This window comes from Drosophila sechellia, chromosome X (genome assembly GCF_004382195.2).
Source record: "Drosophila sechellia strain sech25 chromosome X, ASM438219v1, whole genome shotgun sequence".
Lineage (NCBI taxonomy): Eukaryota > Metazoa > Arthropoda > Insecta > Diptera > Drosophilidae > Drosophila > Drosophila sechellia.
Genome location: NC_045954.1, coordinates 8679325 through 8947239, shown reverse-complemented (window position 1 = coordinate 8947239; position 267915 = coordinate 8679325). Strand labels below are relative to the sequence as shown.

The 267915-nt window shown below is 40.6% G+C and overlaps 11 protein-coding genes across 36 annotated transcripts; 4 read left to right on the top strand and 7 right to left on the bottom strand.

The window, feature by feature from the left end:
- Positions 1–11205: 11205 nt before the first annotated feature.
- LOC6619787 (LIM/homeobox protein Lhx1) lies at positions 11206–57878 on the bottom strand. Of its 2 annotated transcripts, XM_032725535.1 has the most exons (7): positions 57047–57878; positions 41085–41280; positions 40028–40254; positions 21706–21896; positions 21029–21247; positions 11954–12215; positions 11206–11793 (listed from the first exon to the last, which is right to left on the bottom strand). In XM_032725535.1, exons 1-7 carry the CDS (start codon positions 57087–57089, stop codon positions 11438–11440), a joined length of 1494 nt encoding a protein of 497 aa, XP_032581426.1. In that variant the 5' UTR covers positions 57090–57878; the 3' UTR covers positions 11206–11437. The 2 variants fall into 2 exon arrangements, with proteins under 2 accessions (XP_032581426.1, XP_032581427.1); XM_032725536.1 differs by lacking the exons at positions 40028–40254; positions 41085–41280; positions 57047–57878 and adding an exon at positions 37665–37969.
- A 55946-nt stretch (positions 57879–113824) lies between these two features.
- LOC6619734 (zinc finger CCCH domain-containing protein 13) lies at positions 113825–122262 on the top strand. Its single transcript, XM_002043913.2, has 5 exons — positions 113825–113954; positions 117197–117505; positions 117657–117883; positions 118808–119502; positions 119568–122262. Exons 2-5 carry the CDS (start codon positions 117311–117313, stop codon positions 121451–121453), a joined length of 3003 nt encoding a protein of 1000 aa, XP_002043949.1. The 5' UTR covers positions 113825–113954; positions 117197–117310; the 3' UTR covers positions 121454–122262.
- Positions 122263–122836: 574 nt separating this feature from the next.
- Positions 122837–147051, bottom strand: LOC6619735 (moesin/ezrin/radixin homolog 1). Of its 5 annotated transcripts, none has more exons than XM_032724495.1 (7): positions 146922–147051; positions 129507–129615; positions 125934–126113; positions 124531–125297; positions 123949–124345; positions 123639–123851; positions 122837–123571 (listed from the first exon to the last, which is right to left on the bottom strand). In XM_032724495.1, exons 2-7 carry the CDS (start codon positions 129519–129521, stop codon positions 123407–123409), a joined length of 1737 nt encoding a protein of 578 aa, XP_032580386.1. In that variant the 5' UTR covers positions 129522–129615; positions 146922–147051; the 3' UTR covers positions 122837–123406. The 5 variants fall into 5 exon arrangements, with proteins under 5 accessions (XP_032580386.1, XP_032580385.1, XP_032580388.1 ...); XM_032724494.1 differs by lacking the exon at positions 146922–147051 and adding an exon at positions 140581–140826; XM_032724497.1 differs by lacking the exon at positions 146922–147051 and adding an exon at positions 140581–140826 and having other exon boundaries at positions 123958–124345.
- A 406-nt stretch (positions 147052–147457) lies between these two features.
- LOC6619736 (uroporphyrinogen-III synthase) lies at positions 147458–148927 on the bottom strand. Its single transcript, XM_002043915.2, has one exon. It carries the CDS (start codon positions 148726–148728, stop codon positions 147895–147897), a length of 834 nt encoding a protein of 277 aa, XP_002043951.1. The 5' UTR covers positions 148729–148927; the 3' UTR covers positions 147458–147894.
- A 1146-nt stretch (positions 148928–150073) lies between these two features.
- Positions 150074–151871, top strand: LOC6619737 (protein MAK16 homolog). The gene is made up of 4 exons (XM_002043916.2): positions 150074–150180; positions 150252–150298; positions 150363–151167; positions 151589–151871. Exons 1-4 carry the CDS (start codon positions 150166–150168, stop codon positions 151742–151744), a joined length of 1023 nt encoding a protein of 340 aa, XP_002043952.1. The 5' UTR covers positions 150074–150165; the 3' UTR covers positions 151745–151871.
- A 1082-nt stretch (positions 151872–152953) lies between these two features.
- Positions 152954–154618, bottom strand: LOC6619738 (protein enhancer of rudimentary). Its single transcript, XM_032725318.1, has 3 exons — positions 154495–154618; positions 153925–154010; positions 152954–153813 (listed from the first exon to the last, which is right to left on the bottom strand). The coding sequence occupies exon 3, from the start codon at positions 153805–153807 to the stop codon at positions 153493–153495; it is 315 nt and encodes a 104-aa protein (XP_032581209.1). The 5' UTR covers positions 153808–153813; positions 153925–154010; positions 154495–154618; the 3' UTR covers positions 152954–153492.
- An 874-nt stretch (positions 154619–155492) lies between these two features.
- On the top strand, positions 155493–266841 carry LOC6619746 (eye-specific diacylglycerol kinase). Of its 20 annotated transcripts, XM_032724712.1 has the most exons (18): positions 155493–156155; positions 156403–156659; positions 165166–165171; positions 255337–255475; positions 256609–256812; positions 258526–258670; positions 260087–260480; positions 260555–260735; positions 261390–261799; positions 261862–262155; positions 262232–262458; positions 262536–262757; positions 263789–263840; positions 264249–264302; positions 264595–264658; positions 264771–264928; positions 265110–265273; positions 265633–265725. In XM_032724712.1, exons 1-18 carry the CDS (start codon positions 156126–156128, stop codon positions 265674–265676), a joined length of 3045 nt encoding a protein of 1014 aa, XP_032580603.1. In that variant the 5' UTR covers positions 155493–156125; the 3' UTR covers positions 265677–265725. The 20 variants fall into 20 exon arrangements, with proteins under 20 accessions (XP_032580603.1, XP_032580602.1, XP_032580604.1 ...); XM_032724711.1 differs by having other exon boundaries at positions 261375–261799; positions 265110–266841; XM_032724713.1 differs by lacking the exon at positions 264249–264302.
- On the bottom strand, positions 171360–171816 carry LOC6619742 (protein FAM136A). The gene has a single exon (XM_002043921.2). The coding sequence runs from the start codon at positions 171782–171784 to the stop codon at positions 171389–171391; it is 396 nt and encodes a 131-aa protein (XP_002043957.1). The 5' UTR covers positions 171785–171816; the 3' UTR covers positions 171360–171388.
- Positions 172110–172657, top strand: LOC116801992. Its single transcript, XM_032724720.1, has one exon. The coding sequence runs from the start codon at positions 172143–172145 to the stop codon at positions 172557–172559; it is 417 nt and encodes a 138-aa protein (XP_032580611.1). The 5' UTR covers positions 172110–172142; the 3' UTR covers positions 172560–172657.
- LOC6619743 (farnesol dehydrogenase) lies at positions 193987–214884 on the bottom strand. Of its 2 annotated transcripts, none has more exons than XM_032724719.1 (2): positions 214006–214884; positions 193987–194476 (listed from the first exon to the last, which is right to left on the bottom strand). In XM_032724719.1, exons 1-2 carry the CDS (start codon positions 214576–214578, stop codon positions 194396–194398), a joined length of 654 nt encoding a protein of 217 aa, XP_032580610.1. In that variant the 5' UTR covers positions 214579–214884; the 3' UTR covers positions 193987–194395. The 2 variants fall into 2 exon arrangements, with proteins under 2 accessions (XP_032580610.1, XP_002043958.1); XM_002043922.2 differs by lacking the exon at positions 193987–194476 and adding an exon at positions 213365–213798 and having other exon boundaries at positions 214006–214879.
- On the bottom strand, positions 224731–226010 carry LOC6619744. Its single transcript, XM_002043923.2, has 2 exons — positions 225945–226010; positions 224731–225848 (listed from the first exon to the last, which is right to left on the bottom strand). The coding sequence occupies exons 1-2, from the start codon at positions 226008–226010 to the stop codon at positions 225324–225326; spliced, it is 591 nt and encodes a 196-aa protein (XP_002043959.2). The 3' UTR covers positions 224731–225323.
- Positions 266842–267915: the final 1074 nt, after the last annotated feature.

The following is a 267915-nucleotide window of genomic DNA, read 5'->3' as shown; positions in this document are numbered from 1 at the left end:
AAATAGAAATATACCCAAATTCTTTAAACGCTTTAAGCCGTTTGAAGTTTGTTCGTCCCCGACCACGTCTGTCTACACTCATCCGATTTCGTAATCATTTAGCCAATGCAAATGCTGCAACTTATCACATGCAGAACAGCACAGTTGCCCAAAAATTGCGTAATGCCAAAAATAACCAAAACATAAGCCCCAACGCACACGAAAAGTAAATAAATATGCTAATAAATTTTTCAAAATAAATCTGTAATAGATAGCAGATATGCGAGGCAACCAAATAACCAACGACAACTAAATGCAATCCTCTTACCCCTTCCAACGCCCACCACTTGCCACGCCCCTCGTCCACCTGTACCAGCCCCCCACCCACCTGCTATGACCGTCTCGCTCGCACTATAACCAAGCAACATGGTAAAAGTTTTTAATCCACGTTTGGAAAAATTTTTCACACAAATATTTACACAACTCTTCGCTCTAACGATTTGCGCAAACACGAGTCACACACACTCGCACACACAGATACACTCGCACACACGTGCGCAATTTTTGATGCCGTAAACACATACACACACACAGAGAGAAAACTATTCCATTTACGATTGGTTTTTTCTGAATAATTCTTCTAAAAATGATCAGACAGCTAAAATAATTAAAGCTTTTTCAAAATTTGACGCATTTTGTACATTACATTTTGGCACATTTTTTTGGATTTTTCGTAAGGTGTAACATTATGAAAAATTAAAAAAACCAGCAAATAATAAAATTCCAAAATTAGAATCCAAATCGATTTTCACAACAAATCATTCCAGCTTGCACTAAAGTTTTTGCCAAAATACGTTTGTTTTTGTGCTGCAGAATATGGTGTTGTAATGGATATTACTATGTGGTTCCCCCCTTTTTTTCCAGTGCATAGACAGTCAAACAGACACACCCACTCACTGTTAGACAGACATTTTAATGTTTGTAAAGCTTTTAAATGCTTCACACACATAAATTTTTGCTTTTCCGTTTCTCCCAACCAGCCCCAACTTTTCCCTGTCGATTTGCTTTCTCCTGTGTGTGTGTGTGTGTGTGGAACAAATGGCAAAACAAATAATAAAGCAAAGCAAAAATAAATAAATGAAAAATTTTTAATAGGAATTTTATTTTGTGATATTTTTAGAGACAAAAGAGGATTGAATGGTAGGCCATTCAACGAGAAAAATGAGTCGAAGGCGGTGGAAATCTCTTGTTGATTTTCATTTTTGCTGTTTGTCTGCTAAACACAAAACAAACATAATGCTGTGTGAGAGTTGTGAGAAATGGGGAATGGAAATCTGCAGCAGGGCAATCGGGGAAAATATGCCACCCAACACTTCTCTCAACATGCGGCAAAAGTCAAATAATCGAGGAGTTCATGTGAAAAATTGCGAAATTTTTATTAGGGCATTACGCTTTCCGCATGGCAAATATTAACCATTAATGAAGCATTAAAGTTCAAATAGCTCAATAAACTCAATCACTGAGATATTCGTGAAAAAGGGCTTAACCTTCTTTCCTTGCTTATAAAATGGTTTGCTACCTATGAAATGTTTGGAAATCACTTTCACCTTAAATGCATTTAATCATCTTTTATGGGACAAATAAATTAAAGTTGTTCGAATAGCAAACTAAATGCGCAGGAAACACAACTATTAAATGAATCGGCGTTATAGAAATCGATGTCTAAACAAAATATCCGTATATAGACATTATATTTATGGTCTTGTGTGTGCGTAAATAAATGATGAAATTTTTATTGGCCGTTTGGAATTGTCTTTGGCCGGATTTTGATTGTTTTATCTGTCGATCTAAGCGCATTTTGTGTTTGCGGTTTTCTGATTTTTGCTGAATTTCATGTGGCCCCCAACAATAACAATGGCAAAACAGGCATACAATGAATATTCATATTCGCATTCGGGAGTATTCAGCATTGGATTGTAATAAAAGCAAAATCAACACAAAAATCGTAATAAAATCAAAGCAAACAATGCCCTGAATTGTGAATGTAAATGTGAATGTGAATGCGAATGTGTGTGCTTGTGGGTGTTGTGCAAATTCGTATCTGGTTGTATGTACTCGCAGCCATATTCATAAATACACATACATGTGTGTCATCCTGTGGGCTCTATGTCCCTTTTTCGTCCTCTGTTTGCACAGCCGACGCCATATTTAATAACATATCAATGACTATTTTATTTCGACCAAAAAGGGTCGGTGCATTCATAAAAATGTCGCCCCAAAACGATGGAATTGCATTGATGGTTTGAGCTTCGTACAATATTGAAGCTGATTATTCTTAAACAATCCTCAATTAGGTTGCCAATATTTAAGCAGTCATTTGATATTGGAATTGCTTATAAACCACTTGAACTGCAAGAATATTAAATCATGGAATGAATTTCTAAGCCATCAAAACTCAGCTCGGGATAAAATCTATCAAATCGAGCATATACTGTTTTCGCTTGTTATTTTTGTTTTGTATCCCTCAGATGATGTTAACCCTCTATGCCCAGAACTTAACCCCTTGGCAGGCACTAATTGCCATTGCCCAGGCGCCACGCTTAATTACACGATAATTTCGCATGATTCTAGTGGAGCATTCAGGCCAAAACACTCGCTATATACACATATATAGCTTGTATACCAAAGAGGATGGGTGGTGCACTTGTTCCCGGGAAATCTTGGATTGACCGCCGAGCATAAAGCGTTTAAATGGAGCGTGCCGCTGCTGAATTTCAGCTTATTTAATGCAAATGAAGCGACCCAATCCGACTTCCAACCGAAGGCCATTTCACTGTCAAGTCTGCATAGTATCCATGTGTGTGTGTGCGCTATAGTGTGTGTGAGTGTATGGGAGTGTGTGGCAGTGTGTGTGACAGGCATGTTGACGGCGCCTGATAGTCATTCCCATTCCCCAAGTCCAATATTCGTACCCCCATCCATGCTCCATTCTATTCTGCTCTGATTCCTGTTCTTCGCTCGGTTTATACCCTGTAATTTGACAAATTAAGGTATCTAGAGTTGCTCGAATATGAGTTTTCTAGTTTAGTTAAATCAATGCATTTACGGAATAGTTTTACAAACAAACTTTTACAAAGTGCATATATGAAAGCATATTGTTTGTTTTTAAATTAATCAGCTGAGTTTCTTGTTTTTGAAATAATTTTGAACATAGACTCTGTAATTGGGTATTTTTCGGGTCTGTAGCTCCAAACGAGCGAATTCTTACTTGTTTCAGCTGCAATCTAGTCCAATCTATCTGCGTAGACATCTGAAAAGGTGGGGCTACGTGGGCCGATGCCATTCTGCTTTTCTGCTTTCCTGCTCTTGTGCTTTCCTGCTTTGCTGCTTTGCTTTTCTGCTCTTTTGCCTTGATGCTTTGGTGACGACGACACGTGTTCGCCTTTTTGGGAAAACAGACAGCCGACATCGGACGGCGGACATGGTGAAAGATATAGACAGGCGGACAGCTTTATTACACGAGCAATGAGGGATTCGCTGCCAAAGATACGCGTGTGTATCTGAAGGATGCACATTTACATGCATCGATATCTGTATCTGCGAGTGGGTGGGCTGGATGTGGTGTAGTACGACTGCGGTCAGAATACTAGCAATCTGGCGTTTTCTATTGAAATGTATCGTATTTTGATGAGAATACCAGATGGTTACTTCTTATACCATGTGAATAATAACTGAGTGGAATAAATTCTTAACAACGCTTATAGGTTTGAATTTCTTTTCTTTATATCTTATATATTGTTTGTTGTTAAAACTTTTGCACCAACAAAGTATATCGTAATTTACATTAATTATGCTAAGGCTCGCATATATTTTCCATGCACACGCGCTTGAAGTGTGGGTGTGTGGGCTCAGATTAATGCTTCGGTCTGCTCGATTCGATCAATATTGAAATGAATGCAAATTGCGAAAACATCTTATTGAGGCCGGAGCCAAAACAGATGCTTCGATGCACCGATGCAGATGCCCAGATACTGTGATACTCGCCTGAATCTTAAGCCCTTCCTAAAGCTCATTATGGAAATTACTGAAAGGTGGTCGCCGGTTGAATTTACGGCCGAATGGGCCACATTGCAGGAAATGGCAGTCTTAATATTCACACTTTGTTGCCTGAGCAGCTTCCATTCAAAAGCATCTCGGTATTTGGCCATTGTTTTCCCTAAATAGAGACTTAATGGGATTTATTTATCAATAAATTATGGAAATTTTAGGGGCTGGCTGGGACACTCTTAAATTGCATTTAATTGTTATTGAGTGCTCTGGCTACTGTCGAATTGAAAAGCGAAAAGCTGGCAAATTCGATTCATGACAATTCGAGATATAACATCCATTGCAATTTCCCCTACTTTGTGGCCTAATTTTCTCAATTTTTATTTAAAATCGAGGCTACAATTCGCCAGGAATTAAAGACACATGACCATCGCATGTTACGTAGCACCCCGCAACCTTTGATGTCTACTCTTTTTTGCCTTCGGTTACCCATCGACCATATCGAATGCAAAGTGACAGTTGAGCAAGTTGGCAGCATTTTGTTTCGGTTCTCTGTCAGTCGTGCGCCTGCTAAAATCCCCTTCCACGCCTCTGCTCGCGTTCCACCGCCCCCTTTCGGGCGGGAAAGGTGTCAAAGTGACAAGGCCTTAATACTTTTGCTGTAACAATTTTTCAACGATACGGTTTTGGGTGTCATTTCGTGTTGGTCAGAGGGGTTTTCGTGAGGGGTTCTTCGGTGAGCTTGCGTGCGACATGCACTGACCCCTGCCGCCGCCACCACTGCCCCAGCCACTTCGGAAGCCCGGCTCCATGCATTCGCCGATCGCATTTCGGACCACATATTGAGCTTATCAAATATTAACACATTTCCAAGCGCTGACATCTGCGGCTCCCACTTCTTGAGACCCCAAAGCCCCCGTAAGAGCCACGTAAGCCCCCTCAAAACAAAAAAAAAAAAACAAAAAACCCCAGATGCCACGCATGCGCCGGCTTCCGCTGTTACGTGTCATGTCCTGAAGACACCCCCCACCCCCTTGATGCCACTTTCGCCCCACCTCTGACATATGAGACATGGACATGTCCCTATTTCTGTTCCGCTAGACTTTGTATACTTCGAAAATGTTTAGAACTTTTCAGACTGTATTGCGTTATTTAAATTGATATATCTTTAAATTTGTTATACTAATAAAGTGGATGAAGTGAACTTGCTATTGTCTCTTACAAAATAAACAAACAAATGAAATGGGCGTGCACTAGTTTTTGTTGATTAGGGTACCTCGATATCGGATATTGATTTCGAATTGTTCGCATTTAGCATGAAATGACATTGCGTGCTCGCTTCCAAATCGCTGGAATCACCAAGAAAAGAGGAGGGTTCCTCGCTCGGGGAAGTGGACAAGCTGAACTCTGACAGCCCAAAACAGTAGCATTGCATGTGGGGACGTCGTTGTGGTCGTGGATCGGTATTTGGATGCGAAAGGTGAACAGAATGGGTCCGGGACATGCGCCCATACATCACAACAGTTAGTTCGATTCCAGGTTCACGAGGGCAGATACACAAAATATTATATATAGTAAATATACAATTGTATTTCCTTTAATTTTGGGGACTCTTAGCATTGGTAAATGTCTGTTGAAAACACCGTGCGACACGTTTTAGGCAAGTTTGAAAAATCATTTTGATGATTTTTGATACCCCTTACAAAAAATTCGAAAATTTGGAAAAAAATTAATTTTACAAAATCAGTTTAAAAGTGAAAGGTGTTGTTAGTATTGGTTGTAAGGAGTACAAAATGGTACTCCTTTTTGATCTCTGACCATTTTTAGTCAAGTTATAGCCAAAAAAGCCAATTTGAAATTTCATTTTTTTGCCAAAAATATTTTCCCAGATTTTTTGTGAAAAAAATATTTGGTATTTTGATCAAAACATTCGAAATAATTACCCAAATATGGAATGTCATACCTCGTTGAGTTTGTTTCTTAAATCCCAATCGATTTGCATTCAAGTTTTGGAATTCTAGGAGGTTTCAATTTTTTGCAAATTTTGATGATTTTGATGATACCCCTTACAAAAAATTTGAAAATTTGGCCAAAAATTAATTTTACAAAATCAGTTTAAAAGTGAAAGGGGTTGTTAGTATTGGTTGTAAGGAGTACAAAATGGTACTCCTTTTTGATCTCTGACCATTTTTAGTCAAGTTATAGCCAAAAAAGCCAATTTGAAATTTCATTTTTTTGCCAAAAATATTTTCCCAGATTTTTTGTGAAAAAAATATTTGGTATTTTGATCAAAACATTCGAAATAATTACCCAAATATGGAATGTCATACCTCGTTGAGTTTGTTTCTTAAATCCCAATCGATTTGCATTCAAGTTTTGGAATTCTAGGAGGTTTCAATTTTTTCAAATTTTGATGAGTTAATGAATATTGAAAGAGCAGTTTAGCGTGCTTGGGGCCGTATACTAACCACTTAACTGAACTAATAAGCTGGTTTTGTTTGGCATTTGCAGTTGCATCGTTTTAATGATAAAACAGGGGTACATCCACAACCAGTACCCCTGTTGCCCATGTTTTTTCGATACCCTGCCTGAAAATCCCGAAAGGTGTCAGCGTTGTGTCGAAAGCGGAATTCTTTGCCCTCCTGCTCGTTTTCCGACACTTGGCAGCCGAAAGAAGTGGAGGGGATACGATTGGCTGGGCGGACGGACCCTGGAAATTGGAGTAGGTTTGCGTGTCAGCAACAGTAGCACTACCGCAGTACCAAAATCACCTCGGCAGAGCCCTAAAAGGACCCCCTCCTGGCCATCTGGACAGACACTGGTGGATGTTCCATTCGGTTCCGGCTTCTTTTTGGCCCTTTTCGCTCTTTTCCCCATCCTTGGATCCGTTGGCGTCCTGTCTGGCGTCACAACTTGAACTTTTCACTTTGGCCCCAGCTGTGGGTTTTTTCTTTCAACACTCGGGAGTACCCTGTCGAATATTTAATACGAAATTGTTGAGGTACTGATAATACACTAAAACTTATGCTAAAAACTTATTGATTATCGTTGTAAACTTAAATACTATTTGCTTGACTTGCCAATTCGCTTAAATCGAATTTAATTTCAGGCTCGTTTTAATTCGCTTAATTCTAAGCCACTTATTTAGGGTATCAGGGGATCGTTTCCACTTTCCACCCTTTCTCAAAACCTTTTTCTCGGGCTTTTTTTGTTTCCAATTTCTAGCTCTTTGTTCGAGTTTGCTGAGCTGCTTTTCGACAGCTTCAAATCAAACATCGTCGCTCCGGCTGTCATTGCGTGGCACGCACATACCGCTCGTACCACTCGTGCAACCTTCCCCCCACCCACAGAAATCCAGCCCCCCTGCCCGTCTCGCCACGCCATTGTGTGACTCACATGCCGATAATTGTGGGGCAGTAATTGTCTCGGGTTTTGATCGAAAATTGAGTCATTAGACGGCGCTCATGGAGGCAATCAGGCAAACATCAACAAACGCCGGCAAACAACAACAAACACCGATGAAAACCACAAACAGCAAGCAACAACGAACAGTAGCTACACAGAAATATACGATGCTCTATAATACATAACAAGATCTAGGGTAATTTTTAAACGTGATACTCCTATTTTTGAAAAGGCAATTTATTACCATTAAATAGCTTTTTAAACTTTCGCAGTTGTTTCTTTTATTACGTAGAAAAATATATAACACTAAAAATGCTTTTTTATGAGTTAAAAAATATATTTGAGTGCACAACATCGACGAATTAATGATATCATTTAGAGATTTCGTCTGTGGTCAGACCTTTAAGTAACATAGCGTGGGTTTTCTGCTGATCTCGGGCACTTTAAGGGCTATTTTGCGTTATAATTTTTGTTGCCTTATAAACGATCTTTCCCCCTTTTGAAAAATTCACCCCGATGATGATGGCAACGCGTGTCTAAGCCAAAAGTCCGAAAGCATTTATCACAACTGCAACGACAGTTACAGTCGCAGTCCGAAACTACAATTACAGTTTGTTGCTCAAATGCTGGACATGCCAACATGAGTGATGATGAATGAATGCCTGATGAAGGACCTCTGGATGTGGAAACTCGTGGGGAAGGGGCAGCAGAGGGGTGTGTGGCGAGCGGAATGGATGGGCCTGGCCACGCCCACACACACCTCTGACGCCCCTGGCACACCGGTCTAAATGCCATTTAATGTTAACAAATTCATTTTTGGCGACAAACGGAAACGGAAACAACGCAAACAGCAAATTCTCACACACGGCCAGGCACAGTGGGCTGAGTAGGCAAAAAACTGATTAAATCTAACTAATTCAAAAACATAACCATTTTAAAAGCAATTTAAATAATTGCCTTTTTCTAATAGTAAAAGGATTATTATAATAATAAGTATAATATATAGTAATTATATAAGTATTATATAATAATTAAAGTAATAAGAAGTTAGTTATATTGTTTAGAAGGCCTTTGTTCTTATTCGACTTACTTTGCTCACTGTGCGGATGTTGTTGGAAGCAGTGGCATGGCCCCGTTCACGTCCATCATTCACGTCCGCCCCCTGACCTCCGCCCACGGCTCGACTCTGCAACGACCATGCCCCCTTTTCTGGCCGTCGGGCGGCTGCCAACTGATAAACGAACGTCACACGTCAGGACTTTGGGCGGTTGGCAGGACGAAAAGGACAGGACTGGAGGAGAAACTCGTCCTGGCTCGACGCTTTTGTGGATTGATGGCCCAGGACAGATTGAACGGCTCACCCACACGCACTCGCCCTTACACACACTCACTCACTTACACACACACACACAGCAGCTACTGATGGACATTTAATATGCGTTTTGGACAAGTCACTAGCACACGAGTGCAGCGGTGTGCGTGCGGCCGCATCCGTGTGTGAAGTGCAGCACATCACAGGGCAACGCTCAGCTGAACGGCATGGGTACAGTGGAGCCTGGCTAATGGGGAAGCGAGCGAAGGAGAATAGGCAGCCTTTAGGTAACAAAATCAAAGAAAATACAGCTATTAAACTCCATCGAAGTGACTTAAACTATTTGAATTCCTTATAAAGTTCATATATGTATTTGTGTTGCTGATCGACCTCTGTAAGCGAGGCCCCACTGTTGCGTGTGTGCCAGTCCATGTCCATGTCCATGTCCATTTCCATGTCCGAGTGCGTGCCCCGTTTTGCAACGCCTGCAGATGTGGATATATGTGGCCATATATGTATGTTTGTGGCCATCTGTCGATATATGTATGTATGTGGCTATATGGAGAGTACGAAATTCGTCATGGTTGTTGTTGCTGTGTTGCTGCTGTTGCATGCCTCTCCTGCGGCAACAACAGTGTGGCATTGTTTTGCATTAAATGCTATCTACGTTGCCGTGTCCACCACCCCTCAAGTGCCCCCATTTGGACCCCGCCCCTCCCCCCCTTTCCCAGACGCCCCGTTTTCATTGTTCGTGGTCGTGTTTTCGGTCGTAGGTGTGAATGCGCGCACATGTGTCGAACAAAAGGCACTGCTGACTGGCCAGCCATCCAACCAACCAACCACCCCCCTTCCACATCGGCATCCCCAGCCATGTCCATGTGCATGTTCCTGGGATGTGCATGTCCTGGGCATCAATACTGTGTTGTCCCGATATTAGCCACGCATATTAACTTGGCCGACGAGAGAGTGCGATTAAAGACGCTGCCGCACAGATGAGCTCCCTGCTAATGTTCATTCACTTCACAAATATATTTAAGAATAAGCACAATATTTATAGGGTGTGTTATTAAAATGCATCTTTGAGTTACTTAGCTAGTTTACTTAGCAAGTTGAATTACTCAGAACACACATATTACTTACTTATCACTTTTCCGAACCAAATTAATGTAGGATACCCTGTAAATGGGTCAAGAGAACTCACCGCATTATAGCAACCTGTTCCAAAGCTAAACACACAGTTTTGTTTAATTTTTTATTTTATATATATTTTTTTCTCATCAAATGTTTCTTTCATTTCCGTTTTTTGTTTGTTGCTCTTCATCGTCTTGCTTTTTATTTAGGTTTCGTTAACAATTTGTGTTTATTTAGTATTGATTTTGCCTCCTTTGACGCGCGTTCATTCCGATGTGAATTTCCTCGCAACTTTCACACTCCTTTTTAGCCTTTATTATATTCTTTCCTTTTCTTTTGCTGCCGTTTCGTTTGCACATTTTATTTTTAATCGCTTGATGAATATAAGGATTTAGTTGTCTGTTTTGTGGTTGTTGTTGTTTCTGTTCTTTAATAAACTTACTCATTATGCTAACACTAAATACTTTTTACAATAATAATAATAATTCGCATCGTCATAATAATAATCAAAATTGTTAGCTGAGGGATTTTTGTCTCGTTTTTTCGCTGCTATATCATTATAATTGGAAAATTTATATATTTATGCTCATATACCTTTTATATATACGTGTAATTTTGTTTAGGTGTCATCCTTTTCTAGGTTTACATTTAGTTTTAGCATTTCTGCTGCCTCCTCCTCCCATTCGTCTCATTTTTTTATCCATTTGTTTATAATAAATTACGTTCGCTTAAGTTCTAAGACCACAAAAAAAAAAAAAGTTTAGTTTAGTTTGCTATGTGTTTTCTTTTTTTTTGCCGTGTACGTGTGTGCTGCCGTATGTAGCTCTTGTATATATAATATCTGGTTTATGTAGACTTAGGAGCTAGTACATGCCTAGTTACGTTTATGTTGTTAGACAACGATTATAATATATATCCATATGTTACGTGTAATAATATAAAAAAAAAAAACGTTTTTCGTCAAAAAATGCAGGCAAAAGAAAACAAATTTTAGAGATACGAATAAAATGTGCTAATTTACAAAAAAAAAATCTCTTTATGCAGATCCTTTTTTAAGACTACAGGTTTTTCATTTTGTTTTTATACACTGATACACATAAATAGTATTTTTGTTTTAATTACAGACAAGACGTTTAGTGTTTGGGTTTAATTTAATTTTTTTAGAGCTTTTCTTTCGTGTTTTTTATGTTTTTCGTTTGTTAAAAAAAATTGTTTACTATGTGCAGCGCCCATTATTTGATTTTTATACATTTAAGAGAGATTTCCTTTGTCTATTTGTTTTTTTTTTTTTTTTGTGTTTTTTGTTTTATAATTTACAAATATTTTGGCGCCGAATTGAAATACAAAAAAATAGCACAGTTTTAATAATAATAATAATAATAATAATAAAAGTATAACAAAAACAAATCGTAGCAGAGGGGGTGGGGCTTAGCCTTTGGCCAGAACGAGACGGCACTACATCTGACTCTCCTTCCCTCTCATTTACTCTTCCACTCGCGCCGCTCTCTCTCGCTCTCGCTCTCTGCCGAAGAGCAGCAGCCGCGTTGCCAACTGTTTCGTATATTACCAAACGAGCCCTTCATTTTGCATATTCTGCGGTTCGCTGAAATTCGCCGAGCTCATGAACTCCGGCGAATTGGTGCGGGGGCCATTTTGTTGCTGCTGCTGCTGCGTCTGATTCGCCGCTTGTTGCGCATTCTGCTGTTGCTGCTGCTGCTGTTGCGCCGCCTGTTGCTGCGCCGCTGCCGCTGCGGCGGCCATCAAGTGCTCGGCGCTCGGCGGCGGCGGCGGTGGCGGCGGTCCGACGGCCGACTGCAGTTGCATTGGCGGACCGCCCGCCTGCCCAAGGAACGTCGCCTCCGGCGTCAGTCCGAACTCGTTCACCATCGGAATGGGTCCGCTGTGGTCCATGGGGCCACCTAAGATTTGAAAGAGAGTAGCTGGTTAGTTGGATTTCAATTCTTCTATATATTTTGCAATAATTTAATTTTTTTGTAAGCTAGTTCAAAATAAAGATAATATATTGGTTAACTAACTACTTTCCATCTTCTGAGACTCTGTTTTTTTTAGTTTTCTCACCTGGCGCATTGAAGGGCATCGGTCCGCCGGGATGTCCGGGAAAGTAGGGTCCGTCGTGCGGGTGGAAGGGTCCGCCGTAGCCGAACTCGAACTTGGCGTCCGCCGCGAAGTAGGGAAAGCCGGGTCCGTCGTCCAGTCCGCCGGGCGAGAGGTTCATGGGGAAACCCCTCATTTTCCGGGCGCCACCGAAAAATGGCGGACGGCCCATGCTGGTGATTTGCTTCATGCGTCGCTCCTTCGACCGCTTATTTTGGAACCACACCTGGAAATGGATTGAATGGAGGTAGATACAACTTTAGTTTAAGCCTTTCAAAATGTACGAATTATTAAATAAAAAATAGAATGAGCACTTGTACTACAAGTTTTTAGAGCAACCTATTTCGGTTCTTTGGCGATCCGGTTGCGATGTCTCGGTGCATCGCTTTATGGAGACGCATGCCTAATTGTTGCTGCCCCGCGAGTCTTCTGGCCCTGTAGATTCTGTTTCTGCTGGTGGCTTTTTTGCATTGATGCTACCGCCGCACCGGGCGGCCGTCGCAAAATTAGCCCCATTCCCCACACCACTCCACCACATCAGTTCTTCACTCCGCAACACAGAACAGAATCGAGAGGACTGAAGACAGCAGACAGCGGACACCGGACAGAAGACGCGTCTTCGCAGACATCGATGCCATTTTTACGACGTTCTGGCTGTGGGTTTTCGGCTCTTGGGTTCTGCGGTTCGATTCTTTGGCTTACGTTCCGGGTGCTCCAGAAGCACCGTGCCCAGCATGCAAAGTTATAAAATAAAAACATATTTCAAAAGTTTTAGTGGCACCTTTCTGGGGCCGCTCTCCGCCGATCCTTTGTCCCTCGCTTGTTATTCTCATCCTTTTTATTTCCTCTCCTTTGTTTTTTTCTTTATTTTTTATTTTTTTCGCCTGGCTCTTTTAATATTCATATCTGGGACGCTCTTTTAATGATCTGCTGCAACTTTTTTGATTTTCTCCTGGTTTTATATATTTTTCTCAATGAAACTTTTTGATTTATGTCTTTGCGCGCCGCGCTCTTCATTTTTTTTTTTTTTTGTTATTTTATTATTCCGCTTTTTGGCAAATAGTTTCCAATGAATTGGGCTTAGATTCTGGTGTTTTTTATTTCTCGGTTTTGTTTTCGTATTTTCGACCCAGTGCAGCTGTTGGCCAAAAGTCTTAGGAGGCAATTTGAGCGTGAATTTTAATGATGAGCGCCGTTCTGCAGTTCATTTGAATTTATGAACTCGCCCGGGCAGACTAGACATGCATATAAGTCGGGGGGCCCTTCACATTTCACATTTATAAACTGACACATTCGGCGGCGCAGCGAATTTCGCTAGAAAAGCCTTTTTTCGGGGCCTGAGAACGCCAAAAGGAAACCAGCATGGCAAAGCTTTTTCCTTTAATTTTTTTATTTATTTTTATTTTTTTCATCATCTCTTGTCGGCAAACAGGATGCACACAAAAGGAAGTAACATGCTGTGCATAGTTGGATCTCAGTCGCCAAGACATATAGCGCATATACATCGAACCGAATCCCAATCCTACGCCAACTCGAGTTCTCGGCGGAGCGTGTGACTTTATGACAGGCAGGAAGATAATCCGCTGCGAGAAGTTGAAGTTGCACAAATGGGAACACAGGAATCATCTAATGGCAACTCCTCGGGAGCTGTGCTGGCCAGGCAAATTGGCCAAGCCAAGTGCATATATCTTTCATTTAGCTAATTGATTTCCCACACTACCATTCTCATTTAGCATATTATGCTTAGCTAATAGATCTTCTTCTTAGATTTGTATGTCCATTTGGTATTGAAGTATTGAAACATACGACTTATGCAGGTGGAGCAGAGCCTTTCATATGCAAAATTGTGGCTCCCAGTAAAGGAACCCATGGCGTAATCACCTTGATAACGTCGTAAACGTGGCAAAACTCAATCCGGCAGTAAACTGAAACTGGCGGAAAAAAACACACACACACACACACATCTAGTGCATGCACACACAAAGGGAAACCAACAAAGAGTGCAGAATCCGCAGAACACGCGGCTAAGCTGCCACCGCATTTCAATTACACGTAGCACTGCAACGAAATAAATAAAAGGTGAGACCCCCCAGAACCCCCCGAAACCCCTTTGAACCCCTTTGAACCCCCTGAGCCCCACAGAACCACCCGCGAACAGCCCACAAAAACCGCATCGTTTCCACTGTAAGCGCGCAGTGTTTGCCATATTTTTCCATATATGCGATATTTGCCTCTGTGGGCCCTGCGGTCACATAATTTTTCATTTTCATATGCACACCAACAACAAAAGAAACAACAACAATAGAGGGGGGGAATTGTTGGAAAAAAAACAGAGTAAGCTAAAATATGCATTTACAATAGTTTTGAATTTGTTTTCCTTGTGTTTTTCTCTTTTTTTTTGCTCCTTTCAGCTCAGCTTAGTTTTCCCAATTCTTTGAGTTTTTTACTCTGCGGCGCATTTCGCCATTGTTTTGTTACGAGCACAAAGAAAAAAAAACAGCAACAAATGGCAACAAAAAGTGCAACAAAATGGAAATAGCAGTGGAAAAATAAAACGCAGAATGCGAATTGCATGTGGGCGTTACACTGCGCGAAAAGGGGCTGGGCATCCAAAATGTATGGTTAGGGATCGAAATGAAACCGAATGAAATGCCAACGAAGTGGATGTTTTTATGAAATAAGCACATTTATTTCGAACATAATAAAAGCATATGTTTTATTTGTCAATCTAAAAAATAATAGGAATATTATTTAACTTTTCTAAACTCCTGTGCACGCTAAAATCTGGCAATCAAAATTCCAGTTTACTCAGCGCAACAATTTTGTTGGCGCACAGCAAATGGGCGTGAAAAGCTCTTTTTCCGCAATAAATTTGAGAAAAATATTTTCCTCTGCCTTTGATTTGGAGCTTTCATATATTTTTCTCTGTTGCCAAAACACATACATATGTATATATTTATTTTCGTTAGCGTACGTGTTTATTTTAATTTTAGTTTTAGTAACTCGATTCGCTCGCTTTTTCGCGTTTTGCCCTCTGGCTTATTATTATGTGGATATCATCGGATATTATGATATATCAAAATCGCATCATTTACGTTTATCATCGGAACATACACATTTGCCCACTCCAAATTGTTGGCAATTTTGAAAAATGTATGGCTAATATTTTATTTCCGCACTTGGGCAGCCGAAATTTGTTTCCAATTTGGAGCTTTCAACAAATTTCCGACTCGCGGAATGGGGAACAGCAAGGGGAGGGGGGAATGAGGGGTTGGACTTAAACTGAACTAAGTTGAACACGCGGCCAGCAACATTTGAACATTTAGTTAAATTATAGGTTAGGCTCTGACATAAAAGGGCAAACAACGTAGCATAATGGCCCATGGTAGCAATCACAAGGGGTCGGCCCCCGAGAACCGAATCCCTCACATAACAAAATGATTATTGCATTGAGTGGAGCCGGAGCCATACACTGCGCGAAATCGGAATGCGGTCGAGAGGAAATTTAGATCTGTTTTCAATCAGATTTAAGTATATCTTGCAAGTTTGATCCTAATTTATCTTCCCTGCACTGATTCTTTTGTAACCCATTAAGTCCTTGTGGCTAGTTTTTTTTTCGCTCAGTGTGGAACAGGGAGCTCCTCGGCCTTTAGAGGGTTAAGTTAACCGAGGTGTGCTCTCCTACCTTCCTCGACGTCCATCTGCATTGTGTTGGAAATTATAGCAAATTATGTTAAACGGCAGCGCGTTTGGCCTCCCACCTGCCCCTCCCCCCTTTTTTTTCGTTGCTCATTTCGCCGATTGAGCGATGGGGTCATATATAATACCCATATATATATATATAATCCCATACCATCTTAATGCGATCCTCCACCAAAAAAGGGGCAGCCAAATGTGTGTCACGTTTCTGGTTGCCTTTGATTGATATGATTGGTTGTGGTGCGATTTGAGATATGAGATGTGTTTGTGATTGTGATACGATCCATCCGACTTTGATACCAAATCCCATTCGGTATTAGCCCATTGTTTGGCAGCTACCATTTTCTAGCCGCCCATTTTTTTTTTTTCTGTTCGTTGGCTATTTTGTTAAATTAGTTTGCTATGATGCGGCAAGATTTGTTTGTTATTTTGTTTGGATTGCCTTTTCATGTTGTTTTGTTGCTTGTTGTTGCCGCTACTCGCCGCTTAATTGCCAAAAACAATGGGGCAACTTCGGTTGGCTTTTTATGCCACAATGGTAGCAAACGAAGTCGGCAATAAGCATTTCTAAAGCTAATCAACGGCGGCATTCAAGACGTAAAATGTTTTGGGCTCAAGAAAACCGAAAATAATCTAAGATCGCATTTTCCTGGAATTTTGCGGTAACCTTTGCGATTATTGTAATCTTACGGCTGCCCAAAAACGTAACCCCTTCAAAAAGGCTACTCTACTAAAATATTATTTCGAAATACTAGACTTGTTCTAACCATAAATATGAATCTGATTATCAAACGATTCCATATTCTCATATAGCATATGATATATGGTTATTAGCCAGGCAAATGCCGTGTAATGGATACCCGAGCTGTGGGTTCGGTAGATATGTTAGAAGCGCCGACAATCCTTTGCGGACGCGGACCTCCGATGGCGATTAGGATGATTACGATGATGACCTTAAGCACTCGCCGATGATTTGCATTTATCGAACGAAGAGGGGGGCTGTCGTCACGCCCTCGAGTCAACATATCGATGACTACCGCTCGTTTTCCCTCTTGTTTTTCAGTGTGTTTCGGCTGCTTTTTCTACCGATTTTACCGATTTGGTGAGGCGTGAATTGGCCTCGAGTAAGAGTTAACAGATAATTAACTTCTTCTTTTTCCATCTGTATCTCAGGTGGATCGTCGTTCGCTTCGGGCCTTTGTTTTTTTGTTTCCCATAGTTTAGTAGGTGTTACTGAAAGAGGAGAGCTCCTTGCATGACCCAGCAGTTTTAGTTTTGTGCGTTTCGATTTCGGGTTATATATTTCTCTTTCGGTCACTTTTCCAGTTGTTCCTTTTCTTTTTTTTTTTTTGGTAGCTCCGGCGCCTCAAACGAAATTAATAGCAACTTGATGAGTTGTTGAAATTATAATTTTACCTCCCCCAGCCAGCCCCATCCGAATCGGAATCATTTGCCGAGTCACGGGCAAGAGGGCGCCCCGAGTTGAACTACCAATTGATGTTGGAATAAATGCGTTAAATTAGCCCCTTGTGAATGGATCAATCTCCGAAACTGAAGATCGGTTTTCTTTTCTTTTCAAGTTCTGCGGTTGCCGAAACCCCTGCATTTGTTGGCCCATCGAAATCAAAACAATTTCCGCTCAATTAATAAAATCACAGCTCGGATCTTTGACTAATTAGTTGTCCATAAAGCACGAGAAAACGAAAACTCTATACGGAGCCACCTAAATTTGTCAACTTCCGACGGCCGCAAGAGATACCGAATAAAATATATAAAAAGTATAAATCTTAAAACAAAAAAATGCAAATCACGACTGGAAATGCTCTCGAATATGTTTTCGGTTGACAAATAAACGCCTCTGCACGGCGGCGCGACATCACTTGACAAATGTCCGGCTCCTCGCATCCGCATCTGGGCATCTGGGTATCTGAGTATCTGGGCATTCGAGTATCTTTTAATCTTTGTATCTCCAAGTCAGTGGCGCCAAGCTCAGCGCATGCCACATTAAAATTTTTGTTTAGCTGCCGCTCGCGCTCCGTCGACTGTGTGATTTTGCCCCCCGGTCTCCACTCGTTTATTTGTTTATAATTTTTCAAAGCTTAAATGGAGCGAAAGAAACCCAAAAAAAAACAAAAAAAAAAGCACAGATCCGCCGCCTCTGAGCCTAGAGATACCCCTTCTTAATATCGAGTCCCCCGCAAAACAGGTTGACTTCTTTCTGTCCCGGAATATCTGTCTCGGCCACTTCCCATACGACATTCGTGGCCATAACTCTTCGAAACGCATTTGGTTTAATGTCTGCCTATGGTATGTTGTTTAGATATGCTGAAATATCCACCTATCTATCATTTGAACAAATGCTTTATGGCCTTTCTCATGGGAATAATTTGCAGTGGGTTTCTCAGATGCTGAACTCAAAGTCCTATAATGAATTGCTTAACATGAAATTACATTTATCTTCTCAAACGTGAGATTACTGATGCATTATTTAAATGCCATACGATTTTTTAATTATTTTATAGTAATATATAGTAGAGAGAAATATATTTTGAAACTTGTCAGTTGGGTCTGGTCAAGTTTCTGATCTATTTCGATCTGGATACGCTTTGCTGCTTCGCCTGCGAGTTCAGTGCTTTTATGTCAAAGTTCAAGACATGCCAAGAATGGAGGGTATGGCGAATGAAGTCGGGGCATACTGTTTGTATTGGCGCCCAACGTGGGGCCCAACTTCTGTCCCGTGGCGAGGCCATTGCTCCGCCAACCCCGCCTCAGCCGTCCACGGTCTGTGTGTCGGCAAAAGTTCTTAAGAAGTTTTTGTGTCATGCCCTCAGGTTGCTGCTGCTGCTGTTGTTGTAAAATTTATTATAAAACTCGCAGCGGGCGGGCGCTCAAGAGAAAGATGCTCCCCGGCCCCCTAAAGTTGTACAAATTTTCTCGTTGACATCTGTGGCGGGGTGAAGGAGGAGATTCCCCCATTCCGATTCCCATTCCCAATCCCAACCGAATCCACATCGAAAACCCATTCCTATAGCCATACTCATGCCCATGCCCATCCCGCGGCTCTTGATGAGCTGACGAACTCCCGAAGTCAACGCTTTGATGGGGATCGAGTTACTCAAAGCTGTTTCCCCAGAAAATCAGCTGGAAGCTGCCTATATCTATGCTGATATATCTGTATGCCGCCACAGACATTTGATACGCTTGATATTGGTGAAATAAAACAAAAAAAGAGTGCAGCCTTAATGAAGATGCAAATGTATCTCCAACTGCCGCTGACAGCCCACAGATGTCCCCCTCCCAGTCCCTCTCCACCACCTCCGGCGGTGATACTCCCGATTCTCTCGAGCAGATTAAGATTTGTTTGGTGTGCCTCCTCTTCAACTTGTTGGCATTTGTCACTTTCGTTTAGTTGTGAAGAGGGACCCCAAAGAGGTGTTGATTGTGTCACACTTGTCGCCTCAAGAGAAAGAGCGCATGGAATCCGGAGGAGCGACAAGAAACGAACGCCGCCTAAATATCCTTTAACTGTAACCAATGACACATCAAAGGCCAGCGCCCGAAACCCCGAGTACAGAACCCACTGCTCACGATCCCGAACCAACCCAACCCATCCGAACCGAACCGCACCGAATCGAACCCGTGCCCGTCTTTAAGTCCCCGTTAAGTGCTCATGGGATCGGAATTTGGGTATTTCGAGTGCCTCCGATCGCGTGGAGTTCAGGAAAACAATGGGAAGCCCGCCGAAGGAGGGTACGGAAAATTTGTAGCTCTAGTAACCTGATGAAAATGCGAGCAAGGTGCCGCAGCGAGGCGAAAGAAAAGTCGGCATAATGATGTTGTTGCGGTCAGATCGGGGAGAACATATGCTGCGGATATCCTTGACAGGTCAAACGAACAGCTGCTTAACGATGGGAAAAGGATTCAAAAGGTGATGGCACCCTTAAAACGAGAGAACCAAAAAAAAAAATCTGGGAGGAACTTCAACTTAGAGATCTGTCAGCAAGAAATTTGGATTGGAAAGGTGATGGTATAGTTGAGTAGTCATTTAAGTTTTATTGAAACCGTTTGTCACAATTGAAGTGCTCTAAAAGACTTTGATTTATGAGCACACTTTCAAGAACACTAAATGTTTACTAGTTTCCCTAGTTCCCAATCATATGAAATCCTATTACTCACGATCGGTGGACTTCAAACATTAAGTGCATCGACTAAACTGCAATTAAGTTTCTGCTTTGGCAACACTTCCTCAATTAAACCAAGGTCTCTTAGATATAATGCTTATCCACTTTCTGCCCGCCCAGCTAATGTGCTCAATTTGTAAGCAATTTTTCTAATCCCATTATGTAGGCTTCTAGCCCTGATTTTCCTGTAATCGCAATATCGCATGTTAGTTAACATTTTTAAGCCTTTCTCAGCGCTTCTCATTTCTGCAAGGGAGGGCCGTTCTGGAATTTTTGCACATTAAACTTGTTCGTTTTTGGCAAATTGATCTTCGCTGGCTATTTTCTTTTTTCCAAGCGCATTGAACTTCCGTTTTTAATGCGCTGCCACGCCCACATGCGACTGCGTCCGCCCTCGTTCCGACATTAATTTTAGTTTTATTGTATTTGGTTTGTTGTTGGTTTTACTGGCCAGGCAATGAAGCGTTGCAAGGCGGCAACGGCAACGTTGAAAAATCGCGTCCGACTATTTTTTATGATTTTTTTCATTCTCTCTTTTTGTTTTATTATTATTTTTTCTTTGACTTCGTGGAGCGGGGGGGCTGCGGCGATGACCGCGTTTGCTTTAGTTTAAACATTTGCCAGTCAAAGCGCGCTTAATTTATGCCTTTTTTATGCTGATGAAACGCAGACGGGCCGCTCCACGCCACTCGAGAAACCCAAGCCCAAGCCAAAACCCAAAGACTTGGAGGGCGCTGGTGTAACTACTACTACCACTACCACCATCACGATGAACACAAAGTCGCCAGCTATCGAGCAAATGGAATCGTTAAAGTAAAGCTCGAACCCAAAACATCTCGGTCTCTTCCGCTTCGGGTTGCACTTGCCTTTTTCAACGGAAGGCGGCAAATCCATGGGTTCACCAATTAAAATTCATTTCTGGCCGGCTTTTATGCGTTTTTCAGATTCTACATATATGTACGGGTTATAATAAGGAAATAAGGAAATTCCATATGATTATGCACTGCAACAGCTTGTTGGGTACTTTTTAGATCATAGATCCTTGGGGCACACTGACTTTTTTTGTTTCATATCGCAGTCTGAGTTTCTAAGGGTTTTTCGATATATATTAACCTAAGATCCCAGCACCTTATATACTATAGCAGCAGATGGCACTCACCTGTATGACTCGCATGGGCAGCCCGGTCTCCTTGGCCAGTTGCTCCCTGATGTGGCGTGTCGGCTTCGGCGTCTGATTGAAGGCCGTCTTGAGCACCTCCAGCTGTTTGGCCTTGATGGTGGTGCGCGGACCGCGTCGCTTCGATCCGTTGGCATCGTCGGGACTTTTGTTCTCCGCCTGGGAATCGCCACGTCCATCCGGATCGCCGTCCAAGGAGCCCTGAATTCAAGAGAGAAGGGGGGTATGGTTATGTGCTGTCCATATAGTCCACACAATGCCGGGCCTCATAATCGTTTGCCAATCATTAATCAAAACGAGTGTGGATGTGGAGGAGTGTCGAGTCCGGGGTATGGGAGACCCCAACAATGCCACCTAACCGAACGGTCATCAAAGCCTATATTGTCCGCTTTGTTCGGGTGATTACACAAATATCCTTTCAATTGAGTGTTTACTTAAAAATTCAGCCAAATATGATATTAATCTTGCTGTTAGAGCGGACTAATAAGCTACATAAGGATTCCAATGCTTTCAGTCTGTATCAAAACTCTAGTTTAGGCATCCTTTTGAAAACCAGTAAACTCTGCGAGTTTTCAAACAACAGGGTAGCCACTCCATTCATTACTCGAGTGAAAAACGTGGAAAACAAGTTAATGATGCACCTTCGGCAACGATCTTACCTGATCGGAATCGTCATGGGTATTTTTGCTATCGGTGCTCATGCTTTGTACTGATATATCCGATGTGCCCAGAGGTCCGCCCGCTGAGTCGGGTCCGTTGGGCCCCAGTACGCCCAATCCGAGTGCCGTGGCCCGCAAATGCGGCGGATCATCGTCGTCATCGTCTTCGCTCGCCGAGCCCATTAATGAATCTGTAAGAATCGGAGATATATCGATATATATAGTAGTGTGAGGTTTTCCAAATAGAGGGGGGGCGGGGGTTACTAGCACAGCTTGAACAAATTGCTGGGCTGTAGATTGTAGGGCATTCCACTTAAAATACAATTGCAATAAATAATATTTGCGCAGGGCTAAGCCCAAAACGACGCTGGAATCGCGTTTGGATTGGGTTTATTTGGCTGACTGGGTCACGTGTCGCCATTTCATGCTCAAAGTAGCTGGTCTTTCCCTTAACTGGCGTTCGGTGTTCGGGTCACGTGTCAACTGCAGTTGTTGCTCGCTGATTTCTATATAAGTTGATTAGGTCGCTGGAGAGGCAGGGGGGGAGGGGGTCTTATCTCTCAGTTGAGTTCTCTGGTGCTGACTGTTAAGCTCTGGGCCATGCAAAATGCTGACACGCGTTCGAGTTTCATCGCTTTCCCAGTGTCCCAGCGTCCCAGCGTCGCTGTGTTCCATTCGAGATAAGCGAGAAAACGAGCTTCGAAACGTGTCACTCAATGGAAACAACGCTCGCGTTTTGAATGGTTTTCGGTCTGGAAGTTTCGAGGATTTGGTAAATCTGTGCGGTAACCCTCGGGGAGCACCTGACCTGACAGGAGGGCACTGAGAGCGTTCCCCCGAGGGACAGTTGCCAGAAATAAATTACACTTTATTATGCATAATCTAATCCGCACCAGATGCAACCCAAGGGGGTTGTCCTGTCCAACGATCAGAGCTCTGTGACTGCGATTCTGTGATTCTGCGATTTCAGTCCGGTCTGTCGTGGTCTCGCCGGGTCTAGTCTGGTTTGGTATGGTCTCATCTGGCACCTGTCACATCGACTGAATCTGGAGAAGAAGAGCTTAACTCATCCCGAGATGAATGCAAGTCGGCCTGATGGGATGAGTGGAGATGATGATGAGATTCCAGCGATTCAAATGCGAAATCATCGCCAGACGTCTCCGAATAAGTTGGTAAGTCGATGGGGGGTAGCTTTCGAATTAGATATCCATGAAGGTAAAGAAAAAGAGCTGACAAGCTGCAGTTTTTTTTCTTTTCTTATACATATCACTATCATATACTATTATTATACCAAGTATAGTTTATACCAGTATAGTTTTGGGATCTCCAGTTTAGCCTGTTAGTAAAATCCTTTCATCTACGATCTTCCCACCATCTGGTTGCCCCGATTAAGCCACACAAAACCCAGGAGATCTTAATCAGTTCGAGGAGTGTTCCGAGCGTTTGGTCGAGTGTCGCAGGATGCCATAAAAGTCCTTCAACAATTGACCCGCAGACAGAGCCAACGGTACGGAAATTTCAAGTGTTTACCAGCATCGTTTACTGGGTGGTTCAAATGGTTCGAATGCCTCGAATGCTTTGAATGCTGCTCTGAATACTCCGAATGCCTCGAATGTTTCGCGTGGCTCAAGTGGGTGGCGGGTGGCGATGGTGGTGGTGGTTTAAAGCCCAAAAGATCCCTGGTCAACGGTTTTGGTGCTTCGGTGTTCCTACCTACGATTCGATTCCATATGGGCGCTTTAAGTTGTTGTAAACACATGTTAATAAACACGCCGAGGGTTGTCAGTACCAGTAAGAACTACAACAACAACTGGCTCGAGCATCACTCAAATTAACTTTGAAAACCATTCAGGAACACTTCATTTGATTGCCACAGAAAACGTTGGTGGAAACCAAAAAAAAAAAAAAAACAGGGAAACCGGGAAACTGGGAAACCACCCCACTACCCAAAACCGCCCCCTGACCCTGCGGCAGTTGTTGTTTGTAATTGTTGTTGTAGCAATAGCAATTAAACCATTGAAGCAACCCTCGGCAGCCATAAAAGTTCAAACACTCATTTCGCGCTTAGAAAAATATTTCCAGTAACCTCGTGGCCTTCTGAATTTTGCCCAAGCCCCCAATACCCCACTCCATGCCTGATGTTTTTCTTTGGCAAACATCCGCATCCTCATCCGCATCCACATCTGCAGTCGAGGATGCCGAACAAGTGCCGAGATCCTTGAGAGCTGAATCATTGGGCAAACAAGCAAGACAGGCACATAAATAAACAACAGGCGCCGCCGCCTGGTGGCATGAATCCTTCAATGTGCCACCCCCTCGATTTTCCTTTTCCACTCCGTGGCCTGTTTGCATAGTCAAGTGCAACAGTTTCCAGTTTCCAAGTCCTGAATAGATTTCGCCCATCTTTGCAGAAGATCTCGAAAAAGGTTGAGTGGGTGGGTGAGTGTGTTGTGTTGTGATGTCACCTGTTCGTTGGGTGGTGGCTCACTTCGAGTGGATCAGCGGCTAAAGGCCGTCTTAGAATCTTAGAATGGCTGAGCCACGTTAAAAAGGAAAGTATTATGTTGCAAGTATTTTATAGTCACAGCGGATGAAGCTAAAAATTTGAATACACTAGTGAATTAGTGTAAAATCCCTGCGGACTTGCTGCAAAACCTTTTGAATTCAGGTCATGTCCAGGCACCTTAAACGATTTTTCCCCTTCAACGAGAAACAAAAAAAAAAAAAAACTGAAATAACCCATATCATGTTCGGTGAAAATCGAAATTCCCCCGAAAACTTTATTGCTCCACGTAAATAGTTTTGTCAGGACATCGAATATCTACCTGTCATTGCCTCATCCGGCGAAGGGAGCAAAAACGTGGGGTCGAGTCGAGTGGGTGGCGCTGGGGGTGGGTTATGCCACCCCAAGGACTCAAAATCGAGCGAAGGATGGAGAAAGCAGCCGCAGCAGCAGCAGCCGCAGCAGCAGCAGCCACCACCAATCGACGTAGACAAAGCGCACACACATTAATTTCGAATTAGTTTTGCATCATGTGGTTCACGATGCAGAAAAATCGAGAGGGGTTTTCCTCTCCGCTCCCTTCCCCCATTGCCCTCCCCCTGTCCACCCTCCCCTTTCACCAAACTCCGCTGAACGAATGCCCAAGCTCCCCAGCATTTTCAGCTGGTTTTTCTGCCACTCTGGCCATCCTGTGTGTGTTTTCTTTTTTCTCGGTTCGTGTTTATGGGCAACTATTAAGTGCACAACGTAGTGCGGCATGAAAAATGCGGCATGGACGTGGAACAGATCGCTGGATTTTCTACATGAGCGCATTCTGAAAGTCGTTCGCCTCACCGCCGAGCAGACATGGCCATATACTATATAGTCATTCTGGATTCTCGATTCCCAGTTCGGTGTTCTTGGGTTCTTGGGTTCTGGATTCTGGGTTCCCATTCTCCATTCATCGGATGAAATCCGAGGGGAGTCCCGCGTTTGCTGGCTGTAAAATTAGGTTAATTCCTGTCAGTGCGTTGCTGATTTGAATTGTCACAGAAGAGGGGATACATACACTGGTATGTTCGTAATAACAATAAAGTAATGAACACCTGCTAATCTACCATGTGGTTCCGCTTGTGAAGTGTTTGCCGCCATATGGACTTCAATGCATTAGAAAGGAGTTAAGGCAGCTATATAATCATCAGTTGAACTAACGATAAACTAGCAGCGGCATTCAATTTACACATTTTTGTCGCAGTGCATACACTTGGCACCTGGTTCTCGGCTTCGTACTCTTTGGCATGGGATTTACTCGCACTTTGAGTGCCATTCGCATTGACGTTCGCTGACGTCTCCTCCTCCAAACCCCCCAGCGGCACCTCTACGCTCCTCATGGCCCCCAGTAGTCAGCGGTGGAACCCCTCTTAACCCCCGACAAGACCCATTCCGATCGCGGCTTAGTGACGACGACTCTAATCCCCTGACTGTCTGACTCTCATCCTCATCCTACATGCATGCATGTATGTATATATGTATGTATACTTCTGCTCTTTCGCTTTTTCTCGGGGCTTATATTTTCCTTTGCGTCTTTTACTCTTTTCCACATGTGACAGTTACGCAAGAAAAGTGTCAAATCGAGTGAGTTGGCAAATGTTATGCAATCCCCAGCTGGGATCCGATAGCCGATTGCCGATGGGCGATAAAAGCTGCCAACGGTTTGATTTCAGTAATATATTCGGTGGCTTTAAAGCCAAGAGATTCTAGTTTTAGTTTCGAAGGGAATTTAAAGAAAGGGAAAACTTTGAACTTACAACTGGATATTCTATTAGAATCTGTCACTCAACAAAGAAGTGCCACAGTTGGCCTTTAAGTCCCAAATCAGATTTACAAGGAACTAGACCAATTTGCCCATTTCCCAACCCCCTTGTTTTTATATCTCGTGTCATTGACAGACTAATTTTTTACTTTCTTTCCTGCACTTTGGCTTCATTCGGGTTTTTCCTTCCTTCCGTCGGAGTCATCAATTTGCCGGGCGTCGTCGTCTGTTGGCATTTAGTGCCACTTGAGCGACAAACTGACCAACGTCATGTCAAGGTCACACACCCGCACGGATATAAATACACATGTATATATATATATATATATATACATATACATATACATATACGGTTGGAGCCTTGGGTCATTGGTAATGAGTGTCCAAAGTTGGCCAAGTTGGGGAAACTGTTCAAGTTGCTGCCCGGGCAGTTTGCACTTAATTTCTGTTTGTGTGTTGCGTGCACAAACATTTAAAATTTATAGACAAACAGCAGTCGTCTGCCCCTTTCCGAAATGTGGGGTGTGTGGGTGGGGCAGGGCACTGGGAAATTCCTTGTGCTCGCTCGTCTCCCCCGCTCTTCCGATTTAGCCACTTGGCATGCTCAGTCAAGTGGAAAGTGTAGTGCCACCCCCTCGACGGCTAAATGAAGTCGCTGCCCCACCCACCCACAAGCAGTGGCGAATCCCCCATACCCATACCCCATCCTCATCGTCATTCCATCCCCATTCCCACATCCATTCCCATTCCAGGCACCTTGGTGGAAATTGCTCCTTCTGTTGACTGGTTCACGTTCTTCACGCTTTAATGCGGCATTACAAATTGTTGTGGTATTTGTTGTTGCCGTTGCACCCTCGCAAATAGTTGCACACACTCACGACAGGCAAACACACACACACACGCAGTTGCACTGAGAGAAATCGAGATGATTCAAAGTTGCAGAAGACAAATGGCAGCCCATTTCAATGCACTTATGATAGTAATTAAATGAATTTAGAATTATAATAATTTGGTAGCCAAGTTAGCACAAGTCACCCCCATTTTTTGCCAGTGCACAACATTTGTTTAATTCATTTGTCGTTGCCGTGGCTTTGGCTTTCAGTTCAAAGTTTTGCAGCCATATCTGTCTCGAAATTCGTGGCCGCCGCTCAAAGTGTCAGAAACAGTTTTTGAGCCTTTGTGACTTTGACTTTTGATGATGTTTTGAGCGCCTCAACTTTATGTGGAAAACGAAGGGGCGATGCGGGGGAAATCAGACAAGTTGGCTCAGTTCGAACTTCGTTTTGTTTGACACTTTGCTGCAAACAATAAACTTGAAGTTCTTCTGCGAATGAAAAGGGGCAAACATGAAGGGTAAAACGAAAAGCAGGGCAGCAAGCAAACTGTCAAGTGTTGAATCCTTACGAATCTTTTGGCACAAATTTAGCCCAAAACAGAAACAGAAAGAGTGGGACATCATATATAACAATCTCTACTATAGTATAGGCTTAAATTAACCACTTTTATGCAGATTTTTATTTCAACTAAACTGGCTTGAGAAACTTGTTTCAAAACTTTTCCTACCATTAATTTCCAAGCGAATAGAAACATTTTGGCCTCCTTGAATATCTCCTGTTGCAAAAACCCCATTTTGCCAACCGAGCATCTTTGTTTTGATTGGCATTAAGGGCACAATAGCACTACTATGTGTGTTTCTTACAAATGCTCAAGGAATCGAGAAAAGGGGTTGCTGGGTGGAAAAACTGAAAACGGGAAAACGGAAAGTGGAAACTGGAAAGCGGTTAGCGAGGAGCAACAACAGTCAGAAAAGTGAGTACGCTCTGTTACCTTTTTGGGCAACTGCCTTCGGCTTGTTGTTGTGCCAAATGTGGCCTGTCCACCGCTGTTTGTTGCGTTTGTTATTTCAAGCATTTTGTGGCAGTGCCACAAGCGACAATCTACAACAACAACAACAATAGGGAAAAAACAACAAAACAACAAGAACCGGCCGCATTTTGTGGGCATTTGTAAAGTGATCCCTTTTTTGCCATGCTGTTGGTTTTACAGCCAGACGAACAGGCAACGAAAGGACCAAAGGACCTTTCTCCCTTTTGTTTTCAGCGCATGTTTAAATCGCTGTGGCTGCACTGTGAAAAATTCTAGCCCAAAAGGAGTAAAGTTACAGAGGGTTAAGCATAGTTACAGCACAAGTATTGTGGTCACAACTAAATTTGAGTAAATGAACGAAAGAGCAATAAATTTGCATTAATTACAAACCATCATATTTTCCATACTTTAATATCCTAAAAACATGTCCTTTAAATTTTAGTTTTAGAGTCTCTCTCTCCCAATTAAAGAGGTTAACATATATGAATTGAATTGGAATTTAATTGTTATATGTTTTTAGTTTTGTTTCAAGTGTTTGATGACGCTGCTGTCAGGATGTTGCTACTCCGCCTAAAGCAACAGGATTGCGAGGCTCGCGTTTTCCCTTGGAACGCGTTGAGCTGTGCCAAAAAGGATTTGCCTTACCCTTCGCTTTTGCACCCCACCCCGTTTTCCCTGTTGGCATTTAACATTTTCTATATACAGTTGTACATATACATGTCTTTCGCTCGAAAATTGATACCAATGATGTTCGGGCTCAGTATCCTTGCCAAAAAAAAAAAGACAAAAAAAAAAAAGAAAACGAAACCGTTTTGTTTTTATTGTTATTGCGTACGTTGTAGTGTTATTCTTTCATTTCAACGCGCCTCTCGTTCGGGAAAAATACAAAAAAAAATTAAAAATAAAACAAGAGGGAATTTAAGGAAGAGGGCCGGGCCAAGCAAAGGTGAACTCCTTTTTGGCGAGCGACGAACCAACTGACAGGAATAACAATAATAAAAACAACAGCAGGAACAACACAAGAACAATTGCCATAAACAAAATGGCGTCGCTTTGAGCCACCAAAATGCGACGAGCGGAAGTAATGGAAGTTAAGGACTCGCAGGATGATTCTCCCTGCCCCTTTTACGTTTGCTCAATTACATGCGAGTGCTTACTTTGAAGAGTTCTTAAAGAGAACGAACGTTCAGCACAAGATACATCAATATATTATTATTAAAATATTATTTAATATTATTATTATTATTAAATCCAGCTCAAACCCATCCGCAACCAGGCGGGAAAACTAAAATAAACAGAAACGACAGCGCGCTGATCCCGAGATCAGCAGACCCTATGGACCATGCCCACACAGATGACAAATATGTTGACATTGCAACACGAGCGAGGAATCGAAAGGAAGGGAACCCAAAGGAACCCTAAGGAGCCAAAGGACCACACATATGTATATGCCCTTCTGTGGAATGGGAATTGCAAATGAATTGATGCGCTTTGTTGACTTTTGTCAATTGGGATTATGCCCGTTCGCTCATACCCCGGATTCAGCTGGTTATTGTGGCCCGGAAAAAAGGAGCACAGCCATTGCGATTAACAATTGGCTTAAAGCCGTGCCAAACAAAGTGTCGAAAAGCGAGCCTAAGCCGCAGTTTCAGATACAGATACAGCGAGAGCTAGAGCTACGGATACAGATACAAATTCAGGTTCAGTTTCAGTTCGAGATTCAGTTTTCAGGCCCGAAAATACCCCAGACGATCCCCAGATCGCGTTCTGCTGTCGGATCATTGACGAATGGGACAATAACAACTTTGTCTACCTGCCCACGCGATCGAATATATATATATATATACCATATAGTCGTGGCGGCAGGAGAGGGAAAGGGAGGGGAGAAGGCAGATCAGAGATCAGCGCGCCTAGATTATTATGCCAGTCAGGCATCCGTCGGGGGATTTGTAAAACAGATCTTTTTACGGATTAGAGGCGAAGCCACAGCAGCGGTGGCGGTGGATTCTGCGGTTATGACAAAGGCCCGCAGCCACACTGTGAGAAAAATTGGTATGCAAATGCTTAAAGCGGGTGAAAAGGTACAGCATAGAATGATGATATATATTTAATGACTTGCAGACAACTATAGTTGGATATTAAACTACTGAAAACTGTAGGTTTCACATACAAAGTCAGCTCTACAAAAATGTATATGTTAAGGACATATATTTTCTCACTGTGCACAAGTTTATGGCCTGATTATTGAGCTTAAGACACGAGCAACAAAACCAATCCACATCTGCGACTCCAATCTCGCAGAGAACTTCCGTAAAACGATTTAGGTTTTGGATGCTATTAAGAAGGGGGAAACATTTGGTTTTTTTTTTGTTTTTTGGAGGCGGGAGGCGGGGTCAATGGCATAAGACCGCAGAAAGTGAAAGTAAATGAGTCGCTGGTGGGCCAACACAATATTTGCCTTAATTGGAGTAATTTCGGTGATTTTTCCAGGTAATAAGAAGTTGATGGATAGATGGTTGGTTGAGTACGATAAATTAATGGAATAGTGAGATTGTGCTGAATAATAAATATTTAATGGATTTTTGCATTAAGTTCCAATGAAAATACTTTGGAAATATAACTTAAAGATTGCCATAATTGCGTTTGCGTTTTCATTTCGCTCCTTCACTTTAATCTACAAACATGTATAATAAAATCGCAAATTAGTTCGCATAACATTGAGTCTATCCAAAAATTTGCCAAATTTTCCCCCTCGACAACTTTCCCTTTTTCGCGGCCGACTCTCCCAGATTTTCATGTTGTTATAGTTGGATTTCCCTTTCTGTTTGTTTTCCCAACCGTATTTTGTTATTACTATTTCGGTTTCGGCCCCGCTGTCAAACATATCAATTTCAAAGCGAATTTTCCTCCGGACCGGCTTTTGCTATCTCCCTCTGCGGCATGCTGGCCATCTCTTTCTATGTGTCCCTGTGTTGTTTTATTTGTTTGTCCATAAATTGTCTGTCAGCATTTCTGCTTTTGTTTTCTTTGCTAGATTTCTGACATGTTTTTCTTTTGCCCGCCATCCACGTATCTTGTGATTTTGTTGGTCTTGTTGCCTTTTTTTTTGTAGCCCGGGTTTTGTTATAACTTTTGATGGATTGCATGCAGAAAATGCCGAAAAACGAGCAAAGTTCAAAATTATAAATCACACTCAAATTTGTTGGTAGTGGCGAACAAGAAAATAAATTTATGCTCGCCGTAAACAAGAGTAACAACAAATCGATTAACACATATAAAACGAAAAACGGGCATTAACTCCAACGATTTGTGACACTAATAAATAAGGCAGCAACAAAAGACCGCCTGCATTATCCTTTTCCCCTTCACCCTTTCATTCCTCGCCCGATTTTTCAACATTTTTAAACGCACTCCATCTTCCTCGGGGATACTTTATGGGATATGCGGAACCTTTATTTATTTATGCTTATTGCGTTTATCATTCGTGACATTTGCATAGCGCCGGCGTGGGCCAAAAACCGTGGTTGGGGCATCCGAGAAAACTGGCGAATCTGGGGGAGCCCGAGAAATTGTCACTGCTTGCCCCTTTTTGTTGCCCCCCGAATCCAGTCGCAATCTGCAGCTGTAAAAATCTGCGCAAATTTATGCGCAAATGAATTGTGCATTTGATGTCGGCCTGCAGTTTGCAGAATGAAAAAAAAAAAATGGAGCGAAGTGGGCGCCAATCTAAAAAGTTGCCACAAAAAAAAAAGGGGAGCTAAAACGCAAACAGCAGGTGATGAGATATAGCTAATGCAAACTAGATTTGGTGGGAAATCAAGCTGCTGCTTTGCACTTAGAAATAGCCCAAATCTGATTGTTCAGAAACAATTTCATTATGACACTTCTATGAAATGCTAGATTTTTTTTTTGGTAATTTATCTTTAAGGTCAGCGCTCCATAAATCTTCGTAGCAAGCCCAGTTCCAGCGATCTTTAAAGTCATATTTCAAGTGATTCATTAGTTCCACCGTTTCGCGGTTCATTCATCTTTTTAGCACCTGCTCCCCAGACGCAATCTACACTTGATCTCGCATTTCAGGCATTTGAAATATAAAGGGAAAATGCATTTTCGCCTGACCCACATTTTGTGGCCCACTGCCCCGCCCTTTTCACCTGGCCCACACATATATATATATACATATATACTCCATTTGTAGTGTTGTGCCATTTAGCCGGCCAAAACTGAGTCACTGAGATCCGATGGATCATTGCAATCGCCGCCGCTTGAAAACTGAGTCATTTTCATTGGCAATCGTGAGTCAGGCGTGGAAAAGTGGAAAACTTCGGGGTCCTGAGCTGTAGCCGTTTTGTTATGTCATTTATAGCCGCCTATTTAACGTTTTTTCAAGCGAAAAACTTTATTTTCACGCGCATTACGCAAAACGCGCGCAAAACAAAAAAAAACTAAAAAACAAAAAAAAAAATGGAGAACAAAAAATAAAAAGCGCAGAGAAAAAAAACGCGGCGCAACAACTGTGACTCCAAAGTCAGGCTCCAAAAAGTGCTTCGGCAGTAAAAGGCCATTAAAACTAGCACCGAAGTGGCTGTAAAAAATAAAGCCAAACTAAAAATAAAATAAGCATTAACTGCTGCCCAAGTGCGGGCTTTTGAGATAGAAAACTTAAAACCTAAAACTGAAACAGAACAGAAACAGAAACATGCCTCGAATTGGGAGTACTCGTAAAAATACTCGAGATTGGGAACAGGTTCGAAGCAAAGGGTTTGGAGACGGAGCGGCATGGTGACCCCGACAAGTGGGCTCGGGTTTCGGTTTCGGAATTTATCTATGCTGAAATGGTTTCGCCTCAGCGGTTACAGGTGCGTTGTATCTGGGTTACCGAAGATCGGTTCTATCGATCCGTGAGTGACTCGACTTTTGGGTACCTGCGCTTATGTACCGAATATTCGTCAGATGGAAAACCAATTGCGTAAAGATACATCGAGTATCTCTTACTTTAAACCCAAAGAAAAACAGCCACAAAAACTCCTCGTGAACCATACACAACATACATTGCCACTCAGTCAGTTATTTTCCCTGAACATATGCCCACATATATCATACATATTTATACAAATATGAATTATGAGTGTGCAAAATGAAAGGAAGGGAGCGGGAAGGAAGAACGCAGCCAATGGCAAAAGATCTGCGAAGCGAGATAAGGAAAAGCCACCCCTTCGGAAAAAATTTCACTGGGTATGCGAGGAAACTTTAAGCTTAAAGAGCCAGCCATTTTCGGTGTTTGTATGGCATTGTGTTTTATTTGCGAGTCGAGTTGGCGGAGGGGAAATAAAATAAACGAGAGAATCGAAATCGATTTCGTGTATTTCGAGTGCTGGGAGTCTTTCGCCGTTCTAAGCTTTTCCAAGGGGCCTTAAGCCAGTGGTGTTATATATGTATGTAGTAGTGGTTGTATGAAAAACCCAAGCGCCTTTCCACATTTTCTTTCTTTTTCGCCCGCCTGCCGCTCCTTTGGCAGACATCATTTTGCACACAAAGCTCTGCACATTTCCGTTTCCGTTTTGTATACATAACCTCAATTCACATTTTGGCATGGCCACCCTTAGATGCCAACCCCCAATGCTGTCGCCCTCTCGTTCTAGCGCCCCCAGACTCTTGGTGGCTGTCTCTTTCCTTGGCAAATGCCACCTGCAGCAGGTTTTGTGAAGCTTTGCGTGCTTTTGGTTTCGACAGTTGGATTTGTGCTGTGCGACCTCAGAATAAAGTCCTTCTCGAACGCCCCACCCCGCCCACTCTTCCCACCCTCTCTCTCTCCTGCTCCACCCTCTACCCCTACTCGCCTCGCCCCTTTTCGCTTGCAGCTTCCTCTCGCCTTTTGTTTCGTTTTTCTTCGCTTTTTGCGGCTGCTGTTTTCTTTAGTCAGCCGCCAACGCGAAATCCGCCAAAGCAAGCCACCCCCAAAAGCGCCACCCAGCCCAGCCACCCACTAACACCAGCCACTGACGCCAGCCCCACTTCACCATCTTTTGGCTTTCGCTCCTGCTATTGCCATCCCTCTTTTGGCCATTTCGTTTGTTGCCATCTCCTTTGGTTTTTGGCCCGAGGCCCGCCTTTCTTTTTTTCTCCCCCCGTTTTTTGTGTGTGCTGCCAGCGACGCAGTCGACGCTTATCTCTGCCACCCAACCACCCCCTCCAAAGCCCCCTTTTTTAATGGGTGGGTGGGGGTGGTTGGGAAAGGTTTTTCCTCTTTTTTTTTGCTCTGCGCTTTTCCGACTCTATTTTTTGACTGGTGAAAATGTTTGGCCAAGCTTGAAATATGACACGATTACAAGAAGTTAGGGGCTCTAAGTGCACATGGGAAAAAGCGTAGTGGGAAGCGCAAGAACATATCAAATAAAAAATATATGAACATATATATATAGAAAAGAAACAACTTATTTACTTTGATAACAATAACACGATCTTTTGGTAACCAAATCAAATTTTCTCCGTGTACTAACTCGACGGCTCGTAAATCTCAGTTGTTTAGAGCTGAGAGTTTGGGAAATTAGCTCCTTAAAGTGCCGCACTTAAAGCTCTTTTATGGAGATCCACCAAATGAGCCACATAAGGAAAAATCTGAAAAACAAAAGCCAAGTGGAAACTGACTGGCTGGCAAACTGGTAACTGGTAACTGGAAACTGGAAACTGAAACCGAAACTGAACTTCTCTCATTGTCATTATCAGGGGACTTGATTTTGTTTGCTCATCAAGTTAGCCCCCTAAAAAGCAAGAGACACTCAATTTTTGATTGGAGATTTATGGGACAAGTTACGAGTCCGCTTTCGGCACTAAAGTTCACTCGAGTCAAAAAGACTTTGCTCTAGTTTTAACGCCTCTCGTAATTTGCCCCGACACATCATCAAATGACTGCCCCTTAACCCTCTACTGGCCCCCGGGCTCGCTTTAGTTAGACATTAAAATGCTGAAAACGCTGAGCGAGAAGACCCTTTTTATTTATTTCCCCCCAACCTTTCCTTGCAGAGCGTCTGTGCCTCGTTTTCATTTTATTTCGTAGCCTTACGAGTTTTGTCATTAAGGCGCGCAAGTCGTTCAACAAATGCCCCATAAACAATAAACAATAACAAGTGAATGTGAGTGTGTGAGTGTGGGGAAGAGTTATTACCCGGAAAAGGGGGGTGTTACAAGTCCGGCGACAGGTTGAACATTTGAATTTGAAATCGATTAAGGTGGATAGAAGATAGGTGGCAGAAAAGAAGAGATTCTTTCGAATCAGAAAAACCGTCGGTAAGAATTTCATAGTTTATTAAAGGAACTAAACCAAATTGCTTAACTTAAATACTATAAATAATGCATTTAAGGCATTGCCATCCAATTAACTTTTGTATTTATCCCTCAGCACATTTAGGCATTTATTTTTATCCACATCCAGCAATAATACCTTTGAATTATTATGGTCGTGATTTATGAACTTGGCCCAAACTTTTTTCAACACGGTTTCCGCCTAAAATGGCGACACTTCCGCCACAGTGAGTGCCAAAAGTCTACTGGCCTTTCCACCTTTTGGGCGTTATAAATTTGGATTTTTATTTGGATTTTTCCTGTGGTCGCCACAAATCAAAGCCGCGTTTTATGGAAAATAGTTGGCAACACATACGCACTTGGCCAAATGATTTACGAAGGCGTTGAAAAGGCGTTAGAAGAGGAAGGTACCAGTTTTTTGGTTCGCTGTGGGTACACGGGCATTTTATTTTTTTATCGCACATCGGTAAAGTATTAAATTCGTGGCCCCAAAATAGCCGCAAATTTATTATCCCAACGTCCATACAGTGAGAAAAAAAACATTAAAAAGCAAAACAAAAAAAAAAGGAGGCAGCGAAAGTCCGGTGTTGAAAAAAGGAGGGGGCTGTGGTCACTCTCGTGTATATAACAAAAAGTAAAAACCCAGAGAGTCATAAAAATAAAAAATAGCCCAAGTAAATGTCAAATAAACTTTAACGGTTTTACTTTTTTCCCTCGGTTCTTTCCCTTTTTTTTCTCTCTTCGGAAAACAGATTGGACCACAGGCAGCCGCAGCAGCCAAAGCCATAAACTTTTCGAGCTGCAAAGCCCCAGGCCAAAAAAAAAAAATTATAGTACATATAAATACTTATATATCTGGTGTGTAAATATATGTACACCCAAAGAAACGGAGGGAACCACAATGTATAAGCTCAAAAAACTTAAAACTATTGAGCCTATTGCTGGAAATAAAGAATATTATAGAAACTCCTTTTTAAAATTTCATTCCAAATTATATTTGTATTTGATTTTATTATACATTTTTGGCTGCCACTTTCTTTGCTGTGTACGAATATATACATATATAAGTCATGTAACCGAAATGACTGAACAAAAACTGCCACCGCTGCAAAAACTGAAACTGCAAATAAAAATAAAAATAATAAAAACTCCTAGAGACGAAGTAGCAACCGCAAGGCTGTTGGCGTATCAAGGGGGTTGGGGCGGTTGGGGGCGTGGGGGCGTGGCAAGGGGCCAAGGGCGTAGCTGAAGCCAGCGATTTACCAACGGGGGCCCATCGAGAATAAGAGTACTATATTACGTGACCAGCCGGCAAAATGACAACCGTAAATCTGCGGTATATTTCATGTGGTCGCACGGACTTCAAGGGAGTAAAATGGTTGAGGTTACCAAGGTTTATGGTATATAATATTACCCATTACCCCCATTCGAATAAAGTGCGTTTCCTCAGACAATCAGATAGTTGATAATAAATGCAATTACATTTAAAATATAACCCAAAAGATCTGAGGCAAATTTCAGTTTAAATTAGTGGCTTCATTTGAACACGAAAATATGCAATTACTAATACGCCACGTTGGCACCCTGTAAAAAGACAAACATTTGGCTAAGAGGTCTTACTTTGGGCCCAACTTTAATTTTAAATGTTGGCTTTAACCAAAAAAAAAGGGCAACAACAACAGCTGTTTATCGCTGCGAAGAAGATAAAGATAAACAGTGGGAGATGCGATGAACTTTAGAGACTTTTGGCCATATGCGTTTGACCCTTTTCGGCCAGCAAAATAAAGGCGGAAAAAAGTAGGCGTAAGATGGCAACAAAAGCGGCAACAACCACAAAAGCAAACAGGACAATAAAGCAGGAGGCATAAAAGGGCAAAGAAGCAGCAGAACGTGTGTTTTTGTGTGTGGGTTCATAAAAATTTTGTTTTCAGCCGTCATAAAAATAACAACAGAATCCCTCAAAAACAACAGGCCAAGTCTGAGTTAAGGTCGTTTAAGGGTCATTAAGTACGCAACACACACATGCACACACACCTACGTGTATCGCTATATATAAGGACTCCCAAATGTTTATGTTCGAGTGCCGTAAGTCACTCGAAGTGTTGATGATAACTCACAAAGTTTAGGGCTTGCAGAGTGGGCGAAAATGCCGAAAAGTTGGCTAATTCAATATTGCGAATTATTTGCTTTAAAGTTCGGTTTGAATACCTCTTAAAATTTGCTTAATTTTTCCGCTTTTATTTAACTTGTCAACAGTAGTTATCTTATTTCAAAAAATCTAAAGATTTTAGCCTTGAAGGTTTCAAAACGATTATTTAACTGGGTTTATGAACCGGGAACTTGCAACCACTTGGTAATTAGGTATATTTGCTATTTTTTTTTTAGAACCCATTTCGTTCTTTTTATCTCAAAAGTTTCAACTTCATTGCACTTTGTGTTCCCCGCTTCCTTGCGAATTTTTTCGTAATGTTTTTTATTTCTTGCTTGATTTATTACCTCAGTTACGCCGCCGCTGCCCGGCCATTCATTGTTGTTGTTTATCACACAGCAAACAGTTTAATTTATATGACAAGCAATAAATTGACGCGTCGAAGCGGCAAAAAAAAAAAATAAAAAGAGTCACACGTTTCCTTTTACAAACTGTTGTGTTTCATTTGGCTTTTGATCTGCAGTGGAGTTTTTAAAGTGGCGTATACTTGATGTGTTGACACTTCTTCTATTTTTTTTCTTGGTAAAAAAAATAGTTGCATAAACTGTGTGGGACTCGTGTTGTGGCTAAGTGAAAAATCCGTTGCACGTAATTAACGCAATTAAAATCAAAACATTAATGACCTGCGCTCCTTTTGGACCGACGTCGCTGCCGACTGCGGCGCAGCAGAGCGGCCGACGTCGCGGCAGCCATTCAGGCAGCAGACAAGCAGAGTTTTCCCCTGAATTTTCGTTCATTATTCTGCATTTTTTTGGTGGCTTTAAGAAATTGTTGAGAAAAATTCCAACCGAAATAAATAATAATTATTGTTGAATTTATTGGCTGGATAACAACTTCGCGCAGTGGCAAGCATTTATGAATGGTGGCGAAAAGAGAGCGAGAAGGAGAGTTCGGAAAAGCGGTTGAAAATGCTTGCCTACTTTTTGGGGCTCGCGGCCATTTTGTTCTGCCTGCGTCGACGTCGACAGCACGACGTCACTTTGGCATCGTGCATCTCGCTCTAGCGCCCACCGCAAATGCGCAGCTGCGATGAGAAGACGCTCTCTCATTCGCCACCGCCGCTCTCCGTCTTTCGCCACTTCTCTCAACCCCAACGCGTTGCTCTCTTTCTCCGGGGAAAGGGAGAGAAAATGGCAGCGTTGAAATATTTAACGCCGCTAAGTATGCTACGAAAATATCTTTCCCAACAAGCGAACAAATTTCCACATATTTATTGCTTTCGTTACTTTAGCTGAACGAAAATGATGGTAAAAATAAAAGTTTAGCCCATTAAAAAAAAGGAAGATGAAGAAGTAAGCTAAGAAGTCCAAAAGTTGAGTTCAAATTCTCAAAGCATTAGAGGCTCTGAATTTTGTATGTAGAAAAGTGCTTGCATGTTACAAATTTAATGACAACCACTTTAAGGCTTTAATTGCCGCTTTTGGCCAGTAAAAACTTGGCGAATGTCAAATAATTATCCTGCCAATTTTAAAGCTTAAACCTTGCTCGCACTCGAACACACACACTCACACACATATATACACACATCCTTTAAAACTTTGCCCGTCGAGTGAAAAGGGTAAACAAAGGCGAAGAGGCAGGGGCTCCATTTTGCAGCTGCTTTTGGCTTTAATGCGTTTCCAGTTTTTCCTTTTCCTCGCCATTTTGCTGAATTTTTCGGCCACACAAGGAATGTGTGAATTATGGTAGGAAAATCTTTAAAGAAAATTTGGTTTTTTGCTGGAAAGGAATTTTTAAATTATCAGAAAATGCAGGAAAAGAGCATTCCTTGCATATTCAACATCGACTGAGTTATCATATCAATTGTATTTTACATTCAGCCAAAGAAAAATGAATATACAATTCTGAGAGCACATTTTCCCCAAATTTAATTTCCCTCCGCAACTTCCGATTTCCCAACATAACCCCCTTCATGTGTACTATTATCTTATGCATGCCTTTGTTTTATTTATGCCATTTGTGTCAATATTTGCCAAGCATTTAACCCATGACTTTTGCACGCTTTTCTTGGGCGCCGCAAAAATGCAGAAAATATATCATTTCCGGGATTACCAAAGACAACACAAAAAAAAAAATGCAAACAAAAAGATAAAAAAAAAACGTTCTAACAAAAAGCTGCGCTTGAAAAATCAACAATCAGCAACAACGACATTTACAGCAACAACAGCTGGCATTCAATACAATGGCAACATTTTCTTTTATTCCCACGGTAATTTGAATGGCAAATATTTCTATGGCAAACGATAAACAATTAGTGCAAACAAATAGACAAACTGCGTCAGAAATTAAAATATTTTTGGGCAGAAACACGCGTGGCACAAATTGCGCCTAAATATACCCAAAAGCGTTCCACGTGTCGTATGCGTAATTTTGTATTTATTGCTGATGGAATTGCAGATACGTGAGGGGCTTTAGGTTCCATGCTGCAATATAAATGGCCAGAGTGGTTGGGCCCATGGTGTGGCTCTCATTAGCAAAGATGAGCCCCAATTGGGATGTCCGGAAAATTTATGGTGCCCTGATTAGGCAGGCCTCCTCTGCAATCCCCATACATTTAAGCCAAGTAGTGGCCCAAAAAAAAAATCTACTAAGTTTGAAATGTAACCACTTTCATTTATACACTAAACACAGGCTTATTGCCAGGACTTACCGCTCAGCGAATTGTGGCCGCAGGATGGCGCCTTGCCCAGCAGATAGTCGTCCTTGCAGATGAACTTATTGTCGTCCAGCACGTAGAGCTGCTCACCTGTGCTCAGTTGCTTGCGGCAGATGCAGCAGGTGAAGCAGTTCAGATGGAAGACCTTGTCCCTGGGCTTTCGCACCAGATCCGACGGCGCGATACCCTGGCCACACCCACTGCACTTGGTGCCGTAACGTCTGTGAGCGGGAAAAATAAAGGAATCATAATTATGTTATTTCAAAGAAAGAGTGCAAAGGATAGAAAAGTTATAAACAGTGCATTCGACTTTTTCCTATAGAAAGCCTTTTCCAACACTTATCCCCCATAAAATTTTTTTTTTTTTTAAATCAAAGCCTCATCGCTTGCTTATAGTTGACAATGGTCCTTCCATTTCTTTTCCATTTATTGTGCCACTCTCGAATGCCTTTCAAGCCCGATCCATTCCATTTGCTGCCCCCCTTTTCGAACCATTCTTAGCTTATGGATGGCTTTTGTCTGTCGCCGTCACTTGTTAACCTTTTCCAACTGGCGCTGATTGATGGGGCACACCTAGGGACACACGCTGCCCCCTTGACTTTTCACCCTTTTGCAGCGTATCAAGGAACTGCAAAGGGGCCACACGGGATTTGATTTCATTTTGATTTGCTCAGGTATTTTGCATGTTAATTGCTTTCGCCAGCCATTCTTGAGATTTTTTCGCCATTTCCTCGATTTTTCTTTTTCAATTAGCCGACGGAATGAAATCAAATGGAACACAAAAGTCGCGACTGCCAACTTGACTTAATTGCTTCGGTTTTGATTTGCCCACGTCTTTGTTTCTATTTCTGTTTCTGGCTTTGAGCTCTAGTCTTTTAAGCGATTCCGGTTGGAATCCGGTGGATTTAAATTGACAGGAAGGTTGGTGCATGTAAATTTCGGTCAATTTTTCTGGGAATTTATTTATGTACGCCTAGGCGAGCACGGGATTGAAGTCTCTGACAAACGCGAATTCCTTAGCATTCATTTGTAATTGGTTATCCCAACTCACCTGAAGAAATCGTTGCGACAGTAGAGCTTCGACTCGCGGCTGAAGCATTTGTCGGTGAGCGGTTGGAGGCATTCACAGCAGCGGACGCAGGAGGCGTGCCAGGCGCGTTCCAGGACATTCAGGAGGAACTTGTCCAGGATGGGTTTGTTGCATCCGGCACAGGGATCGCCCACGCCCACCGGCGGTTCACTGCGACCTGGTTTTTGAAGGAAGAAAAAAGCAAAAACATTAAAATATATTCTTGTAATATATAACAAAGTTATTTCCCAAACAATTAGTGCCCTGACCTCGCGTGACCTTTTAATTGTGGAAATTCTGGTTGGCGTTGGACGGTCAGTTCAAGTGGAAAACCGGTGGGAGAGCGGGAGGGGGGAATGTGGGCGCACTCAACTGTGCGTCGGAAAATCCTTCGAGGTGCAAATTAGCACCTCGCTCTGCTTGCCTCATTAAGTTTGCACATGTGTGTGGGGCACATCTACACACTGCCACACTCCGCACACCACGCACCACATCAACCACCCCCCCACAGGTAGCACACCTGTAAATGAGCAATTCCCAGGTGCGTGGCCTTGGACGGATGCAAACATTTGAGGATTTACAATTTGCACTTTGCATTTCGCACTTAGATAAATTTGGCAACTGCCCGCGGGGAATGGCAACATTCCGGTTTTTCCAACTATTTTCCCTCTTTGACCACTTCCCATCACTCTGAGTTTCCATTGGCTTTTCACTAGCGTATTAAGTACTTACGTACTTAATGATCTTTAACTCACTATGACATTCGAGTATTTCAATAGTGTATTATCTAGATCTAGCTTCTTCTGATTAAAGTCTACTTATTTTTTTTGTAGGAATCTGCAGCCTCGTTAGTTCTGCCACAAAAGGGCGTTCGTGGGGGCGTGGCACACGCATATTGGTATACATATTTAGTTATACCTATATAATATATGATATATACAAATTTGTGTGCGAATCGAGAGAAGTGCAACCGAATAATGATAGAGGCCAGGCTAAAATGGAGCCCCGAGGCCTAAGAAACTTGAGTCGCAAAAAAAGAGGGAGGGCGAATGAGTGGTAGGGGCAAGAAGTGGAGTGGAGTGGAGAGTAGGAGGAGCAGTGGATAAAGGAGGAGAAGTCCGTGAACAAGGAGCAGAAAAAACAGCCTCCTTTCGCAGTCAATCAGTCAATGGAGTTGCAAGAGGCTAAAAAAATATCGTTTAAAAAAATATATTCCCCAAACGACGCAACAACGTTTGTCTTTGTTTGTGGAACATTTGCAGGTGGGGCCGATTTGGGGGGCGTGACCAGGCACAAAACATATATAAACACAAGGGGAAAGATCCTTAAAACAGAAATAAAACAAAAAAATTTAGGACGCTGCCAAAGCAGCGGAGAGTCCAAATAAAACGCAAACTTGTGTGTGAAAATGTTGTTTTCATTCAAAAAGTTTTCGAAGAGCAAGGGGCGAAGGAGGCGGTGAAGGTGCGAAAAAGAGGAAGAAGGAAGGGGAAGGGGAAGGGGAAGGCAATATGAATGGCGAAAGGAAGTGGGAGGGTTGCCGACCAGAAACGAAGAAGATGGGCAAACTCGATAGGCAAGTGCAGAAAAAGAACCGAGTTCAAAAAACACTGCACTTTCCGAATCAAATAAAAGTCTATTTAATATTTTATTTAATAATCAAGCTGCCAAAAACAAATACATAAATATTTAAGGAACTCGAATGATTAAGCTATGTTAAGGAAAAGAAAGACGAAAACCAGAAGACAAATTGAGGTGGATGACGAACTGGATTTTTGTGCGGATATATCATATTCCGCAGCCTCCCGAAAAATTCCCACCTCCTCCATGCCCATCCCTCCGCACCCACAATGACCCACATTAATAAAGCTTAGGGAGCTGCTATGCCAAACCATTCCTCACGTTTTTTTTTTTATTTTTATTTTTTTTTATACCTTCTGTTGCTCATACGCCCCGTGCAACCGAGCCGACAGTAGCCACTGCCTCGAGCGAACTGATAAAACCCGGGCCAAATGAATGAATGAACCCGGTGGATGGATGAGTTGGTAAGAAAAAAAATAAATAAAAAAAATAACACGGGCATGCTTGGCCATTATAAATGAGCAACTGACACACTGATTGATTGACGAATTGACTCATTTTCGCTAACAGAAAGCCCCCCAAAACATAAAGGGGAGCCCGAAGAACAGCAAAGAATTATAACGAACATCCATCGCATCGAATCCGCCAGCAAAAGCAAAAGCAGCAGAAAAGCACGAGCACAAGCAAATCATGAGCAAAAGCAAAAGCAACAGCAACAGCAGAAGCAGGCAACATCATCGCAAGTGGCAAGTTGCAAGTTTCAAGTCCAGACCTTGCCGCATATGTCAAAATTGACGGATGTTATCAATCATTTCATGCCGCTGCAGACAATTTTTAATGAAGGTTATAGACGTTTATAGACGGAACGAAATGGGCGGGACGCGGGGCATTTGCTGCAGAAGGAAGCGGAGGTTGAAGAAGCAGAGGAAGAGGGCGATTGTCTTCAGGTTTTAAGTTCGAGGCTCAATGAACTAAAGGCAAAAAAGCGAAAAGCATTGCAAGTTGCAAGTTGCAAGCATGGGTTAAATGTTCTGCGTGCTGCTGCTCATGTGCATGTTGCAAGTTGTTGCAAGTTCCCTGATCACTGATTGCTGTTAGTACTAGCCTTACTTAGTAGCAAGTACAATGTTTAACACTAAGATTGAGACTAAATCTTAATAGATTTGCATAAGAAGATTTGTGTCCTGCAAAGTTCTGGGCATTTTTAATTCGTTGTTCTGTTGTATTTAAGCCGCCCGAACCTATCAGCAATTTGTGTTTTCCGCTGTCTTTTGCCAATTTTTCGGCGCTTTTATTCGGGCTCCTCTTCAATTTTTAAATATATATACATATATATATATATATATATATATATATATTTTTTTTTTTTTACCGTCTGGTCTGTCAGTTGTGTCCGGTACCTTGACGGCTCTCTGGACTTTATTTTTCGTGCCTTCTGGCGCGTTTTTAAAAAGCGACAAATTGTTGTTTGCAGACGCCGACAACGTTGTTGCTGTTGGTGTTGTTTGTGGCGTTGTTGTTGCCGCTTAAGTGTCGCAATTTAAATATTGTTGAGTGCACTTTTGGCTACCGTTGGCCATTTATTTTGCGCTGAAATTTATGTAACGATGTGAAAAATTGCCCTGCTACTGGAACGAAGCGAAATGTCTCGGCTCTAGGCGCTCACTCACTCTCTTCCCTGGATTTTCCGCTCTTCTTTTCTCCACTTTCCCAGTTTCCTGGCAGAGAAAGAAAATATATGGGGGATTTTAAGCTGATTTTCATGGCGAAATAACTGGCAAGTTGACTGTAGCCAAAGATTTAAGTACAAATGATATCCATATTATGAGCACTTCTTTTTGTTTTGTTCTATAACTAAGCATAGTAATAGCATAGTAACTTTATATTTTTTCCGCTGTATATTATTATTTTTTTTTTGTGATCTGTATGGCAGCCATTGACCGCAGCCCAAAAAACGGAGAGAAAAGTGCAAAGTTGCTGCCGAAGCACGTACAAAGCATTTTGCACAACATTTTCCGCGCTCACACACACACACACATAGACACACACTGTGTAGCTATATAATTGTGTTCCAGCTTCTCCGCAATCCACAGACTAACTGCATTTATAATGCAGCAGCTTCTTCATGGCTCGCTGGGCCGTTCCTGGCAACACCCAAAAGACCAGCCCAAAAAAAAAAAAAAAATGAGGAAAAGAAATATAAGGATGGGGCTGGAGAAAAATAACAAATGAACTGAACTCGGCTACCCAGCTGCTGTTGATGTTGCAGCTCGACCACAAAAAGTACAGTGAAGCCACGCACAGTTGGCTTACAGATCGGCATCAATAAAAAAAATAGTAAAAAAAGGCCAGCAAATATTAAGCTTGTATTGTAATAATGCATATTTTACAATTATCTATGGAATTGTTAGAAGCGTTACTTTTTCGAAGCTACGACAGATTTTCCATTTTATTTCAACTTTGAGTGCCGCATCCGCACATCTTTCAATTATTTGCCCCACTGTGCACAATGGCCACAGAAGCAACCACAACAAACTTTTGACCATTGTCGTCTGCGCCACAAACTGTGAAAAATTCGTTCGACATCAACGCAGAGCTACAAAAAAAAAGTTAAATAAAATAAAAAAAAAAAAGGAGAAATAATAAAAATCAGCTTCAACTTTTTGCCAAAGCACTTGCTGCGCCATGTTGGTTACGCCCCCTGTCCCGCCTCTTGCATCCCCCCGCCGACACGCCTACTGCCCCCCGCCCCACGGCCCAGCTGAAAACGTGACTAAAATGTTAAAGCCACGGGAAAGAAAAGAAAATCCAAACCAGCAGCAGCAGCAGCAGCAGCAGCAGCAACCGTCTCTCAATCGCAATCATTTTTTTTCAGCTGCTGTTTCTACTTCAAGCCATGTTTTTATCCTCTTTTTGTGGATGGATGCTGGCAAATCTTATGCAAAAATCCAAATGGAAATGCAGCAGCCAAAGAAGGAAAAAGCCAAACAAATGGCTAAAGTGGAATGGAAATGGGAAAATGCTGAGATAAAGAAAAGCGGGGAGTGTGGGATAAAAAAAAAACATCGACTGATATCGTATTAGTGGGAAAATCGTATCTATTATCTTATATTTCACATATATCACATATAGATCTCAGGCAGTACTTTACTTTTTAACATTTTTTCTTTTTTTTTTAACGCCTGACAACATTTTCGCAACTAATCCGGAGTCACAAGCGTGAAATCTTCCCACTACGCTTGTTCAGGTTTCTTTGTACCCAACCCATATTTTGTGCCATAAAATCTCATTAATATTCGGTTTTTTATACTTTTTTTTTTTGTCGTGTCTTATTTATTTTAATTTTTTGCTGGTTTCTTGCCCACAGTTTTTGTTTCTTGCTTTATTTTGCTAATATCGCAACTAATTATGTAATTAAAATGTTAACAAGTTCAACGCGAGCAATTTGTGCGAGCGCGGATCGATGACAACAACAAAACCTACAGAAATAGGTGTTAAGCTTTATATTAATATTTCAAGCATATCAGAAAAAAAGAAAAATATACAAATAAAAAAGAAAAAAAGAGACAGCCGCAACGAAGCGGTTAAACTTTAGCCTCGAAGCAAACGCAACATTTAATATTCTTTATGGATTTTGATATTTCCGAATAATTTACATGCATATACGAAAGGCTGCGAGGGGCGCAAAAGCGTGGGCAGACATGGGTTAAGCGAGCCACCGAAGGGAACGAGTGGAAAATGCAATCAAAATTGTCAAATCAGGCGCAACGAATTGCATTAAAAATAGCTAAATGGGTCTGGAGAAGGTGGAAAACTAGTGGTAGGATGGGCCAAGATCCATATCCATATGTACATATGGGGAGAAGAAGCTCTAAAATAGAAACTATAACATTGGAAAGGGAATGAAAAACTCTATATATTTATTCCGTAAACTTTGGTAAACAATTGCTAATCGCGCCATTGAGTATCCTGTAAAAAAAAAACTAGAGTAATTCAAGCAGGTTCACCGCAAGAGATTAACCCTTTAAGCTCCTTGCACCGCTTTTCCCGATAAAAGGATGTGGCATTTAAATATACCCATCGTCATTTCCCTCATCCCCATGTCTTTTCCCCTCAGCCTCTGAATTTTAATACCAAGCAAAGCAGAAACAAAGTCGATGGACACAAGCAGATATGAAAGAGGCCAGCATGCAGTTCCAAAAAAACAATAAATAAATTCGAAAAAGCAAAAGAGGAAAAGGCACACAAAATGAAGTTAAGGGCTAGTACCTTCGATATTGGCCAGGATTCAATGAATGACGAGCAAGGAGGGGGGCTCCTTCTTTCAGCCGCCTCTGGTTTTTGTTTCCCTCCGCACTCCCTCCGCCACCCTCCGCACTTCCCTTAGTTTTCCGGTTTTTGGGGGCCAGGGGTGGATGGAATATAATGGCAAAGTAAACAATTTCATGATGCGAGACGATGGCTTCTGGGCTGCCGCCTATCTACATCCAAAAGCCTCACCTCAGACCCCAAAAAGGCCCGGCCCCCCAACCTCCCCCTCCTCGCAGTCCCATCGATTCGCTGGCTTCACGTCTGTGTATCTAGCAGATACTTTATATGCATGAGTTACAGAAAAGGAGGCGTATTCCTTTCGCAGACCCACTCTCTCCTCTCGCTTGTCTGTGTTGCAAAAATATAAATACGAAGGAAAACATGAGCTCAAAAATTTACATGACAAAAATGGCCGAGAGGAGCGGGAAAGCAGGGGAGGGGGTGTTCTGCTAAATAAGTTGGCCAAAATTCAACCGATAGTCGATAGCGATATACAATACTTAAAATGAACTCACAAGTTTCACATTTGTAATATTCTTAAAACTTCTATCAATGAAGTTCCTGTTAAATGTTTCAGTTCAAACTGTGTTTTTTTTATATACATATATCAATGATGCATTTTTGTTGATATATCGATATATGAAGCCATCGTTTTCGTTATAACAGCGCTCGACATTAACTTCACCCAATTAGTCAATATTTATGGCCCGGTCTTTAAGGGAACCTCTTAAGTTAACTCTCTGCGCTGCCACTCAAGATACCCAATCTCAATTTCAATCTCATCAACCATTTTCATAGTCATCGCCATCGCCATCTCCATCTTCATCTTCATCTCCATTTTCATAGTCGTCATCATCAACATTGTCGTCAGTTGCAGAGATTTTTATAGGCCCCCCCAAAGGGAGATTCTTCAGCCGTTTCTTCACTCCGCTCTCCTCTCTCCGCTGTGCTGTATGAGTATATATTTTCCTCTTTTTTTTCCCTTTTTTTTTGCCTCCTTTTGTCGCCCCATAAAAATCACACTTCTTGGCCAAAAGGACTGAGTGAGATGGGGCGCTCGATGGGAAGAGAGATGGCAACAGTTTGGGGTGGCTCGTAAGTTCAGGTTCTTCTTCTTCGCACCACCCTGGCTACCCCCAACCACCCCCAAACTACCCCAACCACCGGCGAACCACCAACCCCCCTGGGAGGTTTGTTGCTGTTGCTGCTCTTGTTTGTTGTCAGCAGACAGATAGCCAATGATAAGCCTTAGCGTATGAGTGATGTGCCATGGACACAAACACGAGCCAACGGGACAACAACCTCCCCCAGACACCCCATTTCCCCACCCCCCTCCCTGGCTTCGTCCGGGGGCCGGGGGTTCTCCCAATTTTTTATTCCATATTTTGCCGAGGTTTTCCTATTTGATATGCTGGCTGCACTGCACACACAACAACAACCCCCAGGAGTGGTTTCTAAGTCAGGCCCAGCGAATGCCGATGGCATTTCAGCAAAACGAAAAAATAAATGGGGGAAAATACATCTATCGAACGAGTAAGGGGGTTTTGGGTGATAGAACCCATATATATACACATATATATATATGTATGTACTGCCAGCAAAGTTCAGGAATTGTGCTTTGGCAGTAAATAGAAAATGCATGAAAATTTGCAGCATTTATAAAATAAAGTAAATGGTATAGTTTGCAATAATTCAGTAGATTCAATAAATGTGCCGTATTTATTACTATGTCCTGATAAACTTTGTATCATTTAATATAACATCGAATTTAGAGAGCTATACTAATTGGTCATTAATATTTAAATATTAAATGCTGATATAATTCAATACATTATGTGCTATGGAGGCTACTTTTGTTTCGGCATTTCTGCTCGACCAGCTAAAATGAATTTTTGTTTAAAGACCAGGCACTGTAACCGCCCCGTTGGCCCCATTTCACCGCCCCACCTGACATCCTGCCATCCTGCCATCCTTCCGACGTCCTGCAGTCCTGCAGGTTTTGGCCGCAAGGACATGAAGTGCATCACATTGCGGTCGGCTGTTGGGCGATTTTGGTTCAGGTTTCTGTTCGGGGTTTTGCTCTCTGTTTATTTTGTTAATATTGCGACACTCTGCTCCGCTCCGCTCGCCGGCTAAGTTCAGCGGTTACCTGGCCGGGCTCATTTGATGTGGTATTTACCACCCACTGCCTGGAAAAACCAACCCAGTGCCAGCCAGACTAGTAGCCAGCCCAGTTTTCCCACCTCCCCAAAAAATAACACCCATCCGCAAGGCCTTTGTTTTTTGCGCTGCTGGCCATTGATTGATTTTAAATGCTTTTGGTGTTGTCGATTCATTGAAAATTGATGTATTTGTAAATTTGCATTTTTCAATATTTAATGTGGGCGGGGCCGTGGGCGTAGGCGTGGCTCATAAATGTGCGAATGTGTCTTTGTGTCTTTGCACTCGCTATCTGTATTTTCCTTTTTGGGCATCGAAATGTGTGGGGGGAAAGCGCTTTCCTTTCTCCCCGACTGACTTTAGTCGGTTCGCTTAATGCGATTAAAGGTTTAAAGTTTTGTGCCAAATAAAGCGTATGCAATTTTCCAACCCCCGAAACGCTCAGTGGTCTGCTGCAAAATTTCTGCTTTGATTGGCAAAATTTAGCTCGAAGCCTGGCCAAAGTTGGCAAACTTTTTAGCCAGTGCCCATTTTGTGGGCCAAGACAAGCATAATATTATGCATATTATAATGATCAGCAGCAAGGACATTCGGCCATAGCTGCTTGCCACATGGCACAAATTGTCCTTTAATTGGTTTTGCGCATTAATTTTGCAGAATTTATTGCGCTTTGTGCTCGGCGCTTTGCCGTGCGAGTCCTGCTGCATTTTCATTCGCATTCGCATTTGCATTTGCATTTGCCAGCCCAAAATGTAATTAATAATAAACAATCTTGGCACCGTCTCGGCAGCAATAACAATTCGAAGAAACCCACATTAAGGCTGCCCAAAGTCGTATCAATACATCGATGAGATATTGTTTTAGGTGCTTAGGTTAGGACCTTTCGCAAAATTAAGGCAGCTGCAAATTAAATTACGCCGCATCCAGTAGCCTCAAATGGCATTTTCTACAAGCGGCTAACATTGAGGAAGATCCCAAATATTGATTTTATAATAAGCTGTAATTAACTGGGATGCAACTCAATACAATTATCAAACGATTGAGTTAGCAAAATAATAATTAAAACTGCACTAGTTTCGTCAAAGGAAATAACATAGATTTGTTCACATTTCTAATTGATCCACATATTTATGGATAAATATTTGCATTAAAAGGATCTTCGAAAGAAAGTTCATTGTCCGATCATAACGGCAAGTATGATTCACTTTAATCGAAATATACCAAAAATATCAAGTATCGATTTTATCGATTTTATCTGTCACTCCAAAACGATCACATTATGAATGAGGTATGATTGCACAGGAAATTCTGGCTAAAATATCAAATATCACTCACATTGATTTGACTATCGATAAATACACTTCCTTTGCGCACTTGGGGTGGTCAGGATTTTGCGGTTACCATTCCGGGGGCGAGTTTATCTGGGCCTGCCAAGCGATAAGCTCAAAATTTATGCCCTTTACCCCGGCCATTCGCGCCGCCGAAACATAAACATGAAATTCTTTTATCGTTTTATCGCAATCTTCTCTCAGTTTAACCTTGAATGCGAGTGCACGTAGCCGGGAGTCGCCCGTACTTGCGCCATTATCATCCACCCCCTGGTGGAAAGTCAACTTTTGACAAGGCTTATCAGTGGACCAGCATCAGGAGCAGCTGAGGACACGCACCCAAAAAAAAGGGGCGGCGATGGGTTGGCTGGGTTGCCACTCCTGTGCGGGGCGAAGGACGCAGGACGAAGGAACGGCGACAGGGGTGAACGTGCCAGTGAAAAACGGAAAGAAATCCGTTTTAAGGGGGGCCGTCTGTTTCGGCGATAAGAAAAACCGAGCATCATGGGGTGGGCATTTGTCAGTTTTTCCCTCTGCTGTGTAGCCTGATTTCGATTTTCCAGCAAGTGCCGCTTTATATGTTAAGCGATTTAATTTCTGCGAGAGCTTAAAAACCACTGGGACAACATTTAATGACCGGGTTACATTCGGCGTGTTAAAGCATTTCGTAAAGAAGCTCATTCAACAGATTTCGGTTGAATACTAATGCAATTAGATGCCGCCATTAACTCTGTTGGTAAACACAATCGGTTTGAAATAAAACCAGTATTCAAGAGATTAAGTGTAATAAATAATAAATACTTTTTAACTGCAATAGTAGTCATACTCTATGATACACTTGAAAATATACCGCCAATACTTAACCGCTTCGGCTCGTAACCGTTTCGATTGGTTTCGGTTGTGCCGAAATGCGCGGTTCGTTTGCGTTTGGGGCCCCATTGATAAGACTTAGCCGCTCCTGCTGCGTTTTGATGTTGCCGCAAATGATTTGCCAAACACCGGCCATAACAAAAGTCGAGTAAAAAATCGAGAAAACGATCTGAAAAAAATAAGAGAAAATAATGGGGGGGCAACGAAGGAAGGAGACCAACAAAGGCCATAAAGAGGAGACTTGGCAAGTGTGTGCGGAGCGTCGGATTTTGATTAATTAATTTGCATACGAGCAATAAAAAGTAAGAGCTGCGTTAATTTCTTGGCGCCCGCGCCGCCGACGTCGACTGAGGCAGCGGCAGCGGCAGCGACGGCGACAGAGCATTTTATAATGCAGCCGTATAATCAAATTAATAAACGAACAATAAAAATGCATAACAAATTGATGCGAGGCAACAAATTGATCGCCATTGCCAGATGATGATGATAGTGATTATAATGACGATGATGAGTGAAGAAGTTGAAGACACACCGCGTAGAAAGAGATGGGCATAGGGACGGCGAAAGAGATGGCCAGCTAGGGCAGTCGAAGCAGCAGCAGCATTACACGGATCATTATGCCGATCTTTCCCTATATTTTTACCCACGATTACTGATGATATGGGGACACAGCTCATACACACCCACGCACGAAAATGGAAACAACCAACAAAAAACAGGAATCACTCTTAAATACAGATATATACATATATATGATTTTTAATTTCAAAATTTGGATTCAAAGTTGGGGAATACCAGAACTGATGTTCATTAGAATGCAATTTATGTAATATTTTCTTTTTTTCACAACATTTTCGATGGCTTAATCCATGCCACAGAATACCATACCTAATTTCCAAAGTCTGAAAAACGATTTTGAAAACCGTGTGTGCTGTGCAGCCGCAAATGCTGCTGTAACCTCTGCCGCTTTGGCTCTTCTGCTGCTGGAACTGCTGGAGCACTTGGAACGAATCGACGTTCGATGCGGTCATCTGGGCCGCGATCGTTTTCCTTTGGTTCCAGCCGAAGCCGAACGAACTCGACCTGCGACGGTCTCTTTCCCGCGCGGGTTCAGCGGGTTAAAGGTCAGCCCGGGCACTACTCCACCTCTGGCTGCCTGCCCCTACGCCTCCTTCGGCGGCCACGCCCCCTTGCCTGCCCCTTTACCGCCTACCCCCTGGGCCACAAAGAACTTGCTGCGTGAGAGCATCAAGTGGCTCAATTGCTAACTCAGCCAAAGTCGCCTCGACTTATGATGCACTGCACGAAACGCGGTTGCACAATGATCTGAATATCTTGCATGTTGCTTACTTTGCATTAGATATTAAATCATACATATTCCCATTAACCATTTAATGGTATATTTTACAAGAATGATTGCAGCACTGATCCTTCTATCGATGGTCGCCAGTTTTATTTGCCGTGTACCCGCTGGTCAATTTTATTTTTCCACGGCTGCTGCTTCGCATCATCTTGGCTGCTCCATCATCTTCTCCTCCATTTGCGCTGGGCTTTTCGCAATCTCTCGGTTATAAATCAATCCCCGAGGCTTCGGCTACCGTTTTCTTCTTGTTTTTTAGTTGCCTTTTGGCCAATACTGCTGCCAGTACGGGAAAAAGTTTGGCAAGAATTTCGGTGTAATAGTAAATTATAATTAGAAAGAGAAAGAGCCTTTTAGGGTTAGGCGACTTAACCTGTTGAGTGCCGGGCTGTAAATCAAAGCCCCAAGAAGGCGATAAGCCACCGAAACAACACGGCACCAAAATGCTAGAAAAAAAAAATTAAGAAAGCAAAAAAAAAATAGTAAAAAAAAAACTGAGGAGAGAGAAAGAAAAGGGAAAAAAAGGAGGGGAGGCTCGGCGGCCGAAGGAAGTGGGGCCGCAGAAGTTTGCCAAATGAAATTTATGGCATATAAATTATCTCACACGTTGCCGGACTATTGACAGCTCTAAAATAATCGTAAAATGGCCCAAGAAATCCATAAAAAACGGCAGAAACAAAACGCGAAAATACAGTGAAGCGAGTCCAAGGCAGAACCAGAAAGCCCAGAAAACCATGGCCCAGGCACCGAAGTCCATGAATGTGAATTACTATTTCAGTGTTCGACCCAAAAGCGCTCCCAGGCGGGGAAAAAAGGGACGGGTGATGGGGGGCAGGGGCTCCTCTTTGCAGGGGTGGCGCTGCAAGGGGGCAGTGCTGCAAAAGGGGACAGGCGACGACGTTGCCTCTTTTGCCTTATACCCTCGGCCAAGTTTCAGTTTCAGTTTCTGACTCGGCTCGGTTCGGTTTAGTTTGGTTTGGGCCAAGCCCCGGATTGCAGAAATTGAAAAGTTCCCAACAGTTGGGGGGCCCCTCATAACTCTCATAGCACGGGACAGAAGACAGGGACAGAAGACAGGGACAGACACGGAGACAGAGACGGCGACAGCCGTCTGACAGAGATGGAGAGCGGGGACAAGAGCGAGAGGGGGCGATCAAATGGACTATGCTAAAGGATTTCATGTTGTCCATATTCAAATAAAGGCTTTGCAATTTCCCAACAAAGCCAACTTATCAGTTTAAGCCTAAACTAAACTTTCATATAAATATGTAGAATTTAGTTAGCTGCTCTACAAAGTTCTAAAACCGCCTCGATTTCGTTTTATTAGACTCTTCGGCTGACTTCCGCCAATCTGCGTCTTGGATCGAGCGACTTTATTGTAATGACTTTTAATTTGAAAGTGGCGTTGATCGAGAAACGGGTTTCCAGTTCTCAATTTGTGTGTGTTTCTTTGTTCCAGCCAGCGAGATAGTTTGGCGACCGACCGACCACCGGAGAAGGCAGTGAAAATCGCACAATATATTGACAAGAAGAGAGGGTCTCAACGCCTCATTATGCATGGCAATTTATGGGCCGTGCCACGCCCTGGAACTAGACCTTAACCCCTCACTGTCGACTTGCAGTTGGAGTTGCTAAATGCGGCAGCTGCATAAGCGCGGCTGCTGTGTCTACGCTTCTTGCTTCTTGCCCCATAAATCAACGAAAGGATCTATAGAGCCGTTGATGGACAAGTTGAAGCTGCAGTTGAGTCCACGTTGCTGTCGTCGTAAATGTCCGACAGCACAGGGCTAAGAACGGCTAGAAAAATCACATTTCCTTGGACAAAAGCTTCCACGGAAATATTGTTGCACAGAAACAGAGGAGCCACGGACCCCACGATCCCATCCTGCGCCTACATACATTCGACTATATGTATGAGCCTCTACTACACCCCATAATCGTAATCTTCGGGATCGTAATGATCTTCCTTTGTGGCCAGTCATAAATGTTGATGAACAGCAGCGCAAACTTTTGTCGAAGGCGTTGCCGGTCTGAGCTTTTGTTGCTGCTGCTGCTGCTGTTGTTGCACGTTGCTGCTGTTGCACGTTGCTGTTGCTGCATGTTGCTGCCGTGTTTGCTAGCAGCAACATAAAAATTGAAAAGATGCTGCCACCAAGATATATGCGAAGAAAAATGAGCAGTCGACCAGAGAAATGGCCGAAGATATTGGCAATTGAACGACGAGGGGTTACCCTCGAAGAAAACAAATGCGATAGAATTCATTTAAGTTTTGAAAACTAAATTCCGAAAAATAAACACAATACCAACTGTCGCAAAGATTCAACCACCTGAATGGGTATCTTACTTTGAGTATTTTCAATGCATCATTTCCATCTCATTTTAAAACCTTAACTTTACCATAAAAAATTTGATATCTGATTCCAAATTACTTTACGAACTTTCGAAAAGATACAGCTACCGCGCGGCAAAGTAATCTTCATTAAGCCGAGTACTATTCAGTGCTACTTTACTTTGTAGTTTTCCCCAACTAAATGCAACTTAAGTTCATAACTGCCAACACTTAGTCATTAGCTAATGGGTATGTCTATGAGTGAGAAATAAAATAAAAAACGCAACCGAGAAACAGTAGAAGCAGGAAGAAGAAAGCTTGGCAGCTTTACGACTCCACTTGGCATCACTCGGCCGTCGTAAGGAGGCCCACTGTGCGGGTCTACGGCTTCCTGAACATCCATTTTCCAGTCAAATGTCGACAGCTTTTGACTTGAACCGCCCCCGAGCTGCAGGCCCCAAGCCCAAAAACCCCGAACAGTTCTCTAGCCAATTTATGGGGAAGGAAGGTGTCGGCCGCTGTATGTCCAATGTCAACAAGTTAACTGGAGAATATGCAGTTGCAATTTCCATCAAACTTCTCTAGATCGAAAACGAAGCTTTTGAGAATTTTGGAATATTTTTGAAAAAAAGGATTGAGATATAAAATACCTTACTATATACGAAACTATCTTTTTCTATTTCCATTTCTTTTGATAAGAATCCAAAATTTATTCGAAAAGAGAGTAGGGTCTCCTAATCTCTGCAGATTCTTAATTTTGTAATCTAGGAATGATTTTTATAGTTATACAAATCGATGGGGAGCAACATATAAAATAAATATTCCTCACCAACTAATCACAAAATACAAAACTAGAGGGGAGCCTTCATTTCTGAACTTTTTGCTCCCTTTTGCCTAGTTTTTTTTTATTCCTGACATTAAACAGTCAGCAAAAGTGAAAATTTGACAGAGAGCAAATGAAATAAAACAAAAGCCAAAAAAAACGAGATGGGGTAGAGGAATAACGGCAGAAGAAGAAGAAGAAGAGGCTGAAAAACTTTGACAACTGCGCAAAAGTTTTTCAGTCCAAAAACGAACGGGAAAACAAGAGGAGGAAAAACAAAACCGCAACAAAAACAGATGAACAAGAACTTCAAAAGCATACAAAATGGGAATGCGGAAAAGAGACGGCAGATGGACTATGGGGTAGGGGTAGGGAGTGATAAGGGTAGGCGGTAGGGGCATTAGACGCCCCTCCCCTCCTCGCCGGCGGTCCCCTAAAAACGGGAAACAAGTTCAAAAGTGCAAAAACATTGCTGCTGCCCAGCCGTCGCCATTAAAAACGCTTTGGCCATCTTAACCCATTGCGGGCAAGCGGTATTGTATTAACCCACCTATCTAGGGATCGCATTTCTCCGATCCTTCAGGAGGTTGACTTCCTTTCAAGGACTCTCGACCGCAGTCGACCCAATTTTTCTTAAGTCTTTGTAACATTGAAAGTTGAAAGTCTAAGCCCACATCCCGTCGGCATAGCGATCAAGAAATTTTTGATATATTCCGCTTTTTTGTCAATACATGTTTCGAAAATGCACTTTTTAACTCACAAACTAATTTAAAAGTATTTTTGAAATATTGTTACAGATATCCACTACAGACTTTATAAGCAATTTATATATTAAAAGAAGCCTACAAACAGGTGTTTTCATTCATTTGATCTATTATTCGACAATCTATTTCGATAGAGGACATCATGAATATTACTCCATCTAGATCAGATGTAAACAACTTCTATTTTGGATCTGTTACAAGCACAACTCCAAGAGTTATACCCATTGGATCTTGAACAAGTGCTGATTCTAGGATGAAATGATTTCGATCGAAGAATCCAAAATGTGAACTAACCTTAAGAACTTGCCTTGATAGTATTAACCCTATTTAGGATTGTCAATGTTAACCCCCCAGATTTTCTATGTTTTCCTGGGCCCTTAACCGCTTAATGCCTGAATTCTTCAAAACGATCACTTACCGATATTGTGCTGGCTGGTGTGTAGTACCGCCCCGAACGCCATCAGATGGTCCTTGGGCGGGGGGGCACGGCTACCGAGGGCGGCGAACCCGTCGCCCAGATATGACGCCAGTGCGACGGCCCTCAGGGGCGCTTTTGAGGCCTCGGTGAGAATTTTGTTGTCGAATATCTTGATGCCGGGGAATGGAGTTTTTTTTTTTCGGGGGGGGGTTAAGAGTAACTGCTTTTTTGGGGCCGTCAGTGGGTTAAGTCCCGCGTGTGTGTGCGTGTGTAAACGGGGCGCGCGTGGGTGTGGATATGTGTGTGTGTGCGGGTGCGGAAGCAAGAGAGAGAGAGAGAGGGAGAGAAAGATAGGAGCGGGCCCCAACTGCACACTTAACGGTTAACGCACATAAAGACTGGGTGGCAAGGTGCGAGCGAGAGGGGGATAGCACGTGTGTGCCGGCGGCAAATTTGGCAAAACAAAAACAAAGCGCGAAATTCCGCTCCTCTTTGAATTGAAGCAACTTCTTCTCGCTTCTATTATGCCTTGTATTCCAGTATTTCTTTAGTTGTTGTATATGAAATTGATTCTTTTCTTTTTGAGCACTTTGCACTATCGGCTTTTCGGCGATTCCTTGGTTTTGTTGTATTTATGTGTTGTATTCTTCTTGTTGTTCAAGATTCTCACTTGCAAAAAAATTTGAACAACGGCAAAAATTCTCGGTTTTCGATCTCGCGGCGGAACGGTAAACAGCTGAATAACGGTAAACGGCTGCGTTGGCTCCTTTTTCGAGCGTTGCCTCGTGCGCTTTGCGTTTTGCGGGCGCTTCACGCGAACGTCAAACAAAAACTGAAAACGGAAAACGGCAAACGCGACGGCAAAGCGGACAGCCCGATTACCGATTGCTGCCAGCCGAGCGCACACGCACACACACGAACGGTGAGCCGAAGCGGTGACGAATGGCGCGCCTGGGTGCGAGCGAGATGCTGGCAGGCGCATCGCTCGCACTCGTGCTACCGAATGCGGAAAGCAGTGCTCGCATACTTCGCCTGCGCCAGAGCGAGATGGAGCGAATGTTGAGCTGGGGCTGCTGCGACGCCGACTGCGCTGCTGGCGGCGCTGCAATGGAGTCGCAGGCTCTCTCGCTCTCGCTTCCGTCGCTTCTCCTGACTCTCTCGTGTTGGGCATGAAGAAATCATTTTAATTTTTAAATAAAAAAAATTGTTTTTTTAAACATTTTCTAAAAAAAAGAATTAAAATATGATTAGAAAATTTAGTATGCATCTCTAGAGGCAAACTTGTTGAAGAGATTTTAGAAAAGGATTTACAAATTCTCTAACAATTGGAAATAAATATCAAGAAATCTTAAGTTTTTTCTCTTTTTTAAGATTTAATTTTGGTCGAACAATATACAATATAAGTCCTTTGAAAATTTTGACATATTTAGCAATGTAATAAAATATTTAGTTAGCATTACTAGATTTTTGTTAGATTTGTACATTTTTAAAATAAAAAAATACACTTTTTTTTAATTCTTACACACATTCTTCTGTTGATCTTCTGCTGTTGATCCTCTCTCCACGATTGCTGCTGGCGTTATTCCTGTAAGGATATTTTGGGTTTTTGTTGCTGTTGTTGCCCTTCCATTTTGCCCATTGTTGTTGCAACACTGGCTCTCCTGCTCTCCAGCTCTCTTTTTTGCGGTTAGAGGGGGCGTTGCTAAGCAACTGGTTTTTTTATTGTTGCTTCATTGAGAGATGCGCAAAATGGCGCTCTCTCGCTCTCCGGCCGTCGCGCCCTCTCGCTCACACTCGCTGGCCGGGCCAATGGCATTTTTCAAAGTGACATTTGCCCGCGTTTTGTCCCTTTCGCACTTGGCGGTGCTTGTGTGCGTGCCAAGGTAAAATGTCAAATGCTTTTCGACTGTCAACTGTTGGTCGCAAAAACTTTTTTCTTTCCTTCTTTTTATTTTTAGTTGTTGTTTTTGTTCGGCTGCCTCTTCTGCAACTTGTGTTTGTCACTTGTCGTTAGCAGTGCGAAAGGGAGAGCACTAGTGGCGGGGGGTGGTGGGGGCGTTAGCAGGAGAGGGACGCCCCTTTGGCGTTTTAACGCACTGGAGACAGCAAGAAAAAACGAAAGGAGGCGAAGAAAAAAATGCAAAGAAAAAGTGTTAGAAAAATTGCAAGTAACAAAAAATGAGTAGAAAAAAATAACATTTCAAATTGTGCAAAATATTATGTGTTTCTTTTTCTTTAACAAGTGCAATTTAAATAAGCTTTTGATCTAGATAAATAGCAAAACACTTATCGTAAAAAACCAATAAAAAATAAAAGAAATAATATAAGATTCAAACTGTAAAAGGCCAAAGATGTAAACAAACAACAAGACAAAACTAGATAAGATAAAAAATGCATAAAATAAGTAAGAGTAAAAGAGAACTCAATATAAAGGTCGGGGAGGAAGCTCCCGCCCTCACTCACTCCTTAACGTTTTCCCTCTCTCTCACACTTCGATAGGAAGAAGAAGATGTTCGACACAAAATGAAGGGGGCTGCGGTGGGTTAAAGAGCACCGTTTGCTGTGTGCGTGGAAGTGGGGTAGTCAAAAATATTGCACATTAGGGTGTTAAGCTGTGAAGTGCTTGCTTTTTGTTTTTGTGTGTGCGTGTCACTTTTCACTTGTTCTGCGCTATCGAAAAGTTATCGAAATCAGTTGATCTTTGACGGCCTTGAAAACTGCGTTGCCCCAAATTCAGGGATGAGGACATAATAGGAAGAGGAATAAAAAGGATATTGATGCAAAAACACTTAACTACTCTCGAGGAATAAGATAAATATAATACACTTTTTGGCAAGCAACAAGTTATTTACATTCAAGACCCCAAAAAGAGCACAAGGAAAAGTAGAATGTGTTGGGCATAAGGAATAGGGGATAAGAGCCAAGCCGGGGATCCACCCACAGCACATTGTGATCCCTAATCTGTCATCTCATTCAGCCGCGTTCGTTACCTTTGGCTTCGCCTTAACATTACCTTTACCTTTGGCTTCTGTAACTGCTCAGGTTCTTCTGTTTCCTTATTGCATCCCCACTAGCTCCACTGGGCGTCCTGTCCTCATCTCCACTTAACCCACCTCCTTCCATCCACCTTTTCCAACAAATGTCAGTTATCAAAAAATCGCAGTAGCAACGAAAAACAAGCAGGAGCACAACAGTTTTAAAACAATGTTCTTGAATACTCTTTCTGAAATGAAACACATTTTACGAATAATTGTTCAAATCCAAGCCATAGTCGCTATTACTTTCGATATCAGTCGGTTTTATGGGAAAAATAATAATAATAATTTTAAATCTGCCAAGGTATTAAAATTTACGGACTTCAGGTGAGGGGATTGAAAAAAAAAAACGACTGCTCGACCGAAAACAAACAAGTAGCGGTAAGAAAATGTTGGCCAGGCCGTGATAAGCCGCAGCTAACTGCCACGCCCACACGGCAGAAACAGCACCGCCCACCTAAATGGGGCGGCAGTGGGGGTGGCAGGTCGATGGCCACAACAAAATCAACAATAAAAGCAAAAAAATCATGAAAGGCAAGAAAAGCGCGACGAACTTCGCGACGGGCCATAAACTTTTGGCAGGCGATATTTTTGGGGCCGGGGTGCACAGCTGCGGTCAAGAGAATAGTGGCTGAAACAAAAAAAAATTTACAAATTGTAAGAATTTGTGAAAATATTGTTAATACTCTGTTTTAACTTTTACTTTGTTATAAGTTTTTATAATAATTTTGATTCCTCCAAACCATTTACATTACTATTTATTTATTGCCAAAAATGATATGGATTCTGACAACAACGAAGGACGCGGCTCCCAAGTTTTGGGAGTCAAGTGGTTGCCCCGCCACGCCCACTTGCCCCTCCCAATCCGCCCCCTAAATGCGACCAGTCACGAACTGAACAAACAGCAAACGGACGTCGCCATGTCACGAAAAGAAAGAGGATTTACAAGAGGGGGAATCAAAAAAAATAAGAATGTGCATAGTGATGCTCTTTGAAAAATATGGAAAAAAACAGCTAAAAGCCAGCAATAAATTAAGTTTAAGTATAAAAATACAGGGGAACATATTATGCCATGTTATATTTTTTAGAGAGCGTGTCTCCTAAAATATATTAGCGGAAAATGAGGTCGATCGCATTGCATTGATATGCACAAGCGTTCGAAAACCATCGAAAAGCCACCCATTTCTCCCACATTTCCCGCAAATCACCGACTAAAACAAAGAAAATCGCATTGCAAAAAAAAAGATATGGAATGTAGTAAACCTAAAATCAAACCCAAAGGCGAACGCTGTGCTAAAGTAAATCGCCGTTCCAAGTGGGCGGTCGTTGGTTGCCACGCCCTAGTGCACATTTATGCCAGTGTGTGGGTGTGTTTACAACACTGGCAAAAAAAAACCAAGTCATAATCTGCTGTTCGGTGTCACTTTTGCTTGTTTGTTGCGGAAAAATAAATTTTTTAGTAGCGGTGGGGTATGTTGAAATTGCTGAAAAACAAAAAGTATTTAACAAGTTATTGAATTTATGTTATTTTATTTAAATTGTGAAAAAATATAGTTTAAAAGTGGTTCTTTCCCAATATGAGATATTATAACACACTTTCTTATTAATACAAAAATCACAATCCCCTTACCTGTAGGTATAAAGAAAACGAGATTCCCCCATTGCATTTTCGAAGAAAGTTTCGTATTTTCTTTCTTATTTGTTTTTCAAAAGGGGTTTCACCACCCCCCGTGTGTGGGTGAGACACCCTTCTTCTGTCTCGCTTGCACCTCTTGCCAGTTGGGGACTGGCTTGGGGGAATATTCTATCCAACATGCTTGGTTTTATCTTGGCCTGCATTTTATTTGGATTTATTTGTTTGCATTTTTTCCCTCGTATTTTATTCAAATATTATGGGGCTTCCGATTTAGCAAAGGGCAATGTAGTTGGTACCTAGATATCCTCCCCTATTTCGCCCGCTTCTCCGCCCTTTTTTCTATTATTTTTCCTCCTTTTTTTTGCACTTGCTGTTTGTTTGCGTTGGCAACATGAATGTTGTCACTTGGTTTTTGCCAAGTTCTTGTAGTTTTCCACTCCCCCCATTGGCTGTCACGGCCCCTCCTTTCGTGGGATATCTTTTCTCGTTTTTTGACATGTTGTCAACTTCACGTAATGTCAGACAAGTTTCAAGTTTTTCTCTGTGCTCTTTGTGACATGCATGTGAACTGATTTCCCATCCCCCAGTTGTTACGCCCGCCCCTAAAACCTGATGTTTTCGTGTTGTTTTTGATTCAGTTTTTCATATAGCTATTTGAAATTTTTCTTTTTTCCACGTAAGAAAGTCCAAAACCCCAACCAAGACGAATTTTTATAATGTTTTCCTGCACAGAAAGAAATGGGTTACCTTGCTACTGCATGGTTATTAGCCCTCTATAATAATATAAAACAAGACGAAACAAAGAAGCTTATGGTCTCTCTATGTGTGCATTGAAGAACGCATGGTCACACTATTTTTGTATATAGTAAGCATAAATGCAGTATTCCACTGTGCAATGTTTGTATTTCTTGGTTGACCTTTTTCCCTGCAATTTATTTGGTTGCCGCAACAATGTGCCTCCGGAGTAGACCACGAATTTTCCAAAAACTCAACTTGTTTTTCTTTCAGATCTTCCCTTTGCCATTTGAAGATATTTTCGGCATGCCAGCGTGTGTGCGAGTGTGCTGTGTGTTGTATTATATCATATTGCAGTTTTGGTTGTCTTCGGTATCTTTCGCATCTTTCATATCATTTACATACCCCCAGCCCCAATAATAACCGAAAACCCCTGCTCTTCCCCATGAAGTATCTTTTGTGTATCTTTGTATCTTTGCATCTGCTGGCTGCTTTGTTAATTTAAACTCTGTGCAGACAAGTGTTCGTGCATTTGTATCTGTGTGTGATTTGTGACTCGTCTTGTGTCTAGGAATTTTTGCGGACTTCTCCGGCTGACTGCGTTAAATTTGATTTGGAAATATAAATCGTTGTAAATAATTTGCAGCAGCAGGTCCTGTGGACACTTGTATATTTAGGGTTATTTCAATCTGATCTTGGCTCAAATTTATTGTTTCGTTTTGAGATAGGTTTGAGAGTTTAACTACAAACTTTATGTGAATACATCACTTTGTGCTCCTGTCTCAATATGCTTATAACTTTAATATGCTTCGATATCTCTGCCAATATAAAGTAAATAAAACCAATTTACGCGTTTATTAAAAGAAAATTTCCACTTAGTTTACCAAAAGTTTACCAACTATTTTCATAATTTTGCATTTATTTCACGGCACCTTCTGTTCGGTTAAATTTCTGCCGCTTTTAAGCTTCTCACCTTTTGGCCAACAAAAATAAACAATAAAGTAAAAAATATTTCGTGGCTTAGCGCCCTCCATTTCACATAATTTCTTTTTATTTTCATCCTTTTTATATATTTTTTGGGTGTTTGGGATTCTCTTCCCTTTTTGTTGTTGCTGTTGTTACTCGGTTGTTCCAACTTTCGGCGATGGCCACAAAAAATAATGTAAAAAGTTTAATATGCATAAAGTTTCATTGGGTTTTTGCCGGCCATCGCTGGGGAAAACAGGACCTGAAAAAGTTGCTTTCGGGACTTGTGTTCTTTTTTTATTTTTATTATTATTATTATTTTTTTTTTTTGGGTGGTAAAATGGGCTTGGCATGGTGGAAGGTGTTGCAGCCACCTAAATGTGGCCAAGATTTATGTTTTCTGGTTTTGTCTGCTTGTTAGCCTAAAAGTTGACGTCCGTTAGGTGTCCGAAAAACGTGAAGCGGACAAAAAGAAACTAAAACCGAATGTAAATAACTGAAATATTATGTCAAATACATGTCCTGCCCAGCATTTGTGTTCCCCATACGATTGCAATTTTTGAGTCCTTTGCAGCAGATTTCATGCTTGAATTTGGCTACTAAATTTGTTATTTCCTACTAGTTGCACTAGTAGGCACTGATTACTGATAATAGAGCATTCGCTGTATAGATTTTAAGCATTTCTAACACCTTTAGTTTTTGAGAGAGTATCTCCTTTATTAAAGGGTATCTTTAAGTTTCATTCGAAAATATGAAACCATCTTCCTGTGTTGTTTTATAAATTTCGGTTGTGCAAATAAAATGCAAATCCCTTGCAGACTTGACAACGTTTTCGTAGTATCGGGGAATATGGAAGGTTCTCCCACTCGAGAACAGAAAAAAATCCGGCTTAACTATCACAAAACCTGGAACCAAAAAAATGGAAAAGTAAACGAGTAAGGGACCCAACCACAAATAACCAAAAATAGAAAAGCAAACTATGCAATGGCAGTCACAGAGGAGGTGGCTCAAAATGTTAGTTATACCTGCATGTAAATATATATGAAATATAATTAAATATATTAAATATACAAATTTATATTCAAAATGATATAAAAAAGAATACACGAAAAACACATTGTTGCTAAATAATTATATATATAAATAGAATAAAATAAGACTTAATTTTGTGAGCTTTCTGAGTTGCGGATTGCACCAAACTTAATAGTTTTTATTTTTTATAGATTTATACTATATATACTTCTCGGAAACTTCTTAAACCACTCATGTTATAGAAAATCGCCGGACGTTATCTGCGCCCTTCCCCTTCCCCTCTCCCCCTCATCCGATTTGGGGGATTGGTCCCTACTTTTCTCTTTGCCAAACAGGCGGCAACAAGAAAAATGCTGGAAATTTATGCTCTGCACTGACACAAAAAATACGGAGAAAGGTGGCTAAAGAAAAGCAGTTGGGGGGGGTATATCGCGGGGGGTGGGGGGGACGAAGTGGCAGAGAAAATTGCTGAAAGTGGATACATTTATAGAGCAAGAGACAGTGAGAGCCTAAAGTTTCGGCTTGCAGTGGGAAATTGAAGTTGGAAGCTGCACTGAAAGAAATTAATAATAACAAATCCTTATATGTGAAATATAACCATATAAGCTAGCATATAACTTCTATATGTCTAAGGGATAATAGGTAAATGCAAAAATGTCAGTTGAAGATGGAAAATCATAATTTGGATTGAAATCGTTGAATATATTATAACTGGAACATTTTCTTTCAGTGCAACAGCGTAGTGTACGTGGGAATTATTGTGGCAGGCGGAATACTCGAAATGGATGAACGCAGAAGGATAACACACGTACCACAGGGACACTCGGCGAGGGGATTCTCGAGCAGGGGCAGGGGCGTGGCAGGGGGGAGAGGTTCGGCACGAGCAACAACAACAACAAGGACAACGCCAGAGAGTAGCTGCATTCCATAAATAAAAACGGCAAAATGGCGCACAAAATGCCACAGAGAGAGAGGGAGAGATAGAGATAGGGACAGAGAGAGAGGCGGCTGGCGGAAGGGCTAACTTGAATGAATGGGCCGGCAACGTCAGGCCAAAGGGGATTTCGGTGGGGGAGGGGGGCAGGAAAACCCACACAGAGCGAGAAGGATACCAACAAAACGAGAACGAGAACGAAATCATCATGAATGGCGAACGTGACACAAATGACAAAATATCAAGCAGACCAAAGGCAATGGCAACTGTCGTCTGTCGCACAGTATAAGCCCCCCAAGCCCCCGCTGTAACCGCCGCCCCTTGACCACTGAGAGCCCCCGCTCCCCACCGCTCCCGCAACCCCTTTCGAACCCCCATTCATTTCTCAGGGCACTTGGGGATTTGTGCGATTCACAGACACAAACGAAGGCCGGTGGACAAACGGCCAGGAAAAAGGGGAGCTTGTGCACTTAAACAAATAAGTACGCATTTTATATTAGAAAAAAATTAAAAAGAGAGTCAACATTTAATTTATTAAAGAGTAAACCTTATTGGTTTAAATGCTTTTTCCTCCGTAACTCTTTTCATAACTTTAACAGTATAATTTTTTTCTCTGTATAAGAAGAACGATGGCAGCGGGGGTGTGGGGTCACTGAAAGCAGTGGGCTTGGGGCTCATGGGGGTCAGTGGGAGGGGGGCTTTTCGGAGGTGGGACAGTGCGGATTGTCTGTCAGCTTTTGTCCCCTTCGTCCTCGTCACTGTCGCTCTTCTTCTTCGCCGCCCAACGCCCCCATTGGATGCCACGCCTCCCGGGTGTGTCGGTTTCGGTTTTAAGTGGCAACTGTGTGCAGTGTCAGCATTTTGCACCCCCTCCCCACCCTGCCCAACCGCCGCCCATGTGCATGTCCTTGCCATGGCAAAGATAATATTCCCGATTTACAAGCAGTCGAAATCAAAAAATCAACTTTTGGATATGGAAGTTTCTGTAAGCGTAAAATGTGGTTATCAAAAGGAAATCAAATTGCGACGAAAGCAGACAACAAACTCTAATATTTATTCGCTATTATATTAAATATATCGAAAGTGATTTCGAATTTAAGACTCTGCCGTTGAAAAGAACAAGAGGGTCAAAGGTTTTAGCATCTCATCAGCCATCGAAATCTTTGATGGCATTTTTTTTTTTTTTTCGGTTTTCAGGTAGAAGGCAAACAATGTTAAGCCAACCGCAATGTCAGAGGAATTTATTTATGTATATAATATATGTACATATATATAAAAACCTGTGTGTATTTGACAAAGCCACAGATAACCGGGCTGACTAACTATTTCTGTTTTCTGGTGGCCTCCGGCCCCAGCAGCCAAAATTGCGATCCAGTGCGAATTTGGAGCATTCGAGCGCTTTGAACGGTGGGAAAATCAGTTGGGAAAATCAAAAGAAATAAAAGGAATTGTAGTTGGGAAACTGAAAAAAAAATCATGTCAAATATCAAGTATACGACTAGTGGAATTTTCTATTTCATGTGTATGCATTTAACAATATTTAAGATATTTATACAACTAGTGGAATTATCTATTTAATTTGTATGAATTAAAAAATATTTTAAATATTTGTATAAATTAAAAAATGTATATATTTTAAACGCATAAGGGAAAAAGTATGTTTAAATAGAATAATATGAAGTAAAGATTGCGGATACGACAAGTATGACCAATGACACTCGTATGACATAAATAAATGCAAAGTTAAATACAACATTTTAAAGAATAAGACCAAAATGTGGTGGAATAACTGGCGCTGCGTTTTCCTGTGCCCTTCGGCGCTATCATCTAGTGCTCTTTGCTTTTTCCCAATTTTTCCTGCCTCGCCCCCCCACATTTTTCTCCCCATTCCCGCCGCTTTTCCGGGCGCCTCTTGCTCTGGTGGCTCAGTGTGGCTTTTATGGGATTTGATTTCTAATAAGCGGCAAGCGAGGCACGTACCACACACACACAACAAACACACAGGCGCGCAGGGGCGGCTTGAAAAGCGGGGGCGTGGCAAGCGGGGAAGGACATGCAGTCCATTTCTAGTCAAAAGATTCCTCTCAGTTTTTGGAAGGCTCTTGTTTTCCTATTTTTTTCCCCTCTATTTACTCTTTTTCCCTATTTTCCTGCAGGGGGGGGGGGGGGGGGTCGCAAACGTTGACAGGGGCTCTATTGTTGTTGTTTTCCCTGTGTGTGTGAGTGTGTGTGTGTGAGTGTGTGTTCTAGTGGATTTTTCTCGTTTGACATGAATAAAGTAGAGCGAGCGAGCAAGCGAGATAAAACGAATAAGAGCGAGATGACTGCAGAAAAAAGAAAAGGAATTCATTTTTTGTTCGCCTGCATCTTCCGCATTTCTCCCGGATTTTTCCCTTTTCTTCTGCAGCTACTCTGCGTTCTTTTTTTTCTGTGAAGGTTGCAAAAAGCTAAATTGAGTTTTCCCAACAACAACAACAACAGCAAACGATCTTTTCATGTGTTATTTTTTTATATTCCCGCATATGTGTGAGTGTGTGTGTGAGGAAAAGCTGAAACTGCGATGGCAACGCGTACGTGTTTATAGCCACGAAAAGTTGCCAAACAAAACGGGGAAAAACCAGCGAAAAACTACGGCACCGAGAAGAACCCGAAAAAAATGGACAAGAAAAATCGGAGAAAAAATATACAAAGAAAAAGTGAGTCGGGGAAAACGTGAAAGGGAATGGCGAGTTTCCAAAGGAAAATCTGTGCCTCTTCAGATGCTACAATACACAAATATTCTAGGCAGCAAAGTAAGGTTTGATATTAATATATTTTACATTAATACATTTACATTAATAGTTTGAATTAGCGTTTTAAGCATAGGTAATTTTAATTCGAAGACCATTTTCAAAGGATCATTTACATATTTTTCCTATTTTTCTAACATCATTCCCATAATGGAGCAGCAATTGATGAAGCCTCCCAAAAATCCATGTACCCGGCTGTATCAGTGTGGGGTATTTAAATAACCAGGATGCACTCACACAGTGAGCGAGAGGGAGACACCAAAAAGTGTTTACTTTGTGCTCCGGGGCATAAAGTCGACTGCATGGACATATCTTGTTCCCCAATCCCGCCGATTCCCGCCCCCGCCCTCCTCGCCACATCCGTATCCATATCCTCCACGAACATATGGATATTCTGGTGTGTGCCCGCTCACTCCATTTATTTATTTACTTGTCTTGAACTTTAACAAGTTTTTATGGAAATTATTTATGGAAAAATTGCTGTTGCTGCTGAGTATAGGGCGCACTTGTATTAGTATGTGTGTATCTATGTACATTTGAATCAGTATTTGTATCTGTATCTGTCGGATACGTTGGTTTTTTGGCAATTTGTCTTTCGGCCATTATGGTGAGTAGTCTTGCGTAAGCGATTAGCAGCCACAAAATTTAGCTGCCGGCTAAATTAACACACATGTTAATCATACGCCATGTTGTCCGCACGGATGTCCCTAGGAGCGCAAAACTGTAAGTACTTTAGGCAGCTAAATATAATTAAATATTTAAGGCACAAACACTCACACACACACACATACATGGACGGTAGAGTGCGAGGCGAGGTGGCTCTTAATAATGTTTTAATGCGCTTGACAAAATTCAAGCTGCATACTTGCAGGCGCCAGCGGACAGCGTTCATTAAATGCAGTAAAATCAACAACAAACAAACAGCAACAAACAAGCCAACAACACGGAAGCGGAATAAAAATAATTTTTAACACGAATTTTTAATGCCCTACAATGCCACAGTCAAAGAAAAACAAGCAGCTAATGAAGTAATACATCAATTAGTTATTTCCATTTAAATGCCATACAAAATGGCTCAAAATATATTGTTACGCGATTATCCTTAACATCCTTCTGCCCGATCAGCATTATCCTGCCACAAAGTTAGAGTATTTTGGCAGCAGCAGCAGCATGGCGAGCTTTAAGTGGCCAAAAGTGCAATGTGATTGAAGTTGGCTAAGGCCAAAGGGGCGGGAAGGATTGTCAGCAGTCAAAGGAAGCCAGTGTGCGTGTGAGAGTCCTGTGTGAGTGTCTGTGTGAGTGGAAAGTCCAGCGAAACAATGCGCACACACACACGCATGCAGCCGAAACATGACAGAAAATTACCTGGAGGAAATTTTATGAGTATCGTAGAACGCCACTTGAAAGTTAAACAGACGCTTCCACGGCCCAAAGGGATTTTCCGTTGTCAGAGTGTGAGTGTGTGTTCTGCCAACTGTATCTGTGTGCGCTCCTGCACTGTGCATGTGTGTGAGTGCTGCTGTATCCTTGTGCTAATTGTGTATGCAACTTGTTGCATTTAACCGCTCTCATCGCCGGCGACTCTCGCTCTCGTCCTTCTTGTTTCGAGTTACATTGTAAATGTTAGTTTTGTAATTAGAAAATGTTGCTTACCACTGAAACTCGACCAGAGCGAGACGGCGAATGGCCGCATGGCGAAAGAGACGGAACATTGTGGGGATAGCACAAGTTTATGTTGACATTTATTGGCTGCAACTTTTTCTATAAATCAAGCGGCAAACCAGTACGTAGCAAAAATACACAGGAGCTTATATTCAAGGACATTAATAGCTTCAACGTGGCATTAAAAATCTCAACAAGTCCATAAATCTTTATAGATATGACTGTCTACCGATGTAAATATACAACTTTCGATGGTTTAAAAAAAACTTCGTTTCAGATTTAATGCAAGCAATAATTTCCGCTATGCAATCATTTTTTTTTTTTACTTATTTTTAAGATGCATTTTTAGGCTTTGTTGCCCGAGTCTCAGGCACAAAGCCCCCACTTAATATGCATTCACTTCATCCATGGCAGACAAGACACCCATGGAATCTATTTCTGCGGTAATTGCTTTTCCATTCACAGCTGCCTTTTCCTTTTTCGCGACCCCAGAGCCCAAAAGAGATGCGAACTAAAGGGTATCGAAGGCTCCAGCTCCAACTCCAACTCCAACTCCAGCCCCATCTCCAACTGCAATTCCATCGGCAATACCATCGCCATCTCCAAAGGGAGGCACAAAGGCCACAAAGAGACGAGCTTGCAGCTTGGAGCTCGGAGCTCCATGGCCATAATTCATCAACGGGCCTGACGAGCAGAAGCTGCCTACGTGTGATTGACTGCCAGGTGAATCGCTTGCATTGGGGCAACGAAGTGGTGGATCCAGAAAGGGGGGGGGGGGGGGGGGGGAGGGGTTGAGGGGCTGGCCAAAGGTTGAAGGTGCAACTCAACGCCATTTGCCACCGCCACTGGCCGAGACCGAAACTGAAACCGAATGCCACAACCAGAACTGAAAAACCCAAATCCAAGCCAGTAAAACCGAGCTCAATGAATGTCTGCCTCTGTCTTTCGCCTTCGATATTGTGCACTGCAAAAAATAATTATAAAATAAATAATTATAAGATCTTACAGTCTTTTGAAGTTTAGCGTAGCTCTAAAGTATTTCAGCTTAAATTTAAAGTTTGCTAGTACTTTTAAGTATGATTTAGCTTAGTTTTAGCACACACTTGTCTGGCTTTTAGTACCCCCTCTTTTCTCTCAGTGCAGCCTACACAGCTGTACAGCTGCTGCAATTTAACGGAAGTTGCAATTTGCATTTCAACTTGACCAAAAGCTGCGCCCCAACCCGTCGGTCACGTGCGAAGTGATGTGATGTGAAATGCTGCTGCTGCTGTGCCCTCCCCCCTCCCGCATTGTGCTCCCCCTTTGTCGCCGCCCCTGTCCGCCAGTGTTGCCCTCTCTCTCTCTCTCCCTCTCACTCTTTCACTCTTTCATCTCGACAGCTGCTGCTGTGTCGGACTGGCGCCATTTGTGATTTGATGCCGACGCGTCGTCGTGTCGGGGCAGCAACAGCGGAAGCAGCAACAACAGCAGCAGCAACAACAGCAGCAGCAGCAGCAACAGCAGCAACATCCCAAACAGCAGCAACTGCAGCACCACCGTGGCGTATGCGTAATAAGCGAACAACAACGTAATATCATCTAGTTATGAGCATCCAATTTCAGGGATATATTATATAATATTACAAGTTCTGCTCATCACAATATATACAGCATAAGAAACTGCATAAGTTGACTTAAGAAATGCAGACTGATAAAATAAATAGTTTAATCACCTAAATTTGAATTGAGTTGTAAGAAGTATACAATTTTTTAAAAAATCCACAAATTTGCCAATTAACATTTGTGCCTTTGCTTTTGAACTTAAATGTGAATCAGTAGCATTTAATAGTAATACTTAACAATGCGAACTAGGGAACTGCCGATCGCCCGTAGGTTTTCCAATTTTCCGCTTATGTTCCCCCCTCCCTCTTTTTTTTTTTTTGTTTTTTGCTCTTTGCATATGTAAAAAGGTTTTGTTTTTTTATTTTCTTCAGCGGCCTAGTGTTATTGGTTGCCCCGCTCCACGTTTTGCGTAATGCGCTCGACTGGCTACCGTTTTTATGGGCCATTTCGCAGCGTTTTAGCCATTTGTGATTTGTAATTAGAGCCAGTTAGCGAAGAAACCCCGTCCCGAGAACCCCTGCTCCGGGTTACGCAACAAAGTGCTCGACGACGCCACGGGACACCTCGTAAACGAGGCACTAACAATTGAAAATTCATTAGACCGGCAGCAAGAAATGAAAGAAAAATACTTAAAAATAATAAAAAAAAAAAAAATATATATATATATACTATATGTATATACTGGCTGGCAACCTGCCAAATGGCGCACGCACCGAAAAGCTAATTAGGCAAAACGCCGAACGCCGCCAGAAGGCAATGAAAAGTCCGTCCGTCCCCCGCCGAGGTGGTTACAGGTTAACACTGAGGGATCCCCTCCTTATCGTCCATCGCTGCCGTCATATGCCGTTCGCAGTTCGCATAATGACCCAAAAAACATAAAAAACATAAATAGCCAAGCCGTACAAATTGCACGCCGATGTTTTCCTGCGATCTTTAGCACACAATGAGGATATTTTAGTAGGGTCAGCTGGAAATAAAAACCATGGTCGAAAAATAGAGGGTAGCTAGTCAAAAGGAGAAAACTTGAGATATGGTACTTGAATAAAAAATGTTTAAAACTCAAAAGTATCTTTGCATAAATGATGGCACAACTGCAGCACTGAATCTTAAAAATATATATGCATAGAGCAGCACAAACAAAACAAGAAATCACAAGGCAGCTTTTGGGCCAAAAGAGTTGGAAGTTCTGGGCCAGAAAAGTCGGTGCCACAGCGCTCAGGCCAATCTCAAGTTGCAATACCAAGCCGAAAACCCATTCCCAGCCCGCATCCGAATCCGAATCCCAATCCGATGTCCAGGGCAAAGGAAGTGGAGTGTTCACGGGGATAGAAAACAAACTTCCAGAAGTTATTCAGCTCGCATAACGATAAACGCCCATCGTTTTATTTTGATTTCGTGCCACTCCCCCCGCATCAAAAAAAAAAAAATACTAATAAAAAATAAAGAACAAAAAGGAAAAAGGGGGCGGTGAAGGGGCGGGGAGCTCAGGTATATATATGAGCATATATACGTATATAGTTTATATGCTGCTGGGCTTGCCAGATATGAAATTATGTTTATGGCTGCTGTGGCCTCCTCAATGGCTGCAAGTTTCTTCGTGGTTATAAAAGGGGGGGAGGGGGGTTTCGAGGGGGCAGGGGGGCCTTGGGCTGCCGGGGCGTACCGCAGGGGGAGGGGCATTTGAATTGCACTTCTTCTGTACGCCACAAAGTTGCAATTGCTGCAGTTGTTCTTCTTGTTGCCAGGCATCTTCCACCTCAACGGCAGCACATTTTTCTGAATCTCCATTAAAGGGTATGCGATAGCATATTTTATTCGCAGGCAGTTTGCACAGACTTCAAATACTTACTTGCCACAAGCTATGCCACTTTATATTTCGAAGATTAGAATTAAATACTAATTATTTTTTAGATACATTTAATTAAAAGTACAATTAATCTCAATATATTTGCACATTAAAATTGAAAAATCGCATGGTATTTCTGAGTTGAAACGCCCTTTCAATTATTTCTCCTTGCCACATTTTGCTGCGAGTGGCCGGCTTTCAGGTGCAACCGCAACCTCAACCTCTATTCTCGATTCTCGACCGCCGGACTTTGGTAATCGCGCCGCGTGTGCAGCTCACGTAGCAACGCGGTCGCATCGCGAGATAGAGACAGATAGAGCCAGCCCGAAAGAGAGGGCAGATGGGGTAAGGTGGTGGGTGTGGGCATAAGCCTTGTCCATAGCTCCCAAGCTCCTGGCTCCAGGTTCCTGGTCCAATTCGCGGTGCACTGCAAAAAGCAGCAGCAGGAGATTTACATTGGAAATATACATGAAATGGTTATACCATATTAATATCTAGATATTTTATGGATATATTTTAATGTTATTATCATATGCTATGCCAGTTTCTTTCAGTGTACCAGCAGACCGGGCACGTTGCAAGTTGCAGCTTCGTTTGCTTTGCCGCTGCTGTTCAATGGCCGTTGCCATTTTCTCTTCCGCTACATTTTAGTTATATTTTCTATACCCTCTAAAAGGCGGAGTTTGTCAAGCCAAGTAGGAATTAAAATTATTTATATAATTTAATAATAATATCTATATATATATATATATATATATATATATATATATATATATATATATATATATATATATATATATATATATATATATATATATATATATATATATATATATATATATATATATAATATGCCCGCATCAGACTTAAATAGCAAATCATCTCTCTGTTTTTTATTGTTTAAAAATAGTAGATTTATTTCCCGCTATTTAAAGGTTTAAGGTTTCCTTAATTGCATTTTTTAACATCATTTCATTATTTTATCTCATAAAAAATACGATGTTTTGCTTTTTTCGAATAGTGTATTTGCCGCTGGGTTTTGGCCAAACGGAATTATCCTTCTGGTTGTATTTTGCGATTTTGTTTTACCTTCACTTCAATGAGGACATTCAGTGCACGTTGAGTTCAGTTCGGTTCGGTTCCTTTTTTTTAGATTTTTTTTTCGCTTATTTTCCTTTTCTGCTGTATTTTTGCTTTTATTTTTAGTTTGTTTTTTTTTTTCTTTTTTTTATTTTTGTATTTTTTTTTTTTGAAGTGGCTGCCGGGAACTGGCTGCTGCCGCTGCTGTTGTGATTATCATTATATCTGCAAGATTACCAATTATTTGTTGTTGTTCTACCGGTTGCACTACGCTCAACTCCTCGCCGCTTCGTTTTCAAGTTATTTTTTATAATTCACGTTAATTTTTCTTTTATAAACGAAATTGCAATGGTCCAGGAGCTGGAGCAGCAGCAAACAACTCCTGGTCGTTGTCTCGATTATGTCAGTGGAGTGTTGCCTCCTCTTCGATGTTGTGCGGATCGGGAAAATCAGAAGGAAACATCGGCTATAGCCAGAGCTATGGTCATATAGCACCGAGAAACCTGAAAGCCGAACATGATCCATTCATTCATGCATTATGCTGATGATGGTGGTGCAAGTCAAGCGCCATTTGCGCAAATCGATCAATTTAATTCACGGATCAATGTAACGGATCAACACAAAATGTGCTCGATTTCCGAAAGGAATAAGCTAATTGTTAGCCCAAATAAAAGCACTAGTAGTAACCAATTTCAGGTGAGTTGAGTTAAGTTTAAAGCTTCCCCCATTGAAGATCGTGGTGTTGTTCTACCAAATCAATCAACTCTGACCTGGGCTATTGGACAAAAACCTCGTCAAACGTAAATGATTGCAATAATTACGGGCGTGTTTACTTTTTCCTATAAAATATTTGCATTTCACCATATCCGCTGGCCACGTCGATTATATACAATATTTATTATAACTACACAGGCGTGTGCACCTATCCAATATTTGCAGCAATTTTAATACAATTTTTTGTCTTCTTTAACTGCATCGTGTTGATGGGCAAAAGTATATTTTGTCATTATGGCCATTAAAAAAAAATGGAAATGCGCGCACTGGTTACAAAAAAATGTGTATACGAAAATATTTGAATTAACGACAACTGGCGACAATGGCCAACTCTTTTTGTTGTCGATGGTGTCGACAACAACAGCAACTACAACCATTATAATAATAATAATAATAATAAAAAAAAGGCGGCGAACGAGCGGGAAAAAAAGCATTGGCAAACAAAAACATATTTATGCATGTTACATGTTTTTGCCATGTTTTTTCAATGCAACTTTGTAGCTGTTTTTGTGTTTTTTCATATCCTGGAATTTATCTGATGGCTCGTCAAAAGGATTAACTCGACTTGGGAATGTGGACTCGTGGCTTAAACTGTAGCTGTAATATAGTTAAATACAATTAACAATATTTTGGGTACCCTGTGTTCCATTAATAAATACTTAGTTACAGTATTAGTAAGTTTACTGCTATTGATACTAATTATTGAATTATAATTTGAATTTAGAAGGTACACTTAGTTCGTATAATCACGTTTCAGCCATTTGAGCATTGCAATTATTTTTATTTCATTTTTGTCCGCTGCTCCGAACATTGCACATTTACAATAATAATAATAATAATAATTTTACGGTGCGCGTGGCTCAGTAAATATTTGGATTTTTAAGCATATGCATATATGAGCATCGAATTTATTCGAGCATGCTGATGATATTTGCGCTGCTTAAAACAATTTTTACAGAAACAGAATTTAAGAAAATAACTTAAATTGTAACTGAGTTTTGCAAGATTATTTAGTGGTTTCTGGGTTGCAATTCTATCGCAAAAAACACTACAAAAAAATTGAGTTTACATATGCTGTGGAAAGCGAAGGGGGATTTTAACCCTATAACGTGCAAAATATGTAAATGCCATATGTAATTCACACACACACATCTACACACCGTTGCAATTGTATATAGAAAACATAATGTTCGTGTGCTCAAACGCTTGGGATTAAATTTTAATTACTATATTACTCATGCTGCTAAAGGTATTAAACGCTTTTTTGTCTCCTGCTTAGCTTTAATTTTAATATGACTTTTTATATATGTATATATGAATTATTGCACAATCTGTGGCCACAATGTTTCAACAAAGTTGCCAATTTGTTGCAGAATTATTTCCCCAAAAAATATGATTATTTTTGATTGCATATTAAATTTCATAATATTTTTGAAGGCATAACAATAAAGTGATATTCTTAAAGAAAGTATTAGTAACTTAACAAATACATCTGAAATACTAACTAGTTAGCTACTGAATTGGCCAAAAATCGAACTAATTGGGGCAATTACAGCCCCATTTAATGAGCTCTGCGCATAAATTGCAATATTCTGCTAACATGCTGATAGTTTTGAAATACATTGTCAATTAGTTGCCGGCGATAAGCAGCGCGAAAACTATACGGACATAATGGACACAATTAATCGATGGACGATCGATCAGGCGAAAATGTACATAAATTGCAAACGCCTAAGCTGCAAACTAAAAATGGAGGCCATTTAAAATGCAATAATTTACGAGATTTATGACTTTTGCATTTTAATTGAATAGATTTCGATAGGCCGGCCAAGCGCTTGTGGGCGTTGACGGGTGCGAAAACCAGACGACAACAATGGGGCGTGGCAAGCTGAAATATGCATATATGCATATGCTATATATTCACATACAAAACATACATACATATGTATATTTATGGCATTCACTCGGCGACTGGGGGCCTGCAATCAGTTAATGGAATCTAATAAACGTGCGCGTATCTTTCGGATGCATCTAATCGCTGCGGCACGCGAACGATGCCAAGATGTTGCAAAGGCAGGAAAGGGGGTGAAGGGGGCTTTCCACAGGGATAATACCTGCTACTGGCCGAACCAAGGTTACTGCCACTGGCCCTGTAATTAAATGCCAAAATAAAAACGGCTGCAAATATCAAGGCGAGAGACGAGAAAACGGGCAAAATTGAGTAACAAAACAGAAGCCAACTGCCAACTGGTTGGCCAAAGGGGGCGTGGCAACGCCTTGATATATGTCAAGCCAACACAAAAAGAGAAGGATAACAAAAACGGTGTACGAAAACATGATTTATACGAAAAGATGGCAACAATCCGCGTTGCATTTAAGTCATTAATCAAAAACATAAACGCAAAACATCTTGCACGCTTAATGGAAAATAATCACTATCACTATTTCTTTATGCGAGATTAATTGTTCAGTTAAAATTCAGTTAAATTCGCTGCAGAGTCAAGATGTGATGAGCGTCTTTAATTTGGCATAAATACGATACTATGTTGTTTCACTACTCAAAACTCGAATTAATGAGACTATTTAAAATTCGAATTGCATTTTCAGATTTTATTTTTTAGCATCTGATGGGCGCTTAGTATGCCAGCAAACCTTATGTTTTTAATCATTTTAATTTCAGATTTATGCCGACGGAATAATTAAGCTATGAATATGGCGAAAAAATAAGAATAAAAACTCAAAAATTGTTCGATTTCAAAATGGTGTCCATGAAGAACAAATTAGTTTTGTTCTCGCAAGTTAATTAGGCTGCCAACGGAATGGGAGAAAGGAAATTCAATTTTCCTACGAAAAAAATATACAAATGAGTTTTTTGTGGCTTAGGAATTTCGGTGTATGTTATTTGGTGACTTGACTTGACTTTTGCTTTGAATTTGATGTTGATGAGTTTTTCCGCTTCATTTTCCCGTGGCTCATATCTCTGGCATTTCCCATTTTCCGACGCTGCCGCCGCTGCTGTTGTCGTTTGAAGTGTCAGTTTAGTTTCGTGTCCATGTCACTCAGTTCACTTCGCTTCTTCTTTTTTTTTTGTTTCACATTTTTCCCTTGTTTTTTGCCCTGTATTTTCACTTGGCGGCTTGGCCACCGCAAAATTCGGGAATCGAGGCGACGGGCTGGGGCCCCAAGCAAACAAATCAACAAGCAAACCAACAGAGAGACAGACAAATGCCATGGCATAACCGCTGACACTCCAACCAGGCCAACCAGCCGAACCAACTAACTGCCGCCTACATCGCGACAACTAAGTACTGAGAAAAACTAAATGTCCTTTTCACAGCATTTAGCTCAGAACTAGCAGTTTTTTTGTCCAAACTTGACAAAAAATGGCCCAAATCACGAGTGTCATATCTCGTTCTGTTCATTATTAAATTTCCAATCGAACTGTGTTCAAAAATGGGAATTCTATTTTTTCGCCATTTTTTGCAAATTTTAATGATGTTACCCCTTACAAAAAATGCGAAAATTGACCCAAAAATTGATTTTCCTAAATTCTTTAAAAAGTGATAGGGAGAGCACTGTTAATTACCTGCTCAAAACAGTTATTCTTTCATCTATATGACAATTTTCAGCGAAGTTATGACGAAAATTCCGTTTGTAAATATCAAGTTTTTGGCAAGAGCCGTATTTCCAAATTTCGTACATCAAATAATCCGTTTTTTTGTCACAACTTTAAAAATAATTGTTTAAATATGGAATGCCATATCTCGTTGTATTCGTATTTAAATTTCCAATCGAATTGTATCCACAAATGGAAATTCTATTTTTTGTCAATTTTTTGCAAATTTTAATGACCCCTTACCCCTTACAAAAAATGCGAAAATTTGGTCAAAAATTAATTTTACAATGTCCATAAAAAAAGTGACAGGGTTATTTAGTGCTTATAATAAGCTGCTCAAAACTACTATTCTTTCATGTTTATGATGATTTTCAGCCAAGTTATGATTAAAATGCCCATCAAAAATATTTTAATTTTTGCCAAAAGTAGATTTTTTTAATTTTCGTCATTAAATAAATTGTTTTTTGGCCACAACTTTAAAAATAATTGCCTGAATGTAGAATGTCATATATCGCTGAGCTTGTATTTAAATTTTAAATCGAACTGTATTCAAAAGTTTGAAATCAAAATTTTTGCCAGTTTTTACAAATTTTGATGATGTAACCCCTTACCAAAAATGCAAAAATTTGGTCAAAAATTAATTTTACAAAGTCTGTTAAAAACTGATAGGGATAGTTAGTGTTGTTAATTAGGAGTAAAAAGTGGTAATTATTTTTGCTGTGGCTCCCTTTTTGGCCAAGTTATACAGAAAAAAACCTCTATTAAATATTGCAATTTTTGCATAGAAAAATGCTTAAGAACGTTAGTTTTTGCAGAATCAGTAGTTATATTTCTTTCCGTGTTGCTCTAGACTGTTTTCCCCAACCTGCCACGCCCCCTCCGTTTTGAGTATCGGGGTGGCCCTTTTGGTCCTGCCCGTCTGACATTTGTTTGCAATGGCTGTCCATCTTTTTGTCACGAGCTTTTGGCTGACACGCCCACAATATCGCGAAATTGGTTTCGACGCTGCGGATTGCAGGAGTAGTATACTAAAACGTAGAATTTATTTTCCGCCTTATTTAAGGGAGTAAATGCACAGGTCTACGAATGTTTTGCAAATTGAATCACTTTTGCTAGAATATTTTACGAAAACAAGCCGCTTTTAGCTGCTGAAGAACCCATTAAAGGCATAGAAATAATAACTTTTTTTGCTTGTATTTTATAAACTTTCCTTTTGGCTGCCGCGTTAATTAGCCTTGGCAACAAAAAGTTATAAAAAAAAAAACTTAAAGCCATTTTAGTATTTTTTCGTAGCTTTTCGCATTTGTTTTGAAAACTTTAAGATGCAGGCGGCGATAAAAGGCTGAAGGAGGCGACATCATCGTCATCGTCATCATCGGGCAACAACAATTTACAAGCTTGACAACGGCAACAATAACAACAACAACAACAGCAGGGGTGGGGGTAAGGATAAAGTGGTTAGGGGTCAGGTCAACCCGGCTTATCGAGGCCGAGACCATCTCAATGACTTACTTAATCACATAGGGCAAATCTGGTTACAGGATATCCGCCCAACGCAAGGGACCGCAGGAAAGCAGGCAAAACGAGAGGTGAGGAAGTGCAGAGGCCACGTACACGCGAAAAAACGGGAATGTACTCAAAATAAATAAGAAAATTTCGGTTAGGTTTAGATTCAAATAGATTAAATTAACCTAAATTTAAGCTGTGTATTTTTAGGGTAAATATAATATAATATATATGTATGTATATAACAAGTTAAATATATAAAATATATTTTACAACACCACCCACGTTTTTTCGAGTGCATTATGGAAGTGGGCGTTGGGGGCGGTACACAAATTGAAGCTCATCTACTTAACGCGCTTGCTCGCGGCTGGCAACATTGTCGAGCTGTCGTCGTAGTTGTCCTTCTCGTTTTCGTCCTCGTCCTCGGTGTCGTTGTCGTTGTCGTTGTCCTGCCGCTTATATCCTGCGGCACAACAGTCGCCGCCCTCACACCTCGAATATCCCTCCTCGAGTTTCTCCCTGCGTGTGTACGCGCATGTGTGTGTGTGTGTGCGTACGGCAGGTCTAAGGATAATCTTTGGCATAATTATTACAATGTCACCATGTTTCGCCTGTCGTCGTCGTTGTCGTTGTCATTTTCGTTGTCCTGCCGCTCGGTGGCAATTTTTCTGCTCGTCGCCATCGTCTCATTTATTGCTTGCGGTGTTTGGCACGTTCCCTTGTGGTTTGCAGCGTGAAATAAGATTTTCCAACACACACACACACACAGCTACTGCGGGAAAAGCTCCTCTTTGGTCCTTTATTATGATTACTTGTGCTCGTGTGCGTGGCCATCGCCATTTCGGTTGCCATGGTCAGCAGCGGCAGCCATCTAAACGCAAGCCGAAAACCCCCCTATCCCTACCCCAATCCCAATTCCAATTCCAATCCCAATCCGAATCCCAACCCCGCAGGACAACCCTGACAGCCCGCCCACAATGGGCGGTGACCTGTGACTTCGCCAGGAGACGGAAACAGACACACGGACGAAGGAGCACAGACACCGCACCAGGAGGCGAAGGAGCTGCCCAGGCACACTGCAAGAAATACAAACGAACTCGTTTAAGTTTTAGAAAATTATACCATCTAACTCTGCAATAGATGAAAATATCTAAAGCAATGACTATCTTTTTATTCGCAAGTATTATTTAATATTCATTAATTATTATTTATTTATTATTTATTTAGCAAGTTGGAAGTTCAGCAGAATAGCACCTAATTTTTAGCAGTGAAATAGGAGACATTCGAAGGGCTCCCAATGGCTTCACTCGGTCTCTGTCGCTCCTCCAGATGGCTGACACTTGCGTCCGTCAGCTGTCGACACTTGACACTTGACACACACGACCCCGCACCAAACATCCCCCCCTGTCTGCTCCACCCGCAGCACGCAGCATCCCCCGCAGGTCAAAGTGTCATGCTCCTCCTCACGCGTCCTTGTCTAACTCACTGGCAGTCTCAAGTGCGTTGATGCGTGCTCGCTTCGTCCTGTTGGTGTTGCATGTTGTTGCCAGCTTCTTGGGGGATATACCTACGATTCCAAGGATCTCATCCCTGTTCTCCTGCTCCTTTTACTGCCCTGGGCAGCGAGATTAGCTCCATCTAGCCATATGGAATATTCCAAATGTGATTAACTTTTCAGATCGCCGAGATTTGTGACCTCAGAAAAGATTCGATTTTAGTTCAATGATCTAAGTAAATCTAGAAAAAGGTTGCTGAATAAATTAAGAACTTAAAATTTTAGAACTACTAAGCATGGCGGATTCTTCAGCTTGCAATGGAAAGTCGATTAATTTAATGAAGTGCTAAATACGCGCTAAAAACGTAAATAGCCGGGGCTATTTTCCTCGTCCGCTCGCAGAGTGCCGGCCATAGAAGTCACCTCGCAAGGGTTTTCCACGTTTTCCATTGAGCCCTTTCCTCTTCGCTGGCGAGGTGCGAAAATGTCCGGGTTTGGAACGGGCCGGGGAATTATGAAGCCCCCTAGGAAGTGGGCGAAAACAAAGGGCGCACTAAGCACCGGCCAAAGCCGCAGATGAAGTGCCCAACTGAAAACGAAACCGATACGCAACACATATGCATATATATGTACATATATACAGTGCACCTGAATATGTCCTTCGATCCGTATCCGAATCGGCGACAAAGGGGCGAGAAGTGCGACCGCTGAATGCCGAGTGGATTTGCTGGCAAAGCCGACGGCTTAGTGTGAGGTCCATCTGTTGAGGTCGCACTTTGTATCCGCCGCATCTGAATCGGAATCAGAATCGGAGGATGTATCTGTAGCTGCAACTGAGGCCTTACCTGTGCCCCTGTGCACAGCAGCGGGCAAGCTGGTAGGTTCTAAATTGATAATTTATTTATCATATTTGAACACACTTTCGAAAGCAAATGTTGCTTCTTTAAGCAATGCTTTTTCAGCGCACTTACTTAGCACAGAACAGTTGCTATTTTCTTGACCGCAGTTGTGCGGCTGCAGCTGTGAAGTGTCAACGGCAGCCCACAAAAATTTGCATGTTCCAATGTGCCTTTTTTCGATTCCGATTCTGTTGCAGTTGCAGTTGCATTTGCAGCTTCTGAATCCGATTCCAATTCCGATTCAGTTTTGGATTGAGATTGGGAATGGGTTGCCGGGTGCGCTTGCTACCCCCGATCGTCATCGCAGCCCATTGCGTCCCATCTCATCATCATTTGTCAGGTTGTCCCCGAGTGGAAAGTGTCGCGTTCCAGTGGCAAGTGCGGGCTGTCAGTTTGTCAGTTTGTCAACCCATCAAGCCGCCAGTCCGTCCGCCTCTCAGTTTGTCGCAGCGATGGTTATCTTAAATCACAACTGCTGCCGCCCTCGCTTCCATTATGCAGATAGATACATATGTATGTATGTACATGCCACATATCCTACATCTGCAACGAGCTCTTTAAGCCGGGCCTCACCTCAATCTCACCTCGTCTACCTGTGCCCCCCTTGCCTCTTCCACCTATTTTCATTCGCTTTAGCCGCTTTTGTTGCTCAATTTCGCTGACTTATTGTTGGAAATTTGTTTGTCCCCAGAAATGCCAGTGGGGATTGTAAATGAGATGATCTAAAGTAGTTGAATGGCAGGCCTACAACTTTTTGTTTATTTTTTAAAAAGAACTTAACTAAATTAAGGGTACAAACCAATTTGGTTATCATATGTTTTCAAATCGCAAACAATTGATTAAAGCGTTTTTAAATCGTCCTATATCTTTTGATTATATTGCCTTTGACATCTAGTTTTAATACAAATTGAGCACGCAAACAAGTTATTATGTTAGCAGTTAAAGTTATGTGTTCTTAACAATTAAATTTTTTACTGTTAGCGTACTGAATTTCACTTGTTTTTTTTTTTTTTTTGTTATTTTTGATGACTTTTTTTTCTTGCATTTAATTGAAAATTGCATTTTGATATAATATCCTGTATGCGGACGTACAAAAGCCTGAAAGCGAAACCAAAACTGCAGTTGACAGTTTAGTGAGCGTAAAAATTTCACAATCAGCCAGGTCCCCGAAAACCCCAACCAAAACTAAATGAGAGCCAGTCAAAAATAAATAAACAAATATTATTAAATATGCACATCAAATGCATTTCATGACAGAAGTGAAAAAGTCCACCAAAATCCCTTATGACTCAAAAATGCTCTAACATTAATTTTCAGCTGTGAAAATCTTTCTTAAATGTAGAAAATTTGACAATAAAGTTTATGGCATGTTTGTCTAGAAGATAATTTTATAATTTAAATTATAAAATTTAAGCAAATAGTTAAAGCTGCTTTAATCATTTCTTTGCCAATATTTGTATCTCAAAAACGCTAATATTTAAACGCTAAATGAATAAATAAAACGTTCTACTTCCAATGCTTCAATCACCTGTAAATTATTTATAGTATAGTAACTAGGCTAGATAACTGATATACCCGGAATTCGATCGGAAAACACGAATCAGAAGCCTGACCTCGGGTGACAGTGGAAATATGTTTAACAAGGCTGCAGTCAATGCTTCTGTTTCGTCAGTTTGTCAGTTTGACGGCCTGTCACTTTTTCATTTTCCGACGTTTTTTTTCCCCCGGATTTTTAATTTTTTTTTCCCCGACTACAGCAGCCGCCAAATTGTCGACACATCAACGGTAGACAACCCAGAAAACATTTGCCCCAATATGTTTTGAGATATGATGTGGGAAAAATTAGCGCTGGGAAAAAGCTCGCTGTGTTTCGGAAAATATCTATTCCGTGTGTGTGGGTTTCGCACAATATTGATGATGGAAATCTACATACGCATATATATGCGTATTTGTTTTCTCTTTTTTTTTTTGCACAAAATTATAAATAAAATATTTGCATTTTTATTGAAAATTAAAATAATTTCTGCGTACGCCGCATTTGAAACAGAAACAGGCGAATGTGGAGTTTGGTTGGACAAAAAAAAAAATTAATTTAAATGCATAAAATATATAGTATACAGATGTGTTTCGTGAAATTACAGGAAATGGAACAGCAGCGGAAGGCTAAAGGAACTTCAATAATGATTAACAAAAACAACTGTCAAATAAAAAGCAGCGATTAGATGGCGCACAAATTAAATCGAGTGACTTAAAGTGCAGCATGTACTTGTTATATTACAAATACATATTACCTTGCTTATTTTTTTGTCAAAGTAACCACTTGGTTCCATTCCAATCCGCCAAATCAACACATCCTCATGAGCCTTTCAGTTCACGCAGCAGGAAATCGAAATCAGAAACGAAGAACTCAAGGCGAGAAACTGGACTTGCAAATCGCGAAGTTTTCTGATTAATTTCGAGCGAATGCAAATACAGCCAGCCAAGGCTATATCGCAACTGACATATGCATAAAGGGTATACATACATATATATATATGCCACCTATACGATTTCGAAACCCTTCCTCACGCCTGTCACTTTTGATAAATTTGACGCTTTTTGTTCGCTGCGACTGAGAAATAACTTGTTGTGATAATTTCGCCAGCGAATTTGTTGCGCAAATATCAAAATAAAATTAATTTCCCCCGTCGTCCGGCGAAGAATCCTCATACTACTCCATTTGGCGACCAGAGCGTCCGAGGTTCGTGTTTCGAGGTCCAAGATCCGATTCAGATCCCTTTTATGAATGAAATCGGGCCTCGTCCCATCACCATCACCATCTTCATCTTGGCCGTTTTGCCGTTGCACCGGAAATTGAAATTTTAAAAGTTTTGACGTTTGCCAGTTCTTCGCCGTCCGTCCGCTTATTTATGCAAACAAAAATACCTTTAAATGCAGACACGAGCCACGGAACCTAAAACGAAATTAACAAAATATTAATTGGCTGACTGGCTGACTGGCTGGCTGGCTGGAACTGTCTGATGTGATTCGGTGCCATCAGTTTTTAGTTGAGGTCCATGTTCGTACAGATGCAGATACATATTCGTTTCTGGGTTCAGGTCCACTCCAATTCATTCCATCTGTGGCATTTCTCATTTTGGCCTGCACTTCGTTTTCCGTTTCCGCTCGACGTTCATCATTTGCATAGAGCGATTTGTTTGGCTGCTCGTCAAAGTTAACAAATGTGCAAACGCTTTCGGTTCATCCAATAAATCAGGCTTAATCAACGGCCCCATATTTGTGCCGATCGACTTTAAGTATGCAGCAGTACCTTTATTTGGATATTTGATAATGTCATAATATTAGTGAGTTTCCAACTTATGCTAATGACATTTTCCATGCAGGCTGCAAAAATGAATTCATCAGAAATCTAAGCAAACTCCACTTAATTTACAGGAACATTGCTCCACCCCATTTTATGCCACCCACACGCTTGATAGAACAAAACTGGAAAAAGTCTGGGAGAGTGGAGAAAACGATCCCACTCGATGACTGGCAAGCGATTTCGACGTCTACGAGTGGCAGAAGCCATCATAAAGTGGAACCTCTCAGAAATATGTTGCATAAATCTTTGAAAATATTTCTTATATGTTTTAGCTTGCCTAAAAAATCGAATAACTTGCTTCAAGCTTTCTATGTTACTTAAAAAAAACATACCATTCATAGCTTGTTCGTTAGCTGCGTGTGCCCTCTGTATCCGCACACAAAAGCGGTCCATTCATGGCAGCAGCAGCGATTCGAACGCTCTGACGATCCATTCATCGCCACTCGCCCGCTGCAACTCATTTGGGAAACCGAAACCCAATGTACCATGATCACAAGAGATCGGAATCGGCGGAACGAGAATCGTTTTGGGAGCAGTCGTCGAGCCAGAAACTGAGTCACTGGCGATGCCCGCCGATCGATAGGATGGGATGGGATTCCAGGGCATGGTGTGATGGTAATGCGGCTGCAATGGAAATACTCTTTCATTAAGTAAATAAATATATAAATAAATATATATATAAATATATAATTCTTTTCAAAACCCATCTCCATATAATGTGACATATCTTAGAACGCAGACATAAAGCCAAGCTATCATTTCTACTTCAAGCTTGAACTTCCTGCGGATTTATCTTTGTGGGTAACTGCAGTCTGGTCCTTAGTTTGACCAACTTTGTGGGGAATCGACTCCTTTGCGACAAACATAAACAAAATGGCGCCCAAGCCGGGCCATTGGCTAAGTTATGGTTCCCGGCAGAGGGACAAAGGCGGAATGCAAATGCAATCCCCAGGCTCACAAAAAAAAAATACAAAAAACACACACAAAAAAGGCAAAAAATAAAAAAGGGGAAAAAGAAAATAGGAAGGGGGATCCCTGGCCCAGCGTCTGCAGCTGACATGATATACGCTTTGATGTCTCGTTTTTTTGATAAAGTACTCAATCTATAAACGCCAAGAGCAAAAAACCGACTGCGGACCGGGGTCAATGCAAAAATATGATATGGAATTGCCTGGCCCTGGATCGGGATCTCTGGTATTGGGGACTGGCTGAGATTGGGATTGCTATTGCGATTGCGATTCGGATTCGGATTTGGATTGGGACTGGGACTGCGATTGAGATTGGGCTGGTGACTCTGACTGGTCCACTAAAAAAGCGACAGCGCGCTGAAGCAGAGCCGCAAGTGGAAAAATGAAAACAAAAGCGAGGTCGAAATCAAAATCAGAAGAACCAGGCAAAAAATGGCGAGCCAGCAGCAAGGCTTTAAAGGTAAACACCCCAACTCCTGCTCCTGCTCCTGCTCCAGCTCCAGCTCCAATACCATGACCAAAAACCGGACATACGGACAGCGGGACAGTGGACACTGGGCACTGGACACTGAGATTGGCAACGGCTTTTGGCTAATTCGCGATGCTCCACACACAACGACAAAAAATGCCTAGCAGTTGGCCGAGCACTAGAATACCCTAATATTTTGAGCTTTTACTATTTACAAAATTCTTTAAATTTAAGCACTAGCTTATAATGAAACTTAGAGTAAAAAAAATATTAAGCAGCTTGTTTTGGAAACACATAAAATCACGCAATGCTTGTACTAAACCTATTCTTAAATAATCTTGTGGAACCTTTTTATTTCGAAGTCATCAAGCTGCATCAGCAATTCACCATTGCCCGTTGGTTGCAGGGCATTGAAGAGCTGAAATGTCATTCATAAATCATACGCAACGATGTTGCTTGCCGCATTGGACTACGTTGCCATTTGCTCTACGCTTCTTTGCGTTTTTTAACCATTTTTTGTCTTGCCATTTTTCGCTGCGTTTTTTGCACTTCGGTGCTGTGCGCTTTAAATCGATTCGCAAGCAAATTAAAACATTTCAAGATTTATACGCACAACTGTCAAAAAATGTTCAAGTTCGTTTATCAGCGTGTCCTTATCGCACACCCCACCCCCCCGCCTACCCACCGTTGATACGGTGCTCCTTTTCCTTAAATTTGCATTTTGCATTCGAAAGGCAACTTCCGGCATTCGTTTGCGGAGCCTCACTTGAAACGCACAAATGGCCTCACAAAAAAAAACAGTGGAATCATCGCAAAACGAACAGGCAAGTGTGTGTTTTTTTAAGATAACATTCCCTAAATTTTTTATAGATTTTTTATAGATAAAAACCAAATGTGGTGCATAAAAAATTAAGCACAAATATTTGCAGAAAATATGTTTCAACTTCAAGGCTGTACTGTACTTGGCATGCATGCATATATCCCCGATAGAAATTTCATAGTTTTTGGTTGGCTTTGCGCAGCGCTAAGCCGCGGGTATTTTTTGTATGTGTATGTGTGAGTGCGTGCGTATCTGTGCGAGTATCTGTGTGCCATTCGAAACTTTCAAGCGAAGCATCCTCAGGCACACAATCCTTGCAATCGCGCACAAAAAATTGACTAACTTTTATTATTTTCATGGCAGAAAGTTAAAAATGTTAAGAATGAAAATATTTTTGCACGAGAACATGGCAGGGAAAGCTCGAAATGAAATCATAATTTCAATTTCAAACTTCGAAATGCAAGTGCAAATGTAAAATTAAATAAGCAAATAGAAAAACAATACTATCCGATGACAATAAAAATAAAGAAGCGAGCTGTAATGAGGAGCACAACGTTAAATAATGGTTTTACCAGTTGCTACAAGATTTTATGCAGAATAAAAAAGGTTTTATTTTATTTCCCATTTTTTTCATTTAAAAAAAATCAAAGTTAATTTTATTTTATTTATTTTTTTCTGTTACCAGTTGAATTTAAAATTGCATAGCCATATTTTGTGTACCGGTTGGTGTCTTCACTAATGCATTATAGTTTATTTCTCGGCTAATGTACTAAAAGCGGATTTCTTGCGTGCTAACTTAACGAAGACTTCGTGCAGTTTTTGTTTCCGGGGCTGTGTCCTGACTAAGTTGTACATTTTCGAAAATATTTTTATTTAGTTGCGCTAAAAAACAAGCTACAATTTGTGAAAAGCTCATAAAAGTTAAACAAAACCGGTTTCAGACGATCCCTCTTTATGCCCCAATCAACACATTTATTTTCTCCTCTTTCTCCCGCGTGTTTTTGTTTTTGTTATTAATTTTTAGTTTATGCGCGTCTTTCAAAGAAGTTGGTTGTTTTAACCACTTAACAATCACTATAAACAGTCCCTTTTCAGTGTTTTTTTTTCTGTTAAAATCAAACAAAAGTGCTGGCCAACGACTAGCCTATTTTCATAATTTTTTGAACGAGACATTAAAATATAAGCACATTATTTTGAGGTAAGTTAACGGCAAATTAAACACAGCTCGCATATATTTTGGCCAGGCCAATTTGTGGCCTATGAAAAGATGAGCGCGATCTGAATGTTTTATACCAACACGTGAGAGAGCTTTCTTTCAGGGAGTGAGTGTGGGTCACCCTTGAAATGAAAGTGCAGCTGGGGGGCAGTGGACCGGATGGAAGGTCACCAAGGTGAGGGAAATTGTGTAGAATAACAGGTGAAATATGTGAAAAGATGCTAAACATAGTGAAACCCAAAGACAATTGGGTTTATTTTGAAATGCTATCAAAGTGCAGCATGAGAACTAGAAAAAAAACCATCTTAAGATTGAAAGTAAACCAAAACCTTTATGACATGGCGCTCGTCCCCTTGCCAAATCCGTGCAATCTAAAGAGATTCTGCCATCTAATTAGCTAAGCTCTGTGAGAATCGCATAGAATGGCAGATTAAGTTGGTTTTGGCCTGAATTTGGGCCCAAGAGCCGGAAGACGTTGGGAAAGAGCCGTCATCATCAGGCTGCACATTAGGTTTGGTCTATTAAACGTGTGTGCTCACCGCTCGCAAGAACCTGCGATATGTGCTGGGGGTAATTAAAGAGACAACATCTGCAGAATGCTGGCCGGAGATCTTTTATTTATGACTTGACCATTCACCCAGGCTCAGCATCATCAGGCAGGTCTTAGCATTCAGCTACGGGGCTTTAGTCCCGGCCTGGCCAAAAGTGTTTTGCAGTGGCTGTGTTATGCCGCGGCTGCTGCCTTTTCTGATGGTCAACAAATTCATAAACAACGCTGAAATCAAGTTTCGAGGGACTCGAAGGGGACCGCAGTCCCAGAGTTGATGTAGGCACAATCAAGATGTTGGCTAGGAAAATTCTTGGACGCGCTGGGGCCTCGACTTCCCATCCGCAAAAACTCCTCGTCTCACCTATTTCGCCAGAGTTAGCAGCTCTTGGGTAGCAATAAACCAATTACCCTTTCTTTAGACAATATATGACTTTAAAAATACTTCATTTCTATATTATAATTATATGTGATTTAACCAACTGGAGAGCGTAGAAGTATCTTTGAAATTGTAACTTTTAAAGGCATTTCAAGCGAACCGTGTCATGATATTATTTAGGGTACATCCATATTCGTTGCTGCCCTAGAAGATGCCATTTCTTATTCAGTTTTCGTTTTCGTTATTTATTTTTATCTGCATTTTTCTTTTGGCCGAGACGAAACGAGTTTTCCAACATTTTAAGCTTTTCTTTGGCCCCTCGCCCCGATTTTCCCTCATATCATCTGGCTGCTGTCTTCGCGCTTCGCTGAAGTCGCCTGGAATTTAATGCCACACTGAAAATTGCAGCCTCTAATATTCCATATGCATTTCCATTATTATTTTCATCCTTGCAGTCATCTCGAGCAATTGCAGACGAGGAAAAATGTCAAGTAAATCATTCGGTCAACTGAGTTTTACCTGATCTCTTAAGTCGTGCAACAAATTCAATAAGCGAAATCATGCAGATGCAAATGCTCACTGCAGATAATGGTGTTTAAAGTGAGTACAAGTCAAATTGCAGACCACGAATTACTTATATCGTATTATCCAATCAAGCCACTTTGACTTTGATAAACGCGTTATGGGCCCTTGACTTTAAAAGTGAGATTTATGATTTGAAGTCTATAATTGACTCCCCAGGCTCCATATGTGGATCATTCTATCGAATGTTCTGATCAGAATACAGAGAAAAACGATTTTGGTCCAAAAATTCAATATTTAAAATGGGGTTTTTACTATAACTTGACTGAAAATGGTCACAGAGCAAAAAGGAGTACCACTTTGTACTCCTTACAACCAATACTAACACCCACTTTCACTTTTAAACTGATTTTGTAAAATTAATTTTTGGCCAAATTTTCGCATTTTTTGTAAGGGGTATCATCAAAATTTGCAAAAAATTGAAACCTCCTAGAATTCCAAAACTTGAATGCAATTCGATTGGGATTTAAAAAACAAACTCAACTAGGTATGACATTCCATATTTGGGTTATTATTTCCAATGTTTTGATTAAAATACCAAATATTTTTTAAACAAAAAATCTGGGAAACTATTTTTGTCAAAAAACTGAAATTTCAAATTGGTTTTTTTGGCTTGTATAAAAAGATGTATTTTGCAGAGTTAATTCATTTGGTTGGAATGTTGGAAAGGCCACTTGGTCGATGGTGTGTGGCTGCTGGGCGCCTAATTCACACGCGCCTTAATTAAATCGACTATCTGTTACCTCGCCCTTTGCCATTTTTCGCCTGAAATCTCTTCTTATTTTCGTATTTTCTTTTTTCGACTGGCTCTTATGTTTCGTGTTGTTTCCCTGCTCGTCGAGATTCTTTTCACTTTCTTCTCGGGAGTGTGAAGATACAACAATGGCACCTGCAGCAGCCACATCCAACACACAGGTGCGACTGACAGCTGCCCCAAGGGGAGAGAGAGGGAGAGATGAAGAGGGGGGGTGGCACTGATGGGGAGAGGAGCTTTGGGGACCGACAAAGGCAAATGCATTGTTCGATTTAACTTTCACTGATTGCCCGTTGACAATGCGATGTGGCTGCTCGTAGGTCGTACTTACACACACACTCACACACACACACACAAGAATGGGTATGTGTATGTGGGTCTTGGCATACAAATGATTAGCAAGTACGTCGGCAATACTGCGAAATTCCATTTACTTTCTATATGGAAATCTATGTGCACACTCGAAAACATAAAGGTAAAAATTAAAATAAATCTCGAGAGCTTAGAAAGTTAACACCCAGCTGAGTGTGTATGTGTGTGTGTGTGGGGGCGAGATAAAAAACGAAAGAAAGAAAGAGTGGGATATAGTTCTTCAGAGGCGACAACTAATTTGAGAAATTATTTTTTATGGCGTGCGGAAGCTTCGGCGGCCCCAATTCCGAATTCCCAACTCCCTTTGCGTTTTTGCTGTTGTCTGTTAATTAAATGATTGTTTTTTATATTTTCTGTATGGCATTTGAATTTTGAGACGCTATAACCAGCGGGGCTGGATCTTTGAAAGACTTGATGGATTCCACTAAAAATATATAAGGTCTTTTAAATGCAAAGTGGAAGAGAAAATCGCTGGCTATTTGAATGGATTGATTGGGTTTATTTTTGGGCATTTTTGGCAGCAGTTTCCAAGTATTTAAAGTTATGTCCAGCCATTTTTGTATACCTTGTGAAACACTCGATGTTGCACATTAAGCTGCCTACAGCTGACAACATATGCTAATTCATCATACAAACGATCAGCACCTGTTTTGTTCAACAGGTGTACAACATTATCAGCACACAAATCACGGGTTTTTGCAACCACACAACATTGGGGACACTCAGCACGTTTGCTACAAGTTAGTTAGTTGATGAAATGGCTAGAAAAAAATAGCAACACATTGAGAAATTTAAATTAAATGCAACGCAGTTAAACGTTGCGTTTTTTGTAGACGATTAAGAGCTATCTTAAAATATTTGTATGATATTATTGGATGCATAATTTATAGCATTTTTTTTAGTATTTAAGTAGCATTTACATATAGCTAAAGAAATAATTCTTCTCCCCCGAAAAACTCTTTGTATTTCTGAAGTCGAAAAACTCGTGCAGCTTGACCCCCTTCCAGCAATGGATTTTTGATAGGGTTGGGGGCCCTTTGCTCTCGGTTTCAGTTTGCTTTCATAACGAATCTAATTTATTGAAGGTGAACGGAAATGTGCGCTAATTTTTCAATGATTAATGATGTCTGCCAATGCGGCGCTGTGCCGGCCGAAATGTGATTTACTTTAATTAATTAAATGCCAGCAAATGCCGAACAACATTGAGAGTGAGTTAGTTGCAGCAACTTCAAGTTTCTTGACCTTCGCAGCGTGGTTTTTGCAACAGCAGCAACAACCCATTCATAACTCACGACTTTCGCGACAATTTTCACCTATAAGTCATCCAAATGATAACGAAAAACGCGCCGAAAAGCCATCCACCAGCGTTCGTGCAACCAGTTTGCGATTTCCCTTTACAGAGTGTCTACTGTACATGCATAGGCATTGGCGGGCAAAAGCGACTCTTGGCATATGGCTTACAAGTGAAATTGGCCAGGAAGTTAGCCACATTTGGCGGGTGGAAGCAATTGATTAGCTGATTGACGAGGCACTCCTGTTTTAAATACAGTTAGCTTAAACTTCTAAGCACTTTTAAATGATTTATAAATCTATAAAAAGCAACCAATGGACCACCTTAGTAGATGACGTTGAACTCCTGGCCAACAGCAATCTTCATTCCCGGCGCGCTTTTCACTTTTATTTATGTTTCGCGCCGACAATCGATTGTTGTTAATTTGCATTTAATTTATTTTCGATGGCAAAAACAACAAGTAATGCCCATAAAAATGATCGGAGGCTGAGGAGGACAGGTCCAGGCTCAGATGCCCGCCATAAATTGTTCATTGCTACCGTTGCCGCTGGGCAAGCGAGTCTCGCTGGATAAAGATTCCCCCATTTCCCGCTGTGTCTCCTGTTTGCCACTTTTCCTCGCCACTGGAAAAATTATATTCGAAATTTAATTATAAGAGTAAAGTATGGTTTTGTTGCATGTTCTGCTATTCACTCCTTTTTCTCGCTGTGTGGCAAAGTCGCCGGCGAAGTTTCGAACCGCACCAAATCGATTTGAGCCACGATTTTGAAGCATTTCTTGCTGTTTTTGGCCGGTGTCTGGCTCTCTCGTTAGGAGAAAGGCGATGCTGATCAGTCGGACAAACCAGTAACAACTACAGCACCAGCCAATACAACAACAACAAAAACAACACCAGCAAGTTGGCCCAAAACAACAAACACACGTGAGTAATTCACTTTCTAATGATGCACGCTCCGAGTAAAAACAAAAAACCCACAAAAAATACGAACGAAACCGAAAAATAAAAATCCCAAAAGAAATAAAATATGGCCAAGCCACAAAAATCTGTTTTTCATTTGCAATAACTTTTGGGGTTGATGCCAGCGGCGCCTAAGACAAAACCCAAAAAAAAAAAGAACAAATAAATAAAAAAAAAAACAAGTTGCACAAAATGTGTCCTGTCATAAACTTGCCAAATTTATTTGCCAATTCGAAATTCAGAAATTGAATATTATGAGCAATTGTGCAATTAATTATATATATTTATGTGTTGCATAAAAATAAATGAGTTTTTTATTAATTTCAAAGTCGCAAAAAAGGAGGAGGAAAAGAAAAACGGCGCGTGGAAATGAGAAATGAAAGTGATGAAGTGGGAAGTTGCTGATAAGACATGAATGCAGTTTATAAATATAACGAAAAATATATATATTAAATCATATGCATTTAAATGCTAAAATGTAGCAAAATGAAAAGTAGTTGCGTTTAAATATTCCCTTTCAATACACATTCAATTTTATGGCGCTTTCATAAATTGCCAACCACAAAAACTCACTTAATATTCGAGTTATGCAATGAGTTATTTTGTTAAGGCATTTTCGGGGTATTTAATTTGCAAATACTGCACCCATGTAGGACCCAATTTTTTGCGCACCTTTCGGATGAAAAAAGTACACGTTATTTTCTTTATTATTATTATTTTTTTGCTGAAATCGAAACCCGTTTTTCACATGGCAAGTGGACAAAGTAAAAACACTGGCGAAATGAAAATGAAAACGACGTCGGCGAAAATCCCATCATAAGCGATCTGGTCGGTCCTGTCCGTTCGTCTGGGGTCAACTGGTTCGCCCTAGTCGCGTTTTAAGTTAATACCCAAGACGACTGACCGCCAAAACGGGCACTAAAAAACAAACTGAGAAAAAAAAAAAAAAACCCCACAACAAAACAAAACACAAGACAATGCGAAATAAAAATCGTAATAACGATACAAGTCCCAGTAACGAGACAGAGATTAATGTCGCATGACAATCATGACGGAAATCTGAGCCAAAACTGGACAGTGGTTTTCAGGAAAAAGTGAAAAGTCGCCGGCGAGTCGCAAAAATTGACAACACTTTCAATTGTCGCACCAAAAAAAAGAAAAAAACACAAAAAACAAAAACAAACCAAACCAAACAACCTTAGCAGCGAAATCTTGGCTATTTAATGAAAACAAAAGTGAAACACACCCAGAAATACATTAAAAAAAAACCGAAAAATATAAAAAATTAAAGAAAGAAGCCCTCGATTGAGGGGGAGTAGTAGTGCTATGTGCTGTGAACACCGAAACCGAAAGTGGCCGTCATTAAAACTTAATTAAGGCACAAGGTTCACAGCATTGCTGGACTTGTCCGACATAAATGTAAGTCTATACGTTTCATGGAAATGTATTATATTTATTAAATACTTACTTACCGCAGCATAGCTGCTATTTTCCCATTCATAAAATTGGGAAAATGCTTATACTTATCCACGGAATGCATTACTACTTGCATTCACATTGCAGTTTCTCTCCATATGCCTCATTATTTCGCCGGGCAATCATCATTTTCCCACAATAGTTTGATGACTGAGCTTGCTCCACTTCAACTCAGAATATCCCACAATCCAAATGCAATTGGGTGGCTATTTGTAAGTAGTTCATATGAGCAGAAGTCAAATTTTCCGCACAAAGAGAAAATTTCACATGCCAAAGATTGAACGACCTTGTGGCTTTCAGGCAGATTTCAGATATTAAAGCTATCTTGGCTTCAATTTACATATCTTACGGATACATTGAAAACATATTGACCTCTTGTAATTATTCTTTTCATTCCAATGAGCCTCGAATATCTGTTTGTGTTTGGCCTTTGATTTGCACTTTTGTTGAAGCGTTTTGGAAAAAAGATTGACTTATGTTTGATAGTTTGCTCTTTGCCATTCGAATAGTTTTACCAATGACCCACTGACTCGGTTGGCTCGAAGAATCGAATCGCTGGCTATTAATTTTGTTTTTTTCTTGCACTTTGATATAATTTTGAATTTATGCTTTTTGCTTCTCTCTCAATTGAAAACTTGATTTTGCATTTGGCATGCTCCATATTGGCCGGGCATACGAGCCAAGTTAAAACCATTAATAATTGTCATGTGCTCTCGTATGGTCGAATTTGTTTTTGGCGGCACTTTTCATGCCACGATTTCCTACTTCCGCAATTCGAAATCTATGATAAATTTGAGCCAGCAGCAGCATGATTTAATAAACGTGATTAGCGTTTTTTCTGTCGTTTTTGTTTATTTATATTTTTCATAACAAGTGCCAACTAATTGTGAGTGGCTAGCAAATAGACAAACAATGTACAATATATACTACAAATAGGAAATTGATATAAAGCGCAGAGTATACAAATGGGTTTTTAATAAATGTGGGAATGTATATGTAATGTCAATATTTAACAACTAAAACTCATGGCGGCGTTTTCCGTTCAATTTGTAGCACAACTTCCTTATTTAATGTTTCTGATATACAAGAAGCTATATCTCATTAATTTTAATTAATCACAGAGCAACTGTGATAATTGTGATTTATAGAACCAGTTGTCGTCGATTTTTTGTATTGTTTTAGCAGCGCTTGCGCGTCACCTTGGCCACCCAAAATAATTCCCAGAGAAACCCGAAAAGTATCTACATTATATTTATGGATAACGATGAAGCAGCAACAGCTACAACAAAATATAAAACAAAAAACACAAAAACATTTCCCGCTTCGAATGCATTTTCAAGGCGAAACCTTTCAATGCCTTCCGAAGGGTGCACCGAAAGAAATATTTTGTCAAGCCGAAAAACAGCTGCACGAAGGTCAGGCAGCAGCTCGAACTCGTTGAGATTTAAGTACAATCATCTGAAATTTATAAAAAAAAAAAAGAAAAAACATAATAACAAATGAAAACAAGCTTGATAAATAAGTGGAATAAGTGAAGAAATACGCGTGCGAGGCACCAAAAAAATAAAAGAAATATTTAACTTCAATGGTAAGACAGATATAAATGCCTAGACATTACGATAGTAATCACTCTCCACTCGGATTGCAGATGAAAGACGACTTTGCCCATCAGCTCTTGACAAATCACTCGCAACAATTAAACATTTCTGCAGGAAAGTGTATCTTGAAATTCATACAAAGTATATAGATACAAAAAATAAAGTATTTGCTTTCCAATCACCCGAAATCGTTAATCATTGCCGAGTTGTGGCTCTTGCAAGTAATTAAAAAAGGAAATCACTATTATTTCTCATTGGAAGACCACAATTTAAGTTGCTTCCCATAAAAGTGATGTATAGCTTTATAAAGTTGGATTTTTGCGGTATTTTAAGCAAAGTAAATTAATTATCTGTGAAAGCAACACAAAATTAAGAAATTATGCGCCTAAGCTAATATTAACAAGCATGTATTTTTACACCAAAGTATTTTGGCTCTACTCTGAACAAATTTCACAAGTAACAATCAAATTAAGCCATAATGTCAATATCACCTTTTAAATCAAATAAAAATACAAAGCTTTAATGGCATCGGATGCTAGTAATAATACAAAAAGGTGCAACTATAGTATCAGTGCCATTTAAACGTCAATACTTGTAATGCTACATAATTTGACGGACTACCACTTTCGTTTCAAGACTTTTCCCATGAAATTTTCCATGCGTCCACTGAAGGTGTGTAATCATTGGGGTGAACCCATTGAAAGCCCGCAAATTAATTGGAAATCTTCGTGAGCCGCCATCCCACCCAAAACCAAAACCGAGATTAATACAAAGGGGGAAGACCCAAAAGCTAGCTGATTAGGGAGCGATTATTTCTCAATTATTGACCACACATCAAATCAAATGGACCTCGGCTCATCCAAATGGATGAGCTGCGTCGATCATCATCAGGAAGCGAAAAGCAAAAGTGTGACATAATAACACGCACCGGGCGAATTCGAATCCAATGGGCTTCCAAAGGGGATTTACTACGGGGTCTTGAAGGCGGGAATCGAAGCAAATGTGTCTGCGGTTGAATGCAGCGACTAATGCCAGACATTTATGGCATGATGGCTGCGATGAGAGGGTATATCTTATGGGTATCCGTAGTACCTGCTACTTGGCTATCGATTACCAGCACTTCCCCCATTTGCTGTGTCGAGGGTGTTTGTAAAATCTGGAGAGGGTTGGGCTGCAGTCATAAGGAAGTCGCACTGTGATCACTAAATATTTACATATAGGGAAATAAGTATTTAATGGGAAAATATATGTAAACATTTTTTAAAATGAATCAAATTGGAATTGTAAATCGTTAAAGCTCTATTTGCACTGCTATTCTCTTAATATAAATTTATTTAAATGCATTAGCTTGAACTAAACTATCAAGCATATAATTATATTTCTATATTTTTATTTCTATAAACTTCATATAAGCCTTCTTTTTATTTTAAACCTTGTACAGGGTATCAAGGCTTCCTATAAGCAATGCACTTCGCTTTCGTCTTCATAAAGTGCATGCCTACATGGGGCTCGATACGATACGATATGATATGATATGATATGCGGCCAAGCGAGGCAGCAAAACCTTAATTGCAATCTCGACGTCGACAGTCGGAGTGGAGTAGGTAGCGTTGAATGCGAAGTCAGGCGAAACCCACTTGAGTACACTCGCGTCCACTCATTCAGTCAGTCAGTCAGTCGGTTCCAGTTGCAAGCTCATGGCTATCACATGGCTCCATTCAAGCGTTTCCCAGTTGGGCGTGCAACCCTCGGCAAAAAACGCAAAAATTGTGGAAAGAAATACAACTAAAGGAAAAACAAAAAAAAAACAAAAAAGGTGTCGAGACCCTATAGACAGGGGTACACCGGCACCCATTGTCTTTTGTGGGTCTTCGATTATAATGACGAGATATGATGATGCAACCGGCCCATGCCCCGCCCACTTTTTCCACTGCTACGTAATCATCAAGCAGCGACTTTTTGCTTAATTTGTAGCCACGCCGATCGCTTCCTTTTGATTTTCTGCGTTTTTCGCCCAACTTTATGTCCAGCCATCAACGCGTTGTTTAGCAATAAAACGACTAACGAACCTCGCATGTACTAGTCAAATCAATTTGTGGGAGATAGCAGCCAAAAAGGCGAAAAGACACCAAAATGCGATGGCCGAATTCGAAGCGAAAGTCTACCTATTCGGACTTCCAAAAAAAAACTACAAAAAACAAAGCACACTGTAATCAAAATACACAATAAATAATATCTTTTATGAGCAGTCTAATCATTTCTAATACAATTTTTAAATTTAATTGTTAGATTAAGCTGCAATTTCTTGCAGTGCACGCACTCAACACCAAACCTGCATTTTGCATCCGCAAAAGGTTTCAAACTTTGTATTTTGTGATTTCTACACTGATTGTAATCAAGCCACAACTAGTTTACCGTTTTGTTGCAAATTTAAAGCGTGCAAAAAGGCAAGGACTTTTGACTTTCTTTACGAAATTTAACTAAGACCTATGCTGCATGTGCATTTCATTGCCAACTAACTTTACAAAAGTACTTCCTTCTTACGTATTGGAACTAAAGCATTAAATGGATTGACATACCTTTATTTTACTATATATTTTTAACAAAAAAACAAAAAAAAAAAACTTTGAGCTAGCTTTAATTTGTGTTACACACATTTTCCATTTTCAAATTAGTTAGTGTCTGCGGCCAATGGACACCCTTGACGATTTCAAATTAGCACTTGTCTTTTAATTTGTGCAAAAATGTGACCAATAAAAATCCAAGCAAACACACATGAAATCCAAATTCAATGAAAGCGTGACTTGGTCAATAGTTAAGAGAAATAATAAAAAAAAAAACAAACAAACAAACCGCATTGATATGGATACGCATAAAAGATTTCACTTCTCTCCCGCACTTGAGGATTTCATAATCAATGTCATAATCGAATAATTTTCCTATGAACAAATTTCTGTTTGTTTCGCCGATGAATAAAAATCACAAACAGTGTTTAATTTGATCGAGGGGGCGTGGCACTGGCAATAGAAATCAGTTTTATTTCGACTTGGTCGTGTTGTCTGATTTTATTTCGTGTGTTTTTCGTGTATACTGTTTTTTTTTTTACCCACGCCAGCTAGCAAAACAAAAGACTAAGGAAACGAACTTGCCCCCAAGACAAGTGATGTAAAGAGAGAGAAAAAATGTGGCACACCAGCAGCAATGGCAACAACAACAATAAGTTGGGCGAATTAGTTGCTCGCATTGTTGTCGCCATTGTTGTTGTTGCTGCTGTTGGTTGTTGCCGGTGTTGTAGTTGTTACAGAACAAACCGCTCATTAGGCCCATTAAACTGCAACTGTGAATTTTGTGTGTGTGGCGTGTGAGTGTGTGTGTATCTCTTAGTTAGTTTCGCCTCTGCTGACGGAGATGTAATTACCCGAGAAGGGGCAACTTTAATGTTAACACAAATTCCCAACACATTCGAGAGCAGCCATCAATGTTTTCCTCAGTGTAAAATCAGTATTTTGATCAGAACATTCGTAATAATGGTCCAAATATGGAATGTTATATCTCGTTGAACTCGTAATTGAATTTCCAATCGAACTGTGTTCAAAAATGAGAATCATATTTTTTTGCCATTTTTTGCAAATTTTGATGATGTTACCCCTTACAAAAAATGCGAAAATTTGGCCAAAAATTAATTTTACTAAGTCCGTAAAAAAACGATATGGATAGTTAGTATTGGTAATAAGGAGTAAAAAGCGATAATTATAAGAGCTTTCTGATCATTTTTAGCCAAGTTATACAGAAAAAACGAATCGGATATATTGACTTTTTTCAAAAAATCGATCCTGTGTCTTTTTTGTGAAAAAAATAATCCGTTTTATTATCAAAACATTCCAAATAATGGTCCAAATATGGAATGTCATACCTCGTTGAGCTCGTAATTAAATTTTCAATCGAACTGTGTTCAAAAAAGGAAATTCTATTTTTCATCCATTTTTTGCAAATATTGATGATGTTACCCCTTACAAAAAATGCGAAAATTGGCTGAAAAATTAATTTCCGAAAATCTTTCCAAAAGTGATAGGCATGTTTAGTATTGGTAATTGGGAGTGCAAAAATATATTTCTTTTACCGGTTTGTGCATTTTTAGTCAATTTATACACAAAAAACCCATCCTAAATATTGAACTTTTTCTTTTATTTACAAGAAATAATAAAAATACAAAAAATAAATGTTCCTTCACTAGCCTCATAATAATTAATACATACATATATGCATCATCAATTGAACGACTGTTTTTCCTGCGATATAATTATAAATTAATTAACTCAGTATACGATGATAATCTTCAGCAACAGCATATCATCATTATGAAAGTACTAATTAAAGCAAAGCTTCCTGTTCTTAGATCATTAATTTTAAATGATTGCCTTATATTAGTGTGTGGCTTCAATACGTAAGTATGGCTAAATGTCTGTTGTTTTTTAAATGGAATATTCATTAAGATTAAATCATATGCCCCTCTAATCCGGATATTCTAGTTGCTAAACTTTTCGAGCTGCCTTCGCTGGGTTTTCGGGACTGCTCTTCAGTGTGAGAGGCTGTGTCATCTGCGGACATGGATTGAAGTCGTGGCGGGAGGAGGGGCCACTGTTTTCTGCTCATTGTGGGTGTGTTTCGCCAGCGGGAAATGGGCAGGTAAAAGTGCAGTGCTCAGTATGGCATAGTGTGCACTTTGCAGGGCGCATCTTCCCGCATCGTCCCACGAAAACGAGAACCACGACAATGGGGCTGCCGTTGCAGTTGCAGTTGCAACTCTAGATGGCGATGGAGATGCTGCACAGGGGGACTGGTGGGCATTGTCTGAGACATGACATGGGAATTAGGCAGCCAAGCGCACTCGAGTCGGAAGAGCCAAGTCTGCTGGCCTGTGCCAAATACGAGAAGACATGGTCTGCGTTTCTGCACAGGAAAATATTAAGGATACCAAATGCTCAAGTTTTATATAAATTTCTAGGATTAATAACCTATATTATAAGTTGAGCATTTAATTCATTATGATATTCACTTAGAACCATTTTCGCTTGAGTAACACTTTGAGTTATGCCATTTTTTCTCACCGTGTAAAGCTCTATTCGCCATTTGCGACTCGCAAGCCTCAAAATGTGTATTGGGGTAACGTTCATCACGTTTGTCGATGCAATTTCACAGATAACTGTTTTTCCATGTTTGCCACCGCCGGGGGAGGCTGCGGGGGCGGGCAGCGGGCAGGGGGGAGGGGCTGAGGTCGGGTAAGCGGCCTGCAATTGCATAATCCGCCACCAGCTTGGAAAACAATGCAGGCGCTTTTAAAATGCCGCAATTATCCGCAGCAAAACCAGCAAAACAAAAACAAAAAAATCCCCCAAAAACCAAAAGACACATTTTGGATTTTCTTTTTTCTATTTGTATTTTTCTCGTTTTTTCTTTGTGGGTCACAGCAGCCAAGTTGTCTGGGGCTTTGTAGAATTTGCTTGCTTTTCTGACTGATTTTTCAAATATTTTTGTCACTGTTATCCGTTAGTGGTACTATTTCTGCATACCCTATAATGACATTTGTTCTGAGTTCTTTGTGTTATTTTATATATGTTTTTCATTTATTTTTAGAATTAATTCGAATGCTGTGACAACATATCATTCCCCAAAGTATCTTAATCTCAACCGCACAAATCTGACATTTAAAGTTAGTTATTGACCCTTTAACAAGGGTATCGCCAAAGTATCTTTTCTCAAAGCCATTCATCTCATCTTCGTTTTTTTGTTGTAAGTTTTTTCTAGACTTTTATGTCGTTGCCATTTAGCTGTGGCATTTCAATTGCGATTTTATTTTATTTGTTTTGCCTGTCATTTGCTTTTCGTGGGCTTGTTATGACATTTTTTTGGAGTGCCATTTGAGCGATTATCTGGCATTTGTTTGTTTGTTATTAACAAATTACAATTTTCATTGCGGTTGGCATCCGAGCAGTGGAAATATTTGAATATTTAAAATATTTCAATTGCAATCATCTGTTTCTTCATGTCGGTAAGTATTCAATTTATTTCCCTTCCACAGATTATGCAACGAATTCATTTCCTTCTGCTGCAAATAACTCAGAGTTCATTCAACAAATACGTAGATTTATTAAATGTCACAGCACAAAAGAAACTACAAATATTTATATGCATTTTGCATAAATTGTGCCATTGTCACGTTTGAATATTTTCCTTTTTCTTCAGTCCACTTTCCCACAAAATGCATTTGACAAAAGCAACACAATTTTCTTGAACAAAAGGCCGCATTCGAAATCACGTACAAATATTTTGGTCGTTAATTTGCCGCCAGTAGAAAGCTAAATGTTAATGAACCAAAAAGCCACAACACAAATTTCCACTAAGTGAATACTAAAAGACATATCGCCACAAAGTGGCATATGTGTGCATCCGCGGAAAGTCATAATGCATAATAGCAATTTAAGCCAAAAGACAATGCACTTTGCATTTGAATGATCATAAACTGGTGCATACGCTTTGTGATTGCTATAAATGCGATAAAAAGGAAATATCACTTAATATATATCCATAATCCATTAACAATCCAATAAATTAACAAGCTAAACCAATAAACTCACTTTTTTTCTGTAACTTAGACAATTTATTGGATTTTATGCCACACTTTTGTAAAGCCCTGATTAACATCCAGACTCTCTGTGATTTGGAAAGTCGTTTGCCTTAAAAGGACAGTTGGTCCTAGGTACAGGTAATTCCCAATCAGCGATGTTTCCTTTTTTTTGTCAGGACCCAAAGACAATTGGCCCAAGCGAAATCTTAACCCAAACCCCGTTGACAAGACAATGAAAAGTGAAATTGTCGCGATGGATATTCGGTTTAGTCACCTTTTTTTTAGCAAGTTTTTTGGCTATCTGGTTTTTCTTTATCTACGAGCGCACGTTTGTTTGTTTTTCACATATTTTGTGGCGAGGGGGGAGATCAATGAAAGTCACAAAGTCGCGTCGATTTCGCATGTTCGCATAATCATGCCAAAAACGGCAACAAAAGACCATCGAGCACTTGGCCAAAACGCGGAGCGGAGAAAGGCGAACGAGCCTGTGGTGCTGGCTCACCTGCTGACTGCTTGATTTTCCTCCACACATCTGAATCTGAAACCGAATCTTGAAGTCGAGTCTGAAGGACGTTTGTGCAAAAGGTCAGAGGCTGAGCCAGCGAAATGCAAACGAAGCACAATTAACAATTAAACATTCAAATGTTTGAGTTGACAGGCAACAACTTTCACCGATGCTGCACAACAAAAATTTATAAAAATAAGCAAAAACTCCCATGGAGGGGAGGCTACCAAACCAACCGATGTCAATCAAAAACGCCATCCACCGACACTTTTTATTTGCACTTGCTTATTTTTTTGCACAACATCACCTCCATTGAGAAATGCTGAAGGTTAAAATGCAATTGAATTGAATTGAAAGAAATACAAATAATTGGGCAGACATGAGAGGAAAGTTAAGGTGGCTGACACACAATCCACTCGGGTTCTCTGCGGGTTTTTTCATCTATTTTTTACCATTTTTTTACTTGGCTTACCTTGTGTACCTGCGCAGACACTTGTCGTTAATTTGCCTAATAAATTGACTTCATTAGCTGGGTTAGCCATCGGAAAGGTAATCACATTTCGAGCTTAATGTCCATAAAAGAGATTTCAATTTGAGACATGTTAGGCTAAAGCAGCCGTGGAGATTGATTAACTTTTAAAGCGGCTGAAATTATTTGTAAGTCATAATATGATAATATTATTAATTAAATTGTACCTACTTTAAAAAACTAATCTGTAGCTATTTTTGCCATACAAAATTCTCAATTGCTTGCCAAATCAGATTATGTCTCGAGCATTATACTTCCTGAAAATCTCCTTAGCTGTCTTTTCGAGTAGTTTAAGACTTGAAAACCCAGTGAACATGTCCAAGTGACAATATATGGTATGCTGGCCAAAACTCGAAGACATTCGAAATTTGAACCGTGGGCGAGGCAAACGGTTCGTGACCGTTACCAATAGTTGGGGCTACGTTTTGTGGGGCTTTGAGTTTGCTGGGGGTTCGAGCCATCTTGGCCAGTTACTGTCGACAATTACAGTTAGCTTGGCCTATGCAAATCGCGTGCATGACAACAAATTTGTGGCCTGATTGATTGACGTGCCGGCTGATTGGAAAGGTGTGCGCAGGCGCACGCACCTCAGATATATATATATACCATATACTATATGGTACTCTATCTACGTACGTACTTACACGCATATGGAGAAGGAGAGGGGCCAGACGTCCGCTATTAACCTTGATTTGTGCGAGCTGGCCAATAAGCAAAACAAAGGAAAATAACAAGGCAAAAACAGATAGAAGTAAACCAAGACTTGCGGCTCAACGAGAGTCGTGCAAATGAAGTCATTTCGAGTGCTCAACTCGCCTTTCAATTGAGGGCAAGAAGTTCAGATTTAGATTTAGATTTCGGCAGCCAAAAAGCATGGGCGAAAATCCAATGCTCCCACTCCCTCACTTCGTCGAGCAGGTGTTGTGCCAAAGTTCTGCTTTTTAGCGGAAATGGTCAGAGACTTTTGCCACTTTACAGTTTGCCGGCCAAAATGGTAGAGCAAAATGGCCAAAAAGAGCTGAAAAAGGGGCGTAGAGTGTACAAATAAGTAATGAGACACGCTCCAACACTTAACGACATCTTACGACATATTTGTACTCAATGGCAATAAATCATTTTATTACGATTAAGTTTTTGGGGAATTAAATATAATAATATGCGCCTGTATAAAACGTATTTGAAGGCGGTGCTTATTTAAATTGCGAAACAGATCATTTGATTTTTAAAAACTTTCCGCAAAATAATAAGAAATTAATTGTATTCTATATATAAACAATTTAATGTCGGTTTATTTTTAAAGTGCTGACCTCAATTCAGCGCTGATTTTCTGTGCTGGTTCCCGCATTCGAGTGGCGCAAAGATATTTTAATTACCCGACAAGAAGCAAATTTAAAACCGGCTCAAAAAATCCTGCCATGACATCAGCCATCTAACCAATAACCACGATCATCATCATCACCATTATCGGCATCAAATTCCAAGCGAAATAAAAAATAAAATACACGCTTTTAATTTGTGGATGCCGCAGGCTAAAAGAATCTACGCAAAAGAAAAGAATCTTCAATTCGTCGTCCGTCTGCCAGTAAATCGTCTTAATTTGGCAGCATGACTGTAAGTTCGAGGGTCGATTGAGCACTTAAAAGTATTCATCAGATAACGATGTGAATATTAAAAACAATAAGGCAAGGGATTCAAAAGGAACTCAGGTATTAAGTTCCTAAGAAAAGTTTCAAGATAAGAAAGGAACTTTCCATTCCGGAGAGCCATCGCCAACTTGACCCTCCTCCGGCTGCGATTTCTTTCACCTGTGCAAAGTGTTCTTGCCACACCACACTCGCATGCACACCCGGCAGCCATGTGTGTTAGATGTGTAATGTGCTTACGGCCGGCATTCTGTGGTATCATCTCCATTGTGGAGGCCTCTTCCCACTGTCGCTTCCTCATCGCAAAGCTCTTTCTCAACCGCTATCTTCTGTCGCCGCTCGGAAATGGGGCGAAGATTGAGGGGAAAGAAGGGGGGGTGGGCTTCGGGCCAGGCTTTTGTCAATTCATTGTCAACAAGTCAGTGAACTTGTGAGTGCCCAGCTGAGAAAAAAAAGCAGCTACACAAAGGGAAAAGAGCAGGCAGTGGCAGCAACACAGCAACCCAAAACCCTCAGAAGAGCAGAGGGGCATGGTGTGGCTTTTTCTTTTAAAAATAATTAACATAAATTAATAGGAAATGGGTAGAAGCAGCGCACAACAACAGTTACAAGAAGTGGCGCAGACGAAGGAAGCCGACGAATTGCATACTCTTGCATTTTGTATATATCCCATTCAAAATCTAAGCAAATATATATCTTTACTTTCCAGTGCATTACGTTTTTAATATAAAAAGTATGAAATAATTATGTATTAGTTAATTATACAAATGTCTAGAAAGTGTAATGCCCACTGAGAGGTCAGCAATGTTCCGAAAAAGACATAGACACGAAATCAGAAAAGAAACCAGGAAAGCAAAAAGTTCGCGTCTTAAGTCTTTCGTTTTTTTTTTTTTTTTTTTCGTTCGCCGCCGAAACTTACATAAGCCCAAGATGCTGAGACCGCGAGCGGTACCAATTCCCGAGTTATTTATGGCACACGCACCCAGAGAATGACAAAACGCTGCCCGTTTGTGCAAACGCAGTAAAGGAGCGAGTGAAATGCGAATAAAAAATGTTTTGGCATTTAAATTGCGCCAAATGCAGGCGAGTCGAGTGCAACGCAAGAGTTGTGGGTTAATCAGCACCTGTCAGGGGCTGAGTTGCAATCAGGAAGCAAACAAAAAAGGCAAAGCCAAACCCTAGCAAAAAGCTGCCCTCCTCTGGCGGCTCAATGTTCACATGTTGATTAGGTTTCGTTTTTTTTTTTTTTTTATTCCAGCTCTTTCTTTATGGGCTTGTGCATAATATGCCCCATGATGTAATATACACACATGGCCGCACATCGAAGGAGGCAAATCGATGGGAATAGCTAAATCGATTGGCAGGAACAAGTTTTGGTTGGAGTAAAAAATATATATATGAAAAAAAAGGGTTGGCAGGCAGTGAGTTATCGGGGATTCTTAATGATCTCACACCGACATTAGCATTTCGAATTGAGCAGCGAAAGCATTATAATTGAGATAAATGTCCGACTAAATATAGTAGATGAGCCATCACGAGCTCTGAGGAATTTACAAGTCAATCTAATGCACATTTTTCTATTCGTTACTTAATGGAAACAAAAGAAAGGTTTTTAAAAACCAGAAATGTTTTTGATTGGACTTATCAACGATTCAAGTGGTTGGGTTTTTTGATTGATAAAATATTCATACAAGACTTATAATCAGTTCTTAAAATTTTCCCAACTAATTGCTTTATTTATGAAATTTTGTTGTAATCACTTCTGACACTTTAGACATACACATCATTGCTAAATCGTTATTTTGCGCATGCCTTTTTATTAGATTTGATGTGTCTGCTTTGGCCAACAATTATTTACACATTATACACTGTCATTAGGGGGGGAAATTATAGTTATTATTATTGTTGTTTATTATACAATGCAGCAGCCGCGACAGCGAACACTCACGAAAAACAAACACAAGTGCTGGGTAAATAATGTGTAATGAATCGATAAATATGGCAACTGAGATGGGTGCGAGTGGTTGCCTTGGCCTGGGCGGGGTAAATAAACAAATAAATGTTCGCATTTACGTACGTATTGACAAGTAATTGATTTCGCCTTCTGTTTGCCCGATCGAGTGACTGACCGCTGCACTTTCACTTCATCATTTTTAATATAAATAGAAATGTATGCTGGACTTTGCGAAAGGGAGAAAGGGTGGCGTTGAATCATGCAAAGTGTCACAACGCAATTATAAATTATTTAAATTAAATTTATCTCCTTCAATTTCTATGCAACGGCTTGTGCTCAAAATGCTGTGGGTTTTCCTAGAATTCGCTCGAACCGAAGAAGTTCACTCAGGCCAAAATTAATGGGTGTTCCACAAGCTAAAAGAGAAAGAACTTACGAAAAAAGGGATTAAATCCAAGAAAATAAAAAATAAAGACACGCGCCCGAAAAAGTTCTTGAAGCAAGACAGAAAAAATAAACTGGCGATGGGAGCTTGAAAGAAAAAAATTGTATAGCGGTCGTTGGAACAGTACGCTAGTAATTATATCATTTAATTTCGGTTATGTGGAGGAGCAGTTAAACTACAGGTGCCCGCATCGAAAGAGCCACCATCTCGCTGCGATTGTAATTGCAAAGTTACGAAGCGTTAACACCGCGTAAAGATTGTCCAAATTGATTGTATGATAGTGGGATCGGAACTGGGCCTGAAATTGGGTTTTCGGCCTTTTTTGGGGCTATTATTTCTTGGGCTATTGCTTATGTAAAACGCCCCCTATCGGTGCGAACCCGTATGTGAGGAAATCAAAGGAGTTGGTCAAGAGATTGATGTGTTTCGCTTTATCGGGCAATTAATCAGCTATCTTACCCATATTTCCATTGCTTATTATTGATTATATGGTAAATAATGTAACATCAGTTTTTGTGGTAAATTGCAATGGTTTAATTAAGCATTACATGCTTACTCGAAATTTCCTAGAAATCTTTTGAAATTGCAATCACCACCTCTTCCATTTCTCTATGATCAATTAAATTTCATTCATAGTGATTCATTCGTCTTTTATGCGCTTCGAACTCCCCAAAATTAATTTCGTAGTCATCTCAATCACTTGATTCATCGACATGTCCAGGCAGCTGTCGTTGGCACGCCTTCGACTTTTGCTTTGATTTTGATTTCCAGCTATTTTTATGAGCGACTTGATGTTCTACGGCACACCCAAAAATACGTTTTCACCCAATCTTCAATCGATGGATGCCGCCAGCGAATCTCCGTCGTCATCTCTCCACTGTCTTCTCTCCGTTTCTCCTGCTTCGACAGCCAGCCTCTCCAGCCTCGAAAGCAATTTATATTGCGCTAATCACGTGAAATAGATCAAATTTCTTTTGTCGGCTCTCGTCTCGACTGTGGGGATATTTTGGAGGGCGAGAGACGGATGATGATGACGAGAGAGCGGTTCCACTTCGGATCCAAAGATTCGGAATTGGCGCTTCGAGGAGCTCCAAGCTTGAGTTTCGAGTTTCACTTGTTGTGGCAAAAGTGTTGCAAAGTTGCTGGAGAAGCCGTAAGCTAAGTAGGATAACCATCGGGGGCATTTACGTGGCGAAATTTGGAAAAAGGCGCACAGAAATAATTGGTTTTTTATCGGAGAAGTAAAATTAAAAAAAAAAAGCAACTGAGCTAGCAAATTTTAAGCTAAAATGTAATTTACCAAAGCAAATAACAAAAATGAACTTTTATTAAATGCATTCAAAAATGTTATATTAATTATATGTTATATTAAGGAATCTTTTTCAAATTAAACCAATGAGCTACACATTTGGCAATTTAAAGAAGTGAAATTGACTGGGAGAAAATCACTTTAAGAAATCAAGCAATTGAGTTTGAGACACGAGATACATTTGGATTTAAGGAGGCGCAGATAAAATACAAATAAAAAGCATATCTGGGAGAAATTCACTTTCCGATCGGTAATTGAAAGTTTCGGTGACAAATTCAGAGCTCGGCTTAGAAGCTTACCAGCTTGTCAGGTGAATTTCACTGCTCTCCAAAAAAAAAAAATCCAATCGAGTGGGTCGTATGGCCACATGACCACATGGCTGGCAATGTTTTAATTTGTATCTTTCCATTTTCATTTCCATTTCCACAGACTCTGTGTCGCACTCTCACCGAGGCCTAATCTGCAGGTGGATGGTATCGGGATGGCATGGGGATCTCGATGGGGATGGATGTGGCGAGATGGTGGAGTTGGTATGGGGGCATCTCGGCGGAGAGATGGCATAGTGATTGGTTTTGCCTCCGCTAATGATGATTACCCACTTTTACCGGGCACATATAAAAATCAAAAGCGGTTTAACGCGTTTCTCGACTCTCGGACACTTTATGCACTGCCTACAGGTACACTGAGAGAAATTGAGAAATTTCTAAGCACTTATATCATCACTATATCATAGATTATTATGGTATAAACATGGAAAGATTCTGTGATGAGAATCTTCTACTTCCCACTAAATGTTTTAGAAGATACTGATCGATCTGAATGGTTTTTTTTCTCGGTGTACACATTTCGCCTCTGCAGTTCTCGTCCGCCTCATTGCGATTCAATTAAAAACGCTTAACCACCAGACAACCCGTTGTGTCGTCGCACCCAAAAGAAAGCCACTGGCTGCCATACAAATCAGTTACTAGAGCTCGGGGCGTGGCTGACAGTTGGTCTGCTGGACATCGAGATCGGCTTCTTCCTTGGCCTTGGCCATATTTGTCCGTGGATTTCTCCCAAAAATATATATACATATATATATACATGGGAATAAATATTTGAGCAACCAGTTGCCAGCTGAATTTAATTGCAAATTATCATGTCTCGGATCATGTGTAATTTTTTGTTTTTAGTTTTCCATCGTCGATGAAAAGTGAAATTCCATTTGGCAATTGTTTTTTTTTTTTTTTGGATGCCTGTCTTTCTTTCTCCCTCTCTTCCCATTTCATGTCAGCAGGTTAGCAGGGATTTGTCAAAAAAAAGGCAAAAAATTGGCAAAACAAAACAACTGAATGGCTGGTGAAATCTCAGGCTGAAAAACGTGCCGAAACTGCATTTATGGGCCCCTCAAAAATGCCAGCGTACAAGGTCATTAAATTGTTATCATTGTGTTTGTTTTTTTTTTTTTTTTGGCCTTTTTACAATGTGCGAAGATGTGGCATGTAAACTCATGCATTTTGTCACGAGTTCGCATTGGCATTTACTGAATTTTTTATCTCACCCTCCGAAATGCCGAATTGCCAATGATCCAAATTTTCGAGTAAAAAATCACCCAAGTGCTAACGATACGAAAAGGCCGTTTCTGAGCGTCTCATGAATTATGCCCCATCATTCTGTAGTTGTGGCCCCAAGCATTGTTTGACCAAAATGCATTACAATCATTTTTATGGAGCAATTTCTTCAGATAATTAAGGAAATACTGATGGTTTTCGGTGGTTTAGAAGGAAATAAAACGCACCACACCTTGTTATAAGTTCATTTCGGTGAAGTAATGGAAAAGCTCCAGATGAAGATAAACAGATATGAGGGTTCATTTGGAAATGGGAAATTATACCGAGGGAGTTTAGCCGCAAATGAAGTTATTACTCGATCAAGATTGAGATTTCCACTTTAAAAGTGATGCCATTAAATTGTTAAACAAGAAAACCCAATTGGGAAAATTGTATTAATATATTTAAGATAAAATATAAATGAATACTAAAAATATTCCACATCAACTTTGGCAGACTGCCTCATAAATTGGCCATATTTATTACAAATCCATCAGATTAGAACATCAATCAAATTGAGCCGCCGCACTGCCATCAATTTATCCATCCATCAAACTCAATATCTCGCGCATAGGAAATATTCGAAAACAAGATTCGAGAACTGGGCCAAAAGCCGAATCGACACCTTGGCTAAATTTGAGCATTTCCGTTTTGAAAACGCGGATTTCACTGGCGCGACCAAAAGCCCAAGTTAAATGCCAAGTTTTTCATTTTTTGCCTACTTTATTTTCTTAGTTTTTTTTCATCTGGTATTGTTTTTTCTTTTTTTTGCAACCACAATCAAAGTTGGCCAAGTAGTGGTGGTAGTTGGTGGCTGGAAAACTTGTAGAATGCACGACGGCTTTTCAAAAAGTGCTCAATGCTATATCAATAGCACCACAACCAGTGGCAACAACAATAGCGTCTGTACACCTGTCTAAGCCAAAAACAAAAGCAAAAAGAAGTCGGCAACGGCGGCAACAACAAGAACAACAACACTTTGGCCAGAGCCGCGAAGTTGACGCTGCTGCGCCCAAAAACCCAACAACTTTTAATTTCAACACATTCCAGCACAAGTCTCCACAGTCAAGAAAACCGCACAGTGGTTCCAAACATGCGCAAAAAGCAGTCGAATCGGATGCGATCGATGAGATAAGACATGGACCCAAACAGAAGAACTTTTAGAATGCAAAAAAAAAAGATTTTAAGATTTTATATATGTACATATGTACCTATGCAATTGAATCTATTTTATTCACTTTAATTTGCTATGTATCTCATTTGGAATTGCATATTTAATGCAATTCTTTAGCACTGAATTTCACCTGAATTGATCTGGTTTCAAGATCACCTGGCCCAGGGTGCGATATATAGCAGTGTGGGTACTACTACTTGACTTTCTTTGCGGCCTAAGCCAAAAAACAAGTTCGGGCTCGGCTCCGTTGGTGCGATCTACACTGGAAAAGAAACTGTCAAATTTACTATGCATTGAATAATATGCAAGTAAAATCTTTAATCATCTAGAAAATTTTTTAAATTAGAATATATATAGTTAATTTCAATTTAGGTAGAACTCGAACTCAACTGAATGGATGGATGCTGCATAAGAAATTTGATTTAAAAATACAGCTGCATTTTAGTTCTTCTTCAAATAGTCACTGCTAGTTTTTTGCAGTGCACACGGTCTGGGGTCCGATGTGGCGGGATCGGCTTTGGGGACGGTGCTTGGGGGGTTGGGGGTTACGGCTCGGTCGAGAGCTGTGGGCTCCGAGCGGTTTTCGAGGCAGTCAGCCAAGTCAGTCGATTGCTGGCGGTCGAAGCGTTGAGACGTCTGTTCGCGGCTGAATAAAAAAACTGGGCGCGAGTGAAGCGAACTCTTTTTGTTAACTTTTTTTTATTTAAACCTCCAACCACTCATAGAGATACTGAGGTGTGTACTGCTGGTGTGTGTGTGTGTGTGTGAGCATGGAAGAGAAAGAAGACTCTCTTGGCCATTACCGTTAATCAAATAAGTTTTTTTAGAAATTTAAACGCTCCACTTCGGCGTGAGTGTGTGCGTGCGTATCTGTGTGAGAGCTTTAAACGGTTCATTGATCGAGTTCAGCTCGGAAATGGAGCAAAAGCGTAGAAAGAATAAATACCAAACGAAAAACAACAAGCAACAAAACAAAACGAGCAAACAAATAGTGCAAGTGCCAAAGTGTATCTATGTATCTGTGTAGCTTTGTGTGTGCACACGACTGTGTTGTTACCAATTCCCATCGGCAGAAGACGGCAGAAAATGCGCTTAACCCATTTATTAGCCACAAGAAATAAGCCGAACCACGGCGAGCAACAAAAATGGCAATACGAATCCAATAAATGGCCAAAAAAGGCCAGCAACAATAGACAATTGTAAAAAAAGAATCCGCAACTAACGCCCAAAGAACTCTTGATTTGCATGCACAGATACAAAATGGTTCTAAAAGATACCCTCAAAAGAACTCTTGAAATACAGGATACATTTATCTTGCTTCAATAACTAACACCTGGACTACTAAATTAAGATATTCTGTTATAATATCTGTTATAATATTGACAAGTTTTCTGTGCAAAAGTATATAAATCGAACTAAAACATCTAGATTTAGTTCACAATGGAAATAAGGCTGTTTAAAGATTTCTAGAGAAAATTAATTATTTTTTTAAATATATAAGATACATTTTATAAACGAAATGTAAGCTTTTAGGTATTCTAAACAGAAAATTCTAAATCGCAGTTAAGCTCAGGTATGAAAAATGAAGCAAGACATGAAACTTGCGCTATTATGAACAGACGATTCTACAGATTTCTGTAGATATAGCATATATATACAGACCCTCAGGCAGATACAATCCGGCATAACAAAAGATCTCTTTGCAAATTGTTTATTTGCTGCTTGGGTGATCAGCAAACGGATTGTTTATGCTAATATCTTTAACTGCTGTACGAACGTTGCTCTTTCATCACATTCGCATAAAAATGGAAATCTATTTGGGTTTTTTCTTGTTTTTTCTAGGGAGTTCCTAGCTTCGAACTGCTTAACTGAATATTTAGCTAAGTTTAGAACAATTAATAAATTTGCAATAGTTTTTAAATCCCATCAATAAAGAGATTAAACTTTTTTGTGACCTAAGAGCTGTATGATTATAGTTATATGATATCCAACTGAATATCATCGCGGTTTTCGGGTTTATTTGAGTACCAAAACAATGGGTCATCAATCAAAGTTCCCACACAACGAACTCTTTTGAAACAAGTTTTGATCACAAAAATACGCTGATAATTGCACAAAGCCACATTTTTGCTATGACTTAACCAGCTAGACTTCCTGAAACATACTCAAAAATATTGCCAATCGAAACGAATCGAAAATTGTTTACTTCCACGAATGTTAATTTACAATTAGCAACACTAGGAAATTTCGCAAACAATGTTGTTTCAAATTCAAAATCTCACATTTTAGCTGGGTAAATGCAAAGCTGCCAAAAATCGCGTACTGCCAAATTTATCTATTTTAACCACATTCTCAAGAACCAGGTGTGTTTTTCACATTCAGTCAGGTTTGCTTGTTATTTGCGCCATTATAATGCATTCTCTAAAAATTTTATATATTTAGAACCATTTTGAGGTTAATAATATCGTTTGTGGGCAGTCAGCTTCAGATATATATACATATATATGTTTTTTTTTCTCAGCGACTTTTGTGTGGTATGTAAATTTTTTAAGCTCACAATAAAGCGTCTCCTTCTCTGCGGTTTTTATTTGCCTTGTTATTGAGCCGAATGCATAACTGAAAAAACAAGATTCTTTTGGCCTACGCGGTGGCGAACAACAAGTCGCACAAAATCATCGATTATAAATGTTATTTGGGAAGAATCTCGTACAGAGAGCGATGCACAGAGAAAATATCTTTGCTTCTACATTATTATGTAAAAAGGAATAGCAGTAAATAATGTAAAGTAAAATATCTCATCTTGAAGTAGCAATATCTTAATGGACAAACTATCCAAAAGTATAGGATTCTATGAAATACCAATACTAAAGGACTATTAAATAGAGCCCGATTGTTATGTAATGCATTTGAAATGTACCACTTCAAATTTCTAACTAGTAAATACATTTTGTAAAATATTAAAACAAGTGCAACATTTTTTCCAGTGCATTTGAATGGCATCCAACACCTGTGCGACGGGTTAATACCGTTTGCTCGTTTGGCCGGTTCGATTTTGGTCGGTGTTTTTTTTTCTTTTTTTTTTGGCCCCAGTTTTGTTGTTCCTCCACGGATGGCTTTCTGGTTTTCTTGATTTCACAGAATTATGACACATGACGAGATTGCATTTGAATCCATCTGGTTTGCCGTTACCCGCCATCTTCAACGCCGACTATCGAAAAAAAACAGTTGCCTGGGCCAACGATTTGCATTCCAGTCGATCAAATTGAAATCACCAGTGCTGAAAAGTTTCCTCTTTGACATTAAGAACTGATTTGTGATTGTCCAGATACAATATCTTTTATATACTACCTGGGCAGCAGTCACTTTTCTTCCATTGGGATTATGTTTATCGGGATTATTCTGTTTCCCGATTTCGGGATGCTTCTTTGGAGGAAATAACTGTTAGTTATGTTGACGAATCAAATGGTTTTATGTCTTCTTTTTGTTTATTGAAGTAAACCTGTTCTACTTTAGATGAATTCCATGTGCCATGTTTATCATTTCTTAATTATATCAGAATAATACCCAAAACAATTAAAAAACTCTAGTTTTTAAAGTAAATGACCAGTATTTTACAAATTGCTGGTCCTGTCAGCGCTTTATGTAATCATCCATTAGGAATTCCAACACAAGACAGTTTTTCAGACAAACACGTTTTTGAATTACAGATTTTTATTGCCATTCGGGTTAGATTACTAAAAACGTCTAATCCGATTTTCAAGCGTATGCAAATATTGCGATTTCGATAAACGATTTGTCATTAACGATTTTTTTTCCCTTGACTTCGTTTTTAATTATACAGAAAAGTTGTCAATATTCATAACGTTCTTTATATGGAATTTTGCTTTCTAAGGCAGAACTACTAACTTTAAATATTATTAAATATATATTGTGTTTTGTTATGCCATATGCAATAAATACAAGTTACCTTATTTCAGATTATCTAAATGCCAGTTTGCATTTACACCCAACCGTCGAGAATCACCAAAAGCCTTTCGAATAGTTGCCACATTTTCTTAGAGTGTGCCTGAGTTGCACATTCCGTCCTGAAGATGGCGCTGCGCCTGCGTCGCGACGTGCAGAAGGCCTCCTACTATGTGTGGTTCCTGGGCGCCGAGGAGGCGAAGGGGCTGCGTGGCGCCCGCGTCATAAACTCGGTCCTCCCCTATTTGGTGGACAGATCCCGCGGCCAGGAGCCGCTCAAGGTCACGCTCCAGGTCTCCCACAAGGGCATCAAAATCGTCCAGGTGAGTGGGGGCCGCTAAAAAATGCTGTAATTAAATGGAACAAATATGATTATATATTTTGTTTGGACTTTAGACTTAGTTGGATTTTATCCTGACGTTGAATCCCCGCTGTGCGGCGCAACCATTAATTCCTGTTCTCGTTCATCCGCAGGGTGCCTCGAAGCATCTGATTCCACACAGTGCCATAACCAGCTCGGTGCAGACGGACGACATCGTCGCCTGCGTCCTGCTGCTCTACAATCCGGCCACCAAGTGCCCGCTCCACGTCCACGCCTACCGCTGCGACTCGGAGACGACGGCGGAGGCACTGCATCTCCAGCTGCAGATCCTCATCAACCGGCCCGACAACCAGAAGCGTTTCGAGGAGCTGGAGACCAGGTGGGCCATAAATTTAATTACCTTTTTTCAAATGGGTTTTTGGTACTTGGAAAGAAGAGCAGGAAGGGGGTGACTCTCCCTTCATTGAATAATAGGAAAATGTACTTTGTACTTAGAATGATGAATAGTTAGTTACCCATTACTGGCAGCTGTTATGTTTATGTGTTTCTAACACTATTCTACAAAGTTGCAAGCAATTTTTTTTTTATATTTTATTTAATTGAACAGTTAATTTTTCATCAGGAAAACACCTCTATAACTTTATGCACAGTTGCACATTATAATGCAAATTGGGCATTTGCAGCATTCGTTTTTCCAGTTTTTTTTCGTATTTTTTTTGCGACTGCTGTGGAGTTTTGTTATGCAACGTTTAATTAATTGTGCCGCCAACTTTGGCAGCGAGCAGGAAGCAGAAGCAGTGGCAGCCGGGCCACTTAGTCACTCCATTAGACACACTCACCCAAACACATGACGAGCGATCGCGATAATCGCCCCACTGGGTATGTGGATGTGGATGCAGATGATGATGATGATGATGATAGTGGGGGGCTCTTGGACTCCCAGCGTGGTCCCAGTTCCCAAAGTAATTGCATGGGCAATCTTCACCGACTGCCGCATTCCCACCACACGACAGCCCAGCGATTCGCCATCGCCCACACTGCACCCACATCCACATCCACAACCAAGATCGCATCCACATCCACGAGTTTAAATATCTTAAATGCCTCGAGAAGCTCACTCGATGGCTTCGAGGAAATTCTGCTTTGAAAAGTGCCGCCTAGCCAGGCTGTCACCATCGATAAAGGTGGAAAAGCTGGCTGGCAAGGTGGAAAATATTCTGAAAATTCTGGTAGCTAACGGTTGCTAAATCTTAATTCCTCTTCAAAAAAAAACGTGAGTACTAACTAGAACTTACCTTTGCAGATTGGGCATCCTGCCGCCGATTCCCATGAACGGTAGCAACGAGAAGCGGCACGAGTCGAATGGCAAGACCTCGTCCTCCGGCGGAGCAGGACCGGGATCGCACCACCATCACCAACTGCAGTCACAACCATTGGGTGGATATCGTGAGGGTCGCCGCCACGAGACCTCGTCCCCGAAGAGATTCAGCAGCTCGCTGGGCAGCGATACGGGCAACAGCACCCGGGAATCGGAGTGCAGCGAGGAGCACGGCCTGGTTGCGGGTGGCTCCTCGCCCGTTTCCCGCTCGCCGCCGCACGGCAACTCCAAGTCCCATCCGCATGCCCATCCACATCATCCGCCACATCCGCTGCACCATCCGCCGCTGACGCCGCAGCAGAATAGCGACCTCTTCGACTCCCTGGCCGCCGAGCTGAGGGCCAAGTTGAATGGTAATGGGCCGCCATTGCTGCTCCCGCCAAGGGATTACGATACGGTGCACCGTTCCAAGGGCAACCTGACGGCCATCGAGCTGCGGCGCTGTCGGAACGCACTGATTGTGGGCGGATCGCCGAAGGGTCAGGTGCCGGGTGTGGCCAATGTGGCGGGCGGAGCGGCGGCCACCGCCAATGGCAAGCAGGTTTCCTCGCGCGGATCCTCGGGCATCGGATCCGATCTGGCACCAAGTCCGGAGCGGCAGGAGCTCAACAGTTCCAGTGGTAAGTGGCTATTAACTACAATCTGTAATATAGTATTATATAGAAATTCCAACCTTTACCTCCAGATGACGAGCACTGGTCGAACGAGGCGGACAACTCGGTGATTGCTCTGAAGCCGTCACAAATCGCATTGCCCCATCACGCGCAACTGAAGCGGAAGAGCGCCGTCCAGCCGCCGGAGGATAGCTATCTCCGGGATCTGCCAGCCAAACCATATCAGCCGCGTCCCAGCGAAAGGGAACTGGAGCGGGAGCGGGAGCTGGAGAGGAACAGGGAGCGTGAACGGGAGAGGGAGCGAGATCGAGACCGAGAGCTCGAGAGGAACAGAGAACGGGAGCGGGAACGTGACCGTGAGCGCGACCGGGATCGAGAACGAGAACGAGATCGCGAGCGCACCAAGACTCCGGCTTCCATTTCGAACAAGTCCTGGAGTCGCGAGGATGAGATCAAGCCGATCATAATGCGTCCGGCCGACTACGATGCCAAGTTCAATCGGGTGATGCAGCAGGAGCAGCAGCAATCCGCCGTCAATCATCAGCCGGCCAAATTGAGGGACACGGATAAATACAACGAGATCAATCGTCTGCTGAACAAGAAGCTGGCCCACGAGCCACGGGATCGGAAGTCACGCTCTCGTCTGGATGATAACCACGATGATTTCGAGGACTCGGATCCGGGCAGTGAGTCGCTGCCACTGCACCACCAACAGCCGCAGGGACCACCAGTGCATCACCATCAGCGCAAGGAGAACCTCACCGACAAGCAGAAGTTCATGGAGTATACCAGCAAGAAGCAGCAGCTGCTCAAGAATTATGGCGCTGGCGAGGATCAGCGCTATCGCCAGCGCTATGTGGAGTCAACGACGGAGCATCTGCCCTTCGATCATCCCACTGGTGGAGTGCCCACATCCACGGGTGGCTCCGCGGGTCACAACAAATACGCCGCCGTGCACAGGGGCACGGATCTGGGTCAGAGGACCACGGAACGTCGACATGACAGGGATCGGGGTGACCGAGATCATCCCAGGGATGCGGAACGCGAGCGGCGAAGGGATCACGAACGCGAGAGGGAGCATTCCCGGGATCGCAATCCATACAGGGAGGCCGAGAGCCTGCCCTACATACAGAGCATGGAGAAGATGATGAAGTCCACGGGCATGCGTTACGCAGAAGCTACTCCCAAGACCAGGGAGCGGGAGCGGGAGAGGGAGCGAGATCGTGACCGGGACTTTAGGGAGCCACCGGTCCCGCAGAGTTCCCAGCGCGATCGCTTCCACGATGCCAAGGACAAGTTCCGGGCATTGGAACAGCGACCTGCGGTAAATCGCTATCCGGACGTGGATGAGCGCGACACACCGCATCGGGATCCGTATCGATCGTCATCGCGCCGGCGTCGCGGTTCCGTTGAGCCACCCAGCACGTACGAGCAGTGGAGCGAGGAGGAGGAACCGCCGGTGGTCAGCGAAAAGTCCAATCCACGTGACCTAAACCGATCCCGAGCCAGATCCCGCGGCGAATGGGAACCGGAGCCTCCCAGGCACTTGGAGCGCAGCGTGCGGGACAGAGAGCGGGATAGAGATCGGGACTACAATCGAGACCAGTCCCGGGATCCCTACCGTCATGAGCGGGAGCGTGAAAGACTCGGTGGACGCGCCCACTCCCGGGAATTCCTGCAGAGCGTGGAAACCAAGAATCCATCGACGACGGGTTCGGGTCGTGGCCACATGGAGCGATATCCCTCACCAGCAGCCACGCCCATAAGATCTGGAGATGTAGGCGGAGGTGGTGGTGGTGGTGGCGGCGGTGGCGGCGGTGGTGGTGGTGCTTCTTCCGGTGGAAATTCGGGCAAGCCACTGACCCAAATGCCCAAGGGCTACAGGCACAGCTATGCGGAGCCCGTTTTCGCCAGGACCGGCGGACGAGTTGGTCTGGCCGCAGTTAATCCCTATTGAGAAGGATCCGAACTTAGCCATTAAGTGTGGTTCTTGCTCTTGGAATAGGAGCACCCCTGACCAAAAGTGAAAACCGTGCAACGAAGTCCAAACTAATCGAATGGGGGTGTCGCAAAAATCTCCAAGGATTTTAAAAGAAAATCTTTTTTTGTTTGGAATACAAATTCATACTTTTGAGATCTACAAAAATTTTAAATACAGAGATTTTTGCGACACTCGACTAACAAAAAATAAAACAAATATCCATGTAAACATTAAGTCTAAGAAGAAACAACAGTGGCTACTGCTTACGACGACTCCAAAAAGAGTAAGCACTTTGCTAACTATCACGTATAATTCATATACTCAATTGCTATAGCAAAGTATGGCCTCTCAACTATATATGCCTTCATTCCTGCCCCGAATTGAGGGATTGGGGATGGGAGATCGGATGGAAGAGAAAGGCGCCAGCCCCTGTAATTATGTGCCTTCAGAAAGAGAGAAATCGTGTTTTTATTATATGCATAATACTGATTTAGCCTACGATTATATTGTATATGTATCTAATGTTATCTAAAAGCCAACGAAACAAGAATCGGTTTGGATTTCTTACCATTTTTTTTTTGTTATTTTGCTACCTTAAGTTGCGCGGTTGGTTGGTTATTCACCTTCTTTTTTTTTTGCTATACAGTCCACATATGTCATGATATCTGATATCTGTAAGCATATAATATAGATAAATATATACATACTACATAAAACATACGCATAGCTGATGTATCTATTGTTATCAACTTGATATTTGCATTAATAAAGCGCTAGTAAAAATACACGTTATCTACTTATTTGGCTGGGAAATGGTTTCATATTTAAACAAAGTACGAATTTTAAAGTAATTACTTTTCCATGTAGAAAGTAGAATACCTTTGACGTTGACGATGTAAATGTAGATTAAAATTCATTAAAACTAATTCGACATGTAAGAGTAGTATTTCTTATACATGTCGAAACAGATCTATGTATATTACATATGTATAATAAAAACGTGGCATTTTGTTGTTTTACATTTTTATTGTTTAATTTAAAAACTTTTTGTTTGGTTTTTTCACAATAGTTTTTGTTGTTTGTTTTCTCATTTTTTAAGAATCTTTTTCTTTCAAAACAAAAATAGATTAAAGAAAAATATTTTATATAATATATTTTTTCTCTTTTTGTTTGTTGCTCTCTCTCAAGTTAATTTAAGAAACAATTAATCAAGTTCTTATTTAATTATACAAATTTAAAAAAAAATAGTAATTATATAATAATAAAAATAATAATTATAACGGGGGAAAATGCAAATAGTTGTTTGTTTTGTTGTAGTAGCTGTTCTTGTTGTTGTTGTTGTTTTTGTTTAATTGTTGCTTTTCAATATCTATTACTATTCGTTCCGTTTTCTCTATGAATCCATTGGGAAAAGGAGAAATGTATATTTTCTATTGCTTCTGCTTGGATTTAGACATATTTTCCGATAGCTTGATCCTTTCATTTGCTGATTGTCCATATAGATGTGGTCCTTCTTCCCCACCGTTTCTCATGTTATTCATATGGATGAGTGTGTTTTGTGTCTGACTGAATTGTTTTCCATTGATTTATATTTTTATTTCTTTTTCTTGCTTCTTGATTCTTCTATACAAAAGCTGCGAGACAAAACGGCGGTCAAACAAAGTGTAGATTTCATTTCAATTCACTTAGGAGGCAGGAAGTTCTTATGGGTGGAAAAGGGTCGTCGCTGGGGGGATAGTAGCAATAGGCTGTGCCAGCGACCGGAATTATATTTGTTGCTTCTTCATCATCATCATCATCATCTTCGTTATCATCATCATTATTATGCTGTAGTTATATCTTTTTCTTTTTCTTTCTGGAGACACCGCTCCCTCTCCATCTCTCTCGCACTATCGATCTCTGATCCGGCCCGTCCGAAAGGCAATAGCTTTACATGTTCTCGAACTGATCGACGCGACGCTTTGTGTTGCCCTTGCGGATCTCGCGGAGCGTCTTGTACTTGTCACGTCCCTGGCGAACGTTCTCGCGATGGATCTTATCGTTTGCCGTCTCTTTCGTCTCGTCACGAGACTGCGCCAGATCTTGTTTCAGAGCCTAGAATATATATCAAATTAATATTGTTAGTAAGGAAGATCCTCAAGGAACTCGATTCCGAACCCACCTTGAGCTGATCGTGCAAGCGCTCGTTGCGCTCGGCCAGCGTGCGTCTGTCCTCGATGGGGTCCTTGATATGCTCGTCGGTGTCCAGGTCGCGCGACACATCGCCACCGGCGTCGCCGTTCGTCAGCTCCTCCTCGTTCTCGTTCTCATCCTCGGCCACGTGGTGGTGCTGCGGCGTTGTCGACGCGGCCAGCAGAGCGGCAGCGGCTTCGGCCTACAAAAACGACAATGTTCAGTATAAAGTTGGACACAGAATGGTATCAAGACTATATTCGTTGGTTTTCGGTGCCAACAAATAGTAAAAAGTATACCGCAATGACCTGCTTGCGTCGGGCGTCTTCCACTTCGTCCTGCAGACGCTTTGTCTCCTCGTCCTTGGCGTTGACCTCGTCCTGGATGCGCTGCACCTCCATCTGCTTGGCCATGATCTCCTCCTCGAGCTTCAGCTTCTCGACGGCCTCCATGTTCTTGGCCTCCTCGAGACGCTGCAGCATCGCCTGCAGCTCCTTCTGGCGCAGCTCCAGCTCATCCTTGGCGGCCTGCAGCTGCTTCAGCTGCTCCTCCAGACGGCGGATCATGTCCTGCGCCTCAAGCAGGTCGCGCTGCGAACGCTCCATGTCCTCCTGCATCTGCTTTAGCCGATCCTCGTACTCCTGCTGCTTCTTTTCAGCACGTTCGCGTGCGGCCAGCGCCAGCTGCAGCTTCTCACTGCAAAAAACGGAAGAACACCGAATATAAGAAGGGGAATGCTTGCAGATTACAGCCCTGCATGAATCAGAGTCATGGAAATGATATGTTTGAATCAATATGTTTCGGGTCATTGAAACGTTGTATCATGAAATTTCCAGACTTTTGATTCATTCAGACAGACAAGACTAGAAATCCGTACTAACCGTTCCTGCTGTTTGGCATTCTTCTCCTCGCGCGCCTGCGCCTTCATCTGCTGCACATCGATGGTGTCCGGCTTGCGGCGACGCATGTACAGCTCGTGGTTGCCCATGCAGAGGGCCAGGATGCGCTTGTTGATGCGGACACGTGGCGCAAAGAACATAAAGTCCGGGGCCTTCTTGTCGATCGGCTTGATGATGAACTTCTTCTCCGAGAACGAAATGTTGCGGATCTCGGACCACGGGAAACCAATCTTCGGCGTCAACCTGTCGTCCTGCTCGTAAATGTTCAGGCCCAGTGCGTCCACGCCCAGCCAAAGATCCGTGCCCTTCTTGTTGCGGATCTCAAAGTAGTTGACGCCGTACATCTCCAGATCCTGGGCGATCTTCAGATACTCCATCATGGCATCCTCGCGCAGCATGCTGCGGTGCTCCTGCCACCAGGTCATGATCGACTGCTCCCACTCGTCCTTGGACATCTTGTGCTGGTCGATGACGCGCTGCGGCAGCAGGCGATCGTTGGCCAGGAAGCCGGCTGTGTGGGTGGTCTTATTGTGGTCACCATGACGCGCCTGGACGGCGTACGAGGCGAGCAGCACGGATGTCTCTGGCGGACAGTAGATCTCGTCGGTCAGTATGGCATTCTTCACCTGCAGGTAGAACAGACGCAGGGTAATGTCCTGGATCAGCTCCTCGGCCACATCCTCGGGATAGAATTTGGCACGGAACCTAAACTGCAAGGGGTTCTCCTTCTTCACGTCCTGGTTCATCACCTAAGAAAAGGATAAACATTTATCTATTAGATGCGAATACACGGTAGAGTTTACGAACTGCAAATGGTTTTGTATACGAAATTAAACGTTTGGTTTTCCCGATTCAATAATTAAATAATAAACATAATTTCATAGAAAGTGCATGCGTCTGTGTGTTACCCATGTCGAAAACGGCATTGATCCAGTCTGTTTGTTGTGGTGCAGCATTAAATCATATACAGAGATTGCATTTATTAGTTAATCAATTAGTTAAATTAACTTAAGCTAGGGATTCGGAGGCGAGGCGATAAATACATATTACAATTGGCATTTTACAGGATATTTTCGGTTTATGATCTAGCTGGGACTTTTTGGTTCGCTGGTTTGGCATATATACTATATATGTTCTCGATCTCTGCCCACCATATCATCGGCGTCGTCATCCTCTTCGATCGTCTCTGAATGATTTTCTCCATTGCTGTCGGCTGTCTTTTTGTCCACATACTTCTTTACACGCTTTAAATATTTTATGGTCTTTATGGCCGGCGATTCGGGCTATATTATATTACATTTATAAATATTATGTACATGCAATCTTAATAAATATTCTAAATATATTCTTAATATATTTAATAATAAATATAATTTTATTATTACCTTTTTGTACAGCTTGATCCATGTGGAGTCGCCCTTGGAGTCGGTGTACTGGAGTCCAAAGAACCAAACCTCCCGCAGGCCGATCGTCTTCACCACCTGGTCAAACAATTGTTTGCCCGTCGTCGTCGACTGGATGGCGAACTCCAGTTCCGCGTCCATTGTCGTGACGCGCACATTTAGCTGAAATTAGCGGAGATAGAACAATGCTTACTACGTTTTCGAGGAATTTCAATTAAATTCTTTCAATTTAATTATCTAAAAGAACAAAGCTTTGCCTTTAGAATGTAAAGAATGCCGATTGAAACGAATGAATCATTTTAACAGAATGTGTAACTTCTTTGTTTCTTTTGCTGCATTTTTAAGTTAAAAGTGCCATCCATGACATGGAAAGCTAACTAAATCGTGGAATGGAATACATTCCAGCTGGGCCAAAAGGAAAAAAAAAATAGATAAATTGACACCTATCGAGGAACGTGGCGTGCAGAGGGGAATCCCCACGATTTGTTTAGGGGTCGATGGATTAACGGGATTGGAACGGACCGACATGTGAGCAGGGCACGTGCCAAGAGCTCCCGTTTCGCTTTAGAGGATTGGATTCGATTGCCACGTCTTGCATAAGTCGGGCTTTCGACTTAAACGCACACACACACACACGTTTCAAATGGGTGAAAAATGCTCGAAAAATGGGGGGAAAATTCAGAGAAAGAGGGAAAATGAAAGCGGGCCGCAGTGAAAAATCACGCTTGGAAAACAGCAAAGCAAAAATCAATCAGGCATGACAATAGCAACAAGCTGGAAATGACCAGCAGCTCTAGATAGTGGAAACAAGTGGGGGAAACACACACAGGTGTGAGGTGTGTGAGGTGTGTGTGTTGTGTGTGTGTGTATGGGAATACAGACCGGATGGCCAGTCATTGGTAATCGGCGGTTATACAAGAGAGAGAGAGGTAGAGAGCTGCGGCGCTATCTATCCCACTGCTCGTGTCACTTGACCAACTTCCCATGTGAAATGGCGGAAAAGCGAGGGAAATTCCACCCACATTGCCACCCAACGGCGGACATACAACCAATGCACATGTCAACTGTACTAACTGCAGCTTGCCATTGCGCAATCGCCCAATTTGGGTCAAAGTAACTACGATCATAGATCAGAGTTCGGGGTTAATATGCATCCTAACTATTCAGATCGCTATTTTGCCACGTGGCCAACAAATGAAAGCCTTACTTAAAAAAACCAATCGTTTAAAATATTCCTTTACTATATTAAAATATATGAAAAGCAGTTGCTTAGAAGTTAAATCAGTTCCTATACCTTTAAACTATTTAATTTCCTAATCATTATCTTTTAAAATTGATTGAACCAGCTGCATTTTAAAGGGCCTTTGGAAATCCGCTTGTTTTTTTTTTTGTTACCATTTTCAGTGCATGGGAAAAACAATGTGTAGACCCAAAATTCCAAATTTTTGACTTCCCCTGACGCAAATTTCATCATTGTGTTTGGCTTTTCAGTCCGAGGGCTCATTGTTTTGTTTTCGCTTTCTGCTGCTGAATGCAAATCAAACGTGACACAATGTTAGGAAATTGAAAACGTTTTTCATTTCAATCCAATTAACGTTTTTGGGTTAATGCAACCACCGTGGTTTCTGTTTTTTTTTTTTTTTCCCTGGCCGCCGAGAATGAAAAACACCAACGGAAGTTGAGAGCATAATAACCAGTTTTTCAAAAAAAAATTTGTTTTTGACTTGAAACCACAAAAGTGCAGCACATTACAAAAAAAAAAAATGAAAAGGGGGGAAGCGCTTTTCCAGCTCGGGAGGAAAAGCGTGGATAATAGTGAGTAGTGTGCTCCGTACCGTTTTCCGTTTGACGCTAACTCCGCCGTAACGCGGCAAACGGACGCGGCTGTCGGAGACGACGACCATTTTGGGCACCGAAAACGGGTTGCGCAGTAGCTTTTGAATTATTACGCCTTTTCAATGCAAATCTCCGGCTGAGAAATATATATTCTTGAGGAGCACACTCCAGCGGGAAAACCAAGCGAGCAACGCGACACGACGTTTAATAAAAGCGGAAAAGCGACGATTCGATTCTGTTGTCCAGCGGCAACTGAGGAAAATGGAAAAGTCACGGCACGTTTTTAAGTCGCCAAATGGGAAGAAAGGCAAGCGCAAAAGGAAAATAAATGGTAGAAGAGGAAAAACAAAAACAACAACACTGGGAAAGCGACGGCGGCAGAACGCAAAAGAAAAGCCAAGGGAACACAACAAAAGTTAACTTAATTTCTGCCCAAGAAAATGGGAAAATTTTTTGTACGACTCATTCGTTGTCAAGTTAATATAAATTGCATGTTAATTATGCATCTAAAATTGGACAGCCGCGACCATAAAAAAAACTGACCAGAGGTCAAATAGGTCTCCAGAACAAGAGGAGTATGTGAATGCAATGAGGGTCAAGCAAATAGTGCAATATGGTAAAATATATTTTAAAATATATACATAAGTCAATGCCCAACCAATTCTCTAAATGAATTATTGTTTGAATTAGTTGATTTGTTGGCTAATGCTTAGTTTGGTCACTATTTATTTGGCCAGCGCTGTGTAGAAACGCCGCCCCAAGGCAGGCAAACAAATCAGCGTCAATCATACGACGCGTTGGCTGTCAATTCTGTTTTATTGGTGCCGCTTCGGGCCTCAAATAGCAATTAACCCCCTCCCTCGCCACTCAGATATCAAGCTATTCAAACACACCAATAAACATCTAGGTATGGATGAGAAAAACTATAGCGAAAAAAGGGAAAGTTATGGAGAAACCATTCAAGCACGATGTGCAGCGACGACTGCACTGGCCAGAGAAATTTCCCTAAAAGGGAAACGTCTTCTTAAAGTTTAAACAAAAATCACCTTTCAATCATGCAAATTGTATTATTAAATCACTCAAACACGTGATTGTGTTGATGAACCTATAACACAATACATCCATCAAACATTTAAGTTGCCGTAAAAATGTCATTAGACCATTTGTGGTTGATAAGAACTTTTGACGTTTGCCAAAAAGAAAACACAACATGTCAAAAAGAAATTGGCAAATGTCGGGGTATGAAATAACGGTCTAACTCATATGTCATATCAATGACGTCGACTTCTAATCCACTTTTCTTCCACGTCCGTGTATCTGATGATAGTGATGAAATTTATTTGGCAAATGTCCAAAAATCAAATACAACAGTTGCGCCAATATGACGTCTTCGCCATTGGCCATCCCCCAGGAAAAAAAATACGATTATTAAAAGATGCGATCCCAACTCCGCAATTGACGACAATTGTAGTTCAAGTGCTCTCTTGATAAGAACACAATTTCCGATAGCTGATAGCTGACAACCTTTTCGTTGTGATTTAATAACTAATCTTTAATAATTTACTAGGCTAGTGCACAACATTCATTTTATCAGATTCGTTTGTGGTTTCTTTCTTTCAGTGATATATGGTTACCATTATAATGGAATATTTCGGCCATATTATAATGCTGTCTAATCAGTACTAATTATTTATTATTTATATATTATAGCTAACTTACCGCTTTTGGAGACATTTTGTAGCTTCGTGTCTTGTCGTACTTATCGAAACGAAATGTTTTCTTTCCAGGATATTATGGTCTTCACACTTTATTGTTTTTGTGCTGCAATCTGCAAAATATAAGAAATAAAAAATATTAAAATAAATTCACATTCCACTTATTTAGCTGCAATTTAGCACTATATGTTGATTATCTAGCGTGCGTTGTGTTTTAGTTGCAAATCGAAAGATCACGTTGTGAATGCAAAATTTCTTGCACAATTGCCACTCTTTGTATAATTTGCAAACACATAGATATAATAATAGAAACCAACTAACATATATCGCAGCGCGACCATGTGCTTATATCTGGTATAGATTTATAAGTATTTATGATTTCACCTGGCAGTTTGACAACAAACTGCAACCGACGCTGAGCACCATAAACATTGAGATTCAGATACAGATACACATGGTGTCCATATTTATACGTCGCTGGTTACTTAATTGATATAGTGTATCTCAGCTGGATAACTTCCTAATGGCCAAACGGAAATGGTCGTGTTTATAGATGGACAAAGTCTGATTCACCAGAATAAACACACAACCAGTCAATAAATTATATGGTATATGATTCATTTGGAATAGTGTGCTATAATGCAGTTTAAAGCAGTAACTGTGCACAAATTGAGTCTCTTCCATAGATAGAAAATAACTAAGAATTACATATGCTGGGCAAACGATCTTTGACTTTGGAAATAGGCATGTATACATTTGATAATTAACTTTTTTCCACTGCGTGGAACCAAACACTTAAGGTTCAAGTCTAAAAGTTTGCTCTTCACAAATTTGTCAGCCATAACTTGGCTTTAAAGCAAAGTGTTTGCTTCCCCATTTGGTGTGCACTTGATATTTACATTAACGAATGGCGAAAAGCTAGCTATTTTGAGAGCATGGAAGGCTGCCGGCCGCCCCAAGTATGAATATCCAATTAAATTTGACACAATTGACATTTGAACTGACCCCCTCAAGGGGAAGGTGACGAGGTCAGGGGGCAGCGAGTTTGGCGGTTCACGTGACAAGCGATGACGTCAATGGAATCGAAATAGTTTTGACTCGGCTTTGCTTTTTCCACGTATCTTCTGTTCTCTGACGTTGGATATTTCTCAGGAAATGCAAATAAATAATCATTAGCTGCAAAAGATATTTGTTCTTTTAGATACTCTATATACGTTGGCTACATCAGTTTGGCTATACAATTTGGTAGGCAAAGTACTAATAAAACTATTCAACACTGGTTTAGAAAGTATCGTATCGATAAATATCGATAATTTCGATCAATTTAAGCTGGACTCTTTCGAATTTTTCTGACTTGTCGCATCTGAACACGTCTATTAGCTAACCAAATGGCCATTAGCTATCTCCTAGGGTATCGTTTGCTGGATCCCTTGGGATGGCGACCCCTCGCTCCTCCGCTCTGGTTTTTGGTTAAAAATATTATTCAAGTTGAATGTGGTTCGGTTTGCACAAATTATGACATCATGCCACATTTATTATCGCCACTGCGTGAACTTGAAGAGGGCTCCTCGAAAAACGGAATGAGCTCATGCTTCTGTGTGCTCGGTGTTTGTGGTGAATGGGTCGGTGGTCGGTTGGTTTCTTTTTTATTCGAGTTTTTGGCTCTGTTGACTCTGCTAATCAACGCCCTCGATTTCCTTTCGCCTGATATCTGAATCGAGCGCAATCGCGTCGCCAACTGAATCAGAATCGGTAATTAAGTGCATCCTGCCTCTTTTTCTCTGCCTTCTTTCTTTTTGCACATTTCAGCTTTTTCTGCCTTTATGAATGAATAGAACGCACAGCGTCACTTCCTCTGATTGCGATTTAATTTTATTTAATTTAGATTTTTTTCCCAACGCTCTTGCTCTCGCAAAGCTACATAATACGAACTACACACTACTTTGATCGTTTGCCGCTGTGGCGGAAATGATTTGGCAAATTTATCTGTAATTTATACAGAAAAACGTTTACAACTTTAATTCAAAAGCCGGTGTAACAGCCACACATACTGACGCACACAAAACATTCAAACGCCTAAATTACTCTTTTTTTTTTAGCTGGTTTTCTTGTGAAAAAACGTGTTTTTATTATTATATTTCAACAGGCTAGTTGCATATTTAGGAATTTATTTATTATTTAAAGACTATGTAATTGGATTGCTACCAAAATCGTATCACAATTGTTATAAATAGACTTGCAGTCATTATTCTTGTACTCTTCCCACAATCATTAACTCAGTTTAAAAACAAACATTTTCGTTTATATAACTTAAGTTTCCCTTTTCGGAGACGAGCTGTTGAGAATCCCCCTTGAATAGAGAGCATTGTTTTGTTTATGTTTAATATCCATTAACTACATTAATGAGTTCAACAAAAAACCAAACCAAAATGTTGAAAAATCGAGTCAAAGTAGAGACGGCAAAAATCACGTTTATTGTTTGATCACCGGAACCACACGGAATAAAAAAAAAAATATAATACACAAGCAAACACACACCACACACTTAATGAGAGGGAAAAACTGTTATTGCGTATGCGCAACGCATTTTAATCCATCAAATAAAATGAAGTCAAAAGGGGGAAAAAAGCGCACTCCTCCCGCAACTTGTCGCTTTTCCTTTTCTTCACGTTTCTCAAAATAAAAAAAAATATATATAAAAAAAACCCTCATAATAATGAGCTTTAAATAATATGATGTCTGCAATTATTTGTCTTTTTCTCTCGGTTTTTTCCCCTCTCCTCTTTTCATGGCGAGTTGATTTTCCCTCCCCAATCATTAAATGCGCAACCGAAGGCAATCAAGCGATCAGCCAAAGCAAACTGACCAAGTAAACTATATAGGATATATACGCAGCACTGTTTTATGAATGGATTTCGAAATGGGCGGCAAAACAAAGCGAGTAAACACAAATCGAGAAGCAGCAGGCAATCTTAATTACATTAGAATTTAGTTTTAGGTCTACTCATTAATTTAAGCCCTCACAGCTGTTCATTAAATGCTAAAACAGCTCCAGCAAACAAATACAGCAGGGAACAAAGCAATTCATCAACTTGGCGGCAGTTTCTCTTGAAAATGAATTAAAAGAACAACATTGTAAGGTCTGAAATAACAGATACCTCGCAAATTAAACCCCAAGTTTGGGGTATACTAACATTCTTGGCTCGCAATATTTCATTAGGCATTTGGCAAGATTAAAGTATTCTCACTTCGTAATGCGTTCAGTGCTCTTATCAAAGTTTGTTAACCGATATATACCATAAAATCCCTCATTAAATTTCTGATACGTAATCACAGCTTATGGTGGGACTAGTGCTCTAAAACTAGTATACCCTTGTACAAAGCTGGAACCCATCAACTTGACGTCAATTTGGCCTCCAGAAACGAAAAGTAAAAAATGTGAAAAATTCAACTACAACAAAAATGAGACAGAAGGCATAATAACAAATGTGACGATTTAATGAAGCAAATTAGGCTTAAATGTTCTAGATAGCAAAGAGCAAACTAAATCGCGCACGTAAAGAAAATATATGACAGCGGGCAAAAGGAACAACAATAACAAAAGCCCACATGGAAGTCCCCAAAGGCGGGAATTACAGGGTATAGGGGCGGAAAATGAGACACCTCATGAAGGGGGAAATGAAAACATCAGCGATGCCACAATTAACACAGCACGCAAATACATTAGCCACACACGTTTCCCCCCGACTGTTTCGTCCACTGTCCGTGCCCAAGAGGCCCACTGTCCATGGCTTTCTGTCATGTCTGTTTTTTTTAGTTTCCCATTTTTTTTTTTTTTTTTTTTTTTTTTTTTTTTTTTTTTTTTGAAACTGCCAACTCACAAGAACAATTAGTTCTTTTGTTTGGGGGATTTATTTGCTTTGCTACTTTATTGGGGATTATTAATGAACGAATGACTACGGTGTTTGCAAAAGAGTTTACCAGCACTGGAATTGGTGAGTGAACGCCAACGTTTTCAATAAAATACTGTCGGTTATTCAAACTTAATCTCGGTTTCAGTTTTAATGTTAACTACTCTCCGAGATCAAGGTAATGCATGACTATCGTCCATTGGATGATGAGCTGTTTCCACTCCATGAGGCCAAGCACCGTTATGCAACCAGCCAACCACCCAATGCCCACCCACTATTTGATGGTTACATTGCCGTTAATTGTTTTTGTCAATTGTAAACGTATCGCATGCAAAACACACGCAAACAGATACATGGCCGGCCATTTGTTGGATTGTCGGTTTATCTAGCTGACAAATTTGGCCCCCGATTTTCGGGGAAGGCAACTGAATGCGACAAATCAATCAATGGAAAGTTTTTGCGCGAAGTAATATGCCAATGATAATTCATATCAAATTGTGCTTGTGTGGTGTGTGTATGGGCAATTTTCATTGTTATTCGAATCGATAATCTTAATTGGGTCAAATTACATAAGGGACATGGGAGCTTATCAGCACTGGCCGACGAACGATACCAATTATAATGGAGCCGGACATTGAGCACGTTCGAATTCGAATATGTCATTGTTCAAACACTTTTGAATTTGTACCATCATAAAATATTATTTGGATTTATTTTAATAATAGTAAGTAAGTACATAAGATATTGCGCCAGTATCGAACAAAGTAATTCCCGTCACACGTACACCAATCAAAATGCATTCCTAAACCTCTGATTTTATTTATCTGCTTTAGTGCATAATGTACAAAGTTCGTGAGTTGTGTTGGATCAAAGAAATTGGTTAATGACTTTCGGCTTCTGCCAAGCCAAGGCAATCAAATTAAAGTGCACACGATTTGAGCTCTTTGTCGTGTGTGTTTTACAACACGTAGAATAAACTGGTAAAAATGGAAATAAAATCAAGTTAATGTTGTCAAAGCCACTTCCGCTTGAGGTAACAACAGCGACTCATAGCGACCCAACAACGTTTACAATGAAATCATGTGCATATCTTATCTAACTTCACAAACACACTCACACTCTTATACGCAGGGCAATTGGCCTAAAAATATTTTATTTGCCTCACCGAACAGAAAAAACGGCTAGACAAGAGCGGTGCGGAAAAATTGAGGGGGAAAACAATTAGGAATTGGCAAATAGAGACCCAAAACGGAACCAACTCCTGATAAAAGTGGGGGATATCATGTCATTAGCCCACACAAACAAAAAAAAAACAGAAAAATAGCAACAAAATAAACACTATGAAAAATGGGCAAATAAAAAATTGAATGGAGCCTCAGACATACACAATTGGGTCGCATGTTGACAAGACATCATCAGCAATAATCAACCTCATCAAATCGAAATTGATAAATAACAGGTTGTTTGGCACATGGCACAATAAAAAGGATTTCCAAACACCGATTATTATTTACGGTTTTTTTTTCAGGGACAGCTATCAAGAAATTTCCTTTAGAACTGAATTGTCCAACTCAAAAGATTCTAGAAATGACATAAACATAAAACGTTTACCAACACTCACTCTTTGAGATGAATACAAGACTGAAGTATTGACACAAACAAATTATCAAAACAAAAGCTATTATGCCAAATATAAACACAAAATTGGTTTTAAAAATAAACAAATTAGCCAACAAGTGGTAAAAGTGTCAATTAGCCGCAACAAATTTTAAAGTACCACAATTATCGGGTTACAAAACCTGTAACAGTGAGCACTTGACATTCCACAAGTTACAAATGGATTATTATTCATCGCTAAATTCCCAAACTACCAGTCACAAAATAAACAAATAACTAACCAGTTACCAGGCAACAAAACACTCAGAGATTCTTCAACAGGGGGTACAGGTAGGTACTTGAGCTTGTACCCGAAAATCAGGTACAGTCACCGCACGAGTATGCTAACACGTTATTCATCCGCCCCGTTGCCTGTGTTTTATTTTTATTAGGCCAAAGCTGCGCCCACTTGTTGCTCTGTGCCATTTACGACTATTTGCCATGGCTAATGCCTTCGTTTGCAGTTCGGCAATTATTATTTGAAAGACAATATGCTCGACAATTGTCAAATGGTTGGGATGGATAAAGGGGTTTCATTTTCGGTTTCTTTTTCGCCATATATACACATAGATAGTGCGTGGAGTGTTATGAAACGCTGACAATTTGCATGCACTGTGCGACGAGGCATGGTGGTTTATGATGCAACCAAGCCAGCGAATAGATAGAGAGGGGCGACAGGTGGATGGCTCCATCTGCCATTAGTTATTTTTATGTCCGTCGTCCGCATATTATTTGCAACTTATTTATGACTGACAACGAGACTGTCGCTGGATCGGCTCGGCTCGACTTGGCTTGGCTTGTTAGCTAATTTCATTTCATTTCAGTTTATTCCAGTTGATTTCGGCTCCGCAGCTCGAGACTCAAACACTCGTGCAAATATTGCAAACAATAGCTATAGCGATAGCGATGATATGGAGGTACAGATAGATGGAGACAGCCACTAAAGGCTGAGGAGTAAATAATACGCGTGACATTGGGTTTTGAGGTTATGCATACGTTAATGTGCAGCAGCCCCAACTTAAATTGTTGTCTTGACTTTATTAGTTTGCCGACAATGAGATAACAAAAAAAAGAAAAAAGTGTACAGTAAACGGAAAAATTAAATACGAAACTAATAAATTCATAGAAATTTCTAATCTCTGAGTCAAGCGATATATTTAACCTGGTTTAGTGAGTCAGTTGCAAAAAATGCTTTGAAAGCCGACTTTCCGAAAAGTTGATTGCCATTTATTTTGGTTAACAAATGACTCACATTCCATCATTATGCAAATTAGGTGACTTAATTCATAGTCAAGTGTTATTTAACAAATACTTAATATTTGTTTACATTTTTATTTTAAATGTTTTGAAGTATTTTAACAAAACTATTGTCGTACTAAATGTATACCTTTTGTAGAGTATATAAATTCTAGAATTCTGATGGTGATAAATTGATGACAAAGCTGCCAGAAATACATCAAAGTGCCCAATTCCCCATTGACCAATATTTTTCCAGAGTGATTTATATGCAGTCCGCAAAGCACGAAGGAGAAAAAAACCCAGAAAAAACACACAGGCCATTAACAAATAAGCGTTAATGAAAATGTGCACACAGGCAAACAGTCGCACTCAGCATCACACACACACAGCTGCCATTAAAACAACATTAAAAAGTTAAACAAACAGCCATGGCAACTAAATTTTTCTACTTTTTGTTTTCCAAGTCGCCGCTTGAGATGAATACATTTCGATAAAAAAAAAACTGAGAGAAGTGCGACAGCGACGTAAGATAGCTCAATGACAAGGTAAACACACACACACACACTCACACAAACAAGGCTCAGGTGACAATGCAGGTGTGTGCAGCAGTGTTGTAAAGAGCTTAGGCGCGGAAGTGTTGATTAATTGCAGCACATCCGTTGTTAGATAATCATCCGATAATAGAAAATAATACGTTTATGTGCACATTTAAAAATGCATATATAGAAGCCATTAGATTTTTCAAACTATTAAACAATTTTTCTAATCTAATAGTATCTTTTTTAATTAATCTACGTTGAAAATATAAAATGCATGTGGCATTCGCCACATTTACAAAAATCGAATTGAACACCAGTGTTCGTAAATAGAGTTCAAAATAATCAATGTTTCAGCTTAATTTCTTCATTCCCAATTATTTTCAGTGCCAAAATGTGTGCATAAGTGCCACATGAGACGCAATTATCTTTGCTTCTCACTTATATTTGCATTTGATTTTTACCCGCAACACTTTGTTTCACCTTTAGGTTTTCCCTCAATTGGTTGCGTTTCTTGGTAAAATCTTGACACCGCCCGACACCTAAGTCACAGATATTTCAATTGGCGTTAAATTTGATTCGACGCAGTCCCACAACCGCATTTTTGCCTTGGCAAATTGAAATCGAGTGTGGTAGAAGCAAAAACAAATCAGAGAGCAAAGCAAACAATCAATTGCACAATTAGTCATTTCTTCAATTAATAATTCACTATTTTTAACTGTGCGCCAAGTCTCAATGATAAAGCCGCCAATGATGGCGATTATGAGGTTCACTCTGTCTGTATTGATATTGACTTTGACGATGACGGCGAGTGAGCTCAGGTTTAAACAATTTCAAAAAAGGCAGCACATAAAGCTATTATCGCAGGTAACTCAAACACACACAGCATGGGAAAAAACTCTTTTAATCATATTTTAAATTTAACTTATCATAAACTTGCAAATTGGTGTTGGAAAAGTCAATAATATCGTAAAATATTCCTGATAATTAATATAAAAATGGCATACTACCAAAAATACCAACTACAATTGTTTGCAGTGTACACCATGAGAAATTTATCGTATTTTTAATAGCAACCAATTTTACATCTTGAACTTTGACGCAACACGAAAGCTTCGCTGTCGCAGTCGACGTCGTTTAACTTGAAGCTCGAGTGCAATATGTCTGGCGATCTTTCAGGTATACCCCCTATAAGGCCCGCCCCCTGCCACGCCTCCTCACCTTCGTCGTACGTGGAAACGTGCCCATAAATGCCCAGCAACCAGACAAAACCCTCGCACACAGGGGCACATGTAATTAAAGTATTCGAAGTTCAGCAAAAAAAGACGTAATAATAAAAAACACAAACGGGAAAAAAAAACAAAAGACGACGAGGTATGAAAAGCAGAAGAAGAAGCAGATGCTGCCTAAGCTTGTCTTTCAGTTTTTTGAATATGTGTGCATTTTGTGAACAGCAAAGAGAACAACTCGAAAACACGGCAGTAAGGGGTTAAGAAGCAGCGACTACCCTGCACGCGAAAATCCGCATCTTTAAGATAGAATTGTATCTTGGAGATATTTTTTGGATAAACGAGGCTGCAATAGCAATTTAAATGTTTCTAAATTCAGTTTCTCTGTTAGTTTTATCTAGATATCAGAAATATTTCAATTAATATAGCTTTATGCTTGAGACAACCCATTAATACCCTAATCAACCTGTTCTTTATTTTTCACCCCAACTTTTTGACATTTTCAGCATGAATTTCGTACTAATGAGAACTACAAACGCGAATGTTTTTGTTTTTTGATTTTACATTTTTCGGGCTTATAATGCAAATGAGTTGAAGTTATTGAAAATCAATGAAGAGTCATCAAATTGTTTTTAGAACTCTCTTCTCCACAGTTAGCTGACCTTCACTGAGCTGAAAAAGCACAGTGAATTCTACCATTCAGTTGGCTATTTAAATTTAACTTGGGTGCGGCCAGTAGAAAAACAAACCAAAATTAACAACTTTTGGAGGCTGAGCGACAACAAAAGAAAGCTGCGGAATTTTAGCAATGCGGCCAAGTATGGATGGCCAATGATCTCGCCCTCCGCCTCCTCCTTCACCCCTCCCTCCTCCCCACCAAGTGAAAAAGCCAGCTAGACAGCAAACAAACCGCTTTTCCTCCAGCTCAAATCTACCATTATCACTCAACAGGTGGCCTTTGGATTTCAGGTGGATTTGCTAAACGAGTTTTGACTTTGCAGTCAACTAACTATTCACAATGCAATTAGTTACTAAAAAAAAAATACATGCTTCGCTAAGAAATGCAGCGATTTGTAGTTTGAGTTAGGCATAATTTTATTAGATATACAAACTATGGGTACGAAGAAGTCCACACATTTTCATCTAATTCAAAATGACCTTAAATACGACGTTTTTAAGTATTGGACAACGACTGTATTTCAACTTTTGAGCACGCGGTCAGCGGTCGGGTGTAGATAAAAGTAACCTGATAAAACATTTTATTTATACACACACACACACAAACACACACAGAGTGGCAAAAGCAAACTCCGAAAATATAAAAAATGGCTTAATAAAATGCTGAAAATGTACGTTAATGTGCACTAGTCTATCATTTGAGAAATTAAAAAGCGAATTTAAATGCATTGAGACACGCGCGCAAGTTACCAGCGATCATCGCATGTCAGGAGCATCACCTCCCCCCCTTTCAACCACCACACCTCCCATGAAAATAGACCCATCATGGGATTGAGATGGTATTAATGCAATAATCATAGCTCTTGTGGTGTTATTTGAATACTATTGCATATGTTTATAAACTGTTAGCTAAACTACTGAATACTACAATATTGGGATATCAAGTTTGAAAAATCTGCTTCCTGGTACCTGGCTGAATGATTCGAAAACGATTTCGAAAACATCATAATCGATTCGTGTAATGGCCAATTATGTTGGCATCCCCACAATCGATTTCTCGGTAAAACCTTATGCAAGAGGAAGTTGTTCCCCCCGATCGACTTCCATTTTACCACTAATTTGGCATCGATTGCATTTCACGACAATCCACATATAGAGGCGGTTGGATCTCTTTCCTGTCGACTTTTCCGACTTTCCGCCATCGCAAATAGCAGTTAGTTTCGGTTTTGGTCTTGGTTTTGGTCATTTACACTGTCCACCAGTCTTTCAACTTGCTTATGAGCGGGGTGCCAAAAGGGGAGGCGGATGGGGAGATGGGAATGGGGTGTTAACCCGCTGCCATGTGTGTGTGGCACTACAGTGATGCCCATCTCTTGGCGGACTCTACTTACATTGCTACTTATGCGTAAATTGCCTCAAAACAAAAAGGATGTAGCCGGCTTTTATAAGAAACCCCAAGTGTTACCGGCTCAAAATGACAATATTTAATTCGATATTCTTGGCTGCATAAATGTTCTTAAATTCATCACACTGGCATCGCCTTTGTCTAGTTATAACTGTACTTGCTGACGCTTTAGCTGCTGGTCAGAGATTTTGCTGCTTCTCTGCGCTTTTGTTGCTGCCTTTTAGAAAGTATGTCAATTTAGAAAAGCCGTTGACTGTCCACCTCTGGTCACTCACACTGGCACACACACACACCGACACTCATACAGGCGCGCGAAAGACACAGCTTCACACACACACACACACGCACACCTGTGTGCAGGTGCGCTTAACTTTAGTTTTTGGACTTAAAAAAAAGCTTGTGTTTTAATGTTGAGAATACCAACCGCAGTTTGTTTTCGCTTCTTCTTGCTTCACGATTCTTCTTCTTCCTCGCGTTGGATCAACACTAAAGAACACACGAAAAAAAACGTCAAAAATTGCGGGAGCGACAAAGGTGAGAGAGTGTGTGTATCACAACGACAACAATAACAACAGCATTAGCAACAGCGGCACAACGCACACAACGGTAATCAGTGACTGCTCAGAGAGAGAAAGTAACGTCTGTTTGAAACGAGCGCGCCGTCGCGACTGTCTCAGTTTTTTCGCAGCCGAACTTGACTGCCGCGTCGCTGCCGGCAGCGGCGTTGCGGACTCTCTCTTCTCTCTGCTCTCTTACTCTCTCGCCACCTCTGCCTGCGTAAGCAAGTTGAGCAAAATTTTATAATGGCTCAGCAGCAGCAAAGCGTAGAGCTTTGTTCGACTGCGGGATACCCTGTAAAATGTGAAATGTGCTCCCATACACTGGCAGAAATTACTATCAAATAGATTTATTTTTAAATAAGAAATACAAATGTATTTTCAAATTTATATAATTATTATTATATAAAAAAGATTGCGATAAAATTAAAAAAACATACATACTCCACAGTAGGAGCAATTTGATAACTAAAGAACATTTTAATTGGAAAGTCAAATACAGACAACTCTACTATTCTGTGTTTGTTCACAATAATTACTTAGAAATAGGTCTGCAGACTTAAGGATGGTGATATTTAAGGTATACAAAACATAATTCCAATAAAGCCACTCTGAGAACATTATCAACTCTCGTAATCAATTCAGGTCACTTGGGCTACAGGTTATTGAAAGAACCCCATAATGGTTGCATTGTGTTGCGGATCATTGTTGTAATCTGCGACACTGACCGCCTGGGTAACGTCGCTTTCATGATATAGTAAGTCGATCCCACGCAATAGAAATGGAAATAGAACTGTAAGCAGTGCTAAGAAGTTGGCAAACATCGAGTCAGAGCCAGCGGATCGCGTTCCCGAGTACCAAGTGTAACCGATATCAGACGTCAAGACCTTGGTTCCAACATTCCGGCGATCGCAAGCCTACATGCCAACCAACATATGTACTTACAAACCTACAGAGAAGTGCGATATGAGCATATCGCCAATAACACACTCCAGGGCTTAGCCGAGTACAGTGAACCCTCAAGTGGGCGGATATAAGAACTTTTTTCTTTATTTACAGAATAATCGATAATGCTATCGATAGGGTCTCTCTGAAACTCACTATCGAAGTTTTTAAAAAAAAAATAGTTTAAAATGATAAATTCTTAAACGGTATTTATGACTTGATTACTCAGACCAATAGTATGCGCCAACAGCCTTCATTAAAATGCTATCCATTCTATCATCTTCATTTTTGGGATATCAGCAATGCTCTCAGAACCAAAATTAGACATTACGTAGTTCCTGAAACACGGAACATGCTTGACAAAAAAGGAAAATAGTTTATCAACTTGAGAATTGATAAAACGAAGCACCAAATACGGCAAAACTGTACAAACATAAGTTTGTGTTATCACTCAAGTTGGCGCGTAAGCAAAATAAAAAAGGCAAAATTTAACCAGCGTTCACAACGACTTAAAAGGAAAATGTTCAGCGAAATGAAATGCTATTTATAATCAATCTTATCCCTAAGATCGTTTTACTGAACGAAATTAGTAAGCCTCACAAAAACAATAAAAGCGATTACAAAAGGGGTTGAATTACTCCTTATCTTTATTTGGCTAATCCCATCCGTAAACTGCTCAGAATGTTAATGAATCACTCCTAAAATCTTTAACTGATCAACAATGAGAAACGGCTATGAACTTTCCAGAATTCTTTCTCAGACTTTTCTCAGTGTTAACAAAAGCGACAACTCCTTGATGGTCTTTTTATTTATATTTTTATTTTTCGAGGCCTCTTTCACTTTCAAAAGCACTTAAACAACACACAAAAAAGCAGCAGAGACGCGAAGAAGAAAAGTAAAAGCCCACGCAGTGTTGTGCAAGTGAAAAAGAGAAAGATAAGATATGAAAATGCTTAAATGGAGTGCGAGAGGTCCGGAGGTCGCCGGCAGAAAATAAAACTATCCAGAACGCCAAAGTGGGAGCTTTCAACTAACAGATACTCTTCTCAATGGTACTTAACTTTGCTAGCGTTTAACTTTAACGTTGAAAGAACATTCTGAATGAACCCGAGTTTTTGGTGAGTGGTATAAATTTTAAAATAAACAAATTGAAGCGGATGACCGCAGAAGTTGCCATCCCAAAAATGAGTGGTCTAGCTGTTGCAGATCCCGAGATTTCCCAACAATTTCTGAAACTACCATCTTTGAATGACCCAGTGAATATCCGGTCCTCCCATATTTATCTTATTCTTCAGACGTTTCTCGCAGCATTCTCTTCTGACTCATTGCATTTATTAATTTTTCTCGCGCCGCTGCCTTTGGATAATTGGGTGAAGGGCGGGTTTAAATTACTCACTTGGAAAACTATGATTTATTAGAAGGCATCATGGTTTCTAGAGAAAAGTCTACTCTCTTTTGACTCTCTCTTTCGGTCACTTCATCTCTCCCTACCCAACTCCTTGCTCTCTTCTCTCGAAGCGATTGCTGCGAAAAGTGCACGTATCAAGCGTCCGAATTCAAATGAGTAAGGCCAAAAGAAGGAGTCAAAACGAAATGCAAACGGAGAGAAATAAAAGCGAGCGAGAGAATGCAAGATGATCGGTAAACAAACAACAAAAATTTGAATTTTATGTGCGGTCAAAAAAAACAAAAACGAGTCACGCGGCTTAACAACCAGTATTGCCAATTCACGTTATATGTTTCGACCACTAAAAAGGTGATTAGAAAAACATTTGAAATTTTCATAAAAAATGTTTATTTTAAATTTTTAAATAAGCAAAGGAAAAGTGTTAAAAAGGGGTCGCCATTCAAGATCGCGAAGCGTAACAAGTGTCAATTTGATAGGGTGGCAACACTGGAGAATTTGAAAGCAACGTTTTCCCCATTACGTAATGATCTTTCTCCCTCTCTCTTTCGTTCGCTCTCTCTATCTCTTTTGCTCTCTACGCGCTTAACTAGTCAAGCATAGCAAACACACGAACAACAACTCGTTTTGGTTAATTAACATAAAAAACGGTACAAAAACAACAAAGCGCCGCGCACTTGTTACACCCAAAAAAAAAAAAAACCAAAAAAAAACGGGGGAGGAAAATAAATAAATGAACGAAAAATGAAAAGCCGACGCCTGAGCAAACAGAAGAGAACATTTCCAGAGAGCGGGAGATTTGGTGAAAGAGATGGGCAGCGAGTGGACGGAAAGAGAGGGGAGATCCTTTCCGTTTATCGCAAAATTTCAAGTTCGCAGACAGCTAAAGAAAAAAGAACTGCAAGCGAATTGCAAAAATAAGCAAATGTTTTAAGAGACAGTAAGTAACCGAGAAATGGAATTTTCGATATTATTCAACACTGCCGTCTCGCGCGCATTTCGCCTTTTGTGTTCGTTGCAAATTTTGTGTATTCAATGTCAAAATCCATGGCGCGAAACACGGCCAACAGCCATTCCCAATCCCCAAAAACAAAAACATACAAAAAAAAGCCCCAGCCAGACAATTGTGGGTGCCATTTAGGGATGGAAAAGTCAGTCAACTATGTCACGTGGATCTCGAATTGCAAATTCGTGTAATGTAATTAATCAGCTTTTGCTGAATCGGATTTAAAACGAATCGGTTCTGTAACACGTACAACGTATCGGTTATGAATCGGTTCTACAACGCATCGGTTATGAATCGGTTCTACACCGATTGAGCACTTAAGTGACTTACTCATACCCGTTATTAGACTTTAAACTAGAACATTCTAAAAAATCCAGTCAATCATTAAAAGTAAATCATTAGGCAATAAAACGAATCTGTTATGCTCCCAACTGCATGATTCACTCAGTGATTCAGTTGCTGATCTCCAAGATCCTCACGCTACCATCTTTAGATCCAAAAGTTTGGGTGCTTTTTACCTGCCTGGGCGAATCGAGAAAGGAGGTTGGCAAAGGAGGAGAAGCTACTAACCAAAATGGCAACACAGGCGGGCTGAAACCGGTTTTACTTTCGTGTTCAACGATTTTTCTCTTATTTCATTTTGTGAGCGCATCAAAAAATATGCAAACGTAGAAAAAAAAAAACAGACACACACATTTCCAGTCAACTACAAATGTGCTAATTGAGCTCATGGAGAAAGAGTTGACCATTTTCCAAACTATAAATCAAATAATGAATGGCCGCGCAGCAGCAAATCCAAGTGCCAGAAAGAGAGGAGTGTAAACAAAAAATAAGGCGGACAGCATCCGCTGCCAATGGCTGTGTGTGGGTGCGAGCGAGACAGTCGTTAGCCTAGTTACGCCAGTGGGTTTAATGGGTATCAGGGGTGTATTGCCTATCCATTGGTTAATCATTTATTCGAACTGATTCTAAGCATTATATACTCTTTATCATATGAACCAACTTTTTAAATTGCAATTGGATTTTTGATGGTTAAGCAACTGCCAATTGTAGGGTATTCGTTAGTCGCATTAGCTTGAGCATGCAAATTTCTATGCCTGCTTGTTGGACTCGATCGATTCCCAGCAACTTGTTTCGGCGCATTGAACAGCATTCATTTGAGAAATGAAGAAGCTGACAACTTTGTCGCTTTCTCAGTGCCAAACAAAACCGTTACAAATTGCCCGGAGAATGTGAGAAGAGAGAGACGGGCAGGCAAAGATATATGATCAATATACGGCTAGTTATTAAGAGATCACACTTTTCATTTCCATTTTTACATATTTTCATCAATGATTTGAAAACGAATATTTTTTTCGTAGCTTTTTATGTATTTTCAATGTGCAGCTGATCTTGAATCTGCCATCTTGCTCATGGTACAGACCGGCTGAGTCAGTTTATGTGACAAACCACAAAAGAAAGCAGACATCGGAATCGAAGAGGCATGAAAACAGCCTTAAAGTGTCCCGGTTCAATAATAATAAATAATCAAGCACGTTATAGATATAAGGAGGGGGGTAGTGGCAGAGCGGGAAATTCTAACAGCTCTTCGAACCCGTATTAAAAACGGGCCATCAAACTGCTTCGATAGCGATGAGCTGTGGATCCCAGTTAGTCATGATCCATGGGTCCACAAAACGTGACTACACGCACATCAGTTATATATATAGTCCTATGATTACTTGAGCCAATAAAAATACTTTTAAATGATATAACACATAAAAATATTTATTTCTGTTATCATAAATGCTATTTAACAATTACAAATACATCTGGAATAAACTGTTTTTTTGTTTTTGCAAAATATACCAGCTATTTTCTAGCTACTTTAGCAGCCATCTCCGATCGCCAGTTAATCTGGTTGGAAGAAAAAGCGCCTAACGCAGTTCCAACTGGAAGCGCGATATTCTAACTGGAAAATGCGACTTCATGCTAATGGGATAAGTGTGCGAAAGGGATGGAGCGAAGGGGAGTAGACAAGGGCGAGACAAAGGTGAAAAACTTTGGGAAAAACGGTGGTTGGAGTGGCGGCTGCAATTTTCACACGCTTTAAACACACACACACACCTAATCGCACACGCATTTTGACTTTGAGCAGCTGCCTGAAAAATTAAAAATTCACTCCCAAAATTCTAGCGCTTTCTCGCTCTAACGCCGTATTACTATTTAACCGACTTTCAGAGGCTTTTAGTGTGTGTGCGAGAGGGAGGCAAGCTAAATGAATTTACTACTCATTTGTAACTTTGTTGTATTGGCATTTAATTTGAAAAGCGGCTATTTATTTTAGCTGTTTTTTAATGCCGGTTAATGACTCACACTCCAATCATTCTTCCCCTCTCTTTCGCACACACACTGCCACATACCGGTATTTCAGCGTTTGCTTTACACTCTTTCTTCGCTTGTTTCACAATTCTAACATATTATTTAGAGTACAAATTATGAAAAGAAGACAGTTAAAGTATGCAAAACTCACACACACACATGCAGAGCACTTTTTGTTTTTGCTTGCCGGCAAAAGGAAAACTTATGTTTTTATTATTTTTCTGCCTTTTTCGTGGGTTTTCCTTTAAGTTTTATTTTTGCACACACACGTAAAAAAATTGAGTTCTCGTCGTTAAGCAAATCGCAACACGAATAAAAAAAAAGCGGACAATAAAAACCGTTTTTTTTTCCAACGCTCAACTTTTGCCGGTGTGTGGAAGTATGCGTGTGTGTGTGAAAGAGAGCCGCGTGCCAGTGTGAGTGTGTGTGCGCTTGTTGCGCTTTTATCTTGTGTCTTGGAATTTCGTAGTTTTATTTCGGTTTCCACTTACATTTCGTTTCTTATCCAATTGCCGCGTGTTTTTCGGGTGCTTTCTTTGTTTTCCTGTTGCTTCGCAAACGAAAGGAAAAATCAAATAAACGCAAAAAACAGAGCCAAAACGAAAAACAAAAGGAGATGGAACCTTAATCGATACTATCGCGTGGAAGGTTGCCGCTTCGCAAATGGTCGATCTGGTAGCGCCGTGTAATCTTCAAGCCAAGCGTTGCCACGGTTTGCACAATTTTAAAAGTCTAATTATTTTTAAATATTTATTATTGAATTTGAAAAACCTTTTATTCCTTTCTATATTTATATCAATATATAAAAAAAAAATTATTTAACAATAATAATTCTAGAAAATAAAAAGGTTCATTTTAAAGTTCTTTTTTGCTAGCAAAGTAACGAAAAAATACAAATAAATTGAAAAGTAAGTGCAATTATAGAATCAATGGAAACTCCAAAGCGAATTGTTTAAATTTAAACGTAATTGCTTAAGTCTACTCTACTTCGCTGCCGCCTCCTATTTGACCCACAAAGACGACCAACTAAATTTAGAAAAGAAACAATTTATTCAGCTTAATCCAATAGTAAACAGAAAATAAAGACGTCGGCATTTCATGCGGCTAATTTTGTACTCGCTCGGAGGTCAATCGAAAAAAAAGAAACAAACAAACCATGAGTCTTTTTTTACGTTTCGATCAGGAAACTAATTACCCATCCTTGGATTTCAAATCGATGTATAAATTATAAAGATAACCCTTTCAATTTGCACAACCAAAGCTCTGAATTTTCTACATAACTTGTTAAAAATCGAAATGGGATAGAAAATCTTATACTTAATAGTGGTTATAAAAGAAAATTACAGATTGTGTGGGATCATAGTTACTACAAGATTCAGGTCATAAGATCTCCACTTGGATGCTGGATGATTACCGCCTGGTTTCATTAGCTGATGGAGCTGCGAAAGCTTGAGGAATCTTATCTTAATTGTTATTCTCGAGGGCGGCCATCCGCTCGCGCTCCTTGAGCAGCCGCTCCCGGCTGTCCTGCGGATTGAGCAGCACCTTGACCAGATGCTCCACCGTCGGCCGCTCGGCGGTGCAGTAGACCTTCTGGCCCAGCGATTCGAGGGCACGCCGGGTGCTCGGCCCGATGGCCACCAGCTTCCACTTGTCCATCGACAGCTGGCGGCTGGTGAAGTACTGCAGCGCACAATTAAAGCCCGATGGCGAGAAGAAGGCAAGGAATTCGATCGACTCGCCGTAGATCTCCAGTGCCCGCTCCACATTGGCGCCCAGTTCGGGGTGGCAGCGCGTCTCGTACACCTCGCACGCGTCCACGGAGAAGCCATTCTCGGCCAGCTTGGAGAGCAGCGTATCGGTGGCCAGATTGCCGCACGGCAGCAGCAGCGGCAGGGCCCGCGATCCATCGAACGTATCCACTATGTAGTCGCCCAGTGCCCGGGCATTGCCCGTCTGTTTGCCGTGGGTGAATAGCTGGTCCAAGGTGCTCAGCGCCAGATTGTGGGTCACCTCGCCGACGGCATAGTTATGCAACATCTTCCAACCGCCGGGCAGCTCGCCGAGATTCAGGGACGCAGCCACCGCCTCCACGCAGCGCGGCGATGTGAATATGATGCCGGCATATTTGTCCGGATTCTGGAGCTTGGCGCGCAGCTCCTCCAGATTCTTGAAGCCAAAGCTCAGTGTGGGCACGAACACAGGGTTGAAATCGTGCTTCTCCAGCGTTTCCGCGTACACATCGCTGCTTTCCGACTCCGATTTGAATATGATCACAGTTCGCTGGCGACTCGTCATCTCGCTTGCTGTTCACCGTTGCTCACTTGGCTCTGGCGCACTGTGGGCTGAATTTTCCTTTGTCGAGTTTTTCGCCTGCGCTTACTTGCCCCGCCCACCGCGGCCGCCTTCGCTGCGCCTTTTATTGCGAAAATAAAAATATATAAATAAGAGTCGAATTTTGTGCAACAGCAGGACTCGTGCCGTCTCCCTCTAATCAGCTGTCTCGCCGGCTGTCCGCAGGGCTGCCAGATCGTCGGGCTAGCGGCATTACTGTTCGGGAAATATTTTTAAATTTAACTAAATTTATGCTTTTGTTTTGAAGTTGCAGAAAAGACATAAGAAAACTTATTCGCTTTATTTATTTTTTTTATTTCTACTCATTATATGCTGTTTTTTATAATCAGCTGTTTTGGCGACTGTCCAGGGTGGCCACATCGTTGTTATATTTAAAATATTTAATTTGTTTGCAACATTTATTCAGTTGTACATTCGCTTTATTGAAAGCCAGTAAGAATAACAGTAAGAATATCTTCTCACACATATTAATACAAATTAATCATGAGTACTTTAACTTATTCATGGGAATTTTCTCAAATTCCTTATCAGATATTTTTCCAATGAATCAAGAGTTTTTACGGATTTCGAGCAGAATATACATCGGCATACTTCAGAACTATTTCAGATTTGATCGATGCGACAACGCAGAGTAATAATACATTTTCACTTAAAAGTTTATTATTTATACAGTATTTAAAAGTTTTTCTTTAGTGGTGTTTATAATGCTGAAGCTTTCATGTTTTGTAATATTAATTTTGTGATATTAATTGCGATCATTCTATATAGAAAATAACGTGGAAAAGTCGTGGACTGATGCGGCAGCTGCATGTCGTGAATTCGGCGGTTTCTTGGCGGCTTTTCAAAACCAAGAAGAACTTAAGACCATTCAGACGAGATTGAAATACTGGTGGTACTGGACGGGTATAAATGATTTGAAAACCAAGAAGTTCGTATCAGTGGCCTCGGGAAAGCCATCAGCAATATTCCAAAGACATAATTTTAAAACCAATCACAGCAAATCGTGAGTTGTGGTGGATCGTCAATATATGTCCGAATTTGATTGTAATAACAAATTGTATTTCATTTGCAAGCTGGATGAAGATACGTAGATAATGTATACTGCTAATAAAGAACTTGTACTTGTATAAGCTACTAACGCACAAAAGTGAGTTTTTTTTGCTCAAAATTAATTGAAAATTGGGTTATAAGAAATGGTTTGAATTCTTAGCCATCTGGCCACGCTGGCGATTGCAACTGTCATCGGTGCTATCGATAAGGCCAACCGGGCGGCACACAACTATCGATAGCGCAATATTGTCAGTTGAATTTGCACGTGTTCCAAAGTAAGTTGGTTGTTTTATTTGATTGGAGCCATTTATTTGATAACAAAACGGCGCCATGCAGCACGACGATGTGAGTAGCAGGTGTATGAATTCGCAGCGAGTTGTTGGGCTAATCAGAATTATTACTTATCCATTTGCCAGGTGGTTTGGAGCATCATCAACAAGTCCTTCTGCTCGCACAAAGTGAAGTGAGTTAAATGCGGCCAATAAATGTGTATAAATATGTGTTTTAATGCAATCTCAACCACGCAGGACCGACACACGCACCTTCTGCCGCCATGAGTACAATCTCACGGGTCTGTGCACCCGCAGAACCTGTCCGCTGGCCAATTCGCAATATGCCACCGTTCGCGAGGAGAAGGGCATCATCTATTTGTTCATCAAGACGGCGGAGAGGGCGCACATGCCCAGCAAATTGTGGGAGAGGATCAAGCTGTCCAGAAACTTCGAGAAGGCGATCGAACAGATCAACGAGAATCTGGTGTTCTGGCCCAAATACATGATCGCCAAGAATAAGCAGCGTTTCCTCAAGATCACCCAATATCTGATCCGGATGCGTCGCCTGAAGTTGCGCCGCCAGAAGCTCATTGTGCCCCTGTCCACGAAGATCGAGCGACGGGAGGCGCGGCGCGAGGAGAAGGCCTTGGTGGCCGCCAAGATCGACAATCACATCGAGAAGGCGCTGATGGATCGTCTGAAGAATGGCACCTATCGCGACATCTACAACTTCTCGCAGACCGCTTTCAACAAGGCTCTGGAGGCGGAACGCGTGGACGAGGATGAGGAGGAGCTCGACGACGAGGACGAGGATGAGCAGCTGGAGCGCGAAATGGAGGTGGACGCCGACGATTCACGCGAAGCTGACGAAGTGCAGAGATCCCTGCTCGACGAGGAGTTCGTCGAGGCCGATACGGACGATGAGGAGGATGAGGATGATGACGACGAGGATGAGGACGAGGACTACGACAGCGATTCCGGCAAGCGGGAAGAGGTCGAGGTGGGCAGCGATTTCGAGGAGTCCGACGAGGATGACGATCCGGATGCTGATGATATTGAGGTAGTGTTTCCGGTCATGTATCAGGGTTTTTTTCTATTTTTTTGGCAGTTTTCTGGGATTTCTGAATCCTTTTCCAATGAATTTCTGATAATATTGAGATATATTCTTTGTATATTACTAATATTACTATTTTGAGCATGCAAATAGTTGCACACGTTATTCGAAAATCCTGCCACCATTCGAAATTACCATAATTAGTAATAGCAAACGAGTTCTGCCCGCTGGGAGCTTAGAACACCGAGTTGGCTGTGGGAGAGCTTTCGAGCGTCGTTGCGCCGCTTTTCATTCAGTTGCGACGGTTTCCATTCAGTGCGCGCTAACTAACAGCTCCAGAAAATTGCCAAAAAAAAAAAAGAAAAGAAAAATAGAAACTAAATTCAAATTACCAAACGAACTTAAAACGAACCATTGCATCTAACAGGACACCAAAGTGCCGGCCAAGAAATCCGCCAGCAAGGCGAAGAAGGACAAGAAATCGCCGGCGGCCAGCAGTCGACGCAGCCGCTCCAAGCCCAAACTGGATCTGGAGTACGAGTATGAGGTGGAGAAGGAGGCACAGCGGCAGATGCGCCATTAGCCAGGTCCACAATAAATATTCCCCCATGCTCATCCACTTAGCTGTTAACGCTTATTGTTTAGCCAACTACATTTGTAACGTCGGTTAGGAATAGTATTTTACATAAAAAAAAAACAAAAAAAAACTAGATGCCCGAAAAATTGGTTGCAGGATGCAGTTCATCTGTTTTCCACTCGCTTTGCTCTCTGGCGAAAAAGTTGGGATTGGCTAACACTGACATTGAAAGTGGGCAATGCATAAAACCAGTTTTGAAAAATATTCTATAAAAACTAGGCAACGTTTTTAACACAGCTGCAGTTATTGCATACCCTGTAAAAAGTGCGAAGTTGCGTGGCAAGCGTTTTACTTTAAATAGGAGAAATTATAGGCGATAATCTTTTTTTTTCTCAATCAAACATTAAATATATACATATATATATATATATTTTACATATTTTTGTAGTCATAAACAAATGCTCATTTTTTAGCCAATATATTTGTCTGAATAATGAGCTTATTATCTAGCATCTAGTGTTCATTAATATTCAGCAAATATAATGGCTAACTATAAACAATATGTTTATTGCTAGTTAACGCGTGGCAATATTTCAATAGTTAGCAGCATCCACAAGTCGCCACTAAATGTGTATATATATGTATGTCTATATATATACTATATATTTAACAAAATGCTGTCGCGGAGCTAATTAAATATCGCACGCCAAGTTCAATGCAGTGCGGCCAAGCGATTCAGCGGCCCAAGTTCGTTATCCGATCGTATGGGGGATTGGATATCTGGCGGAGCAGCCCCATCCCCCCTCCCCTCCCCCTGCAACTCAAGGTCATTTCGCATCCGCGGCCAAAGGTTCTGTTTTGCTTAAACAGGCCGTTAAAACGCCGCAAAGCCAACGGTGTGCAAAATCGGCAAAGGTGGCTAAAAGTTGTTGAAAACCTTTCAACTGTGCGCTTTGTTTAACTAACTTGAAATCGAGTATTTAACAGCATCGGTGGAAAGGGGTAGCAGTAGTGTACAAATATGTATGCTTATATGTTCAGTGTGTCCTGTTGTTTTAGTTTATTATTCGACAGATTGCAGACTTAAGCTAGCACACACGAAAAAAAAATGCACACTTGCAAATGCCATTCGGTTTACAAACAAACAAACAGACAGACAAACAAACAAACAGTTCGCTATCGATAAGAACAACCTTAAAAATCAGAAACACACAGTTGTCAGTTGGGTGTATATACATATATGCCTATATATATATATGTATATATATATATATATTAGTACGTTAAAAGTAAGTTTTCCATTTCTAAGTTTTACAATTTATCGTTCTCTTTGTGTTACTTTTTTTTCCTTCCTTTTTTGCATTGCGTTTTGTTGCAAAAACGTTGCTGTCATTTGGCGATCTAGTCGATAGCAGCATTTCCCAATGGATTCGATGCCCCACCCACATCTCCTCCTTCTTCTACATCTTATTGGTGTTGTTGGTGTTATTGGTGTTATGGTGTTGTGGGCGTTGACAATCCTGGATGCTGTGTTCAGCGCTGTTGCACGTATCCTTGTGTTGTTGCATGTATCCTAGTGTTGTTGCGGTTGCTGTTTCCCGCTTTGTTGCATGTATCCTCGTGTTGTTGTGGTATTGCACGCGTTGCTGCATGCATCAACGTGTTGTTGTGGTTGGTGTTGTTGCACGCATTGGTGCATGCATCATCGTGTTATTTGGTTGATGTATGTATCTTTCTCGTCGCGTCGTCGTCCCTTAGGTATTGGAACTGAAGGCCGCCTGGCGGAGCAGCACATAGATCTTCTCCTTGATCCAATCCTTGTTGTAGGGCGCATAGGTATTGGTGCTCTTCTGGTACACCATGCAACTGATGTCCACCATTGTGTCGATGAAATCGAACAGCTGGCTAATGTCGTACGTGATGGTCGGCGTGTTCGGATTGCGGCGCTTCAGGTGCTCCTCGTAGATCTTGCACACGCCCTCCATGCACTCGTTGACGCTCTCGTAGTCGCAGTAGGTGCGGGTCTCCGGACGAGCACCCGGCTGAACCAGTAGGATGGTGTGCGACATGGTGATCTGCAAGGCAAAGATGGGAACATTGGTGATCTATCTATGGAGGAGTGTATATATGTATGCTGGCCGTGGGTTACTAGTGTGTGCGTTTCATTGCTCATCTTCATCACTTACATCCTTTTTCTTATCAAGCGCTTTTTTCCTATAGCAAAGTCCGAAAGATTCCGAGACTCTCGAAGTTGATGTTTACTTCGCCAGCTCTGCAAAAATTGCATAAATATTTATTAGAAGCATAAATAGAGCTGTCAGAAACAAATAAAATAAAAACGAAAGAGAAGGAAGCTATGCTGCTGCGTGCAACGCATCGCCCCATCTCGCTCGCACTCGCCGCCAATACACCAATACACGCGCACACATGCTGGTCAGCAAAACGCTCTTGGATTTTCCAATTCGCAACTGGGAAATAGACTAAGATGGCACTTCCAGCAATTGCTGGAATTCCAGTAATTTGAGTGTGAAGCGATGGAGAAATGCGTATTTGTACAAGTTAATGCACGCTTATGCCGATTATGCCGCTACACTAAAACACAAACATTCGGAAGCGCGAACACACACATACAAGGTGTATAACGGCCGCCGCGTGTGTGTAACTAACTGTATGCAATCACTTGTTTTTCTTAAATTTTCCAGATTTTTCTCGAATTTTAAATAATTTCTATGTCTCCCGTTCAGTGTTCAACTTACCCCTTCAGGCACCGAACTATATTGATTCAGTGAGGATTCAGTGAGGAGATTCAGTAAAATCAGCGCTTGCTTCGTTTTTTTTTGTAATTTTGCCAGTTCTATCGGTTTGAAGAGGAGGCTGAAGCTAGAGATGAGCGCTGCGCGGCGTGACTCTTCGTGACAAAATAATCGAAAGATATCGATTAGTAATAAAATCTTTTATTTAATATCCTCTGTTAAATAATATTTACCAAAGTAAATGACAAGTGTGACCCATATAACACTCATAGAGTCATTAACAATTTTATACTTAATTCTATCAATGTATTTGCATTGCATTTGTACTTGCATTTCATTTGGTGTATTTGATTCAATATTATGTCTTCAGCTTTCTAAAGTAACATAGATCTATAGGCCATCAACATTGTATGTTCATTAATTTTTTTTATATATAGTCACACTTTATTTATATAAAGCCTTTTACTATAAAGCATGTTTTTTAATGCATATTTTTATTTCATTTAGCGTAAATCATGTAATATATAGTCTTCAGTTCATTTTAAATAAAAATAATTTTACAATGTCTACAGAAATTATTTTATATAATAAAATTATAATTATAGTGTCAATTTAACGTGAAAAATTATGAAAAATTAATTAATTCCGAAAATTTTTTACATTTTTTGTTGTTATGTATAAACATTAGATATTACAGTTACCTTATTTAGAATAAAACTAACGCCCATCAACAAATTATGGTCTTTATAAAGTATACTTAATGTTAAATCACTTTGATTTAACGTGCATATTTAAAAGCATATATGTACTTTATTTAGTATTTTATTTAATATTAAGTCGAAAGTTACTGTAAATGAAATAAAACTATCGCCCATCGCCAGCTCTCGCAGTCTGGCCACTGTTCTCACGGCCCAGCGCTGCCAGACAGCGGCAATCGGCGATCCGAGTGCCCACCAGCTGTTTGATCTCAATTGGACCAATTGGAAGAGCGCGGCGTCGCGGGCAGCGCAGTCGATCGGCGGCAGAGCGATCGGCAAAGAAATCAACAACAAAAAGCAAAATCTCGTCTCAATTTTATTTACGTGCTTTTTGTTTTAGTGAAAAGTGAAGGCGCAGCCGCAGCAGCCCGTGTTTCGCGCGTTCCCATTAATTTGTTGTTATTTTCAATTGTGCAAGTGGCGTTCGTTCGTGTCTCTCGTTTTTTTTTTCCTGTGTGCTTGTGTGCGTCCTAATTGAAAGAAAATGAAGTGAAAAGAAGCAAACAAATTGGGAAATAGCAACGTAAACAAATCAAATCATGAATGAAGTAGAAGAACAGCGAAGTTAAATGAAACCAGGCAGTAAATTGAAAGCGAAGCCCTGCGAAAAGAAGATGATAAAGGCTGCGAAATGGGAAGCACCGTTAAAGTAGCACCAAAAGCAGTAGCAGTAGTCGAATAAGAAAACACAAAATCCAACCAACGCGACGCACGCGTGTCCAATTTGTCGCCTCTGCTTCGTCTCTCTGCTTCCTCTTCTCTGTTCTGCGCACACCGTTGCACGATCATTCATGTGTGGGTGTTGTATCTGCGTTGCTTCTTGCATTTCATTTGATTTTGTTGCTCATCTCTTATCGCTGAAATCTCGAAATCTCAATGTTCTCGGCGACCAATGGCAAAATCAAGGTAAAAAACGTGCGCACTACTAGTTTTCTAAACTTACTAAATGGTGTTTTAGTTAGTTGTGTTCTGTTAGTTGTTATTATCGAATTCATTAGTCATTCTATGTTTCACTTGACTGCGGTTTGTTTAAATATTATGCGATAATTATCTATATCTTATCTGATGTTTGCACGAGATTTGTTGCGGTATATTTGATTTGATATAAAACTATATCGGTAAATTCTTTACTTGTATACATATTTTTTTACAGTTACCTCCGGAGGATGCTGTGCTGGTGACGTCACCGCTGCGCTGCCTCTTCAATGGCCCCTTTCGCGATCTGCACTTCAACGTCACCGATCACCGCATCATTCCCGTGCACGATGTCGTTTTCCTCGACGATTTCGAACGCAACGTGAAGCCTTTGATCTACCGCCCCGTGACGTCAGAGGTCGCTGAATCTGCCAACGTCGACGAGAAGGCAACGCCGGCAGAGGAGGAGCTGCGCAGCTTCATTCCAATCAGCAGGTGAGTCACATCCACCGAGTGCGACAGAGATGGCAATCAATCGATCGTGGCCTTGAACTTGATTCCATTTTGTTAGTCCCCATTCCCAATTGGAAGTGAAAGAGAGTGGGGGAGCAGAAAAGATGGAGAGCAAGCCAATTAGAATTTCCAAATGGAGATTTCAAGCTTTTGTAAATGGAGAAATCCACTTCATTTCAATTTTGAGCATTGAAAGTGGGACTTGTATTTTAATTTAAACAATTAGGTTACAATTATCGAATCTAGGCATCTGTAATAATTTGTCTTGTTTAACGCTAATTTTTGAAAAGTGTTTGCTTTATGGCGCCGATAAGTAAAGAACATTCTCAACTGATAAGAACGTGGGCGCCCCTGATGTGTTGAAACATCATCGTTTTATCGTCAAAAGTGTGCAAAAGCTGTGTATCTATTATAAACGACTTTGTTTGTAGGCGTATTGTTATTTGTTTTAAGGTGCGTCGCTAATTTCCCACAACCCGGATGGGAAATAAACATTTTTTTTAACTACCAGATAGTTTTATATTTATATTGACAGTTAAACAATACTCATGTTTTAAACAATCATTCTTATATCTGTTTTTTTTACAATTCCATCGGTTTAATTGCTTCAAATATGGAATGTCATACCTCGTTGAGCTCGAAATTAAATTTCCAATTAAACTGTGTTCAAAAATTGGAATTCAAATTTTTTCAAATTTTTTAAAAATTTTTTACAAATTTTGATGACAAAAATTGCGAAAATTTGGTCAAAAATTAATTTTTCCAAATACATCAAAAAGTGATAGGGATGGTTGGCATATGTAATTAGCTGATCAAAACAGTTATTCTTTCAGCTTTATGATCATTTTTAGCCGAGTTATGATTAAAATGCCAATCAAAAATATTTCAGTTTTTGCCAAAATCCGTTTTTTCTATTTTTTGTCATAAAATAATTCGTTTTTCTGCGACAACTTTTAAAATAATTGCGTGAATATGGAATGCCATATATCGCTGGGTTTATATTTAAATTTCCAATCAAAATGTATTCAAAAGTTGGAATTATAAATTTTTGCCATTTTTGACAAAATTTGATAATGTTACCGTTACCCCTTAAAAAAATGCGAAAATTTGCCGAAAAATTATTTTAACGGAGTCCCTCAAAAAGTAATAGGGGTTGTTAGTATTGGTTGTAAGGAGTACAAAATGGTACTCCTTTTTGCTCTGTGACCATTTTTAGTCAAGTTCTAGCCAAAAAAGCCAATTTGAAATTTCAGTTTTTTGCCAAAAATATTTTCCCAGATTTTTTGTGAAAAAAATATTTGGTATTTTGATCAAAACATTCGAAATAATTACCCAAATATGGAATGTCATACCTCGTTGAGTTTGTTTCTTAAATCCCAATCGATCTGCATTCAAGTTTGGGAATTCTAGGATGTTTAATTTTTTTGCAAATTTTGATGATGTTGATGATGCTTACAAAAAAAGCGAAAATTTGGCCAAAAATTAATTTCACAAAATCAGCTTAAAAGTGAAAGGGGTTGTTAGTATTGGTTGTAAGGAGTACAAAATGGTACTCCTTTTTGCTCTGTGACCATTTTTAGTCAAGTTCTAGCCAAAAAAGCCAATTTGAAATTTCATTTTTTTGCCAAGAATATTTTCCCAGATTTTTTGTGAAAAAAATATTTGGTATTTTGATCAAAACATTCGAAATAATTACCCAAATATGGAATGTCATACCTCGTTGAGTTTGTTTCTTAAATCCCAATCGATTTGCATTCAAGTTTTGGAATTCTAGGATGTTTCAATTTTAGTCAAGGTATTGATTGAAATAGTTAATTTTTATTTATATGAACAGAACAAGGGGTATCTGTTATTCTACAGTGTTCTAGTTCTGTTGTTTTTTTTTTTCGCTGCTACGTTTTATGAGCGTTTTGCTTGCTCGTTTTGTGTTTGTCCACATTTGGCGTAATTGTTTCGCATTTCTACTGGCGGTTAACACACGACCGCCTGGGCTATGATTATTGTTTTATTTTATCGTGCTACCGCATTTGGCTGATATCGTGGATTTGTATTTATGCGTTATTTATTCTGCATTAGGAATTTGCCGCCTCGAAAAAAGCTCGTCGACTTGGTCGTTGCCTTTTGGCCCAACATAAAAAAACTTTATAACCAAACTCGCAGGCGGTCATTCAACTGATAAGAATCAGTGTACAGCAAAGTTTTAGTGCGAAAAGGTTGGGTAAACTAAGAAACTTGGGGTTTTTTAAGGGTTTATAGCATTTAGCAATAGGTTTTTGGGAGCTTTTTTTTTCTGCGAAGCTAACTGACAGATTCTTTTGCTAACTGACAGATAAATATAGTTCATATTTTAGATATTTATAAGGTAATAATATACGATAAAGAACATTATGTTTCTACTACTTATTTTAAAGAGCATCACAAATTCGTTGCCATTGAGATTGATTTTGATTTTCTCGTTTCTTCCGCTTGCTTTTTTGGGCAATTGTTTCTGGTTTCTTTGGTCGCCGATTTTTATTGTTGTCTGAAGGTTGTCTGAGTTGACACCTTTTCGTTGGCATACATACGGATGTACATAAATATTTCTTATTTTTTTTTTTTAATTGCCTCTGTTTTCGTCACAGTTGCCGGCAAAAGTATTGCGCCCTTGGCAATGACCGTCGTCCACATGCTCCGCAAAAAGCAATTCATCAGCATACACACGTTTCTGGTTTTTTTTTATTTTTTTTTATTTATTTTTTTTTTTTTTTGCTTACTCGAATTTCAAATTATTGTTAGTGCAACGACTTCAATTAAGGTGCACTTAAATAATTGATAGTTTGACCCCTGTTTTTTTTTTTTTTTTTTTTGCTATTGTAACTTTTGTGGAAGTAGAAGACTTATTATTGCAAGTCGAGAAACAGAATTTAAGGCCTTTTAATAATGCACTTTTTTTTAACTAATCAGAGACTTAATTATTCGCCTGGCAATTCGTCTTGCTGGCAAATTTATAGTAAAATATTAATATGATATTGTGGAACTTATTATTTCGATAGCTTTTAAAACTTATATCTTATCGTCGCTTCGCTGATGGATTTCAAACAATGGAGATTCGTTCCACGTAAATTAATTATAATAATTTGTGTAAAAAATGTTTACGGCTGAGTTTTAAAACGAAATGTTTTGCCTCGCATATGCAAAAAAAAAAACCTTTCCGTATTTTTCGCTTTGATTATTTTATAACATTATTAAAAACAAATGTTCGGATAAATGCATAAAAAATGTTGATACTCCGCGCCAGTTTTGGGTTGGGAAACAATTCCAGAGGCTCCGCGGCATTGAAATGGCTCATTAAATCGCGCTCGTTGCGGGCTTAGCTCATTTAAATTTTATTTTTTATGGTTTTATGAGCTGAGTGAAAAACAAATGGGAAAGATGGCACAAAAACGGGCGGGTTGGGGGGCATTTTGCGGAAACGCAGCCAAGCAGCTAAGCCAATAATTGTTAACTTATAATTTGATAGGATGCGATTAGATAGAAACAAGCTAGCTTTGAAAGACGATAAAATAACAACGTTGAAAAGCCAAAAGTAAGCAATCACAGCATCGAATGGCAAAATGGCCAAATCACAGGAAATAGTTTTAATCACAATTTGGGTAATACGAGCAATTGATTACCTCAATTGAGTAAGGCGTTTCCTGTCGACGTGGCAAAATCACCTATGACCAATGCCCCACCTCCCACCCCCCTCAATTTGATTTATCAAAGGTGAGCAGCACGTGCGAAGGGCTTCCTTCCTATCGTCACAATGTCGCCCCCGAAAATCGCTGACCCATTTCAGCATTATTTGCTGCTCTGCGAAGGCACAAATGTGGATAGAACAAATCGAATGGACAATGTGGAAAATGTTCTTGGAGTGACCATCGCAGTGCTACCGTGTTAGCTTCCATTTGAGAAAGCTGACCGGTTTTACGTTCAGTTTGTAACAAGGTGAAAATTGATATGAAAATAACTTTCAAAGGTGTCTAAATGTATGCAACAATGATATTTAATTGCCAATGGTACTTTTGCGGCATTTTAAAGCATGCAACAGTTTCTTTTCAATGGGAAATACGATGAATTACTTTATTGTTGCATACTTTTACGCACTTATTTAAAAGATTTCCAATTATTAGAGGGCTCTACTTCATTTATTTTGATAATTCTTAAGAATATTTCTCCACCCTGTGATGTTAAGATACAGTAATATGATGAACGGATTGTTCACTTAATAATAAAAAAAAAAAAAAAAATTATTAGAGGGCATTGGAATGGTCGTTACTTTGCGGCGCTTCGATTCCGCACAGACCCTAATTGAATTAGCCATTTGGAGACGTGGCCAGCACCTCTGGCTAAGGTCTCGCGATGTGAAGCCCCATCGAGTCTTCGGACTTCTGTGCCAATTGCCAATCGCTGAGAAAGCAGCCCGCTTTCATCGCCAATTGCAGTTTCGAGTGCGTTCGGTGCAAGTCTAACTTGGGTGGCCAAACAAAAGTCCAAACAAATCTACACTAAATTTCGTGTGTGTGACAAAAATCGAATAAACCGAACTTTTTTTTTTTGCAAGTGATTTGTATTGGAATTGAAAGCGAAAAAAAAAATAATAATAAAATAAATCGTTAAAATGCCGGAGCGCAGCATCAGTCAGCGGGATCTCGACGAGATCGAGATCGAGAGCGACGAGGAGGAGGAGGAACTGGAGCAGGGCGTGGGTCTGTCCACCCGGAGTCGCAGGAATCGACGCGGTGCCTCCGATTCCCCGGCCGCCTCGCGTGCTCGCAATGCCACCAATGGCATCCAAAATCGCGGAAGGGAGCGGGAGCGGGAAAGGGAAAGGAGCAGGGAGCGTTTTGGTAGCACCAATGCCGCCGATGAAGCCCGCTTCTATGACGATGAGGAGCAGCGATTGGAGGACGATGGCGAGGAGGACAGCGACGAGGATATCGAAATGCTGGATTAGTGAGTACTGCGCAATGATGGGGGGTTCGCACTCATAATTCGAATAGTTGTTGCCAGCTTTTTTTTGGGGGGCTTCTTTCCTGGAAATATGTGCTACTCGCATGGGAAATGGGAAATGCATAGAATCTGCACCGTAATTGGATTTGCAGCATAGTGAAATCACGCATTGTGTTGTTTGCAAACTAATGGTGTTTCCAAAATGCAAGGAGATAGAGTAACATGGTAACATGTTAGGTCATCATTAGCGAAGGCTCATTGAAAAGGCAAAATAGTTGGGATATTAAATAGTAAAATACAATACATGACGCATTATAATTGGCATAAATTAACTCTTTATTAGCAGAGGTACAAAATTTTTGCACATTCTTGTAATGCAAACATTGTGAACATGTGAAGTTGTTCAGCCTAATTAAAGTATCAATTCTACCTATTATCCCTTTTTGTTTGCTTTCTATTCACTATATATATATTCAATTTTCAATATATATTCAATAGATATTCAATATATATTCAATATATATTCAATATATATTTTTGTCAACTGGCTGAGCAAATCCTTAAATACACATTAGTTCACTCAATTGGGTATTTTACGGCTTAATGTCATAACCTGTAGGCCCTGCACTCTGACCTTTAACCCAACTACCCACAGCAGACAAGACACTTCGGCTAAACGGGCCAAAAAAAATGGGCTTTTATTATTTCATAGCCTACAAAACGGGGCCGCTGCTGGCGAATTGAAATGTTTCAAGTTCTGCGGTTCGCTTTGCTTGGCCAGAAAGTCGAAATAATGAATGTTGGCTGCCGCGCTCAGTCTGCGTGTTTAGAAATTTATAAGGCTTTTTCGCATTCATTACCAAAGAATGTTGCATTAAATTATTCAGCATCTGAAAAGCTGTTTTTTTTTAAATGTTATTAAGATATTTATTTCTTTGGAATATTACCAATTAAATATCGAATTATTGCGCGTGCAGTTTTAAATGCACTTGAAATGCGCCCAAAAGTATGCAGCAATGTTTTCCATTCTGCTGCATACTTTTGCACACTAGAATTGTGGATTTTCCAAGAGTTTTTCGTGGCACACGCCTTCTTCAATTTGAATTTCCACGCGTAGAATACTTCACTTCAATGTGAGATTATTTAATTCGCCAGCCCAAATGTTCATCTCTAGGTATTTGCTTGCAGTTCCAATTTCGGCTACACCCCGCTTTTCACATTTTCCCCCCGAATTTTCCGACCCCCACCCCCCCTCGCTTTCGTCAAGGGGATCCCCGTTGTTTCTGACGCCGCCGTCGTTTTGGTCTCGCCTTTTTTGGTCTCACGTTTTTGTCATGCTGTGGGCGCTTAATTAAAATTAATTAAGTACGTTGGCTTTTTATCCTTTTGACGGAGGTGTCAACCATTACCTGGATCAGCCCCCCCATTCCACCCACTGTCGCCCACTTTCGCTGGCCTTGAGGGTCTGAAAATATTTACAATGTTTGGTTACATTTCAAGTTAGTTAATTGTGCAGAAAATAAGACAGGTTGCTATCGCTAATGAAGATTGTGCCAAATGAATTAAATCGATTTCAATGTGATTTATAATGTGATATATATATATCCCAAATATATATATATATATATATTTTTACCCACTGCTCAAGTTTATTAACCATTACAATTACAATTTGCGGCAATTAATCATTTGTTTACGAATGCAAATGAAATGGCGAAAGTTTTTGCCATTCTTGCAGCATATAAATTTGCTTTGTGCGATAAGTACGCAGCAAGGGTGGGGGGTCGACCTTTGACCTGGGCCAAGATAACGGAATAAAATATGAATAAACATTTTGAGTAAGTGCACAAAGGAGTGCCTCGGCACTCATCTAACGTCATTGGAGACCCCCCAACTGCCCCAATCCCCTCCTGGCATGCCACAAAACTCATAAAACATTGGACAACTTTTCCAGTTGCAAGTGATGTGTGCAACGCGCCCCGCCCCCTTTGCCCCTTTGCCCACTTTCCTGCTGTTTTCCCGCCTGTCAAAAAGTTACAGCCCGACTGACTTTAATGCTGGGGAAATTTGCAGCATCTGTTGGGATTTTCTGTTTTTGCTCCTGTTGCTGCAGGTCCTGAAAATCCTTTCTATGCGCCACAAAACAGGGGTGCAAAAAAAAAGAAAAAAGAAAAAATTCGGACGCAAATATGCCACAAAAGCTGGCGACCAACAAGGAGCAAGGAAATTTCTGCTCTCTGCATGTTGCCAGCAAAATGTGTGCTTGCAAATTGTTTAAAACATTCAAGTTCAAATTCAGCAGTCAGGCATCGCTGTCTTCACATACACTTGCCGCAATCTTCTGGGCCAAAAAAAAAGCAGGCCAACAAAATTTGTTAGAAAAACGCGTACAAAGCGAAATTGTTCCAAATATTTGTAACAAAATTATGAAGTGCATATATTTATTAAGCAGACGTCGCGTGCAGCACAGCTAATTCAATTGCAAAATGTAAATGCACTTTCATTTGCAATTTGTTGATAATTTAGCTAGTTTAGATTAATTAATTATTTTGCTCGACATGTTTATTTTATATTTGTAAAGGCATATGATACTATTATAGGCCCCATTTTTGGGTGAGGGTATGGGCAGAATGCGGAGTTATGATAGTTTGGGGGGAGCAGTCTTATCCCCATGCATTTTACCTCACCCACACTTGCGTGTCGCTCGACAGTATCTGTGTGTGTGGGAGTATCTGTGAGTTTGCTTTTATTGCAGAGCCTTTTTTGGGGGCTGTGGGGGGAAGGGAGGACTGGCGTAGTTGGCGTCCCTCGAATCGCGCATTTTAGTGGCTTGCAGAAATATGCGATGCCCGTGGCGTCGTTTTAGCCAGAGTAGAAGCAGGGTTGCCAAGCTGTTATGCTTATTACACACGCTCACACAGGACTCTAGGTATATATGACGAGTATTCCAGCCCAGACGATCCCCATTTTTGGGGATAAAGCACCGAAAGTGCACCCATATAAAGCAACTCGGCACATTTGCCAAATAACATTCTTTTTTTCGGTCAAATTTTCCGATGGCAGAGGACAGGAAAATAAAACTATGAGTGCCATGTCGTGTGTAATGTGACCAGGGCACTTAAAAATCAAATGGATGGGTGGGTAAACTCAGCTATGCGTTTTTCAAGTGCAGTCCTTGGTCAAGTGTAAAGCCACAAATATTTATGCTCAAACCGAAATGAACTCGGTATCGGATAAACTGAGTTGTGACCAAAAAAAAAAAAATCATATACAAAATTCGAGATGAAAATGGAAACTTTGGTACAAAAAAAAAATGATTGGAAAAAAAGGAGCAATTTGTGTGATTTTAGTTTGGTTTTCATTGCAAGAGTATAGCATTTCTTTCAGCTTTTTAATGGTTAGACGCATTTAGTTCAACACTAGGCATGCGAAGTAATAACCCATCTACTTTAATATCGATTTTCCCGTTTTATTAGCCCCATATTTAACCAGTTTCTTTTCTCTTTTCTCGTTGCAGTGATACGTGAGTACAGCCAAAATTTTTACGAACCTGTCGTTAAGCAGCCTGAAAACAAAAGGCGACCAGCGAAAATATCTGCGCACGTACAATAAAACCACAAACATTCACATTACATCAGGTATTTACCATTCCGACAAGATTAATGCAGCGTAATGCGTTTGTGATATACGTTTTTACTTGCTAACTTTATTGCTGGATTTAACGACTTTAAAATCCAATGCGTATGCTCCAAACAAAGTTAACAAATTTAAAAAAAAAAATGAAAATTTAGTTCTCGTTTTGCGGGTGATTAATAAAGCATTACACAAATCGGTTGGGATTTTGTGATTATTAAATTGAAACTAAAATCAATTGCACTATTAAATGGATAACAGAATGTAAAAAAAAGGCAGTTGATATGCAGCTGTGGCTTGTATGAATAAATTATCCAGTGGCGCGCTTAAAAAATAATTTGTAGTAATGCTTACTTAATTACGTTATTGTAATTGAATTTCGCAGCATACACAGTGGTGATACAAATATTATATTTTAATTATATTTACTTTACTTTCCCTGCTAATTCAAGTATCGAAATAACAACCAAAAACATATTTTTTCTCTGAGAAAATGAATTTTGCTTGGAAAAAGGATTTTTTCGAGTTCTGAAATCTTTCGACTGGCACAGACAAACCATCCTATTTGTCCTTGCTCGCCTTGCTCCCCCTTCTTCGCTCTTCTTTCGCCTTTCTCCACTCTACACTCCCCTTTCACCTTTCACCATTCGCAAGCCGCGGTAATCGCACGCATCGGTCGGACATGTATTCGTTTTGACAACCTTCCCAACTGGCACGAAGTTTTGTCTGTAAACCATTGCAATCATATTTCCAACAGCAGTTAACCGGGGGATGAAAGGAAAGTGGAAAGCGGGGAGAAAGCACGTTCTGTGCCGCAAGCAAATTTAACAGGAGCAACCAATTCGAGATTCCAATAGGAGAGCTTGAAAAAAGCACTTTTAACAGCATTAAAGTTCTTCGCTGAATGCGAGCTCATATTTTGCATAAATAATCAAAATGATTGTGAATATTGCAGCTCAAGATCAACATGCCCATAAACGATAAGCTGCAGTTGTGCCAATCTTCATAACATTTCAATCAAAATTCTCAATCAATAATTACACGTACGCCCTGGACTTTTAAACCCCTTTCAATGCACACATTTTTGGATTTGTTTGTTGGTACAAATATATATGTACATATTATGTATGTATGATGGCTTTCTATGCGCGTTACGCATACGCCCTGTTGACGCCTCCCGTTTTCTGCCCCTGCAAACAAACGTCATTGTGCGCAAAATGAAGGAAATCAGGGAATGAGTGGAGTGATTGAGTGATTGAATGGGAACGGGTGCCGATGAATAAGTAGATTGTGCTCTTATGAACGGGAATGAAGGAGCATTTCGGGCAATATCCATACAAAAGAACAACAATGAACTGAAGGGCTTGGTTGGTTGCTGGGTTGCTTGGTTGTTGGGTGGTGGTGGGGAAAATGTGAAATTGATATTGATATTATGCAATGTTGTCCCGCAATGAATCGAATCGAAAGGGAGTCGTCGAATCGACTCGAATCGCAGCGAAACGAAACGAAAAACCCAACGATGAGAGTTGATTTTACGAGCCTTAAACATGACACTGAAATGAATTTTTTTAAACGCGGACTTCTTCTGCCAAGTGGATGTGGATATGGATGTGGATGTGGATGTGGATGTGCGGAGCGAATGCATACGCAGATTTTTACGACAGTTTGTTAGCGGATTCAGAGGGTCTCGTATTCGAATTCGCACTGCGAATGGCCAGGGAAATGGAACGGATCGGATCAAAAGGAATCGCACAGGATTTCCGCTGTCATCGGGAGCATAGATGCATCCGCCAGCAGGGGCGTAGTGAAGATGGGGCATCCATAGGGGGTTCCAAGCTATCTATTGTATGCTAACATAGTTAAAAAAGTTTACAATCGATTCTAGTACCCACACTTATTTATTTCTATTTATTTATTTATTATATTAACTATTGACTACGACCATCTCTTGCAGTTTTGTTACAATACAAACGATACATTATGTTTTATGCTTATTTATATATTTACCTAAAAGGAAAGGTACTATATTAGTTGTTCACACTTCCAACGCTAGTTTCTCTACATTGAAAGTGGATTTTAAAATACGGCCAAAAATTCGGGCCGTGAAATGGGGCAATCCAAATTCAGTTGACATTTTTCCGGATTTTAGTTCTGGCTGCAGTTTTAGGATGCAATCTGTTTGAACGGATGCCGTGGAAAATGCCAACGGAATGATGGCGACGTTGATTTAATTTTCACTTTGTCCAATCGAGCGACGTTGTTGTCTTTTTCGGACATGTTGGCCTTCTAATTTACAATCGAATTGAGTGAATGCTCTCCGGCATTCGAAACACCATTCATGAATATGCTGATTTGGCTGGGCTGCAAAGATGAAATTTAATTTCATCTGCTGTGCAAGTCTCTGCTCCTTCCGCCTGTCTTCGTTGTTTGTTTGTTAATAATGTAAGCGTTTTAATATTTAATATTGCGCATACGACATGTTGTGCCAACTTTTTTTCCAGAGCTTTGGAGCTGACATTTAAATGAATTTTCAATAATTTCGCTGTCGGTTTTTTGGCAGCCGATAGAGTTGTTGTTGTTGCTGTTGCTGCTGTTAGGTTGGCAAAGCACCACCAACAAGCACTTAACGCCTAGAAAGGACCTTTACAACAGCGCTCGCATCCGCAAGGATATCACAACACCCATTCCATTTTCGGTGGCGCAACCTACTGCCGAAAATGCCATTTGTGCAAATCTAATAAACAGCGAACCGCATTAAATTTGACAGTGAGGTGTGGGATTTTCAGGGCAGAATGGATACATATATATATATATGTATTCAGGGAGAATCGTGTCTCTGGGAAAACGTGTCAATTGAGCGGCGTTTTGGGAAAGTGGGCGGGATTGCGTCCTGGTGGGCGCCACAATGGACCAGCTTTCATTACGGCATCCGCAAAGAATCCTTTGGCCAAATCTATTATAGACTAAATCACTTGATACCCTGTTTTATAAGGTATTTAAAATAAAATTATAAGTAGCTTGCAAAAGGTATTTATTGGTACTTAAACTTTAAATAACATATCAATATTTTGCGTATGGTTTTATTATTTATACATCAATGAACCAAACGCACTTTGACATTAGTGATTTTTCTTCTTTTCTGTTACAGCATTAAACCTTAAAATATGTGCCAAACTGATTTATTATCATATACTCCACGAAACTGTCGCATCTCGTGGCATAAATCAAAACTGCCCCATGTCCGTGCAACCGAAAGCTGCCAGAAGCGTTGGAAAAATAAGAAAATACTGCTTGTTTGGCGTGTTTCTTTAAAATCCGTAGCCAACTGGCGAATGTATGACACATTTCGCCTTTGGGATTTGCAGGCGAAGGACGCGTTTCGCACTCGCACTCGCTTTCCTTTTCGTTTTGCGTTTTCCCATCCGCAGTTTGCCATTTTCCGTTGGTGTGTAGTGTGTAGTTTAGACCAAATTAACATATCACACAGGCCGCAGCGTCCTTGGCTCCTCTGCACCTTCTCCGCTTGACTTGCCACTTTGAGATGCGTCCCCATGGCCTCTTAGTCAGTATTTGTCAAACAGATGGCGGCAAGCCATCAGTTCTATAAAATTGTAAATATTAATTTAAGTGCTATTTTACATGCTATTGGATACTTATTTTCAATATTTGTAGCATTTACTTTTGACTAAGAAGAACCTACTTGTGTGACCGCCACTGTGCATTCCAAATAGGCCTAGGCGATGCCCCATTGACTGCCAACCATTTGGATGGCGTTGCAGTCAAGTTCTGTGGCGCTTCGCTCTCCTTTTCGCTCGTCATGGTTCATATCGCGTTTTTGACGCTGTCTCTGAAATATTCTGAATGTCATGCGGGGACCCACAAAAGGTGAACCAATTTTCGCGAAATTGTCGGCGAAAAAAAAACAACGATGAATCTCGATTGGGCCTTTTTTGCCATGAGCAGCACCATTAAAAGTTTGAAGATCTTTAAAATATTAAGAGCTTTTGCATACATTACATGAAAATTCATCAAATTACCTAAAGATGTCCAAAGTTGATTGGCTACACATATTAAAATTTAAACTTAAATATTATGTGTATATTGTTATCAGAATTTTGGAGTACTTCGTTCGAAGAAAAGCAATTTAACTTCATGCAGCAAGTTCTCATTCTAGGAATTTAGATGTGCGAAAGTGCATTTGTAGGCTGTCTTTACATCAGATATATATAGACATATATATACTTGTATATATATATTTATATGTATCTATATGCACATATGAGCCCACGCATTCAGCCATTTCATTTCGACACAAAGCAGGACGAAGTTTGCAACTTGCAATTCCTGCAATTCCTCGGCGGCTCCTTTGTTCTAATCAATGTCCGATTGAGTGGCGATGTGTGCACTCGGAAAACCCTATAAAAAATATCAAAAAATCAATATTAATCGATTGGTCATGTTCAAATGTGCTGAAAAGTTACAAAAATAGTCTAAGAAGTCCAAGTAGTTTCCTAAAAACTCTTTAATATTTCTGAATTTTCTGAAGTTACTACTCAAGAAATAGATATAAAAAGCCAATCCGATTTGGGATTCAATGTTGCTCCTTCTAAACGCATTTTTTTTTGTGAGAAATGATTCATTGTTCTCGTTGAATGCAGGTAATAATATTTCTTGTTTTTTTGTATTATCCTCCATAGACATTTGTTTTTTTTTTTTTGTTTCCATTGAGCCGGGGAAACCCGCCTGCGTTTTCTTTCTGATTTGTTTGATTGCTGTTGCTGTTATTGTTTTTTGTTGTTGGTGGTGCAATTGCTGGTACGATACGACTGGCAGACAATAAAGAGCATTTCATTTGAATAATGCGAAAACATTGCGCTAGACGCCCGCTGCCATTGTTTAGCAGCCCATAATTTCAACCCAAAACGCCAACCGCCCGACGATGACTGCCTCCTGTGCTCTTTAAACTGCTCAACTGACATGCCGATTGCTTTTGTCTGCACACCTATATCTGTCAAACACACCTCCGTACACTCGAGTCTGATTGCCCCTTGATGGACAGGAGAGTTCAGCTCAGCTCAGCTCAGTTCAGTTCAGCTCAGTTCAGGGGGAGGCAGTGGGTATATTTGGTCATCGGCAATCGTCGATGGGTCGATACCGCTTGGACTGATGAACATGCGGGGCAACTCCACATAGAATTGCATCACAAAGCTGCTATCGGTAGTATCGATGCGTTTGATATTTGCTTGTCGATAGATATGAAATATAGATGAAATATGGCTAACTAATAAGTCCCTCATTTAAGTGACTAGATGGTCCCGTCAATTTAATAAACAGTTTACTATTTATGAAAATCGATTATTACGATAATTTTACAGTTTTCACAATTGCTTATCGATTGTATAGGCAGATGCAACGCTGACCAATTTCCTCGAAAGTATTCCAATTGGCGGTGCTTGCAGCGCACTCATTGTCGGACAGGTCGTAGATGCCTTTTTCAATCCAATTTGAAGACTTCCTTGTGTCTGCCGTTTTCTGGGGGTCCTTCCACTGCTGCATTTGTGCGCCGTTTTTGTGCCCAAACTTTGATGTGCCTCGCCTGAAAGTATGCCACATTGCCCGTGACGAGGAGATTATTGCTATTGTCGTATCAATTGGTAGCATTTACATGCGGCACATTTTTCTTTATGTTGCTGAATAAATCACAGACCATACGAAACATGTTCGTATGAATAATTTGTGGACTGTATTGCTTGTGGGCTAAACGAGGTGGTCCCCCTTCGATGGCAAGGGGTCTCGTAATTGCTTTATAAAAAGCATGTTTTTGGGTCACCAAAAATTGCAGCATAATCGATTAAAGTAGTAAACAAATCAATAAACATTTTCTCGGCCGATTGGCAACTGGTGTTAGACTACTAATTACCGTTTGGCATTAATTAAGTCGCTAGTTAGCAACTAAGTGGTGTTTGATGGCGTTTAAGGCAATCGCTGGTTCGCAGTCCATTACATTTTAAAATGAACTTTTGAATAATAAATTAAATAAACATAAAACATTTTTGTTTTAATCGAACGATTTAATTTTAAATAAATCAAAACATAAGTGTCCTCTGTTAAACACCCTTTTCCAGGGTATCTCGCATAGCCCTGAACATTTCGGGCAACAATCCCACATGGCTATCCACGCAGTTGCTGGTGCAATGTTCCAAGCCATAATCGGATCCATTGAGGCGGCACTGCTGGATGCACTTCTCCAGGCGATTCTCAAAGTCGGATACACCCTGCTGCACGAAGCAGCGGGCTCGGGTCAAACGGATCTGGCAGCGGTCCACGCATCGCTCCACCGCCTCCGCATTCGCATCCGCATCCGCACAACAGGCGGTCGCACACCTGTGCATCTCGATCTGCAACTTGCGCAGATAGTCCCGATCCAGATCCTCCATGGCGGTCAGGATTGCGTTGTCAACGCGTTCGCGCGTCTCCTCCGAACTCGGATTGTCACAATCCATCTCGAGAGTATAAAATGTATGGAAAATATAAAAGTCGGTTGTAATTCTCGTTCTAGTTTTGTGACTGCTTTATTTGAGTTACGCAAAACGCAATGCTACTTCGATTTATCATTTCTATAGTTTTTTCCATATAAATAATATATGAGCAGGAAATGGGGAACTCGCTGTGTTGAGTAAGTTAGGTCATGTTCTTGGCTTTTCTTGGGCAAATTTTTAAACTAAAGTCACGGCATTGACATAAATCAGTGTGAAGCTATCTCTAATTGAGTTTGAGTTAATTCGTTTTTGCTGATAAGTGCACTACTGAAAGTGTATATAAGTAGAAGTTGGACAACGTGCACTTGCACAGTGTTTAAAAATGCAATACTTGCATATCTTTGGGCTCTTGGTCTTTTTGGCCGCTTTTGGATCAACCCTTGAAAGTCGTGATAAGGAATTTTACGGGATATCTAAGGAGCATGTTGGGCAGCCAACGAATATTGAACATAAATGGGATTCTGTGGAATTTGTACAACACAAGATATCCTTGAAGCAGCCAAAGAGATATAACCAATTCAAACGTCAGTCCTTCACACCATTTGAAAGGCGTGTGATACGTTTACTACGTAAATTGGGCTTATTAAAAAGCGATGCTGAACGACTGTTGGATACCCTCGAAAAGGACAAGGATCTGTTACGAAGATTAAAGAAGTTACTCGACGAAGTCGACACCGAACATGAGACCAATGACTTCCTTGAAGATTTCTTCGATTTAGTTTTTTTAAAAAAAATATAAGCAGCTTTCTTTCTGTTGTTCGGAATGATATTGATAATTTTATTTTCTCCATCGATAACAATATTGCCAATTAAACCGATAACAAGCTAGTAAATGAATGCCATAAAATAGTTTATTTAAATTATTTTAGATATTGCAAACAATCTGATTGCTAATAGGTAACAATGTCATTACGATAATCGTTTGGATTATTCTAATCCCTCACTTCCTTCCACCCCCTCCCCGCCATCACCCTCCCGATAACCAACTTAAAACACCGCACAAATGATTGCCATAAATTTGATGGCAACAAACAACGACAACAACAAAGAGTAGCGCTGCCGCTCGCACTTTCTCCGCAGTTCTCGCCATTTCTCCGCTCTACTTTCTCCGCTCCTCTCTCCACTCAGTAATGTGCCAACTGTTGAGTTTCCTTCCGCTTCCGAATGCGAGCGCGAAAGAAAGAGAGAGCGGGAGCGAGAGAGGGTGTGAGACAGAGACGGGGCGAGCGGGAGTGTGTGGGCGGTTGATGGCAAAGGGTGAGGGAGTGAGAACGATACGGCCACTCGCTCGCTCGCTCGCTCTCTCTCCCTCCCTCCCTCTCGCTCTCTCGCCGGCATCGAGGGCTGCTTACAGGTGTTTATAGGACTTCGGCTTTTGCCGACCACAGCCGAAGTTGCCGGCCGAGTGCTGGCCTCTCGCTCGCTCCCTTGCGTATGCTCAATAGCGCCCTCTCGCTCCCGGTCGCTTTATATTCCTGGCAATGCGTCGCCTTCGCATCAGTTTCATTTGAACGGTCGACGAGGCGCGTTGTGCTAGGAAGAAATAACTCATTTAAATAGCAGAACAGCCCAAGCTGACCAAACATTTCAAAGCAAAATACCAAACTCTCTGGAACTCCCAAGTTCTTCAAAAACACCGACATCGCCCAAAACACCACAAAAACATCCCATACCATAAGAAAAACATAAACATACTGAAAAACTTACAATATCTAAATATAAAGTAACTATTTTTTTGATTGTGCTTCTAAGTGTTGTGCTAAAACTATATTAACTTGTACAAATATTCGAAAATATTAAAAGATATTCCAAAGTATTTACACAATAATTGAAAAATAAGCTACGATACAAACTCAAAACTAACTATAAAACTAAGATCCCGTTTTTGTGCTTTTTGAATCCTAACTGTTAACGTGTAAAAGCACGCAAAAATGTGCACGAAATTTTCACTTGACTCGAACGACTGAAAAGTGCGTTCCATTGAAATGAAAAACTGAAGCGGTAAACCGAAGCGGTAAATATGAAATGACTTATTCAAATTCATTGAACAATTTCCTTGGAAAAGTTGTTGATTAATTTCGTGATGGTGAGAGTTTATTTGTCGTGTGATTGTGAGCGTGTTTGTGTTGTGGTTTTCAGGAAACGTTTTTATATTTAGTCTTCAAATGGGGATTCCCAGATTTATTTAAAGTTTTAGCTAAAATTTGGGCAAATATTCGTAGTTTAGGAAAAGCTTCACAGAATTTTGTATGCTTCAGTTAATAGAATCTCACATGGAAATTATCGAGAATTCGTTTCTGAGATTGTTGTGTTGAATTTGATGAGTTTTTTTGGAATATCTTAAATTAGAATTGCATTTTGTAGTTTACAAAAAGTTGTAAGATTCCACTGATGTGATGCTTATATATATTATTATATATTTTGGTTTAAAGCAGGAATGTCTGTGCAACAATGAGTAATTTTGAATAAAATTCCTGCAATGTTTCGCTACGCTTTTCTTTCAGTATAAATTCAATTACCAACATTCCCATTGTCTCTGAGTGTCCCTCACTTTGAATGTCTGTGTGCCAATAAGATGATTTAATGAAAAATCGTCTGCAATTTCGGGTCGAAATTCGTTTTTTTTGTGTGATCGCACGGCAAAACAAACTCGTTACGCATACGCCGTGTGGTCTTGAATTGTATTAAACGATGCCATTCATTGAAAATTGCTGACCATAGCGAGCGGTTTACGTTTTTAGGCCACTCTGGTTGAGGATTTTGGGTTCTCTTGTCGGCGGTTAGCCTCGTTAGCCGAACTTGTTGCCACATTCGCATCCGCACTGGCATCCGCACCGACATCCGCACACGCATCCTTCGTACGTGTCCTTTTGCTAATCGCTGCGTTTAAGGAACTGCATGCTGGAGGATGTTGCAGCTCTTGTATTGGCGCGTGACCGGCTTTTCTCTGACATAAGAGCGCGAAATGGCGAAAATAACGTAATGACGAAAGGCGGCACTCTTGTGCGGTCGGCAATCTTTGATTTCCCATTTCCCCGGCAACAGGAAAATGCCAGACAACGTGGCGTATACGTGGCATTCCTGTTTGTGCTTCCGCACATTTGTTGTCCTCCGAAGTTTGTAACCAAGTAAATAGACAATTTAAATTTCAGCAAGGAAACTTTAAATTTATTTTTATAACCAATACGAAAAAATTTACATTTTAAATCACCAAAGTATAAACATGAAGACTGCGCATATTTGTAATAATAAATGTGTGTGCTTTGAAATTGTTTAAAGATTTTTTTTGCGACTGTTTGTTTCTGAAATAAAGAAATTGCTCCCCATTTGTCTTGCGTACATATAAAAATGCGATGTTTCAATTGTTGATCCATATTTTTTTTTTTTTTGTTTGCTCTTGTTTGCTTCACTTCACATAAAATATTCAATTTTCATTCCTTGTTGCTTTTTTATTCGTGAGCCAGGGGTGCTGCGCATATAAAATCCAATAAAAATACACATAAAAATTGAAAACAAAATAAAAAAAAAAAGGAAAAAAAAAAGAAAAAAAGAGAATGAAAATGGTCGAAAGATACCGCGGGCTATTTGACAGCAAAGAGTGGGGGAAACACACGTATGCATCGCATTTTGATTGCAGATTGTATATCCATTGTAAAGGTGTTTCCTTTTGCCAAAACACCGTGTTAATTAATAGAAATTGCCATTTGAACATTTTTGGGGATTTCGATATCGAATGGGAATTGCATTGCAACCCAATTACCCAACCAGTGTGGTAATTTATTCACCGTTTTAACCCCCACAAATTTCCACCATCAATCATTGTTCTGTGTGGCAGCTTAGGTGGGGGAGGTGTATTGATAACATGGCTTTGGGGGGCATTTGGCTAAATAAATATTATGATGGAAAATATCAGAACGACAGCGGTGGAATGAAGTCCTACCTGATGGCATTTTAAGTGGAAAACAATGTTGCCGCACGCATCTAGATTCCAGTCGGATCAGTTGCATTGTTATCGTATCGCCGATACGGTTTTATATGCGGATCCATGGGGATTGCTTCGAGTGCGATGCTATTAATCAAAAATTCTGAAAGCTAATCCTGCAGCTTGGCTTTTGTTTAAAAGAGTTTAAGCCATGTGAGGGGTTTAGTATAAATAAGCCAACTTCTTGACTTAAAGTTTTTATAAAGTTCAATGTGATAGTGCGAAAATTGTTTTAGCTAAGCAAACAAAAAGATGAAATTACCTTTATTGGGGTTAGTACGTACTTCCATTTTTAAGACAGCAGCTCTTTTTCAGGATGGTGTACACAAAATGTGATTAACTAGAATTTGAATACGATGCTGACAGTCCAAACATGGCAGCCACTTTATCCCTACTTTGCTTGCTTTCACATCTCAAGTTTAACCCATTGTTGGTTCTTGGTTGGTTTTCGTACTTTTTTTGTGCCTTTTTCCTTTTTTTTTTTTTTTCATTTTGCCGGAGAAGGGATAAATTGGGGGCGTGGAATCCAATGTTGAAGTGTTGGCATTGCAGGTGGAAAATCAAGGGGCTTTTCGTGTGCGTTCGGGGCAAGAGTTAAGTGATTGCTGCTTCTGTGTTTTAGCCGGCTGAGCTTTTAGCCTGTCAGGGAGCTGAGTCTCCGGCCAATTGGGGTTTTGTTTTTCGCTCTTTTGTTTATCCATCGTTGGTCTTATGCTGCTGCTGCTCCGAAGAAAACAGACAGACAGACAGACAGAGAGACAGTCGGAGAACTGACAGTTGTCGGTGGGTAAACATTCGGCCAAATAATAGTATACCGCCCCCCAGTTTTCGGCCGGGCTATTTATGTTCTTGTCAAGACGGCGGCGGCACACATGGCATATGCTCGATACGTATGCGCAACATTAAAGCCAAGTTATGAGTCTTTAACAGGCCATGGCAACAGCATTAATAGCAACAGCAGTGCCAACGGCAACAGCCAAAGGATCGAATCGAAGCGAACGGGGCCCAAAGTAACCAAGTCGCCTGAAACATAGCAACCGTCGCCCGTAATAACTAACGTAGTTTGCCTAAGCAATTTGGCACTTGTGCGCTTTATGGCGCCCACTGGTGCACCCTGCACAGTGGTACCAAACAGCCGAAAGTTCCATCAATCATATATCGTCCAACGCTTGGGGATTACAAGTGGTTTCAACTAAACGAAGTGCTCACATTCAAGGTTGCAAAGTGCATTTAGTTTGAAATCGCTTGAAATATTAAATTAACAGACTCTCGAACTTCTAAAAATGTAGCTCACATATTAAAGTTGCTAATATAAAGTAATATCAAATGTGAATGAAATGAAATCTATATCTTATTTATTTTCTTAATTTTGGAAGCTTTATCTCAGTACTCGTACATTTTTGCCTTAAATAGTTCTCTATAAATGGCGAGTACACCTTATTCACTTGCCATTCACTGTTCATCCGCTAAGCAGCTGGCGAAAAGGAGTCATCTACAACAGGGACAGGAAACCCCTCAAGCGGGTAGAGGAGGTTCTAAGGAGCTGAAGGACGAGGGCGGAGATATCCAGGCGAACCAGGACGACACGGCACATGTGCTTAACTGCCAGCATGGGGCTGACGTCTGATATATTTGCATGCAGAAGTGTTGTCACTGTAACGACTGGTGTTGTTGTATCCCCAACTGCCTGCCAATGATAAATGCAAATAGGTGCAGACATATAGGGGCTATTCGCAAAATGAAAGGACATGGGAGGGATGTGGGCGACATTACGCATACGCCATGTGTTCGATGCTGCAGCATCTCGCATCTCGCATCTAGCATCCAACAGCTTGCAGCTTGAATCTCGACTGCAATCTGCAACTGATTGAGTGAAACCACTAATCGGCGCTGCTCAAACGATTGCCAAACATTGTTGCGAGTGCAAACATTTCTTGTTGCGAACCCACTGAGCAAGTTTCCCAGTGGAAAAAGGTGCTTCATTTCCACCACGACAGCTGTCAACGCTTTTGGTTTCGGTTAGCAGACAACAAACAAAAGCCGCAAAACACCCGAACTCACTGAAATTTTGACAAACTGCAGTGGCTAAAAGCAACTGAAAGCAACTGGAAGCCGCAAGAACCAGAAAAGGGGCGGGAAAAAGTGAAATAAAATAAGGCACCACCCACTATCCCCATTTTATTGTTATTTACACTGGAGTCATTGACACGCGCCGCGTTGTTCTTTTTGTGGTTTCTGACCCAAGAAAATGTGGAAATTTGTTCGGGGAAAATGGGTTGGGAAAGTCCGAACTAATAAAGCCAACTATTCGGGGCTTTTATTTGCCCATTTGTGCGTTGTAAATGGGGGCCACTTGCAGTTCGCAGGCAACTCAACACACAAAGGGTTATTCAAATTGAAGAATAGATTTTTAATAAACTTTCGCAAAGTTTCCAGGCAAAAGAACACGATATCAGATAAATGTGGTTACTCGTTGTTAAAGATTTCAAATATTTTACTACAAAGGTGGTTGCTTGTTAAAGGTTTCATTTTAAATCACTGCATCATATAAAATTCAACTGAATTGAGCACTAAACGTCTTTAAGTTGTTTTTATTTTATTACCACCAAACGATTTTCACGCATGAAAAAGGACGTAAGTGGATGATGGATCGACCGACCACCATTGATGTGAAAGTCAGTGGGGTTGGGAGCCGAAAATGATTGGTGGAAGGTAAATGGTAGCATCTGCAGCTTCGATGGCAGACGAAACAAACGAAAATGCGAAAAGGTGTCGGGATTTTTGCATATTTTCATCAAAGCAATTTCTATGCACATGTTTCCCATGTCTTTGGCGCTTTGTCGTCGTGCTTAGGGGTCTTAATTGCATGGCCATACTCACACGTACACATCAGCACACACACACACACGCACACTCATACAAACACATACGCACACTTGACCTTTGCTTCTTTGCTTAGATGGCATGAATAATTGAAGTAGAAGTGTACAGTGGAGTTTAATCAAGAAATGTGCGCTAAAGAATGCTAAATTAATTACTGAATTTGATTTGAAGCTGAAATATAAAAATTAAAAAATAATAAATTAATAATTTTTTTTTTTTTTTTTTTTTTTGCTTTTCTTTTATTTATTGAATCTTCTTGTATAAGAACTAACAATAAGTTTAAAAATCTTAACTATAACAAGTATTTTTTGAACAGTTGTATTATTTTTCCAACTGTTCTATGATTAAGCGGCCCTAATAATTTATTCGCTGGGTTGGTAGGTCCTTTCGCCGGAGTCGGGAACGGCTGCTGAGCTGGATTAGACCTCGCGCTAGGTGGTTGGGGTGCGTGTAAAGCTTGCTATGGTATTTTTCCTTAAGTTCCGTGATTGCGTTGGTAACTGATGGGATATTTAAGTCTCTTTGGATGTTTTCACTCCGAACGTACCACGGTGCCCCAGTGATGGTTCTCAGGATCTTTGATTGTGCTCGCTGTATGATGTCAATATTGCTGTTGCTGGCATTGCCCCATAACTGTGAGCCATAGGTCCAGATAGGTTTCAATACAGAATTGTAGAGCAAGACCTTGTGGTCTAGGCTGAGCGGAGAACCAGAGTTGATGAGCCAGTGTAAGTTGTTGGCTTTGAGTTTAAGTTGGGTTTTTTTGGCTTCAATGTGCCTGCGCCATGTGAGTCTTCTGTCAAGGTGTACTCCTAGGTATGCTACCTCATCTGCTTTCGGGAGTGGTATGTTGTTCAACAAGAGCGGAGGACAGTCTTGTCTGTTTAGCGTAAACGTCACGTGCTTGCATTTTTGCTCGTTTACTTTTATTCGCCAGTCAGAGAGCCACTTCTCAATGTCGATGAGGTACAGTGCCAACTGTGCTGTGGCTTGGATAGGGGACCTTGAACGGCTAAGGATAGCTGTGTCGTCGGCAAATGTGGATACCGTTAAGCGACTATTTGTAGGGATGTCGGCTGTATATATGAGGTATAATGTTGGCCCAAGAACGCTGCCTTGGGGGACTCCAGCCTCAATTGTATGATCAGTGGAAGTGGCAGTGTTGCACCGCACTGCAAACTTTCTGTTATAGAGGTAAGACTTTAGAAGTTTGTGTGTGCTTTCGGGTAGGGATGTTTTAATTTTAAACATTAGGCCGTCGAGCCAGACTCTGTCGAATGCTTGGGATACGTCTAAAAATACTGCTGTACAGTATTCGCGATATTCAAATGCAGTTCTTATTTCCGTTGTAATACGATTCACCTGTTCAATGGTTCCATGGCTTTCGCGAAATCCAAATTGGTGGGCTGGGATTATATTGTGGTATATCAGATGTTGATTAAGTCGGATCAGCAGGCATTTTTCAAATAGTTTCGAAATACATGAGAGTAGACTTATTGGTCTGTAAGATGAAGCGACTGTGTGGTTCTTACCAGGCTTTGGAATCATTATGATAATCGACCTCTTCCATCGTTGTGGAAAGTAACCAAGTTTGGTGATGGCATTAAAGAGCTTGGTTATGTAGCGAACTGCAGAATGTGGCAGCTGGATGATCATTTCCGGTGTTATAAGGTCGCAGCCGGGGGATTTTTTCGGGCTGAGATTGTCTTTGATTATTTTAGTTACTTCTTTAGGGCGAAACACAATTGGGGTGTGTTGCTGGTGGCAGTTTACGGGATAGGACGGTAGCGCGAATGTGCTAGTAGCCTGGTTTGGCGTGAACACATTTTGTAGGTGAGCGGCAAATGTGGTGGCTCTGTCTTCATCACTACGGGCCCAGCCACCTGAGGAATTCCTTATCGGCAAAACGGTTTCAGTCGGTGGGCGAAGAGTTGAGAGGGCTCGCCACAGTGACTTTTGTTTTGTGCCTGTTGGTGTGAGTTGCTCTATGTATCGGCGCTGATCGTCGTCCTCTTCTTGTTTCAGAGCGTTGGCCAGTTTCCGTGTGGCTACTTTTAGCTTTTGTTTTGCAGTTGGGGATCTGGAGGATTGCCATTCTCTGCGTAAGCGTCGTTTTACGTGGACGAGTTGCTCGATTTGTACGTTGGTCTTTTTTGAATTAATTGTATTATTTGTTATTTTGGGCGTTGCAGTAAGAGCTGCTGCAGTAAGGATGGATTGCAATGCACACGTGCAGCTCTCTATATCAGATTCAGTATTGAGTTTTGGGTTTAGCTCAATATGTGAACTTATATATTTTTTATACCTGAGCCAGTTTGTTTTGTGGGAAGTCAGTCTGGATGGTGGTTTAACGTTTTCTGCGTGCCGGCGGAGGTGAATTAGTACAGGCGAGTGGTCAGATGACAGATCCGGCAGACATTCAGCTTTAACCAAACTGCGGGAAATATTTTTCGTAACTGCGAAGTCGATCAGGTCAGGCAGCTTATTGAGGTCTGATGGCCAGTATGTAGGACTCCCGGGGGAAACATGGTCGAGTTTATTAGTGGCTTTAATTATAGTCTTATAAAGCTGTTTTCCTTTTGGGTTCACAAGTCGCGATCCCCAGTGAGTGTGTTTAGCGTTGTAGTCGCCTGCTGCAATGAAGTGTGGCCCTAGTGCTTGGAAGAAATCCAGGAATTGATCTTCTAATACTGTGAAACGGGGGGGGCAGTATACGGCCGCTAGTGTAAGGAGAGTGTTGTCTTCCAGCTGAATGTTGATGGATGTGGCCTGAAGATGATTTTCCGCAAATTCTTTGTAAAAGTGGTGCTTCATACGGTTCCTTATGAGTATGGCGGTGCCACCGTGTGCTTTTCCGTCGGGATGATTTGTACCGTAGAAATGGTAGTCTCTTATTTGGAAATTGTATTTGCTTGTGAGATGAGTTTCCGAAAGAAGCATAACGTCGATATGCTTCTCATGTAGGAATTGAGCTAGCTCAAGTTTGCGCTGTGAGACGCCATTGGCGTTCCACGTAGCTATGCGTAAGGTAGCCATTGTTTATTTGTTTTGTTGGGCTACAAGCATTTGTATCAAAAGGTTTTGATTACGCATCATGTCTTGGATGGTGGTCTTCATGAATGTCATAAATTCCATCATGCTCTGTTGTAAGGCTTGGATCATAGCTTCAGTTTTTGTTTCCTGCTGCGCAGCTGGGCTATAGTTTTGTTGTGTGTCTAATTTTGTGTACACTTCATGTGGAGTTCGGGAATTTTGGGTTGGAGGCGTCATACCTGATTTTAAAACGTTTGCAAATGTTGTCTTGTTAGTGTTGGATGTAGGCCAGGGAGCGAAACTTGCTGCTTTCGAGAAAATTACTTCAGGATTTGTCTCTGATGGTATCAGCGTAGCTGTTCCTTGGTGTGCCCGCGCCGTGTTCATTCTTTTGTGAAGACGGGTTTTCAATTAATAATTTAATTATAAATAAAAAGAACAAAGTATGTTAATCTTAGTATTGGGGCCAACCATTACTTTTTTTTTTTTTGTATTTTCTTGGCTCTATTTGCATGCCCAGCACTGTGCGCTGCGTCCATGGTCCAGTTGCAGACCATGTGCTCGTGCTCCTGGCTTAACCCTTGTTGTCCAACGCGAGAGATCTCCTTGCATGGGCACACGACGAGACACTTGGCCACGTTGACAGCTCATAAAATTTGCATATAAACTGCTTAGCCAGATAAGACTGTTTTCTGTTCTCTGTTCTCTGCTTTCGGCTGCTTCTCGCATTCCGCTTCAACTTCTGCTTTTCCGATTTTGCTTGTCCGGCCTTGACCACCCACCCCCTTCTTCATACCCTTTTGTCAGGCCGGAACTTTGCTAATTAGTCGTAATGCAGATGCATATTGCATTGCAATTTACTTGAATTAGTTTAAGAAATTTTCCTTTCCGCTTTAACGAATGCAAGAAGCAACGAAATAAATTGTAGTTCACATAATTTGATGCGAAAAATTTGAAAGTGTTTTATTAGCTTGTTTGCAAATTGATTTAAAGTTCGAGAAGGGGTTAAAATAATATTGAATAACAGAAAAAAAACCATGAAACTTGCCGTAATTTAATTTTTAATTATTCCATAACCTTTTGCTGTGGCTTAAATAACGCAACAATTTTTTTATGCAAATAACTTTAAGGGCCAAGTTTCAGCATGAATATTCATATCGATGCAGGGGGTCGCATTTTCCGACCAAACTTATTCAATATCTTTCGTTGAACTTTTCATTCACTAGCTTTATTATGTACACAGCACTTGTTTATTTTTATTTCTTGAGCAGCAGAAGCCACTTAAATTTGCAGCCCGAGTTCGTCCAAGTTGCATTTGCAACAGCAGACACATTCAAGGATCAGTGTGGGAAAATGGATTTTTCTTCCACCCAATTCCCAAGGACACATTTCATAAATCTGACCATAAATAGGCTAAAGCTTAGTCACACTCGACCAGCATTACTCTCACTTAATGTCGTCACAAATTCGTTTCGATTCGATTCGTTTTTTTTTTTTTTTTTTTTTTTTTTTGTCATCTATCAAAGGACGCTAACTGGAGGGCAGCTGTGACTGCTGTTTACTTTTGCAGTTGTTTTACCAGCTAGCCACTATTAAGGCCGGGCTAACAGCCCTAACAGAGGGGGCGTGGCACTTGGCTTAGTGGGTGGTCGTCGCATATAAAGCGAAAAAGATTTACGAGGCATTGAACTCGTTCTTTTCCACTTTTTGCTCTCGGTTTTATTTTTCTCCTCTTATCTGTCGCAATATTATTTTTTTTTATTTGGCTGGACGTTTGCTTTTCTAATGGCAACACAGTTGATGATTTGATTTATTTTCGGCTATGAAACAACACTGTATTTTTGTTATAATATTACTAATAACAGCTATGCTTGTTAAGTACATGAAGTGATTTTTGTTCAAATCAAATTATATTTAAATTTGAGCTAATATTATGATAATCGGATATATTTTGTGGTTTTTTTTTTATTACAATTACCAATTCATAGCTAATATTTCATAGAACCACATTTTGGATCCAATAGTTTTTGATTTCAATTGAAATCGTTTATTTTTTTACCGCATAAATCTAGCCAAGCACCTTCTCCCTTGCATCCAAATTGAGCACTTTCATCTATCCCGAACCCAAATAAAATGTGTAAAAACAAATTGAAACATAAAAATAAGCAGCAAGTTGTTGGGTGGGAGAGGCATTCAATTCCCTTTTTACGACTGTTACCCGATGCCAACTTTGTTCGCCAAATAGTTCAGTTGAACTTTGGGGCATCCTTTTCGACGGAAAAAGAAAAGCGGGGGGGAAAAAAAGGGAAAATATAGAAGAGAAGGGGGAAAATGTGGGGAAAACTCGGGCTGTGGACCATTGTCAATGCCAAGGCAAAAGAAAATAATGACAAATGTGAGTTTTATTTTAATGTGTGTAACATTCGGGGGCGTCATGCTGAGCATCACGATAATGATGGTGATGATGATGATGAGCTGCGTTCATTGACCGCCGTTTTGAGTCTGGCAAAACATTGCTCATACGACATGTTGCACGACCCACAAACGAAAAAAGTATGCAAATTAATGATTATGATGAGCACTTGGCGAGCTCTCAATGAAAATTTATAGATGCCTCAATGGGCTTCAATATAACCATAGATGTTTATATGCAGATGTGGCAAACTTTTGGCCTGATTTATGTTTGTCTAATGACATTTTTGTTGCCACGCTCGAATTTTGTTGATCCCTATCTGCTCTTTGGTAAATTGAAAATGCGGCATGGAAAACTTGCAAGGCTGAAAGGTTGCAAGGTTGCAAGGTTTCTGTTGCCTGCGGCAACTTTTTCTAATTAAAAGACTCCAAGTTGACAAAGTGCATTTCTGTTGGCCACATACATACATATTTGTCTTGGTAGCAAACTTTGATTGGTTTGGTATCGACTGATATTCGAATTTAATAACTAGCAAAGGTTCGAAATGAAAATGGTTATTTGCTTACATACACTCAAAGTCACCTAGATGTTATGTGAGCAAACAGCTTAAGTCAGCTTACAATTGCATCACAAAATTTTATGTGATTTTTTGAATTTTAATTCAACATATTTTTTACTTTTAATAAGACATTTATAAGGCTTTACTTCCATTTTTTTTGGGTTTTTTTTTTATTATAAAATTAGTATTTATTTAGCATAGTTTGTAATCTATCATCTTCCCGTTGACCATTTGACCATTTGACCGTTTGAACTCTTCCATTTGGACAGTTTGTAATCGTTTTGCGGACCAGGCTATATGCACATAGTTAAATTGTTTTAATGACGCCTGGGGTCTATTAAATGCCCGAAACGCCCATGTGTGTTAAAATCGACATTAATTATCGTTTGTGGAGCAGCGGGGGGGTGGGGGGGGTAGGTTGGTTGGTAGGAAATTGCAGCGAGATTTGTGAGAACTTGTTGCCTTTAATCTTCGCACGCTCAATAAATTGGCACGAAAATCGCTCGCTTTTCTCAACTTTCGCATGTTTTTTCCCTGGCTACACGAAAAACGTACGAAAATTAAAAACCCCAAATTGCGAAAATTGCGCTTCAGTGACAAAAATCCAATTAAATATTATGCAAGGCACAAATTCTCATCTGCAATTGATTAGTAAAAGAGCAAAGTATTACAAATATGCAAAAATGACAAAGCTGGCAAAAAAAAAATAAATAAATAAAAAAAATAAATTAGGGCTTGGGGAAATAATTTAAAATTAATAAACACAACTGCAGGGCAGCATCGAATCGAATTTAAATTAAAAACCAAACACAAATATCTTTGCGAAATTGGTCGCAAAACAACGCCGCCAGGTGTTTAAAATGTGACGTGATTAGATCCGAAACAAAGATAGATAAACACGGAATGCCAAACAGTTTGTACGATGTCTATAATATGGCTATACTATAACTATACTCGTATTATGGCTCTTAAAAGATCACATTCGAGGGGAGCCAAGATGTTTATTTTTAGGCAAAACAATGCAGACAGATCGCTTCGATTGCGGCTAGATGATGAATGATGGTTGGATTGGTCGATTGTTGGATTGCTCGATTGCTGGATTGGTGGGGCAACTGCCTGCCATGACGATGGAAATGAAAATGATGAAAATGGGGGAAAATATATCGGAAAATGCGAAGGCAAACGGATTGAGGGCGGCGGCAAATGTGTGACGTCTTGTGAGCGGCATTAATTGTTATTGGATCAATAATTCGGAATAACAAAATCGCATTGCGGGAATGTTTTCATTCGGTGGGAAAAAAAGATTGCGGATTAATTGCCAAAATCAAACGAGAAAATCGAATCAGCACAATTATTTTCCACCAAAAAACATATAATTACTCTAATTAAAGGCTGCTGAAAATAACACGATTTTAAACCATTATAAACGTAGCTCTATTTTAAAACCTATTTAATATGAATAATATTCCTAAACAATTGGAAAATAAGTGAACATTTAACATTGACAAATTCGCGTTAAAACGATTCTCAATTAATAACAGCTAATGCATAAATTTGGCCATAATAAAAAATGATAAATTATATAGCATTGCGGAATTTGCTTTCGTTTGGCAAAATAATTGCCAAATCGCGCAAGCAAAAATATTTCACCCAAAGATGTATTGTAATTGCTGGCTGTGTAGAATAATATTTATAATTTATTCCTTCGCCTGCCTCTTTGATTTGTCAATATTTATCGAACATTTTCCATTTCCATCTCGCCACATTCGAATATTGCATTTGCTTCCGAAAATTCCAATGGCTTGAGGTAAATGAAAAAGCCAATCGCTATTATCAGCAAAAATGGGCAAACAATCTAAATCTAAATCTGGTCCAATTAGCTGGCAATCTCTGGGATTGTTTATTATTATTTAAAGTGTCGTCGTGTCGCATTGTTGATTGTTCAAACAGAGTACAACTTGCCATTCGGCAAATAGAATTAAGAGACAAGACAGGGCTTACTGTACTGTGCACAGTGATCCCAAGTTTCCCAGACTCATTGTTGCCACAAATTGCTACCCTTGTTCTTGTACTTGTTATTGTTATTGTTTTTGTTTTTCCGTCTGCTGCCAGCGAGGGGGGGGGGGGGGGCGGAGCGGGGGAAAAGTGCGGGGAAAGTATGGCGATGGAAAAGGCATTGAAAGCCACGAGCTTACTTGTTAATCACAACATCCAAAGCCAAACAGACAAAGTGCAATAACTGCAAATGGTTGGAGATGGCCAGAAATGCGACACTTGAAACAAAAATTAATAGAATATATTATAAAAGATATTTTGGAATGAAATGCAACACTGCAACAGGCTTTGAATATATCCTACTTAAATTGATTTTGCTAAAATGTATCTATGTATCTCACAGTGCAATTTCTTCACTTTGATCTGCTGTTTTTCTTGAAGTTTCTCCTTTTGAATTGATTGCTGGGCCCACGAGGGGGGTTGGCACAACAATGCTTGTTACAAATATTTGCATCATCAATTTTGCTGCGTCGTCAATAAACAGAAAAGCGAGAAAGTTGCCAGCAAAAGCAGTGGAGGCGGACCATTGGTGGGGGCGTGGCCGAGACGGCGTTGACGACGATTCTAAAAATAACAAAGTGCAGCACTTGAGCCGCAAATATGACAGCCTGGATAACAGCGGCGACAGCCGCCACGGTGGCAAGGATAAGCATAAGGATAAGGATAACGCCAAGACCAACAATAGTACATATAGTGTGGTAGTAGCACAGTTTGTACGGCGAATATGCCGACGAATCCGGCGCGGTGGAAGGAAAATGGCGTTAAGTTGACGCTGACGAATGCGACATCGCCATCGCCAAAAGTGAACCGCAAATACTTCAGAATGCATTAGGGTTGCCACGCGCTCTAATGGTGGAATTCACAAGGCTTTCAGTCGCTTGCGCTTAGCTGTCCCTCGGTGGATTTCAGTCAGTCTCGCAGGGTTGTCATGTTTTAGAGTAAAGCATTTGATAGTTTTATGGTTGATGGCTTAAGCGTTACTTAAAGTTGTTATCATTAGGATAAATCAAATAAATGGCGACAGAATAGAGCATATTAAGGGTTGCCACGTCGGCTTAGGATGCAATTTAAATAATTTCTGCACACTTTGCGAACAAACTTTTTCGACAAGAACTTGTCGTATTTCTGTCACACAGTTAAACTGCAAAATTCCTATAAATAAACGCCTTTACCCGGATCCCATTTGAGTTTCCAACTTTTCCGCGTGACTATCTAATTATCCTTGCGTCGCTTAGCACCCACACAGCTCTCAGCTCTCAGCGCTCAGCTCTCCGATTTATCTTTGGCGGCAAAAATGTCAACTTGAGCAAATTATTCGCCTGCTGCGAATGCTGCGATTTGCACCGCCAGCCTTGGCCAGATCTTCGTGGTCAGCGTTTAGTGAAAATGAGGGTAGATGGCAAAATGCAGCGACCATTTTCCTGTGTCATTAAAAACTTGCTGACTTGATGCCGAACGTTGCCTTGGCGCGCGACTAATTAAAAGCTTGCGGTTTGAGTGCGTTTCGTGTGCGTTTTTTAACGCCCTCCCCGCCGCCACAACTGTTTGTTGTTGTTGATAGAGTGTAATGTTCGGTGTGTTAATTACATTGAAAATATATAGAATGTAAACAAATTGCAGTCATTCCGCCCTTCGGTGCCCTGTATGCCCAAGCAAAGTGCCCTTACCGCCGGCTGTAAATATCAAATTAAAATGACATTACTTGAGGTCATGTAGCGGATGGAGTTGGTTGGCGTTAATTAATTTTTAATGAATATATATTGAAAATGCATTGAAAGCTATCGCACTCTCGCCACACAGCTTTCGCGCTGGCCTTATGCTATGTTAATTATTTCTTTTTTTCTTTTTTTGCACTTCTTTTTTATAGTTAGCTGGCTTTTGCGTTCTTTAAAAGCCCGCCATTTCCGTCCTGCCTCGTGGCCTAAAAGTAGGCAACACTCTGAGTGCCAACGCTTTCGAGTGTGTTGCACTTGAGGACCAAAAGACGGCACACGGGAAGCGAGTGAGCGAGGGGGGGAAAAGTGCGGAAAAGTGGGGAAAAGTGCGGAAAAGTGTTGCAGCGTTTTTTGTTTGTCAAGCGATACCCTTCAAAAGAGGATCTTATGGTGGGAGAAGAAAAGCATTGCACATGCTGGAAAATTCATTTCAAAAATCGAGGAGTGAACTTCCTGCTTACCACTGCTATATTTTGTTATTTTTTTTTGATTTTTTAATTTGGAAAAATCCCTGCTAAAGGGTATTTGAGGTGGTGCCTTTGCCTTGGATTTTCCTTTGCCCCTTTGGCTGCTGTTGTTCCCTCGATTCATATGCGTTGTTGCTACCACTCTGTTTGCACTGTTCTTGGCATTGTTTTCCTTTGGCCGGATTGTTGTTGCCGCTACCGAAGCCATCCATAGCTGCTATAGCTGCTATAGCTATGGCCATATAGCTGATGCCTGGCATTGTGGGTCGGCTCAGTGCCTGAGCTCCCTGGGTCTCAGCTGAGAGTAGCTTGGCATTGCGTGGCAGCCAGCCAGCATTTGCAAGTCAAATGAAATTATTTATTTTGCATACAGGATTGTGGGGCGAGGGGCGGAATTGGAGTGAATAAAAATAAAAGGAAGAATATAATGTTATACAACATGCATTTATTATAAAGATTTAAGCAATATTCCGGCTACTTTGGAGAGTGCGTCTGCCGAAGGGGGATGAGATTTCAATTTCAGATGGAAATTCTTGGCTAATTAGTGAGCATCGGCGCACAGAGAGCTTTTCCTGCACATTTGCCTGCATTTGGAATGGGTGTGTGTGTGCTTGTGTGTGTGTGTGCCTTGGCATTTCCGTTAGAAACTTTCCATTTCCGTTTGCAGAGATTTTTTAATTTTCCTGTTCATTTAATTGCACAAGAAGCAAAAGATATGCCAAAACGAAGAGGGTTTGTAGTTAGTAAGAGAAATTATGGTTCAACTTAATGATTTGCCAGTGAATTTGTGCCAAGTAACTGGCTCATTTCTTTACCAAAAGTTCAGTACTGTACGTTCTCATAAATTCAAGAACAAATCTCTGCTCACCGACAGCTTTTGGCCATCAAGAACCGATTACTTTCCGGGAACCGCTTGCAAAAGCGTTAACCGAAAACAAAATCCGTTCACAAACACAAAAACACACGCACACACTCATCTACACCTTTTTACATAAATACTCACTCACACTCAGGCATAAAGAGAGAGAGAGAGAGGGGTAGAAATCCCTTCAGCCTGAGAAGTATGCAACATTTGGGTTTTATTTTTCATTATTTCTCTGCTGTCCGCCATGTTGCTTATTTAATAATTCACACAGCTGTCTCCGGAAAAAGGGATGCGTGCACTGAGAAAAAGTGAGTCATAATTAGCTGGAAATAGACGAAAATAGTAGATAAATAGGAGAAATCCGCACAAAATAACAACACAAAGTTAATTTAATAGACAGCACTTACGTTTCATTTAAGATTACAGAAATTATTTACTTTCAAAGCAGTTCCATTTTAGTTTTCTTAAGCTTGAGCTTAGTTTTCCGGTGCACCAGTGTTGGGTAGTAACGCTTATGTGTGTTTATGCTTGATTATAACATTTATGGCGATTACTCATACGCCCCGTGTGCCACAAGCCACTGACAATGATGATGGGGCGACACTCGAGTCAAAAACGTTGCTAATTAAGTGTTAAATCATGCCGAAAATATGCCCATTCAGCTGCCAACTCATGTGTGTAGTTGTATATTCTTTTCTTTTTTTTACTAGGGTGTACTTTATATGTCATATAGTGGGTATAAGCTGTAAGTGCGTTCCATCCGCTTTGACAGCCACGCCCCAAAGAGCACGCACTCGTTGTGCACAAATGAACGCAAATTCACAGACACATGCCTTCGTTTTTGCCGGAAATTCGCCAGCTCATGTCCTTCACCTTTCCAGAAAAACGCTCAAAAAAAAAAAAGGGGTAAGGATGCGCGAATCCTCGAGTGATTTGTGCGTGGGTCCCGCTCAGTTCATAAATCATTTCTAATAGAACTGCTGCCATTAAGCTGAACATATTTTCCGAGGCTAATTTACACACAGTCAATTTGGCACAACGAAGCCAGGATAATTAAATAGTACTCTTTTCTGTTGGGATTTTTGACTCTTACCGCATACATTAAATATTAAAAACATACGTTTATTAAAAAAAAAACAACGAACTTGCTGGGAAAAACTAAATTCTACCTACTCGGAAGTTTGTATCCTTGTTTATTTATTCTACGGCAGTTTTCGCAATATTGTCGCCATTGAAGGCAACTAATGAACTTTATTAAAATACCCTCTAATGTGCACACATGTCGTGCCTTCTGGTCTCCCCTTTCTTTCTTTTTTTTGACACACTTTTATGGGCAATTTGAAACACATTTCATGTGGCCCAACCTTCGCCTTCGACTGGCAAAAACAACGTCGTAGTATAATGTGTTGCCTACTTTTTCGGGGGGTTACTCCTCATTAACTTTTGCTGGGGCTTCACATAATAAGATGTTGGTTGTTGTGCGTACTTAAGTGAAATCTCCTTAATATGTTAACAACTCATTGGGGGATTTTTTTTTTTTTTTTCGGCTCGACCTTAGGCAATTGGCCCACTGTGATAGACGCTTTTTGGCCGCGTCCTGTGGCCACGTCATGTTTGCCAGGAAAATTCGAAGAAGATGAACGAAAAAACTATGACCAAAGGTCTAAGATTTTGTCTTGTCACTTTCTGCTCGGCTTGCTGAATTATTTATGGAGATGAAGGTGAAGATTCCATGTAGCAAAAACAAAAAAAAAAAGTAAAAAATAAATACAAGTAAATATATACATCTAGAAAAAAAAATAAGTAGAAGCTGCCAAAAACAAAGGACACAAAGAATAAAGACGATTTTACCTGCTGTGTCAAGTGGCAAAATCTGCGCTGTAATGTGCATATATAATTTTCTATTTGTGTGTATGTGTGTGCCTTGTGTATACGTTTCGCCGGAAATCTTCCTCTTCTTCGCCGCTTCCTTTTAGCTCGAGCACTTAATGCTCCAATGAATTTTGTGTAAGCATTTTTCGCTTAACTATAATCGCAGGGTATTATGAATATGTTGTGATGGATGAGCCACTAGTATTATTCATGGATATCTACAGAAGTTTGTTAATATCTGGATTTATTCTTATTTTTAAGATGAATTCATCTATAATGAATTTTTAATTGATTGGTCTATTTGATTGATCATAAATCGGATTTTTTATATTAATGGAAACATCTAATATATCCTTTTGATAATCTATCAGCCTTAAATAATATTTAAATTGCACATTTAATTATACTTTGCATTTTTCATCTACATATTTAAATAAAATCAATATTCCTATAATTAATGTTACACTTTGTACATTAAAATCCCAAGAGAGAGTAGCAAAAAAGTTTGTTTTTAAGCTTCGCTGATTTCGACTTTTTTATTTGTAAATATGAATCCTGACTACTTTTTATGAGTAGACGCTTTAAACTATACTATGCAACACTGCAAATGAAGTAGAGCAGGGCGGCCCAGACAGCCGCAGTGGGCGTGGCAGAGGGCAAGAAGGAGAAGGAAAGGGAAAGGGAAACCGACTGAGACTTAGACTGGAGACCCAAGAAGACTTTATTAAAATTTTCGGTAGTCGTTTGTCTGTGTCGCGTTGTCTGCCGAGTTGAGTTGAGTTTATTAAAAGCCCTAAAGTACGCAACACTCTTTGCTTTAGGCTTTGATTTGATGTTAATGCAAATGGCCCCGCCCCCTTTTGCCATCGTTTGGCAGCTTCAAATTGCCGCACTGTTTAATTTTTAATGAAGCAACCGAAACAGATTTACTACCAAGGCAGCGGAGGGCTGGCATCACCATTCCGCATCATCATTATGATCTCAGTGGCAGCGGGAGGCAGGAAAATCTTGAAGGGAGGCTGCGTTTTCCAACGCTTACGACCAGCTGATGTCTGATTAATCATCAATGATGGAAAATGGGATATATCTGTGTGCCGAAACGCACAAGGAGCACTCTCCGCATGCCGGAAATCTGGGGCACGTTCCCTGATTATTTCCAAGCCATCAGCATCCACCCGGATGCCAAACTCCCAATCCCAATCCCAACCCGCCCAACCACTTTCACTTCCTCTATTTTGAAAGAGCACACGTGTCAAGTGGCTGGGATTGCCCCATCTCCGAACCCCATTAAGAAGCTGTAACTCCATGAGGTCAAAAAGCGCATTCACCCGTGGCAAATAACCCAAGGTTTTGGTAAGTGTGCAATTGCGGAAAACACTTGCAATTAATGCTGTGCAGCAAACACAAGTCCTTCGGTTTTTGGCCTTTAGCAATTAGTTGCCTCCACACTCGCACTTAAAGTTTCAGTTTGGAAATTCGGTTGAAAGGGAACTCAACTGCGTAGAATTTCTAATCCATCACTTGAGTTTTACACACTATATTTAGAATTTCTCGGTAGAACAAGTGATTAGGGGTTTTCAAATCACTTGTTAAGATGCCCATAAGTGTGCAACAAGAGGGATGCCGGATTAAGTATCTACTGTTGCATGATTTTAAACACCTTTGATACTTACAAGAACTTAATGCTGCCGAAGTTCAATTGTTTTCGTGTGCTCGGACTAACCAATTAGGAGCTTGGCTCTAAAAATATTCATAAACGTGTTTGGTGATAAGTTGAAGTGAAGTCTCTTTGCGGCTTGTGGCATCATTTATTCAGAGAAGTAGCACAACTTCTTTGGGGGGAAGATATGTGAGGAAACGGGCCAAGATGAAGATGAATGCAGTAGTAGGTAGTAGGTGGCTTTGCCAATGCAATTCCAAGGCTCATATATATCATGGTGGGTTCACGGTGGCTCACTGTCTTCAGGTGAACGCCCGGGTTAGGAAGTCACGTTTCCAGCGAATATATGACGCCGCCAGAAAGTTGAAAACTCATTTTAACCCCCGCCACCACCCAACTCCTGGGAATTTTGAAAGTCAGGAACATAGAACCCTTCTTTTCGATGGGTATTCCCAATGTGATGGCCGTGAACGTGGTTGGCTTAAATTGTTCGCTGAAAGTTTGTCCTTAACACCGGAGTTGCTGCTAGTCGAACGCATATCTCGGTAATGCCTAGTTAAATGCCAAATTTGATTTTCCTCTGGCCACCACCAGGGTGGAAGATTTTCCTTGGAAAATGGCTTAACATCATTTTGACTTTCAGCTATTAATTCAATACGAAATTCGGGTGAAATACATTTGGGTATATATTATCTGGCGGTCTTAAATGCAATGTTAGAAAATGTAGTCCTTATTAAAGCCTTATTACAACGCCATTGATGTGGATAGTAGTTAGCCCAAGTACGTACTTGGTAGCCATTTCGATTTTTCGATTAAATCGTCCGAAGTTTCCTAATTGATTGAGTTGAAAGTTCATTTGTTCAGATCAGAGTTCATTTGCCGCCGATGGTGCGCCCCGTCCAGTCGAAAGGGGTCAAGAGTGACATGTTGATGTCCAGGATTGGGACCTCGTTGTCCATTTGACCCGATAAGTGACAAAGAAGCCCCTTAAAGCGATTTGCGCACTCCTCGTCCCTCCAAACACGAGCATTTATCTTTGGCCTTTGGTACGCTGCTGCTCCCTGGGAGTCCTTAAAATGTCTGCTGATATCCTGGCAAGTTGACAGACAGTTTTAAGTTCTTAGTTTCATTGTTATTTCGTGTCTGTCTGCGCTGCAAAAAAAAAAAAAAAAGTGCATAAATAAAAATATTCCCAAGCTAAAAAAGAGGACACTTCGAAATATTCCGAAAAGCTCCTTCTGTTTTTATTTTTATTCGGGGCCAAGATCACGTAAGGTGTTGTGTCTTTCTGTTTATGGCTTTTAAATGAGCACATTTTTGCCTCGCTACCAGCTAAAGAAACCCTTTTAATACCCTCTACCACCCAACTGGGGCTATTTCTTCCCCAGCCGAGTTGCCAAAAGTTGCCAGGCACTCTCACCCGGTCTCAAGGTAAATAAAAAGTACTTAAATGCGCTGCCAAGCATCCTCGAACATCGCCAAAAGTTACATTTATAAACCAGTGTCTTATATTCCGCACACACTCACTTTTCCGAGAGCTTTTCAAATTTGTTTGTTTTTCCTTTGGCTCTGTTTTTTTTTTTTTTTTTTTTTTTTTCCTAATGTCTCCATGCAAAAATGGCAAAGTGGAATGATGGAGTGCAGCAAATTGCAAAATATCCGCGGGCTAAATGCTACGATAAAAACATGTGTAGGCACTGGAAAAAAAGTAGTGCTAGAAACATGCTTACCAAAATCCTTCAGTGATTTATCCTTATCCAAATATTCCAAAATATTTCCCAAAGAAAGATATATTTTGCAACAGGTTTTTCTTCAAGTGTCTGGCGGATTTCCCACGTTTTTCCACGTTGTAAGCTTGTGTGTGCATAGTAATGCCAGCACTTTGTATTATTTTTCGCAATTTAGAAGTCATTCACTCTAGTTTGCCTGGCAAGTCAAATGAGCAACGAACTCGCACGGAGGCAATCAATGCCAGAAACGAGGATTTCTGGGAAGAATAGCTGCTTGCTGAATTGTGGTGGGAACAACGGTTCGTTGTCTATTTTATTGTATTTTAATTTATGTTATTTATGCCAACCGCAGTCGCTGAACTGTTAGCTATAGTCTGCGGTCGCCCCATCTCCCTCGCGCGTCCCACATGCCGTCTCTTTCGTGCCGTTGCATATTGCCGTCTCTCTCGTTTGTTTTGTCTGCATCACGGTTGCCGTTAGTGTCACCAAAGGGATTTGTACTTTAATTTCCTTTGCTAATACCAAATGTTGTCTGCCACCCACATCTGTTGTCCTTCCTTCTCCCTCTTCCTCTACCACACCATATTGGCGTCTCTTTCGCGCACACTGCTTGGCCCTATTGTCACCAAAAAAATGTTGTGCATAAAAGTCAGGTTTCTTGATCTACGGGTAATGTGTCTTATGAATTATAAAATACAGCAGGTTCATTCTAGTTAAATTTGCCAACTAATTTACTAATGGAATATTTCAATAGCAATATGCTGAATTTATGTTATTTGGGGTAAATACAAGATGAGGACGAAACTTTCAAATGAAATATGAGTTTTGCCTGCAATTTAAGTTGGGCTTTGAGTCGAAGCGCTATGCAGCTTGAAACTTTACGTGGCTAAAGTTACATTTCATTTTTTATTTGTTCTACTCCCTGTGATGTTCTAAATTCAGTGCACAGCACTTCTTTTGTTAGCCAAAGGAAATAAAACGCTTCTCAAATAGCTGCCAAGAGCTTATTTGATTCCTGCTTATTGTGCGAGTGTGTGTGTGTGTGCCTGTATCTGTGTGTGTGTGTGATTGTTGAGCTGGTATTTGTGTAGGTGCAGCTGTGGGAGTGTGTGGCTGTTTTTTTTCGTCCTTTATTTGCTTCAACCAGGACCCTTCTTGATGCATTGTCGCCTCGTGCACAATCACATCTGACTTCGTTTCATTCTCTTTTTCCCCTTTTTGGTGCGACAACACTGGCTAACGTGTAAATGTATTTTTAAAATTGATTTAAAATAGTTGAATCAAACACTACACTTAAGTGTTGTTAACAGTTAAAAACAATTTTTAACTCCTAATAGCTTTAAACTTAACTTTTCTATTAGCTTCCACTTAGAATTTTAAGTTAATGTTAAAAAATGTTTTAGCGAAAATATGTGCGTAATGAAAGAAGTTTTAGTATTTTTTTTAGCTAAGGCTTGCAGTTTCTGCGCTATTTGTGTGACCTCAGCTGTCGCCTCTCATTCTTCTTCCGTTCGCTGTGCAAAAATGGCAGTCAGCTGCTGTTCAAACTTTTGCAAGCACTTTTGTTTTCATTCAATGTCCTGGCCAGACAGCCGCCCAACATTTTGCACAATTTCCATTTCAAAGCGAAAACTTAACGCCAGCCAGTTTTCCATCCCATATTTCACCCAAACCCATAACCATCATGGCCACCATTTTTCGTTCTGGATCTGGTTTTGGATCGAAAAGCGTTGACCAGGGGGCCTCGAACAATTGTGAACGAAAATAGACGACAAATAAGTTTCACGATGAAATTTAAAATTCTATCAATTTTTAGCCAACTGCAGCTAGAATGGTCGTGATTGTGATTTATGGTTGCCAAGTTTTTCGGTTAAGTTTATTTTTCACTCGCCACTGCAAGTTTAACAAGCTTCCTTGTGTGTGGCCCACGTTTTTTTCACATTGTTTTTCTTATGAGAATTCATTTTGTGCAACAAGTTAGCAGACTTTTTGCACTTGAAACAATTTTTCCCACGGGTTATTTTGTTATTTCAAAAGTATAGTTATAAAATTAAATTATATTAAACATCTTCTTCTGCTACAATAACGAAAAAGGTCCTTGCGAACAAAAACTTGCAGAGTTCCTTAAAAGGGGGCTTTCAAATAATTGGTGCCTCAATTTGAAGTAGTTAAGAAAATATGTGCAAGTTGAGAGCAAATAAACTAGGAGTTTTTCAAACTTTTCCACCATTCAAGTATCGTTTGAAAATAGTTGGCAGCAGAGTCTGAGTTCCTGAATGGAAAAGAGTTGTCTGCACAAAGAAAAATAGTTGAATATATAGTTTGGAATTTATTGTGGTCCAAAAATAATTCAAGACTTCAGAAAAATGGAGCTACTAACGTTCAGGGCTTTAAGCCAATATTAAACAAAGAATATATTTAAATATATTTTAAAATGAACTTAATGCCGCACAAAGAAAAAATCTAGAGCAAAATTAAAGCTCGTCGGCGTAGAAGAAAGTTGAATGAAAGTGAATCCTGTGGGAAATAGGAAGCAAGATTACTTTCAAGGTTTCCCTGGATTTGCGCTCCTTTTGTTTTTATACTTGTCGGCCCTTTTCCCCAACTTGTGCACCCCCTATATATGCTATATACATACTATATAAACCTTCAGTCGGACTTTTTAATAACTTTTGTCTGACGCATAGCTCGACAAGGCATGGTAGGGCAAAAATTTCGCCAGTGGGGTTTTTTTTTATCCATACTCTCTTTCTTTTTTTTGTTCTATATTTTGAGCTGAAGGAAAATTGCACATTGCATGTGTGTGTGTGTGTGTGTGTTTTTCAGAAAAATCTACACTCCTACATCGCGCAATGAAAACGTACATTGTCCCCACAGTGCCAACTACAATTTTCCGACCAACTTTTCAGCATGTGAGTGAGCAGCGGCGGAATTTGCACATCTTAAAGTTAGACTTAAAGTCGCCAACTTCTGACGAAGTCAACGCAACAAGCGGCAAAGTTTTTTTTTTTTTGTAAATTGGGGGAAAACTCCCGGAAAAACAAGAACACAACAAAGCACAGGGAAGTACAATAATATGACAAAAAATGGGAGCGGAAAAATGGCATAAAAATTACCTGTAAATAAAAGCAACAAAAGCAAAGTAAGCGAAAAAATGGCATAACAAAAATTCACAAAAAAATAAAAGGGCAACCGAAACGCAAACAAGGTGACAAAAGTCGGGCAGGAAACTTCCGATACTCTTACACCACAGAAAAATATTATTTAATAAATGGCTTAAAGTGTTTTTACATATTTTTTCATTTCAGTAGACAGCAGAATTAATCACTTATCCAAAACGAAAGTCATTTTAAGGGGGGAGGGTTCAAGGATTAAATTTCCCATTAGGGCGCGTAAACAATGACTTTCAGAGAACCAATTAAATTAGGTATTTAACTTGTCGGCAAGTGAGAGTCCTAATAATCCCATGTTTTGCAAAGGCTTCAGTGGAAAACAAAAATGCTGATGTGCGATTGTATCTCGCAGAACAGAGCTCAACTTACTATAATTGTTATTAAAATGTATAAAGCTTTCTTGTAAATAGTTTGCAATACTCAATAATCCCATTTAAATCAGAAAAAAAAACCATAAAAAATGAGATTGCAATTTCTATCCTCAAATTCCTTTGCGAACTTTAAAAGGACATTAAGTTGCGGAAACCCATATTTGGTTATCGTGTGTATGTCGTTCGACCAAAAACAGAAACCAGAAGGAAAAAAAAATAAAAAAAAAATCGGAAAAAATACCAAAAATGCCTCAAAGGCAGTCACTACCTTCCGAATTTAGCCGTTTGATATCCTGTGAAGAGGTGAAAGGTTCCTGGAAATTCATTTTTGAATCTGCCGCATGCTCGTTGCCTGTTGACTTTTCACGATGTTGTTTTGCTTGTCTGGCAGTAAATTCTTTATTTTTTTTTTTGATCCACGCCCATTTGATTACGCCCACATGCAGCCACAGAAAAAAATGGGGTAAAGGTAACAGGGATTTTTGGCAGGAAAGTCCACTAATTTGTCCATTATGGTAACAGTTTGGCGATGGGCGACGACGCTCGAGTCGGCGTGGCACCTGTTGCGGTCTGACAAACTTTTAACTTGATTTGGCCGCCAAATATGCTTGCAAGGAAATTAAAAATCGAAGGACACTTTTTAAGTCCTGTAACGATTGTGCAGCCTTCAAATATCTGACATTTTTTTACCCTTTATTTTCAAGGAGAAAAAATGTCATTAAATGTCAACAAATTTATTTTAATGAACCGACTTAACAAGTGGATTGCAAACTAGAAATCTGAAAGAGGTTAACCCAATATCAGTTACCCCTTTTCTTTAGAATATTTTAAGCTCATTATCCCCCGCATTACGAATGTTGAATGTTGTGGCTAATTAGTCTGATGGGGCATCGAAATGGGTTACGAAAAACGGAAACTATTATAAGTATTATACAAGGGGGACATATCCCGTGGAACTAATTAAGTCAAGCCAAAGCGAATACTTTTCCTCCTCTGCACTCCTTCGCTTCTCGACATAATGAGCACAAATTTACGATGCGTTTAAAAACGCGCACAAACCGCACTGAAACCGAACGCGAAGGAAGCCGCGTATATTTCACTTTGTTAGGCATTTAAATGAATTAAGTGCTGTCAGGATATACAAGAAAAAAAAGAAGAAAAAAAAAAAAAAAATACCGAAACGAAAAAAAAGAAGATACATCGAGAGGAAAAAACATAATTATCATGGTAAAAATTGAATCGAGGGCATGATGAACAGGATGAAAATAAACCGAGGAGTAACGAAGCGAACCTCAAAAACCAACAGCGAGAACGGCAGCAGCTGGCCCAACAGCCTTGAGCTGGGCGGAAAAGTGGGTGGATACTGTTGGTGGGCGGTGGACAAGTGGGCAATTGGGCAAATGGATGGGTGGGCAGATCAAGCGGGCGTATCATAAATGAAATGATGCCTTTGTATTGGTTTTGCTACTCAATTTAATTTATCGCCAGAGCTCGGTCAGCTTTTTTAATATGCAAAGTCTGGCGATGCCAATGATGATGATGATGATGCTTTGTTTTAATTGCCAGCGTAAGGAATCTTTTGGCACAGGGCTGTTAAAATCGTTCATTAAGGCCGATGATTGGCTTTTATGTAGGAACGATCCAAAGCCATCAGCCAATTAGCACGAAAAGTCTTCTGTAGTTTTTTACAACAAGAAAACAGTGAAAAGTGTGCAACAATTTACAGCCATTCCATTTTCATTTGAATTTATGGACTTCACGTCGGTTTCAGCTCAGTAACACCTTCTGAAAAAAAAGCCCACGACTGAACCCAATTTAATCTGAATTTATGGATTATGACTGGATATTCCGTGTCAATTCATTAATTACGATTCAGTACAATTCACAACTAAGTGGAAAGTAATACAAAATTCTAAGAAACTATACAAAAACTAAAAAAAAAACAAAATTTACAAAAGACTGGCATTCCATATTTAGACCATTATTTTTAATGTATTAGCCAAAAATCTGAAAATTTTGTGAAGGAAATTTGGTAAAACTGATTCTAGCGAAAATTCATAAAACAAAATATGAAAATGAATGAAAATTATCATAACTTGGCAAAAAATTGCCATAAAACTAAAGGAATAACATTTTTATAGAGCTAATTAACTTTGAATTTATGTTGCTTTCGAAAAGTGTTGGCCACATGAAATAAGTTTCAATTAAATATGCTTTCAGCAACAATTACATGTGTGGTTCGGGGAGGAAGCCGCCCACTGCTGCACATTGTGGGCATGGCATGTGGTGATGGTAATGCCATACCTGGAAAGGCGCCCACACAGGACCGCAGGAGCCACTCAAAGGATGGATGGATGTGGGAATGGGTTGGGTTGGGATGGTTGGGGCCATCAGGCGATGGCCGTATCCTGCTGCATGCCGGACTATAATTAGTCGGTGGTCCCGCCTAACGGCTGCTTGTCTCATCGGGGAAAGGCTCTCGCATTGCACACATCGCTGCACTTCCTTGCACGCCGAAAACGCTGATCCAATCAATAATTATCCTCATGCACCACCCTCGACGAAGCCTGCTGCCAATCCTAAGTTCGTCCGAAACGCGATAAGCTAGCGGCCAAATTTGCCATTCACTAAAGTCAACCGGGCACTATTCACCTTGTATGAATAATTCAATTGATTTTTCGGTAAATGTTGCCTCGGCCATTTGATTTCGGGCATCGGAATTAACCAAGTTTCTGTGTAGTTTTCCTAAACCTTTTCCACTTTTTTTCCCCGATTTTCGTGGGCTAGCGTGACGGGTAAACTTTAGAGGGAGCCTAACGTTAAAGTGCTGACTATGCATAAATCATTATTTGTCGATTGTTACAAGTAAACAATGAAGCGCACACAGAGAGCAACAACAACAGAAAAATTAAGCTATAAGCAGAGAATGAGAACACGAACCAATAAATTAATCAAAAAAGTTCCGTGGTCAGCGGTGGCCAAAAGGCGTAAACCGAAACGCAAACACGAAACATTCGACCAAACAATTTTCGACCACGATTACTTGGCGATCGTTGTTAAAACGGTAGCCAATCGATTGTCAAAGTGGGTAATTAATTTCAACGCCTTGTAATAATATAAATACGCTGACGTGAAGCAATAATTAATGACGGGCACCGTCAGAAACCACACGTAGAAGAAGGCCTCATAAACATTCAAACCAACATATGGCGCCCAACGTGGGGCTTCAATATGTCGTAAAATGCGCAAAATAACTGTGATGTTAGAAAAGTAACTTTTGTAAAATGAATAGCTAAAATGTACAAATAAATTATTAGACATGTACTTCTAACTTTTTGTAAAGTGTATGGTATCAAATTGTGTGTACGTACACTCTAAACGACTAATTAATTATTTGAGCCCACTTCAAAACGATTTATCAATGTTTTGGATCTAATAAATTATTGCTGGCGGTCTAACAACTTATCCCGCCCCTTATCAACCTATCAGCAGATCGCTGTGCCAACTTTCTGATGACAAATTTAAGCGTCTGCCATGTAACATAAATTGCTCAACTTATCGGGGCCAAGGTGTCAAATGGTGCTCAAGGAATGGCTTAATAAATGGCACGCAATACACCTACTTGGCCAATATAGCCCACATCCCCCTCTAATGGCGTGTCGTTGAACTCTTGGCCCAAACTAAACTGAACATAACTTAACCAACTGGCCTCAACTGTGCTGGACTTTCAACCGTTTCCGGGGTGGCAAACCAATTTAGATCGATTTTCTGCCTGTTGTTCGAGACATTGGCGATATTTATGAAATGAAAATCCAACTCGTTGAGTCCAAAATCCCTGTGACCCAAAATGAACTCAACTCTCGGCAACTTTAAGCCACAGCCAGAGTCAATGGCCCCTTTGTTTTGCCATTCTGGCCACATTTTTGTTATTTTATAATTGCCGATGTGGCTGTGGCTGTGGATGTGGCTGCCTTCAGCCTCGCCTGCTCATTTCGCAGTCCTTTTCCTTTGTAGTCCATGTATTTTTATTCTGTTTTGTTTAACCAGACGCTGTCGACCAAGGGTTGAAAACCGGCAGAAAAATGCCAGGCCAGACTGGTCCAAATAAAAAAAAAAAAATAAATAAAAATAAAATAATTTCACTGGCAACTTGTTGGTTGGTTGGCCCAAATGGATAGGGAATTGAACGAGCTAAGCAACAGAAACTGAAACTCCACTTAACTGGAAGGCAAACGCATTTATATTTAATGAAATATAAATAAAATATTAGAAGGCAAAACTTTTGCCCAAGAATAGAAGCATTTTGGGCCTCGTCCGCAATTCCAATTCATTTGAGTATTTTGCATCGTTGTCACTTTGTCTAAAAAAAAAAAGTAAGAAGCATTCCCAAATTCACTCAGTACGTGCGGAATAAAGTCCATTACATTTCCCAGAATTCACAAGCATTGAAATCGATATAAACTTAAAGGCTTGAACGAATTGCGTTGTTGAACACCTTCAAGTTTTTGTAGAATGCAGTGAAATATTCAAGATATTGTGCATTTTAAGAATATTTTATATAACCGAGCTTAGTTAGCGCAAATATTAATGAAGTTCAAGAAAAATGCCAAAATACCAAGTTAAAATGTTAGAGCATTTCGTTTTCAATCGTTACATCGTTTCAATTGCCATTTCGCTACACCAAATTTCATTAGTTAAATGGGCCAAAACATTGAATGCGATTTTAGCTGGCTATTGATAGCAACATAAATCTATAAAAAGGCTTTAAACCGAATCAAACTGACTTTGTCAGTTGACAGTTGGCCGCAACAACTTTCCGAAAGGTTCGGTGTGTTGGAAAAGCCTCTTTTATTCGTTTATTGCTTGTAATTTTGTATGGGGTTTTCCTCTTATTGGCTGTTTTGCAATGTCAAGTGGTTCTAATGCTTATTTTAATAATAATGTATTTTTAACATTTATTTTATGTCCTCATGGCCAAAGAAAACCAGAGCCTGTCAAGTAAATGTAGCTCATTTCCCGTTCAAAGGAAGAAGGCAAGTCTGAACTGTGGTTTTTCCACCTTGCCCACAAAAGTATGCCAGAAACACAAGGACATTTTATTGTGAAATGCGGTCATCTACATGAATGTGTGTGTGTGTGTGTGTGTGTGTGTGTGATTCTCTACCCTTTTCGATCCTGTTTCTTCTTTGTTCTCCTCCTAATGTAAATCGGTTAATTACATGTCATGAGAATTAATTTTTCCACCACAATTTCCATTGGCTTCATCAGCACGGCCTTTGTTTGCATTGCCTGTTAAAAACACAATCCATGTAATTAGTCAAAGTAATGTAAATGTAAATGCAAATAACAAATAGTAAATGGTAAATTTTAAATACCTTAAAGCCAAAAAGAACACCATGCAATTAAATGACAAGAAATGATAATATTGAAATAAATGAAAGCATGGCAAATAGTGCGAATAGGAAATCTTATTTTATTAGAGAAAATTAATTATTATTTGATAGCTTGGAATCAACCTTTCCGTTTCATTAAAAATGCAATATTCGTGTACACTTTTCGGTACGAAAAGAAACGCCTTTTCTGTGCTATTTCCATTTGATTTCCCATTGAAATGTACAATTTGTGGTTTAAAAACTGATGACACAGTCATTTACCACACAAGTGGGCGTTTTATTGATCACTTTTGGGCCAAAACGGGCAAATTAAAGTTCTGATAAAAATGTGGCCAAATTGCGCTCGTTTCCGATTCTGTTTTTCAACTACCATGTAATTATGGGAAAATATTTTTCCATCGACCAGCGGTACAAATATCAAATAGAAGTTAGCCACAAGAAAATAAAAAAAATGAGCATTTGATTTTATTGAATGGTCGAAAATAAATGTCCGTTAAGAAGCCAAGCCCTCTTTTTTATTTTATTTTTTTCCTGTTCTGGGTATTTACTTTGATTTTGATTTGCTTGATTTGCTCGAAATATATTTATGTTTTCTGTTTGCCATGTTTTTTCCCCCTAATATTTTCCTGTTTTTGCCGATGCTGATGATGATAGTGATAATTGAAGGCGATAATGAAGATGTTGTCGACCGCAGGGCATTTGCAGTGACTTCAAATGATTTGCCAATGCCGCTCGTGCATGAATTTTGTGCGGAAATCGAAACCGCTGTTCATATTGCTTATTTAACAACGTGCGACAAAAAGTCAAATACGAGAAAATAAACTAATTCTATTACAATTGCCTTGGGCAAAACACACACGCCCGTCTTCAACCAAACTGAAATCTGTGGAAAAGCCGAAGGAAAAGCAAGAAAAGCAAGAAAAGCCCTCGCTTTCCCTCGTCTCATTTCCCATGGCAGTGTTTTTGATTTATGACTGCTATTGAACTTGCTGCTCCTGCTCGCCCGGCGATTTTGCTTCGATTGTGTTTTGGTCCTGGCCAATTTATAAGTTTATTTGCTTATGCCAGGGAATCACAATGGTGCGGGGCACTTAACCCAGCCGAAGGAAAACTACAGCAACAATGGATGATATTCATTGAAAACTAATGATGTGGAAAATAGAAAAATTGCCTGCAGTTAGAGGAGAAACGAGATTCGGATCCCTTTGCTGGATACGCAGCGAGATTCCCAGGCGCATTCCCTAAAACAAGCATAAAAGAGATGTATGTTTGCCCAGCAGACAGGACACACGCCAAGGATGCGTTGCCCTTTTGTGGGTTGAACAAAGGAATAAAAATAAACAAATATAAATGGAGTAAACAATCTTGTACGAGAAGAGGAACATTGGCTGCTGCTGTCATGGGAAAACTTATCAAGTATACGTGCTTTCGTTATTTCTCTCGAGTTGCAAATGCAATGTCTACATTGTGGCATGCAAATTCAATTCGATTCATTTCGATTTGCCAAATATGAATTTGGCATCATCAACGAAATAAATGGAGTTAAATATACACATTTGATGGCAATAACCAGCTAAATACAAATAGCTAATCTATTTCTAAGACTTCATTCATGTTAATTAGAACAACAAGTGCTTTCTTCGCAAGCACATACACATACATACATATATATATTTATATATATATATATGTTTCTATGACCTCAGTATCTCAAGACGTCGTAAAGCATTTTTTTGTGGCAATTTAGCCCCTCGATTTTTCGGCCATTAGGAGCAAAGTGCTTGGCCAGGCCAAAAACATTAAAGAATCGGGCGCACTCAGAAAAAAGTGACTGGAAAATGAACAAATAAACAAAACTTCAGTCAATGGGCCCCCGAGCGATTGGCTCGCTGATTGATTTTCAAATGTGCGTAATCAATAAAAAACAAAAGAAAAACGGGCGGAAAAACGACGGGGGGAAATGAGGCGACAAAATGTGAAGAGAGATATAGAGAAAAGCAACCGGGAAATGAAAATGAAAACGAAACGAAATGCCGTGACGTCAAATGAATGAATGAAAAATTTAAATAAATAAATGAAAAATGTTTCAAAAACAATGGGCGGCCAAATATTTGAATTGTAACGTTGTGTTCACCAACGAATGATTTCGACAAAATATGCTAATAGAAATACGCATTTACGAAGATAAATTTATGAAATTGCCATTACTAAGCGTTTCTCTAGCTAATTTCGTCTTGTGGGTCCACAAAATGTTTTTTCCCCCACTCAAGACTATTTTCCGCATTTTCCCCATTCATCGTTCGCCATGCTTCGACAATTTTTGAATGGTCCTTTTCATGCCCAAGGCGAATAAATATGTATTTATGTTTATATATTTGGCTGCCATGGAGTGCTACATAATCAATTTGTTTGTTGTCAAAATTTGTTCAATTTGTTTGTCTGTCAATCCATAAACTAATAGAATTTGCAACGAAATATCAACAGAATTTGCGATTGAGCTTGAGACTACGGCATTAGTATTGTTACTAAATTTATCAAATTTATTATGTTTCATAACGATTCCCTCATCAATTCCTACTTAAATCCCTCGCATATCATTCATTCCAATTGTCCAATTCCCAAGCCACTTATTTACAATGTTATAAGCACAATTAATCATCATATAACTATCACGAAAAGTTCTTATCATTGCCATTAACTATTTGTCTGTATCAATGTTAATTTGTGCAAAAGGTGTCATGTAAATGAAATGTATTTTCTGTACTCTCTTTTTATTTTATTGGTAAGCATAATTTGTGAATACAACAATATATTTTTTTTGAATATTTTGAATGATCATCTTGTCTTAACAAGCTCAATAACTTTTTAGCAGTGGTCTTGATATTTGTCGACTATTTAGCTAATTAATTGATGGCCACATTTTGAATTGACAAAATTGGTTTTGTGGCCGCAAGGTATCCGGTTGCATGCAACCAACTTTGGCTTCATTACGTGATGGATTTTTAATTAGTGCAAATAGCTTCGATCAAAAGTTGACCCAACCTATAAGTGCACTCACTCAACGCACTTGCAATTAGCCTGGCTTTGTTTTTATTGCCTTACGCTTTGCACTTTTGGCAATTTAGTTGAGAGGCAGTAACGGAGTATCGTTATTAGAAATTAAAAACTTTGTTGCAAGTTTGACCCCGCCCTGCGACCTTTTGACCCCGCTGTGGTCGAAAATGATAGGCTTGGATTTGGGATGCCTGTGGAAAGTTGAGTAACTTTATCTTTCGTATGGCAAATTTCAGTTTTATGGTGACCGGAAAATGTGGGTAAATTATACATGATGAGTACCTATTCAAAAATGCACTACTGGCATAAATCTTAAATAAATTAATTAAATCGCAATCAGCTCGAGCTCTGTGTTTTTTCCACTGCTGCTATTCAAATATGCAGTTTAACTTGCAAATCAAAGGTTAATTGAAGCACGTCGTCGTGAAAAAGCAAAGGCTTTTATGCATTTCATTAAAGCTAAAAGCATTTTCATATTTATCATTGCATTTCGATAAATCGATTATACTTATACAAATAGACTGCCACACAGGGCTCGCATCAAATCAGCTTAATGGTTGTAAAAAAAAAAAAATAAAATAAATAAAATAAAAGGAACAAGGACCAGAAACAGGGAAAAATCAACAGACTATCAGCAAACTATCATCAATTTGGCATGCAAATCACTTGCTCAAGGCTCTTTTCTGCCCACTTGGAATCATGCCATTACACCCAATCCCATTCTCCTTTTTTCTTTCGCAAAATGCGGGTTCCTTTGTGCACCAGCATTTAAAAGTTCAGTGGGCATGGCTTAAACTAGTTTCAAAGGATATAACAGACCCAAAGGAGACACCCGCAAAAAATGTATTTATAACTAGGCCGGGCACCTATTTGCACTTCTACTTGTGTATATATCAGAAAATAAATATATTTTTGTTTTTTCTGGTCTACAAATAATCCCATGTGCACAAATAAAGCTCTACGCTCTATAATGAAAAGTAAAATCTTCATTAAGTACGTTTAAAAATAAAGGAGACCTTCTGGTTTTTATAGAATTTTATCCAACATTTTTTCTATTTGTTTAACTTTTTTATGCTGCATGAAAAGCATTTTCAGCAATATATATGAGAATTCAAACAGTTGTTGAATTTTATTGCTGACCAAATACTACAATCAATTTGAATATCAAATGGCACAATAAATAAAAAATACCAATTAATGGTAGAAAGTCATGCAAATATATATTTTTTTTAATTCGTAGCTGCAGTAAAGGGTTTTTTTTTTGAGAATTGCTCGGTGTGAATTTGAGTGTCAGACGTGGGAAGGTGAACGAAAGACGAGCCCTCAATAATTGTTCAGTAATCGATGGCGTATACGTAATTTTTATTGCTGCATGTGTCACATTGCCTGCGACTGCCGAAGACGATAGCATAAAAATAAAAATAAAAATGGGAAAAATCAACATGGCAGTGGCAAAAACAAAATCCACGAAGTAGAGCCGAGCACAAAGTGTTTAAAGTGTATTATGCTTTAAAAGGGATATCGTCTTTGCCGCAAAAGCTTAGAGCAGCGGAAGCGACTGCAGAAAGCGGAAACGGAAGTTGGGCCGCCGTCACTCCAACATTTCTCTTTGTTATGTCCACACATTCGTGCTGGTGACTTTTGTGTCGCCACTAAGCGGCTTAGAATCATCTGAAAACTGTTGGAAAAACCCACTCCATCTCGCCATCTCATCTCAAGTCTAAGGATCAACTTTAGTGCGGGCTCAAGGAGATGCATTTAATTTGCCAAATGTGCTCACAGAGAAGCGCAGCAAATGCAGTTCTATTTGAGTTACTTGAGTGGTTATTGTTAAACGACATTTAATGAAATTAAGGCAAATAGCATGTCTTCTTTTTTGAACTAGCTACCGAAACAGTTTCAAATAAATTACCTTATTAAATTTGAAGCTTCAAAAATATCCCCTGTGGACTTGTGAATTTTCTTCCGCTTATTTCCGCTCATTCAGCCTAACCAAATACCCATTGCCTTTAACATATTTGACTTAAATATGCAAAGTTGTTGTGCGAGTTTTTGGGCTGAGGGGGGCGTGGCTGCTTAAAAACACACGCCAAGAGGGCCAAAAACAAAAAAGCAAAAAACTAAGGGTTCTTGACTAACACCGAAAAGCAAATGAAATAGCACACAAAAGCGTTGGTAGGCGGGAAAACTTTATGAAAAAAAAAGAGCCTGATTATAATGGGAAAAGGCTGGAAAACTCTCTCTCTGTTATTTTGGTACTTTGTGGAGTATTTTTGCCCAGCGAGCTTACAATTCAACCGAAGAGCTACAAGTTTCGCCCTTGATGAACCTTAACCCGCTCATTTTATTCGTTTAGTTCGCGGTGCTGTGCACAAAGCAGCCGAGAAGAAAAGTGAAAAGTTCTTAATCATGTAAACGAAACGTTATGCTGCAATTTATGTGCAAGGGCTAATATGCTAATATGCCGCACGCGCCGTCATCATCACCATCATCATCATCATTGTGCATCCCAACTGGCGTGTGGCGGATCCGGATCCGGGTCCGCTTGGTTGCCTGGTTCTCCGGTAGGACTCCCTTCCCTTCCGGATTCTATATTTTCCGCCCTTTTTTTGCCGCAGACTCAGGAGTGCATGCATGTGTGGGCACGAGTGTAATTCAATAGCAACGAATGCAATTGCCCCCCGAACACTTTGCACTGAGAGAAAAATATAGTACTATTATTCAAATGAAGTCAATGGAAAGCATAGAAACTTACTGCATACAAGCAATGTTGTTTTCAGTGTTATTTTATTCTATCTAGCTGTGAAATATTTAGAACAATCGATTGGGAAATAATTAGTTTATACCAAAACGCAACATGATACATAAGTTTTGATATCCATTGAGTATGCATATTTCGCTTACAAATCATACCAAAAGCTTGGGGCATAATAATGCTGTGCCTATTAATGCCGAATGTGGTACAATACAATCCCGAATGAATGGCATTACAAAGTGAACTTGTGGCAATTGAAATCATCCAGCGGCTATGTTTTTGCTTCATTAAATGCAAATGCAAAGTAAACGGAACGTGTTTGCCATCCGGATTGTCAATGTTTTTGCAGGCATGCAAAACTACAGATTCTGTCTCCTTGCTGTAATATTTGTGCAGTTTGATTGTCTTGAGCAGTTGGAGTCGTACGATTTGAACTATTTGCAACGTGTGTGTATGGATTTTATTAAATTTTTACCACCACCATCCGGCTTGGGCCGTTGAAAGTTGAGAGTGCACCTGGGGAATCTATGGACGAAGGCAATCGGGGATTGCCTTTCTAGGGCTTGAGCTAAAAACCTCATCAATCAGAAAATCTGAAATACGGACTGCAGCCTGATGATGATGATGATGATGGGACACTGTTTGGCAATTTTCTTGGCACTTATTGTTTGCCTTTGTTTAGCTTGCAAATTGCCTGACAATGACGATGATGGCTGAGCACTTCGAGCATGACCGAATTTTCACCCGAATGAGGTCGGAAAATGCACACACACACACACACACACCCATTACCACCATCCAATTGACGCCCCATGTGGATCAATTTTGATTGACATCCAACGAAAGGGCAATCACGAAAAGTATATGCTCCTAATTGCAGTTGATTAAAGGCGATTAAAGTTGGCAAGGCCAGCGATTAAGTAGAATTTACACTAACTTTAATAGCGTGCTCGTCGATTCGAAAAATATGGCTGCATACTTTTGGGCACCTTTCTTGGTGTTTCCAAGCAATTCACTTGCTTTGCGGTTTCCAAAAAACTCATTTCGATGAAAATCGAACTCAAATATTAATGGTTATTATTTTTCTACGTATTCATCAATGTGGCAGTTGTCAAAGAAAATGTACAAAATGATATCCATTCGATTGCTAATAAAGAGCCACCGCAAATTTCAATCAAGTCCCTTGCAGCCCGCACAACGGATTCCAAATTTTGTTACCGCTCCAAGGATGGAGTGGCGTAGGCCAGAATTGGCTTTTGATGGATGCCCGGTTTTAATTTCTGGGAATTCACCTCGAATGCAAACACGTCCACGGACCCAAAGGTCAGCACACACATTTGCCACAACTGTCCCAAACAGAATGCCGGGAGTGCCTGTGGGCGTTCTGTGTCATAAAGTAAATGTCGATAGCAGGGAGCAGCAGCTCAAAACACCAAAACTAGCCGGCAACCACAGCAGCTTCCGCACTGCAGAAATGTAGAAGTAGGTGGGTGGCGGACCTGGCAAAATCCACTGGACCTGCTCCAAAAATTCCAGGTGGCGAAGGGGGGAGTTAGATTTTCCAGCGGGCCAAGTGGGCGGTTTCAAACACACAAAAACAAGAACTGGAGGGCCAAGGGCAAAAATGCCATAAACATGTTGCATATTGTTGTGGGATTGCGAAAACGAAAAACCCCATGCATCTCAACTGCGAGTCTGGCCAAAAGTGAATTTCACTTAAACGGGTTAAGCCAGGGAAAATATTTCCGCCCCCAAAAGCCCTCTACATGTTTAAATTGCATTTAGGTCTGCGATGGCGTTCTTGGCTAAAAACAAAAAACCAAAAAGGTCCAAATAAACTGGGCATCCAATGAAAATATTTGCCCAAAATATAATGTTGAATTAGGAATCTTGTATTCGTAGGGAAATTGGAGTTTTAAATACCAAAGGGTGTACTTTCGCTCTGCAAAATCAGATTGGATTTTTCCAATAAATATTGTGCATAAATATCGTTTAATCTGCTGAAAAGCTATATGAAATCTAGTCAGTTGGTTTCCAAAGTCTAAGGAAAATGCGACTGCGACGGCGAATGTGGGAAAAATAATATTTCACATGCTGGTTGGCAGGAAAACTTCGGTGCTATATGACATTTGTTATTAATTTAATTAAAACAAAATGCCGGAAATGAGTGAAGTGAAGAGTTATGTGTCAAACAAAAAGGAACTTCCGAACTGGCAGTCAGCGAATTAGGCAACGCAAATCCTTCCTTGAAATACAAGAACACCGTAGTTCTTTATATCTAAAATAGATTGTACGAAAATTTAGAATATATAAGCTTGATTAGCAAATAATTTCTTAAAACAAATACAAAATGCTATTCACTTGAAATTATAATTTAATTTAACTTTGCTAGAAATAATCGCGAAAAACGCCAACAGAGTTTAGCGAAGAGCACACATGTGATGTTATTCTGTCATTAAAAGGTTGCCAAAAAGAGAAAAAAAAGTTTACCCTTCTCCGCTGAAATATGAGCATTTAAATTAAGGGACTGTGTCGAAAAAGTTTTGCTGCGCGCTCAGCGCTTAAATGAAATAAAATAATTACGCTGAGATAATATGGATGCTGTACATAATGCCTTGCCCCGAATTTTTGACTTAAGTCCCCATCCGCGAGGACCACAAACTCGTGAAAGTTTGCGGCCCTAATGTTGGAAAATTTGTTAATTTTTCGTTAGCCTCGAAAGCGAGTGCAATTACATGCCCCACTGAGCCTGTGCTCCTAAGTACCAAATCGTGTCGCGAAACGATGCGTATACGTAATGTGCGTATACGTAATACGCAACTCGACTAATCCCAAGTGGCTATTCATCCGGATGGCAGGATGGGCTGGTTGGTCGTCTCCATTTGCGTAGATTTTTCGAGAATTTATTCGCACAACTGCCAGAAAGCAAATATATTTGAATTAATTGATTATGCGGCTGTGGCAACTAACAACTTTCACACACACACAAAAGTTTGTCTGGCCAAACTATTTTGGCCACAACTAAGAGCATATCTCAAAGTTTGCCTTTTTTTATCGCCTCGTGGACACATGACTTAATTTAATCACATGAAACCAAATTTAAGTCAATGTCATAAATGGATTAAACAAAGTTGGCTTAAAACTGCTTGGGAATGTTTGTTAACAATTCGTTTCACTTTTAAACTGAAGAGTCAAGGGCAGTTTGTGGCATTCAATTGAATTAAAAAGCGAAAAAAGTCATTCCGACTGAAATATTTATGATGCTAATTTAGCAAACAACGCATTTCCACTTGGCTTTGACCAATGAAACACATATAAATAATAGATGCCGCTAAAAATGGCATTAATAATGATATTTTAAGCTAACATTTTTGACGGGTGTGCAGGAAATTACAGGAAATTACTGCATTTTTAATAACCGGAAGTTAAAAGTACCGCCCATTATTAAGAACTTCCGTTCGATGACTCTATCGTTGTCATTATAGAGACCAATTGCTGGTGCAGGTCTATACAAATTTTTAAGCAATCGATTTAAATACAATCGATTCTTACCAATGCATTGTTAGTTCACAGAACTGAATTATTTATTTGGTTTGAGGAAAGGTGCGGAATATATATACATATACTACGTAGTAACTGAACACAATAATAAAAATAAAATGAAACGAGGTGAGTGCAAACAGTTTGTGGCTAACCAAATGGGGGCTGTGAGTATCTCGCTGTGTCTCATATGTGTCGGGTCGTTCGCCTTTATTTGATTTTTACTGTTCCACTGCAAGTCGATGGCCTAATCTCTGGGGCTGCGTTGTGTTGTCGGGCTATCAGAAGTACTCGCCCACCGCCCTCAGCGTTACCTGCTCCACCTGTGTGTGCGGCGGCGTGGATAGGGCGTACAGTACAGCCTGGGCCACGTCCTCCGCCTGGAGGATCACCTCGCCCAGCTTGGCCTTCGTCTCGTCCGGAACGATCTCGGTGGCCACCCAGCCGGGATTGATGCTCTGCAGGATTGGAAAATTTGTCCAAATATTATTGACCCTTTCGTTATATTAAATTCGATTTGGGAAAGCTTTTTTAACGAGGTAACACTGTACTAATCGACATTATAGTTTATGTTTATTATTTATGGATTTTCACAACCTTTTGCGGAGATCTTAGCTGCTAAATGGTTTTAGTTTTGACCTTGATTTGAGGTTTCTTTTGCTCACCGTGGTCTTGATCTTTGATCCTTGATTGATCAGCTCCTGTCTGCAGATCTCCTGGACGGCAGTCAGGGCAAGTTTGCTGGGTGTGTACGCGTTGAGGCTCTCATCCGCCGGATCCGGCTTATAGCCGGCCATTCCGGCCGTGCTATTCACGAAGATCAGGTGTCCAGCCACCTGGCGGCGTCTCATGCTGCCGGCGGCCAACTTGGTGCAGTAAATGCTGCCCATGAGATTCGTTTGCAGGATGTTGTTGATATCCTTGGTGGGCATATCGATCAGCTGGCCACCCAGCACGATGCCCGCATTGTTGATCAGCACATCGATGCCGCCCAGCTCCTTTTCGATCCACTCGAAGGCAGTGTCCACCTGCAACTCCTGCGACACATCGCATTTGTGCTGATGGAAGCGCTTCCTCTGCTCCTCCGGCAAGGATTGGCGCAGCTGCTCGAGGCGATCGGTGCGTCGGGCCAGGCCCACCACCTGCAGACCGGCGCCTACCAAAAGCCGGGCACAGGCTGCTCCGATTCCGGAACTGGCGCCACTGATTACGGCAACGCGATTCTGCCAACGATCCATTGCTCACGAATTCCACCGATCAACTGAGTCCGGAGTACAGCCGATGATCGGGTTATATATGCATTCGGTGGGGCTTATCGCAGCGCCGCTCTCTTGTGATAACTCTCTCTTTGTGCACCGAGAGAAATTCCCATGATAATTATGAATAAAATCATGTATATGCGGTATGAAGTGTAAATTAATAGTATGGCAACTTAAATGCTTACACGTATCACATCTTTTAAGAGTCTATTCAAAGAATAGAGTTTATTTTATAGTAGAGTTCTTTTTTCTGAGTGTACTTTCAATGGCATGTAAACGTTGTTTGCATGACGTGTCTTTCGTTCCTTGGAACAGACCATCCGATCAGTGGGGCTGCTGACAGCAGATGTTGTTTCGGCCTATCAACCCCAATGAATTCAATATGATAACCAAACATTCAAGGTCTTAAGAAATGTTTGTTCATATTGTAAAAACTGAAAAACATAAATTGAAATATATATAAAAGTGATAATGATATAATATAATGATATAATATATAAGAAATATGACAATATTATATCGAGATTAAGGACGGATTTCAATGGCTTGCGTAATAGTCTGTTAATAACTTTTATTTTGAGCACTGCCTTTAGATTTCTTGTTTTTAGGGACCTGCAGTTTTCATCAGGAGTTTTTTTTAGCTGCTACCCCCCGCCCCCTCGCCTCGTTTCGTTTTCCCATGCATTTAAGACGGACAATTAAAGAGGCCAGCACGCAATGCAGTTAAATGGCGCCTCAAGTTATGGTCCACACAGATACACACACATGTGCAATACTGCAGCGGCATGTGTGTGTAAGTGGGTATCAGTGGGTATCAGTGTGTATCAGTGTGTGTGTGACGGGTTTATCGCCCGCACACACGCTTGACATATTTTTGTGCAGCACCGCTGGCTTTTTTTTTATGTCCGCTCGTAACATTCAAGACATGCTTAAATGGCAACAATAAGGCAACAAAAGGGATATGCCCGCTTTGGCTCCGTGTGCCGCATCGAGTTGCAACATGTTGCAAGTGGCAATGCCCATCAAATCACAACTGTGGCCATTTTGCCAGCACTTTATCATGCAATTACTCACGCAAATGATGACAGCAAGAGCTTGGGCAAAACAAACTATGCCATAAACGTGACACAAAATCCATCGTCTGAGGACACACACAAATTGTCCATTCTGCCAGCAATTCTGATTAACCATCCATCTGAGTGGCTCATCAATACAGCATGCACCATTAAATTGATGCCAAGCAATTTGTTTGGATTTTTCCATACCAAATACCATATACCCATACAATTTGTAACAATTTTTCCCGCTCACTTGGCTCAATTTAAATCGAGACGTGCGAATCGTTAGCCAAATGTCTTCACCTTTAGCTACCTGATTTTTAGGAACTTTTTTCGATGCCTTAAATTTTACAGCATAATTTATTTAAACAAAACGATTGAAGAGTTCATTGTTTACATATGTAAGCTCAACTATAGGATTCCATCATACATCTTCAATTAAACATAAAAAAACAATCACACGCTGGTTGTTTAAAATGTTTAAATGAGCTGTCAAAAGAACAGAACGTTAGAAAAACTAAAAAAACAAACTAAATACTAGTAGCTGCACTAGGATAAACCAACAAATTGAATGGACTGAAATTGAAACACTCTTGGCTGGCTTTCCACTAAATGCTTTGCTGTCGATGACAACATAGTTGAAATGAAAACTAGTCAAATTAAAAATAAATATTGACTGCAGGCGAAAGGGGCATTAAATGTAGTAATAAAATGGACAAATCGTTTTCAAATGCCAGTTGCAGGTATTTACAAATGGAAAGGGTTGGCAAATATTTTTTAGCAGCAATTAATTTGATTTAATAACCAACAGCATTTGTTTCATTTGTGGCTTTTGCACCTCACTTATTGCAAAAAGGGTTAGCCAGTTAGCAAATTAGTTTTCACCTGGCTTCAGTTTTCCCCATTAATATACGCTTTTCTTGGCTAAAAATTGTTTTACATTTCTTAAGTTCGGTAAGTTATGTTATTTGAATTACTAAATGGAATTTGAGAGTATAATTGAATACAAAAGTGTAAATACGTTCTTGAGTTGGTTGCTTATTTAATGTAAAAATAGTGCAATAGTTTATAAATTTGGTTATGAATTGATTTTATTTTGATTCATCCAATGAGAACATCAACAATTTGAATCCTTTAATTCCCTTTTGGCCCTTTTCCTGTGCTCTTTGATATTCTGGTTTTCTTTTTTTGGGCATAAAACCGCTTAGAGAATCAAGCCGAAATCAAAGCTAAACCTATGACCAAACATTGTTGGTCTGCAAATCCCCTGAACCACTGGCCAAAACGATTCCCCTTGGGCCCCACACTTTTCATAGCCAGTTTTTTCTTTTCCTTTTTCATACAAAAAAAAAAGAGTTTACACTTGCAGTGGATTTACAGCGCAGTGTGGAAAACTCCATGAAAAATAAAGGAACCTTCGAAGGCCAGCAGGATAATAATTCTTGTGCTTAAAAGGAGTTTGGCGTTGGCGCTGCGCTTTAAGATGTTGCTGTTTTTATTTCTTTCATTCAGTTTGCATTGTGAATGCGGGAAAATGCTGGGTGAAAAGCGTTGTTTGGTTTTTCCAAGACCTTCCAGCCATTAGTGGGTATGATGAAGCATCCCGGTGGCGGTGGAATGGGCGGACGAGATTCATGTGCTGCTTTAGTTGAACAGGATCCATAAAATTAACGCTGAATAAGGCGGACTCCTGGATGCAACAATGTCGGCCCAACATTTTCCACCCATTTTCCATTCATTTTCCTCGAACACCCTTTTGTGTGTGTAATGAATGCTGAGCTGAGTACAGGGAAGTGAAGTAAAGTGAAGCAGCAAAGGCCAAACAATAACAGGGAAATCTACTCACAGGACAAGACAATTGCGGCAACAATGTTTTTCGGTTTTTCCCCGTGTTAGCTTTTCTTTTTCTGACTGCCATTTCATTGGTTTTTCCTCCTTTTGTTGGTCATTTAGAAGCTCATTTTGTGGCCTCTATGTGTGTATGTGTGTGTGTGTTAGCCAAGAAAATGAGTGGTGGTGGTAGGGCAACTTAACAAATAATGACCGTTATGATATCGCCTGGTTGGTGGCATTAAAATTACATCATTGTATATGCAATCCAATCATTAAAATCCTAATAGACAAATTACGCTACCAACTAGAGATTAATGGAAGTTTAGAGAAAAGTAAATGAGTTAATATGAAATGAATACGGTTTCTTTACTATTTTTATACCTTCTACGCTCTTTAATTTACTTTTAAAACTCCTTCCTTTGCTTTGCCTCGCCTCACAAATCATTTAGATTAGTTGGCCGCTGGACGATGGGTTAATTAACCCATCCTTTGGCTAAAAAAAAAAGGTGGACAAGCAGGCAAGTGTTCCACTTCCGCTTTTCCGCTTTTCAGACATTTTCACCCAGTTTCAGCTCAGTTTGCTTGGGCTTGGCCCTTCTGCTTATCCTTTCTTGCATTTTGGCATTTTTCTAATATTTTTTTTGTTTTGTTTTGCCTTTTACACTTAACTCAATTTGCTGGGCCAAATAAAGTACATTGCACGGCCACGCCCACTGACAAGCTTTATTGGGGGCAAATGGCGTGGGGAAACGAAAGGTATAGAAAATTATTGCTCAACGGAAAACAATTATTTTGTGCCGGCTCGCTCTTTTTTCTCCTGCTATTCTTTTTTTCTTTTTTTTTTTTTTTGTAGGGCCATTAATGTGAGACGTGCTGAGGGATACCCAGCACCTTCCGCCCCCAGAGGGGGGCTACTCCCTCCGGAGAGTGGGCGTGGCGTATCGTATCGTGTAATCTGAATATGGCCGTGACTCGCCTGCACCGCTAAGTACTAAGTCAGCGAGCTCCTTTCACTTCCTTTAGCCAAATTGCATTTGCTTTTGGCCATTTAGGGTTATCGACTTTGGAGCTTCACCCTCGATGATTTTTAGCTGGAATTTTAGTTAGGTTCATGTAGTTACTATCGAGCTAAGCCTTACTTTGATATTTTATTAAAAGGTATTTAATTTTCGGCTCATTTAAGAAATATTTTATAATATTTAGTATCATATCCTTGTGTGAATAGTTTCTTTAAATGTTTTGCATATTTAATGTTTATAAAGGTACTATTTTCATTAAATATTCCATAAAAAAGCCGATTAACTATCAAAATATTAAAGGGCATTTAAGAAATCGCGCTTCTGCGGCAGCACGTCGTGTAAAAATGTTTCATTTTCATTTCTTCTGTGTTGTTTGTCCTTTGAAGGTTTCGCTTGCGGCCACATGGCGTATGTGTGATATTTGGTAATGCGTGTAATTAAGCAACACGTTCTCATTTTCCACCTAGCCTGTTTTGTTGGCTAGCAACTTCCGCTGCCTGTTTTTGTGCTGCGCAACATGAAACTCTAATTACCAGAAAATGCCCAGAAAGGAAACTGCCAAAAGAACGGAAAAAAAAATAGAATAAGGGGCGACTCTGTTGTGTGCGTGTGTAGGTTTATGCTTTTCACAATTCGCTTGAATCCGCAACATCCAGCCGCAGACCGGTCGAGAATTTTCCGACGAATATAACCGATCCGAACGATGGTCTAGAGAACCCGGACTACGATGTCCATTTCCCACATATTGGATTATTAAAATTCCACCTACACGTCCATCAGTGATGCCTAAAATGGAATCCTTTGTAATAGAATCTCTACCATCGCTTTGTCCAGTGTTGTTACATCGAATTCGAATCATTTCATATGTCAATGGAGTATTGAATTTTCTGGTTAGTTCATCAACCAGCACTTCTCATCACTGGCGGAATTTCATTATTCAATCAGTGACGAACAGGTGGAAAGCAGATGGCTGGTAAATTATCACAGCTTGTGCCTGGGATACTTATGTGAAAATATACGTATGTATATACTGAAAGCCCTTGCCTAATGATGGTGACTATTAAATGTACAATTAATTGGCGACGATTCTGCCAAATGCCTAATGACCGTCGTCAAAGGGTTAAAGGTGGTACTTATTTCCCGTTTCGTTTCGTAAATGACAGATTAAAGCTAACGACTGCTCATCAGGAAGGTAAATACATATCAATATGTCAGTGACTTTTTTCCAATATTTAAATTTCATATATTATTATTATTATTTTTTTTTTTTTGCTTGATCCGCTCACATACGCTTTGGCTGACTTTTCTTTATAGTTGGTTTGCCATTCGTGGAATTAATTTTCACATCCTGCGCCGGATAATTAAAAATAAAATCAGGCAAGCGTAACAAATAAAGAAATAAAATTCCGCAGTATGCTTTTAGGCATTGTCCGTTGTTGTCGTCACTTCCTGTTAATAGCGTTTCGTTACTACTGCATCTGCTACTCCAGCTGGGCGGAGCCACCCACAATCCGCCCACTCGCAATATGTGGGTGCTAAAATTGTGGGTTAAACAAACGTTGAATTCGTTTCGATTTCGATTAGGCAATGTGACGTCTGCTACGATGAACGTGCACAATGAAAGGATAGTTGTATTAATAAATACTATGATAGCATTTTGACAGCAGCTAAAAACAAACGCATATGTATTTGCGTACATTTAAATTTTATGAAGTAATTTCCAGGGTAGGGAAACACAGCAGCAACTAATTGATGTGACAACTGCGTGTGAGCGGCAGTTTCCATTTGAAGGCACTCCACCTACGGTTTTCAACTAAAATGTTATAACTACTAACTAGTATAGTTAGCATGGCATTGGTTTGGGCCAGATAATCATGATTTTAATTTTTGGATCGTATTTTTACATTCCATACTCAGACAATTATTTTTTTTTTTTTTTTTTCAGTATTTGAACCATGATGTTTTTATTATTTGATCAACGCACTGTTACCCATGCGGCAACTTAATTTGATCTGCTTAAATTATTTTATTTTACAATATGTCTTGGTTACTTAAGACTAACAGATTTTTAATCCTAAAAACGATAGGGAGAATTATAATAGTTGATATAACATAATAATTACTATTTATTTGATTATTCTAATGAATTTTTAAAACTAAGACTTTCTAGGTCAAAACCAGGTCAGGGAGGTCTTGAGGGTGGTGTCGCTTGAGTCTTCTTTTGACTCTAGTCCGAGGGTCAGCATTGACCACAGCTGCAGTTCCTAGCTTCCTTGCTAGGCTGTTGGGGTGTACATTAAGCCTTTCCATATATTTTTGGGCGATGTTCTGGAGCTTGTCTCCTATTTTGGGCACCTTGAGGTCGCGTTCGATGTCTCTTGTTCTCATATACCAAGGAGCCCCCGAAATTCTTCTTAAGGTCTTCGCCTGTAAGATCCGGATCTTATTAAGGTGACTCTTCGCAGCAATGCCGTATACCTGCAGGCCGTAGAACAGGCAGGGGGCCAATATGGACTTGTATATATTGACCTTGCAGCCAAGCGACAGTTTGTTGCGTGGTGCAATGAGCCAAGACATCCGAGCAACCTTGGTCCTGAACGCTTGCTGAATATTTGTGATGTGCCTGCTGAAGGTGAGCTTCCTATCGAGGGTAATACCAAGGTATTTATAAGCCTGATGGTGTCTGATCAGTCTCCCATTCAGACTGACACCCGGACAGCTACCTGTTCGGTTGGAGAACGTCACATTGGCACACTTCTCAGCGTTGATGCGCACATTCCAGTTCTCAGCCCATTGCTGGAATGCATCCAGGTATTCCTGTAGACCAGAAGTGGCAGCCAGGATACTTTTACTTTTCGTGAGCACAGCAGTATCGTCAGCGTAGGTGGCTATGAGCACATCTTCTTCGTCTACCTCTGTGACTGGTGTGTGAGTAGGCATGTCCGAAGCAAAAACTGAGTATAGGGTTGGGCCAAGAACGCTTCCTTGAGGAACTCCAGCTGCAATTGGCTTGATTGACGATTTGTACCCATCAACAAAAGTTGTGGTCGAATCACTGACAAAAATTCGACCAAACCGGTTTTGCCAAAAATTCGATATTTACGAAAGGGATTTTTATCATAACTTGGCTTAAAATAGTGATATAGGCGAAATAATAACTGTTTTGAGCAGCCAATTACCAGTGCTAACTATCCCTATCACTTTTTAAAGAATTTAGAAAAATTTATTTTTGGGTCAATTTTTGCATTTTTTGTAAGGGGTAACATCATCAAAATTTGCAACAAATGCCAAAAATTTAGAATTTGTATTTATGAACACAGTTGGATTAGAAATTTAATTACGAGCTCAACGATATATAATATTCCATATTCAGACAATTATTTTTAAAGTTGTGGCAAAAAAACGGATTATTTTAAGACCGAAATTTGGAAAAAACGTCTTTTCCCAAAAATTTGATATTTGCAAACGGGATTTTTGTCATAACTTCGCTAAAAATTGTCATATAGATAAAAGAATAACTGTTTTGAGCAGCTATTTGTCAGTGCTAACTAACCCTTACACTTTTTAAAGAATTTAGAAAAATTTATTTTTGGGTAAATTTTTGCATTTTTTGTAAGGGGTAACATCATCAAAATTTCCAAAAAAATTGCAAAAAAATAGAATTTCCATTTTTGAATACAGTTCGATATAAAATTTAATTACGAACTCAACGATATATAACATTCCATATTCAGCCAAATATTTCTTAAGTTGTGTCCAAAAAACGGATTATTTGATGTACGAAATTTGGAAACACTGCTTTTGGCAAAAAATTGATTTTAGAAACGGAATTTTCGTCATAACTTCGCTAAAAATTGTCATAAGAATGAGAGAATAACTGTTTTGAGCAGCTAATAATAACCAATACTAAATATCTGTATTACCTTTTGAAAGATTTAGTGAAATTTATTTTTGGGTAATTTTTTTTGCATTTTTGGTAAGGGGTAACATCATTAAAATTCGCAAAAAAATCTTCAAAAAAATAAAATTTCCATTTTTGAACACAGATCGTTTGGGAATTAAAATGCGAGCTCAACGAGATATGGCATTCCATTTTGGGACCATTATTTCTATTGTTATGATCAAAATAGTAGATTGTTCTTAAACCAAAATGTCAAAACTACGAGATATCCTGTTCTTTATCACAGTTGTGCATTCACTTCATATTTTATTGTCTGTAGTTCCGTTCTTACTCTGACAATTTAGTATTAATTCCCAAGTAATTTATTCCGTGATTGCAGTCGTCTGTTTAAAATGCTGATTACTGCTGTAAAATGCGGACTAGTCCCTCCAATTATAAATTATTAGTGCCGTCTGAAAGAAACTCGACAAAAACTTGTTCAGCAAGCAGTCCTGCAAATCAAACTGACTTTTTGAGCCCTGCAGTCAACTTTTCTCGGACCCCTGACATCTATTTTCGCTGGATGCTTTTTAATAGCCAGTTTCCTGTGCCAGTTGCCATTTTAGGCGTGGTTGCCATGGCATCCTCTGCAGTGCCTAGGTGCATTTGCAGCCTGAAAAGAGTTCGAATCGTAATTAAGTCGCCATTACAACGAATTCGAGCAATCACACACGCCGTTTTGCCAAAAGTCATTACCAATGAGCCGAACTAATTGCCTTATTAGGAAACGTATGTGGGCATGGAAATTACATGAGTAAAATAATTGTTTAACAGCAAATATGCACAGTGCTTTAAAAGGTTACAAATAATTTAATGATTTTAGATAAAGAAATTTGCATTATTCGATTGTACAGTAATTTGTATCGAATAACTTCAAAGGCTGTGGCTAATTTGAACTTCAATTGGCACTTACCAACACTGGACCCCCATTTAGTGGTATCTAACAAATCACCGCTCACCGCCCCCGAATCGCTTCCAATCTACTGAGTGTTAGCATCTGTGACTGGCCCCTTAACTGCTGCCCGTAAATAAACTGGCCAAATTTGTCTAATGCGAACTCCCAGCGCAGAATTCCCACTCCTATTCCCATTCCCACTTCACGAGCCACGAGGAACTCCCTTTTTTGGGGCATTGTCTTTGCTGACTGCTCCGTGCATAATTCACGAGTTCAAATTGCCAAACGCCACATAAATGTACAAACAGGCACGTATTTATATATCTTGCCATCTCCCCCGCCCCAAAAAGGGCGTGCTCCTCTTTCTTATTCTGTGGCGTTTATGCAGACAGTTGGAGTCACAATTATAGTAATGGAAGTGGGGAGTGTAAAACAGTGTTGTAAAGGAGTTTTAAACGCAAAAAAAGTAGCGTTCTACCATTTGAGAGTATGAAAATTAAATTATAAACTAGACCATTATGTTTAAATACATTTTTAAATAGCTTGCATATGTTAAGCCTTCAATGTTTTTTTTTGTCAGTTTTCTCCACTTCTGAATCAATATTTGTTAGCCACTATCATGCTAACCGCAACTGTTTAAAATATATATACAATATAGGTAAGGTCGCCATGGCTTTGCGGCTTGCATGCAAATTTTATGTTTTAATAATAAGTCTCTGGCATGCAAGCGCCGCATATTTTATGCCAATTGATGGAGGACTGCGGGGATGAGGGCTTTGGATTCCAGGTGAATCAGGCAGGAAAAGCTTGGGGCCGTCCCACCTGGAGTCATTTAGTCAGTTAGTCATTCATTCAGTCAGTCATTCAGTCGGTTCACTTGAGGTTCGTGTCCTGGGCTGTTTATTTTTAACCCAATTGTTTTCTTTGCCACGGGCGAAAAAATAACTTACTCCCGCTCTGAATTTGATATTCCTTCTCGAAATGATTTAAAAATTTAATAGTGCCATTTTGCGGACCTGAACACACAATAATTAGCACACGCACCGAAAATTGATTACAAATTCGCATGGAAAATTGGGACATACATATGCACATAGTTGCACTTTTTCAAATTTTCAATCGAAACGGGCCAGTGCGTGCGGTCATGCAAAATGCAAATGCAAATATGCAATAAGATTGCCGCAATTTTGTGACCAGTCGCCCATTCCCACGCTCAAACTGGTCAAATGTTGGGCACATTAAATTGAAAATTAAAATGCGAAACGCTGTCGAGCATATTGAATAACAACGAAAATGTGCGTTAATTTACATTATTATTTACATTTGCATTTAATCACAAACAATTTGAATTTGGCATTCAAAGTGTGCACCTAAGTATCGTATAACTCCAACTTTTTCACTGCAATCAGTAAATGAATAACCGAAAGCGAGCTCTTTAAATTCCAAAAAAAATATTCCATGCAACTTAATACCAGTGTTGCAAGCACGACTGCAACGCGAATAAATATCTTTCCTTCTGCTGATTTGTGGTTTCTGCCACTTGGTTTGCCACATATACTCGTATATAAATATATACTTACGGTCGCTCGTTGCTGGTATAAATTTTCCCTTCCATTTTTATTTCGCACTTAATTAAAAATCCTTCGCTGACGTGCGACACGCACGGCTTTCAACCGCCTTAACCCCAGTTCAACCTCAATCGCGACCAGACCCTCTGACAATTGAAGAGCACAACATTTACAACTCAAGAGGGGAAAATCATGCAGAAACATTTGTTTTCCACTTTAATTACTAATTAAACTAGAAATCTAAAATAACTGTAATTGGTTTACTTATAACACCAAAGATTTGTTCAAATCTCATAGAAGAACTAGAGACTTCAGGGTCCCATTATTATTAGGCTAACAAACCATTAAAAAAATAACAAACTAATATAAAAAAAAAAAATCTTCAAAAGTGCACTGCATCATCAAAGTTCATCAACAAGATTTGTAGATGGTGGCATTGACCTCGTAATAGCACAAAGCCTTCTTGGTGACCTTGTCTTTGGGATTCAGAGAGTAGACCGTGCCCTCCAGGGTGTACAGTGTGTTCGGATGGTACATGAACTTGAGGATCGCCGTTTCCGGCGGCACTTGGATGCGATTCATTACGTAGACGCCCGTTTTCAGTGGACAGCCGAGACTCATATTGCTGGCACCCTTCGAAAGCATTAGCTTTGCCACATTGTTCCAGGCGGACACGTGGCGTATGTATTTCCAGAAGTCGCACGTTTTCGTCGTGCCATTGTACAGCGTACGCGGAAGTTCCGCTCGCGGTGCGGATGCGGAGCTCCGCTTGCGCGGTTGCTGCAGGAGGACGAGATGCCACAGTGGTATGGCCACGTCCTGCCGCACAGTGGTCACCGAGGACATCGAGTTGTTCTTCTCGAACATGTTGAGCTTGAGGCCATAGTTGGGCGTGTCCCACGACTTTGCGCCCACCAATTTCATCATGTAGCAGTGCTATGATATAAATCAATGATAAAATTAAATGTATGCAACACAAAATTTAAAAAAAAAATTGATTTCAGATTTATTTGACTGCTTTTTTCTGCGCACCTGCTTTGTTAATTGCAGGAAACCAAAAAGAGTTATGAAGCCAAATAAATTTCTGTAAAATCCCATATTTGCAGCACGGCAAACGTATAAAAAGCAACTGAATGGATAAATAACGAAATAATACGCGTTAGCAAAGTGATTTAGTCATTGCAGCTAATGATTATTCCCGTGATTTGTCATTGTATCAATGCGATTGAAATTACGGGTTAATTGCCAAATAATTGTTCAAACCGAGTTGTGGGAATTATGGGAGTCTAAACATTTCGGCAAGTGCCTAACCAAATAAATAAAACATATTATCAGCAGAGACCTCAAATTGGTAACCAGAAAAAGGTTAGCAAAGCGGTTTTTTTTTTTTTTGAATGTTTAATAGAAATGTCAACATTTTTGGACCAGTGTTTGTTTCGGCTGTTATGCTTTCATTTATGTTTAAAGTTATAGTGTTGGTAAATTGCATTTTGCGTCGATGGCTTGTCCTTTATGCAGCTTTAGCTTCCGATATTTCCACCATCTGGGGACGGCTTTCCGTTACACTTTTCCAGCATATAAAAGGGTCTGGTGGTGTATACATTTCCCCTCTCCGTTTCCGGCTTATTTGTTTGCTTGTCCTTGCCGCTGCACGACATCAATGGACCGAACAATGCATTGAAATCCACTTTCCGCACTTTCCACCACAGATTTCCACCACATCCTCGAGAACATCAGGCTGTCACTTCCTTTTATCCCGCCTCGGATTCACTTCTCATATTTACATTTTCAGTTATTTCCCCGGCAAATATTTGCATGACATTGGCTTTTCTCGCTGCTCAAACAAATTTTCCAGGAATTTTGCGGCGTTTTCGCGCTTTCCCAACGACACGCATCCACATCAATCGCATCACTTCGGCTTCACATCGATTTAAGTGGCGTTGGGGGAGACGACTTGTCCATCAGGCTTCATTCTCTATCGGCTTTGTGTAACCGTCTCGTTTGCGATTGCGATTGCGATTCCCCTCACGACGGTCATTTCATCTGTGATAGCTATTGTCTGCCAATACTCTTGCAGCTAACTTAATTATATTAATGGCTTAATTAAAGCTGAACGTAATAATATTACTGTGCGTACACCGATAATGAGCTGCAAATGAAACATTTATACACATACTCAACGATTGAAGGCTTTTCCTTGTTCCATTGCCAATAATTTGATGAATCCCAAGTTAATAATAACTCTTACACACTTTACCCAATTCTACAGATTTTCTTGACACTCGCTAAACTGGCAAACTAGAAGAAAACCGTTCCACTTAACTCGCCATTAAAAATACCGTTTCGCTTGTCACTTTCAAACACCAAAGCGATTTTTTTTTTATCTATTCCTATTAGCCATTGAACATTTTATCGCTTTTCCTCTGCGCTTTCCCCTTAATTTTCAAATGGCCACTAGAACTTCATTAGTGGTGGCTGACTTTCAGACTGTAGAGTTTATGTATATCTCCTGTTTCTCTCATCCCTGGCCTGTTTCGGTTGTTCGTTTTGTTTTTAGATTTTGTTCTTTGAATTGTGTCAATAGGCTTTTATGGGCTTTTAGTTGGACGATTGGCGAGTCCAAACATTATTTGCTGACCTCCACTTTTTGCCTGGAAAAAAGGAGAGTACAAATATTCTAAACAAGTGCACATTTCAAATGCACAAAGCCATTTGAGAAGGCTGAACAGGGAGTTTTTTGTTTGTGGCTTCAGAAATGGCAGCTTTAATGTGCACACACATTGGGGAAAAACAAGCCCATTTTCCAAGCATCTTTCTCTCCCGCTTTTCTTGGTTGGGTTTTCATGCACAGAGCTAAACGAAACGGAATGTTTATTTTATCAAAAATATCCGGTCGTCTTCTTAATTTTGTATATTTTATATTTATATTTATTTAATAAACCTGTTGAAAAATAGCTAAGTGATGACCAATTTCTCATATATTTGCTCCCCGTTTGCCTGTTAGCTTCTATTCCTGATCGTGTCCCCCATCGTTGCACTGCATTGGGGGCCTTGAACGTTTTATGATTGCACTTTTCAGCAATAAAATAACGAGTGGGAATTGTGGATGCAACGCCGCCATGAAGACCAATTCGCAATGCGACTTCACACCAAATGCTTGGCTGAAACTTTAATAACCCCAGACGAGGCCGACACTTGCAATAAACTGGCTGCTTGTCGTAAAAACACACACACTCGCATGCCCACTCGTAAAAAACAGGAGCACTAAAAGAGAGAAAAAAAAGAGGAAAATGAGAAGTGGAAAATGTGAGGAAAGCCCCCAGGACATTGGGGATACGAAACGATGTCCTGACCAAAAGCTGTCAACGCGTCGCCATTGCAGCTCATAAACATGGTACCAGGCTCCCCTTTCTTCATTGTCCTCTATTTTCCTCACTGAATTTTCCCTGAATTTCCCCAAACCCCCCCAACTCCGCAGCCCATCGTGCTGTCAGTTGTAGTTTTGGACTATCGCATCACATTTATTTCGTCGCCATTTCACTGGCGTTGTATTTTCTGTGGGGAACACGCTGCTTTGCACTTTATTGCCTGTCCTGCATAATTGTTGGGCTTATTATTGGATTTTGAATAACATCGCATCGACAGGACTCGACAGCCGGCAAAAGCAGCAAAAGTCCGATGGACTACAGCTGGGGCTTTTCCGATGAGTTGGGTGCCTGCGAATGTATGGTATCCATGGCAAAGTATGAGCTTACGATTGGGGTTTCCATTGTCAAATTAATAACTAAATATCTTTGGACGGGCAAGAAGTATATTTAATGGATATTGACTACAAAAGTCTCAAAATTCTCTGATCCTTATGCTAAAATATGGAATTTCAAGCCTTTAAGTAGCTTACAACTAGGCCAACTAATTGAAATTCTTCGTAGGAAATTTAATGAAAGCGTTTTATTGAATTCGCAATAAGCACAAAAGCTTTGGACAGAATATCTCTGAATACATTTACTGTTCACTAATCCTGGCTGCTTACGAATCCAGACACTGGACATCGATTTGCTGATTAATGATTTGCGAAATTTCGACTCTTTTTGTATGAATCCACTGGAATTTGCATATGCTACTTACACATTGCGCATACGCCATGTGATCCAGTTAATAGACAGCTGGCCAAATTACACCGACATGCATATTTTGCGCGTTCATAATCCACTACGAACATCTGGCGATCCGACAATTATCCAGTACTAGTATCGCCGCATATTACGCATACGCAGCGTAGGCCAGTTAATAATAGACGAAATTCCCTTGACCAAATGTCAGGACAAAACACAGCACAACACATCAATCTCTGACAGAGTTCGCTGCTCGAACCTATGCAAAAGCCCCAAACCGTTGTTACGAAGTACTCGTAAATTTCATTTAATCACCCTGAACTCGGGACTAGTGGCCGAAATTAATATGCCACAAAAAACAAAAAAAAAGTAAATAAAAAAAAATTGGAAGAGCAGAGAAAATATTAAACTCCAGAAGGACCGACGTGCACGTGGCCATTAAATTGTCGGCCCTCGTACCTTTGTCTTTCATGCATGCATACATACATACATATATTCCGTGTTGTTTCGTATGAAAATTTATTAGCACTGCGAGTGATGCGGCAGGAAGAGGTGGCAAATTGGGTCAACGGCAATAATAACAACGAGGTGCAACAGTTGGGGTTTGGCACAATAACGGGAGCGAAACGGAAACGGAAGCGGAGGCGGAGGCGCTGACACGCCCAAGGTCACTCAGATGTGTGAAATGGAGAGCAGCACGTTGGTATGGGAGTGCGGTTTTATGGGGAATCCCAGTTGCTGTTAGGGTAAGGCGGTTGGGGAAAACAGAAACCCACACACAGCCACACACACACACAGATGTGTGGGTATCTGTGATGAGAAGTGCAAATTTATGTTGGAATTAATTGCAACGAGCAGCGGGACAGGAACAGGAACAGCAGCCACTGCCCGGGGACCGGTGAGTCCGGCCGTGACTTTAATTAGCCGGAGAACAAGTACGGGTACGAGTACTCAACCCCGGCATTAACGGAATCAGACAGCCGTGCAGCTAAAAGAATATTCATTGGCATTTGGCTTAACATTGCCGTGACAACCATCATTATTTTACAAAACTTTAATTCAACCAGAAATAATTTGAAAGGACAGTTAATTTCATTTGTTGCTCAAACGGATTATTAATAAAAAATAGTTATATTTTTAGCTGCTTGATCAAATTAATTAAATTAGCAATAATTGGAAAAACACCTTTCTTTGAGTGTGAAAAAGTGTGTGCATCGCGGTCAGCGGGTATAAAGTAACGAAAAGTCGATTTGTTGAATGTTTTCTGTGCTGCCTGCCACCGAAATGAGTGCGCTGAATAATTGACACAAATTAAAAGTGCAATTGTCGTTTGGACTTTTGCTGGGTTTTTCATTTTACAGACGGCATTCCGTTCGCCGCTTTTGTGTCGCATTATGCGTTATGTTTATTATTAATTCATTATAATTACCGAACACTCAGCCAGTTTGATACGATATATTCCCTGGGATCTCGAAGCTTTTAGTGCCCCCCATGAATATTGTATACTTTCGGGCGCTGGCCATTAAATGTGGGAACCATAAACCTAATTTGGAACACAATTTTCCAGCGATTTGGACATTTGCTGACAACCGGATGAGTGTAGATTTCATTGGGTCGGTAATTTCGGACGAAAAACCTATAACCCAATACTCCACCATCCTGTCCATTAACATATTTGAGCAACAAATTGTTTGCCCAGCGAGTCACTCATCGATTATTCAGTTTTTGCTGCATTTCAAGTACTCCAGCGACTGCAGTTTACGTATTTCAATTTGTTTATTAAGCAATTAATATTTAATTACGCAACTGAACGTACATACGTAATAAAATATTGCATTGCAAAAATCATAAATTTTTTGGCAATAACTTAAAAAATAATTGTCTGATTATGGAATGTTATATATCGTTGATTTCGTTATTAAATTCTAAATCGAACTGTGTTAAAACATCGAAATTCCATTTTTTGAGATTTTTTTGCAAATTTTTATGATGTTACCCCTTACCAAAAATGTAAAAATTGACCCAAAAATAAATTTCCCTAAATCCTTCAAAAAGTAATACGGATAATTAGTATTGGTTATTAGCTGCACAAAATTTATTGTTATTCTTTCCTCTTTATGACATTTTTTAGCAAAGTTATGACGAAAATTCCATTTCTAAAATCAATTTTTTGCTAAAAGCTTTTTTTCCGGTTTTCGGTTTAAAAATCATCAGTTTTTTGGCCACAACTTAAAAAATATTTGTCGGAATATGGAATGTTATATATCGTTGCGTTCGTAATTAAATTCTGAATCGAACTGTGTTCAATAATGGAAATTCTATTTTTTTGCCATTTTTTGCGAATTTTAATGATGTTACCCCTTACCAAAATTGCGAAAATTGATCAAAAAAATTAATTTTCCAAAATTCGTCAAAAAGTGATTGGGATGTATAGTATTGGTTATTAGTGACTCAAAACTGCTATTCTTTCATATTTATAATCAGTTTAGGCCAAGTTATGATAAAAACAACCCTTGGTAAATATCAATTGTTTGGAAAAAAGGAGTTTAAATGATTTTTTGCTCACAAATAATCAGGAATTTAAATGAATAATGTAGTCTCATATAACTGAGAGCCGCAAACAAATGTTGCATATTTATAGGTCGCATAACTCAGCTGTTAGTCCTGTGGCACAGTACTTGGCACCTTTTGAACCCCGGCAAATCCTTGAAATGAATAATCCCGAGAAGCGGCGAGAATTATTTGCCATTCATTTGCTCATTCACACCGAGAACTTTGCATCCATTCGCAAATAAATTACAACTCAATTGCGGCGCCACACTCATGTGTCACCCATGATTCATTCGCCTGTTGCTCCTGCCCTGCTTTCACCCACTTTCACCCACATTCACCCACTGCCACACTCGTCCACCCACTTTCAGTCAAGGCCGTACCCACTCACACATGTGTAACTGATACATTTATTCAAGTGGTGAAAATAAATAACACGTTGAGGCACAAAAAAAAAATGTATATATATATATAGAAAATAAAAATAATAAAACGGCAACGGAAACTGAATCGGAAAACTGAAATGGAAACTGAAAAGTTGCTGCGCAAGTTGAGCGGCATAAATTTGCGGCGTGTTTAGTGTTTAGTCAGCTAACTTTTTGCAGCCACTGTCCCAGGGACATTTGCGAAAGTTGGCCAACTGAAACAAATGGCAACAAATTGTAAATAAATAAAAGTTTTTCGGCCACTCGGGGCTTCATACATAAATCCCATTGAATAATGCCGATCAATTTCGGACTTTTGTGCCGTGCCGTGCCGGACAAAGTTTTTCCAGCAGTGTACACATACAGTGGCGGCCGCGTGAATAGCGCTGGGAATTTAACTCGCCATTCGCTGTAATTAAAATGTATTACAATAATTTCTAGATGCTAATATGCCTTTGTTTTGGATGATTATTATATTTCATAGCCCATTAAAATATGATAATAACGAGTAGTAACTACACTTTATATTTCATTGTTTATTTTATATTGTATTATTACTTTCATTTCTACCGCACTTGCACACTGTCCCACATAATTTACAATTAGATTGTGTCTGCCGGAGACTTGGAAACTCGATGCTGAACTTGATTATGCTACCGAAACGGTTTTGTTAATGTTTATGGAAATTGTTTTCCTTCAGCTTTTCCCAGTGCCCAGATCCCAGCATTCAGTACTCCATAGTTCGCCTCATGGCAGGATTATCCCCCAGTTTATGCGCTTAATTGTTGTTTGCCTTTCGCTTTGGGTTACTTGTCATCTGGCCAGGATGGCTGCTTCTGCTGTTTCTGGTGTTATTGTTTCGGCTGTTATTGCATGTCGATGTTTTTCGAGGCAGGCAGGGAGGTAAGGAGTTGGGGAAATTCCCACACTTGGCGACAAACAAACAAACAAACAGCAGACAACGTTGAAAGTGTTTGCTGACATTCTGTTTTGGGACAAGTTAATCAGATATCAGATCCGATGGGCTATCAATGGGCCAGCTTGTTTGCTCCCGAAATTGAAATGCTAAACCCATGGCGAATGAGAAAATCATTGATGGTGTTGTGTATAAATTTCTTTGGCGCAGATGTTGAATATAGGAAATCAAGTTCAGTCTTTAAAAACCAAAGTGATTTAAATAGAATTTCAATAATAAGTAAATGTAACTGTGCTCTAGATTAGCCAATTATGGAAGTTACTTGAACTTTTTGGCCTGGCTTTATTAATAGAGTGTTTAAACCCACACCTTTCTCCCCCTTAGTTTAGTGTTTAGCATATATATATATATATATATATATCTCTTTGAGCCAAACGTCAACATTCATCTTGGCTTTATCCGAGCTAACTGAAAACTTTCGCAAGTGAAAGAGACTTGGCTAATTAGTGGGGACACAGAGATTACGCCATCAAGTTTGAGACGATGAACAACGCACTGTGCTGCTAGATGTGTGCCGAAAACTTATGGCAACTAAGGCTCCTCTCCTGTCAAGCACTCATTACTATATATAGTATTTATCCAGGATATATCCGAATACACATAAGAGAGAGGGAGAGGGGGGAGTTCCTTTTGTGTGTTAATGGAAAAAGTTAGAAGGCCCCAGACGGATGTTGATTGCATTCGCTGTTGGCTCTTTCAATGGATATTACAATAAACTGCAGTCCATTGTTGTGCGTAGGGCCGAGCTCAGAGCTCAGGACTGAGAAGCGAGAGCTGATGAGATAACGGATCCTGGCGCCACCCACAAATCCTGTGAAAGTGCAATCGGAGTGGGCGCAATCCGGTGTTTGCCACTTCCATTGTAATCATCTTGGCTGGCATGTAATGAGCCTAATGAGCATTATGCTAAGCAAATCCCCTCCAAAATAGACCCTATGTTCCAACATGTCCTGCATTAATTTCACTAATAAGCTGCCGCACAATTGAATTCTCCGCCGGATGAGGAGTAATTATCAAATATTATGAACTGAAAGTGGCGTTTGATTGGGAGGATTAAATCCTTAGAGTTAACTACATAAGCTACTTACAAAACCATCACACATTTATCACTAAAAATAACTATTTTCTTATCCTCCAACGTTGATAGCGTCAAAGTAATGCAATTGACTAGATGAGGCATAGCCGCTTTTCAAAAATAATCACATTTTTTCGGACGATAAGAGGCTCGATCCGCTGTGCTCTCAGCTATTCCGACATCTTGCCAAATTCATTATTTGTCTAACGAGGAGCAAACTTTCAAAACACTCAAAGGGCACTTTAAAAAAAAAGGTTTGAAAACTATTTCCTATGCTTGTCGAACCGCTCGAGTTGGAAATTGACGAACAACTGAACTCGATTTCTAAACTAAGCGAATGGAAATTTCTTCACTTGCCATCCATTTCGTCGAAGAAATCAAGGGAAATGCGGAGGGAGGGGGGCGGGCTCTGTTGTTTGTTGTTGAAGCTGCTTAAAAATTGATTAGCACCTGGCCCATAACAAGTTTCAAATTACCAAGAGGCGTCTAACTGCCCTCGCTGATTTCAGCATTTCCCATTTGCCGTATTATCCCCAACTTGTTGTTATGTGCTCAGCCATTTAGCACTTATTCTATTTTACTTTTAGGGACTAAAAAATAAAAAAAAAAGTTGGGGAAGGGGTGGGCTTTTGGTCATGTTCGCATTGAAAGAAAATCCATTCATCCATTGACGATGATTAGTTTCCAAGTTGTGGATTTTTCAAAACTGTAAACTGTATGAGCTAACTACTAAAAATTCAATTAAAAATGATGTTATATATTTATTTAATTTCAATTTATTTACATTTTTGCTACTTTCATCTTTAAGATACATTTTCCTATGTTCATTATGCAAAAACTTGGATTTACATATAGTTTTACTAGCTTCCTTATAAAAAAGTGAAATGTAGACTGTTTCTTTTAGAGTTTATTTTGTATTTATATTGGTATTTTTCCAGGGTAGTAAGCTGCCCGTTGATCGTCAGACAAGCTGCACAACAATCTCGTTTATTGAGCCAAGTATTTAGCGCATTTTGGCCTTGTTTGCTCTCTTCTTTTTTTTTCCAGCCGCTCTTTTTACCAGCCGCATGTTAAATGCCCTAATTTCCCGGCCACTTTATGTTGACTTTGAGTGGGTCTGACGTTGCCTTAGCACCTCGGTGCGATTTGGCCAGAGTCGGGCATTATATCTCACCCCTTCCCCACACATTACCCTCCCCCCTTCCAGAACAACCCCCTCCCCCCGCTCATTACCTCCTATGCGACAGTGGGCCTACGCTTTTGGAAAAGTCAACGAGCTGTGGCCTGTCAGTGTGTGCTGACATAATTGCAAGTGGATATCAAATATTGCCCCTTCGATTCCTATGGCTAATGCCGTTCGTTTCGTTTCGAGAGGCTGTCAGGGGCAGGCGGCGTGACATAGGCGTGGCATCAAGGTCATTGCGGTGGCATTAGTGGGTGGCAGTGTTCAGAAGTCACCACACATTACCAATGGCACACACAAATCGAATCGAATCGAATCGAAACGAGTCAATTTCAATAGAGTGTCAAAAATGTCAGGTCAGGAGGTCAGGGGATCAGGGGTCAGGTCATGTTGGGGAAAAGTGGAAAAGCCACGCGATTTTATTTTATGTATGCGTGAATCAGAAGAAGAGGAGAAAAAACTATGAAAATCCCATTCGAAATCAATGATGCCAAAAATGTGGATTTTATTTACGTAACCATAATCAAAAGAAAGGTATGGAAAAAAAATACATTCAACCTTTGATTGAAGCATTTTAATTGGACAAAAATCGTGGTATTTAGGTATTTATTTATTCCACATAATTCACTATAATTTGGCGGGGTCATTTTGAAACATTTTCCCCAAATTTACTGTGCAATTCCACACATTTTTCAGGCTGCCCATCAATTTCGTTGCTTTCGTTCTTTCTCATTACTTGTCTGTCACTTTTGATAATTGCATGACGCGTTTTACACGCGAGTTGAGCGCGATTTTCAAACATTCGATATGGTAAGTGTGTACATATACTTCTATAAATATATATATATAGATATACGTGCACGGGACTATCGATGCCATATCCTTACAAGGATTTGCACTTAACCTGCTCCACTTGCAGCCCAACTTGGCATCGATTGAGATTGCTGGGGAAATGCGAGGAAAACTGTGAGAAAAGCAGTCGAGAAGCGAACAAAAAACGGCTTCTCAAGTGGAAGCAATCGCTCAAGTTGGAAACCCTTTCCTTGTTTGTATGTGTGTAGGAGGCTTTTCCTTTTTTCTTTTTCCTTTTTTTTTATTTTTGCCACCTGCTGACGTCACTATTGACCCACTTGCAGGCCGAATTGAATTCGCATTCAAAGTGCCAACCAACTGAGATGCCAAAGATGAAGATGCACTGCGCAAAAATGTTACATAGTTTTGGGGTTTCTCTCAAAATGCAATTCAAGCTAAATATTCTGTTTTGATGGCAGATGTTGAATATTAGCATAATTTAGAAGAAAGAGGCTTTACATGTGCTATAATTGTTATTTATATATTTATATATATATTTGTTTTTTTTTTTTTTATGTAGCCAAACTTCTGCTTTCTTTTCTGTTTCTCCAAAGATAAACGCCAGGCAAAAACCCTGTGCTCACATTTCAAACTCTTGCCGGCAGTTTGTCTCCGTATTCCGATGCCATTGATAAATATGCCAAATCATCGGGCACGTCCTTAGACCTTCGATCGCATCCTTGGATCCCCCGGACACGTGCAACAACTCCAGTCAGCCCAGTTTGCAAAAAAAGAAAACAGAGCGAAAAAAAAACGAGGAGAAAATTAAGCCAGACAGAAAATGAAAATGGGTTGGGTTTTTGGGGTTGGGGACTGCTGAAAAAGTTTTTCCATTCACTTTTCGTTTTATTTGCCGAGTTTTACTCTGTCAAAAATTTATTTAAATATTCTACTGAATTTCCGGGAACACTTTTGGCCTCGCCCTCCACGCCACCACCTTTCGATAAAGTTCCTGGCGCCCAAAAACGCCACGCGTTAAAAAATTTCCCCAACAGTCATTAAGTGCAACAAAAACACACTTCTCGTCTTGTCTTCTTCTTTTTTTTTCTTTTTTGTGGCAGCGACAAATGGCAGCAAATTATGATGCTGCTACCAAGTTATTCTGACAAAAGGAAGAAGATCCAAAACCCAACCCCAAACCCAAAAGAAAATTGGAAACCCTTACCCCATCAAGCGTAAACTCTTCTCCATTTTAACCAATTTTTCTTTTCGTTTTTGGTTTTATTTTTCTTGTTTTTTTATTCGTATTTTCTGTGAGCGAGAACTTTCCCTGCTGCCAACAATTAATTGAAATTAACATATTTTTCTTCTTTTATTTGAGACAACTTCCCGAACCCCTACCCCTTCTTGACCGCAGATCCACGCCTGACTAACTCAATTTCCACGAGCTTTACTCCGCCGGAAAAATTAACATGCCGCGGATTAATTTTCAGCGTCTGGGCCAGGAAAATGCGAAAAAAAGGGGGAAGTCAGCCACTCGGACCAATTAAATTCTTGCCAAAAGTTCGCAAATTGCTTTATTTCAATAAATTTTCGCTTTCTAGTTGGAAAGGTTTTCCTAGTTTTCTCTGCACAAATTTTGATGTATGTTTCAGTTTAATTTCTTGCTACTTTTGTATGCAGAGTGCATGTTGAAAGCGGAGTCCGAATTAATTTCACCAAATTGTTTATGGCCTGTAAGTGAAGCGCTTTCATTTTTGTGGCACCTTTAATGAGCCAGACTAAAAGGGCAGGGGCGCTCACAGCCCAGGGGGGGTTATATACCCAATTCCCAGCCAGAGCGAAGTGAATCCGAGGATATGGGAGTTCGGTTTGCTCAGTCACATAATAAGGAAATTCCTCATACGCCACCGATTCCCCAGTTGCTCCACTTGCAGCGCTTTGATATGCTGTATATATATATATATACAAATATATATATAAATATATATTTCATATTGTTGTTGTGGCTCCTTGTCGGGCTGTGTGCCTTTATGAAAAATTATACAAAACTTTTTACTTAGTGCCACGCGGGCGCTGAACAATTACGAGGCCATCAGGGAAGTGGAGGGCAAACGGCAAAGGGCAAGGGCAGCGGGGTCAAGTCAAGGGGTCGGCAAATAAATAACGTGTTTGTAATGAGCCAGGCTCTCTCCATACATATTTAAATATATATGTATATAGATGTGTGTATGTTTGATTTGGCCCCTTAAACGATGCAGAAAGTTAAGGGAGAAAATGTGCTGGTCAATTGAAAATGGTTTCCCATTCGAATTGCTGGCTTATCGCTGCAAAGCACAATCTGTCAGTTCTCGACTAATTAACTGAGTGGCGAACAATGTACAAGATTTATGGGCATTTTACTTGGCCGGAAATTTACTTAATTACAAAGTATCCACTCCCCCCTCCCCCCCAAGTAAAGTGGCATAAATCAGGGCAATTCTTTAAGAAACTTTGCTTGAAAGTTTTGGCTTCTTAACCTCCTGCTAAAAGGGTATTTAAAAGCTATGCCTTTGTTGTGACTTTAATGGGTTAACTGCTTAATTTTGCTAGATTTATTTGTAGCGAGATTACTGTTTAGAAAAATGCCGAAAAGTAGGCAATCGCAAGCGAACAAACTCAGTGCGAAAATGGGCTATGCACCTATGAATGCACCTGCTTCTCACGCATTTCCAATTAAATCTGGGTAACTCGACGAAGGTCAGATGCCCCGGCAGCTTTTCTAATTACGCACTCTAACAAATTCTTTGCGACTCGCAAAGCCAATCCATGCTGTCACCTGGCAAACTTTCGGCATTTCTATGGAATTCAATTTCAAAGCTATATCATTTTCATTTAATTTCACGCTTTCAATTTGCGACCCACACAAACAGGGAAAAGAAAACGCAGGGGGGAAAGGATCGCACTTTGTCCGGCCGCATCCCTTTTTTAGCCCACAAGCTCACACTCGCATTCGTATTCGCATTTGAGACCCCACCACCCCGTTTTGCCCATGGTGACCCCCTTTTCATCGAGTGGTGACCCCGCGCCACCAGAGGACTCGCGGCACATGCCAAAGGTATGCCATAATGGATTTTTTTCTTTTTTTTTTTGCCGTTGTTTTCCTTCAGCCACCTATTGTCTGTAAAACGAAACCGCCTCTCGCCCCATTTCCCCCAGTCTCATCCATTTCCCAGCCCGGAATCAAACCGAACCGTAGCGAACCGCATCGCCCGTCAATTTAGCACTTTCAACTAAACACACACGTGGCCCGGTGTGTTTTTGGAATGGATTGAAAGGGAATAGAAAGCAAAACAGGAGGCAAAGTTTTAAAATAAAACAAAAGAAGGGGGAAAACTGCACATCGCTTCAAATGGCAAACAAGAATATCCATGACCAGGTCAAAGGGCAACATCACGACCACGAATCTGATTGCCCTCGCGGCATTTTTTTTTTAATATTTCACACACTCATCACATTCTACATATTTATGAAAAAAAAAACAAATTTCTTGCTGTTATTTTTAATTATTAAACACTCTTTTAGATTTACCTAATTTTCCATTTCAATTATGCGTAAGCGAATACCCATTTATGGAAACGATGACAAAGGTCGTCGTTATGTTGGCCCCTGAATTTTTCAGCCATGCAACTGGCAGCAGTTTTCAAAAATACTTCAAACAAACAATTTTAGCACCGGTGGCGATAAAAGGATTTTTCAATTTGCGAAAACCTTCGATGCGAGGGCTTTTGTGTGTGCGAGTGTGTGTGTGCTTGTGCGTTTGAGACTCACGAAATTGGTCAGCAAAAATTTGTTTGGCGTGTAAATTGAGCAGTTTTTTTTCCTTTTTTGCAGCCATTGTTTAAGTTTCGTGGGGGAAAGGAAAACTTCGGAAAATGCTTTTTAATCATTTAACTAACGTAATCAATTCTCCCATTTCTCTCTCTCGCTCTCTCCCTTGCTCTTTTCTTGGTGCTTTGCAAATTGCAATTCACAGCGCGAAACTTTTGATTAATTAAAAGTAAAACAAAAAACCCAGAGAGCCGACCAAGAACTTCTGGCTTCTGGTGTCCAACAACGGCCACAGGAATCGACAACAACAGCAACAACAACAACCACAACGAGAGTCCTGAACTCAGCCGCAAAAGAAAAAAACTTTCCTACAGGAAGCTAAACAAACCGGAAATAAAATATAGAAAGGAAATAGGAAAAGGAATTTAACTTCAACAGAAAATCAACATCGAAATGGAATTGGCCATCAGAATTGTCAATCCGCAGTTAGCTCGCTACAAAAACAACTACAACAGCAATACCAGCAACATTCGCACCAGCAATAGCAAAAAACTAATCACCGATAGTAGCTGCAACTGCAACATTCAGTCCAACGACGACAACAACAACAACAACAGCAACCCAGACATCAACAGTGACAACTATATAACAACGATTACAACAGCAGCAAGAACATCCGCAGACAACAACCAATTGTCAGCAGCAACCACAGAGGCAACAGGAGCAACAATAATTGCAGCACTAGCAGCAGCAACTTGCAACCACTTTGCGGCAACAACAACGCGAAATGCAGCAGCAGCAACATCCGTCCATCGACCAGCTGCCCGAGCCCACAGCTTCGACCAGCAATTCGGCAGCAACTAAGCCGACAATTGCAGCAGCAACCACATCGACAACGACAACGTCTGGCAACAACTTCCACCAGCAACTGCAAGCAACAACGGCAGCCACCATGCAACGCCTGCGAACAACCTTCACGCGATCCCGCACTCCCACAGGTGCCGAAATGAAGATGCAGAATAGCCTGGAGGTGCCCAAGCAGGTAAAAAAGGTGGATACTCGTTAATTCCGATATTGTTGTTGCCTGCAGCATGAAAATTGGGTGTGTCGTTGGTTTTAGTTCGATATGAAGATATATGTGCTTTTTGTTTTACTTAGTCTTAAACCCGGTTGCAGTTGAAAATCTGAGGCCCCACGTTGGACGCCACAATTGCAAAGCTCGATTGCATTACGCGATTCACCCTTTTATTTGGCCTGCTTTCGTTGTTTCGTCTTTTCGTTGTTGTGCTGTGTTTGTTTTTATGTTTAAAACATTCTACTGAGCTCTGTTCTTCCTGCAATTGTGTGTTTCGCATGATGTTATGTTTTCCTTTTCAAAAACCTACTTCACTCTACCTTTATGAAGATTTTGTTTGATGATCGATAAATGTGGAAAGTTGTGGCGTTTATATTGCGTTTTGCATGTGTTACTTTCGATGGAAATCTTTAGATACCTCGTTGACCGCTGTGATCATCCCATCACTTGTTGCAGGTGCGTTCAGCCTCCTTCGACGAGATGCAACTGGAGTCGCAGCGTGCCTCCTCCAGTCTGCTCAAGCAGCAGTCCTCATCATCGGCCTCGGCGGACGAACGCTCCTCAGAGGCTGGCTTCCTGCAGGTTCCATTGGCGGCCCATCAGCAAAGATCCCATAGCTTCGACTCGGCAACTGCCTCGGCGGGCAGCGATGACTCGGGCACCTTTTTGGAGGTGCCCAGACGGCTGAAGGTTCGACGCAGTTCGTCCACCAAGACACCGCCGCCTTGCATCCATTGTCACTATCTGGAGGAGTATGAGCGTCGGATGACCGCCGAGCAGCGTTACTTTATCGATCATCGCGAGCTGACAGCTTTGAGCTACAGCAATACCAGCTCGGAGGCGAGTGAGGATGAGGATGAAGTGGAGGGCCATAATGCGGAGGAAGAGGAGGAGGTCTGTGCGGCCATCGAGGATGCCGAGGAGGAGACAACTGAGGCGGCTACCGAGGAGGCGGATGAAGATCCCCGCACCGAGGTTGAGTCCGAGCATGATCACGATCCGGATGACGATGCCGCATTAGAGATGGACATCCGCATTGGCAACATGAGCCAAGGCAGCAGCATCGAGGAGTCGCGCGCCCGCCTACCGCGACAAATGCGGCGCCACACCATCGGAAGCAGCTCGGTCACCTCGGCCTCCGAGGATGAGGGCTTGGAGGGCTCAGACAATGGTTCGCCGCATTTCGGCAACACCTTGTTGCCACCACAGCCGACAACACCTTGTGGCATAACCTTCACGCTAAGTCCCACCAATGGGGATTATCCTTCGCCGCCGCATCTCCCCTTGGATCCCGGATCGCCGCCCATTTCGCCCTGCTCCTCCAATTCGGGAAGATTGCCAGCTCTGGCACCGACCATTTCCACGCCCTGTTCCTCGGCGGATGCCGATGATGCTGGTGCAGCTATGGGCTTGCCAGTTCGAGCAAGACGTCGCTCGATTTCGCGACAGGAGGCGATATTCGTGGAGCCCACTGGAAACTCACTGGAGAACGTTTCGCACGAGGAGGTGGACCACAGCAACACCAAGTCATCGGTGGACACTGCTGATTCACTGGACGAGGCCTCGACAATGGCCATGTGTGGCTCACCCGGAGCCGCCGGAGGCAGTGGTGCCTCCTCCAGTCATCATAACGCCTTTGTGGTGCGGGATATTTACCTAATGGTACCGGATTTGAAGCGAGATCGCGCCGCCTCCGTGGATTCGTGCTTCTCCAAGCTCTCGTCGAATGCCAAAACGGAGGAGCTGCAACCAAGGGCCGATGGTTGTTTCCTTACCGTACCGAATATAAATGCAACTCGATCGCGATCCGTGGACATCGTGCTACCAACTGACGAGCAAGCCAGATACAAGGCTTTGTCCATGACCGGATCCACTGTCACTTACGCAGACGGGTATGTACCATTGATGCGGAATAAGATACATTTTTTCTACATTCTTTACAATAGTTTAAAATGGTTAACTATTCTATTTGGTATATTCTTATTTTTATACCTCATTTGACATCCCTATGCAAATTGTCAAATATGTGGCCAGCCAAAGTGAACGAAAAGTGTGTATTAGAGTTCACCCAACTGTTTAAAGCCTTGCCCGACATACCTGACGGTATTCTTCCAATTTCGAGAAGAAAAACCACGATGTGGGAAATCCCTGGTTGGGCCTCCCTTGACTTTGCCAGAGATTCAAGGTTCCGCCCAACATTCACAGCAAATCCACTCCTAAGTTGGGTGGCTATTTTTAGAGCTTCAAACTTTTAAATTGACTCATTAAAACAAGCTTAACACGTGGCTCTGGTTAGGATTTTGGGATCACGGCCAACGGACCGTCCATAATTGTGTCTGTTTTCCGGGCCTTGGATCAATTTTAGACTTGGACCCAAAATGGATCTCGTATCCCGTATCCCGTATCCCGAATCCCACTTGACCGGCGTGTGTGACACGTGCGCCATCCAAGGTGACACATTAGATGTCCGTTAGGTGTCCGTTTGTGTCCGTCAGTAGGCCAAAGACCGTCGACTTAAGCCTAATTAGAAACAAAGGCTTACGTTCCCTCTCACTGCATCCTCCGCTTGGCCACTGGCAATTCATAATTCTCGCCACTCCGGACGTGGAGTACAACGTGCCGTATGCCAACCCTCGGCTTGAATAAATTATGGGGGCCCCCACGAAAAAAATAAGCCAAACAAGTAGCCGGAAAAAAACACCGCACAGATACTTTAAATGCCCTCAAAATAAATCATTGGACTTTAATACTGAGGAATTAGGGAGTATATAAATCTTTTCTTGCCACTTTAGACCAATGATTAAAAAAATGGGGCCCACCAGTGTTGGAAATTCTTCGTAGCTTGTATTAAACTTCAATATAAATGAATAGGTTTTGAGTTATATTTGGGATCCCTTTTATACCAACCTATTAATATTATTAATTGTTTACTTTTTTTGATATAATATTTTTTGTTACCCATCATATAAATCAGTATACCCACTGTCAGTGTGGCAAAATTGGCTCAGCGAACCGATTTCCTTGAGTTACAACAAAAGCCGCTCATAAATAATATTCAAACAAAGTGTCCCGTGTCCGTTGTCCTTTGTCCGTTGTCCGCGTATCCCATTGCCCAGAATGACAAGAAGGCGACTCGACTGCGTGTCCAAAATTTTTGAGGTGTGAGGCTGACGAACCACTTTCGGGCAATTTGTTTGCCGGCACCTCCACCAGGATCAGCCGAACCACCAGGAGCTGCAGCCGCCCACAGAAGTCGTTGGCCCTTTCGATGGAACCGATATGGCAGTATGGATAATTCAGAACTCTCCTCTGATGGATTGGATAGATTAGGAACTCTGCGTGTGTGCTTTTCCGTGGCGGGAAACTCGATTCCGTTTCGCGGAAAATTAATTAGCTTAGTGTGTGCGCGGGTTTATCATAGGCAGCACAGAAAAGTATTTATTCAAATAAATCACAAAGGACTACAACTTATGGATCCTGACTTATGGATTCACAGGATATGAGCTTATGTAGTCAAATATTTGCTTTGCACATATCCTTTACTTTAATTGGATTGAATTTTATGCGCATATTCATTAAAAATTCAACTCTCAATGCTGGCAATCCATAAACTGCTGAGGCATTCGTTCTGCACTCGAAAATAAGTAAATAAATTCCCCAATGAATAATTTTTATTATCGCTCTTTTACTTGCAGGTACGTAAATATATACACACATATGCAGACATATTGCTTAACCCTTGACTGCCCCATATGCACTCATAAGATAAGTACTGGAAATGAAAATGAATTAATATTGAAATGCGCCCTGCGTTCAGCAATTTGTGCTGGAGTTTCCCTTTTTTTTTAATCTTTTTTAATTTCCGATTTATGACCACTTATTGTCCCTAGCATACGAAAATACCCATTAAAATCTCTCCTCGGGGGGGTCTCTCCATTAGTGGGTGGTTATGTTGGTTTTTTTTGGGGGCACCCCAATCATAAAGTTGGATTTGCTGATTTACGATACCGAAGCGTGACACGTTATTATCTCCCATTCAGGGCATTCAAAGGCAATGACCACTGACTGATATGTTTAATTTTCTGCCACTGCCACTGCCAAAAATGCTTTGGACCCTTTTGCTCGCTAAAATGGCAAATATTATAGAATCATTCAATCATGCGGCGCATGCCGGACACTGCAGTCATTCGTTTTGGCTTTTGAATGCGGCCTACACTTCAGTTTTGACTCTGAACTTCAGAGGCTTACACTCAGAGAAATAATGTGCTCAAGCATAGTTTAAGCGGACTAAATCGGTTCTGAAAGAGAACTCTTATTGGTGACTTAATTAGCTTACTTAATTTTGGTTAAATGCCTAAAATATAATTAATTTTAATTTGAAGTAGGCACATTTCTCGCAGTGCACGCCGTCAACCGTTCGTGCGTCTTTCTTTGGTTTACTCTGTTTGTCCCCGGGGCGTGTGCGGTTCGTTCATGTGACTTTGGGTCCTCAGACATTCCGCTGGATTTTCCGCCTTTTTCACGCCCCTACCCACCCCGCCCCCCTTTTAACCACCAGACCGCCCACAACAACAATAACAACAAAACAAACCCGAGAACAGCAACAACAACAGAAGTAGATGCTACCAGCCATCGAACATGGCGAAACAAAAAGTTAACTTAACTTTTATGACAATGGGGCAAATAATTTTATGAAAATACTCCCCCGAGGGGAACTATACACACATACAAACATACATACGTATGCACATACATATCTACATTCCACGAAACCTTTCGATTTGGCGGTTCGAAAGAGGACCGGTGGGGATTGAAAAGTTTTGCATACACGAAATTAGCATACAAAACTCGGGGGATATGCGATTGTGTTCCAAATTCGCTTTATTCCCTGATTGAGCTAACTGTTCTGTGACAGCCATTCATGCGTACTTGAAACACAGATATTTATTTTGCTTATCAGGCATGGTATTTAAAGAGATTTGCAAGATTATCTGAGTTGTAAAAAAATTAGGAGCAAAATTAGGAGCAACATGGGAGGGAAGTTTTCACATTAAACAACAATATCTCAATTTCCAGAAGTATTTTTATCATAAAATTAAAAATATTGGTCCAAAAATGGAATTTTATACCGCGTTGAGTTTGTTATTCAATTTCCAATCGAACTGAGTTCAAAAAAGAAAATTCTATTTTTCCACCATTTTTTGCAAATTTTGATGAACAAAAAATGCGAAAATTAACCCAAAAATTAATATTTCTAGATCTTTCAAAAAGTGATAGGGATGGTTAGTAATGGTAATAAGCTGCTTATAACTGTTTTTCTTTCAGCTGTAGAACCATTATTAGCCAAGTTATGAAGAAAGTCCTTTTTGTAAATATAGCATTTTGCGAAAAGTCAAATTTCCGTCATAAAATATTCAGTTTTTTTGCCACAACTTTAAAAGTAATTGTGTGAATACGAATGTTATATATCGTTGAGTTTGTATTAAAATTCCCAGTCGAACTGTATTCAAAAATGGAAATTTTATTTTTTTGCCATTTTTTGCAAATTTTAATGATGTTACCCCTTACCAAAAATGCGAAAATTTGCACAAAAAATTAATTTTGCAAAGTCCGTAAAAAAAATGAAAATGATAGTTAGTATTGGTAATTAACTGTTCAAAACAGTTATTCCCACAGCTATAGGACCATTTTTAGCCACATTATGGTAAAAATCCCTTCCGTAAATATAGAATTTTGGCATAAGCCAAATTTTCATATAAATATTCAGTTTTTTTGCAACAACTTTCAAAATAATTGTCTGAATATGAATATGAAAATTCTAAAACAAAATGTACTTAAAAGGTGGAATTTTATTTTTTTTTCCAAATTTTGCAAATTTTAATGATTATGATTTAATGAGAAAATTTGTTAAACAAATTAAGTTTTTCCTATCACTTAAAAATGGAATAGGGGTCGTTAACTGAGCTTGTTAGCTGCATTAAACAGTCATTCGCTTGGCTTTACTGATATTTTTGAACCCATTTTCCCATTTTCTTAACATCGAAAAAAGACTTTGTTAGACCACAAGTGCTGTACCAAAATATCCAATTTAAAACTCCGGGAGCCACACTACAAATTTAGAACAAGACAATAAAAATTTTGAAGCAAGAAAAACCGAAACAGATGATGATAAATGCATTGCTTTAGTCTGTCTTCAGTCTGCACTTGTGCTATTATTTTATTCGGTTTCCTTTCTTTTGGCTTTTATTTCTTGGCGCAGTTCCGCATTTTGCTGCTGCTGCTGACGCAGGCGGCATGCAACACATGCAGCAGAAGCAGCAGCAGCAGCAGTAACAACACTCGTCTACAATTAAGTTTTATGAAACATTTGTTTGGCTCTTTTTTTTTGTGTTCTGTTATCGCCTTTTTCTCGCGTTTTTCCTTTGCCACAACTACGTCAGCACTTAAAGGGGGCGTTGGGCGGTGCAAGGGGGGCGTGGCGGCGGCGGCGGCGGTGGCAAGGGCGTAGGTGAGGCTGGGCGCATGGAGGCGAAATTGAAATGCAAATTGAAAGGCACAAAGCGAAAATATGCCAAGCGAAACTGAACAATCAAAGCGCGAGACAAAGCAGCGACCGCAGCGAAAACGTCAGAAATTGTGACGACGACTGCGACGGCGGCAGAGCTAGAAAATGTCACCATCACGATCCAAATGGAAATCGCTGGCGAAAAAAAAGCAACAGCCGAAAAAAAAATCAAAGAGAGATCGCTAGCAGTGATGCCAACCAAAATAGGAGACAAATTTAAAAAAGAAAAAATTAAAAAAAAAATTAAAAGAAAATTAAAAGTTTAAAAATTCTAAACAAAGAGAAAATTTTATTTAATTTATACATATTTGTCTTATTAAAATAAATTGTTACTACAAACTAGCTAGAAATTGTTAATTAAGCTAACTTTATTCTTGAGTTACGTCAATGTAAATTAAAGTAAAACTACTTGGCATAGAATAATGTGATCGCTTCAAGAAATGTATATATAGAATTGTAAACTCTAGGATAGCTTTCAAAAATACTTTACTTATAAGGAAAACATTACTTTGAAGATCAGCTTATTTGCCAGCTATTTTATAGCCACATGCTCGGCACTGATCGTGGAAAATTCACCACGCTGTGGCGGCGTCTAGTGAAATGGCGAAAAGCGGCAGCATTTGAGGTGACAAAGTGCCAACTGGTGTGCCGCCGCTGCCGCAGCTACCGTCGCTGCCGGCGTCGCAGTCGCCGCTCTTGCTCGCTTTCGGTTCGCTCGCCCGCCGCTCAGTTGCCTTGTGCGGTTGGATGCTGCCGCCAGCAAAAGAACCGAAAAGAATATAGAATGGGTATAGCGGAAAATCTGGCGGAAAATTCTAGTCCGAAAAATGAATAGAATAATTAATAAAATAACGCACGGAGCGCGCGTGTCTCTATAATTAAAAAGTGCCAGCAAAGTGCAACAAAGTGTGTAAAGAAATAATAAAATAAATAAGAAAAAATAAATCAAAACAAAGTGCGCAAAGGGTCAAAACGCTGTCAATTGAGCCTAAAAATAATAACCAATCGAATAACCGAAATACGTTCAGTGTGTCTTAATTGAATCGAAAGTGGCGGAAATTCAACAATTTCAATTCAATTAACCGATTAACTTGAAAAGCAGAAAACCGTAGCAACATATAAACAATTAAATGCTAAAGTCAGGGGTCATCGAGAGTTCAATGCTGAGCGAGCTGTTAATTTTTAACCGCAGAAACGCCGATAGATCATATATGTACTATATATATGCGATATATATGGGATAGTATGGCATACTTGCTTGGCAAGCCGTCAATTTGGTTCTTTGGACTTTGGTCCAATCAGAAATTATTAAGTATTACACGATATCTTGGCAGAAAATCAATGTGAACACATGTTTGAATTTTCCACAATGATGGCTACGATTTTGAGTATATTTTCCCCATACATAATGCGTAAAATAGCAATAATAATATATTAGCAACTGCAATGTAAGAATATGATTTTCGCCGGCACTCAGGGCTCCTTTCAGATTTGTATCTAGATATTTTTGCGCTGAACCGCAGACGAAACTCAAGTGAGCGCCAGCAACATTGCAATACTTCGAGATCGTTGCCAAAATCTTTTCGATCCGGTAATTGCTCGACCAACACCTCGCCATTTATCGAGCGCCCTATTGTGCTGCGCTGGTCCACTTCTTGGCCGACTTCCACTTTTACTACGGGCATGCACACATGGTGTCTAAATGTTCTTACTGCTTGCGGCGGCATCTTGAACCCAAAGGCCAACTGCCTGCCAGCCATGACATTTCGAGAATTTCGCAAAAAAACCCGCGAAAACTATGGGCTCTGGGCTTTGGGCTTTGTGGCTGAGGAAATGGGGGGGCAGGTAGTCAAAGTACGTCGCATTTCGTTTATTTGATTTGATTTATTGTCGATTTGCTGCTGTTATTTTCCTCTTTTCCCTCATTTTTACGCTTTGGTTTGCCTTGTTGTGCCAGCTGCGCCCAGCCAAAAACATCACAAGACACAAATCAAGGAGCCCGCCTGGCCACGCCCACGAAATTTTCGACTGGCAATTGGCGGCGAATGGGCGGGGAGGTGTCGGCAGATTGCGCATACGCCACGTGAGCCGGCGGTTTAAGAATAATTATTCAAATTAACGAAATACTCGCATTCATCGAGAAGCCGCGCATATGCATCTTCATCGAAGCGTATGGCAATATTATCGGCAACTAATTTCCAGTCGTAATTTACGCCGGCATTAAATTTTACACTTAAGTTCAGGGGGATGGGGTGACTCTTCCAACCCCTTCCTCCTCCACCTCCCGCATTTTCCACCTGCCGCATGTAGTGCGGTGAAAATCGAGAAAAACACACATATAATTGCTGATTTAAAAATAAATATCAAGTCACACACATGTTTTAGATTTGAAATGTTTGACTTGCCCGCTGCCTGTTCTCATAATTAACTTAAGTATTTTTAGCAAAAAAAAAAAGTAAAAAAAAATGGGAAAATATAATGTCGTTGTCGTCTTTTGCCTCAGCTTTTATGCCGACTGGCAAACAAAGCGCACAAGGTATTTCAATTAAAGTGTTGAAGAAAGAGAAGAGAAAAAGGAAATGTATTACATTATAATCAGATTCGCCATAATTTTCTAAACTAGAAACCTATTAATAACCCTTAAAATTGTCTGTCTTTTCCGAGAAACATGTGACGTCTTAATATTCTTTTTTTTTATAATTTCTTTTTTTTATTAAGCAATCAGATGTTTTGCCTTGTTTGTAAGAGATTCGTTTTCGTGGAGCCTTTGTTTGTTTGCCAGCCGCTTAAATTCATTCATAAATTTTAGTAGACCCAGATAATTTCAGATTGTGCAATAGATTAGGCAAGCAGCTACCAGTTTTGGTCAAAAGTGTTGCGAAACGGAAGCGGAATATAAACAGTTGAGATATGAGCCAGATATGGGGGTTCAAGGCACTCTGCACTACAAAAAAAAAAAAGAAAAAATACATTTAAATCTTTTATCTGTCATGTTTTTTTTTTCCTGATAAGAAAGAAGCCGAATTTTTTTTTTTTTTTTTGCTAGCTTATAAAAACGCACTAAAATTGTCTTGAATATTTCTCCATTTTCTATTGCTGCTTGAGAGCTTTTGCCGAGTTTTAAAATTCTTTGATTCCTCTTTAAGTTTATTAATTGTTGGCAAAACTTTTTGACACAGACACTGAGGGCCCTGGGGCCTGAATAGAAATGCCAGGGTGAACATCAGCATCTGGATCAGGGTCTCTTCGCATCCGTATCCGTATCCGTCTGCAAAGTTTTCTCTAGAGATTCGTCCTTAGTCCTGCGACTGCTACTCCTCCTCCGCCTCCGTTGCCATGCTTATTTTGCTGGTCCTGTTGCTCTCCGCTTATTGAAATGTTTTGCGTCCCTGCCTGCTGGCCTTGTTATCAAGGGGAGTCCACCCACTTGGCCCGCAGGAAAACACCTCACCGGCAGGCCAAACGCTTAATGCCAATTAAGAATATTAATTTCATTTGCAGCCCGGGCTCGACCTACTACTCCTCCGCCCCAGCCCCGCAGCCCCTTTGCTTTTGGGAACCCAATCTCTGACCATTTGCCGGATGCACTACTTTTCCACAATGCTTACACGGAAAGAAATCCAAGATGTGTGTTGAAATTCAAATCTATATTATCTAGCAAGCCATCTAATAAGAACAAAAAACAGTAGAAAAGTATTTTTCGTGCCTTTTCGAGAATCGACTAACCAATTTCTCGCAGTGCAGCCCTAAGTGGCCGGGCTATTGTTAATATTCATTAGCTTTAAATCCTTTTCTCGAGTTGTTGCCATTTTGCAGCTCAGGAACAGGAGCTGCCACTCCAGCCGGAACCCCCATTTCTTACAATCCGAGTTTTTTTTTTGGGAAGGAGATGCTCGAAAGTTGTTGCCACGTTTTCAATTCCGATGCCAGGGCATTAATCGCAATCTCAAAATGAAGGAGAAGAGAACAGGACGAAAACGATGGCCAGGACGTGCAGATAATTTTTCATTTGGACCAGCTCAAATGGATTTCTCATTGGCTTAAATGTGCAAATGAATGGATGATGTATTCGTTGGCTATATATATATATATATATATATATATATATTTCGGAAGGATCGCTACAGGATCCATTGGTGGGCGGTAATTAATGGCCAGCTGAAAGACCGAAATTCCTTTTTGGGGGTTAAAGGTATCTATATATATTTTTTTTATGCGGTTTTGATGATGCTCTCCTCTCATGCAGCACTTTTGAATATTTATTTATTTGTGCATTTTTATTTTCGATTTTATTATGTCAAAGTCAAATGGCTCGCTGGCAAATGCAAAGTGTCATTATTGAAATACGCAAAGATATTTCAAGGTTTTTATCGATTTTGTCAATGGGGCCACACTGCAAAAGATGGCAAAAGCTGACCAGAGGAGGCGAAGGAGGAGGAGGAGGTGGTGGTGTCTCCTCCCCGGAATCTCAATCCCATTACCAAGTCCGGACCATTGACGACAGTTTACCTTTCATTAGCCGAGCGCTTGCCCGCTTTTCTCCGCTTTTTGCCCCGCTTTTCCCACCCACACACACCACCCACACCCATTGGTTTTCCACCTCCCTTCCTTGCCGCAAAGTCCAAAACCTCTTCAAAGGCAGTCGACATCGAAATTAATCACATTTGAATTGAAATTGCGTTTCAAGTTTTGTTACGTCTTGTGCTTGGCTTCGTTTTATTCGGTTTGTCTGTGCTTTCGGTGCTTTCAGTTTTGCTGCTGCTGGTCACTCATATTTGGTATCAAACGGTTCTAATTGGAGATGATTGCCTCTTTTTCGGGAGAATGTCCAGCATATCAATGGGTTGTTAGATGATTCTATTTAGACATTGAAGCCTGCAATGACTAATTCGAGTAGCTGCATATAATTAGTTGTCATGCATTGATGTACTAAATACCATTAAGTAAAGCCGACAAAGTGCAAGAGTGCTCATAAATGTCATACTCATTGCACAATTTTGTCATTGAATATATAACTTAAAGTTCTGTATATTTGCGTATAGAAAATTTAACGAACACTTTGGAAAGCAGGCGAAATGGAACGGAATTTCCAATGATTTTGCCAAGTTATTTGATGAACTATTAGCACAAAGCCATCTCAACATTGATTTCCATTTCAAGTCGATTTGAAACCCCCCTTTGCACTTTCCTACATTAAAATTTCTATCCAAGGAAAAGCGTCCATTGTGATATTTTAAGACTGCAGTCGGCAAATTGATTTGCAATTCAATTTTGCAACTCTACAAAAAGCCCCCACACAATTTCTTGTCCTTTCTTCATTTACTTAGAACATCAGTTTCTTGCTGAATTCTTCGCATCGTTGAAAGAGTTAAATGAATTGCGAATATATGTCTAGTTGCTCAAGTAATTAAAGGGATTTTTATATGTTTTTCAATGTTTTTAAAAAATGCCACAAAAACCATGTAAAACTTCTATGGAAATTTCAGTACGTGTGTGTTGGGTGTACACACACCCACACAAATATCCGTTCACACGGACACGCTACATTTAACGGTAAATCAAGCGTGGACGCCAAAATTTGAGTAGCGCGTCAAAAACAGAACACAAAACGCACACAAATCGCGCACAAAACGCTCGCAATTCGCGCATAAAACGCGCCCAAAGGAGCGTCGACAAAAAACTGAAAATAAAAAGGATATAAGGCAGAAAGCCGTGGAAAACTTTGACAATTGACATGGAAAATCGGCAAAACCAACAATTTGTCAGGCCAATAAAACGCCCACGCTGAAAAAGAGATTAGTACGCAGACAGGGGAAAAATAAAAAAAAAATAAAAAAATTGAATAAAAAAAAAAACAGAAAAAAAGTTCCTAGAAAATCGAGTCACATTTTTCTGTATGTATTTGCATCTGATAAGAATTTAATTACAATGCACATAAACAAAATGTATACAAATGTATTAAGCACACACGCACACTAATAGTACTAGCTGTGCGCTAGAGCGAGACAGCAGGCGGGGGGGTGTGAGCGAGAAGGGCAGTTTGATATCCAAATAAGGTTTACTGTTTTAACTACAAACCTGGCGAATTTGCTGTACTCTTTAAATTATTAAAACAAAATGAGAAATGTACTTATTGAATTATAAAATTAAAGGAAGAATAGGGAAGTTTGTAAAAACAATATATATATGATATATAATATATAATGCAGAAGAAATAAGCATTTCAGTTTCGTTTCTAAAGAATGTCCAAATGCCTAAGTATTCCATAATATCCCATATAAATATATGCAACTTATGAGCTAATTACTGGATATAGTGTATAAAAGCGTATAATAACAAGCCGAACCCAAAAACAGAATCTCTGGGCAATCTTTTTGCGCCATAATGACAGCCGCAGACACGAGAACGGACAGCAGCAGAAGTGGAGGCACAAACCGAATCGGATTCGGAATCGGATTCAGAATCAGAAACAGAGTCACCAAAATCGAAATCCGCATCGGAATCGGAATGGCGAGATTGGGAGCTGAATGCAAATAAGCAACTGAAGAAAAGAAAAAGAAAGCCGAAAAAAAAGAGTGTTCAGACTACGGCGAATGTGTAATGAAGTGGAAGTGAAATGTAAAGCGTGCAAAGCGAGAAAGCAAGGTAGAAAAAGCGAAAGGAAAAAGGGGAACGGATGTGGAAAAAATAAGTCACTGTATAAACCATGTTCATATCTTATTTGAACTGTGATGCCAGCAGCCACAGCAACAACAACAACAGCAGCAGCAGCAACAATAGTGATACTTGCAACAACTTGAATTGCAGCAGCAGCACCAGCAACATCAGCACTGAAACCAGCGACAGCAACGCGACAACTTGCAGCAGCAGCATCTGTTGCAACTGCAATATCGACGGCTTCAGTGAAGAGAAGTGTGCGAACGGCAGTGAAACTAGCAGCAGCAACAACATAGTTACCAACTGCAGTTGCAACAATATCAGTTGCAGCAGCAGCAGCAACAGTCAGCTTGGAACTAGCAGCAACAGCAGCGATTGCAACTGTAGCCACGGTGCAGGCACACAAAGTTGCAACTGTAATTGCAATATTTGCAACAAAATCAACTGCAGCAGCAGCAATTGCCCCTGCAGCAGCAGCAACAGCAACAACAGCAGCAGCAGCAACACACCCGCAGCAATTTTCGGAATGGAGCGATTGCTGCACGCTGTTCGCGAGGAGTTCCAAACGGAGGATGAGTACGAGGCCGAGGTGGACGATGAGGGAAACGCGCTGCACAGGAGCAGCATCAGCAGTTGCAGCAGCAGCAGCAGCAGCAGCAGTAGCAGCAACAGCATCAGCTGCAGCTGCAGCAGCGATGGCAGCAACTCCACCGCATCGCAGCCTCTGTCGCCGTCGCTGCCGCAGCCACGACGTCGACTTCAGCGCAGCGATAGTTTCGGTTCCGTTGGGGGCGGTGTGGCGGGGGGCGTGGCCGGCGGTGGGGCAACGGGAGCGGGCGGAGTGCGACGCTTTCGCCGCTCCTCAATCGGTATGCAACGGAAGTCGGCCTTCCGCCAGCGGAAGCTCGACTCTTTGGGGGCGTGGCGCCGGAAGAGGTGAGTCCCTGAAATATTCAGCAGGGGGAATCTCCCACGCGTGTATTTGCAAAATAAAAGAAGAAGAGTGGAACATATTTAAAATTAATGCGAATGCGTCCATCAAACTGGGGGAGAAACTTTAAAGTTTACCTTAAACTAAAAACCACAAACTTTGGACTTTAGAGCAAATAGTTTCCAGTGCTTATCGATTTCAAATACCATATATGTACCTATATTATATTATTATATTATTTACTATATGGTATTATTCTTTTAACTCAAGCAGGCGTACCGCTTCGGCCAGCAACTCCCGCAGACCGATACGGATTGTGCCCGATTGGACGGAGAATGCCGTGCAGGGCGAGCACTACTGGAAGCCCTCCTCCGCCTCCGGCGATCTCTGCTGCCTGAACGAGGAGTGCATTGTGAGTGAATACTAGTAGCTATAGATGCCATAGATGGATGAACCCTGCACTCGCAAACGCAGTTGAAATCGCCCGCCCCCCAAAAAGCATTCCTTCAATTCAATTAACACAAAAGAAGCTCGATGTGAATGTGAGGGGCAGGTTGCATGCATGTGAGCGTAATTTATTTATTGCGTGTCTGTCCAACATTCACGCAATAAAGGCGAAAAAATGCTAGGGTTTTTACCATCCCCTTTGTTTTTTTCTTTTTTTTTTTTTTTGGACAAGAACGATGGGCGTGTCATCACTTTGGGGCAACGACCAGCCAAAAGCAACAGTATGTGTACTTTATAAGGCTCATTGTCAAGTGAGAGGGGCAGGGGTATAAAAGCGGAGGAATATAAGTCACATGGGGCGGCAGACCAGCTACTGTGGCAAGCAAGCAAGTCCTGTCTTATCTCAATCTATTTGCAGCCATAAAATAAGGTGGCGGGGTAAGGTAAAAAGTCGAGAGCACCTCCCCTCTTCAGGTTAGCAGAGAAACTATGAGAATATGGCAAAACTACCATTTTAGAACGCATCTTTAATTGCCAGTTTAATCTGCGTACGCTTGGCAATCTGCAAAAGTGGCCAGCTCAAGCGTATCCTTTTTAAAGTTGAAACGAAAACAATTAAACAAAAACAGAACCGGATACAAATACAGATACAGATACGGATGCACATACAGATACAGGCTACAGCTAGCGATGCAGTTTCGGCAGAAGGTTTTTCTTTAGTTCTCGCAAGGATAACACAACTTTCAGACACCTGAGGCTGTGCATCCTTGGCGGAAATCCGTTTTCACCTGTCAAACCGCAACAACCTCAGCAATTAATTGTCAAAGTTTGCATTTTCGAGAATGCAAGCGGCAGTTGCAGCACCATCGTCATTTGAGCGCGGTTTTGTCGAAATGCGCGAGTTTGCTAATTAGCGCAAACAAAAGCCGAAGCGCCGCGAAATTAATTACATGACGCCATATATACAAAGGGGTTCTACCCAGAAGCCATATGGTCAGGGTCCTTCATCATTTAACCCGTAAAGGAGTTTCAATTGCGAAAACCACAGCAGCCAGCATCCACCCACTATATAATCCCTGCATTTCTGTGCTATTCCAGAAAAGCGGCCAACGGATGAAGTGCTCCGCCTGCCAACTGGTTGCCCACCACAACTGCATTCCGTTCGTCAACGAGAAGAGCACCCTGGCCTGCAAGCCCACCTATCGGGATGTGGGCATCCGGCAGTACCGGGAGCAGACCACAACCCACCACCACTGGGTGCATCGCAAGCTGGAGAAGGGCAAGTGCAAGCAGTGCGGCAAGGTAGGTTGGCCAACACACCCACTACACCAGTTACTACGTGTGTTCTTTTCTTTTTAACTCTTTTGTACTTAAATATCATTAGTTTTTCAGTACAAAATACATTACATAATCAGATACAAATGTATAGCAGCCCCGTTGATTTGCGAGGTTTTTTCTATAAGTTTTCTAAAAACGGAGCTTAAAATTAGTTTTACATATTTAAATATTTAAATATAACACATATACATTCCAGAAATCGAGAGAAAGTTAATATATTTCCCTATTTGTCACAATCCAATACATAAAATATACTAAAAATCCGATAGTCAGAGTTCTTAACAACTACAAACAAAACCAAAGCAATAACATCGATCACAAAACACACATACCCGTTACTCTGTTTAGGTTAATTTCCATATTAAGACAATTATTTTTGAAATGGTAGCCAAACAACTGATTATTTTAGGACGGAAAATCGCAAAAACGTTTTTTGGAGGAGTATTTTAATCATAACTTGGACAAAACTGATCATAAACATAAATGAATAGCAGTTTTGAGTCGCTAATGACCAATACTATATAACCCTATCACTTTTTGGAGGATTTTGGGAACACGATTTTTGGGTAAATTTTCACATTTTTTGTAAGGGGTAACATCATCAAAATTTGCAAAAAATGGCAAAAAAATAGAATTTCCATTTTTGAATACAGTTCGGTTCAGAATTTAATTAGGAACTCAACGATGTATAACATTCCATATTCAGACAAATATTTCTTAAGTTGTATCCAAAAAACTGATGATTTTATAACCAAAATTAGGAAAAAAGGCTTTTGGCAAAAACTTGTTTTTAGAAAGTGTAATTTCGTCATAACATCGCTAAAAATTGTCATAAAGATGAAAGAATAACTGTTTTGAGCAGCTAATAACCAATACTAACTATCCATAACATTTTTTGACGGACTTACTAAAATTAATTTTTTGCCAAATTTTTGGTAAGGGGTAACATCATCAAAATTTGCAAAAAAATGAAACATCCTAGAATTCCGAAACTTGAATGCAGATCGATTGGGATTTAAGAAACAAACTCAACGAGGTATGACATTCCGTATTTGGGTAATTATTTCGAATGTTTTGATCAAAATACCAAATATTTTTTTCTCAAAAAATCTGGGAAAATATTTTTGGCAAAAAAATGAAATTTCAAATTGGCTTTTTTGGCTATAACTTGACTAAAAATGGTCACAGGGCAAAAAGCCCTTTCACTTTTAAGCTGATTTTGTGAAATTAATTTTTGGCCAAATTTTCGCTTTTTTTGTAAGGGGTAACATCATAAAAATTTGCAAAAAATCTTCAAAAAATAGAATTCCCATTTTTGAACACAGTTCGTTTGTGAATTTAAATACAAGCTCAACGAGATATGACATTCCATTTTTGGAGCATTATTTTAAAAGTTTGACTAAAAAGAGTAAGGGGTATATACGAAAACGATTTCACACTTTGAATTGTTCGATTATTTTTTGGTGTGCATGCTTAATTTTAAAATTAAAATTTATTTTCCAATAATGTTACATTCAGTTTGTTAAATGATTTCGGTAAACGCAATTGATTGAATTAAGTTTTGAATTCCTTAGCGACACATCAGTTTGTTCGTCTTCCGTGTGACAAATATATATAGAGTGATTCTGGAACTAGGACATTATTATATTATTACGTGTTATGCACTTATCCCTTTAGTTCTTTCCTATGAAGCAGGCGGTGCAAAGCAAGCTATTTGGGTCGAAGGAGATTGTGGCGTTGGCCTGTGCGTGGTGCCACGAGATCTACCACAACAAGGAGGCCTGTTTTAACCAGGCCAAAATCGGCGAGGAATGTCGTCTGGGTGAGTCGTCTGTCCCCCATTACCATCCATCCATCCGCCCTCCCCACCCCTGTTCCACAGCCCCTGCCCTTTTTTTCTTGATTAATTACGTGACGTGCATGCAAATAAATTGCGGTCCGTTAACTTAATTAAGATTTGTGCATTAAAACCGAACCCTTTAGACCTCTTGAGGTCCTTTCTTTGCATGTCCTTTCATTTTCCATTCCTTTTCCATTCGTTTGGTTTGGTGGCTAAACAAATTGTGGCATAGTTTCAGGAACCCCTCAAGGGTCATCCTTTTATTTCGTTCTGTGTAAATACTTTGTTTTTGAAGGGAAAAGTCAACAGGGATCACCATCAGCAGATACAAATTAGTTTAGAAAACAAATCGTTGACAGTAGCATTAAAATAATATTTTAAAGAGCAAGTTCGAGAAAAATATTATTTCAAATGTACAAAGTTCGATTAATGGCTGGATGACATTAATTAAAACTTTACCAACTCAGTAGATTAAAAACTTGCCAACAGTTGAGAATCTCAAGTTGAAGTTCCGGTTGAGCAACGTTTACTTTGTATTCCATAAAAATAGTTGCGTTTTGCAACATCTTATGCCACAAATAGTCGCCTCAAATATCCAGGGAGCTAAGCTATTTGCAATTAATGTAATTGCAGCAAGTGCCAACGTGCCACCTCAGCCACTGCTGATGTTTATGTAAAAAAAAAAATAGATGTGAAAATACAAAGTTAGATAGAAATTCCTCTCCTGACAACTGTGTGCAACTATGACAATGATGGCCGTGTGGCAGTGTGGCAGCTGGGGCAAGTTAACCGCTTCCTGTTCACGTTTTTGTAAAGTGTCTCAATGAGCATCTTGTTAACACACTCTCCCTGCCACAGACACCATTACGTATACGCCCCGAGAAAAGGACATAGACAGGACATAGACGGAGGACGCAGACCGGAGATGAGGACAGAAGACACTACGAAATAGAATTACGAGGGGGCGACGGCCGTTGGGTTTGAGGTCCTTTGTCTGGCTGAACTGGGCTCGCATCCTTTTGAGCTGCCTTTGGCCAAGTTGCGGCACTCATAATTGCTCTTTGGTATGCCAGTTATGTTGGGGCTTCAATTTCTCCCATCCGATTTACACCCCCTCCCCTTCGAAGGTGTCAAATTAAATTTAGTCGCCTGGCAATTCTTAAACACTTTGCACACACAATTGGCATTGGTAGCCTGAAAACCTGGTCATCTATTATGAGCAAAGTGGGTTAAAAGGAGCGTAAAAGTAACATTTTTAGAAAAATAAGTGAGTTTATTGTAACCAATGTTTTTGTCTCATAGGAGCACCAACAAATATTTTTGGAAATAATGGAATAACCTAATATATTCGTCTGCCAGTGTAAAATCCAAACTCAACCCTCTGTTTATCCTTCGCAGGCAACTATGCGCCCATCATTGTGCCGCCATCGTGGATTGTGAAGCTGCCAACCAAGGGCAACTTCAAGTCCTCGATACGCGTGAGCAACAAGAACAATGCCGCATCGGGATCAGGAGGTGGCGGTGCTGGTGGCGGTGCCGGAGGCGGTGGTGGTGGTGGTGGTGGGGGCAAGAGCAAGAAGCAGACGCAACGGCGGCAGAAGGGCAAGGAGGAGAAGAAGGAGCCGCGAGCGTTCATTGTGAAGCCCATACCATCGCCGGAGGTAATCCCGGTCATTGTGTTTATTAATCCCAAATCGGGCGGCAATCAGGGCCACAAGCTGCTGGGAAAGTTCCAGCATCTGCTCAATCCGCGACAGGTTTTCGATCTTACGCAAGGCGGGCCCAAAATGGGGTGAGTATTCTTATAAATACATATTTGTGTATATTTGTATATATTTTTCAATATTTTCCTCTATTTCCCTGCAGCCTGGACATGTTCCGCAAGGCGCCCAATCTGCGGGTGCTGGCTTGCGGTGGCGACGGCACCGTCGGCTGGGTCCTTTCCGTCCTGGATCAAATCCAACCGCCGCTCCAGCCAGCTCCGGCGGTCGGTGTCCTGCCGCTGGGCACTGGAAACGATCTCGCTCGCGCTCTCGGATGGGGAGGGGTGAGTAATCTTTTATGCTACCAAACATGATACCATGATACCGCATTTCAAATTTAATTGATACTTGAGCAGCAAGAAGTAACAGTTCAATTGAATTTGAAATATTAAGAAACTAGTTAGTTGTAAATTTTAAATTTTTGGTTCTGCCAACTGTGCGTATGAGCAATATTATTTCGAATCGTAAAAAATACTCATACGCCGCGTTGGCCACAACAACTCGTGAATGCCTAAATTCTTGAGTAGAATATAATAATGGCAAAATAATAAAAACATACTGGGTCAAAAGTGTTCTTAAAAGATTGAAAGATAAATTGTTAGAACCATTTCTGGTTTATACAAATAATTCCGATTAAAATGCCGTGTGCAACAGTAAGTATTAGCCTTCTTTTATGGTAAAAGTAATATACTTGTATTAAAAACCATTGTGGTAAAATTCATATATGCTTACAAAAACTTTGAGTAAAAACAAAGCTTATCTCTATTACTTAATAGTAATAAGTACTAAATACTCTTCAGCGATTGTAGAAATTTTGAAGGCATTTAGTTATTTATCATAACTCGTATTCATTTGTAGTTACTGTAATTTAGACCTAATATTGCTTTGAATCATTTCACATAAAAGCCTCAATAATTTTAAAGTCTATTTTCTTTCAGGGCTACACGGACGAACCGATCGGGAAGATACTGCGCGAGATCGGGATGTCCCAGTGCGTGCTAATGGATCGCTGGCGGGTGAAGGTCACGCCCAACGATGACGTCACCGATGACCATGTCGATCGCAGCAAGCCCAATGTCCCATTGAACGTCATCAACAACTATTTCTCCTTCGGCGTGGACGCGCACATCGCCCTGGAATTCCACGAGGCACGTGAGGCTCATCCGGAGCGCTTCAATTCGCGCCTGCGCAACAAGATGTACTACGGCCAGATGGGCGGCAAGGATCTGATCCTGCGCCAGTACCGCAACCTCTCCCAATGGGTGACGCTCGAGTGCGATGGACAGGATTTTACCGGAAAACTGCGCGATGCCGGCTGCCATGCCGTGCTCTTCCTAAACATTCCCAGGTGGGTCCCAACTTAAAATCGAAGAAAGTGATATATTTCCAACTAATTCATTATCCCTGCAGCTATGGCGGTGGCACCCATCCATGGAACGACTCCTTTGGCGCCTCCAAGCCATCGATTGATGACGGACTGATGGAGGTTGTTGGCCTGACCACCTACCAGCTGCCCATGCTGCAGGCTGGCATGCATGGCACCTGCATTTGCCAGTGCCGCAAGGCCAGGATCATCACCAAGCGCACCATTCCGATGCAGGTGGATGGAGAGGCATGTCGCGTCAAGCCATCGGTGATCGAGATCGAGCTGCTCAACAAGGCACTGATGCTGTCCAAAAGGAAGCAAGGACGCGGCGATGTTCAGTGAGTGTTCGCTGCGGGATTATATATTACCCACGAGCTGGCAACCAACTTGAATTTTCTATACACTTTATTGCAGAGTGAATCCCCTGGAGAAGATGCAGCTGCACATCTTACGCGTGACCATGCAACAGTACGAGCAGTACCACTATGACAAGGAGATGCTCCGCAAATTGGCCAATAAGCTGGGCCAAATCGAAATCGAATCTCAGTGCGATCTGGAGCATGTGCGCAACATGCTCAACACCAAGTTCGAGGAATCCATCTCCTATCCAAAGGTCTCACAGGATTGGTGCTTCATCGACTGTGAGTTATATCTCATATCCTCAAAAGCCTGCGATGCCATAATCCTTGATATGCTTATTCAATACAATCTCTTTCAGCCTGCACCGCTGAGCACTACTTCCGGATCGATCGTGCCCAGGAGCACCTGCACTACATCTGCGACATTGCCATCGATGAGCTGTACATCCTGGACCACGAGGCGGCCACCATGCCGCAGACTCCGGACCAGGAGCGCTCCTTTGCAGCCTTCTCGCAGCGGCAGGCACAGAACGAGCGGCGCCAAATGGATCAGGCCCAGGGCCGCGGCCCGGGCAGCACCGGTAGGATCCTGTTAGCTGGCTGCTGGCCACCGGGGGCGGGACTGGCCAATCGTACCGCTCGTACCGCTGACGAGTTGCCGCTCCAGGAGCGCCTAACGCTCTACCAGCAGCAGGTGGCCGAGCAGCTGCCGTACCAAGATAGGCGCATGTTCCTTCACCTCCACTTCCGCAAGCGTCGCGTCGAGATCTGATTTCCATCGATCTTGGAAACCACCCGAATCCTATCACCATTAACCCACAGAACACCCATCAATCCTAATCCAAATCCGAGGGGGGAGCGGAGTGGAGGGGTGCCAGTTGCAGTCGGGCCACCTTTTTTTCGTTGCATTGCATTTTGTTTATGGTTAATTGTGTCTTGCATGTCTAGTCACTAACATTAACACGCTGAGAAATGCAGTTGCGGTTTAAGTAATGCACTCAATATATGTTCTAATTATTAGCTACAAATATATATTTAATGTTTTTAAAACAATAATAATTAAATAGAAGCTAGTTCTGTGCTATTATTTTGGCCGCAACTGCGCGCATCACACCTACGTACAACCACATAAACACACACCCACATCCGCTAAAAGTCAAAGTCTTAAATCGCGAGGAGCCGAATACAGCTTAGTCCTTGCCACGATCGCATGTGAGTAGAGCATTAAATACGAGCACTCCTGCAACTATCTGGTATATAATCCCGGCTTACATCAACAGTTAACCGTAGCAAGGACCAAACCGTATTCGTTACGATCCCATCCATCCCAAACAACCAAACTAGCAACTAACCAACCAACCAACCAAATAATACAAAAATACCGAAAAACACTGAAAATATATGCGGGTAGGTTTGATGCCATGCAAATTGTGCTCTGGTAGTTTGTACTTGTTGTGTACTTGATTTATAGTTACTTTAGTTGTGATCCACTTACTTCAATTGCTTACTAACAATATGTGAATCTCTTTTCGAATTTACACATCAACAAATATATACATATATATATATATATAACACACTACAAATTGAAACATACTAAAAACACACAAAGATGAGGATTTGCAAATTGGCTCCAAGCCCATAAAAGTGATGAAGTGGAAGAGGTAAAAAAGCGTCCCCCCAATTCGTTCAGCATTTCATTCAGACTCCATGCGAAGAAAAGAGACCAATAGCTGTGGCCGAACCGAGCGAGACGGCACTAGTAATTCAAAATTTTTTTTCACATGGAGCGATCTCTCTCTCTATATATATCTTTTCTCTTTCCATCTGCCAATTGGCTTTTTTCGCAGCTGTCTTGCTCGTTTGGTAATACGTTTTCGCTTGCTTGCTCTCTCTCTCTTTCACACGCTTTTTTCATGGTCCACGATATATCCTCCATCTTTCACACACTCGCCCTATCTCTCTGTCTCTCTCTCTATTCTCAGCATCTTTCCCTCTTCTTCTTAATTTAATTGAAATAATTTTATAATTATCCTAATTTCTGTACAATGTGGTATAACTTTTGCATGCAGCAACAAAGATCGTTTATTCAGTTTCAACGAAGATGTTTTTGGTTGTGGATTCAGGTATTCCGTATAACTATCCGTCTCTTTCTTTACTCACTAGAATGTCTGTTATGGCTATCTCTGTCTGTCTCTCTCTCTATTTAAATATGTCTGTCCTTTTTTTCCGTCTTTATCTCTCGTATCATCGACATTTGAATCGATCGAATAAATCTTAAACCGAACTGATGCTTGAATTTTCTTTTTATTTTCTCTACTTTTCCATGCACACACAAACACACCAACACACATGCCAAAACGCTATTTCTCACACACACACACACACAAACACACACTCGAAACGATTAAATAATAGCCCTATACTGGAGCAAACTTCCGATGCCATACTACTAGCAGCCCAGAGCGGCGATCTCAATATGGTAGCTTAACTCTTCCAACAAAATATGATTATATAGTTAACTATTAGCTAAACACTCAATTGGATATTAAAGTGGCTTTGTTAACACGCGCCTTTGCAACACTTTCTTCCAGTTACGTGCACTACATGAACAAGGATACTCACTACAGTCAGTGAACAAGAACGGACAGACGGCGCTGCACTTCGCCTGCAAATACAACCACAGGGACATTGTCAAATATATCATAGCGAGCGCCACACGACGCCTCATCAACATGGCCGACAAGGAGCTGTAAGTCCATCAAGTTGTCCTTCTCATTTGTAAACTCAAGATATATACTTTTAAAGTAATGCATTCTTGTGGTTTGGGGTCACCACCTTACAGTATATCAGTACATAGCTTTAATGAAGTTCCCTCTGAGTTGCAACCCTATTATGACCATTTAAGGAACTCCATTTCTTATCTCTTTAAGTGGACAGACGGCGCTTCACATTGCCGCCGAGCAGAATCGCCGCGACATCTGCGTGATGCTGGTTGCCGCCGGCGCCCATTTGGACACTCTTGACTCCGGCGGAAATACGCCCATGATGGTGGCCTTCAACAAGAACGCCAACGAGATAGCCACCTATTTGGAAAGTAAGCAGGGGACGCAGCCCGTCGACGGCTGGCTCGACGACTAGACGAATCGACCATCACAAATCGCCGCAGGTCCCCTCCAAGTAGAGCAATCGCTAGACAAGCTTATTTATTCAAACATCAGACATTTAAATGAAAAAAGAAAAACCCGATAGTCACAATATCACAATATCAGTAAATCAGTAATCCGAAAAACAAGAACGTAATTTTAACATTGCAAATTTCTCCTTTCTATGCCAATCGAACAAAACAAAAAAAAAACCTACAAAATGGATAATGTCTTGTAAATAACTGAAACGAACGAAACCAATATCAAATCAAATCAACATTCCACGAAACTCAAATGCGATGCCGCTTAGGTCAAGAGCGTTTTATGCATCTGGAGAAGCAGACCCGGATCTAAGTGGAGCATTCAGCGGAAGCATTCACCATACGAAATAATATTAATGCATAATGATAATGGCTTTTTTTTTTGTGTTAGCATGTACGAGAGAAATCTAATTTAAACTAAGCAAAGAAAATACACATACACAGGCAAACACTCAACACATTTTTAGCGCGTAAGTCGGAGAGATCAGATGGTATGGATTAATTAATTTATTGTAATGAAAAGCTAGCAAAACGATAGGCAACATTTGTCCGAAATTTCAATTTTAATTAACTTTCGATAGAACGAACAAAAAAATACATAGTATATATATATATATACGTATATATACGTTTAATGCAGCGAATGCAAACGGAAATTCGAAATTCATTTGTTTCTCTTACCGATTGATTAACGATAAATGATTATATTGTGATATCTAAATTAATTAACGTATTGGACTAGAGAGCGAGAACGAGAGCAAATAGAAATTGATATTAGCAAAGGGCATTTGCTGTAATACTAACTGAAGCAAAAAAGTTGAAAACGAAAAAAAGAAGCAAGCAAAAACACACACACAGAGAGACACACTAAGCAAATATATAGTCTATATATTATATATATATTTAATTAAATGTACTTCTTTGGAATTCAAACTAGGCTAAGTGAAAACTTGAATACTCTTGTCAAATGAAAAATGATTGAAAACGGCAGAGCAGCAGCACGATTAGAAGAGAGACGCACTAGACCCCAAGCGGCTGTGGCTCTCTCGCTCAGACGGAGGCACACACACACAAACACGCAGACACACACACACTCAGTCCCGATGCACAGACTAGGATGCACAACCCCCATAGATATACCACCCACTTTAGCTTCACCCTAAACCCTCAGCGTTTCAAACCGAAAGACTTGGGCCGATCAATGGCGTCCACCCCCCAAAAACTAGGTAACCTGCCCCGGGAAAAAAAGAGAAAAAATAATAGATTTTAGGACGGGGTCAGGCAGCCACAAAGACTATCTTAACTATCCTATATACTACTACTACTATATTCCGAACTCCTTAACTTTAAACCCTCGTAACACAAAGCAACAATGGAACAATGAACACGAGCACTTGTGGCGTACGTAATACGAATCACACTTAATATATGTAGACACATGCATATTTTATCAGCTAAAGATTAATGTAAAACCACAATATTATATAGCCTTTAATCAAACCATATATGTATGCTATGTACAGTAGAGGGATATTCTATTTTTTCTATTCATTTATATTCGATTTTTCTTTTTCTCAGATTCCAAATTTTGAAAATAATTATAATCAGAGTGTCGAGTCAATTACGTTTACCGCGATTCCCTTAAAACATTTTTACGACTTAGCTAAACTTAACGATTGTAGCGATAAAACGAAAACGATGAATGATAAATCTCACTATCGATTTATAAGGCACCCAAGAGCGATTAAGTATCGATCGACCTTTACGAGGCTGGGCCGAATGCAGCCCTGTGCCCCCGCCCGACCAATCGCAATCGCGGCTCAGTTCCTGGAAAACCATGGCTCTGGCTTTCGGATCTCCGTAGTCGGTTTGGATCCATCGGGAGCCATCGGGGGCCATCGCCAGCATTCCACCCATCCCGCCCCCAGAGCCACTTTCGGTCACGGAGGTGCGCTTCCGGCGTGGGTAATCATGTTTTGGATTGCACACACCCCCACACCCATACACACACATTCACATCGTAGACTGTCGCAGCTGGTGTCGAAGTGTCGCAAACCACGATTTTCGATTCGGGCTTTGCGGGATCTCGGGCATGCTGCCTTTACGCCCCATAAGACGTGCCACCCATTGGGCAACCGGAATCCAAAATCGTAACACCAATCCACACCGCCTGCGGCAACTAATGAATTCTTCAGCTGCGGTCAAAATATCAGGCGATTGTTTATGTCAACAAAAAGGAATTTATGTTGCGTCTAACTAGCTTTCAAAATTATGAAAAGATTTATACGGAACTTCAAACCTCAATGCTCATTTTACTCATTTAACATATTATTGTATATTGTATATCTTGTTTAAATTCTTCATTCAAGTTAAACATTTTACTTGTTCGTTTATTTACTTTTTACTTATATTATTAAAAATTGCAATACTTTTTAAATACCCGCCACAATGACGATCGCAGCTGGAAATCCATATGCAGTAGAGCAGAATTGAGTAAGGAATATTTAGCAATTGACAATCTAGAGATTTTATAGCAAATGAGCCGAGCAGAA

Excerpts from the sequence above, each read along its gene's own strand:
- LOC6619742 (XM_002043921.2), bottom strand. The coding sequence starts at position 171,784 with ATGGATTGTGACAATCCGAGTTCGGAGGAGACGCGCGAACGCGTTGAC.
- LOC6619738 (XM_032725318.1), bottom strand. The coding sequence starts at position 153,807 with ATGTCGCACACCATCCTACTGGTTCAGCCGGGTGCTCGTCCGGAGACC.
- LOC6619787 (XM_032725535.1), bottom strand. The coding sequence starts at position 57,089 with ATGGCGTTCGGGGCGGTACTACACACCAGCCAGCACAATATCG. Across the intron at positions 41,281-57,046 it reads CACCAGCCAGCACAATATCG|GTCGCAGTGAACCGCCGGTG; the intron begins GTAAGTGATCGT and ends TTCAAAAACCAG. Across the intron at positions 11,794-11,953 it reads GATGCCCTTCAATGCGCCAG|GTGGCCCCATGGACCACAGC; the intron begins GTGAGAAAACTA and ends TTCAAATCTTAG.
- LOC6619735 (XM_032724492.1), bottom strand. The coding sequence starts at position 127,855 with ATGGTCGTCGTCTCCGACAGCCGCGTCCGTTTGCCGCGTTACGGCGGA. Across the intron at positions 126,114-127,786 it reads TTAGCGTCAAACGGAAAACG|CTAAATGTGCGCGTCACGAC; the intron begins GTACGGAGCACA and ends CGCTAATTTCAG. Across the intron at positions 124,346-124,530 it reads AATGCCAAACAGCAGGAACG|TGAGAAGCTGCAGCTGGCGC; the intron begins GTTAGTACGGAT and ends CGTTTTTTGCAG.
- LOC6619737 (XM_002043916.2), top strand. Across the intron at positions 150,299-150,362 it reads TTCTGCTCGCACAAAGTGAA|GACCGACACACGCACCTTCT; the intron begins GTGAGTTAAATG and ends TCAACCACGCAG. Across the intron at positions 151,168-151,588 it reads CGGATGCTGATGATATTGAG|GACACCAAAGTGCCGGCCAA; the intron begins GTAGTGTTTCCG and ends TGCATCTAACAG.
- LOC6619734 (XM_002043913.2), top strand. The coding sequence starts at position 117,311 with ATGGCGCTGCGCCTGCGTCGCGACGTGCAGAAGGCCTCCTACTATGTG. Across the intron at positions 117,506-117,656 it reads AGGGCATCAAAATCGTCCAG|GGTGCCTCGAAGCATCTGAT; the intron begins GTGAGTGGGGGC and ends GTTCATCCGCAG. Across the intron at positions 119,503-119,567 it reads GGAGCTCAACAGTTCCAGTG|ATGACGAGCACTGGTCGAAC; the intron begins GTAAGTGGCTAT and ends CTTTACCTCCAG.
- LOC6619743 (XM_002043922.2), bottom strand. The coding sequence starts at position 214,578 with ATGGATCGTTGGCAGAATCGCGTTGCCGTAATCAGTGGCGCCAGTTCC. Across the intron at positions 213,799-214,005 it reads GATCAAAGATCAAGACCACG|AGCATCAATCCCGGCTGGGT; the intron begins GTGAGCAAAAGA and ends CCAATCCTGCAG.
- LOC6619744 (XM_002043923.2), bottom strand. The coding sequence starts at position 226,010 with ATGGGATTTTACAGAAATTTATTTGGCTTCATAACTCTTTTTGGTTTC. Across the intron at positions 225,849-225,944 it reads TCCTGCAATTAACAAAGCAG|CACTGCTACATGATGAAATT; the intron begins GTGCGCAGAAAA and ends TTTATATCATAG.
- LOC116801992 (XM_032724720.1), top strand. The coding sequence starts at position 172,143 with ATGCAATACTTGCATATCTTTGGGCTCTTGGTCTTTTTGGCCGCTTTT.
- LOC6619746 (XM_032724695.1), top strand. The coding sequence starts at position 240,623 with ATGCAGCAGCAGCAACATCCGTCCATCGACCAGCTGCCCGAGCCCACA. Across the intron at positions 260,481-260,554 it reads CAAGGCGGGCCCAAAATGGG|CCTGGACATGTTCCGCAAGG; the intron begins GTGAGTATTCTT and ends ATTTCCCTGCAG. Across the intron at positions 262,459-262,535 it reads GGATTGGTGCTTCATCGACT|CCTGCACCGCTGAGCACTAC; the intron begins GTGAGTTATATC and ends AATCTCTTTCAG.
- LOC6619736 (XM_002043915.2), bottom strand. The coding sequence starts at position 148,728 with ATGACGAGTCGCCAGCGAACTGTGATCATATTCAAATCGGAGTCGGAA.